The sequence below is a fragment of the Falco biarmicus genome, chromosome 18, assembly GCF_023638135.1.
Source record: "Falco biarmicus isolate bFalBia1 chromosome 18, bFalBia1.pri, whole genome shotgun sequence".
NCBI lineage: Eukaryota > Metazoa > Chordata > Aves > Falconiformes > Falconidae > Falco > Falco biarmicus.
Genome location: NC_079305.1, coordinates 1,662,720 through 1,901,307, shown reverse-complemented (window position 1 = coordinate 1,901,307; position 238,588 = coordinate 1,662,720). Strand labels below are relative to the sequence as shown.

General features: G+C 48.9%; 1 long non-coding RNA gene across 1 annotated transcript; it reads left to right on the top strand.

Moving 5' to 3' along the window:
- Positions 1-2,406: 2,406 nt before the first annotated feature.
- LOC130160533 (uncharacterized) lies at positions 2,407-228,780 on the top strand. Its single transcript, XR_008826019.1, has 5 exons — positions 2,407-3,053; positions 3,251-3,401; positions 95,923-96,762; positions 150,753-150,907; positions 226,533-228,780. It is a non-coding gene; the product is annotated as an uncharacterized LOC130160533 (long non-coding RNA).
- Positions 228,781-238,588: the final 9,808 nt, after the last annotated feature.

Below are 238,588 nucleotides of genomic sequence, written 5' to 3'. Positions count from 1 at the left end.
CAGCTCCGTTAGACACCTTGATATCTGTCAGCTTGAGCAGTGCTGCGGAAGGAGGGAGAAAGCTGCTGGAAACACTATAGTTTCCTTCAAATTGAGTTTAAAACATTGACGACCCACAGACTATTGAGCTGAAAATGGAAGAACTCCCATTGATTCCTGTGGGCTCCGGATCAGCAGTAGAATGCATTTCAAAAAAAGCATCAAAAGTGTAATGGCATTCCCATGCTCCTAAAAGATGAGAATGGTAATGTTTTTATTATAAGGTTCATTAAAGACAGTTGTATAATTCTGGTTCTGTTTTTAACAGGGCAGTTATATACCTGCCAGCCTGATAATAGCAAAACCAGAGAAGGAAGTGTCAGGCAGGACCCCCCTGCTGTCTTTTTATATGGTTTTTTCCTTAAGCCCCCAGCTGCTGGGGTCATGTGAATATTGGAGAATAGCTGTTTATTTTGTAATTCCCTTTACAATCTTCATCAGTGCAACTCTCCCCCCCCACACACACTCTGGGGAAAGCAACTTTGTAACTACTGAAAGGGAAGGTAAAATTAAACAAACTCCCTTTTCTCATTTCCTGATTTCAAAATAACTGAATTTTAGCATTGGTTTGGGGGATGTTTGGAAGTGGCGTTAGACTCCGATTACAGGTTTTCTGTGCAATTACTGGGTATTGTGCTGTTCAGGGAGAACAAAATACTCTGCCGTGTGCGCAGCCTCCTGGATGAATTTGTGCTTTTCTGCCTGAAATGTTGCTGGGTTTCTGCTGTTCGTCCACTGATGCCAGTTTGGGCAAGAACCCTATAACTTTTCTTTGTGTCCTTAACAATTAAGGAGGTAATGTTCCAAGAAGGCTTTGAAGGTGTGAGGTTGAACCTTACTTAAGGGCTAAAGGTCATGAAGAGCTAAATATTTATGTCACGCGTTGCTTTGGATCGAAGCAGAAGTCAGTGCAGCACATACTGAGCTGCCCGAGCTAGTGGGAGTTGGTTGTGGTGCTCAGACTAAAAGGGCTCTGTCTGAGCCTACCTTACCTAGAGGTAACAGGGATTGAAACTTAAACCACCATGGCTGCAATTAAAACAAAAAAAAATCCGATTAAAAACTTGCTCTTCGACTGCAATGCAAAACCCCAAGACTGTAATGCGTTCATCTCTGGTCTTTTGTTACAAGTTTCCTATTTGGTTTTTGTTTTTAAAGCATCAGTTGCTGGAATCATGTGATTATATTATAATATATTAACTTGAGCTTAAAAACATGTCCAAACTCTTCTTAGGGAAGGTCTTTCCACTCCTCTTTGTACGGTTCTGGTGAGGGAAGTGACTGCTTCGGAAGGGAGGATGGAGCCACTCACCAGGTGTCCAGGTAAGACCCAAGAAATTCAAACTTTCTGCAGCGTCCCTAATGATTCCTCTCCTAGCAAACAGCACACAGAGCATCACTTGACGAGGACTCATTCCTGAATGCTGGCGTGTGATGGCATCTTTATGGTTGTAGCACATTGTCTGAGCACCACTCTGCTCCCAGAGAAGGCTGCTGTCTGGCTGCCAGAGCTCGCGGGTGTGCAGTATCCAGACAAGCAAAAAAAATAAATAAATAAATAAAAAAAAATTCAGGCTGACCTTGAGACCAAAGCTGTTGAACTTTGTGCTGTGCAAAAGACAACAACTGATGCGACCAAATAACAGGTTCTGGAAGACTTCGGGAAAAATTGACTGCTGCCTGTCTCACTAGCTAATAATTGTCTTGCAAATGTCAGCAGGGCACTGAAATTATACTGTCCTGATAATGCTGTGGGTAGGATCTGCAACCAAGGAGAAAGAGCCTGTAAAAGCAGGCTGCTGCTCGGAATTATTTCCAAGGCTGGCAATATTTTGCTCTGAGATTTAGAAATCTTTTGGAATAAGCTGCCCTTTTCTGTAATGAATTGGATGTCTTCCGAAGATTGATAAACACAATTTTATCTTGACTCTCCATTGGAAAAAGTCCCTGGAGGAATTTGGCACATTGTACATGGGAAAGCTTGTGCTTTTACAGATATTTTTAAGCTGCATGAAGATTTAAGGGTCTAACGTACTGCATATTGAAGGTTATTAATTTTTAGGTCGTTCTTGCCACTGGGCTCCTTTAAATGTCACTAGTCACTTTTTTTAAAACCTATATAAAGGAAAGGGGGTTAAAGATAAGGCTGTAAGTCCATCAAGCTGGAAACTTGCCTTAAATTAAGAAAAAGAAATTACCTGTCTGATACTATTGCCCATGCACAAGCATGCCTTCCTCATAATATTAAGAGCAATAACGAAGGCTCTGACAGACTTTGTTGAGTTCGGGCTTGTTAGAGGACAAGAATTAAATTCTCTCCTTGCTCTGCAGAAAAGAGGAAAGACGGATTTCAGGGATACACAGCACCCTGCGGGAGCAGAGAATCTTCTTCCTGATCACCCCGGAGTCCTCCTCATCCCTGGAACGATGAGATTTGAGTATCATTGTTCCAGCAAGTGTTGTTATCAATGGCAGATCAGAATAAATCAGCAGGTCCCTTAAAAATCTAGCCAGCCTGACTCCGTCCTGGTAAAAAAGTAAAACAGAAAGACTGAAGTGGATGGGTCAAATGCAGAGCAAGGAAACCCAGACCCGCAGCAGTTTTGGGTCCTGAGTGGTGCAGCAGTACCAAATACTCCTTCATCTGTTTCTCATGCACTTATCTCACCAGTGCTTAATGCCCATTATTTGCTTTGATGCCCTGGTGGCTGGCATTTTAATAATACGGAGGCAGGTTAAAGTAAATTGGGCTACAGAGGAGAATTATATCTGTCATTACTGGAGTCGAGGGATGCATTACACCTTTGCCATTACTATGCTAAGTCATATTCTAGTATGGCAAAAATAAAACTACATTTGAGGCAGACAGATCACAGGGTTCTCTCCCACAAAGTCGCTGCCAAGCAGCCCTCCAGTGCTGGCTCAGCACTTCTGGGGTCTTCAGCGAACCGCAGAGATGGATGTGAACATTATCGCCTGGCATCGAAGACATGATGAGCTTCAGTGGCTTTAAGGTACATCACTCTAGGCAATTATTTAGGTGACTTTAAAAATAAAGCGTGCAATACATATATCTATAATTTCTCGTTTATTTTTGTTGTATGGTTGAGCTACAGGTAAGACAAGTTTTCTAAATAGCGACAGATAAGCTGCTAAATGCGTTCATCCTTTTTTTTTTTTCCCGGTAATTTTTGTATTTCTTTCCCTCTAGGAAGTATCAAAATTTGGCAGAAAAGGAAGAGAGTCTTTCCAAACTCCATAGCAGCTGAAACACCGTGCATCTGCAAGGCAGCCTTGAGTAACTCAGGAGTTACTGCCTCTCACGGAGGCAAGATGCAGCTGATCAGCTGCCATCTGGCCAGGTAGTAGATCTTATTCCTGTTGCATTGCTATGGAGACGATGGAGAAAATGGGTGGCCTCGGTGGTGGTGAAGCCATGACCTTTAAGACAGCTGATTGCATTAGTGACCGCAGGAGCTCCCGGGGGGGACCTGCTGCCTCAGCTGCGTGGAGTCCAGGTGTTTCTGACTCTGCTCCTGCTTTACTAGAGCACCTTGGGAATACCACTTTACTTTTTTAATTCCTTCCCAGATGTTAGCATGTCTCATTTCAATTGAGAGCTCGCTGGGAATGGAGCCTGCATCTTACGCCCAGCATTTTGCACCGGTGCTGCCTTGGTCGCAGTGATAACTTTTGGTGCAAGTGAAACAGAAATAATGAAGTCAAACAAGCCCTCCGTATCTCCCCCCCTTCCCCATCACCCCCCAGTGATACTTTGCATATTAAAAAGGCAAGTAAAATCAATTTGATAATGCAAGAACTATGGTAGCTCGTGACTTTCAATCAGTGCTTTGGGCTCCCCAGTGATCTGAAGCACTCTTACTTGCTAAAAGTGAATTCTCAGAACAGCAGGAACGGGGGGATCTTGATAGGCTGATGAAGAAGGAAAAAGCATTTTCCTCCAAAGTCCTCGTGGGATTTAGAGCTGAAAAAAGAGAGCAGGCTAACATATACAGTGATGTTAGTGTTCTGCTGAAAAACAAATGCGTGTCCCAACAATTCAGGGCAAAATTTATCTTAAGTCACCATCTTGTGACTTGCTTGTTTACTCAGGCTGAATTTTCAGGGAAAGATTGAATTTAACTGCAAGTGGACATTTCATTCATTAAAAGAAAAGGGCTGGCCAAATTAAATCGTAGAATAGTAGGAAAACATGGGTTGGAAAGGTCTTCTGGAGGTCATCTAGATCAGCGTCCTGCTGAGCACGGAGTTCACCTCGTAACGAGATCGGTGGCTCCCAGCCGGCGTTTCTGGCTGTGCCCGGCTGTGGTTTCGGTGGCCGCGGGATCGCAGGTTGGTGAGCGCTGCTGGCCTGCCTGGGGCGGGAGGTTACTGAGCACAGCAGCACGTTCTGCTCTTAAAACCTTGGGAATAGTGATTTCTCCATGATACATGCGTACCTACAGGATGCAGGTAGGACCTTCTTGAGGTTATGGTAGACACCAAGAAATTTTGGCTGCTTTAGGCGTATTTCTCTTGTATTCTTTTTAGAGCTGGACAAGTTGGAGCACCGGGCATTTAAAAGATGTAGTAAGAAAATCAGACCTTGTGGTAAAAAGACATTGTAATAATAATTAGACCTTGTTTGAGTTAATATTTGTGTTTACCCCACCCCAGTCCTGGATCCAGGGTCCATAGTCCCAGCTGCTGTAGAGAATTTAAGAAAAAAATAATCCTTGCCTGAAGAACGTTTTATCTGAGGATCATCCCAGGGAAAGCAGATGCATGCAGATGTACAAAAGAGCCCGTGAACAGAGTATTGGCTGTAAGAATTGTTGGAAATAGAAATGTTTGGTCCTTAGTAGTTAGTTAAAAAGAAAGCGCCATCCCCGAAGCGCTCTCAGCAATGTCAAGGAGCTTTTTTTCTCTTAAACTCAGGTGGCGGAGCCTATAGATCGTGTGTGTTTATGGGAAACTCCTCCGAGGCTTCGAGAAAGACACAGCAGGAAGAACAAACACGCTTGGCTGATAACAAGAGCAGAGATGTAGGAGAGACTAGCGCCCGTGAATAATCAGAGGCAAGGCTTGTATTTCATGCATCCCAAGCGTGGGGCCAGATTCCTTTTTAAATTCCTCTTACTGGGCAAAGGAATGAACATTTCTATAAACTGCAGTTGATGGTACACAGGTTGTCATTTATAAACAGCCTACTCAAACATTGCAGTATTTGCAATGTATTTATATCATATTATGAAAGATAAATTGTTGGCAAACATTCATAAAGTATTTATTGGACGTGCCACTGTTTGTTCAGTGATTTATAAATCAATGCTATAAAGTGTAAAGTGGTGACAGACTTTCAGATAAATTCTTTGCAAAATATTTGCTGTGCATCAATAATTCTGATATTAATTAGTTTACAGTTTATCCACAAGTGCTTTGGGGATGATTTATAGTTCACTTTCTCACTAGCCCAAGTCGCAAAGGGTCTGGCTCGGGGTGTGTGCTAGACCTGCTGGTTGGTCGCGTTCGTAGTTCAGCCTAGAGCTGAATCTGGCCCTGTTTGGTGCATCTTCTTTGCAAACTCATTGCCAGGAGGCAACAGCAAATGGAAGCAGCTAGAGGTGCTGAGGAAGGCAGGACAACCCCGAGCCTTTGGCAGCAGCAAGCTGCTTTAGCAGCCTGCCAGCAGCACTGAGCAACCCGGCCTCCGCCAGGAGCTTTCTCCCTGCTCCACTTTTTCTCCACCTTCCCATCTGAGGCAACGTCTTCCACCTTTTATCACCCCTTGGTTGTCAGCCCATTTCCATTAAATACTTAGAAACTTCGTTGGAGTGATGCATTTCCCATTGTTTGGCTGATGTTTGAGACCTAAAAGGTTTCTGGTGCTTTTCATGCAGGGAGGGAAGAAAAACCCAAACCCACAAACCAAAAATCACAACAGGATTCTCACTTTACGAGTTCCTAATAGCCAAGTTGACTTCTGTATCCCCTCCTCCACTCTCCCTGCAAAGCATTAAATGACTCAGAAGAGCTGGAAAAACTTAGGGTGAAACCCTCAAGGTTAAAACAGCAGAGGTGCTAAGCCTTCTGAACAGCATGGGGGGTGGTAAGCCTGTCCTGTGCTCTCTAGAGCACCCAAAAATCTTAGAAAACATTCTGTAGAAACGGTGAGTTATTAATATGTGCTTGAAAGAAAGGTCACTTGTTGCCTTAGCAAAAGGTTTTCACATTGATGAATGGAATGCCCAAATGTGCAGCAGGTGGGAGGCAGGACGGGGCTGAGCGGAGGGCTGGCTTAGCTGGGGTGCTTGATTCCCTTCACCTGGAGGTTGCACATGCTCCTTAATCTGCCTGGGGGGCTTTGCTGGCCACGTTCTCCTTCAGTTGCTCTGTGGGGCTCGGTAACAGCAGATGAACAGCCATGGGGTTCCTTCCACAAGCTTAGAGGTACCTAACTCTTAAAAGACACCAAAATACGAAGGCTTTCGTCTTTAAAGGACCGAAGCTGCACCTGTTGAGATGCAAATGCACGGTAGGTTATATTTATCTATGCAAATGAGTTTTGAAGTAGTGCTTGAAATTCATTCTGGTTAGTGTGCGGTCATCTTTTGCTTAAACTCACTGAGGTTGAAATCTTAGTCGGTTTTAGAACTGTAGAAATTAGAATGACTAGTACTAATAGAGTGTTTGTGAAGTGCGCGTCGCTATCTACTCATGTGCTTGTTTACACAGACAAAACAGCCTTCTTGTGGTATAAGGAGCTATTCTTAAATAAGTGCGGAGTTAGCTTTTGGTGATGGATGTCCTCGCTGAGGTGGTAGAAACGTTTGGACCTGTGTTAATGTCCTAGTGAAGATGAATGAAGAGCAGTTAATGTGTTTGTTCCATCAACAAGAGGATAGTAAGAGTACATAGCTGCATGCCTAGACACTCCAGTATCTTTTGCCTGATGGCAGTTAGTTGGTATGTTTTATTCCCATTTGATGAAGTTTTTGGTGAATAATTACAGCCCACTGAAACAGCTCTGAGTAAAGGCCCCCTAATTGCCCTCCCTTGGGAAATTTCAGGCAGGATTTTTGTAGCTTTGTTTTGCTCTGACTTTCCTTTTGAAAACAGACTTCTGGGGAACAGCTCTGTAGAGGTGGAACTGCGTTTGAGCTAAATGGGGCTATCTAAATGCATTACAGCTTATTGTGCTTGCACTTCCTTAGCTACATTACTACTAAGAGCAACCTTTAGACAACTGAATGAAGCAGGGATAGCAACGTGCAAGAGTCGTGTGATTGGTGTGCATTATCAGGCTCCTGCTGGCAAGAGCCATCAAAAGAAAATGTGGGAGTGATAGCCCTGGATAGTACACCAGGAAATGTCAGGTATTTCAGGCAAGGAAAATTGGTTTGAAATCTGGATGCACTACCAGGTGAAGCTTCAGGAAGCACTGCAGGGAGCCATCCCTTCTTTGTGAGCATCCCTGACCCTCCCCTCAGATCTCAGGTTATTAGTATGATACATTCAGGCTTATCGATTCAAAGGGAGTGAATTTGTCTTGTCCGGTACCTTTTGAGAGATGTTCCGTGGCACACCTGACTTTCCTCTCGTGTCATACCTTGTACCTTTTAGCTGATAAGCTTATCTGGCCAAGGCCTTGCTGGTTTAGCGTATGTTTTTGGTGGAGCACCATGCATGCTGTCAGACTTTGATAAATACTGTAAATAGCAGGCGGTTAAGATGGGTCAATAGAGATGGAGATGAACTAGCAGAAGTCTGCGCTGTGGCACCTGGAAGTTCGGAGTTAAATTAACTGAAGTACGCGATGGAGAGGGATGCTTGTTAAAGCTGGGCAGAACGTGGTCTCTGTGAACTTCTCATTAAGGTTTCAGCAACGCAGTTCTAGAGACCTGCGCTCAGATCTGCCATGCACAGTAAATTTCTGCCTGTATCTCCACCAGCATTAAATAAAGCTTAATAAAGACATGAAGATACACGCACAGACCTGCACTTGGCAACCAGATGCAGCGTGCATCAGCTTCTTGCATCTGCTACGGAGAGGAAAGCCGAGCGAGGGCGAGCAGCAACAGTCCGGATCTCTAAAAAAGAAATCCCTGACTGGCTCTGCGTTGAGAGGGCTTTTACGCAGGTTGTGTTTTGGGAGCAAAGTCGGAGGAGGGATGTGAGATCCCACCCTCGCGGGAACCTTATGTGGTGCTTCTGCTCTTCCTTCCTAGACAGAGTTGATTTGAGGTAGCAGGCAAAGCAGGGTGTGCGGTGCTGGGCAGGAACAGGCCCGGGGCTGTGTGGAGGTGTGTCTGTTTAAATGCAAAGTCATGCTTTTCCACGTTATTTTACTCGCCAGGTGAGTAAATTCCTGCTGGGGAGACCAGCAGGTGTTTGGTATCAGCCTTCCACAGGTGCCTGTGATTGCACTGGTAACAAGCAGTGAGCAAGTGCTCTTGAAACTGAACTGGTACCAGTCGTTACCGGTGGCTAAAATAAACCTTCTTAATAGTTGTGGTGGGCTAATTAGGTGGACAAGGTAGAAGGCAGCTGTTAGGTTTGTTGCTTCATCTTCTCTTCCCCCTTTTTCTTCTATAGACTGAACCCATCAAGGTTGCAAGTGGTTTTTTTTTTCTCTCTGAGTTCTGCCTTTGGCGCTGCCGTTCCAGCCCTCCGTGCCTCGGTTTCCCTTCTGTAGCTGCCTGCCTGGGTGAAATCGCTCTGGAAAACATCACTCTGGTAACATCGAAAGCTTTTACCTCTGGTTTGCGTTAACCCAGCCCGCAGAACCTTCGCGTGTTTTCAGTGTTGCTCTCAAACTGCGTGTAGAAAAGCCTTTAAGAACTACTGATCGGTAATACCGTTGGGCAGAGATTGCCTTTAAATTCAAATGCTTTGTAATTTAATACACTGAGCCTGCTGCTCAGGGGCTCCCCGGCGCTGTGGAGCGCGTGAGCAGTTGGAGCGAGGCCGGGATGTCACAGGGAACCCCCAGGAGAGCTTGTGAGCTCCCCACCCCCGCTCTCTGATCTAGATTTGTCTTCTCTCTTGTGAATCTCGACCGTATAATGATGCGGTGTCTGGCTGGGAGGGTAGGGAAGACTGGCACGCTGGCTATGAATATTTATGTTGAAATATTAGTGGTTGGTTTTAGTGTAAATAACAACAGCGCGGTTGAATTCTTCCCAACAAAAACATCTATATCCCTGTCAAGATATGTAAATATTGTAAAAGCCTTTTAGACTCCATAGGGTAGGCTGACTACTTATCTGCGAAAATTATTTCATACTTGTTTATACCAAACTTTCTTCCTGTATTCTCTCAAGTAATTGATTTTTTTGGCTGTAGCAGGAGCAATGTTGCTAAATTAAAACGGCTGCTGGCCTCGTGTGAAAGTTTTTGAACTTGCAAGCGATGACGTTTTGGAAACGAGAACAAATCCGTTTTGAACAAGGAAAAGAAAAAGTAGTTGGGGTTTTTTTTTGTACGGAGAAGCAAAGCACGATGAATGTCAGTTTTTAAAAACCAGAAAGAGCACCCCGTCGATTAAGAAAAATATTTGGGTTTTGCCTTTGTATGGTTAGGCTCCAAGATTTTAGGCTTTGTACATGGAATTGAGGTTTTCAGTAGAGGTTTCAACCTTCTAAAAGGCATCAATATTTCAAAAGCACAAGAAAGTTGGTTTACAGACTGCTCGGTTGTATTAAATAATGTATATATACTTGTGAAGAAAACAAAAAATCAATAGCTATTGCAAATTTAGCTCTGAAAGAATCCTAAGGAAATGTCAACAGTTCTTTTCTGTGCTGTTTCTGCTCATCAAATGGCTTGGGCTCTCCTTTGAAATGATTTTTCAATATTGGCTTTTACTTTGTGGTGAACTTCATGCTGAACATTCTTGGAGAAGCCTAAATTTTCCTCCTCAGTAATGACTTCACAGAGACCCGTAAACATTCCTCAGCGAAGTGGCAACGAGGTGACGGGCAGTGAAGTGTTTTGCCCTCTGTGTGCCACAGGGAGCAGAAATCCCGACCGTTCCCTCACATTGTCCTTATTTGATCTAGGGATGCTGCTTCCCGATAAATGCGTGTGCCGGAGCCTGGTTTCACGTGGTCCCTTAGGATGAGCTCAGGGATGGGTGTGCTAATAGAGGATTATTTCTCCTTGGGTTCCTAGTTCTCTTGCAGAACAGAAGTGTTCCTTTCTCGTTTGAGTTCTCTGTTCTGAGTTGCGGTCCACTTTGAGTTGCGGTCTACTTTAGAACTTACGTAGATAGACCCTTACCATGGGGGCGTTGAGTGTGTGCGACGACAGTGATGGCAGGGAGCGTGTGTAGCTTGTGATTCTCTGCTTCGTGCCAGGCTATCCAAAGGTGGCCAAAAGATTAAGTAATAGGTTTAAATGCGTTTCAAAATTCACCTTTGTACAAACCTACATCGGTTTGGTTAAGCAACCGTTAAGATTTTAGGGTGCCGTGTGGTGTACGGTGGCATGACTATTTCTTTTTCTGATGCCAGGTTGCAGGGTTTACAGTTGCTTTTGCATCTAAAAAAGTAGCAATTATTTCAGAAAGAATGGCTAACACTGAGTATTTTATTCAACAATATATTTAAGTCAATAATATTGTTAAAGATCCTCTGACCTTTGGGGATTTAAGAGCATCTGCAATGTTTCATACTGATCCACAGTGGATGCTCTCCTCCTCCCCCCCCCCCCCCCCCCCCCCCCGCCCCAATAAAACCAGTTTATAAATGAGCAAGGGATACCACTTGTGACTGTACAAGCGCTCTCAGTGAAACTAGTTGGAGTATGTTAGAAGTCAGGAGCTACTTCTGGTGAGCAAGGGCATCCTGACCTTCCTGCAGGAGCGAGTAGATATGGTATCCCTCAAAGTAACATATTCAGGGGCCCTTCTGCAGCATCGTTGGTACTTGAATTCCCTCTGGCATCAGTGTGATTAACACAGACCTACGAGTTTCAATAGCCGTATCTTGCTTGAATGAGACCCGCGGTGGGAGTACGCGGCTAGTAGAGGCAGAGCAGCTGGTGGCCCGTGTGCTTGGGCGTAGCTTGGACACTCCGTGGTGGCATATTCATTTGCTTTGCGGTTTGTTGCCTCGGGGTACCCGTTTGTGTGGCCAGGTGGTAAATCCAGCTATAAATGACTCTGCAAAATGGTCAGGAACAGGAAGGAGCAGCTGCTCTTGGAAGGAAAGCAGGGAAGAGCAGCAGTGTAACCGGGAACGATGAGTGCTGCCGGTGGATCTTCAGCTTTAGTATCGATACCCACCTGCCTTGGGAATTTGAACAAGGAATGACGAATGATGGGGAGTTCCAGCTCCTTTGCTACCCGATAACACCTAATATCACTGTATGAAAAGTGAAGTTGGTGTAAACTGGTAGTTTCCAAATGATTTGTTAAGTATGTAGTCTAATGACTGAGTAAGAGCTTTGTAAATATTTGCAGACAGGGATGTGGAATTAGCTTGTGTAATGCATGCAAGCGATGTAATTTTCAATTTACTTATCAATGTAAACATTAATTTAAACCTGATGCTAGTGCTGGTTCACATAACTTTCTGGGAAAGCCGTGACATTTCTAATTTGCCTGCATCTTCAAAGTGGGGTCTGGGTGCCGGTATCCAAGTCGGAGCTGGAGGCTGGAGATGGTGTGGCCAGCTCTGCGGGATCCCGCTGGCCCGCGTGATCCGGGATGAGGGAATAACGCATCAGTACGTTGCTTGATGGCAGAGGGATTGAGGCAGCGTGACCTGTCGGACAGTGCTTTAAACACGAGCTGGGGGAAGCTGGGTGCTCTTCGTACCCCGCTCCAAGCCGTGTGCGCTGACGGTTCCTTCTCCTCGGTGTTTTATCTGTGCCGAGTTTACAACCCAACCACGCCAGAAAGGCAAGGACTTCTGCTGGTCGCATGTATAGCGCCTTACGTAATTCACCGCAGCTTTGCTTGGACTCTTTGGGCATTACTGTCGTACAAATAATATTAACCACTTTATTTTAATGCTTTGTTTTGCTGTGCAGAACTCCGGTCTTTCAGAAATACTAAATCAGGTTCTTGTATCCCAGTGGAAAAAAAATTGACATGTTATTCCAAGCGGTTGTGTTTTTTTTTCTTGTACAGCATCTGCTTTTTCTTGGAGAACAGAAAGAAATCTTTCACAGAGCAAATCTTTTTGTCGCCTTTCTTTTTCTCCATTATTGTTTAGCAGATCACAATCTTATACATAATGTATATGTGACTGAAATATTCAAGGTAGTTAACATTTACCATTGTTGCCAAGGGAAGTAATTCTCTTCCAAAGATACAACTTTAATATAAAAGAGTAATAGCTGATATTACAGTGTTCAGATACAAAAACTGATAATGGAGCCCTGTTGATATTTAATATCAGCTGGATTCAATGAATTTTACATTACGATACTTTTTGAAGGTTGGATTTGTGGTTCTGTGATGAATAGCTAGAATAATTACATCCATATAAAATATAGTGCCCGAGAACTGTATGTCATGAAAATACACCTCTGATAGACTTGCTTTTCAATGTTAATAAAATTGAAGAAATACGACTTAAATTTAACTTAACCTGGCAGAGAAGTTCAGTTTATCCAGAAGTTATTAATGCAGAAGAACAGAAGGATTTGGTGGTTTGTTGGGTTTGTTTGGTTTGGTTTTTTTTTTTTTGATTGCTGCTTAAATCAACATTCCTTCTTTGTATCTCAGTTAATATTCTCCCAGGAAAGAGAAAAAATCGCTCCCATCAAAGTACGTTATCACTTGGGTACCATAGTGTGAAGCCTTTCTGATTGGGCCTGACGGGGAGAGGGGAATTATCTCACGTCTTGCTCTGCAGCGCAGACGCCACCGCACCATTTCTCATCTTATTCCTTGCTGGGTTCCCCATAGCTTTTGTTTTATGGAACTAACTGGCATGCTGGTGTTACGCCGAATCTCAGCCCTGATTAGATTTTACTCCACACGAGTGCATCAAAATCTGCGGAAATCGTTCCTCCGCACCCTCGCCGTGGGGGTGGACTTAATGGTGGGAGCTGGAGGCTGCGGCGTGCTGCTGGTGGGGACAGTCGTAGGCTCGGGCACAAAGAAGTCCAGAGCCAGAGAAAGGAGGAAAATAACCTTCTTTTTCAAGGTTTTTGCAGTTAACGTGAGAGGTGAAGGGTTCCAGCGATCCCAGGTGAGAAGGCAGGAGAGCAGCAAGCCGTTCCCCTGCCTGGCGCAGACGGGCGAGCCGGGGGAAGGATGCCGGTCTCAGGGGACCAGCTGCTGCAGCAAGGCACTCGAGAAAGTAAGCAGGCATCAGAGTTAAACATCTGTGCAGCATTAAACATCTGCGCGGGGGGGGGGAAGGAGCTGGCAGCGACCCAAGATCGAGGCACCACTCTGGCAGAAACAACTGTTCCTTTTTGTGCCCCCATTCATGTCCGTTCCACGGTGCGAGCGAAGCAGCAGGGGCAGCGGTGGAGGGTTGCGAGTGAGCTGAGCATCAGGTGGCGGAACTTGCCGGCGAAAAAAACGTTTCTGAGAGCAACAGGAGGTGGCTTGCAGGCTGCCAGCCGGTGTGGTAGCGAAGGCTGAAGTTCTTGCCACAGGCTTTGCAGCAGGTTTCTGAAAACATTCTGGAAATGTGCTCTGCAACGTGCTTTTCTGCTCGTCTGATCTAAGAAATCTATTTCTTTTTGGGACTGTGGTTTTTTTCCCCCTTCCCAGCAGCCGTGGATGTTTCCCCTTTGCTGTTTCATTCAAGCTGCAAGAGGTCATTTGTCCCCATCTTCAGGTGTGAGACTGTTCCTTGATCTTTAAATCCTTTCCCTGGACTTGATGCTTATCAAGGTGTCTGAGAGGTTCTCGGCTTGATTTTTGGGAGCAGAGCGGTGGATTGCTGCCTGTTGCTGTTTGATCAGCAAGTCTTAGCTTTATTTCCCTAAAGTATTTGGAACCAAACATATTAAACCGTTGAGGTGTCACCGAGAAAGGGCCCAGCACCCTCTAAAATTGCTTCTAGCGAGACCTTCGGGTACGATGTCCCCAGGCGCACAGCTCGCTGTGTAACCTCAGTGCTGTGAGTCTTCCCTGCTGAGGTGGTTTCCATCCAGGACATGTGAAATATTCCACGTTTGCTTGGAGCAGAGAGGAGTCTGTTGGCTGCCCCAGTGGTGTTGCCCGTTGGGGAGGTCTGTCTGAAAGGCTCTCCCCCACCCAACCCCTACTTTGCTTCCCGCTGGCGCACAGTGATCTCGTTGTAAGGCGATAAACGTGTCCGAGTGATTATTTATTCAAGCGTGTTGCCCACCAGTCCCTTGCGAGATCAGCGTGGGGTGACCAGCTTTGGTTTTTACATGAAGGAGCTGGTTTCATCCTTTATTTCTTCCCTGTGTTTGACAGAGAGACGGGACAGAAAAACCTTTTTTGTTGTCACTCTCCCGTTCTGGCGCTTCTCCAGAGGAGACGCCAGGTGTGCAGCGCGCCGGTGTCAGAGCCTCGGTGGAATAGATGCTGTAGGAGAGACATTGCGGAGTGGAGCTGCTGGAGGAGGGAAGCTCTGCTTGTCACAGGTCACGATGGCAGTCCGATGGCCTCCTGGTGGGTTGTGACAGTGACCTCTGTCACTCACTAAATGAGTCAAACCGAAATGGAGAGACCCGAGCCGTTGCAGAGCATCCGTATCCTGCCCTGGCTGGCTGCGTCGGCTGCGCCGTGGTTAGCTGGTGGCTTCCCTTCCCCTCCCAGGGCAGTAGTGAATTTTGATTTCACATTCCATAAATCCGTGGGCTGAGAAGCAGGGCGCAGGATTTTTGTCACAGAAAAGTGAGCCACGCTCCTTGCGACAACGTTATCCCGACGAAAAAGCCTACATCACTTTTCAAAACTCCTTACAGCACTCGGGAACTTCACCCGAGAGCTACAGACACTGAAGGTCCTGCTGTATTTTACAAATCGAAGGTGGCTTCTAAGCCGTGTAGGTGGGCTTGGAAAGTATTGTTCTTTGTTCTTTTTATTTATTTATTTTATTGAAGTCTGTAACTGTGTCTGCAGGTACAGATGGTCCTTTACCAGGAGGCGAAGGGTCATGTGCTCTGTCCAGCTGGTACTCGCTGCAAGATGTGCACTGAAGTTGCGTGATGTAGTGGCAGGTACACAGGCACGTCCGCTTCCCCGTCAGAAGGAATTTAGTGAATCATCCATCTGTGATAAGAGCAGTGGATAAACCCCTCCCTCGCAATACCGGCAATTTTCCAGTTGGGAAAACCAGCCACCGTTGCTGGTTTTGCTTTAGCCGTGTTTGGTCTGAGCTTTTGGGGCATCCCTGGGCAGCACGGACGCTGTTGTCAGATGCTTTCATCGGAGAGGCCGCGCTGCTCTTTTCTGTCTCCTGTAGAAGTTTTGAAGATTCTTCAGTGTTTCTTTAGAGAGAAAACCTTGAGGTTTTCTCCCATCGCTAATTGTATGGCCAAGAAGGGAATAACAAATTAGCTGTTTCAGATTTGTCAATTTTAAAATGCTATTAAGCTGCTCCAGTTTAATTTTGGTTAAGAGCTGTTTCATTATTAATGCGGAGAGGAAGTCATCTCTAATGACCCTTGGGACATGCCAAAGTGCTTTAAGATCAGTTTGGGTAGTCAGAGATGTGTGAGTAATAAAGCGTCTGCTCTTGCAGGGCCTTTGCCCACCTTTGGCAAGGGAAGCTGGCAAGATGGGCTCTGCCACGTTGCTTGCTGATCGCTCCCAACCTGCTGCCTCCTTGAAGAGCCCCCTCCGTCTCTTCATCTCTGCTACTGCTTCCCTGGTTGATATATATAAGTTGTTTTTTTGGTTTTATTGGTTTTTTTGGTTTTTTTTTTTTGCTTTCCCAGCACAGAAACCTGAAAAGTTAAGGCACCACAAGATGCAGTATGACATAATCGATACAGTAACTTTTCAAGCTTGCCAAGGCTTTGATTTATTTTTTTTTTTTCCGAGTGTCTTGCTATCTGTCAGCATGTGCTAATTGAGCCTACATACCCATATGGCATCTGCTCTCTGGAGGAAAGTGTTTCAATAGTCCTGTGGAGTACAGCAAATAGTGGTTGATGTGTAGGGAAGCGTTTGCCTGTGAATATCGTGTTCTGGTAAAACAAACTGGGGCTGCTCTCCGCGAAGCGTACACCCGGGTCCAAGCCTGAGTCGGAGCCGCCAGTGCCGTTGCTGTATTGCAGAGGAGTCTCAGGGCACGGTGCTGGGTGGATTGTGTTAGATATCGCGCCGAGGTAGAAATATTGACGATTTTAGTTGGGAGGAGGGTGGGACAGATGACAGCGGCTGATTGCTGAGAAGCACAAACGTGTGGCCCGTGGAAATGAGGCAGCAGCTCTGTTAGACGTGAGGCATGGTGGTGGTACTTCAGCCGTCGCCCCAGAGCGATGGGAATGCTCCTCGAGTGGCTTGATAACAAATGCGTCTGCTTCACTGGACTGAAGTCCACTGGGATTTTGCGTTCCTATACCCCTCTGTGTGCCGCTGTGCGCACGCCGCTTGCGTTTCCCTGAAACCCTTGGAACAGGGTGCAAGTGCCTTTGTGCCCCGTGCTGCTGGCTGCAAAGGGGTGAATTTCACCCTTTGAATTAATTAAGCATCTGTCACGGTGGGGAAGGTAGGTGCTTTCACATTCACAGATGGATAAACAGAGGGAGAATGGGTTGCCTGAAGCTACGCGCTAAGAGGAAGCATTAAAAAAAAAATACATAGTCGTGTGTTTTGCTTTTTGAAGGGACCGAGAGGTACGCAAGCAGGTTGGGTGTGCCTGGGTGGAACCAGAGCGCTGTGGACCCGGTGACCAGTTTCAGTCAGACACAAGAGTCCTGCAAATGTGGGCATCTGGGTGCCGTGTGCCGCGTGACAAGCACCGAGCGTGCGGTGCTGTTGCAGCCAGAGGTTTGGGCTCGGCGGGGCTGACACGAGGCTGTTCCGCGGGTCCTGGAAGCGGCGAGCGCCGCGACGAGCACTCGCTCCCTCCCCAGCGCCCGGGAGCGCAAGTGCAGCGGCTGAAGGCAGGAAACCAGCTTCGATCGGGGCCCAGTTTCTGGGACTGAATTGCTGTGCCACTTGCGCTGCGTGACGTTGCATAAATCATACCGTGGTTACGGGCTTTCCCTCTACCCGTCTTGCTTTGCAGCCCTAATTTACTCTACTTGAAAGCCATCAGGTGAGGGAGGGGAGTCGCTCCAGCCGGCCTGAGGGCTCGATTCGGGTCTGAGCGGAGGCGCTGGGCGCCATCCCCTCGCCATGTCCTTCCCTGCTCTCTCCGCACAACGATGTCAGGAGGAAAAAATGCGTGACTGTGATCTGAAAAAGCAAAACCGTGGGGCGTCCGTTGACAAATGTGGAAGGAAAGGGCTGACAGGGATGCCAACTGCCCCATTTTGGCTACTAATATCCATGATTATCAATATTTAACAGATCATATCCCAACCTCCAGGTACCCTGCAAAGGGGAGAGTTGTGAGTTCTTGGTTTGGGGTTGGTTGGTTTGTTTTTGTGTTGGGTTTTTTTTTTCTTTCTGCCAGGTCTGTTGCTGACTTACTTTGCTGGATGCCATATGGAAGTGTATGGAACATGGGTTATTTCTTGTGTGTCTAGAGAAGCATTTGTGTGTCCAGGGTCATCAAACTGACTTTTGAGGAATCTTGATGACATAACCATATAGATTTGACTCTTAAAATCACTGGGTTCCTCTAAAAAGGAGAGCTTAGACTGGGCCTAGGTCTTTACTTGTTCCTTATACTGCGTTGAATATTTGCTTGGTGCTTATTGAGTGATGCAGAGAAATTATATGGCTGTGCCAAAAGCAACGTCTTTGTATAAGAATTGCTGTACTTGCAGTGATTCCAACTGTGCCTTCAGTCCTTCAGGTCCGTTTTGCTGAAGAAATGGCACTTTCTAAAGTGTGTGTAACGATGTGCTTATGTTTGATGCTGTAATTTGAAAGATTAAGGATTATTGCTGGCTTGCGTTGCCCGAAAAGCTCAGGCTTTTTGTTGGCTGAGCACAACGAAGAGCTGCGTGTGAGCAGCAGCGTGCAGGAACCGCTGTGTTTGCCGCGATCCGACATCTGTCTGATCTTTGATGTTGACCAGGGCCAACGCATAAACCTGCAACAGGCAGGTGAAATGAAATAATCCATCCCACGCAACAGAACTCGCTGTAACCAGCCTGAGAATAGCTTAACCCCTGAAGGCGAAGGCTTAATAATGTTATTCTGTAATAACTTCAGATCTACTCAAAATCCATTTAGTTCTCCCATGTCCCATTATATTTTTTGCCGGGCCAATTTGTGTAAGGGCGAGGTCTGCACTTGTAGGTATTGTTCGAAATGAATGTCCGTGGCCACTGGTTTTCAGTGTGTTTCGACTGTTACTGAGCGGACTGCTGTGGTTTTTAGGTGAGGTTTCCCACAGAAGTTGTGGGTTGACCGTAATAAAATATGCTGTGAAGTATCTATATCGCTTGCTGCAATAATCGAGACCAAAAAAACCCAAACAACCCAGCTGATGAAAAGTATCCGCACATACGTGCGTAAAACACAGATTAATAAAATGCACCCACCGCTCTGTGGAATGGATTGTCATCTGAAAATCTGTCGATCCTGGTGTTGGGGTAGTGAAGTCCTGTGACGCTGCTCTGACATGAGCGCTGATCTCCCTCTGGCTCTGAGGGCGGGTGGAAATAATCTGGCTGCCTGGACGTTTGTATGGTTAGGGCCACGCATTCATATCAAGAGTCTTTGTTTCCCTCCGGAGCTCGATCCTAAAAGGCCCCTGATGCTTGTGCTGGCCCAGCCGAGGGGCTTTAGGGCAGCATTATCCTTTCAGCTTCATCGGGAATATCGACGCCGAGACGTGCGGGGTCCTCGGCTCAACCCCTGCTCTGCCTCCTAGGACCAGGCGCTTTGCTGTGCTGCGCGCGGACTCGCAGGCGATCGATCTGCCTGCTGCCCTTCCCTCGTCCTGCCGCAGCCTCTGGTGTCTGACACGCTGCAGCTGTGACGGGACCCAGCTCTGCAGCCTTTCGGAAGAGGAGGCTTGTGTGTAAAAGAGGAGGGCAAATGTCTTATTGAAACCAGTGGGAGTTTTGTTTGATGATTATTATTCACAGCAGCACTAGGAGCAATCACTGCTTGCTCCTGCAAAGTTGCCGGTTCCTCTTCAGCCTTCTGTAACACTCTGGCTTTCCTCTCCCCCCCTCACTCGCCTGAGCAGCGGAGGAGTTTGCCGTTGGCTTCTTCCCCAGCCTGCTTTCTCATGCAGATACGTAGCCTCTCTTGCATATGCCCTCGACGGGGTTTAATCTATACAAATTCCATCCCCCAAAATCCGTCTGGTTTGAATAGCCCCTCCTGACTCATCACCTTCGCCTTCCCGCGTGCTTTGCGGTCAGCAAAGCCTCACGTACCCCAGAAAGGACCGTTGGGTTAATTGAGTTAGGAGGGACCTGTGTTTTGTCTGCGGGGGATGAGATATGCAGTGTGCTGCACGTGTGATAAGTAGCCTTGTTTAAAGTCATCAATTAACTCATTCTGTGGGGCAAATTTGGACAGACTTGGCGGCTGGAGCATCTTCCCTGGGAAGAGAGTGACCTGAGAGCTGGTGCTGATTTGAAGTGACGCTTCCAGCTGGTGGGGACCGGGGGAAACCCCCCAGGGCGAAGCTGGCATCGCTCTTCACATGGGTCTACTCGCTGCTGCTTGAAACCGAGCTAAGTTTCCTCTCTGCAATTTGGTGGCTTTAAGCATCGCGGCATCTTACCCGGTTCAGATGGCAGCACCGCTCTTTCCAGGCGCCGCTGGCTCTAACTGGGGTAAATCTCCAGGGAGGAGCGATGCGTCAAGGCGAGCCGTGGGTTATGGAACTGAGAGCTGTGTAAACCGAGAGTACGAACTCTGTGCTCAGACGTAGGAGAGTCTCTGCTCCTGTAAGGGCTGCACGCACGCGTTGGACCGAAGTGGTGATTCACTGGAGCTGTTGGCTGCCGTCGGCTCGTTGTGTGTATCCTACAGCGCAAAACAGAGGGGCCCAACACTGCTTCCCTCTGCTCCAGCGTTTGCCGCACCTGGCAGGGTGTATCCAGATGTGCAACACCCATGCTTAGTGGGATATAAGCAGCCGAAGTGCAGAGATGGTCGGAAAAATAAATAAGTAAGCCCCAGCCCTAGAAACTTTGCTTTGCTCTCGGAAGTTTATTTAGGAAGGCAAACGGCCGTGACCAGATGTGTGTGGGTGCAGGGAGAAGACGCTGTAGGTTTGCAGAACTGATGGCAAACAGAGAGTGGGCCTAATCAGATTGGAGTAACTTGGATGCCTCTGTGCCCAAGGGGGTGTTTGCTTGCGGATAAAGCTTTGGAAAAACCCCGGGACTTGGGATAGGAGCATCCCAAGCGCCTTTGTGGCCAAAGTTCAGCGGTATCTGCTCGGTGTCTGATGTGCTTCGGTTAGGGCACATCCTCCCTACGCAAGAACGGCACTTGGATGGAAGCACGGATGTTTGCTCGCCGCTCCGTGTGGGTGTAACTTGGTAGACGGCGATCCTCAGGTGGGGAAGGGGGAGCAGGCGCCTGGGGTAGAGCGAATGTGCTAAACTCGGGTACTAATGTGGAACCGTGGCCTCAGCCTGGCTATAAATTGCCACCTTGCAAAGCAATTTCAGTTTTTCCTGTCTTCTCACTTGTGATATATTTGCTGGGAGCTGTAGGTGTCTCGCCCGTGATTCCCTGTGCTGCTCTTTGAGTCTTTTCCAGGGTTTGGAGAGGGTATTTGTCTGTTTTCTGTGCACGTGTACCCTGCGCATCTCAGACCCGGGGAGGCGGTTTCCTTAGGAAAATCTGCAGGTTGCAGTGTATTTGTCTTTCAGAAACAAAGCTTTTCGGGGATGCGCGTTGTTTATGCCTTGGAAAGTTTTCTGGACCAAATTTACAGCCTGATGCAGGAGGCAGTCTCGCTGCAGAACAGCCGGTCGTCGTTCGAGTATTCCCTGGACTAGGGAAGAGCCGGGTACCCAAGAGCTGCATCCTCTGGGCTGGGTGGGTGGTTTGTTGGTTTTTTTTAAAAAAAACCTTTCATAAGGTCTTGTTTTGTTCTGCTGTGCTACGAAAACAAGTTGCAAACCATGACTTTTTTTTTTTTTTTTGTGAAATGTAACTTGTTTTTTTCCAGCCAGCCCACAGGGAAGACGTTCAGCACCCCAAAGAGTCGAACTGCCATCCTCACTGCCAGAAAGGCAGGCTATCAGTTTAAGTGACAGCTTTGTTTTGCATTTTAGCATCTCTCCAAGGATGACTGACTATCCTAGGGAGAAAGTGTCACCTGATTTGAAGCCTCCCTGTGCGTGGATGCAGGTAGGCGCGAGATGATATCTGAGCTAGCTATGAAGACATATCCTTTGCAAGGAAAATGTTTGTTCTCGGCTGTAATCAGACATGCTGGTTTCCTTTGCTGATGAGGTTCCTTCAACTATATTAAATAGCAGGGCACTTTATTTTTCTAGGGTCTTGCTGTTTATTTTATTTCGGCACGCTTCCCCGTCTTACAGAGTGGCTGCCTGTGCAGTTGGACTGGAAGATATTGGAAGGGGAATAGGAACAATAAAAGAGCTATGGATGGGCCAGGAGAAACAGCCTTTCCGTGCATCTTTTCTGATGCCGTTGTTCCTGGGTTGGCACATCTCATGACAGCTTTAGAGAAACCTCTTTTAGTCCCACTAGTCCTGTCCCATCACTAATGGGCCTGAAAAACTTCCGTGTTGAGTAATGGGAACACCAAAAACAGGCTTACCTTGTTGCTGTTGAGTTTGCCCTTGCACCCGTGTCCCTTGGCTGAGCTGGGACTGTCCTACCCCAGCGTACCGTGAAGATGTCACAGTTCCCGGCCATCCGCCGGGATGTCCTCGGATGCTGGCTGGCTTTAATATGCTGGGCTGAATGGTGGTGCTTGAGGAACTGAGTCAGGAGGAGAGGAGAGGCCCCTGCTCTTCAGAGCTGAAGGCTTTCATCCAATGCCACGTGGTGAGGTCAGCGCTACTGGTTTAAGCTGGTGAACTGGAAGTTGATTATAGTGCCGGCTGGAGCGTATTTTCTGCCCGTTGATGGTGTATCTTGGCAGTTGGGTGAATGCAAAGGAGTAAAGCAAGGCTCTGCTCTTGGCTGCTCTCTCTATCTAGTGGGTGGTGTAAGTGCTGTGTGGGTGTTTAAAAATGCTGCTGAACTGGTACAGTCTGGTGCGAAGGGAGAGGTGCAAGGCAATCCGTTGGGCACAGGGTACACGGGCTCTCTCTCCGCGGCGGACCTGTTCTCAGCCACTTTGTTTCTGGTTTTGACAACAAGATTTGTTTCTGGCTCTGAGCAGTAAGCGTGAGCAAGCAGCTCTAGCTGGATAAAGTTTTGGTTTCTTGCTTAGTATCTTTCTTCCAATGCTCTTTGTAGCCTTTGGGTGATGCGTCGCCGATGCACAGGATCTTTCTGAAGGCTGGCGGAAGCAGCTGGAGAGATGGAACCAGTAGAACTGATGGGCTGATGCAGCAGCAACCCTTGCTCCGACAGCTCCTTACAGCATTTATTCATCAACAACAAAAAAACCTAAAAATTCAATTTTCATACCAGGAATCTGACCCAGTGGCCACTTGAAACCAGTAGATTATCTTGCGAAGTGTCAGGGAGGCTGGGTTAGGATCCAAGTATGTAGGCTCTGCTTAGGAGCCATCACCTAGATGGTAGGTAGGTAGGTAGAACAGAGGGAGCTGGGGAACCAGAGCTTTTAAGGCACAAAAATACAAGCATTAGTAACATTCTACAGTTTGAAGCTGGTTTGTTTTTTCCTAAAGGTCACTGGGTTTGAAAACAAAATCCCTTAAGAAATCGGACAGGATCTTTGGTGCTGTGCTGTTAGCTTGAATCCCCGGCAGGAGTAGCCGGGCACGGAGACGCTGGAGCCTGCGAAGAGAAGCCTGCCAGGCAGACACGCAAACATCCAAATACATTCAAGAGGCTGTGGACAAAGCAAACGCCTGCGTTCACCGCAAAACCTTGCAGTGAGAGGTACCAGTCGAGAATTTTAGTTGACAAAATAGCAGCGTTTTGTTTGCAATAGCAAAAGAAAAAAAACAACAACGAAACAAACAAGGGGGCTTGTCACGTTCACCTGAAGCCCACAAGAGGTGAGGACACCCCGTTGGGGAGTCTTGTGAAGGAGGAGGTAGATGTAATGACTCAGCTCACCGTGCTCCTGGAGCTCGGAATGGCTGATGCCAGTAGAAGCAGATGGTTTTATGCTTAATTGTGGTTCAAATTAAGCACTTGTGTCCGTGATTCAGGCTAAGAGTAGGATGGGCTTCAGAATTAGGCTCTAAGAAATCAGAGAGGAACCGGGAGCAAACAGTTCCCCTTCCCTTCTCAGCTTCACGTCGCCATCTCGATCTACCGATGTGCCTTCCAGCTGCCGTGCCAGGTTTAGTTGTCGGAAAATCTCCTTCAAATCCCAAAGCACGGAAAAGCAACTCGTGAGGCGGCAGCAGCAGCAGCAGATGCCTGGATGTTCGTAGCATCTGCTGAAGGCAGGGCAGGGAAGAGGAGTTGGGTAGAGCATGTGTGATGTGGGTGCTCCCAAGATTTACACGCCCTGTTGAGCATATGGAGAACTCGAATAGCTTTTCTTTAGCGCTTAGTAAGTGCGGAGTTCAGATGTGTCCAGATAAATGTGATGATTCTCCATGCTAAAACAGAAGGGGTTTGGTTGTTTGTTTTTTTCGTTTTGGTGGTTTTTGGTTTGTTTTTTTCCACCAGGCTAACAGGTCTTGATGGAAGAACAGTGAGCAGGTGTGAACTTGGCTTTCAGTGGTAGGAAGAAAAAAATGTAACTCTAAATGCTTGGCTGCTTGGTTTTGTGTTTTCTGGGGGAAGGGTGGGAATCTGTTTTGAAACTACGTAGGAAGTCTCAAAGTAAAGATGGCAGATCTATAAAATATTTTGATTCTAGGACTCATTTGAGACCTAGAGGTTCATAAATCCAGCACCTGGTGCCCAGTTCTCCTTTGAGCTTGACTGGAAACTCTGCTTAAGGAGTGGCAAATATTTTTCTGAATACATTTTGGGAGGAAACCTGAGAAATACTTATTTTTCTGCATTATTCAATATATTTTTGGAAGTATTTGCCTGTCTATATGTTTGGCATTGGAAAGTCCTCTGTATAATCCAAGCAATGTAGATGAAAACTTCTGAAATAAGAGGCTGTGTGCAAATTGATTAGCTCGGTCTCCAAAATCCCGTCTGAAGCCAGCAAGATATCCATCAGCAGCAGAACTGTATGAGTGAAAAGATAAACACGCGCTTTGTTTTGCCAGTAGTTTCAGAAGAGGCACACAGTTGCTTTGATTCAAAAGGTTTATTTTATTTTCACATAGATCAGATTGTTTTTGAATTTCTTAGCGCGCTCTTTTTTTTACATTTGTAATAAAAATATTCGAATAATTAAAATTGAAATGTATTTTGACATTTTGAAGTTATACATTTTACCGTCCCGTTTCCTTGAACCTCCTCACCCCCAACCCATTAAAGAAATGAAATTACAGAAATCAATGGCTCTTTCACCAGTGATAGCTGTTTTTTCAGTCCCCATTTGGCTCTTCTTTCCCTACGCCTTCTGCGCCGAAAGGTTTGAAGGTAAATTTTGCCAAAGTGCTTCATCTTATCCATGATGCCATGATGTTTTAAAATTTTATTATTTTTTTAATGGGGGAAAATAATCCTGCTTTTACGGAGCGCCGTAGGAGGCGTACACGGCGTTCCCACCTAACCCAAGTTGTCGCTTGCCCCGGTGCTCGGGGAGAGCTCACCTCCGTGCACGCTGCCGACGGGCTCCGAATCCCCCGCCTGACTCACCTCCTGCTAATTGGCACCCTGATCAGCGTTCTGGAGAGCAGGGAGCTGGATGTGTCGCAGGCAGCTGCCCTCGGGACAGATCATGAGCGGTCCTGGCGAGCCGCGGTCTTGCGCTGTCAGTCCGGGATGCGGCAGCAGCACCGGCCTCGCTAATGCGAGAAGACAGCGCGCGCGGGGAGCGGGGCTCTGGAGTGGCACCAGCTAAAAGTCAATCTGAGTTTTCCAGTGGAACTAAGAAATAGGCTCCTTGGCTTCCCAACAACGCGCGGAGCAGCAGTCAGGGACCCTCTTTGCTTTTTCTTGACTGCCCTGCCCTGACTTGTTTGAAAACTTGTCCCCCCATCCCGCATCAGGAGACGGGGTCTCAGCATCAGACGGAAATCAGAGCTGGGGTTTGCGGTGTCGTCCTGAGCTGGAAGTGCCACGCGAGGTCCCACGCCTGCTGCGCCCAGAGCTTTTTGCCTTGATCCAACGGGGGATCCGCGTCCCGTGGCAGCCCAGATCTGTGCCCCGCGCTGATAAAGAACGCTTTCGTGACGGATTAATTTTACGTCAACAGAGAAATAGGCTCCTGCTGACGTGGCGACGGCAACACACCGCTTATTTCCTTCTTTACTTCAACCCTTGGGATGCTGCTCCTCCTCCTCCCTCTCCCTCCTTGCTTTTCCTCCTCCCTCTCCCTCCTTGCTTTTCCTCCTCCCTCTCCCTCCTTGCTTTTCCTCCTCCCTCTCCCTCCTTGCTTTTCCTCCTCCCTCTCCCTCCTTGCTTTTCCTCCTCCCTCTCCCTCCTTGCTTTTCCTCCTCCCTCTCCCTCCTTGCTTTTCCTCCTCCCTCTCCCTCCTTGCTTTTCCTCCTCCCTCTCCCTCCTTGCTTTTCCTCCTCCCTCTCCCTCCTTGCTTTTCCTCCTCCCTCTCCCTCCTTGCTTTTCCTCCTTTTTCTTTCAAACTTCTGCCATTTTTTGGCAAAAAGTTTATGCTCCAGCCGGCGCACTCTGGGCTGCCTCACGCTGCGCTCTTTAGAGGTACCCGCGTTCCCGCAGGAAGCATCGCGTGTGCTCAGACAGTATTGGTGATGCTGTCAAGCTCACTCCTGTCATCTAGCTGCCTCCACCTACGGGAACGCTTCAGTAAGCAGGCAGAAGCGATCTATTAATACACAGCATGGAAAATTGGTGCCTGTTAACGTATCATCTAAATTTAACTCCGAGAGCCATGTTCATCCTCGGGCTGGAAGCTGGGTGACGTCAGTGGTCTTCTAGAAGTCAGGCGTCGGTTCTGCTGCTCTCAGGCCCGATTGAGGTTTATACCAATTCAGAGTACTTTTGAGTATGTGTGTAATGGATTAAATTAAATCACTGATACGCTCTTTTGTTGGCCTGTGGGTTGTGCGCTCCCATAAATAGTGGAGGGGGGGGTACCACGGTTTGTGGTGGGATGCTCTGCCGAGGCGGTGTGCTCCGTAATCATGGATCTCTTCCATTTGAGAATGACCATCTACTCTCTTCCTTCTGTTTTGAATTAGAGTTCTCTTGCAAACCGCTCTGATTCTTACAGAGCTGCGTCTTTCACCAGAATGACATTTTCCAGCAACACAAATTACGCCCTGCCCGTCGACTGGCTCTTGGTGTTGCACATCTTCGACCTTGGTCCGTGGGAAGGGACAGACCTCGGGGCTGCGTCAGGTCGTCCGGCAAGCAGATAGGAGATGTTGATCACGTTTCAATTTCCGTGTGGTCAGGTATCTGTGCTTTTCCTACAGGATTAAAATGTGCATACCAGGCGCCCGTTTTATTCCTTTTCTCTATGTATCTGCCTTGCCAGTAGGTGTAAGTGGCTGCAGTCACTTACACACTGCAGGTGTAAGTGGGCTCCGTGTGTTGCGAACTGGGGGTCGATAGAATTTTAAAGCCGCGTTCTCTTCTCTGTTGGGTGTTCAGGGCTTGATTTGCCAAATTGCTCCGCCTGTTGCCTGCACTTTGCATTTGGTCCGTGAACAACGTTGTCAAAAGCATTTGGTGTCAACGTGCTGAGCGGTGCTGAAAATCTGGACTTTTATCTGCCCTTACACGGGTTGTGGTTACACATCTTGGAAACAACTATTAGAGAAAATATGTTCCCCATATTCCAGCTGCCTTAAAACTCCTGCTGCCTTAGAGGACGAGCACATTTTTCATTTCCTGAGAGCTTAGTGAAGCTCTTCATGTTTTGGTTTTGACAGAGCAGTAGAAGGCTCTTTGTGGTACCACTGATCCTTTCTTCTCCAAAGAGGTTATTTTGGGTCTTTTCTTTCCCAAACTTGCAAATTAGTACAGGGCTAACAGGATGCTGCTGCTGACACTTCATCAATTTCTTTTTCTTCAAAGTATACATTAAAGGGGATGGGAGCTATAGGAGCCTTTGAAACTTAATTGCATTTGAGAGGAACCACTGAATTTGGAAGTTACTGAGCAACTTCAGGTAACACTAACAAACACTGTAAATAATTTATCCCCATTACCTACCCTCTGGCTGAGGATCTATTCATTTTAATATTGTTTTCTGATGACGCAGAGCTAAGGAGTACAAAAATAAAGGAGGAATACGCTTTTAGCATGCTTTGGGATTTTCTGTATAGCTGGATATATTCTGATTTTCTGTATAGCTGGATATATTCTGAAGTTGCCCGGTGGGTTAAGGCTGTGTTCAGCCTTAGGGATCCAAGGACCTCAGCTGCCTGGAGAACGGACTGCATGACAGAAACACCCAGTGTGAGACGTGCCCCCTCTCTGGGGGCTGTCTGTAATGCTGGACATGCAGAAAAGAGCAAGAAAAAAACCCCACAAAAATAGAAAGCAGGAACAGGGCTGCCCAACAGACCGCAAATAAGTATAAATGAGATGCAGAACTCCTGGTTTCTGTGCTTGGCTGTTGTGGTTAGAGCTGTGGTTCATGGGCAGTGGCGGTGCTGGTGGGTGGTTTTTTTTTTCTTTTCCTAGTTGTTTGCAACCTGGGAGAGCAGAGCAAGCGCGATGCCTCCACCGACTGTGTTCCTGGGCACTCTCCTACCATCGGCCTCGCTGTGCCTGGTCCCCCTGTCCACCGCCCCCCAGAGCCCCAGCTCTTGGCGTTTCGCAGCCCGTGGGCCATCTCCGCCGTGCCGTTGTGTCGCATCCACCGCGCAGCTGTCACGGAGGCAGCGAGCCCTCGCCTCTGCCGCGCTGGCGGAGCAGCCTCTCCACAGGCTCCCGGGTCGCCTCCCCCTCTTCTCATCCCGGCAGGGGGAGGGGGAGGCTTTAACATGAGAGGGAGGGAGCCAGATGACCTTTACATGGTGGTTATGATGGCGAGCAGCATCTGTCTATTTAAATTTATACATTATGAGTATTGTGCTTTCTCTAACAGTCTGCAAGTGTTGTACAAGCATGTTAAAAAAACAACCCCCAAACAACAAACCCGCTGACCCCAAACGACTTGGCAATTGCTGCAGGGTTTTAGCACAGATTTTTAGACGCCTTTAAAACCACCCCAACGCTCAGCTTTATTAATCGCATTGTACATGGGATGTGCAGATTGGGGGGTTACCTTTTAGGTTGCTTTAATTTAAAGACCATAGCTCTCGTGAAAGGGCCTTTGACAAAGCGGAATCTTTACCTGACCCCGCACTTGATAGATACACGGCGTAATATACGGTGTAGGGTAACACTTTCAAAACCATCTCTGAGTTTTTTAAATGTTGGAAGTTTTACCATATCTAAGGGGAATCCAGACTGTTTTGAATACTTGACCCGTGTGTTCTCCTTTTATACAGCCTGTAGTTGTACCGGTGTAGCGAAAAGCTGCCTCCCGAGGTGGGAGCTGCCCACCTCATAGCGCTGCCCACCTCATAGCAGCAGAGCGTTCAGGGCACTGAGGGGTCCAGCTGGAGTAGTGATCGTGAGGAATTTTGAGTTAGCGTGATATGAAGGCCTGCTCTGTTCTGTGTTCAATCCTAGCTTGTGCTTAAACATCTTTGGACTAGGCAGGTGTGTAAATACAGCCAAACCTCACCTACGTGGTGGTAGTTAGACGTGAGTAAAGGGAGTTCTGTGATTCTTCAGCCTTCTGGAAGTTGAATTCTTGACGAAGTCGTGTCACCTGCTCTGCTGGTGCTGTGGTTCACCCACGTGATGCGCTACTTTTGGGTTTGGCCACATTTGTCTCCTACCGCAGCTGGAGATGTTGTGCCTGGCCCGTTGCTGTTGGCAACTGTTAGAAGCTGGTTATTCCTGAATCGCTGCCCATATCAAAATCCTGATAATTTAATTCAGCCTAATAAGGTCCGTCTGGTTTAGACAGTGGAGGATCTGCACATCTATATTCCTTTTCATGCTTTTGCATCCTTTACCAAACCCATGGTGTTCTTGAGGCTTGTCATTGATGTGGGAACATGCGTACCCCGTTCTGGTACAGCCAGTCCGAGCGTCTCCCTCGTGACCTTTGAATTGAGCACTTTGTAATGCAAGGAGAAGTTAAAAATAAAGCTGTGGCATGGCGACTGCTGCAGATGGTTTCACTCTTGGACAGTGCTAGAAGCGAACGGGTTTTTATCCCCTCCTGTGCTAGTCATGGAGAGAACTTCTGTTAGAGCATGGCCAACAAGGCTAGCAGCAGATGGGTTGACTGTAGCTCCTGTTTATGAACGAACCTTTCTCCTGCCTCCCCGCTTTCGCTATCGCTGGCCATGGGGAGAGAAGCAAATGCCCCACCGTGGCTAAGATTGAAGTTAAACCTGCGAGTAGGATCTTCACAGTGTAATCTGTGTGCTGGTACAGATTGATTTTTTTGCCTCCCCCGCTGCCTACTTGCTCCCCTCCTACCTGCATCTAACATTTCAAAATCCATCTCTGTCGTGCTGCTGATGCAGCGTTGCAAAGGCAAGCAGTGTTCCCTGCTGGACATCGGTGCCTGGGGCGGTCATCCCTGCCGTGCCAGCCTGGGCTCCTCGTCCCTTCCAGAGCAGGAGCTCTTGATCCTTCTCGTTCAGAGTCTCTCCGAAGCCTGCGAGAACCAAGTGTCTGTGAGCATTAACATTCAGCGGAGATGCTGAAGTGACATGAAAAGAATAAAGTGACCTCTTGCCTTCCACAAAACCCTGAAAAGAGGGGATTCTTGCAGGGGCGGTTAAACCAGTTCCAACATGGAACAGCTCTGGCTTGCTGGAGGAGATGAATTCATCTTGATGTTCAAGCCCTTTAGCAACGGTCCTCTCGTGGTGTAACCTGTGCGGAACGTTCAGTCTTTACAAGCGAGGCGCTCCCGTGACCAGATTGCCATAAACGCTGTCCGTTTGCAGTGCAGCCGGAGTTCAACAGAGGGTGGGACAGCCTGTGCCTCAACGGCCACGTTCAGGGAATGTAAATTCTTTCTGATCTGCCCGAGCCACCGACCTCGGGCTTGGGCAAAGCCTGGAGAAACACCTCGGTGCTTCAGGAAGGCACCAGGCAGAGAGCTGCCCAGCGCAAGCTAATAGGAAATAGGAAATAAGTTTCTGCACTTGGTTTGTAGTGATTTTATATTATTTTTTGGTTTTTATTAAGGTGCCTGAACTAATAGCATGCAAGTACAAGGATAGGGATGGTGAAGGAACAAGCTTATTTTAGAGCTGGGGGGCAACGTTCATGCAATTACCGCTGTGGATTTCCAATCTCATTTGGCGCTGTGGACGGTCAGCGTGCTTTTTGCTGCATCCCAACACACAGCATCCTCTGATCTGTTTACGCAGCATCCTCAGGTCTGTTTACGAGGTTCTTGTATTTATATTCTTTTGTGCAGAGCTCTGTTGTTGGAGGTCACATTGGCGGGTTGGGTTACTAACTTTTAGTCCAAACTCCCGCTAATGGTAGGACAAGGATTTGCCTTCTGGTTGTGGAGTGCTAATGCAATTGCAGGTAGTTTCAACGGGCCTCGTACTAAAAAGTTACTGCGACCGCTGGGTAAGTGTAGAGAGTTTTATCCTGTAATGTTTCTTTCCCCCATGCGTCTTTGTGAACACTAATTTCTATCTTGGGGAGGTTAGGGGTTTTTTTTCTTGGACCTTTTTCTTAACCTCCTGACCTGCCTGACAAACCTGGGTGCTGTGCGGCTGTTAAAGCCACAATAAATGAAACGGAGCCGAGGTGCAGAACAACTGAGCTTTGCCTCCTGTTACAACAACGTGTTCAAAGCTACCCAAGAAAGAAGATGTGACTGTGGGACTTGGATGAAAAGGCTTGGCGAGGGGCCTTGAAGAGGCCACTACAGAGAGAACCTAAAAGTCAGCGTTGTGAAAGGCTCAGAAGCCAGCGCTGCAGAGAGTGAGGGCACGGCGCGCCCGGCGCCAGGCTCGGGCTGCCTTTGTACCGGTGGAGAAGCTGCGGCAAGCCACAACAAGGAGAACCTGGCTGACCTCGGGAGCCTTGGAGGGCAGGAGATGTGAGCGGCGGGTACAATAATGAGCCTTGACCCGATTGTCAGATCCTGCCCGTCAGCAGCAGGCGGCACGCGCGCGCGGGGCCCTTGGCTGAGGATCAGGTAGTGGCAGAGCAAAGGTTGGCGAGACTGTCGTAACTTGGTAGGACTTCTTCTTTTTTTTTTTTTTTTTTTTTCTTTCCCCCCTCATCACAGTTGTACGGGGAGCTCAAAGCTTTTTGATCCCCTCGAGGGCGAGTCTTGGATCTGATGCATCGGCAGCAACTCACCGCCGAGCTAGCTGAAACGCTTGGACGGCTCGTCTTTAATCCAGCAAAAGGTGGATTTTTTTTTTTTTTTTTTTACTTAAGCCTGCATCAGGATGGAACCGGAGATTAAACATGAGACCAGCAGTATCCTTTAGCCAAATTAACGTAAAATTAGTGAGTTACAGGGCAGTCGTTTTAATATAAAGCTTAATTACCTTGTAGGTGTTGCCTGCTGCTGTGCACTCCAGCAGCATCCTCTCCAGAAAGAGCCCATGGCAGTGCCTGAACGAGAGCAAAGGAGCGGGAGAGGAGATGTTTACCTCATAGGACAGGTTCACCTTGACTTGCTTTTGCTATGTGGGTTTAGGTGGAAACACAGCTGTTAAGCATTAATTTTATATTTAGTGTTTGTGCACTCCATTTGTTTGTGCAGCCAGTTGCAATTTAGCTCAGGTTTTACTTCTGGCTGATGTGCTCCTGGAAGCTCCGGTCTGACCTTTACAATTTTTATGAGCTTGTCGTGTCCCAGCACTACAGCAACAACCGGAGGAGGAACGGGCCTTTGGAGGGAACGCTGAGATCAGTCCCCAGCATTTGACCGGGGCACTGACAAAGGACAGTGTCAGCAGAAGGTAATATTTTACAAAAACACTTTTTACGACCTCCGTAACGGTCATTACGTTTTGTGACAGAATTGCGGCTTAAGATGACTTTTTAAGCCTGGGAACCAGCATAGCTCGGCGGTGATGTCTCCTGGATGTTAATGGACTCGGTGAACTCTTAAATGAGTAAGGCTGATGATGCCAGTCGGTGCTTCACCCTCCTCCTGGGTGTAAGGCGCTCGGGAGCGTGGATTCAGCCCTGGTCTCTCTTGACTTACGCAAGCGAGGGGGTCTCAGTTCTGGTCTCGTTTTTATCCTTAGCGGTTGATATCATGCCCTTTGTAGGATGGCAAAGGAATGACCACAGCCCAGAAGTGGGCCCAAGTGTAGGGAAGCATCTGTTGCTTAAAAAAAATCTCGCATGGGAATTAATGTTGGTCAAAATCTCATGGACCCCAGCCCGAGAGCTTGGTTCATGGGAATGGGTGTGGGAGGTAATTTGTTTTTCTTGGGTGTCTTCTGGAAAGAATGGGTTAGGGACCCATAAGGTAAAAAGTAGTGAAAATCAATTTGACTGTGTTCAGTTTCCTGAAAATTCCTCTGTACTCTCAGGAGCCTGGGCAGCCGGTGATGCTCAGCAGTAAACTTGTAAGGTGATATTTAAAAGGTTCAGTTTACCTAGGGTATTACTCTTTCTTTACACCGTAAACTTCTGAGAGGTGTCTGTCTGTCTTTCAGAGGTGGGTTACACCATGTGTAGCTGGTCTATGGAGCAGTGGATGCGCTTGGTACATCGTCACACCAAACACTGAGGGTTTGTGGAAGGGAAAAGCTCGTGAGCTGCCGGGCAAAATTCTGCTTTTAGTAAAACCAGTGCTTGGTTAAAGTTAGGGTTTAACAAAGTAAACGAAATTGTCCTGAATTTACATTGATGTGACAGTGCAGATGGGTCCGTTATCAGTTTTTCCTTATGGATACGGTACTTGGGGAAAAATTACATCGGTGCAGCTTCATGGTAGCGCTGGTGGAAACAAAGTCTGAACTGAAGCGACTCGAGTGAAGCCTGCGGGTAGGAGGGATGATTTACCACTTATTTCTCTTTCAAACTTAAGAGCATCTGCAGGGTATCCTGCAGCGGTCTTTTAGAATTCATCAGCCGGTTTAAAAAAACAAAAGGAAGTTTTGGGTTTGGTTTCTACCACACCACCACCACCACCACCACCACCCCCCCCCCAGCAAGTTATCCAGTGGTGGAACTCGTGGCCATGGGCTGTTTTGGAGGACAGCATTTCGTATGAGGCCGGAGAGAAGAGAAGGTATCCTTACAAAAGAGCAGTCTCTAGGGACCAGTAAACAAAGATAATACTGGAAATACTTCTGGCTTGGAAAATCCCCAAATTGCTGTTCCCGTGGAAATTGGAAGAGTATAGGAAAAGAAGGGATCGTGAGCTGTCAGTGTTTCCTACACGCGTTTACTGAGCATCCCCCAGGATCAGGGAAGGGACCTTGGGACCTCTAGCCCTTCACCCTGGCCCACGACAGCCGTGCTGGTTTGCTGCCATCAGCGAGGCTAAGTAGAAAATTTTAGCGAAAAAATAGAAGACTCAGACCGAGTAAAATCCATGTTTAGGTAACGCTAAATGTTTTTCATGCAAGGGGAAAGAAAATACGTATGTATATAAAAAAATACTAATTTTTTTGTGCACATTATCTGAAGGAAACTACTTGTGTGTGTTGGTGTCCATGTTTAATTTGGACTGGGTGAAATGCTGTAGCATCTTGGAGCTGCAACGTTCTCATTTGGGGAATGGAGGTGACTGATCTTTACTCTTTTTCTCCAAAACTTTCAGTCAAGCCTTTTTTTTTTTTTTTTTTTTTTTTCTTTTACTATCCTTGAGCTTTCAGTGACCTTGGAAGACAATAAGAGGGTGTGGGGAGCTTTTTGTTCTTTGCCTTTTTTCTTTTCTTTCGGAGAAGGCCCGGTGGCTGATACCTTTCCAAACGACGGCCCTCCCTCCGTCTTGGTGCTGCGGCTCCCTCGGTCTCCATATGGCTCAGGATCAGCGGCTGAGCGTCGCTGTAACACACGTCATAAAAACAGGAGCTGAAATGGAAATTTGATTGATTTATTCTTGTGAGTGGCAAGGACTGGTCTCTCAAGAGCCGAAGTTCCCAGCGTTACTCCCTCGTACAGCCCTTAGCTTTTCACTGTTGCTGAACAAACTTACTTATTTTAAATGTAACAATATTGATGGTAACAGAGAACCCGTGTCCTTGGAAGATAAAAATTTTTCTATTTGCTCCTTGTGCTGTAGCTTCTCCTGGGGGTATTGTTCTGTGCCCCTCGCGGCTCGTGCGGTTGAGTCGCCTTTCAAGTTGATGAGTAGGTTCTGGAAGTAAGAAATGGTGCCTTTTGTAACGACTTTAATGCATCCTAATTAGAAATGGAAGCAATACCCCTGTTTCAGAGTGGCTTTTCTGCAAAAGGTTTACATTAAGAATCGAGGTATTTCGTTGTGACAATTTCTTGCTCTTTCTGTCCCTGATGTTCTCTGAACGGTGAGATTAAAGCGTTGGGATCATCGGAATTGTCTCCATTTATTCCGCCTCTATGAGGACTGACTTAATAACTCTCATGTAGCCAACTTGGATAACATGATAAATACCTGCGTTACCGAACTAGTGTTATTTCAGACCATTTATTTTCATTAACCCATCACTCACTTTTATGTTTTGCCTTCTACCAATGTTGCCCTGGAAATGAATTCCCGTTTTTTAGGTTGCTTGCAGCTATTGAAATCGGCAAAACTGCCGTTCTGCCAGGTAGTACGGGATGGGCTCCTCCCGGCACCCTTTTGCTTTTCTTTATCACATCCCTCTTCTCATTACTGCATCCCCACATGGCTTTTTAGTTTTGTAAACAATGCAAATGGAAAAAAGCTGTGAATTACAGAGTACCCTCCCCTCCCAGGGAAGCTTCTCAGCACTACGTAAGATGGGACCAAGTCTTGGCTTGGACGCTGATGTGATTCCGATTTCCATAGTCTGAGCGATTCCCAAAATATCGCATGTAACGACGAAAGCGTTGCTAGTGTTGTCGTCCTTCTAATCTTTATCTCTGTTGACTCTGGTCCCTGCTATTTTGATTTTATGCAAGGACATAACAAAAGCAATCGGCACCTGCGAATTCCCGTGTTTGATGCCAGTCGTGCTGTCCTTAGCGTTATTCTCCTTCCCCACCTTTGGGTTTGGATCCTGCTGGAATCCCTTGACTGTCGGAATCAGTCTGAAGTCTTTTTGCAACTGGAGGAGGCACCGCTTTGAGGTAAAGAATCAAAAGTAAAACACTTTGTTATCATTTTGACAATTTTGCGATCTTAAAAACGAAGAGAGGAAAGAAAGTCAAATACAGCGTTTGCGCATTTGCTGGAAAGGACAACTGTTTGCACCTAGATCTTACCAGAATTGACCCGTTTCCCGGAACAATTCCGTGCAATGTCATTTTTCTAGAGCAAAGGTATTTCAAAAGTGTTCTGATGAGTTCCGAGGGGGGGGTCATTTCTGAGCACTCTTTGCGTGTTCACCCCTTCGTTCTGTGGCACGTGTGTACCGCCAGGTGCCACCATCCGGGGCACGGTGAGCCCCTGCAGGTTAGGAAAAGCTGGGATCCAGATCGTAAACTCTCTGCAGCAAAAGAGAGACCCGGGAATGCCCAAGAGGTGGGGGCTGGAGTTCGAAAAACAGCAAAACAAAGAAACGGCAGCGCCGAGGATGTGAGCTTTTTTGAGTTCAAACAGCAAGTTGTGAGTGGTACGAGATGATTTTGTGGTCTTTTGTGAGCTGGGGTGATGGAAGGAGGAATTAGTTGGGAATTTCTTTTCATCTTTTATGGTCCTGGTAAAGAAATCATATCCCTAGCTGGTCTAAATCTGTTGTGGCTTTATTGATTTCAGTAGAGCAACTCCACATTGTTCTACCTGAGGTGCGGTCGACCTGCTCCTATTTCTGACCCTTGTAGCTAATTATTCATTGTCATAGTTGAACAAGCAATTCTGTCTAAACTTAAGGAGTTACTGAGGAGCATGTGAATGTTTCAGCAGGTGGAGTCTGATGGGAAGCAGCTCCCTGCCAGTAGGCTCAACTGAATCGGGTGGTTGAAGCATCTTATTGCATGGGCTAGAACCAGCTTGTGAGGTTTGAGCATCCTTCTGAGCGTTCTGTTGCCTAGTTCAGCACAGCAATCTGTTCAAAACAAGCTAATTTTAGCTTTTCGATGATGGAAGCGGGCCATTTTGTTCAGCTCAATTCAAAATTTTACACGTGGGTTGTGTGGAAGTCTGGGGTTGACCTGTCAAACATTTCACAGGATGGAAAATACGCACATTTGTAAGATGCTCTTGGGCTTGTCCACTCGGAACTGGGTGGACTTCCACAGCATTGTTTGGTTTTGTTTTAAAACCCAACGGAACAGAGGACTGGCTTTAAAGAAGTACAGAATTGTTTGCACCAGCTGGGGTATTTGACAGCAATGGGGATAACTGGGTGGCTCAATGGGAGTGGCTGTATCATTCTTGAAAGGAACTATTTATTCCCCCCCCCTCCCCCCCACCCCCGTCATGAGCTGTAGGTGGAGCGAGTAGATTAACCTCACTAAGCCGGAGCTGGTGTCTGGGAATACCTCTCACAACAATGCAGGGGATGTTGTGCAAGCAAAATGATTTATTAGAATTTGATTTAAATGAGGGGGGAAAAAAAAAAGATATGTGTGTATTATGAAAAGGTTGGAACGCTCCTGAAGCAGCTGTGTGGTCCGGAGTGGAGTGTGCCTGCTGGGCAGGTATTTCTGCTGATGGTGGGAGATGGAGGGGGGGGTCAGGTGTGGGAATTACGCAAGGATGCGGTGCCGTCACCTGCCTCCTGCTTCAGGGAGCGACTCCTAACACCGACTGCTCTTTGCTGACCTCCTTAGAGGTGTGAACAGTCCGGCGGCTGAGGAGACCGCGCGCAGTCTGCGATCCCAGGTCATGCATTTCAGTAGGTGGGTGTTCCTAACCAGTAATTATTAAAAAAAATGGAAAAAAAAGCCTGCCCCCCCCCCCCCAATTTACATACCTTTTTTTCTTTGTCCCCTGCCTACATGCATCCATTTGCATTCCTACCGTCGCAAAAGCTGACACACGTTTCAGTTGCCATGGAGGGGTCATCAAGTCAAACCACATGGTGCATCTGGTCCCTTCTCAGCTAAATTGCAGTGGGCTGGAAATACAGAATGTAAAGGAGGGGGAAACAGTTTGGGTTGTCTTAAATTGATGGAGCTTGTACCTCTCAGGAATTCCAATGATACATAATGGAAACCTTTTGTGCCTGAGGGTCAGAAGTCTCTTCAGACGGGTTGATGCAAGAAACACTGTGAAAAGTAAGCGAAAAAATTTAGGATTTATTGGAATTTTGAGCGGTGGTTTTTTTCTGAGCGTGTGTCTTTTATGTCTGTTTCCCTGTTGCATTTTTCCCTCCAGCGGCTTCCCTAACGGATTTTGCAGGTGGATTTGGAAATTGCAGCATGACCCAAGCTAGATTGCTTGGAAGCTGTTGGGTACTTCCAAATTCCTCTGTGATCGTTGGGACGCGAAGATGCTTAGCGCTTGTGGAAGGCAGGGGGTTGCATTGCCAAGGGACGGTGTTGAAACTGGGCTTGAGAACTCTTCTTCGGTGTGGTGACTAATTAGGTTCCGTGAAGATGGCTTCAAGTGGTAGGTGACCCAGTAAAGGTCGAATCAATTGAGTCATGAATAAACCGGCCGATAAATTCTTGGAGAGGAACACTGCTCCTTCGTAAGATCAAACTTGTTACCCCGAAGGCAATTGAAAAAATGGAAAATAAATTGAAAATAAGAGAAATCGACACTGGCAAAACAAGGCTTTCGTTTTCATCCGTGGAACAGGTTCTGTAGGAATGTCGTTTATTCTCAATCGGTGAAAGTCTGTATGATATTGATGGTTTATGAAATGTTGTACTGCCGGCTGGTATAACCTGAATGGGGGAATGGCTAATTGCTCTCATTTGCATCATGGGGTTATTCCATAATTCGTTTAAAAAAAAAAAAAAAAAAAAAAAAGGCTTGTCAATTGTTTAGGATCAAATATCCTTCAAAATACCAAGAAGTGGTGTGTAAAGAAACTTTTCATTAATTATGACCTGAAACATTCCTATACCTTTACTCCTCAGCTTAAAACCGGGCAGGAACCGAGACGCGGCTGCGGGGTTTGGTTTGCGGTACGGAGGAAGCCCCGTACGTTGGTTTGCAGCAGGCTTTGTGGTAAGCTCAGCTTATAACCCCTTAAAAAGGATCCCCGTTTCAGGGACGAGCATAGAGTATGAGTGTGAAAACTGGGTATAATTAAAGCGTTTCAGATGGGGGGCTTGAGCCTGGAGGCCCCCCGAAGTCACCTCTTTCTGGGATCCTCAGAAAAGTTCACCCAAACTGGGAAGTTCAGTCAATTTTTAGGTGAACACTTGATCAGTGGGTTCTCTCTGGTTTGTCCCATTTTGGTACATTGAGCATTAACCTCTGTGGTGTCTGGAGCCACATTGCATATCGTCAGAGTCCCGGAGCACCGGTTCTCTTTCAAGAAAGCTGCTTTTTAGGTGTGTGGGCTGCATTCCGCAACTTCCCCAGTCCTCGGGGAACGATGAGTCCTTCCTTGCATGTTTTATACCCCGTTCATTTGTTGCTTGTCAGGATCCCTGGGGAAGTTGGCTCTTGCACTGCAGCATCGCCGATTCGTTTGAATTGTGACTTTTCAGCTTTATTATGCTTCAGGGGAGAGAAACGGAAGGGATGCGGGTGGGATGCGGGCAGGATGCGCAGGGATGTGGGCGAGCGGGTTGTGCAGGGATGTGGGCGAGCGGGTTGTGCAGGGATGTGGGCGAGCGGGTTGTGCAGGGATGTGGGTGGGCAGGGTGCGCAGGGATGCGGGTGGGATGCCCAGGGATGCGGGTGGGCGGGATGCAGGTGGGATGCAGGTGGGCAGGATGCACGGGGATGCAGGTGGGATGCAGGTGGGCAGGGATGCAGGCGGGCGGGATGCGCGGGGATGCAGGTGGGATGCGGGTGGGCAGGATGTATTTGGCTCTTCAGGAGGTGCTGCTGGGTGTGACGGTCAGCATCCATCAGTGATGGTAGGTCAGGTTGTCTGTTTCCAAAAGTGGTTTTGATAGTGAATACGCGTTGTGGTCAAAATTGGGAGGAGCTGTTGTCTTTTCTGAAGCCTGACCCTGCTGTCACTTGCAATGGAAACCAAACCCAAATGACTGCAGGTGCAGCAGCAGATTTTTAAAAAGAGGATTTGGTATCTCACAGGTCACACAGAAATGTCAGGGGGTTGTTACGGCTTTTGTCATTTTTGGAAGCGCAGGGGTGAGGTGCAAGGAGCCTCGGTGAAGCCTTCAGCATTTAGCAGTTGTTGCAGAATTCAGGGTAAAAAAATTACTGAGAACCGCCAATTTGTATTAAAAGCGACAGATGCAAAATTCTGTCTTTGGCTTAACCTGCCGCCTGGCTGGGCCAGCAGAAGTAACTAACGCCCGATGCAGGTGTTTCTGGAGCCTGGGCTGGGAATCATCTAGAAACCTAAAGGAAAAGCTGCAGTCTGTCCTGGTGATTTGCATGAAGCTTTTATTTTCCATCACGTTAGAGAAAGACTTGTTTCTTCTCTGCCAGCCAGCTGCTGTAAAAATAGCGGTGATGGAATCCCACTGATTCCACCTAAACCTTTGGTGTTCGTTTGTCGGGGTGTGCAGTGATGCTCTTCCTAATAGCAGCTGAACCCAGAAGAGAGAGCATTTAATCTTTGCTAAAAGCGGCAAAATTCACGGAGAATTCTTCTCCCCTCTGTGGTATGCATTAAACTCCATTAGATCCAAACTTCTTTTAACTGTTTGGTACAGCAGAGAGGGCTGTTTTCCTTTTCATCCTGGCTGAGGCTTTTGTTATTCTAGGCACCGTCTAAATCTGCTCCTGCCCTTAGGTGCTCGATTTAATTTTTTCCTTTTTCTGGTAAATACACAAACAGCGTTCTGCCCCCATTGGAAGCGGAAAATGAAGTAGCAGCAGACAAAATCTGTCACATGTCGAGCAACAGACGTGGCACCTGTCCTTTAAGCACAGTGACAGAGCAGTGTTCTGGGGAGAGGAGAACCAGGGAGGAGAGAGGAGGTCACGGCAAGGTTTTCTCTTCTGGGTATTTATCAAAGGAGATTTGAAATTTGGAGGTATATTTCGGTCAGCGCTGTTTTCTGTGCAGACATCTACTAAATGGGTTGTTGTATTCTTTCAGGAAAACACATTGCTGTCGTTGTCCAAATGATGCTCAACAATCAATATTATCTTTTCGGGGGGGGGGAATAATAATAACATTTTGTGAATGTCTGGAGTCAAAGTGATTTTCAGCGCTTATCTACACTTTGTTTTCTCTCATCCTGAAGTAAATTCATTCGCTCTTTACAAGTGTACCAAATTGATCCATAAACATTTCATTACCAGTAAACATGTTGCTGCTTCCATCAAGTATTTTATTTCTATGATGTTAATTGCATCCAAAGCCGAACATGGGGATGGCAGATAATGAAACCAAAGCTGCTATTAACAGACAAAAATTGGAAACTGTATTTTCTTGCTAGTTTTTTTTTAATATATATATATATATATATAAGTAGGTTTTTGCATATCATAGCAGTCTGCTGTGTCACGTTTCAGCCCAACAAATCTTGTATAATTTTTGCTACTAAACAGCACAGGTCAGCCATGGAGGCGGGAGTGCTTCTATCCGGAGGAGCTTAGTTTTATGGCTTTCCCTCTGGCAGACAAGGAAGAGGAGCTTTGATCTCCCACCTCTTTAAGCATGTGCCTTTACTACAAAGCTTTGCATAAAGAGGAGCAATCGCTGCCACTTCTGCCCTATCTTCAAAAGAAAAGGATGTCCACTGTGGCAGTGGAAGGGGAGAGCGTGTCTCGGTTGGTCTGTGCTGGGTTCGCTGCAGGAGCTCCCAGGCAGGTCACCGCTGCCCACCGTCCCGCGCAGACTTGCAGCTCAAAGCCTGCAGAGCTGGAATCCTGCTCCCTGCGGGAGCTGAGCTGGGGTGCAGGGTCACAGCTGCGATCTGGGACCCGTCTTGGTTCTAAATGTTCTGGTGTGACATAACAGGTCACGTTAAGAGGTGCATAAGAGGTGCCACGTTAAGGCAGGAGGGAAGGAGCAGCCCCCCAGCACCTGAAGGGGCTGCAAGAAAGCTGGAGGGGGGCTGTGTGCAAGGGCGTGGGGGGACAGGACGGGGGGGAACGGCTTTTAACTGGAACAGGGCAGGCTTAGGTGAGATTTTAGGAGAAATTCTGTGCTGTGAGGGCGGCGAGGGGCTGGCCCGGGCTGCCCAGAGCAGCTGTGGGTGCCCCATCCCTGGCAGTGCCCAGGGCCCGGCTGGACGGGGCTGGGGGCACCCTGGGCTGGGGGGAGGGGTCCCTGCCCCTGGCGGGGGGTGGCACTGGGTGGGCTTTAAGGTCCCAGCCCAAACCGTTCTGTGGCTCTATAATGATAACACTCAGCCTGCCTTTGAGCTCCACTCCTCTCCTCTGAGGTGCAACATTCAGCATTAACCTCCGCAGACGCTGCGGGGTTGGTTGAGGTGTGGGCGCTGCCGCAGGCGCGGTGCTGGGTGATGGAGCGGGTACCTCGCTTTGGGCGGCGTGGCAGAGGACTCTGAATAAGCTCCTTGAGGAACTGGCTTTGCAGAGCAGAACCAGGGCCCTGCACGGATGGAGAACAGCTCGGGAGCTGTGGAAGTACCCAGCTTTGAGACATAAATGAATAACTACCCTTGGAAAACAAGCTTGCTTTTTTTTTTTTTTTTTTTTTTAAGGATGGGGAGGGGTCGGGTGTTGCATTCAGCTGCAGTAAATTGTGATAAATGACCCTGGAAGTAACTACTGTGTTAGGCATGACATTATTATTAAGCATATGTTTGGATCAGCAAATTCCCCTTTCTCTTCGAGAGGTAAAGGACAACATGCGTTCGTTTTAGCTGCGTTTTCTGTGTGCTGATCATTAATGTTCTGCTCCCTTTTATTGTAGGTACTTGGCATTGTCCACATAAGAAATAGGAATTTGCATTATAGAACAGCAATGTCTGTTTTGATTAAGGACAACACTTACCCCTGCTATCCTGTTTCCCATGAATATTTAAATTAATTAAGCCCAGCAAAGATTTTATTTCAGCTTAATGACTTATAAATGTGACTTCTTACGTCTGTGGAAATGAGTGAAATGCAACAGACACAGCTCTTAATACACCTAATTACTGAATTGATACATTCCAAGAAGATGGGGCAGGCAGCTTTTCTCCTTGGATGTTACATCTCTGAGCTTGCGGTCGTTGCTTGTAGCTGCTTGCCTGTCTCCCATCCGCCTCACTATTAGATTTAATATTGAAGAGTCTGCTTTGATATAAAAACTCTCATTTTAGAAAGAAGAGCCCTAAGGGAGGGATGCAGTCTGCGACAAAAGGTGGTTGACCAACTTGGAGCAACGTTACTGTAATCCTGAGGCCAGCCAGGGTTGGTTTTGAGGTGCTGAGCATCGCCTTGGTTAGCTGAATCTGGGGAGGGGGGAAGAGGTCAGAGATGTTCCAGAGATATTCTTATATTTCAATGATTTGTGGCAGAGCGGTTGCAGGTAACGGTATCGGCAGAGAAATTCTGGTTTGTAGCAAATAGGTGGAATTGCCTAGGGGTTTTTTTGTTTGTTTTGTTTTTTGTTTGGGGTTTTGGGGTTTTTTTGGTCAGATAATTAAACGTCTAGTTTAACTTTCAACACTGACTGTGCATTCAGAATTAGAGCGAGAGCCTGATTTGGGAAATTGTTGGCTAGGCTTGAAAAACCAACCTCTTAAGGCTTCTGTGTTGGGGTACTTTAAGAAAAAAATAAAAATAAACATAGACGTCTTTGTTGAAGGTCTTACTCCCACTTTTAGGCGCATCTGAACCTCAGACATCCATCGTTTAGAGAAGCTGGTCGTACTGGTGGTGTGGGTTAAATACAGAGCCTGTATTTATACGAGCGGTCACAGTGGCGTCGGAAGAACGGTACATACGTTCACCGCCCCTAGGAGTAACGAAGCGATGCCGTTAGGGACCGGGCAATCTGTGCTAGGTCCTGCACATACTGTTACATCTGTGTATCGAGACTTACCTGGCCCGGAGAGTTCCCGTTCAGTCGCTCCTGACAAATTCCTGCTGATGCTCTTCCTGGGGAGGACCCGAGTAACACCTGCTGGTGGCTGCCGTGCTGGGAAAGCAGTGGGGAGGTGGCACGTACCGGTTCCTCGGCTGCTGTTTGCTTTAGAGGCTGGGAGGGTTTGTGTTTGGAAAATAACAGCTTGGAACGAGAAGTGTGTGGTGTTTTGTGGGCAGCAGGGAATTCGGGGGAATGCCTTTGGGTCTTCCCTTTCCCGCAGGAGCTCGGGCAAGGGTGCCCGTTCAGAACGGCACCAGCAGCGGGGGCTGAAGCAATAAAACCTCGTTCTGTGCTTGGGCGGCGCTCGGGTTTGTTGACTGAGGTGGGGGAACGAACCCCTCATGCTCCGAATTGCTGAGCGTTCCCAGGCTGTACTAAAATTTGACCCTTTGGGGTTTTTTATTTCTTTCCCATCCTTATCCTTTCAGGTGCTGGGGGGCGCAGATCCCATTTCTGTCTTAAGCGGATCAGCCTTGACTCAGTTTAAATCCAGCTGAGATGCTAAATTGGCGTGTAAGTAGGTGAGTCAAGTGCTAACAGTCTCTTTCACAACAAGCTGTAGATGTGTTGTGATTCTAATTTATTTCTTTATAACTCTCCTAATGGAATAAAATGTAGGAGAGGGATATAAATACTTGGATGGCTAACAAGAAGGCCATGGGGTTTAGTTTTAAGTGAAGCCAGCATCTCCGGAGGTAAATGACAATGGAAATTAAAGAAAGTTTTGCCGGGATGAAGGGTGGGATGGACCTTTGGGATTTACCAATATGTGTAAAAAATAATGGAAGACCTACGTATCATTTTTAGAAATGATGACAAAACATAGATACCCCCCCCCAATTGTTCTTTGGGTAAAGTAGATTTTTATTTCTTTGTGGATGGGTGGCTTAGGAAATAAGTCTTCCGAAGCATCTTCAGTATAAAAAATTAGAATTTGATACTTTGCCCATAAAAAAATCTTTTCAAGAGGCTGACTTTTTTCCCAACTGCTGGTTCTTAAAAATTCTTTATGGTCTCTGTAAGTCATATGTGCAAAATCCTGTCAGGTGTCAGTGAATAGCTGAAATCCCTCCCCCTGCGCGCCCCCCCCCCCCTTTTTTTTTTTAAAAAAAAAAGGTATCTTTCTTTTTTTGGCTTAAAGGTATGAGGAAGATGAAAACCTGAAATATTATAAGCCTTTGTATGGAGAACTGTTTGATGAGGCAGCTTTATCTATAGCATTGAGCGGATTGGTCTGCAAATATACGTAGAAAAAACCTAAAATATGTCATTATTGCTAATCTGGTGTATTTGACCAAGCCAATCTTACAAGGACCGGGACCGATTGATGTATCGGGCTGTCTAGCCCTAATTTTGGCTGCTGTGCTACTATGGTGATGACCTCTGAGCTGGTGAGTTCAATTAACTGATTGAAGTTGTATTCTAGAAGTTCAGCAGAAAATGGTTTTAAGCTCCTATAGATTTTGTACTAATCTTACAGGAGTGCCTCGGATTATAATGAAATAAATGAAGGCTTTAAGAATCTTCTTCGTATTTCAAATTCATTTTACTGCCGGTGGGGAATACCACGTTGCAGACTTTATAGGCTTTCTCTTAAGATTATCTTGACGTGGTTTTAATTGCCTTTTGTAATATGTTTTCTATAACGATGGGGGAAAGGTGAGTGAATGAGACTTAGCTGTCGGCACGATTTATGCGGAGGGGGTGACTGGGGGTTGGGGTCCTGTTGTTAGTTTAAAATAAAGGGGGCGATAGGGGGGACACTAAAAACAATTAATAAATGTGAGGTGGGTCAGAGGGAGCAGGGATTTACGTTCCTAAGAATGTCCCGCTTCAGTGTGCCATTTAAGCATCCGCAGGTACCGCTGAGCTTGCAGGCAGTGAGTTACACCTCTAAGCCCCTTGGCCCTTTCCTGGCAGCAGGACTGGGGTGTTGGGGACCCGCCGAAGGGGTGGCAGGCTGGAGGTCGGGCCACCGGGGATCTGCTTGAGGCTCTTCCCTGGACTGGGCTCTGCAAGTGCCGCGGTCTGCGCCCGTTTACACACCGCGGCTCCCGCAACGGAGCGGCTGTGACTTGGCGTGAGCTCCGTGCGGGTGTAAGGATGGCCCTGGCCTGGCTTTGTGGTCTGATAGACTGTTAGCGTGTGCGGTCCTGTGACTACAGGGATGAGTGTTATGCGTGTGAGCACCTGTAGGCGTGCAAAAGCTCTTGTGAGAACCTGGCTGGTTTCACCTGGAGCAGGGCGATGGGAAAAGCATCTGTGGGAAAATCACCTTGAGGTGGGCAATTAAAGGAAAATTGGGTCCTCGTAGAAGCATAGTATTACAAGAACCTTTTTAGCCCTTTAATGCAACAGCATCCCTTGTGAGAGAGAGATGCTGTGGCCGAGGCTTTGCTAAAGCTGCCCACGCCAGTGTAGGTCAGGTCCATCGTGGTGGCATCTGCTCGTTCCTCCTCCGCTCTGCAGCCACACTGGGCTGGAAGGTGGCAAGAAACGGCCGTGGGAACTAGTATTTAAAAGCAAGTCCACAAGCTATTGCAGTGGGAAGGTGTTTTGGTGTTGGGTTTTTTTTCAGCCGAAGTCAACTGATGTTAAATCAGGTCTTGGTGTGGGAGCTTTTTATTTCTACCTGGTTGTCTGCTCAGAGATCTTCTGTCTGAATGCCATTTCCTTGCCTTTTCGTTATGAAATGTGATTTCTGTGGCTGGCTTTTTGTACTCTCAGTGAGAATAGTTGGATTTCCGTTGTTTGGAGGACACGGAAATACAGGGAAAATGCATTCTTTGGGGCCGACAAGAAAGTACGTTGCCACGTTGCTGTAGTTCTGCTCACAGCCTCGTGTGGCAAAGGCAAGGGCGCTCAGAGTTGTCTTAATGGCTTTTAAAGTAGTTCTATCCGAGTCCCCCTCTGTTTGCTCCCCGGCTGGGAGCTATTTGCTCCATGCTGCAGAAAGTGCGCGTTCCCTAGAGCCAGGCAGTGTGCAAACTCATCAGCTTGGCTCTTTAGATTATTACCTTCTTAGACAAATTCTTTACAAGGAGCTTGTGTATGATCAGACGCTCTTGTTCTGTTAGTTAGCGCTGTCAAAGGAGAGTGGATGGGCATAATTACCGAGTAGTTCTGGGCTGGTGAAGTGGATAATGAAAAGCGCCACTGACATAATCTTTGCATGCCATTAACAACGGTGCAGGTGATGATTCAACGCCCAGAGTTTCACCTGTGCTGCTGGTGGCAGCTCTTTCTTCTTTGCCGTCTTCCCCCAAGTTGACACCGTCCCCTTTGGGACAGCAAAAATACCCTCATCGTGGGGTGCCGTACCCTCAAGGAAGGGGTCACCGCCTCCATCGCTTCGTTAGAGGCGGCAGAAGGCGGGATGGGATTTGGAAAGTGGTTCGTTAGGGGTGGGGGGGGTTAATGCAATAATTCTGGGTGGGTTTGGCAGCCGGGTGGATGCCCGCTCCTGGTGTGACTTGGCTCAACACTTATCCTGGGATGATATCCTCGAGCCACGCGGGATTTGCTGTAGTTTACCAAGCATCCTATGCCAGTGCCCCGGGTATTTTAAAGCAAATTGCGTTCATCTAAGGGTAAAGGCTATTTCTCAGCCACTTCATAAAGTTCTTAACAGCTTGCACTCGCTGCACTTACCGGGGAAGGTATGACACGCTCGATACCTGCTTTCAATTTTGCGCATTAACGGAAAGAAAATGAAAGGGTTTATTTCAGAAGCAAGCCACGCACTGCTTTATGTAGGAAAACCATTTATTTTTTAATGATGCTAAAAATTTCCAGCTTATGTAGTAGCCAGTGGATGACTTGCACTCTTGGAACATTAAAAATTGAACGAGTACTTGGAAGTTATTTGGTCCGGAGTTAATGACACCTTTGCTGTTGACTTCTGCGGAAATGGGTGCAATCGTCTAGGCAATAAAAAAATCACAAACTCCAGTAAGAAATCAAAGGTTGCCTCAGAATCGCCTTTAGGTAGGACAAGATCTTCTCTCATGTTTATCAACTTAATTTACACCGAGAACTTGATTTATAGACTACCTTAGACTTTCCTTTTTTTCCCCCTATACCTTTAAAAACTCCACAAATTCTTCATTAAATCCACTTCAAATCCAGTTCAAAACACTTAGAAATGCATGATTAATTTCTCTCCGGTTCTGTAGGGCTTTTACTGAATTGTTCATCCTTGACTAGGATGTCCTGGGAGACTTGTGACAGAATTACTCAGAAAATTTCATATTCAGGGAGATTTTATGCTGCATATCTTCTTGCTGTGAAACACTGCTCGGAGAATGATCATAAGGAGGGAGAATTGCACAGGGAGTGTTACACTGCAAACATCTTTTCACTGCTAATGTGATTAAATGCATTTTGTAATAGCTGATGAAGATCCATTGCATTCTGAAAATTAGCGAGGCTATGGATTAGGGTGACCAAAAAATTAAAATCCAGAATATTGCCTTGTAAAACAGCGAAACCACAGCCAAGTCAGAGCCTTTCCTCCTCCATGTGTTCATGTTGAAAGCTGCGCTTAATGAAGACTAAAATAAACCAAACTGACCGCAGGACATAAGTTTGGGAAGACAAAACACCTTCTCTTTCTTCATGGTCACCAAATCTTATTGTCCATCTCTGTGCAGCCGCATCCGTATCTGTCTCCTGGCAGGTTGGTGATGCTTGTTCTGGCCCAGCCAGTCCTCTCCTTATTTTCAGCCCAAGGCAGAGAGACGTGAATTATTTTCAGTGGGGGCAGGTTCTTGCAGCTCTTTCCCCTTCTATAAATCCCAGCCTCGGTGTGTCGGTCACATGAACACACCCTGTGTGCACCAGTTTGGCGTAAAACCGCTTGGTAGACTGGTAGCATGAAAGAACATATTGGGGATGTGGTGATCGGCTGATATTTAATAAACTAGCTTATTTTATTTCTGGCATGTTGTGAAGATGTCCTCCATGGTTTCTTCGTATTGTTTACCTGTGCGTCTCTTGGGTGGGAGGAAGGGGGTGATGCTGAGGAGGTCTCCCAGTGGAGGGGGGAGATACACGGGTCATTCAAGCGGGCGCTGCAAGCAAGGCATGCCAAATTTTGGCAGCCAGTCTTCTTTGAGAACAGAGGACGTTTGGTTGGGTTTGTTTTTTTTTTTTTCTCCTCTCTAATTAGAAAGCACTATATAATATTATGCATAATGACAAGGGCCAAATAAGTATCTGCAGTCAAGTCTAATAAGATTAAAGACTGCAGCAAGAAAAGCTGTTGTATATGGCGCTCACGTCCATAGCCAAGTACCACAGCATCTATAAAAGATTATGTTTGGTTCATGCAAAACAGTTTGACGTCGTGTTGTTGAATTTTTATACAGAAAACACTTTGGTCAGGTTCGAATTCCCCAAGGAGGCCTGCAACTTGGTGTTACGATGGTGCAGCTGTAAAAAATCCGCAGAAGGACAAGCAGCGCTGCTTCTGCCTTCCCCGCTCCCCCGGCCTCCCCACTCGCGCTGGCTGTCGCACCTGTCGCAGGGATCTGGGGTTTAGCAAACACCTCCAGGTCTTTATCAGCGCCGAGAGATTTATTGGCCTCCGTGTAACTCTTACTGCGTATGCTCTTCCGTAACGTCGGAGGCTGCCGTGCCGTGCGCTGTTTGAAGCAGCAGATTTACTTCTTATCGGAGGGGGATGATGTGCGCATTGTCCTGCTGCTCCGCTGCAGCAAAAGTAACTTCTATCTGCCATGTGCGGATCAGAATGTGGCGGTGTTATCAGGGCTCTGAATACCTCTTCAGCTGCTGCCTCTTGTAGGAAAGTTCTCACGTAAACCTCTTTCTCTCAACGCATGCAGTGAGTAAAAATTAATTATGAGGAAGCTGGGTTTCCCCGTAGCTGAAAGTTTGGACTGTGTTTGGAGCAAGGGCTGAATTTCAGCATGAAGCCCTCGGCCAGAAAATTTTTATTTAAAAAAAAAAAAGGCAAAAAAAAGCCCAGCCTGCTCGCTGTGCCTCCCGTTGTGTTTGGGAGAGGAGGTTGGGGAGTAAATCAGACTGACACAACGGAGACGGTGAGCTTCCTTGATGTATTCATTGTGGAGGTTTAAAATCTGGTTTTTTTAAACAGATTTTAAAGTAGAACACGGCACAAGGTGGCAGTTGCCATGTAGAAAGCGAGACGCCTGTGCTGCTCTGACATCTGCCTGAATCCGGGATGATGGAGCAGCTGCGCAGGAGTTTCAGCCTCCTGAAGCTCAGTGTCCCTGCTCGGTCGTGGTGGTGGGGAGCAGCGCTGGCAGGAGACAGGGGTGGCACTTTCGGCTTCATCTGAACACGCGTGCAGTTACTTACCGGCTTCTTTCTTGGGGCTGGGTTGGGTTTTTGACGGCTTCAGCATCTGCAGTAATTTGCTTCTGTGGCTCAGGTCAAACACTTAAGGAAAGGCAGGTCTCTTGGACAGAAGGCATCTGCACACGCAGCATCAGCACCCTAAGGATCCTTTCTATCCCTTCTGCTAGAAGTTCGTAACAGGTTCCGCGGCCAGCTCGCGTGCCTGGCGAGAGCTTTGCACGCTCCAGGCTTTGCAAAACTCACTCCTTTTCTGTTTTGTGTTATTTGGGTGTCAGGGGCTTGCATACACGGGCCTTTATGGAAGGTGATCGGGGTGTCTGTAAATGAAACTCTGGTTTGGACTGGGATGCTCGCGCCAAAGAGATGGCGACTGATCTGTAAACATTTTCATCTCCATATGGATGCTCACATCTCTCCTTTAGACAGACCCGAATCACACGGATCTTCCAGGAGGGCTGAAGATCTTTGTGTTTCTCCGGTGTCATTAGGGGCTGCTGGTGCTCAGTATCTCCGAAAACCAGCCTGCTTCCACTGGGATTACTAGCTGCAAACCCAGGTGCCGAATTTGCTGAGGATTTTTTTTTATCATTATTATTATTATTATCTTTTTTTATGTACCGTCCTTTGCTAGTAGCTCCTTGGCCCTATCCTGTAGATCCTGTATCACTTCTGATAAGTTGTATTTGCCTGCTTTGCTCCAGTGGAGCAAACAGCACTGTGGATGCTGGTGGAGTGTCTTCTCCAAGTGCTGTAGCTCAGAGGGATGTCACTTGAATGGCTCTTAAAATTAGGTCTGTCTGGGAGAGAATCATTGAAATTCCACAGTTAAAACTGGTGATGGAGAGCGGATGAAACGGCTCTGAAGGCTTCGGAAGCTGCTGCTAATGGCCAGAAGGAAGAGGGTCAGGGGTTTGTTGGGAATCACTTGGAAATGATGAGCCCCAAATCACCCAGCATCTCTCAATTGGTGAGACTCCCCCCCTGACTTCTGACCGATGGGCGCTGCGTGCCACGCGATCCCGCGCTCCGCCTCGTGCCAGAGCATCTCCTAGGACAGCAATTCTGGCTGAAGAGCTCGCCAGCAGTATTTCTGTGCATGCTGGGAAGTTTTTTTTTCTGAAGAAACCCATTTTGGGACTTCCCGGATTAGAGGTGGGAGCAGCCTTCCAGCTGTAGGTGACCCGGTGTTCCGGCTGAGGGAGATCTCAGCTGCTGGGGCCGGGGTACCCGTGGGTAGGCAGCACCCTGAAAGCGTCAGCAGTGGCACAAAGTGCAGATAATTCAGATGGCATGGCACACGGGTGTGTGAGTTTTTGGTTGAGTCCATTGGAAAGTGATTCCAAGGCTGAGATTATTTGGGAAAGCGTGAGATAAGTGAGCCTGCTTGCACTGTGTTCTCCTTTTGCGCCATTTTTGCGCCCATGTGCCTCGGTGGTACCCAGCACCACAACTTGCCGGCTTCTTAAAGCTCCATCCTCACGGTCCCCGTGCGTACGCGGGGACCTCAGCTGGAGCCTGTAGCTCGAGGGAGCATCACCTTGCAAGGGGTAACCACCGAGTGCATGGTTGTAATTAGCAGAAAGCAAACCAGAAGCACTCGAAAGATACTGGTTTCCTTAGGGAACAATACTTGCAACGCGACGTGGGTTTTCGTAAACATTTATGGTGTTACCTGATAGTCTTTGGCGCGTTTGGAGCGCTGCTTTGGAGTCGTGATGTCTCTGGGTGCTGCGCAAGGGCAGGCGTGACCAGTGCCCCGAGGTGGTGGGAGGGTGGTGGGAGGGCGCAGACGCGCCTGCTCGGGTGCCCAATGGTGTTGGACGTGCCGGGTTTGCAGCCCCCCGTTTCTCACCCCGCTGGCAGAGCCTTGCTCTCACCAGCACACATCGGGATTTCCTGGAGGGGCAGGGTTGGTGGGTTTTGCCTTGAGCGGGTTTTGCGGCACGTGCCAGAGATGGGCTGTGCTCTCCGATGTGAGTGCGTGGAAAAGTGAGGGGAGGAGATTAATTCAGGATAAACCCTTGTCTCAGTGATTCCTGGCAAGCTGTGACTATCGATGTCAGCGGAGCAGTACCGGTTTCCATCTGCCAAGGATCCAGCCCATTAGAAGTGCAGCAAGCCCAATTCTCTGGGTAAAAATATATTCTTATGGAGAAGCCGGAACCCTCTGCAAACGTGCGTGGATTAAGCCTGGGGAATTCTTGCACAAACCAGAACAAGCCTGCGCTGTCTTGCGTCCCTCAAGACTGTGTGCAGCCATCTGCAGGCCTGGGGAATGTCCTTTTTTCCCACCCTCTCCTCTTCAACTGGTTCTAATTTTCTTTTTCCCGAGTGCTGTAGGCGCTTCCCTCATTTGTTACGCAGCTTTGAGCCAGTATTAGAGACGCACCGTGCGCTTTGGAGTAACCCTCAGAAAACCTGGGATAGAGAGGGGTGGGGGGGTGCGTGAGGTTTCACACCTTCATCTCCGCTGCTCCTTTCTCCTTTCCCTTTGGGGTCCAACCGGCTGACGTCAAGCAGCGGTTAAGGCGCTGGAAGGGGCGCAGTTTGGGAAGGTTATTAACGGCAGGGCAGCTGCTGGAGGGGAGGGAGAGCTCCTGACCTGGGCACCGCGGTGAGCCCCCTGGGGCAAGGGGGTCACGGCTCCCTGGTGTAAAGCCGGGAGCGGGTGGCGTTGCAGGAGGCTCAGCGAGCGGCGAAGGTGTTTATTCCCGTTGATGCCTCTTTCAGTGCGTGCCCTGGAGCCTGGCGGCCGGGGGGAACGCCGGGCTGGAAGGGAACATCTTGCCCGAGTCCCTGTTAGCTGTGCGAGGCGTGAGCAGGCGTCTCCCTCTTGCCCATCCCTGAATATCGTTCCCTCCTTACCTAACGAGACAGAGATAATATTTTTTTTTTCTGGAGCTTACCATACCAGCCATCCAGAGCCTTCCAAGCGGGCTGCGGCTGCCAGTCAAAAGACTTTTCTCCTTCCCCTTTTGAACTTGGACTTTATATGAACTTACAGAAGTCGTGTGTAAAGCGTTTGGGGTGATGCCTGTGTGATGGATTCTCCCTTTAGAGGAGATCATTTCGTGATGCTTTATACCCTGCTGTGACAGTTCAGATGTATTTCTGTGCGATGAGCGATATCTTCAGCTATTGAACAAGAATTTGGGACCCAAAATGAGGTTAAAAGCACAGTTTGAATTATTGAAAGTGGAAACGTTTGTCATTTGGGATTCTTATAGATCTCCTCTTTTCTTCTTCTTTTTTTTTTTTTTTTCTTTAATGAATTTGTTTGCTCGCAAATTCCTGCCAAGCCTAGTTCTCTTAAATAAAACTAAAATTTTGGCCACAGCACCACCTTCCCCTGGGTCTGAGCAGAGTACCGGTGGCCTCCGGCAATATTGTTTTATTCTGCTGAGCTGGGTCAGGAGTATTTGGAAATCGGATGGGAGACCTCCAGGGTCCTTCCCAGGGCATGTTGGTAGGTCAGTAAATGCTTCTTCTCCCAAACCTTGTTAATCACATTTATTGCAGCCGGCGAGAAGAGGCCTCCGTTGTGCTAGCTGCTGCGCAAATGAGAACACGCTGCAGGCGCACTGGCGAATTCATGCCGCGTAGGTTCCAGAAAGCTTTTAGAAGGAGAAAGCCGTGGCGTGGCTGATCAAAAAGAGGCGAGCGAGCTCCCTGTGCACGTCACATCCCGGTTAGATGAAGAGATTTGGGCTTCCTGAGAGTGCCACGGTGTCCGTAAGAGATGCGCTTTGCCCAAAGGCTGGAGAACGGCCCGATGAGCAGCAGGAGCGACGATCCTCCTGGTCCAGCAGCCGCAAGAAGGACGAGCTCTATGGGGCTGGAGAGCATCCATCAGTGACGCTCTCTGGCATTCCGCTGGCACCTGAACGCCACCCCCAAAAGGGCGCAGGCTCCGCAAAGGAACACGTAGGGCTGGTGCCCGTGTCCCTCTCAAACGCAGAGTCGTTTGTAGACTGTTTTTAATCAGGAGCTGCGTGTTGTAACCGTGTCTGTCGGTCTCATCTGATGAGCTGAGATCACACCTCTCGGCGTGATGGCGCGAAGCCTTTTTCCTTTGTTTGGATTGCAATGCACTTGTTCCGAAGTGTCGGGTGAAAAAGAATACCTTGATTAGGCTGCTTCGCTTTTGTTCCTAATGACGATGCTCGCTCTTGGCAGAGCCGACTTGATTTGATTCCCATTTAAATTGCAGCTGAGGGCCCAATCATAAAGAATAGCTTCTGAGTCGGTTGGGTTTCTGGGTTCGATCGAAATCAAGATTAAAATTGTGGTGTATGTTATGGAAATGTTAACATTCTGAGGACTGCTTTCGGGAGGAGCTGCCTCAAGTGATAAACCTGCCGACCTAGAAGATCTGCACGTAGTCTAGGTGGCACGTGGGATTTTTGGACTGATTTCTTGTTTCAGAACAGGACACGCGGGGAGGACGTTCCTGGTTTCTTCATGCCTGTCCGGTTTCTTTAGAGCTTGGCGGTCAGGAATTGGGGGTTAGATCCCCCGAATTCTGTGTGTTCTGTTGACTATCAACACATATTTATAGTATGTTTGAATCTGACACGTATGGTGGGACTTGGCATCGTAAGCAGGATTTTTGTCTTCATTTATCCACTTTGTTGTTGCAAAAAACTATTTTTGTGTAGAGGGTTATGCATTTATTCAGGATAGTGTTCGAGTTTGAATCCTTAGCTGATCTCTCTTATTCCCCAAATTCCCCGAGCTATTAGTTTCTTTACAAGGCTAATGAATGCCTTAATTTTTTCTTTATCCTCTGTCAACAGCATAATGTTGTTTGTTGGGTGGTTTTTTTTTTTAAATTAATACTTTGCCTAAAAACCTTTTAACAGTATCTTGTTCTTCTAATCAGTAAATAATTGGAACAATAACTCAGAGCTGTTACTGTAGTCGTCATCATCATCTTACTGCCGTGACTTTTTGAGCCCGTTTCCCACCTAGAGCAGCACGAGCGTTGAGGCAGCGCAGCGAGGAGCAGCGTTTCTGCGGTGTTTGCAGCGTGAGCGAAACCAGGGAGGTTGCTGGCAGAAAATTTGGAAAAACCTGTGCTGATAACACTTTGCTGTCCAGTTGGCAGAAACACGAGGTCTGTTTAGATAAAACGCTGCTGGAAGCACAGGCATTTCAGGGCGTTGATCTACACCGGGCCAAAAAGTCTGCCGCTTTTTTTTGGTTTGGGATGCGTTTTGCATTTCGATTCAAGTACCTATTTTGAAACAACAGCACGGGGCGTGCGTCGGAGTAGGGATTTGTGCTGGGCCAGTGCTTCAGCTGTCATACAACTGGTAAAATACTGCTCTGAATGTTCAGTTTAAAAACAATCGCTGGGAACGTACTTGATTTTTTTATTATTTTTTTTTTCCTTGCAGTTGAGAGGAGCTGTTTCTGGTGATTTTAAGCTTTTCTTTGTGCATGGGCACAGACCTACTGCTTGCCTCCAATGCTGCACGCATAGTAGTGGGGTTCAGGAAAGTTTGTCAGCTTGGAAAGAAACTTCTTCCCCCTGAGAATGCTTTGGGGGATCATGCAATGTGCATATATAGAATAATATTCCAATTTGAAAATAATTGGAACAAGATATACTTGACATCCCAAGTCTAAGAGAATAAAAAAAGAATTTCGATTCATGTGACATAGCGCTTTTAATGCCTGGAAGCTAGTGGAAGCAATAAAGAACTTCAGGGATTTTAATCTTGTTTGTCAAGTAATTTATCACAGTTGTTTTTGTAAATCTCACTGATAATCAGCATCTATAGCAAACGGGGGCCGGATTAAAGACGAGCTAGCGTGTTGTTCTGTTAAACTGTATCTTGTCTCCCAGCGTGTCAGGTTTTAACTGGGCACGGTGCAGAGCGGCACGGGTCCAGGAGCGTGACGCAGCACGACGTAGCAGACATCGAAGAGCGTGTTTGGGAACGTGGTGTCATCTTATAATCCTGAGAACAACCCTGTTTGCGTCGCTCCTGGGCTTACTGAGTAGCTGAATCTAGAAATAAGCGCTTGCCTTGCCATCTGAAGGCCAGCGTGAGCTTCTGCAGAGATTTTTGGGGTTTCTGGGTGCGGATGGTTCTCGTTCAGGTGGTCATTACAGAGCAGTTGCCGCTTTTCTGCAATAGGAAGGGCAACTGGTTTCCGTTATTGCTCAGGAAACTTGGGGTTTGGCTGGAAAGTTTCTTCTTGCCTGGAAATTGTTATCCTTTGCACTAATTCGAGATTTGTGGAACTGCATTTGAAGTTCTTTGGAGCAAAACCTCTTTGTGACTTGTTAATACTGCGCACAGCTCTGAAGGCACCTGAGAACTCCTATCTCACCACCGTTACCAGCTGTCACCTTGAATTATTTAGTGTGCCGGTTTGGCCTGGGATAAAATTAATTTTCTTCATAGTAGCTAGCGCGGGCTGCGTTCAGGGGTTGTGCTGGGAAAGCTGTTGATAACACAGGGAAGTTTTCATCGCTTACACAGGGTCAGGGGCTTTTCTGCTCCTCACCCCCGCGGCCAGCAGGCTGGGGGGGACAGCTGGGACAGCTGACCCCAGGGGTGTCCCACGCTGACCCCAGGGGTGTCCCATACCATATGGTACCATGCTTGGCGTAGAAAGCTGGGGGAGAGGGGGGGACGCTGGGAATGGGAATGATGGTGTTTGTCTTCCCAAGTCCCCGTTAGGCGTGTGGCTCTCCTGGCGACTGGCTGAGCACCTGCCCATGGGATGCGGTGGATAAATGCCTGGTTTTGCTTTGCTTGCCTGCGCGGCTTTTGCTTTATTTACTGAATCACCTTTATTTCAAGCCACGAGTTCCCTCACTTGTACCCTTGCGGTTCTCCCCCATCCCACTGCAGGGTGGCGAGCAAGCGGCTGCGGGGGACTCGTTGCCGGCGGGGGTTAAATCCTGATAAAGGCTCGTTGCCCTGGGAATGGGGGTGCTTGGAACCTGAACCCCAGCACAACCACCCTGCTGCGTGCAGCTCTGCAGCTTGGGCTGCAGGGAACACGGTGGGGGTTATGTGCAGCCCCAAGACGGTTAGTAGTCGGCGTTTAGCCGGCGTAATCTTCAATAACCGAGGAGGTCTGGGTCACCGAAGCAGTTGTGCTTGGCTGTGGGTTTCAGAAGCATCACCCCTCGGTGCTTGTGTGGCTCCCAGGTTGAATGGGAGGTGGGCTGAACTGCTGAAAAACTGCCTGGACATCGGCAGCTGGGCTCAGCGCGAAGACTTGTGCGTAAGTTACAACTGGCAGGAATGAATTTTAGATCAGGACGTGAAGTGCTTGCTTCCCCGAATCGGGACCAGATACTGGATTTGGTGAGAAGCACTCATGCTTGGCCGGAGCATGGAGATCTGTCTCTATTAGCGTGTTCTCCGGTTTTCAGTTCAGGGTGCCTTTGGCTTCTGCATCAGCTGTATTTTATCACTTCAGAACACTGTGTAATGCTGCATCAATAAATTCTGTATTAGTGAAATCTGCAAAGAAGCAACAGCCTTATCTTAATTAAGCAAAATATATGACTCCTGCCACAGGCCATACCAGGAGCCAGTCAACCTTGTAACAATCACTTTTTTTCTTTTTCTTTTCCTGGATGCTCCTTTTAGGTTTCAGGGGTTTTTAACTGTAGAAATTGGTTTTAGGGAAGAAAAACATGCATCATAGAAGCACGCCAAGGGGCAGTGACAGAAGGGAAGCAAGCTCTGCTGCTCGATGAAGTGGTGTCTGGCGTGGTCTGTCCTTCAGCCCCTCCATCCCTTTGTGCTGTTCCTGGTACCCTCCGCCTGCCGCCCACCACCGTGGGGCTGGAAGAGACCTGCCGCTGGTTTGGCTGGCACGTTGTCCAAAGGGCCTTCAGTGACCCAGGTGAAAGGGATCTATTTTTCTATTTTCCTACAGATTCTTTTTTTTTTTCCCCCCCCAGGGTTGCTCTCGTTTTCCTGAGGCAGAACGCCCAGGCAGCGGCTGGTGCTGGGTACCCTGGGTGGGTGTAAAACCGCATTTGGCTCTGACCCTCGCCGCATCCCTGCAGCTGCCGTGGCCGCTGCCCAGGCCTGGTGACCGTAGCGCCTTAGCGAAGCGTTTGCCACGCTGGTGTTACTCCTCATCTCCAAAACACGGAGAGAGGGATTTTCCCCAGAATTTATTCTGTATTTTCCCTTTTCCAGAAACTGTTGGCTGGCTTCGCAGAGAGCCGCTGCCATGTTCTGCTGCGGCTGGTTTGTCAGAGATGACTGACCTCTATCTATATATAATGGGGAAAGCACTTTCTGTTTTTACCGAATGAAAGGCAGTGTGTAAACGCAAGCTATTACTCAACACACCGCCCTGGGATCATAACTCTCCAGAGAGAGAGAGACCGCATATGCAGTGGTTTTGCGTGGCTGAGGAACTCTGTGCTCCGCCTGGCTTCCTTCGCTCCATCACTTGATTTACAGTAGCTGCGTTGCCTGTACCTGTTTCTGTTTAACTTCTTGATTTATATCGGGAGGTTCAATGACTCCGGGTTTAGGTAGGGAAGCGAACACGCTTCTAAATCAGCCGCAGCGCTCGATTTCTGCGCTGACCATTTAAAGTCCAGTTAGCTGTCTTTGATTGCTTCCGTGCTTAGAGGCAGAGCAGAGGTGGCAGCTGCCTCTCTCATTCCGCTCGGTGACTTTAACTCTGTTTTTAGGTGAATTCCTCACGTCCTCCCCACCTAGCTCTTTCTGTGCCCCTAAACGCGCCGTAAGATCTGTAGACAGGTGACTTCAAGTCAGCCAGAGCTGCTGGCAGGCTCCGGAGAATCGAGGCGGGGATCGCCGCGCGGCACAGGGGAGGGAGGAGCTTTTTCTTCGTCTGTAACGCAGGAGCAGCCCTTCCCCGCTGCCAGGGGTGGGCATCTTACCTGGAGCGGCGGTGGGGAAGGCAGCCTGTGCCCAGCTCTTCTCCCTGGTCCCTTTGCCCAGGCTGCGGGTGCTCCGTCCTGCTCCCGAAGGGTGCCCGGCGATCCGGCTTTTCCGCACAGGTTCTCTCACAGGGATCGATGCTGCTCAGCGACAAAAGGGGAGAGGCAAGAGGGAGTGGGAAGGGTTTGTTAGCTGATAGAAAAAGAATTCTAAGGCTAGACAGTTATCAGGGAAGATAAGGTTCTTGAACAAAAAGCTGGTATTAATGGAAGTGGCCTCAGCTGAATGCATAAGAGAACTGAAGAGCTGGAAACTCTTGTAGCTGGTGGAAGGGAGGAAAACATCTCTTGAATCTATTCTACTTCCAAGTTTTAGTCCAGGTTTTTGCTAGCAAAACTGTGACGAGTGGTTTTTGTGGTGCATGTAGTAATGAATTTTAAAGGATTTGCAGGACCCGAGGCAGGAATGCCTGACACAGGCAGAGGAAAAGGGTCACTCTGTTCTCTACGAAAATTTAGATCCACTCTTACCGCTGTCAGGCTCCTTCCCCTGCAGAGCTACTCAGGCCCTGCGTACCCACAGCAGCTTAATTCCCAGTAGAGATTCTACTGGGCGTCAGTTTATACCCGTGTGCGAGTAGGATCAGCTTGAAACTCCGTGATCGTGATAAAACAATGCGTTTAGTGGTGGAACAGTGTTCGGTCGTCCTCCTCCTCCCAACTCCTACAGGCAATCAGATGCTATTACTCACTGCTGCCTTCTGAAATCGGCAAAGTACAGATGGTATCATATTGTTTGGGGGCTACCACAGATAAGCTGTGATGAAAATCCTTTGTTACTAGTGATTTCTTGCTCAGTTCTTCTACTTTTAAAAATGTTTATTCAGTGAAGGGGAAAGAAACTGTGGGGCTTTTTCATTTTAATTTAGAATCCGCACTGACTCTCTGCTGTTGCCATTTAAAATGTAGTTATGGTCAGAAAAATGATGCTATGAAAAATAAATGACCTGGGGAGTGCCATAAATTTTGCTTGCTCTCTCCAAGACTCCCAGATCAAATTTTCTCTGCTGACGGATCCAAAAGATGCCTGTGCAGATTGCCAGTGCTGCAGAATATGTGAAATTGCATCGGAAACTGTGCTTTCAGCCTTGCTCTGGATGTGTGCGGCGCCTGAATTCCTGCCGTCAGGACCAGCCAGGTTGCTATGGCAGTCAGACCTGACCGCTGACGGACCACAGCCTTCATCCGATTTCCAATAGCAACGAGCATCAGATGCTTCTCAAAAGGCTGCGGGCAGCTTCTCAAAAAGCCACTGTCCGGTACCTTTTGTAAGTGTTCCTGGGTCGCTGGAAATATCTTTTTGGCCTGCAAGTAGCCCGGTGTTCCAGCGTTGTTGGGCTTTGCAAGCAGCCCGGGCTGCTAATTTTACAAAAAAAAAAAAACAAAAAACAAAAAAAACCAAAAAAACCACCACACGTTGAAATTTGCCCAGGATCCTCTCCCATGGGTTTTGTGCTCTGAGAACAGAAACCAGCTTAGCAAAACAGTATTGCTCGCGAGTCCTGGTTCAGAAACAGATGATGGAGAGCTTTGCTGACAGAGTGGCGGAGGTGGTAGGTACCCACGGACAGGGACTGGAAGCCCGGTGTGAGCAGAGAGCCGGAGCTGTCAGCTCCTTGCGCTGCTCTCCTGCCCGAACCTCCCACCTCAGCTCCGCCGGGACCGCGCCTGTGTAATTCCTTTCCCGGTTGCTACTACAGTTTTACACTGGCGTGGAGTTTTCAGCAAAGAGGTCCGAGGGGCGCTGCCCTGTCAACCTTCCAGCAGCAACCGCAGTGCCTGCTGCCTTCCGTGGCCGCTGCTCTTCCTCACCTGCGCTCGGTGTGCATCGTGCAGGCGCGGCAGACAGCCTGGGCGGCGGGTTTGCCCCCCGCATGGAGATATTTTTTTTTATCGCTCAGGCCTGACTTGGTTGCTGCCGGAGAGGATGGATGGCGTTAAAAGGGAAGGAGCGGGTTTAATGAAGCAGGTGTCGTGGAAAGTCGCAGGGATGATGTAGCTGTGGGTGTACGTCAGGATTTGAGTCCAGATAAATAACCCGATCGCACACCGTGGCTGGGAAGCCCCGCTGGGCATCTCTGCTTTTCCTCAGCTTCTGGCTGCCTCAGCCAGAAAATAGTCGCAGGGATTTTTTGTACCAACCCCCCAGGCAGCCCCCCTGCCGCCCCGCTCCCGGCAGGCTGCAGACACCTTCACATTCGGGCAGAATTCCCGGTTGTGCTCTGCGCTGGAGAGCAGCTTCTCACGGGCTTCAGTGTGAGAGGAGGGAAGGAACGCGCCGGAGCGCTGCCATCGCCAGCCACTTGCGCGTTCAGGTAGAGGGAAAATACAATTCACCAAAGCGACACGAGGAGCCGAGTTATTTCTCCGGAGCAGATCTGCCCGGCCACCAGAGACCAGGAGCTCAGCTGGAGGAAACTGGAATAGCTTCACTTTTTTTTCTGTTTTATTTTTGCAGTCTGGAGCGATGTGCAGGGTGACAGCCTGGTGCCCGGTTTGCCCAGACTGGTTGGTCCTCCCCCTTTACACACCAAAACGCTGGCAGTCAGGTCGGAACACCTTAACCATCTGGGAGAAGTTTTTTGGGTTCCTTTTCTGAGCCTGTCTCCTTGTATTATACAGTAGAACATGAAAATTCTTGCTCTATTCATGCGTTAAGAATGGATCGCTCTATTTTGTTACCAAATAACAGGGGAAAGTGAAGCAGCTGTGACAACTTAAGCATTGAAAAATCATAAATCATCTTCCCTTTCCCTGGTCCCCCAGAAATCATGAAAAATAAATGTGGAGCCCTTTAGGAGATATTTTTTACGCTTTTCATTCTTTGGAGCTGGGAGGCTTGAAAAAATGTGGTGCTTTTGACATCAGCATGTGACTTTAGAATTGGGGATTTTAATAAATAATAAGTGCAATTAAAATGGCAAGAGATAACACTAAAGAAGCTTTAGAAATAAAATAGTGTCACAATCGTGTTGCTCCGTAGATAGACACAAATGTTCATAAGCATCTACTCAGTTTCTGATGGAAGTGGCGATAAGAGGTGGGCTGCGGCTGATAAAGGTGTCGGGCTTTTACAAGAACGATGCTTTTTAATAGCTGGGCGGGCAAAAATGCCTTTGTTTTGTTTAGCTTTTTCTGTTCTTCGATTGCAGATGTTCCGGGTTAATTAGTATTGGAGCCACATGGCTTGAAAGCTCCTATCTACCAATTTCCTCTTGCAGCAGATAAATGGTATCTTTCTCATTTCTGCCTGGCTTCTCTCGTCCTGTGAACCATGCTGCAGCCACGAAGGATATTCTTGGTCACAGAGATTTTCTTAATACTGATTTCACCGCTTGCAGGTGTGAAGGCTCCTGTGTTGGCGTCTCCGCAGTTTGCTTCCGTGGCTGATGGAGGAATGGTGGTTGCTTCAGGGCTGTGCCGTTTGCTTCTGCTTTTGCTGTTTCTTTTCCTCTGGGGAAAACCCATCCGTGTTGTGTACCGAGCAAAGCTCCTGGAGTCTTTCCTGCTGCCTCTGGGATGTCAGACACGGGATGCTGGGTTCAGTGAACGCCTGGTCTGACCTGCTGCGCGTTTCATCCTTTCCCCTGCCCAAGCTTTCCGGAAGGGCCATCTGGGTGACTTCTCCCATGGACTGATGCAGATGAAGGGATGATCCAAATCGGCGGTGGGATCACGTTGATTTGGTAATCCCAGATTCACTGGGAATAGCAGACGTGGGCAACCTTTCTGGGAGAGCATCTGCTGTAGCACATACATTTCGCTATAGGGTGCTAAGCACAAATGTTGGCTCTTCTCCCTCGACCCCTTTATGGGATTAGGGGACACAGGGATGCGGCGCACGAGCCCTTCGCTTGCTGTAGCCTCCCTCGCCGAACCGTAGCAGTCAACTCTTAGCGGTTACCGTATCGCTGCAGAAGGCAGGAAAAACGGCTCGTGTGCTTCGGGTTGAAGAGATTTTTAACCTTTTTTCTTTAAGGTTAATCAGGCCCACTAGCAGAAGTTAATTAGAGTAATTAGGTTAGCATATTCTCCTTAGTCTTTGCTAAAAGTGGGGATTTCAAGACCATGGTAAATATACTGAGATTAATGAGAATATTCTGCTGTTGTTTATTCCCTTCTCTTCTGGAGAGGTGATCAGTGCCCCATCAGTTCTCCTGTGAAGGATTCTTTCTCAGATGACTTTATCATAAATATTGTAAGAAGCCATAGACTGTTCTTTGCTGACTGACTTAATGCATTAAACTTTTATCCTTTTCATTACACCCTCTCTTTGAGAACTGGTGCCCTTAAGAATATGTTGGTGAAAACAGAAGTATTTTTTCTCCCCCCCCCGAGGGAATTACATTGCGCCGGATCCGAGGAAGATGTTTAAAGATCTTCTATGCCATTGCTTCTGTTTAGGCTTAGAGCTTGTCTTTAGCTATTTCGACATCTACTTTTTGAGCTGTTATGTTTTGGCTCCTAGCTGTTTTCTCATATACTTGTACTTCAGGCTCTGACATCACCGGACAGTCAGACTGGATACACGTCAGCTCTGATCTTGTCTCGGATGAGGGAGTGTATGCGGGAAAAAGTAGATTTTTCTTTTAGGCATTTTTTCTGTTGCCAGTACAGATCTGATTTCCCACCTGCTGTTTCCCTATCCAGCGTAGCGGAGGGTCAGGGAATGTTCCCATACCTTCTCTCTAAAGGCTTTTTTCTTTGTAAGACCTCCAAACTTCTCCCATCTCGCTCCCTCATTCACTCCCCCAACCTTCTTGGCACCGATGGATGGTGTGACTTCCCCAGTTCCCATCCCGCTGATGGGAAAGTTGTCTGTCAGTACCTGGCTGGTGGCCGTGATCCGGGTTTTCTTGGGCTTTGTCAGGATCCAGGCAGATCATGGAATAACCCCTTTCCCACGGGCATCATAGTCACAGCCAGTGCTGCTTAACCGCCACACCGTCCCAGAGTGCATCTCCTCTTCCTCCTGGATATATTTATTTTGGCAGATTTTTTCCCCCAATTTTTTTTTTTCCCCACAGTCTGCCTCTATATAACTGATAAGGGACTGGAGGTTGTGTAATTTGTCTGCATCTTGCCTTACTCCAGGCAGGGTCTGCGCCAAACACTGAAGGTGGTGCATTCAAATCATCCCTTTTCCATTCCTTAAAAAACTGCTTCTTTTAGTATCTGAGCACAGAAGTTCTTGCCTCACCCAGAAAGGTGTCACTGTGGGGTGAAAGGTAATTTCAAAAAATGCAGATTTTTTTTTTGATTTTTTTTTTTTTATTAAGATGTGAAAAACACCTCTGGTTAAATCTCAAGAGATTCGTGCTGTGGGAGGCTGGGGTTACTCAAAGTGAATTGGAAAAAGATGCAAAGTCGTGGCTGATAACGCTTGCTGATGTGCAGCTCATGCATACCAAAATATGCCCTGAACTGCTTCGCCCGGTGCTGCTGCGCTGCTCCCAAGTTCATGGCAACAGGCAAGTGAGCCTCGGCAATTTCCATTTGCATTGCAGTACGTAGGGAAGGGGAGCCGGCTCCATCTCGAGACATCTTCAGGGTCTAAAGAGAAAAGCCAGACAAAGCGCGGACGGAAAATGGGCGACTTGATTCCATTTTGTAGGTTAAATAAGTCGCCGGCAAGCTGCAGAGATCTTTCCGAGGCTTAAAGCTGGGAGGCTGCCATCCAATTTTCACCCTGGCCTCAATTCACTTTACCCCTTATCAGCCTCGCGTTCTCTGGCTTGAATAGAAATTGAACGTATGTCTCCCGGTGACGGTGTATTTGAGCTTCTGGGCCAGTGTCTTCTAGCTTTTCCCTGGCTTTTTTCCTGCTTGGGGGAGAAATAATCACTGTGCATGTTTTAAAAAGACTGATGCTGAGCTCGGTTACCGCATGGGAGACAGAGCGGCGACAAGAAACTGTCACAGAAACACAGAAAGACCTTTATTCTGGGGGGATTCTGTGCCAGGTAACGTGCAAATCCCAGTTCCACGGAGCAGAACCTTGTGTAGAGTTTTTCCCCAGAAAACTCTGCCAGCCCAGAGTTGTGTCAGCCTGGATCTTGGGATGTCAAAGGCTCTCAAAAGAGGAGTCGCTGGATGAAAAGGGATGGCTGATGCTGCACGGGAGCTGAGAGATGATGTTCCTCCCTGGTCTTAACACGGCGAAGCATCCTGCAGGTTTTCCCCTCTGAGTTACTAGAAATATGGTAAAAAAATTAGTAACAAAAATTATCTTGGATATTTGCTTATCTAAAACGATGCGTAGAGCTCCCGGTGCTTTACAACACAAAGCAAGGGGTGGGGTTCCCACTTTTGTTTTCCTTTTTTTCCTGCCATGAAATGTGGTAGCAGACCTTGCCCCGGGTGATGTGCAAGGTGGAGAACTAAATCCAATATTGGAGTCCGGATTTGACCCTTCCATTGAAGCCGATTTCATCTCCAGATTAAGCCTGACTGGATGGAAGGTGGAGAGCTGAGGTCATCCCATCAGCAGCCCCCGCCGCCGTAAAGGAACGGCGACACTTTCCCCGAAACCATACGAAGGTGCAGTGGAAGCGCTAGGAGTAAAATCCAGGTGGAATAATAATGGAGTCAAGGATAAAGGGACAAAGTTAGTAAATCGCAATCATTATTCAGGGATAATATTTCTTACTGTCCAAGGAGGATATTAAACTGCTGCTGAGGGGGAGGGAAAAAAAAATCACTAAGCAGAAAAAAGTTATTAAGAAAAGATAATGGAGGGAAGAGAATATTATGCTGATTCTCCAAACAGTTATGAATGAATATAGATACGCTCTGTGTGATAAAAGAAACACATTTCCCCAAAGAGAACTAGAAAAAATAGTCATTGCTAAACGCTGATCTGTCTTTCAAATACTCGATACTAAAATAACCCACCTTTTCGAGTTTTCTGTTGATAACTCCTAATCAGAATCTTGGAGTCATAAAAACATTTGGAGATTTCAATCTTGTCGTATAAGAGCAATAAATCAAAAAGATGGGACAGACAGGCACTTCATGAGAAGTCCCTGAATCAGTCATTTAGCACTTAACAAAAAAAAAAAAAAGCAAAAGAAAAACCTGTCTTCTCTGTAGTGTTTATAATAGATCAAATGTTTCCATTTTATAACAGTAATCAACAAAATTGTGGAAGCAGCTCCTTTGCAAAAAGCTCTGGAATTAGAAAATCAAATGGTCTCTTAACGCTGCAGTCTGTTTGCAGTAAGTCAAGTGACTGTATTACCGGAATGAATTTAAAAGAAAAATTAAAATAAATAAATAAAAAACTTTAAAAAAAAAAATCAGTTACAAAGTTCAACCCCCCACACCCCCCCTTGAAGCTTAGACACGTAGCGTTTCGCATCTGGTTGGTTGATGCAACGCGGGTGAGAGCTGGGTTCCAGTGCCTTCAACCAAGTAACCATCTGATGGTGGCAGCTCCCGAAAAATCAGCTGCCAGTGGGAGCGACGCAGCCGTCGCTGCCGCTCTGTGCTCCTGCGCTTCCTTGGGGTCCCCGCAGAGGCTGATGTCCAACGTGCTGCATGTGGCACTAACGGAACAGCCGGGGAGAGACATAAAGGGTTGGTGATGTCGGGAAAAGCTGAGAATAGGGAGCAGGGCTGTAGAGACCAGCGGTGCTTTGGTGAAGGTCACTGGAAGGTCAGGAGTTAGAGGCTTCGGCTGGGCTGGGTGCTCTGGGCTGGGGCCAGGGTCACGCTGGCATCCTCGGAACGTGTCCTGGTGCAGCAGGAGGGTGAGGATGGTCCTCCCAGACGTGTCGTGGAGCTCCGGGCTTCTTCCCGACCAGGGGCAGCCCTGGTGCCGGGAAGGATGCGCACAGACGGGAGGAGCATCATGCCGCTGGGGGGTGTGTGTGTGTGCTTGGATTTTAACTTCCGTGGAAGTAAACTTCTGCTGAGGTTTGCTGGAAGGGAATGGTTTGAGTTTCTCAGCTGTGTCTTTGCGATGATGGAAGATAGATTGCTGGCATTTTATTTTTTTTTTGCTTTCCCACTACCCCACCTCAGTTACTGCCCCCTTGGTTTTGAGATTTGCTTAAAAACTAAAGGTTTTGTGGGTATTTACTGTCTATTTCTAGCAGATGGACGTCGCTTTAGACGTACGGGCTCAGTAATTTTTTCTTTTTTTTGAAGGCTTAAAGATGACTGATTGTAGACCAGTTTGGGTTGGAAGGGACCTTAAAGCCCACCCAGTGCCACCCCCTGCCAGGGGCAGGGACCCCTCCCACCAGCCCAGGGTGCCCCCAGCCCCGTCCAGCCGGGCCCTGGGCACTGCCAGGGATGGGGCACCCACAGCTGCTCTGGGCAGCCCGGGCCAGCCCCTCGCCGCCCTCACAGCACAGAATTTCTCCTAAAATCTCACCTAAGCCTGCCCTGTTCCAGTTAAAAGCCGTTCCCCCCCCGTCCTGTCCCCCCACGCCCTTGGACAAAGCCCCCGATTTGTGCAGAACTCTTAAGGACATTAGTGTCCATGGCTTAAAGATGTGGCTGGTGTATTACACGCGTATGAATGGGCCAGCCGCCCCCCCGCAAAAAGGACCTTGAGGTGTGTATCCTTGCTTGTGCAGCAAGATACGCGTGCACGTACAACCTGTGAGTAAATGTGCTGCTGCACACATACAAGTTCCTTAGGTATTAGGCTCGGGGAGGAAGCTTGAGTGCGTAGCTACTGTATAAAATTCTCCTAAAAGAGCGTTGTATTTTAGATTACATCTGTTCTGCTGTCATTCTGACATCTGGCTGAGATCAGCTACTTCTTAATTTCAGTTTCGGATTAAATCTGGAGTATCTCTTGTACCGGTGAGTGATAGGAATAAATCATGCCTTCGCTCTAGGGCAGCACCGTAATGACTTAGACTTGGAGACTAACAGCAGCTGTTCATCTGCTCTGCCCTCAGGGAACTCGGTGTCACTAGGAAAAAGGCAAAAATGTGTCGGTAATCTCTTTTCCTGACCCCTTTGGACCAACTGAGTAGCTAATTAGGTGGTTCATAAACTGTAGCCCTCAACAGGGTGTAGTAACCCATACTTATTTTTCCTCCATTCCCCTATATTTTGGGTATAGCTGTGAGTTATCGCTTCCTTTCTCATATTCTGTTCAGGGCATACCTGGTAGCGTTCAGTGGGTGAAAATCTAGTATAGAAGAAGAATTAGCTTTTTTAATTAATTACTGTCACTCCAACATAAAGCTGGTGTTCTGTTTTTGGGTTGTTTTTTTTTTTAATTAATTATTGTCTTTGGGGCTATGCTTCTTTACTGTTTTAATTCTGCAGCAGAGCAGGGATCTCTCTCCCAACACGCCAGCACAAGGGATGGCGTCCCCACCGCTTCCCGTTAAACGGGGTCGGACGGATTGCCGGCTGCGAGACCATTTTGCGGATGTTGGGTTACGGAGACTCTTTGCTGGATGTTGTTGTGCTGCTTGTCTGAAGCCTTTTGCATCGCTCCGATACGATCTCGGGGTGTACACCGATAGACGGCTCGATTCCTCTCATCTTCAGAATTCCAGCGTGGTCATTTATTTTCTGGCACCTGAGCTGGTTTTTCACCTGTGTGTTGTGATTCCTGTGTTATTTTGGCTCAGGGCAGCATGGATTTCAGCGTCCTGATTGATGCGCGTGAGAGAGCACAGGGAAGGGTGAACTGGGAAACCTGTTGCTCCTCGCCTGTTGGAAGGATTGGCATTGTTTACAGGAGAACCCAGGTTGGTCCTTTTCCTTACCCAGTCTCCTCGCTCTGTGCTGGTACAACAGCAAAACCCATCCCAGGTGGCAGCATTTTTTGTGAAACTTTCAGCCTGTAGCTCGACGTGTCATAGGCAGGATCTGTTTGTTACCTGCCAAACTTGATCGACGTGGTTTCAGCGGCTATCGCATCCATCTATCCTCCAGTGCAGCCATACCAGTAACTTACAGGGATGTGCTGGCGTGAGATGGGAAGTGGTTACCTAGCCCAATTTCCTCTCGAGCTATTTTTACCTGCACTCTTTGCCTTTTAAAAAATTCAGGCTGTGCTAATTGCCATTAAAAAGAAATTTGGCAGTTAAAGAGAGAAGCAAGGCTTCATCACAGTAAGAACGAGGGGAGCTCGGTAACTTTTGGCTGAGCTCGAATTATGGTTGATATTGTTGTAAGAATTATGGTTGATATTGTTGTAAGTGATGCTGTGGGTGGACGCGCAGAGAAAAAATAAAGCAATGGCTTCTAAAAGGGAATGGCTGGAAACTCGGATGTGCCCCAGAGTTGCCCGTCTGGCACAGTCTGTAGTAACTTGTGTTCGCAATGTCCCGAGGCTCAGAGGCGGAGGACAGTGTGTTGATGTCGGAGATCCTACAAAGCAGAGTATCGTACAATTTGACTGTCTCCATGTATTGATTAGCTGCTCTTGGGTTAGGCATTTAATTAGTGTCGCCCATCACGGACTTGTGCAAGCAGAAAGACACCCCAGGGCTACGTTGATTTCCACGTGGCAGGACCATGATGCTTAGCTTAGCCATGACCTTTGCCAGTGCATCCACCTAAAGAAAGATGAAAACGTAATAAAGCAGATGCTTGGCTGTACGGATGGGATGTAGCTTCGCGTTGGTTGAGCATCTGGTGCGTTTCCTCCCTGCAACCTGTCGAGAAGCAAGCCTGAGGGAGCGCTTCACGCTGGTCCCTTCTGCTGCTTGCCACGGGCTCTCTTGGCAAAGGCGATGCGCGAGGCCGAGTGTCCGGTTGAGTTGGGCTGAGGGAGGTGAAGCAGGATCTTGGCTCCGTCAGCTGGGATCAGCGTGATCTAAGATGACACTGACGTACGTTGGAAACAGAGTACCGGGCCACCGTGTTCTTGGACCGGTGCCCAGCAGGGCTCCCAGCTCAGCCTTCTGTATCGGCCGAATAGCGACGACTGCCCGTGACCGGGGGCTTCTCCCAGCCCTCTTCGGGGGACCGTTGGCGCTGATCATCTCGGTTGCTTTTTGGATTTGTTGGCCAGGGAGCTGGGGGCAGGGCGGTACCATGAGCAAACCCGACGTGCCGGGGGTTATCTGTCGATACTAAATGGGGATTTCGTCCTACTGGTTATCTGGCAGGTGCAGAGGGTTGTTAGTGCTTTCAGGAATTAAGTAATCCTAAAGGTTAAGCCTGTGGGGTCTTCTCAACCCTGCAAGAATTAATATGGTGACATTTAAGTGCAGTTAAAAAAAAAAAAAAAAGTTTCCTGTTTTCTGCCTTGCCCCCCACCCCCCTTGGTTTTTATTTGAAAAACTGCGTGAGTAGTTTGCTTTGCCGTGCGGTAGCGACTCTTGAAAATAAACCGAGGGATCCCACAACTGTCCCTGTCGTTGCTGAGGGTAACGTGGGGCGGGTTATGGTTATGGTTATCTCTGCTACCGCAGCGTTGGCGCACGCCAGCTTCGTAATGGCCACGGTGGTAACTCTGCCTCTAGGGTCCCTGCCCCTCCAACGCCAAGAGATGGATCCTCAGCAGATGCCAGCTGGAACCTCCGCTGAGGATGGCAGGGTTCTGTGGTTTGCACTGATTTGGGAGGGTTTCTCTTGCTTTGATCCATTGCCCGTTGGGAAACCTCGGTGTGATTCCTCAAACGGCTCCGGACCCTGCTGCCGGCTTGGCGTATGAGAACCGGGGGCGGTTCCGTGGATTTCCAGTGTTGTTGAATGTACAGAAGGGAGGGGAGAACGGGATATAACGGGTGGCTGGTTCGGAGGGGGGTCCATACACAGGCATCGTTTTGCTGCTCCGGTTCGAGCTGGCTCTGCGCTTTCTGTTAGTTTGTTGGGCAAGAACGACTTCTTATGTTGTTCGGCTCCTTGGGGGGGGGGAAAAAAAAAGTCTTTAATTGCTTCCTTTTCAAAGTGCCTCGGTCAGGTGGGTTTGAAAGAAGTTCCCTGCCTCTTTTGCAGGAACGCAGCTACTGATTCCATGCAGGAACGTCACAAAGAAGGGAATAACCCTGGCGTTGGGGCTTGGTCTGTACTACCGTGAAATCTCTTCCCGTTGGCTCTACTGGGCTTGGGATCATGACTTGTCTCCTTCTTTCATCCCCCTTTTTCACTCATATTTTTTTTTCTCCAAAACAATTAAGTACGCGTCTATTAATTTTATTGATATTTTCTGTAAAAAATAAGTCCATTCGTCAGAATAAATAAACGCTTTCTAAAATCACGGTAACAAAAAAATAGCTGAGTTAACACGCATCTGCCTACCCTGTAAGTGGATGACCGTTGTAGGGCAGCATAAAACCAGATTAATAGTCTTTGTTTCCTGTGGTTTTCTTCAGGACTCCAAAAGATTAATTTTTTAAAATTAAATATTGGGAACATACAGCCATTTTGAACCCAAGTTATGATCTACTTGTACAGTTTTCTATAGCTAGCAGTTTTGTATGATATTAAAAGAGGATCTTTCTTCCATTTAAATTAATTTAAAACCATTTCAGTTCTATCAAGTCATACGTAAAATAAACAAGCTCTGCAGTACTTAAGGGGGAAATCTGGTGACGTGATGCAGTCGCCTTATTTTGCAGAACTCGGTGTCAAACATGCAGGTCACCTCCGTGGAAAGATCCAGCCCAACAAACTGCCTCAAACATACGTCTACATTTTTTAAAGAATAATCCTACCACCATTTCGGTTGGCTCACTGGCTCCGCAGGGAGAATTAAGATTTGAGGTGGGTCGTTATTGACAGTGGGGTACCAGAGGGGAAAGTCTCGGCAGTGTCTTTGTCAGCCCCTTTTTGGCAAATATCTATCTTGCTTTTGCACTGTTGGGTTGGGTTTTTTTGTTTTTGTTTTTTTTTTTTGGAATTGTCGTAGCTTATTTCATCTTATTATCTAAATCAAGTCTCTGGAGAGTAGCTTATCCCAGCTTTGATCCATTATGTTGTTTACTCTTGTTTCACAAACCATTAGGGATGTTCAAGGATGTAAAATAAGATATCCATCAGGCTAAATCTTATGAGCCATTTGCTGCAGGCGCAGGCTCGTTCCGATCACGGTGGCAGGGTTGCGGTGTCCTAACAGGGTCCTTTTTGTGCTCGCAGAGCTCTGCTCTCACTGCCAGGTATTGGGTAGGGACTGGTGGCTCCTTCCATTACTGCGACCGCCTCCGGTGGCGGGCAGGTCTTGGCGAAGGTCCACGCCGCAGCTCCTCACCCCCAAATAAAGAGATGCGCTTGATTGCTGAAGCCCGTAGAGATCAACTGCGTTAAGAGGTGGGTACGGACCCTGTGTAGCTGCTGGGGCTGAGGATACGTCCTTTGTCCTTCTGCCAGGTAGCCCTTGGCTAGGAACCTGGTGTTCCTTCCGATGGCACCCGCTCTGTCCGTCTTTGAGGAAGAACCCCGGCTGCCCTCGGGGTGACGCTTCTGTTGCAGGGTGGTGGCCAGGAAGCACCATCTAGTCATCCAAATGGGAGTGAATGGTGACCTGGGGTTCTCTTGGTTGCCTTGGGAGAGATGCAGCAGGCACAGAAAATGCCGATAATGGCCTGTGGTTATGACATAAGCTGGGTGGAAATTTTTATTATTTTTTTTTTTTTTTTTTTAGTTTGTGAGAGCAATAGCTGCTCGACACGCGTCATCTTAAGCAGCTTTTTCACCGGAGGTTTGGTTTTCTCCCATAGATGGGCAGAGAACGAAGTGGTGATGGGTCCCATCCCACGACACACACCCCAATCCTTGGTCCTGCTTTTCAGGCATTGAGAACAGGTTAAGAAATATACAGGAATTCATTGTTTGAGCTTCATATTTTCTGCATTTAGGTGAGTTTTACTCTTCAGTTGCCTTTAAAATAACAGACGGATTAGGGGGATGGAGGAGATGCGTGCTTTTGAACCCGTGGGAATCAAAGGCAAACTGAAGAGCTCATCCTGAGCGTAGGCAGAGAGGGCTCCGAAGGAATTTTCTGTGCCAGATATTTTTTTAAGGGTGGAGAAGCCTTCGGACACGGGCTCAGCAGTCTGTCGCCCCTGGGCTCGCTGCGGGAGGGTCTGTCTTTGCTGCGCGTGGGCTCCCTCCGCAGCAGCTTTGCCTACAGGACCTGATCCCTGGGCACCTCCCCGAGGTGCCGAAGCTCCGCTCCGGGCGCTGCTGGGCCTTGGCACATCGCTGGCGTGAAGTCAGGTGGCCCCTGGGACGAGCTGGGATAACACTGGGGGGTGGGAGCCCCAGCCCCACGTCCTTCCACGCAACGTTATTTAGAACGTACTGAAGAGCGGGGACTGTAGCAAACGCACACTTACGGGAGGGACGTGCTCGTTAGGCTGGGGGGTTTGCATTTTTCCCCCTTCTAAAAGCAGAGCATTATTTAAAATGTAAGCCCCCAAACCGCTTGTAAGTAACGGCATATTTGGAGCAAGGGAAGGGCAGAGGCTTTAGCTGTTGTGAGAATTTATACAGCGTTCGCTACGCTCCCAAAGTCCTAAACCAGCTCTTTCCCAAAACATTTGCAACCAAACTGCTCCCTGCAGCACTCGTGAATTCAATGACATAAATTGTTAGAAGTGCTATAATATAATTTGTAAATGATGTTGATTTACTCATTCCAAAGCCTTTTGAAGTAAATAGATTGTGTTAATTTTCTCCAACTAGCTGTACATTCAGCATAACCATTGAAACACTCCATTTAAATATATATGCAATTAAACTAATGATGTTTTAGAACATCCTAAATAACAACACATCCCAAGGACAGCTGTCCATATCCTTTATTTAGGTTTACGTTCCACGCTGTTACACATTTTGCCGGTTTGGTTTTTTTGACAAATGTTAGTGTAGATGACGGACTTGTGGGGAGTGCAAAGGGCAGCGGCTGCCCCTGCCTCGGGACTGGCAATTCGAGGAGGAGAACCTGGAATCCAATGGGAAGTGATCCAGGTGTGATGCTCTGGTGTAAAGCTTGGTGGTGTGGAGAGGCTCTAGGGTAAAGGAGAACCGGGCCCCGTCATATCCAGTGTGATTATGCAAATTGATAGAACAAAAAGGCCTTTTCACTGGGAATGCTAAACAGCATTTTAATAATGCCAGGTCATTAATCTGGGAGGGAGTCAGTTCTGTCAGAAGACTCGTTATGGGCTAAGAAAAACATGCCAAGACCTTTGCTGGAAAGTGCCGACCCACATTTCGTACCAATTCTTTACCAGGAAGGGATTTTCACCACGCAAACACGCAGTTGCGTGAGTGTTTTGGTTTTTTTTCTCTGCTCCACAAGCGGTTTCTAATGACTTTCATCTTCTCAGTAAATAAACCTCCAAGTAAAACTAACTTCCAAGGTAACGATTTCTTTTTTGAACCCGCTGTGAACTCGTATAAACTCCCAACATCGTTGTCACCTTTTAATTTTAATAATTACTGCTTCTGTTTGCCACTAAACCTTCTGAGGTTCTTCCATTTGGTGTAGAAATCCACTAATGTTCAGCTTGTTAGGATATGAGACCCCTCATTAACTCGGAGTATTAAATGAAACAGTTGAGTTAGTAACCAAATCGACAAAGAAACAGCTGACTCTATGATTAGGGACTTTGTCATCTCGTTCATGGATTAATTATATGGTCCATTATACCGAAATGTGTTTTTGATATCAAGACTAGTTTTGTTCTTGAGTTTCTGCACTTGCCAGCTGCTTTAATGTTCTTTATCTTTCTGCGAACAAGCACCAAATTACAGATTTTTGAAGTCGAAGGGCAAATTTAGAACAGAGGTTTGCACGTATGAGGTTTAAAATAAGTTCAAGGAGAGAGGTAGACAGGATAACCTTCAGGAGGCGGAGCCTGGCATCGCTCTTCTCTGCTGCCATGCGTCCCTGAAAACAAACAAGCGAGCGAGAGCACCCAGGAAAATCCGTTGGGATGCTGCACGCGCCTCCGAGGAGCAGATGTTCTGGGAGGAGAAGCCACAGGGAGAAAGTCGTGATTAACTCCTGTGTAACTGCTCGGGAGGTTAGCCTGCTGTCTCGAACGCGGTCCCCGGTCAGCAGAGTTACTGACAGTTGTATTCTGAGAGTTAATTGGGTTGTAATTTTCCACCCTGATGTCAAACAGATGTCTCGCTGCGTTGGCGTTGTAGGGATCTGGGGAGAAGCGGCCCTCGGCGCAGGAGTGATGGGATCAGGATAGATCAAAGATCAGAATTGCAGAAATGCCACGCGTGTCTTAGGGAGGGCGATCCAGAATGTGGAAGGAAAAGTCTTGGAGGTGAAACCAGAAGCCACTGGTGGGTCCTGGTTGTAGACCAACGGGAATGGAGCCCACAAAGGGGAATTGCATCCCAACTGCAGATTCTAAATGCACGGTGGCTTGCAGCTCGCTGCAGGACGGCGCCTTCTGAAGAGCAGAATTACGGGTGACAGTACCGAAGAGGTAAATAAAACAGGGAAAGTAAATATTTTGACACAAAAAAAGACAATAGCAGGAAACTGGTGTTTTCAAAGCCTCTGTGTTTACCAACAGTTGTTTTGGACTGCAGGAACTGGGCAACCCTGTACGGGATGAAGTTTGCTCTGAACAAGCAAACCATTTGGAGTTGCTTTGTGCTCGTCTCATTAATTTTCTTTCTGCCTGTTAACTTCCAAGCAACACTGTCTAGAGAGGGTGGAAGAGTCAGCAGAGAGGGGGAAGAAAGTAAAATTCAATAGACTCTTAAAGCCTGCGGGAAAAGAAATTAATTGTGTTAGCAGCGAGAGGGATGTTTGAAGGTTTTTCTTCTAGCGGGTAGCAGCCAGCGGATTTCTGGGTTGAAAGCCTCATCTGGCTTTTAACCCAGGAAATTAATGGCCAAACTCTTTGGCTTGAGACGATAGAACGGCGTTGTGCAAGGGAAGATGCTAGAGATGGATCGCGCGATCACAGGGACTGAGTAAACGGTGCAGCAGCTCCTTCCCTTCAGGCTTCTTCAGGGTTGTAAGCCCCGTTTCACCACGGGGACAAGCTTTTCACAACCAACAGCGTTTGGGGTTTGCAGAGGGCGAAGGGATGCTTGCTGGAAGGCGTCGGGGTGGTGCTCGCGAGCTGGTTTGGGAGGTCACAGCCCCACTGAAGGGTGTGAAGTCTTCGGAGCAGAGCTGGAAGCCAGCTCTGTTCCTCGGCCGAAACTGCTACGTGGGCTGAGCCGACACATCATACACGAGAACAATTCGGAATCGCTGCAAAAATCCGTCCTGCTGCTGCAAACCAGTCGCCTGATGCTGGTACAATCAAAAGCATCCTGAGGAAAGCTAAGCTGGGTTTGTCTGTTGGGGAGGGGAAGATGGCTGTGGCATGCCCAGCCTGGAGGTGGGATCGTGTCGGGGTTGTTTTCCCTCTCCGGGGGTCCTGCGTCGGAGCCGGACATCGGTGCTGGTTCCCTGCCTGGCGCTGGGGCACGGGGAGGAGCAGCCCTCTGCTCTCAAGAGGGGGTTTTCAGGCTGACAATCTCCCAGGCTATAAAATACTAAAGTAACACTAACGACAGCAGCTGTGTAAGTACCTAGATAAACTCAGCTGTAGTTGGGCAGTGAATGGGAATTCAGTTTTTGATGAGGATTGTGACACTTAAAAAACAGGGATAAGGAACAAGCACTTGGAAATGAGGTATGTGTTTATCTGCAGCAGCTGCCTAACTAGGGGAATGGGAAAATTAAATTTCTCCCATAATTATCTTTTGTACAAACAGGCAGTGTCCCTCCAGCCAGGCAGCTTCTAAAAAGCCTATAATTATTGCATATAATAACTACCAACATTAATCTTAGCTGTTGCTTGTACAAAAATTATAAATTACTGCACCAAATCCTATTACTGCAAATATTAAAAGTTCTTAGACATGCATTTGAACCTTGATTTTTTTTTTTTTTCCCTCTTGTAACTTTGTGTAAATTTTCTCCATATTTCACAACTCCAGCGATTGCTATAATAGAGGTTTGATAGTTTTAAAAATTCATTACTCTGAGATTGGACTAATAGGAAAAAAGAAAAGGTCTGGAAGCCAGGGAGAGCTGTGAATGTCAGTCGGATCTGGCGAGCTCCAGGACTTCGTTCTTGCGCAGAGGGTGTTTCCCAGTAGTTGCTTTCGGACGAATACTCGTAGTAGAAGCCGTTGAGCCCATAAACCATCCCATCCTTTCCTTTCAGTGGTGCCAGCTGCTCTCCGTGGATGCGGTTAAACCGGGGGGTGGATGCACTGGGTGCCTTGCTGGGGCTGTGCTGGGGTGCTGGGTGCTGGTGGACTGGGAAGGAGGCAGAATTAGGCTCGTGCTTATTATTTGGTCTTATATACGTGGATGTAATTCTCAAGGCTTCTATTCAAATACTGCTGGACCAAGGCTTAAATGACCATTTATCGCTTTTATAAATTTTATATATTTTAATATATATTTTATAATATATTATTATATATATTTATATAAGGTCCCAAGGTGCTTGTGTGAAGGCTCGAACTTTTTGAGATCCTTGTGTGCAAGAGGACTCGGTTGTTTCTTGAAGGCCTTACGAGAGCATCTTCCGCGTGCTCGCAAACTGAAGCAGGCGTAGAGTCAGGTTAGGTGGCAGTTGAAGCAAAAGTATTAAACGTTGCGCCCATTATCAGATCTTTGCCCAGGAACAGCGATACCTTTTTTCCTGTTGCTGTTGTGCTGAAAACCAGGAGAAAAGTTTGGGTACCCAGTCACTTCAGTCATTAAGAATTTGAAGTGTAAGACAACGTTCATTTTTAGACTGTGGTGCTGTAGAAACGGTTATTGTTTAAAATTTTCCCTAAGGTATTTATAGTATTCTCTCTGCTCCCTCTAAATAATCTCCTACTACCTTTTTTTTTCTTTCTAGTTCTCAAGTTTTGAAGGCCTTTTTGGGTGGTTTTTTATTTATTTATTTATTTTCTTTCCCCTTCTTTTAGGCTCAGGTTTTACCTATTCAGATGTCTCTAATATGCCACACCTAATTTAACGAGCCATCCACCTCCTGCACTCACAGTGGGATGTGGGTGGCAAAGTGCTGCAGGACCGTGACAGACAAGCAGATGCACAGGGCACTTAAAAGTGAAAGCAAAATAATTGTCTGTGAGCCACTCATGGGGGAGTACAAGTTGCGTGGGCTGTGCAGGAGCATCTTTTAGGACGGCACACCTCGGAACGCGTGCAGCCCAGCGCGCGTGTATCCAAGTGCTGCTTTACTGGGGTGATGTGAAACTGGAGCAGGAACCGTGTAACACCACCACGAGGGGAATGGGAAGCGGTGGTGCTGCCAGTTTTGCCCAGGCGCCTGTTTTCGCTCAGTCTCAAGGCTTTATGTTGCTTTGTACCGACGTGTCTGAGCAGCTCCCGTGCGTACGCGATGGCAGTAGCTGGGTGACCTGCGCAGAGGTGCTGGGGGGCTGCTGGTTTGGGGAGGGGAAGCCCCGTTTTGGCTGGTGTTTGGGCTGAGTGCCGGGCATGGGGGGGTAGCACTGGTGTGGAAAGGGGGCGACTTCTCGGTGAAGTCCGGGATCAGTCATCTGTAGGACCAGTAATAATAGAGCCATGGAACAGTTTGGGTTGGAAGGACCTTAAAGCCCACCCAGTGCCACCCCCCGCCAGGGGCAGGGACCCCTCCCCCACCAGCCCAGGGTGCCCCCAGCCCCGTCCAGCCGGGCCCTGGGCACTGCCAGGGATGGGGCACCCACAGCTGCTCTGGGCAGCCCGGGCCAGCCCCTCGCCGCCCTCACAGCACAGAATTTCTCCTAAAATCTCACCTAAGCCTGCCCTGTTCCAGTTAAAAGCCGTTCCCCCCCCGTCCTGTCCCCCCACGCCCTTGCACACAGCCCCCCTCCAGCTTTCTTGCAGCCCCTTCAGGTGCTGGGGGGCTGCTCTAAGGTCCCCCCGGAGCCTCCTCTTCTCCAGGCTGCACCACCCCAGCTCTCCCAGCCTGCCTGCACCGCAGAGGTGTCCAGCCCTCTGAGCATCCTCGTGGTCCCACAGCTCCGTGTCCTCCTGGCGCTGGGACCCCAGAGCTGGACGCAGCGCTGCTGGGGGGGGGGGAGTCCCACCAGAGCAGAGCAGAAGGGGGGCATCGCCTCCACAGTTCCTTGCATTTGCAATGGATGTTTCTTTGGGGAACATGGATTGTCTCAAATATTTTTTATGCCTGTTAGGGAGGAGGAAGCCAAGACACAAAACATTCAAGTTGCTGACTTGGGATCGAGTGGCAGAGCTTGGGGACGCAGCTGCAGAGCCCCAACTCTTCTGGGACAGGGATTTGGTATCCCATAACGTGCATGCTCTTCTGTATTCTTACCCCCATTTGCATTAGCTGACGGTTGGTTTTGCAGCAGCTTTTTATAGCCTTCAATCCCGTTTTGCCAATAGGGAGAGCATCAGGAGGGAACGCGTGCGTGTCTGAAAGCACTGCCAGGCATGGGGCCGCCTGCCCGTGCAGCCCACTCGGGGACAGGCTGCTGACAGGTCGCCTTCTCTGCTGCTTTGGCTTCAGGGAGGCTTTTTCCTCCCTGAAACTATGTTGCAAGAGTAAACGATTCAGAAATCTTCCCGAGCCAGTGGAAAGCCTGATTTTAAACCAGTGAGTGATGTTATTCCAGATGTCCCTATTTAGAACTCAGCAAGAGCATCTTTCCGTTCTGTGCAGCAACTTTTGTGTCCACCCTGCTTTTTCCTTTTAAAAAGAGTGATGATGGTTCAATTTAGTGATATTTTTTTTCCCCTTGGACCGTTAATCGTTAATTTATCGCTCTGTCAATGCATAAGGAGTTTCTGTCGGAACCGAATCCTGCTAACCATGTCGCATCCTCTGAGCTGTTATGACTAATTCTTTTCCTAAAATGGAATCGTTCAGACTGCTTCCAAGGCACCATATATCTTCCGATATTTAATAATAATCGTCTGCTTAAGGCAAATATTTTTTTGCCATTCGGATTGCTTTTAAAGTAAATACACTCCGTGCCACCCGGCACCAGATTCCTATCTTGCAGAGCTGATGGAACTGCTTATTTCAGTGTACTTACCCAGATTATCTGAAATAACAGCAATCTGGGTAGGTACCTGCGGTCCCCAGCTCAGGGTGATTGCAGGCAGGATTCCCTGCCTGGCCCTGCAGGTCCCGGAGACCTACCAGACATCATTCATGGAATAATCCCTGAACCAGCTAATGTGTCTAACTGTGGATGGAGGGTCATTTTGACAGGACAAGGGGGTATTTAATGTTCCTGAAAAGCAGATGCCTAGAGGTAGATACCCAGAGCCCTCCTGGAAAGATGTTCAGTTCGAGAATTTTCTGCATACCTTGTTTTGCTGCATCGCAGCTTTCTGTGCTCTTGATTCAACCCGGAGAAATCAAGAGTCAAATTCATTCCTCTTTATTTGCATTCTTTGCTTAAAAAGGATAATGACGCTCCAGGGCATCTCAGGCCCACGGCAGAGTTGCGTCTTTTCCTCCCCTGAAGTAATATTCATCCATTAGAACAAAAAGCCACCATGCTGACTTGGTAGCATTCAGCAGTCTTCTTGCTTTAGCAGGAATTACTCCATAAAGTGCAGCAAAGAATGAGGGTCATAAGTTTAAACTTTATTCAGAGCCGTAACTCTTTTCCTGCAATCCTATATAACTTTACTAGCTCAGATTAGTCCCTGCCCTGGATGCGGGAGCCATGTGCGTCTGCGCGCTCCTCGGTGGGTTTTGCTCTTCAGAACGCCATGTCTGCCCCCAGAAAACGCATCTTTGAACACGTACCCCCAGCCCCAGCGTATCCAGGCTGGGATGAAAGCCTTTCCTCTCACGTACGCAGTTCTGAGCAACGTCAGGAGACGGGGAGCTCTTGGCTTTGATAGCTTCAGGGCAGCAGAAGCTAAATGCCTCGGGATGGCTGGGATCTCGTGCATGGTTTATGGATTTTTTTTATTTTTTTTAATTTTTTGCCAGGCCACAGAAGGTTGCAATGTCCCATGAGATGCTGGGGGGCTTGTTCTGCTTTCCTGTTGTAGCATCCTTTGGCAGGACGGGGTCTCACCCTCCCACGTAAGCTCACTTTTCCTCAACTTGTACAAACAAGGTGTTTTCCTCAAATTCAGTGATTCGATGGCGGAGAGGGGGAACCCAACAATCATTTGTCACTGGCTGAAGACCTGCACCTGTTGCTAAGGAGACATGTTTAATACTGATGGCGATTTATTCTTGAACAGTGTTTTGCCCAACAGTTCCCTGCCTCCGAGTGTGCATGGGAGGAGGATGGGAAGTTCGGAATAATTCTGCCATCTAAGGAGGGACCGCAGTCTTGTTCAGACCAAACTTAATCCTCTCCAAGTCAGACATAACTGCATTGACTTCAGTGTGGCTGATTTTTTTTTTTTTTTTTCCCCCTGCCTCGCACCTAGCGTAGTCATTTAAGCCTGTGCAAAGTTAGTGCTAAGTGAATGTAAAATGCTGCCAAATTGCAGTAATAGCTTTTCATCCACTTAGATGTTACTTTGCGCATGCCTTACTATGCGTGGCTGTAAGTAGTGGAAAATTGGGCCCATTAAAGTTAGTAGGATCTATTTCAGACTCGGGGAAAGTTTTAAAAATGTCCAGTCTTAAGGGTGGGAGGGCATAATTCATATCCAGTGGTACGGAGGGATGCTTTTGGCTGCCGAAAAGCCACGCTGAGCTTTGTTTTCAGCTGTGATATTTACTTGCCTTTGAAATCATTCAGCAATAACTTGGACTGGGTTGGAAGCTCACTTTTTGTGAGCATCTTGATGGGAAATATTACCGCAATGCATCTGCCGCCTGGAAAAATGCCGTTCCGTATTGAGGAGCATCCCTCGTGCTCTTGGTGGCACCATCCCAGTCTGTCGCTCTTTACTCCTGAAGGTCCTATTGTTGCACTCGGAGTTTTTTTTTTTTTCCTGCATGGAGGATAGATTTTGAGAGTGGAGAGGAAAATTAATCCGGTTGTTGCCACTTTGGAAATACAGCCAGCCAGCCTGCAGCCGGCTTGGCAGGGCACGGCTCCATTGAAATGGGCAGAGCTCAGGTCAGCTGGAGACCCGTGAGCGATGCAGGGGGAGTGGGTTGGATGACTGATTGTTGTTACTAGACCATAATTATCAGACCATAATTATTAGACCAAATTAGACCTGCCTCTCTTGGCAGGAGCGGGGCTTTGGAATTACTTTTGGATTACTGCAGTCGTATTTGCATTCCTGCAAAGCCTCAGGTACCATCTGACGTGGAACTGGGACATGCATTCGGATTGAATTACCAAGCACTGTGGGGTGAACCGAAGGCTGGCGGGAATACAACAACTAACATCTTACCTGACCTCTTTAGCAATGATTTGGAAGAGAAATTGCTGTTTCTGAGGAGTCAGAACGTACAGCTTTAATGCCAGACGCCACGCTGAGGATTTTGTTGTCACCTTGGATCTCGTAGCAGGATTCTAGTTAAAAAAATCTATAGATAATTCTTATCCTACAGCCAGACAAAAGAACTGTTTATTTTGTTAATGGCATCAATTACGCAGAGTAAGTATCATTTATAACCCTGCACCAGTGCTTGGGTCAATGGACCGATGTACCTATAACTGTGTAGAGACGGCAGATTGAATTGTCTTCCTGAATTTTTAGGTACCAGCTGAAAAGACATGGCTTGTTTTTCATCTTGAGGTGGTATCATCCAGTCCCTGAATTTTTGTCTGGTTTAGTCCTCTCTGGAATTTTTACAAGTGGTATATTTGACCGGCATTTCTCAGGTTTAGCAGCAAAATTCTTGGAAATTATGAAAAACCATTGCTGAAGTGGGACAGTCCGATATGGATGTCAATCTTCAGAAGAATGGAAATGTTCATATTTAGGGGAACTGGAGAAACTTTCTTCTTGGTCACAAATTAGTTGGATTTTTTCTAAAAATATTTTGGAGGGATGGGGGCACGCAGTCCCTACAGTTACATCCCCAGGTCTGATTCCCCTTACCCCCTCACCAGGAGTTCCTGTTGCTTTCAGGTGTCATTAAGTGGCCGCTGATTTTAAAATAATAGTAATCATCATCATCATCATCATCTGTACTGAAGGCTTCTCCTGATCTTGCTGATACCCGTGGACCTTTTTATCTCAACCGCAGCTTTCTTGTCCTGATTTGTTTCTGAGCTGGCTGGTTGCAGTCCATCATAAATAGTCTCTCTGCTCTGTAAACTCAACTGCTTGTCTAAATTATCTTCCTGGAGCCCCAGTATCTCGTGAAAGACGCTAATGTCTTTTAGAAGCCCTTCCAGTGGTTCCATATGGAAACCCCGAAGCGGTTGTTACCATCTGACAGACGTGACTGCATCTGCCCGGCATTGATCGGAGGGTCTATGGGCTGGCGGGGACGTTACTCCGTTTTGCTGCCCTCCTGGCCGCTGGGCACACGAGTGCTTTAGGCAATGCGATCAACTGTGGTATCCGCGGCCTTTTCCTCCTCCATCACCCTCCCCGGAGACCGCGTCCAGCGCGGCACGGTCATGTGCTGGGGAGGTTGTGGAGGAAGGGCTGATGTGGTGGTTTTCTACCTTTGGTTGCCTAATAAAACCATCTGGGGAACGTGTTCTCAATTAGTTAAAGCAAGGTCAGAATTAGCCTCTCCCTTTGATGTTATTTCATTCCCAACATTAGTACTGTTTAGGTGCAGGGGCATCTTTTTAGCGTCTTTTTAAAGTAGTATTTGGCTCAGTCTTTTAATTATCTGATGAAATTGCAGTGTCATCTCCAAGGCCAAATATTACATCGTAAAGGTTCCTGCGTAATATATCCAAATGCCTCCTTCCATGAGACTGAATCTGTTCTCGGCGTAACTTCATTGACTTTGGTATAATTGTGCTCTAATTCCTGGTTTATGCTCATGTGAATGAGGTGCTTGTTCTCCTCCGTCAGCTTCTCTGTCGCTTAGGTGATGAGTGATGCTGATGGTACCCGGGGGCGGGCAGAGAGTGTAGATCTAACTTCTCGGTGGTGTGCTAGGTGTCCTGTGTCTCTTCGCCCTGCACTGTCAGCCGAGGGGTTGATGGACCTCGACGTGGTCCCCAGCGTGCTCTTGGATGGGGTCTGTGCTCTGCCCTCAGATGTTCCCTGCCTGTTTGACTCACCCCTCCTTCAAAGATGCAGTGGCTAGAGATGCAAAGATGCAAAACTTTCCCACATGCCTCAGGCTTGGGAGCAGGGGGGGGGTCCTGCTCTCCCCATCCTCTTACACCTCCTCCCCATCCTCCTCCTTGTGGGAAAGGGATCGGTCCACTAAGGGAGCACGTTGCCGGCTGTTCCAGCAATTAATCTGAGGCTTTTGATCTGAGGCTTCCTGCCTTTTATCCCTGGGGCCGTGTAGAAATAGATCAAGGCAAAGCATTTTTCTTAGCTGGATCTGGCACGACTTGACACCTGGAAGAAAAAAATCCGTTATGCACGTGGCCAGGTTCCAGGGAAGGGGACGGGGCTGCTAAAGGGTTGTATCCTTTGGGAGATGAGCTCTTGGTTTTCGTTAATATCACCTCGTTCTACGCTGCATAACAGCACGCAGAGTAACAGTTGTAACAGGTATGTAGGGACAGTTAATATCCTTTGGGTTGGTGGATCTGCTTAATACTTGAAGTAAATACGAAGGTGGCTCGGAGTTACTGTGTTCCTGAGGCAGAACTGGCCGGGGGGCGTTTGTTACCACAAAGGATGGGAGGAATATCGGAAACGTAGGGATTTTTCATCCATTCTTTTTGCAGGAGCAGCCATAAGGCGCTCTGGAGCGTTTGAAAACCAAGTTCTCTCTGCCAGGGCTGGATCAGAACAGCAGAATTTCTGAGACGCAGAGAAGGAGGCACTGATGCCATGATTATTTGGGGTTCAGGTTTGGGGGGATTTTGTGGTTTTGGGTTTTTGATTGGGGTGAGGGGGTTTTTTGTTTGGTTTTTGTTGGGGTTCTTTTTGGAGGTGGGGGCAACAGAGCCAAGCAGCCTCCCGGGAGCAGGTGGGAGCGATACAAGCAGCACCGAGCTGTGCATGATTGATGCCACCACCTTCCCATGGCCTGACCTTGTTCCGCGGCCGTCTGTGCCGTCCTGCTGTTTGCAGACGAGATAACCGAGGTCGTTTCTCTCTCCAGCGGGATGGCACACATTTTTTTTTTCTCCTGAATGTATCGGCTAATAAACAGACTCATAATTTTGAGGAGGCTGCTGGTGCTGTAGGACCTGATAAACAAGGAGGCGCCTCGCTGCTGGATTCTGTTGCTGTCATTTTTTAATATGTTTCTAATTCTCTCATTAACCTTAGGCTGGTCACTTGGGCCAATAATGTTCTTAGAGTCTTCAGCACCTGCTTTTTGGATTCTCTTCCTAACTTACAGGGCGGAAGGAAACGCTGGATACCGTTGGCTTCACAATGTTTTCCTAAATTTCCAGTTAAAATGGCTCAAATGCTTTCACAATGTTATGAAACGTTTTTGGGTATTTCCTAGTTTTTAGTTGACCAAAATACGTTTAAGACCACTCAAAGACACCTGATTAGCTTGCCATTAATATTTTATTTCAGCAGTTAATTTTGAAATTCACCCTCAGAACCCCAAGATAAAATATCTTAGATTTTTTTTTTTGTAAGGAAAATCAATGTTGCGTTCCGGCTCTTGACGGGAGCTGAAGCCTGTGTTATTCAGCAGCCTAAAGGACTGGTCCTTGAGTAAAGAAATTTACTCCTGGCCATTATTTTGTATGCTAAGTAGTAACTACCTGAGAATGTTACAGCTAAGCAAGCAGAAGGGATCTGTTTTTATGCACCTCCATCCAGCGGCACAAGCATCTGCTGAAGAATTAGCGGAACTTTGAGGTGGGAAGGATCATCCATTTGTTGGTGCATTGATGCTCGGAGGTATTAGATCTATCAGCAATGCACCGCTTGGAAAAAAAAAATTACTGTTGAGAGTTTTAGTCACTCTTATTTACTGCAGAGAAATTCCGGCGGTGGTCTGCCTGTGGTCTGCAGGTAGCGCGGCGCTGAGCGTTGCAAGGGACGGCTGTGCAGGGGGGCAGGGACACAGGCAGAGCAGCAGTCGTTCTCCGGAGCTGAACAATTCCATCTAGCCACCAGGAGATCAGGGGAGCTTCCCAAAGCGTCATTTAATTAATGCCTTGCAAGCCCCTCCAAACAACAGGCAAGTTTTGTGCTGTTTGATTTAAGCCAACAGAAGCAGATACTGAATGTTGCCTTTTTTTTTTTTTTTTTAAACCACTTTCAGCTATGTCGAATGCAGCTGACTCCTGCTTATTCCACTACTGAGGTTCCGTTGTCTTCATGCTGAGTTATTTCAGATTTACACCGCTGAGACAGGAGATCATAGCCAATGAATCTGTGTAGGGCTATGCTGGGTAGTAAAAATACGTGGTGAGGACAGCAGCTTGGGAAGCCTGGATGCAGTTCTTTGTCCTGCCCTGCCTTTCCCGCACGCCCAGCTGTACAAAGCTCCTACGCATCCACCGCAGCTCATTATAGGCACTGAAATTGCCCTAAATATACAAGCAGTTCCTGGGACCGATCCATTGCCCTGGAATTGAGTAATCGGCCGGGGACGCCCCGCTGGGTTCTCCCTGGATTTCCCAGACAGAGTGCGAGACAGCCGCCGTTCCGACTGGGATGCCCGGGCTAGTGCCGGTGCTTCGACTGGCTGAGTTCTGGAGTTCTCCGTCTTGACAAATGGCATCAGAGCTGTTCTTTGTCTTACTGCAGGCGCTGGTGGAGAAATCTAATATGATTATTAATTTTGCAGCGCGCTTTCTCATTTACTTGTTGAAAGGCAAACAAGTAAACAGAAAACTCATTAAGTAGTTGGAATGTTAAAAATCGTCAGCCCAAACTGACATTTAGCAAGCACATTGAGTGTTATGTGAGGACTTCATCTTTTATCTAGCCCCGTGGTTTCGAGGGATGATATAGTGGTACCATGGGATTAAAGGTTCAACTGCCTTTTTTTCTCCTGAAATGTGCTGCCCCATCGTCTCTAATAAAGGTGTGTTCCCTGCCAGGGCTGCCCTAGCTTTCACACAGCCCGAAATGGTTTCCCCATCCCAAGGGAGAGAATGTAATTAAGCATTTTGGTTATGTTAGGCTTCATATCAGGGCTGTGCTTTTGCAGGAGAATAATAAACAGATTAGTAACATTGCCAAGAAGGGACTTAGAGTATCATCTCTGATTAAGCTTTTCAGAACCAGCCAGGCAACAATAGAGAGAGGTTAAAGCTGTAGAAAAGCACGGGGGGGGGAAGGCACTTTTATTTAGTTTGGCTGGACTTACTCTCTCGCAAAGGGGTTGTTAAAGGCATCGTCGCAGAAGAGGCGGAGGACTGGGGGTTACGCCTTCTGGGGATCCATCCCTTGCTTCGTTAGCAGGTTGGGGAAATTTATTTCCCTCTTCTTCTGTCCCTGTCTGAAAGTTGGGGAGTACAGAGAACCTTCTCGGTGGTTCTTTTTATAGCATCCCCTGGAAGAACTTCAGATGTCCTCTCTAGGCGATGCTGTAATATTAATACATCCAGCAGAGCCTGCCCAGCCCTGCACCCTGCACCCTCGAGGCTCCTGCCCGTTCTTGCTGACTTTGCCCCAGCTGCGCTTGAAGCCCTTCAGCGCTGGCGCTGGGTCGGCTGCATCCCGAAGCATGCCGAGTGCTCGCCGTTGCCGTAAGTGGAGCTGAGGCTGTGGTGAGGGGGGTTCCTCTCTGGCACAGAACTAAGACAGAGTCGAGCAGGTCCTTTCTCGTGGGCTTTCCGCTTCAGCTAGCCGTCCTGCCAATCTTCTTCCCAGCGGGGCCGGCTGTGTTGCCCGCAGGCGGGGTTGCTGTGCTCAGCTCCCCCCAGGCTCCCTTTGGAGAAGACGTAGATGCTCTGGCCGGTGCCACGTGTGCTCTCCCGGCCACCTCCTGAGCTTCTCCCTTTCTGTTAGAGCAAGTTGTGTCCTTGCTTCGTGTCGCTAGGAAAGGTTATACCTGGTATACCCAGGCTTTGTGAAGACCCCTTCCCATCTGTTCCAGGGACAGAAGAGGGATGGAGAATATTAACTGAGACCTGCCCGGCCCGTCTCGTTGCTGAACAGCAGCAGAGTTGAAGCTTCATGAGCACGGGACTTGCCAACTGATCTCGGGGAGGCAGTTGGGCCCGTGTACGGAATGGTTTCGGTCTGTACGGAAATCTTCTACGGCTTGTCATCGGGTGTTACTAGACTAATTTGTAAGATAAATCTCCTTGAGCGCAGAACTCTCCCCGTCCCGCTCCAGGAGGTGCAGCTCCCCCGCGGCTCCGGTGGCGAGTGCTGTGCCTGGTAGCAAATTACGGTCCCGTTCCCAGCATTTAAGCAAGTCCAACAATGGTTTCTTTGATACAAATATTACTGGAGGAGAAAGGGGAGAAAAAGAAGCCCTTAAAGAAATACTCTGGCCTCTTTCTCCTCTAGTTCCCTGCCCTCTCATCTCAAAAGGAATTTCTTGATTGTTCTTTCCAGCACCGTTATAAAGTTAGCTTAAAGGGAAGGGGAAAAGAGCCTTCTTTTTTGCTTTTTTTTGTCTGCTCCCCTGAGTGCTTCTGTTTTCAGTTATTCAGCCTGATCTCTGTTCTGCAGGACTTCTTGGATGCTGACCACAAAGAGGGGAAAGAAGCGCTTTGAGTTGAAGTTACTTGCTAACTTTTTTTTTTTTTTTCCATTGCCTCAGAAAATTTCCTAATGGTGGGGGAACATCAGGAGTTCAAGGTTGCATCCATGCAGCTTTGGCTATTTCTCTGGGCTTTGAAATCTCGTTTGAAATCACAGACTTCTCCACAACCATTTACTTCCCAAGGCAGCTCCCCTCGAGGAAGGCAGCAGCACCACGCGTGCGGTGCAGGGCAGCTGCCATGGACCTGGAGGTCTTTCCTCGCTGACTTGAGGACGTAGGAAGCACCATTAGAGGGAACGGGGCCGTGGTGCTTTCTGCAGCTAGAGAAGCCCGGTGGTCGCTGCACCGTGTTTGTGTAGGGGCTGCTCAGGCAGTGGGTGTGGTGGTGGTAGATGAAACCTGTTCCTTCACCAAGTGCCCTTTGCCGTGGGTCTGGTGGTGCACGGCAGGTGGGGTGGCAGGGCAGCATCAAGCTCATCTTCGTGATTTCTCAAGAGAATATACACTGCTGTTGGCTTTTTTTTCTTATAGACACACCCCGGCGTTTCTTTTTTCACTTCTATTTTCCATAATACTTCCAGCTTGCCTTCCTCGGTCTCCGCTTTTTCCATTTTCCAAAGCAACAGGGACAAAGCAGCCAAGATGGAAATGCCAGACGCAGCGCTCCGACTGCATTTAAAATCAAACCAAAAAGGTATTTCTGACCTCTCAGTCCTCCCAACAGATCCACGTTAGGTGTCAGTGCCTTAAAGTGTAAAAATAAATAAACCTGAGTGGACAGCATCAGTTTGGTCCAGCTGAGAATCCAACCCTGAGCGTGGGTGTTCCCAGCCTTTGGGATTCAGGATGCGCGGGCGGCTTGAGGTTTGATGTGGGAGGGGGCGGAACGGGAGGTCAGGGCAGCGCGGGGCTCAGACCCCTTCCACGACGTGATCCGTGCTGGAACAGCAGGAAGCAGCGTGTGCATCTGTGAATAACAAAAGAGCTTTGGGACATTTGAGATCACCTCAGCAGAGAATAACTTATGGCAAGACTATGTGAGGTAATAGAGCAGAGGTATACTGCTGCTCCCGTGACTGTCATTGAAGATCCAGAGTCCGGTTTTATGTGTGTGTACAGTTTGTCTTCTGGACAAGTTTATAAGCCAGACAGTGAGTAAGTGCAGGACTCGCCTCCGTGTTTCCCAGCAGCCTGGCCCTGTAGAGCTCATCATCCTCAGGCCCCCTCCGCTTGCCTCCGATCTCAGGTCTGGCACCGTCCAAACCGGAGATCTGGAAAAGTTGGCTTTTCCTCTGGCTCCTTGACAGGTGCTGAGGTGCTGAGCGAGGAATTAGCAATGACTCGATGCTGTGTGTTGTGACCGTTGCTACGTCTTTAGAATTCTAAGTGGTGAACTCATAGCAAGTTCCAGCCAGGACCCCTGCAGATCAGTTAATCCAGGTTTCTCCTCAAACCAGAGCTCATCTGACAGCTGAGAGCCTCCTCGGTTGCTTTGTGAATCTCCTTGGAGGAGGCAGGTGTAGTAACGTCAACGCGGAACCTGTTCTAGAGCTTTACCAACAGTCAATGCTAAAGGAGCCTTTGCGATCCGGAGCGCGGTACCTGCGTGCCCGTGCCCTGCGTGTGGGGGTGGGGGGCGTATACACCCAGTTTCACAAGATCACGCCCCCAAAAACAGGGATAAAATCTGTGGGTTTGCAATTTGCTTTTGGCTTGCACCGGTGTGGCCGAGACGGCAATCTGTCCCGACTGTTAGGGTGGATCAGATGATTGAAAACGTTATTTTTGTTTCCTTCTCTTCTTTATTTGCTTGCTAACGTTGCCGTTTGGCTTTTTGCCTTGCTTGGGGGTATTCTGGTGTAAGCCCCCTGTCTCTGTTGCTGGATTGGGGTCTGAAGGAGTGATTACCTGCCAAGGTTAACTGCCGAAGCAGATAAGCCCTCGTAAAAACCAGTTGTAAGAATGAAGCCAAGAATATATATTTAGAAATCCATTTAGGTCTCACCATCTTGCTTAAAATGGAATTGAATAATAATACCTGGCTGGGCAATACAGTTAATGAAAAGCACCAAATGTAAAAGTTACCAAATGTAGAAGCTGAATTTTTTATGTGAGCTTTGCTTTTCCAGTAAGCTTTTAAAACCCTATTCTCATTTTAAGCAATCTGCTGATACATTTAACAAATGTCAAGATGAAATGCTTCAGCAGAGATCAAAAAGACCGAGGGTTTTATTGTACTACTCTTACCGCACTGATAGCCCCGTATTGAACTTTCACGCGAAGGATCAATAGCTTTATTTGATCAAATACGGTGAAGTATCAAAGCCATCAGGCTCTGCCGAGAGGACACTTCAGATGGAGCTGTCTCCCTCGAGAGCCCTGGGACTCTGGAATTTGGGCTTTGATATTTGCTCGTGTCCCTGCTTATTTGGAAATGATGCTTTATATTTGTTTGTGTGTGTGTGTGTGTGTATTTATTTGTTTAAAGCACTTTGTCTCGTTGCGTGATCATGAGTGTTCTCGCTGCCCTGGCGGGGCACGCGGGGATCGAAGCCGCTGCGTGTGATGGCGCGGCCGGTGCTGGCCCTGGCGAAGCAGCGGGGTTACCTCGACGGTGCGGGTTTGGGCTCATCTCTTGAAACCCAAACCTGGTGGCGTCAGAAGACTTAGGATGGCGAGAAAATCACGTGAAGGGACACGGCAGGGCTGGGAAAGTTGAAACAAGCCGGGCCGTTGGGATAAGGAGGACGGCAGCCTGGGCTGAGCTGTTTGTGCCGATGGCTGCGGCAGCAGAGGAGGAGGAGGGGGGGGGGGGGGAAGCGATGCTTCTCCTGAGGCTGCAAGCTGAACAATTCGCCCCGCCAAACCTGAGTCTTCCTCTCCCTCCCACCTCCGCAATAAAAGGTTAAGAGCTCTCAGCTGCTGAACTTAGAACAGTTGGGTTTGTCAGCAGAGCCGCTGAAAGAGGAAAGTGGTGGGAGCGGTGTGGAGGTGGCTGGGGGGGGGGGGGGGCGGGGAGGAGAACGAGGAGTGGAAGAATGCACAATTAAAAAATACCAGAAATTGAGTTTTCAACCGTACTTTAGACCAGCTTGGCTGAAGCAGTGCGTTAGCCTGAATAAAAGGAATGGCCAAAGCTGGGGCCAGCCGAGGTGCCGAGTGGGGTGCTGCGGTGGCACGTGCTGGTGCGTGGGGAGGGGGCTCGCTGAAGCCCTCCATGCTCCTCTTTTCCTCGATGCGCCCTGAATCATGCACCTTATGGCTGCTTCCAGCGGCAAAAAAGCGCTTGAGCTTCTCTACTAAAGGAAGCTGGCACGCTGCTGTTGCGGGACACGCGTGCCCGTGTGTAGCCCGGATGGGGTGAGAAAGCGGGTGAGTAACCCACCCCCGTGGAGGTGCACGGGCCAGAGTAAGCACAGACGGGGGAACCTGTAGTGCTACTAACTACCTGTGTCTGCTTAGCACACCGGGTTGGAGGTGGGGTGGGTGTTGCTCCGAGCGGGGGATTGCAGCGCAGAGAGGAGCGTTAACACCCCGGCGAGGGACGATGCGAGGAGGAACGTGGCTTTTCTCCTTCCTCCAGCCCCTTCCTTGCTGCTCCCAACCCGGCGGGTTTACTTCAGCACGGTGACGTCAGGCAGGAGGCTGGGAGCATCGCAGGCTGGATGGGAGGGTTCTCCATTGTGCAGGTAGTTTGGGGGGTCCAAGGGCCTGGAGGCAATATTTGAGTAGCGCGTGAAGTCACTCAGCAGTGCACCCGGGTTTATTTCTCTCATCCCAGCGGAGCTTGTTTGGTTTTGGACCGAATAGAAATTGGCAACTAAATAAACGGCCTGCTAGCCAGACCTCGTGTGAAATTGTCTTGGATTTGAGGTAGGTGCGATACAGTGCGTGAAACGCAGCTGCCCTCGCCGTGACTACACTCCCCAAACGCCGCCACGGGGCCGCTGTTCTGAACCCTGGTTTTAAGCCGTTCTTGCAATACTACCAGGGAGACATTAACACGGTTTTACAAGCACATGCAGAGCTGAACGTTTCCGAGCTGTGGGTTGCAGCTGTGCTGTGCTCTGAGATGCGGGGAGCTTGGGGAGCAGAAGTTAACCCCTTCGTGTGAGCCATGGACCAGCCTCTTCCTTCTGGGTGGGCGATGCGCAGAAAGAGCGAGGCAGAAGCCTGAAGCATGGGATCATCTTAACTTCTCCTTTTGTTTCTGAGGGCTGCTGCTCCCAGTTGTGATGTCTGGCTTGCTGGCCTCCTGCTGCAGTCTTGCGCTGAAATGCGGAGGCGGGGGGATGCGACGGCGTTAAGGTGTCTGCATTTGGCTAAGGACCAGCCTGCGGTGCTGAGTGTTCTCGGTGGTCCCGGGAGCAGAAAGTAGCAAGAGGAAAAGTTTTGCGCCTGCTTTTAGTGGAGGAAAAAAAACGTTGCAGAGTCCATCGCTGAGGAGCCGGCTGGTTGGATGGAAGGACAGCTTAACCCTCCTCTTCCTCCCCGTTTTTGGGACACAGCTGAGCGTGGAGGCTGGGTGCTGGCGCTGCGGGTCGGGTGCCCTGGCTGTAGGGTTGTGCTGGCTCCGCAGGGGGCTGGTATGTGGGCAGGCGCTCGTTACAGTCTTCGCTTCTGTTCCCATATCCCTAAGATCTCACTTTACACTGGGCAAGGTGCTTGTCCTGCGGCGTGAAGGGTATGAGGACGCTGCTAGGGCCCTGGAGAAAAGAGTCATCTCCTTCAGGGTGATGAGGGTATCAATTTCTGAGGATGCTGGGTGAGTAGGATGCCGTTTGTTACTGCATCATACGTGTGGGCCTACAAGTTGGGAGGAAAAAGTGCTCTAAAAAAGCTGGATTGCTGGTGTTGGGGTGGAGAGAGCAGAAGAAATGGATAGAAAAGAGCTTCCCGGTTATAGCTCAACGAAGCACTAGATTGCAAAAGTGAGTCTCTCCTACTCATCTGAATAAACTCCGTATTTATGAACAGATACAGAAAATTGTGGAAAATCCTGTGAAGGGAGATGATTTCACAGAGGAAAAAAAAAAAAAAAAAAGCTGTTTAGTACTGGAACTCAGGGCTGCTATTCTCTCTTGCGCTCATTCTTTGGAATTAGGATGCGTGCGAACAGTAATCTTAAACTGTACAAAAAGGGAGTTTCATACAGATAACTCTTCCCCGCTGACAGTCTGCAAAGGTGCACTCGGCGCAATAGAAATCCATGCTAGGTTGCTTCTGTTGGTCAATATTTGAGGGTCTGAAACTTGACGTTTTCCACGCAGTTCTGGGCAAGTTATTTGGTCGCTCCGTCCCTTTTCTGCAAAACGGGGCCATCGCTCTCTCTGCCCATCTTAGTTCAGGTAAGCGTGTGCCGCTTTGAATGGAGCTTATATCCATTTTGCTCATGCATGTGGTCTTGCATGATGGGATCTGGTTTTGGGGGGATGCTACTGTGCCTGCGGTAACGTCCGGCCGTTGGAAATAACCTTTCTGTTGATGTGGGAGTCTGTGTCTTCAGTCTCAAACGCTGAATCCTCAGAGGGTAATGGTATATTAAGGCAGAAAAGGGAAGGATCGTTCTGGGCCGGCTACCCTGGGAGCAGAAGTAGTCATGCTCTCAAGCAGATTTGCTAATTGTGTGGTGTTATTAAAGCGATTGAGTAACGGCTGCTCGCTTTCTCCAGCCTCTTGGACTTCTGGTTGGTACCTGCGCTGATCACTTTTAGTGCTTTCCTTCCCTTGGCGATGCCGTTATCTGCATATTATCTGTATAACTGCATCCGCCGGTGCCGGTTGGTCTTAACCTGATTATATCCGCTGGGGGGGCAAACAATTCGGAGGTGGTTGTTTAAATACGCGCTCAAATTAGCGACTGGTTTAAGGACGCTCTCGTTTTGTGCGGAGACACAACAGGGCACACGGTAACGTTGAATGGGAAATAGTATAACAGAGCTCACAAGGTGAAATTCACTGTCTTTAAGTGTCATCACATGGTCTAGGTACCATTTAAAGCCCCAAAATGGGATCTAGATTTCATATAGGAGCTGCCCTCGTATCTCTTTATAGGGATAAATTTCATCTTAGAGCAATGCCCTTTCTGATTGAAATAAATTGTGGTGGGGAGTTGGTGTGCCTGGCAGCGAACGTACTGGTTGGGGGATGACTAGTATTAGGGAGGATTTCCCTCCCAGTGCGCGTAGTTTCATTCATACGCTCACAACTATTGCAATAAAACTGTAACTGGTTTGCATATCCAAAGCACAGAAGAGCTGAGCAGTCGGAGCTGTGCTTGAAAGTGATGGAAAACCCTGATCGGAGCATGTGTTACTGCCTGTATCATATTCTAGGGCACTGGAAATTAAACACCTGAAGTTAGTGGTCTCCCTTGACCATAAAAGCCCTCTTTCCCTCAGTTTGCTGTTTGTCATCTGGACATTATGTCTTTTATCTCTTAGAGATGCTGTGAAAAATAAATTGTTTCTGAAAAACTCAAAAATAGAGTGCTGAGAGCAATAAAAAACCCAGTGAGGAGCTTAATTGTATCTTCAGGGAAGGTTTAGAGTAATACGCTGTAAATAAGGTACAGGACTTCTCGCTGAACAATAAAGGACATGACAAAGTATTGAATAGCTGCTGGTGAAGTGAGGAGAACCTGCTCGGCACATCGCGGACCCTGCGTCTGGCGAGGGTAAGGAAGAGATGAAAGAAGGATGTGATGGTGAAAGACGGAGGTGATCTGTATTCGGGCGGTGTGGCTAGGCTTCAGGACGCGCGGGGCACCAGCAGCGCTGGGATTTCCCAGCTTTCAGTCCTTTGTCTCTGACATGGACTTTCCAAGGAGGAGGCACTGTCACGGCAGCCGTCATCAGCGCAGTGGTCTTTGATGGCATCTCCTTGGGCAAGGATCTCCTGCAGGTTTTTGCTGCAGCAGTTGTGAATCCTGCCCCTTCCAAACCATTAGGCGTAAAGGGAATTCACTGGGCATCATCCCGTGAGTCGAGCAGGCACTAGCGGGAGGTGCAGCACTCCTAAGGCTTGCAACTCAACGCATGGTGCTGACGTGGGCTGCGAGGACCTGTCACAGTGCTGCTTGCCATTAGCTAACGAAGGTGCTCGAGGTGCTTTGGTGTGCACAGGAGGAGTGTAATCTGTCAAGAAATAGGAGCTGATGACGTCAGGGTGTGGGTGGCGAATGATAGACGATGGTATTTCTTGGAGAAACTGTGTTGTGAAGAGCAGAAAAAATGCCGGAAGGTCCTAGTGTTGCGTCTGTCTTAAAACAACTGTGTTGGTGTTTTCTCACAAAACGCTTTCTGCTTTACAGCTGGACGTGACAAAGTTACACTCAAAGATGACGAAGAGATTTTGACTAGCGAAGTCGCTTTACTGCCTTTCCTGATTTGATGTTGTCGTCCACGTGTAAATAAGTGGGACTGTTCTAATGGGCTGCCGGTTGTAGCAATGTACTGAACGTTGTCTTTGGTCTCTGTTTTTCAGGAGCCGTGCAGCAAGATCATCAAAGCAGTTTTAATGTTTGTGGCTTCTCAGTTACCACGGGGAGGACACAGTGCTACTCACCAGGGGAAATTACTACAGGCCGTTTCACGCTATTGTATGGACTTTCCTTACTCGAGCGTAATTGCCTCTATCTTGGTAAGAAGTGAGACGATGACAATAAGAATTTCTGCCCACTTCAGTGTCATCGCTCTGTTCTGACCAAGCCTATAAGAAGGATCTGTCTTCTGGCTGATCCCACACCGTCGGGTCCTGGTGCTCCTGACCAGTTCTGCTCGGCGATGGAATATACAAGCCCTCAGTAGCCACAGGCATGTTTCGGTCTTGACTGTTGTGGGACCTGCTCTGTTCCTGGTCGGTACCTTGACAACCGACTCCTCGGAGAAGCAGCCGGAGATGCATAAAGGCCAGCTTGCGGAATTCTCCTCCCAGCAGAGAAACCTGCTTGCTAGCTGGGAGATGCCTTCTCCCTCTGTGGGAGGGGGAGATGGCCACAACAGCACCAAACGAAGGGACAAACCGGAGCCCACAAGCAGTATTTTCTTTCAATAGGACTGGATTCAGACTTCTGACGCTGGGTCAATCCAGGTGCCTCTGAAAATCGCCTTGTCATGCTTAGAGGGTGCTGAAGGTGACAGGAGCATCACTGCCTCTGCTGGGTCGGAAACAGGTACCACGAGGGTTATGATTAGCAAGAACCCTTGGTGGCTACAGCCAGCGTTTCCTCCTCCACCAGGCGTCCAGCAGCTGGTCTGTCATCTCCTGTCCGTGTCCTGAATGGTCCCGGGCCAGCTGGACTTAGGACGAGCACCACTCCCGGCAGTAAGTGTATGGCTTTACATTTATTTATGATTTGTTGTGTGTGGGTTTTTTTTTTTTTTTCCTATCTGAAATTACGTCAGCATGGATATGTCTCTTGAAAGAGAGGAAAGAAGTGCTGTGTTAATGTTTAATGAATGAATGTCTCAACGTACTTTGAAGATTCAGAGCGTGATGGAGATGCTTGGTGTTATGTTTAGATCCCCATATGTCTTCAGGTCGAGAAAGTCCCGTAATGCTCTCAGTGCTGCCTGTTTAACTCCCCAAGTTTGCTTTGACTTAGCACATTTAAAGAGACGTTTAACATGGACCGTTGAGCTTGTGTCTCATCGCCTTCATGTCCAGTGCTTCCTCAGATAAAATAATAATAGCTGGTGAAAAGGGAAGGTATTGCCTGCTTGCCTGATCTTGTCCAGTTCCCGCCGTAACCAAATTACAGAATCAGAGAACTGCTGAGATTGGAAGGGACCTGTCGAGATCACCACCCCCCCTGCTTCAGCAGGGTCAGCTACAGCAGTTTGCCTGGGAACGTGTCCAGTCAATGCGTCCACGGGTGGAGATTCCACAACTGTTCTGTGCAACCTACTCCCGATATTCAACCCCCCTCACGGTAAAAAAGTGTTTTCTTATGTTCAGACCGATTTAATCATTGTGATTTGAGAGTGTGGAAGAGACGTCGGGCTCTGTGTAGAGCTGAGACCACGAATACCTTGAAGCGTGGACTTGTAGTAACCTACGCTAGAGTGACCTCTGCCTTTGGGAACGATCGTTTGCCAGGTGGTTTGGGGTAGATTTGATCTTCCATCTCTTGTGTAGCAAGGACCTGATACGGACACTTAATTCTGTGTAGATACTCAAGCTGGAGGTAGGGCTTTGCCCACAGAAGGTTTTCAGACGCTTGCCTAGCAGCTGAAAACATCAGATGATAACGGATCATCATTGTAGCAACGCAGGGTAACGTTGTCCTCCTGGTAAGATTGACAGTGTGAGGTGGAGGACAAAGTAAAGTTGCACTGGTTTGTAGCTGTGATAATCCACCGGTTTGGCAGAGTAAAATTTTGTTGTATAACAGGCACTTAACTGTGACTTTGTTGAGGTGTTATGACCGTGGTAGTCTTGCTCTGTTTTTCTACTGGCTTCCACGTTTTACTAAATTTAAGTATACTCATGGGTTTGGAGATGGCTGGATTGAGCAAACAAGTCCCTTGAAATGTCCCAATCATTGCTGCTCATCCAATGAATGTGACCCCTTCCTTCTGCAAGTTGAAGGCTCGCCGTTGCTGTTGGAAGGTTTGTCGATGGGGTTTCGGTTATTTTGGGGGTCATCAATCAAACCTTCAGAGAGCACAGCGATGGTATCCTGCTGGTGGCAAGAGCGCACAAACCCGCAGAGAATTAGGCGATGTGTTGGGGGTGGAAGGTGTGCTAATGCAAAAATAAATACCAAAGCCGGGGTGTAAAATCCCAGGTTGTGCACACACACGTGTGGTGTTGGTCGGTTGGGTTTTGGAAGAGTGTAAATTACAACGTTCCATGCCTTTGTAGGTAGTTTGCCTGTCGGATCGAGAACACAAAAACATCATTTCCAAAATTTCATCTAGCTCCTACTTAGGAAGAACTTAGTATCCTAAAGCTTGCTTGCTTCTTTTAGTCCCTGAAACTGTGGTGGCTGTACTGCTAATATTTTACCCCCACTCAACGGCGGTGGAGGGGTGGGCAGGGCTGATTTCAGGATGCTTATTAAAAAGAAAATAGCATTCCAGTCTTCGGTAATGTAACACCGCATAGAGTTATCACTTTTCTGTTAACTGAAAACAACCTGGTATAAACCACGCAGAATATAGAAGCTGCAAATGGAAAATTCTTCTTGCTTCAACCCACTTACTTTTGTTGCATCAGCAAGAGGAGTATTTATACAGAAGATGCAGCTCTCACGGCGAGTGGCAGATTAGCATCTTTTCCCAGGCACATGACTCTTAATATATCTTCAGATACATTCTATTGAGTATGTGGGTGTCAAAATAAAGCAAAATAATACATCGTCCTTCCAAGCAGCTCTACTTTCAGAAAGCTTATTGGTGGTGTCAGTTGTTACATGATGAGATGCACCAACTGCATAGTACGGATCCGCTCTTCTCGGGACTAAAAGGGAACTGATGTTCAATATTCGATGTGAGTTACAGTCATGATTGTCAGATCAAAGTAACATCCTGTCAGGTCTAATTTGCTGCTATTTTCCTGAAATTTTAAAGGGCTGAATCCTTCAACATTCCTATTCAGGCGTCGGGCTCACATCACGATGAATTCAACCTGTTCCCATTAGACATCCTGATAGATGTAGCCCCCAAATATGCATTGTTAAATGTTATGGAACATACTTAATATACACCACTAAAACTGGCAAATGGAAGTGATCGTAACTCCTAAAATCGTAACTACTGAGCTGATTCTGTTCTTTGTTTGGCTTCGTTTTTGTGTTTCTGTCAGCATAGAAGATAAATAAAAAGCCAAGCTTGAGGCTGACAGTCTCAGTTACTTTTAATTAGGTTTAAATTCTGCGTGGTTGAAGTCAGTAGTTGTAAATTGTCTTCATGCTGGTGGTAGACTGTCATGAGTTTGACGATTGGAAGACGACCTTACTAAATATAGGCTAGGTTGTTGGCTGCTGTGAGTTAGTAGGTCCGTACTGAAGTAAACGGAGTTGGCATACAGACAGCGGCGGTGGTTCCTCCATCGGGAGTGTGTGCGTGCGTGCGCGTGTATCTTCTGGCCCCTTTGGTCCAAGTGAGTTGGCAACTCAGAAGCTGACGTGCCCCGTACCGCAGTAACTGAAGAGCGTGTGTGGAAGTCCCAAAAAGGCGGAAGGTGGATTAACCAAGAAATTGGGGTAGCGTTAATTTTGCCGTTCTTGCATGTATTTAATCTTTAAAATGAAATGCAAGTAAGTTAAACTTTTGGAAGTGACTTCAAAACATCACGATGTCACTACAGCGATAGAACGTCTTGATTTTCCTGGTGTCCGCTATCAAGTCCTTAGCCTGCCCATCCTTTCTGAAAAGTAACTCCTGCAGTTCCCCTTTTAACGTGGGATCTTAATGCGGGATCTCACCCGGCACTGGAGTTGCCTACCGGTTGCCTGTCTTAGGTCTCTTCTTGATCTCCAACTGGGAATTTTTGAGACCAAGGATGTGGATCCAGTGTGGACCCGTGTGGATCCAGTTAGCCGTGGTCAGTAGCTGCTAATGTGTAACAGCACCAGGGCTGGGGCTCGGTTCTGAGAACCGTGAAGCTTCACACGCTGGCCCCACCGAAACCGGTGGAAGCTCGCTGCTTGCTCGCCTCCCCTCGCGTGCAAGTCCTGAAGGGTCCGCGGCTGGTTGAGGCATTTGTGGTTACAGCGGTGATGGCACTTGGCGATGTCCCAACCTCCTGAGGCTTGCGAGGACCTTGTGGTAGAATCCACGGCCGGAGTTGCGCGCGTGGTGTCTGCCTCCCTACGTGGTTAGGCAACTTAAATAGATTTATTTATTACCACTGGATTAAACAGAGTTAACTGGCTTCTCACTAAACTGTGTAAGTAGCACCTTCAGGTCACGACAGCGAGAAGCAGCAGGGGACAATGACGGTGTGAGCTGCTCCGGGATTATTTTCAAGACGATCTCTAGAAACGACCTTGATGTAGGCACCAAAGCGCCGTCGTATTGCTTCTGAGGTGGCCTGGATTAATGCGGGCATGTGTTTGTCTGCTCTACGTTCCCCCCAGTTTATCTCTTTGCAAGTTGCAGAACTGCAGAACAAATGTTCCAAGTGGAACGCTGAGATCTGGGAAGAATAACAACGTAAGCAGGGGGCACTCGCTGATGCCAGTAAATTCTTCCTAGCTGTAACTTGCTCATAAGAATAAGTAATCAAGGGGAAGAAAGACGAATTTTTAAGCAGTTGAGGTAACATTTCTTTGCGCAACGTATCTTATACAGCACTCGTAGGCAAATCTAGTGATAAAATGTTGTTCGAGAAAGAAGGAGTTGACACAAATTGAATGGACGTGGCGAGATCCCAGACCCGCAGCCAATGTTTTTGTTGTTGAAATGGGGGAGGGGGGGGGGGGGGGGGGCGTTCAGGTGGGTCTCCACATCATTTCCCAGGGTTAGTAAAGGTCTCGGTGGCTGACAGGCCAGCCTCCAGCGCTCGGCTGAGGGACCTGGGCTTGGGTAGAGGCCAAGAATCCAGTTCTAGAAAATAGCCCGGAGGGTCGCACTGCCCGCCCCGGCGCGGGAGTATGGCAAAAAAAACCTGTGAGGAAGCGGAGGGGACATAGGAGCAGGAAGATGGTGGCGGATGCGGGCAGCAATGTGAGGTTACAGCACGTGGGGCTCACCCAGGTGTGGGGCTCGATGCCGCTCGAGAGTGGAATCGCCGTGGAGCGGCTGGTGTGGTTGTAGGAGACTAATTGCCGTCACATTTCGGTTAAACTCGCATCGGGAGGAGCCGTTCATTCTTTTTACCTCCTGCTCAGAAGATGCTGTGGAAAGGTGGGACACGCAGTAGCGCGCTGAGGCACCAGATCCTCACCGAGGGACACATTTATTGATAAAGCCTTTTTAATGTGGTGGTTTATGTGCTGTAACATCCGAGGCAGATCAAATAGGTGCCGGTGCTTAGGAAGGGCTGTGCTGCCCACGGAGGTGAAAGGGAGCACCACTGTACCCCAGGTTTGGGGGTTCCCAGCAAGCAGGTGGCTCGGCCGTGGCTTTGGCAGAGTTGCGGGTTAGCAAAACCGGTGCCGAGTCCCAGCCCCGGCGTGTGGAGCGAGGACATTCCTCCCCGCTCCTGCTCAGACAGCGATTACTGGAGCAGAGCAGGTAAAGGCGAAGAGGAACCGCATGCCAAACCTAGGCGTAAATTTGTCAGCAATTTCCTTTCTTATTTAACCGCCTAAATAATCAAATGTGAACATTGGAAAAGCGGAGCTATTTCCCTTGGGAACCTAGACCTGCCTTGCGTGTTTAAAATATTTATATATTTGAGCTGTCAATTTTTCTGACTCTATCAAGGCTGGAGCGACTGTAGGATCTGCAGATGAAAGATGCTGCTTGAAAAGGGAAAGAAAAGCAGTGTGTTAGGCCCATTTAATTTAAACGTGCTGTATTAAATCTAAAGCACTGTCGCTGCTGTGTCCGTGCGGTTCGGCTCCTTATTAGTATTACTAAGAAAGAAAAGACATTTAAAAGCAGGCATGGTTTCAGATGAAGGTAATTTAAGTTCGCGCCGCGGTTTTAGAATGCCAAGGCGCTTTTGTACAGATCTCATTGTGCTCGTCGGGTGAGCAAAGAGGCTGGATGTGACGGCAGTGCTTTGAAAGGATGGCTCAGCTAGCACGATTCCCGTTATCCCCCGGGAATTCGGGGGGAAGGGGGGACAGGGTGGTGCAGGAGGGGAAGAGCAATGAGGACAGCGCGGAGGGTTTGCCCGGAGAGCGCGGGAAGTAGGTCGGCTGCAGCCCTGCTCCGGTGAGCGGCCGGCGTTGTGGTCAGGGGTGTACAGACATGGCAAAACAGCTTTGAAAAGCTCATCAGGGGAGAGAATCTTTTATTTGTTGGTGCAGAACTGGCGGATAACAGGGTAGAGTCGCAATTGTGTGAAGGATTTTGAAGTCACCTCCTTTTGGTCCAAAACAGCATCATGTATTAACCCTGATGACAGAGGGTCCTGCTTAGAGGATGCTGGCCTTTATTAAAGGCTAGGATAAAAAAAAAAAAAAAAAAAAAATAATAATAATAAAAAAGAGATTGCCTCCAGCTTTGTTTCTTTGGGAGGTTTTTTCTTTGTTTTTATGCTTGTGTGGAACCTTTCATTATAGGGTACTGGCCTGTGCTTGGAGTTTCTATGTGACAGTTTAATAAAAGCAACAAGGGCTCATTTAGTGATTTAATAAAATCTCAGAGCCTTGGTATTGTGAAGGTGACAACACAACATAATCCATGGAGCTACTTGCGGTTGGGAGAGCATTTCTGCTCCCATTCCACCAGCCTTTCCATGATTTTACAGTGGCTCCTTTGCTTAAAGTTTTCCTTAGGAAGAAAGGGGCCCTGAACACATGAATGTAATTGAATCTTTTAGATCTTTATAGATTCAGTTACCGAGGGGAAAACAAGTAGATGTGTGTAATACAGTGCTCCCACCCAGGAATCTTTGCTATCCTTGCAGACGGGTTTTCTGCCAGTTTTGTTTCCTTTTATCACTGAAGATTTTTTTTCTGAAGGAGCTAACGATAAGTTGCACGACAGCTGAGTAAGAGTCTTGCTGATATTTAGCTGGGTCTTGCTGTAGAAGCAACATCGCAGGGAAGGAAAAAAAAACCAACCCAAAAACAAAAACAAAAAAAAAAAAAGTATTTGCAGGAGTGTTTTTATTTGGATTCTAAAATGGGTGCTCAACAGGCAGCAGCATTTGTTCTCCCAGTATTTGCAGTCCCTGTAGGAAACCTCGGGGAGCTCAGCGGCTCCGTTGCTGCTCGGCTGTAGGCTGCGTCATGCCGAGGGATGGAGGCTCTGCAGAAGATGAATGTCAGCAGTGAAGCTTCCAGAGGCCAGTATCAGCCACGCCGCCGTTCCCCAGGTGTTGTGATGTCCTTGCGTGAAAATATACCCCGCGTCAGATAATGCTCTTTCAATAATTACCTGTAACGGAGGTGGTTTAAGTTAATGAATACCTAGTTCGGGGTTAGTTTGCAGAAGGGTTTGGGTTTCTTTCTCTGCCAGCCTCTCAGTGCTGTCTGTAAAGCACATCTACGGAGCGCTTAATGACAAGAAAATTATTCGATGGAACTATCCTGTGTAATGAGATATTTCAGCAATTTATTCCATACAATATGTTAGCACCAAAAATTGGAACTTTGGGCAGGCTGGTGGGCAGGTGTGAAAACCTGTCGAGTCTCCCTGTAGACAAAAAAAATCGATTTAGCATGGAAGATTTTCCTTAAGGATATGTTTGTACGACTGCGTGAAGTGAAAGCAAAGTGATGTGCATTCACAAAAGGTCATTTTAGCAGAAGTTACTCTACAAGATAAATTAAGATTTCCTCTTACCCAGCTTGACATGAGCTACAAACTGGAGCTGGGGGTCTGTCTGGTCAGTTATTTTCATTCAGAGAAGAAAGTGGTTTGGGGATCAGGTACCCTTTGTATTCAGTCCTTATTTGTTCCGTATACCTGAACTCCTGTTTTCCTCCGTACTGGAGGAAGCAAGCGGCAGATGGTGGTTTCTTCGTGCCCTTCTCCAGGTCTTTCTTCAGCCAGCGATTTGCCTGAACCCAGCCTCTCCTGCCCTCCCCAGGGGGCATCTCCTCAAGTGATCCTGCCAGGGCTTTTCTCGGACGATATTTTTTCTTCCTGGTAGCCTAAAAAATTAATTTCATTGCTCACGTACACCTGATATTCTCTTTGGGATGGCGTTCCTTGGTGTTCTAACTGCCTCAGCCAGAAGATGGGGCTTGGTCTCATCTTGTCTGAGTGAAAGAGAGCCCTGACAGCTTTCTGGGCAGTGGGGGATTTTCTGCGCTCCAGCCCCATAAAGATGAATCCCGGTTGGATCGCACAGGGAGGATGTGGCAAGCACTGTACACCTCTGCCGTGCTCCTCGTGCCCCAGTCGTAATGCTTAACTCAGGGGTTTATATATAGATAAATAGATAGAATTTTTTTTAATTTGTCCTTTCAATTTCCATCATTTTTCCCCCTCTCAGGTCATTATTAGATGAGACCAAGCCCCATCTTCTGGTTTAGGCAGATAGAACACCAAGGAACGCCATCCCAAAGAGAATATCAGGTGTACGTGAGCAATGGAATTATCTGCCTGACCTGGTCAGCTGTAAAAGGCAGAGACTTAATTTTTAGTTTCGATTCTGTGCTGTATTCCCATGAATCCAGCAGCTGGAGAATAAAGGCAGCGCGTCCCGCAGGACCTGGGGGAGCGGACGGCGCTGGTGGCAGCTGCCTTTGTTCGATGCCTTTCAGCGCACGCAGCGGGAGGACGAGGTAAAAAGCAAACACAGGCCATTGCCAGGAATTAATAGTTACACTGCACTGTCTTGAAAGATGTCTGGCCACTGTCCTTGAGAGCTGCTGTTAAAGAAACGCCTGTTGCTAGCTTGTTAATCCGACCCGGCGCAGAGCGAGAGCGAGCGTGCCTATTGCGTAGAAGAGGCGGACTGCGAGGCACCGCTGAAGGCGTGCGGTTTTGAAGGACGTGACACTTCAGGTTCCTTTATGGTTATTAGACAAAAGAGGGCATAATTAGACTTCAGGGAGGCTCCTGTCGTAAAGAAATCAAAGGGGAGTTTCTTTATACGGCAGGTTAGCGACAGTGTCTCCTATAGCTATAAACCTACTCAAGTGTTTCCAAGAGCTGGTTGGCACACGAGCTTTGTGCATCCACAGCTAGAGGTCTGTCGCTCGAACGGTGCATCCCTTCGCTGGTATTATTCCACCGTCACTTGTGGGGTTTTGTCTATTACCGCCGCAGCCATGTTTTGAAATAAGTCCTCCCCTCCCACGGATCCCTTGGTTTGCTGCGTGCGTTTGGAGTTTGCTCACGCTGCGTATCAATGGGATTTCGGATGAAACCAGAGAAGTCCTGGGATTTTTGTAAGCCAATCCCATCATCTGTCTTTTGTGAGCTTGGAAAGTTGTCAGTCAGCACAGAAAAAAATATTGGCAAGCCCGGCTGTTCCCTCGCTGCTGAACGGGTTTCTGGAAGGATGGCTGAAGTCGTGCAGTGAATCCTTAAACGAGTCCATAAAGAAAGATGTGGAGGAGAATGTTGCAGTCCGGGGCGGGGGAGTCCTCCTAGATTTATCTGGGATCCAGCTTCATTTGGAGGGCTGGTGGTTATGGGACCACCAGCTACAAAGGACAGAGCGGTGATGGATGTCCAAACTCACTTCCTAGGAATCTGGGCAACGTTTTCACCGGGTTTATGCCCTCAGCACTCCTTTAAGACAGTGCAGAGAAGGATGTGGCTACCATCCTACGATCTTTAGCAGTTAAATAACCTGAACAAACCAAGTATAGTGAGGAAGAATTAATTTTAAGGTCAACTCTTAGGCACGAGGTCTCTTGGTGAGGGGAAGGCAGGTGTTGCTGTCAGAGGCTGGGCCGCAAACGCTTCTGGGTCTCAGCAGCTGAAGGTTTTGAGCTTCTTTTGTCAACCCCAGTAGGGTTGCTGTGTCTGGGATGTGAAAAACAGACTGGTACCAGCATCTGTAGGGACCACTAGTGAGCAGTTCTGTTAGGAGGTAGCACGTCCGAACGGCGAGACGGCTGGTACGTTGGTAATGCTACGTGGGATCACCACCAACCTGCAGCAAGAGGAAGACAAATGGTGCTTTGTCAGGTGTTATGTTAATAAACGTTCTTCAAGAGAGGTCTGGCATGTATCCTTCTTAACAGGGAGCCCAGGACCTCGCAAAAACATGTTTGAGAGCTTGAGGCGTAGCTGAGAACCTGCAGGAGCTTTATGGCGTGAAGTCATTCTGCTCCTCCGTAGACCCGCTTTCAAAGGGTTTAATGCATTGAGAAACTGCACAGTTTGTAAAATAGCCCCTTGGACTAATTGAAGTTCACTTGCCACAAATTCTGGCCGTGGACAGCTCTTACAGGCAGATGTAATGCAGAGCCTTGCTTCTAACCTGCCATAATGGCCACAGCACTAATGATTTCATGGGTCCACTGATTTGAAGAAGAGTGCTTGATCACTTCTACAATATGAGCAAAATGTAGGTAGAAGAGGGGTGGTCTTATTTTTCTTTTCTTTTCTTTTTTTCTTTTTTTTTTTGTTTGCTGCTTGTTGGGATTATTTTTTCTTTGACAAGGAATTTTTGGACAGTTAAGCAGGCAATCAATACCTACCAGAAAAATAAAATACCACGGAGCGTGACTTGCAGCTGAGTGAACCCATCTGGCACCATGGTGGGGTTCAGGAGTCACATAGATGCGAGGAAGACGCGGCCGTTCATTTACAGACAAATCCCTGTTGCTGGATGCTGAGGGAAGCGAGCGGGACCACCGAGACCCTCACACACCGAGGGGTGAGTACGGCGGTGGGGATTTCTGAGCTCATCTTTTACTTCTTCGGTGTGTCGGGGGTTGTAGAAGCTGGCTCGGAGTACACGAACACTTCTTTTGGGATCGTTTCTGCTGGTTTTGAGATGTTTCATGCAACCCAGAATCTGGGCCAGCGCATTCCAGCAACTTCAGCGTTGTCACTTAGAGCAGCGTTTCGAGCCTTCCCTGGAGTCAAACCCTCGTGCTACGTGAGGCGCTGCCAGCTCTTGTCACTATATTTGTCTTTTTCAAAGTCCCCTCTGCTAAGATGAGGAGCCTTATGCAAAGATCCCTGGGTTTAGGTATGCTGTGCTCTTTCCTGCAGCGCCTGGACCTGAGCGGGGGGGGGGAAAAGCGTGAAAAGCCTAAATGGTAGAAGGTGGGATTACAAAAAAAAACCCAACCAAACAAAAAAAAAAAAAACACAAAAAAACCCAAAAAAACCCCAAACCAACCAATCAACCAAAAAAGAAAGAAGAAAAATAAAACAGCCACCCCAACCAATCAACCAAAAAAGAAAGAAGAAAAATAAAACAGCCACCCCAACCAATCAACCAAAAAAGAAAGAAAAAACAAAAGAAAAAAGCCACTCCAACCAATCAACCAAAAAAGAAAAAAAAAGCCACCCCAACCAATCAACCAAAAAAGAAAGAAAAAAAAAACAAAACAAAAAAGCCACCCTATCAATCAAAAAAGAAAGAGAAAAAAACAAAACAAAAAAGCCACCCTAACCTATCAACCAAAAAAGAAAGAAAAAAAATAAAACAGCCACCCCAACCAATCAACCAAAAAAAGAAAGAGAAAAAAAAAAACCAAAACAAAACAGCCACCCCAACCAATCAACCAAAAAGGAAAGAGGAAAAAAAAAAAAACCAAAACAAAAAAGCCACCCCAACCAGTCAACCAAAAAAGAAAGAGAAAAAAAAAAAACCAAAACAAAAAAGCCACCCCAACCAGTCAACCAAAAAAGAAAGAGAAAAAAAAAAAAACCAAAACAAAAAAGCCACCCCAACCAGTCAACCAAAAAAGAAAGAGAAAAAAAAAAAAAACAGAACAAAAAAGCCACCCCAACCAGTCAACCAAAAAAGAAAGAGAAAAAAAAAAAAAAACAAAACAAAAAAGCCACCCCAACCAGTCAACCAAAAAAGAAAGAGGAAAAAAAAAAAACAGAACAAAAAAGCCACCCCAACCAGTCAACCAAAAAAGAAAGAGGAAAAAAAAAAAAACAGAACAAAAAAGCCACCCCAACCAGTCAACCAAAAAAGAAAGAGAAAAAAAAAAAAAAACCAGAACAAAAAAGCCACCCCAACCAGTCAACCAAAAAAGAAAGAGAAAAAAAAAAAAAAACCAGAACAAAAAAGCCACCCCAACCAGTCAACCAAAAAAGAAAGAGAAAAAAAAAAACAAAACAGAACAAAAAAGCCACCCCAACCAGTCAACCAAAAAAGAAAGAGAAAAAAAAAAAACCAGAACAAAAAAGCCACCCCAACCAGTCAACCAAAAAAGAAAGAGAAAAAAAAAAACAAAACAGAACAAAAAAGCCACCCCAACCAGTCAACCAAAAAAGAAAGAGAAAAAAAAAAACAAAACAGAACAAAAAAGCCACCCCAACCAGTCAACCAAAAAAGAAAGAGAAAAAAAAAAAAAAAACAAAGCAAAAAAGCCACCCCAACCAGTCAACCAAAAAAGAAAGAGAAAAAAAACCCAAACAACCAAAAACTAAGGAAAGAAAAAAAAACAAAACCACAAAACAAACCCAGCAAAGAAGCTCCAGATAACTTTTGATGTCGGCTTGTGTTTTTACTTTATCCCTTGTTCAAGCGTTTTGGAGAGCTGGGGCTGGTTAATAGCAGCGGTGGCCGATCTTTCCTGGAAGGCCGTGCAAATATGCAGGATGCAGAAACGGGGGAGCTGGCCTGTCGTGGTGGGAGCCAGGGCTCTCCCTCCCCTCCCCCCGCAGCAACGTTCAAATGTTTCAGGTTGTGGAGATCCGTATGGGTCACAGATTCTTTCCTTCCAAGTGCCGTGGGCTCCTGTCCGATGGGACCGTAACCTGCGGCCTCCGTGGCGTGTGCCTGGCGACCTCGCCGCGATGACGTCTGCCCTGCACCTCTTGTCTCAATATTTCTCTTCTTCCCGGTCTGATTATATAGCAGGCATTTGGGGAGCGTTCTGCGGGTGGAGGCGTTACGGCTTCGGCGGCCGCCGTGCATTTTTGACGTTAAAAACTTTGACTCGCATCCTAAAGACGAGGATAGAGTTTAGGTGATATATGTTAGATTAGGTAACGTATGTAACTACGCTAATGTCAAAGAGAACCCTTGGAAGGGACCACGTCCACCAGGGCACTGCATCAAACACGTGTTCAAAGGCATTTTACAGATTTTTTTTTTTCTCCAGTTCCCACAGCAGATGATTGTCGCTGCTTTTCCTTCTGCCCAGGTATACCCTGGGCGAAACCCTAGCTGCTGCGAACTGGTGCAGCTCCAGGAGATGGGGTGGAGCGGCTGATCTCTTTGCCTTGAATATTTTGAAGGACAGAGCAGTGAGATTAATTGAAAAAATAAGAGGAGGAGAGAATGAGAGGAAGGAAAGGGCTTTTCTCACGATCTTTCACGCAGAGGCAGTTGCAGCAGTGACAATTCAGGCCACTTGGACCATCCTCTAAACTGCCTCCAGCCCGCATCCAGGCTGGTGTGGTTTACGTTGATATTTTCCAGTGTGTTATCCTTTGCTTTTTGTTTAAAACCTTCATCTCATTGTGCAGAGCGTGGAATTTATCTCTGTGCAGCCAGGCCACCTTGAACCCTAGTCTAAATCCTTCAGTGCTACCTTGACCGATTATGCAGTATTGAAGTGATACCAACAAAGACGGTCAGCGTGAAGTAGTGTCCATGTTAACAAAAAAAAAAAAAAAAAAAAAAAAAAAACAACAAAAAAAAAGAGAGAGAGAAAAAACAACCAAACACCAAAAAAAACCCAAACCAAAAGTGTCTTTGCAACATGCTCCGGTGTTCGTGGCATTGATTCCAGCAGCAATTAGTTCTACTCAGTGCCCATCTGAGATGCCTCCAAATGAGCGGGGTGTCTTCAACAACATGTTGGTGCAAAAATGGGGCTGATATAAGGTGTCTCGTGATCAGAATTGCTAGCTCTGTCCATCTTGTTGACCTCAGCTGGATGTTTGTATTTGGTGCCTGGCAAATGTTTTGGCACCATCAGCTCGAAATGTTTTGGTGATTCTCATTTGGAAATTCCTACTGTTGACTCCGTCCCTGAAAACGGTCTGTTGTAACAGGAACCAAAAAAATCCTCCTCTCGTGCTATTCCTGATTTTAATATTATAACAGCTTTGTTCCAGTAGGATATTTGGCGTGGAAAAATTATTAATGCTTCGATTCCAGAGCTGCGAGATTTCTGAGAAATTTGAATTCCAGCCTTGTGTCCTTTCTCACTTACCAGGGCTCACAGAGATGATTGATGAATTGCAAACACTGAGTAGTGTATGTTCTCTGGGACTCATTAAAACTTTGGACCAAGGTCCTGTTTTTATTTACCTCGCCTCCAAAATCAACAGTGCTTCCGATAAAAAAACCTTTACGACAGGATTGCCAGCAACGCTGAGCATTCTGTCATCCCGGATGAACAGAAATTGCAATTGTTTTGTTATTTTCCATCTAACAAAAAATGAGGTCCGTGTCGTAAATGGGGGCTCGTGCTCGATACACCTTTTCTTTTGCTGCCTGCCCTCGCTGGTGCCGTGCCTGTCGCGTGCTAACGTTGCCCAGACGTACTCCGGCGTTGCAATCGGTCCGCATTTTTCAAAGCCTTGTCAGACTTTTAGCTCATCAGTATTCATGCAGGTGTAATCGCACCTGCGAAATTTGAATTGCCGCCTTGATAAGCCTGTGACAGAAATGGACTGTGACTGCATCTGGTACAAAATTGATAAGCCCTTGCGGGGAAGGATTGAGTAAAAAGGAGAGACATCTGCTAATACACGCTTGTTTTGAACCGGGCAGATATAAAACGTGTCTCCTTGACACCCCCAGTCCTGAGGCGTCGTTGGGAGACGGTTTACATCAAGAAACGGAGCCTCTGGGGGGGTCTAGTGCTGGGCTAAATGATTGAGCCACCGCTGATGAGGTTTGGCCTCTGCCAAGAGGTTGTTTGGAATTACTGAGGGGCTTCGGGTTTGCCGTTTAAACAAACTAAGAGTCTCAGCAGCCTGAAACCTCACATATACACCAAGTATAGGATTTTTTTTTTCTTACGGAGCCTTTCTGTTATTTCTGATGCATACTGCTAAGTCTTAGGATTATAACTGCATCAGTTTAAAAAAACAAAAACAAGAAAAAAAGAAAAAAAAAAGAGAAAACCCAAACAAAAAAAAAAAAATTAAAAACCAAACCCTTCTGACCTAAACAAGTTAAGGGCATAAAATATACATAGTTCAGACCTAAACTATTACCTATTTGCAATATATTATGCAACATATAAAAAAGGAATTTTTTTTTTTTCCTTGTGGTGAATGTTTAAAAACCTGAAGGTTAGTGCCAATTATAAAAAGGGATTTTAATTTTTAATTAATGCCGGTGTCTTCCAGCTCATGACGATGGGTGCAAATAGTGTTTTCCTCTGGCATCTCAGATACAGCCAAGTGTGCACAAAGAACCCCCAGGTATATGTCTTACTGCTAATTACGCACTTAGTGTTTAATGAAAGGGTCCGGTCTCCTGTCAGAGGGTTTAATGAAATGTTAATTTTTGCAACTAATCAACTTGAAACGAACAAATCGGTGAACTTTGCATTCACCCCGGACTCTTTTGGAAGATTTCCAGGTCTTCGCAGTGCCATTCATCTCCCTTGCAGACTACAGCAAAGCAGCAGCTCAGCAGCACACACATAAATCCGTTCCATCCCGAACAGTGTGTAACCAATTAACTACCCTAAAGTTTGATTTTAGCCTTAGAAATGCGTTTTATCATTGCAGGTTTGCATCTAACTAGCCCTGCAAAGGTTACTCCGTACTCCGGAATTCTCTCCTGCGAAGTAAAGATGATGAAATGCTCTGTCAAATATAATAACTGACCTACCTAAATCCTGCCTCTTTCAAGTCGCGCCGTGTCTCTCTCAACACTGTGCAACGCTTGGAGTTGTTCTGGGCTCCCAAATCTTCCAAGATTATCGAAAATATCGCTGCGAAGGCTGTGTGTTCCAGCGAGCTCCAGGCTGTAGAAAAACCCCCGTACGATGCGGTGAACAGAAAACGTGTGCTTAGAGGTCGCGTGGCTGCCTTGGGGTATTTGGGGCTGGTTCAGACCCGTCGCTTGCGACTTGACGCTTGCTTTCAGCGTCCTTCGAAACGGCTGACGTCGAGCCGGTGGTGTTTGGGGAGGGAAGGGTGGAGGAAGGAAAGGCATTGTTGGGTTCCTTTGGTTTCTTTCCTCCACAACGTTGGATCTTACGTTTCTTCCGATGGCTGGAGTAGCTGAGGTATGTTTTCTTGACTAAACGTTTTGTAAGATGATCTTAATGGAGGGGTTCCTGCATGTTTATTTGTCGGACTTGAAGCATCAGCCTGTTGACTTTTAATCTTTCACAAGCTGTGCGGTTCAGGCTTTCCTAAAGGTCTCATGCTCAGCTGCTGGGGGCTGCAGACACCACGTGCAACTCTGTCTTGGCATCTCCACAGCCCCCCTCTTGGATGTGCAAGAGGAAGCAGGCTTCCGTGAGAACACTGGTTTTACACCACGAAAATGCAAAGTAATCTAATATTGGGTTAATAGTCCTTTCTCAGCAGAGCTGCTTATTGCTTTTGCACCGTATCCAAGAAGTTCCCTGCCCCGAGGAACCTGTAGACCGACAGAGTCACCCACGAGCCAGGCTGAGCGTCATATGTTCTAGCACGTGTGTCACGTGAAATAACTGTTGAGGATGGGAGCAAGCCACACGTGTGCTGGCAGTACAGCTACACCAAACGCCTGTAAGTGTTAATGATGCCTGGGTTCCTTATCTCTGGTATCACCAAACAGCAGTCTCTTGCCATTGGTGTTACTGGCCAGCTGTTCTCTCCGCCACCGACGTGTTCCTTTTAACATGTTTCTCATTGATTATACCGACCGCCTTTTAAAATCCAAAGGGCTAAATGGGATTTTCACTGGGCAGACCTGGCTTGCTCTCTCTTGACTGAAATGTCAGCTAATCTCTGATGAAGGACTGAGATGAGGTCAGCTTCTCGCCCGTGCAGAACGTCGGGGACGCGCAGGTTGGTTGGATTTTCAAAGCTTATCTTTCTGCGTAGCGTGCTTCTGGCGCAGCGAGTTGCAAACTCTTTGCAATGTTTCGCTCTGTACCTTTCTGCAGGCAGAAACTCACCTGTTCTTGGAGTTTGGGTTTGGTTTGTTGGTTTGTTTGGTTTTTTTTTTTGGGGGGGGGGGTCCTGGTTTGAGGGAATGCTGAGATTTGCATCCTTCTGGCGGCTGAGGGAGGCTTGAAAATACAGTCCCTCGTATCCTAAGAGCTGCGAGTGATTGCACTTAGGGACTTCTTCGTAGTGGAAGTCTTCAATGATGACGTTTCCCTGGGGCTTTGAAAATTTGTCCATGTGGTCTCAAGGAGGCGGCTTCTTTTGAAGTACTTTGAAGCTCGTAGGTGCGAGCTGAGTTTGACCGAGTCTTACATTTGAAGTGTGGTAGAATTTAAGGCTTTACTCAAACCTGTGGCGTATTCTCTTCACCCCTTCCCCACACATCAAGTTTTTGAATCAAATATTTTTATTTGTTTTGAAAGCAGTTATTACTTTTAATATCTTTTTTTTTTTCCCCTTCCCCTTGGACCTTTAATGAGTCATTACACTGAAACAGAATGCCCCAAAGTACAGGTGAGATTTATTGAATCCAATTGTGTGTTATCTCTGCCAACCGAGCAGGCAGAGGCAAAATAAACCCAGGAAGGTGACAACTGGAGATATTGAGTAGTTGAAGTAGGTGGAATTTAAGGCAAGGAGTAAGAAGAGGGACTGAAAACTCGGGGTTTGAAATGGCAGAGTCTGGAAAGGAAAATTGAAGCCCTAGAGATAATGATGGATTGACCTGACATCATTTAACAAGGAGTACCCAAAACTGTAAGAAGTTGAGAAATTGAATTGATGACCTGGAAAATAAGCCCGGATTAAGTAATATCGTGACGACGGTGAGATTGCTGTGAGCCTGAAGCTGAGTGAAGCTGAGGTGATGCTTGTTTTTTTCCACCTGTCCTTTGTTTTGGCTCGTGCATGATGAAAGAGGCTCAAGGTTGGATAATTCTGAACTCTCTGATGTGCCAAGCTGCCTTTTATCTCTGTAGGAGGGCAGGGGGTGATAAAGGAACATCACCAGGAGTGTCGCGGGTGGCATGTGTGATTGAAAACAAAAAATGGCTTTGTTTGGGGGTTTTGTTTCCTAATTAGCATGTAAATGCAAGTCTATTGTCTACAAGGAAAAGATGATGGTGCTATAGAAACCAGGCCTGTCCTTCAGTGTTAGGAAATCATATTTATTCAGGCAAAGCTGAAAAATATACGCCAGACATCTGCTCCACAACGTATTTCCTGGCTGTGTGTCGGGTGGCTGGTGTCTTAGCTGGCAGCGGACCTGGCCCCATCCTCAGCTGCGGTACCAGTGCGTGTTTGGAAGGAGGGAGCGGGAGGCAAGCATGGTTCGGACACACCTTTGTGCTTCCCAGAGCTCAGGGCTGTGGAATTTCGTGATGAACTCGGGGTGGCGTTGGCCTCAGAAGCCAAGGGATGCGCCTGCCATCCTTCGTAATCGGTTTCCCGGCGTGTCCTTGGTTTGCTCCTCGCTTCGCTTTTGATGCGGAACGGTACGGAGAGGCAAGCCTGGGCATTAGCTGCAGCGGTAACAGCCAGTGCAAAAAGAAGAAATTATTGGGGCGTGTTTTTCTGTCCTTTTAGAGGCTGAGTGTTACAGGGAGATCTCGGTGTCAATGAAAACCAGCCTCATTATCCGTTATCCTCCTCATCCCTTTCATCCTGTGTCCCCATCTGATTTTCCCTGGGTTCAGATGGCTGGCCAGACAAGAATTTGCCCTCTCGGTGTGAGCTTTGGGCTTGTTTTCTTTCTTCCCTCTCTCTGCCTGCCTCAGTTATTTCATGTTAAAGTTTGGGGTACAGCGGAGTGTTCGCAGGGGAAAACTGAGCCTTGGCCCTCTTCGGTTCTTCATTATCTCTTCTGCATCTCGCCGTGATGCACTGGATGTCGTTCGCGTGTTGCAAAGTCTGTTTTGGGTAATGCTTCTGTGACCACAAAAACTAGACCAGTCATTCTGCCCTAGAAACCAATTTAAGATTTAATTAATACTTGAGGGCCACGCTGCTTCAGTGAAATTAACAGTAAGGTCTGTTAATTTCAGTAGGTAAGTGTCCTACATTTTGCTACTGATTAAAACACCAATTCGATATTTAAAAAAAAAAAAAAAAAGAGAGAATAAAAAAAAAAATTAAAAAGGAACCCAGAGTTAAAGTGATGACTAAACAGCCTTCCGTATTCCTTGGGTCTCTTTTATAGTTAGCATTAAATGCAAATTGGCGGAGCCTCAGAAATAGAAATAGGTGATGAGAAATCGGATGTATTTTCTTCCCTTGTCACCTAAAAATACCTTTGTGTGGGGAGGGTTTTCTCTGGAATGATTAAATATGTTCGTGGAGGTAATAATAGTTAAGGAAGGTGCTGGAATGAAACGGGTGTTGGTGTGGCTTCTGCGTGAAAGTGGTTATTTATTACCACTTTCTTCCTTTTAAGTTTTTTTGGGGTTTATTTTTTTTTTAAGAACTCATACAAAAACTGTTTAAACCAGTTTAAAAATGGGATGCTTTCCCCTGACACGCTGCTTTTGTTCAGAAGTTCTTTGTTCCTGCTGGATAGGTTTCACAGTGCCTGGTTTGCTTCTGTGAAAAATTTTTTTAGGATTTTTTGGAGCTGGAGCTCTCACCCCCTCGGGAGAGGGCGGATGGCGTGGGGTGTGCCAGAAGGGCTGCGCTCATCGCAGGCTGACCCACCGTGTGTCTTAAAAAGGTTTTGATTTCAAACTTATGCTAGTAATAGATTTTCCACAGCCAAGTCCTCAGAAATTCCCACTACAGCCTCGTTTTCAGATTGCTCGGTTTTGATTGGGTTGAGTTTCATTTTTATTTGGTTGTGGTTTTTTTTTTTTTTTTTAATATTATGTTTTGAATTTGGCCGTTCTAATGCCTAGCAGGGAATTGACTTCTTTAGTGATGCATTACTCAAAACGTACAAGACATGCTGTTTGTGCTTGTCCCGATTCTCCCATTCCGTTGGGTTGAAGCATCGGGAGAAGCAGCGCCGCCGCCGTTCCCCTTCGGCGCTCGCGGCCGCATCCACACAGCGCTTCCTCATTGCCCATAAATCAGGATGTGAACTTCCTATAAAGATTACTTTAAAAACAATCTGAAATATGACATATTTATGGGATCATGACCGTATTACTCTGATATGAGGAGGAGTTAGTTTCCTTCATTTTTTTTCTTGGTAAATGAAGAGTGGGTTCTCCTTTCGGTGCAGTATGCTTTGTGATGTATGGAATAAAGCAGGCCAGTAATTGAGTTAAGATGATTTATAGGAGCCATACATATAACTATTTTTCCTCGTTGTCTTGCAGTGTGGTGCCAGCAAGGCTGTAAACAAATCGTTGACCTTTCTGTGAGTGTGCAGCCGCTGACCTGAGGGCTCTTCTGGCTGAGTGACCCTGTGTTTGCTGGCAGCACGGAGGATGCTTTGAGAGGAGGACAAGTGCTTTTGGGCTCGTACTGTCCCGGCGGGGATGGGGGGCTCTTTACATTTTGTTTGCCCCCTTGCAGCCCTCCTCGCTGCCAATGAGACCCGCCTGTTCTTTCCAAGTGAATTGCTGGAGTTTTAATAAGGGCAAGTCAACTTCCAATTCAGAGGGAAAAGGTTTATTGCCTAAAAGAGGCGGTTACCCTCTCATTAATAATACTTTTCATTTCATACATGGCCTTGAGGCGCTTTACGAGGCGATAGGAATATCGTAATTGCCAGGTTACATAAAGCGGCTCATCTGCGGTGACCCAGCAGATCAAATCGCGGAACAACCCCAGGGCGCTGCCTCCAAACCGGGACCATCGTCGTTCCGGCACGTTGTCCCACCGTTGGCCATCCGCATCCAGCAGCGCAGCCAGCCAGGGACCTTGGCATGGAAAACCAGCGTGAAAACCTGCTGCAGAGGAAGGAAAAGGTGGGTAGTCCTGACCATAGCGAAGCAGCGAGGACTCGTAATCTTTTAATTTAATTTATTTTTTTTAATGCTTATCCTGCTGCTAAGAAAAGGCAGGGAGAGAACCACAGGGAACTGAGAATCTTCTGACAACTGCCGCGTCCGTTGGTTTTGTGGACTCCGTGCAGTCTATCCGTATAGCGTCCGCTGCAAAGGCGCCATCGCATGTGAGTCTGTAGCAGCACCGCGGCTGTTTGGAAGGAATAAAACTTATTCTGTGATGGGCACAAGCAACCGCTGCTTGTAGGAGAGCTTACGGAGAGAGACCAAGCAGTTCTAGAAACGAAGAGCAAACACTTGGCTGCGTGTTGGCTGCGCCGAGAAAGTTGTGAGACCCTCTCCTGCTCGATGGGTAGCCTGCGATAAATTGTTCCCCTCCGTGATCCAAGCCCTTCTCCTCCTTGCTTGACCTTTTGTGTATTATCCTTGCCGCCAACGCTGTGCGTGGTGCCCTGACATCAGCGCACGTGTCACTCGCCCCATCCATGTGCAAGGTCCAGGTTATGCCGGGCGTATCTTTAAGTGGGATTAATTAGTGAAACCCTGTTGGCCAAGAAAGCCATTTAGCCCACCATCTTAAATGGAATAGCACTGCCTACCCCCTGTGAGGGTTTGACCCACCGAGTCTGCAGTACTGGTCGTAGGTGTTTACATCTCTTCTCCAGGCCAAAGCCAGTCTTACACGTGGGTTTCCAATGCTGGGGGAGTCGCAGAGATCACCAGCTCGTTTCAAAATCTCATTGTAGCTTGGCACGTGATTACTTGCAAATAATTTAATACCTATACATTTCTTCCCTAATTAAAGCATGTACCCCGAGTTACCTGCTTTCACCAATTATGTCTCTCTTCTGTGCAGAGCCATTCGCAAAACTCTTCCTCCTAGTCCCCTTCGTCCTGCAGGGTAACTGCAGTCCTGCGTTTGTTTCCAACCCACCGCATCAGGAACTTAATTATAAAACCTATATTCTCTTCCTAATAGACACTGACCACTCCAAGCTTATGGGATAAATTATTTTGCCCCACGTTCCTTCTTGTCAGTAATCCCTGTTTAGGGGTCGGGGGGAGGGATGTGGGGGGCAAAGGGACTTGTGAACCCCCACATCCTACTCCTCTGAGCCAGGCAGGAGGCTCGGGAATGCTTGTGCGGGGTTTGGCTGCCCAGGAGCTGTCTCTCCGGACCGAAAGGGATGCGGGAAGCTCGTAGGAACCAGCCCAGTACTTCTGCCCAGGGTTAACTTCTGAGCGAGCCGCCGATTTTATCGGACAGGATTGACGGCGAGCGAGATCGCGTGAGCCTTTTTCTGTTAATAGATCAGTCTTAACAAATTGACTATTAAAGATGCTGATGGAGGATCCTGTTGGCAAGAAGGGCTGGGCAGCCTGGGCGTTAAGGTAGGAAAAAGAAGGGAAGGCAGAATGCGTTTGGACTGCTGGGTCGTGTCACCGTGTCGGGATGCGCTGTTCCTCCACCGCCTTTGCTGTGTGACCCTGTGCAACGCAATATGTATTTAATTTTTTTTTAAGAATGTGGGACTTAAATATGTACAATCGTGAAGTGTCTGAGAGTATGTTCTGCGGTGCTTCTGATGATCGTTCTTCAAACATCCCCTAGATCTGCAAAACGAACGTGCGCAGATTTTCAAAGGCGCGCGTGGATTCTCCGCCGTTTTGAAAATCATGCCTTGTGCGCCGTAATGATTCCTCAAGCAGCAGTGAAAGCTAAATGTGTGAAAATCTGTCCTTAAAACTGCAAGCGGACTTTTTACTTAACTTTTAATTACAGCGTTTCCTGGTGGTGGTGGTGGTTGTTGTCGTGTTTATTCCTAGGAGCCTCGTTCTGTTGTTTACCTTGCATCAAGAAGCATGCATTAGGAGGAGCAATAAGGGCAAATGTGATGCTGAAATCAGAAAGGGCAAGGTACTGAAGAAGTTTCTGCATTGAAATCAGTGGAAGTAAATGTAGTCCTGTCAAGGTAATTAGTATGATGAGTAAAAGTGACCTTTATAGCAGGGAACATAATTGCATTGTCATGGCCCATTATTTGACCTTCTATAAACCATCCTTCAGTACTGCTAATGAGTACTTCTGCGTGTGTGTGTTGACAGCCAGGACATTGCTGGGAAATAAGTGGCACCTAGAAACCAAGCAAAATATTAAGTACACAGTATGCTTATTATTTGTAAAAGATCCCTATTAATATAGTTCCTCCACGCTGTAGTAATTGGTGAGATCTCTACAGGACTTGTTCCCCCTGTCTCACTTGTGGAGCCTAGGGTTTCTTCTTTGCATCATCCTAAAGCCAGTTATTTTAGTACCTGCTATTTTAAAAAAAAAAAAAAAGCCCTTAGCCTACATGTTTTTCAAATTAACAGGAATTCAGTGAGAGTGAGACTTGGCTACACACTGCTGCCTGAAGGATTGGCATTGTGATCTTTTCTTTTTTTTTCTAGCTTGCAAGTTAATGGTTTTGTTCACGGACTTTGAGTAATGTTGTAATTTACTTCAGGACATGAATTTTGATGCCATCTTTCTCACATTCAGAAGCTTCTCTGAGGTTTGGTTTGTGTGGTTTGTTTTTTTTTCTTCCACTGTGTCTTATTCAGAATACTCCTTTATTCAGACCAGAAGGAATCATTTTGATAATCAGCTTCTGCATCCCATGAAATGGGGACTAGAAAACCTTTCCTCCCAAACATCTGCCTTACATATACTTAATGTCTCTGACAGCTCTCAAATGTATTTTAGAAAGAAATAAAGCCTTGATTTAGGACTCCAGGTGACAGAGAATTTGCCATTTTCCTAACTATGCTATGTGAATAGTTGAATGCTTTCAGAAACCGTGTATCTTTTGGCTAAATTTATGTAGCGTGGTCTTCCAGGTGTTGGCTTTTGTGTTACAAAACTGGGGGGTCTCTGCTGTCGTAGTAGGTCTCTTATCAGGGTTTCTACCACCTCAGAAGCAGCAGCTATTTAAGTGCCTCCTCAATTGTAAGAACTTTTCTTTCAAGCATTGGAGGAGGCTGCCCAGGGAGCTGATGGAGTCGCCATCCCTGCAGGTGGTCAAAAAAATGCGTCGATGTGGCATTTGGGGACATGGGTTAGCGGTGGCCTTGGCAGCGCTGGGTCAACGGTGGGACTTGATCTTAAAGGTCCTTTCCAACCTCAACGATTCTATAAGTCTATGATTCTTGTTCTCCAACTTGCATGTATTTTGATATGAAACGAGCTCTATCCATCCGTCTGGAAAACATCTCTTTTTTTTTTTTTTTTTTTTTTTTTCCAGCAGCAGTTTTTAATATTTATACAAGTGCATAAAATATTTATAATTTTCGTAATGTATTTGGAGGCTGGTTTGCTGCATCCCTTCAAACACAGCTGTGTTCAACTTTTCCGTATGCATCACGGGTTTAGTACTTTTGCTGACTCTGGTGGCCTTTTCCTGAATCGAGTCCGTTGGCCACTAACTTTTTCCAGCTGGTGCCAAAAGATGAATACACAACCCCCCAGGTCTGAAGAAAGCTAAGCAGATGTATTCCTTTCAATAAGTCCTTACAAATGGTGATCGAGTCACCAATTAGACTCTCCTTGGACAAAGAGGTTGAACTTCCCAGCTGCCCTTCGGAAAACGGTTCCCTGAAGCTCGGCGCTTTCCACGGGCACAGCTGGTGGTGCCGGCACTGATGTCCGAAACCATTCCCAACTCTGAGTTTTGGTGTCAAAAATCTGGAATTAGAAACAGCCCCTTCCATCTCCCATTTTAGGCACAACCACGTCAGGTGGCTTATGTGTCGTTACGAACTAAGCAGCGAAACGATACTGTCAGCGTAAGCACTTGTCAAATGTTGCAGTTATCCTGTAAAGCATTAAAATTTAATGGCTGTTAGATCTGTCTTGCCAGTGCAGTTATGGCTGTTGTACGTACCAGCCTTCTGTTCTAAAAACCTGCTGAACCTAATTACTGTCAGCAGTCGTCTTCTGTCTTGTCTGTGTTATCACAAGCACCACTGTGGTCACTCAAAGGGCAAGAGAAGAGGAAATCGGAGGAGTAATTAGAATATGTTGAACAGAGGTTGCAGAAAATCCTCCCCATCTGTTACGAGGTTGTCTTGGTTTTGTTCTGACAGTTTTCATGACTCACTCATCTGGTTCACTTCATGTGTTTCAAAATCGGTCGGCGACCAAGATCTGCGGAGCCTTTGTGGGTACAGCTGAAGGCACCACTCGCCCTCGTTACAGAGGCTGACAAGACAAAAAAAATTGAGGCTACAGAGGCTGACAAGACAAAAAAATTGCATGTAAGATGCAGGACAGAAATTCAAGAGATGTGACTTTGGTCCCTGACTCTGCGGCAGGTCCGTATTACTGCATCCCTTTGTGCTTTATATGCCCCCTGGAAGATCCAGGGCAATGGTCCTCTCGCCAGCCGCTTGCCTGGGGTCACTCATAGCCTGCCATCAGTTTAGGTCTTTTCACCTATAAAAAAATACGAACGTCTTGATACTGGTTTTAATTATCCAGCTCTTGATGACTGTAGATGATATTTGGAGACATGGCTAGCGGGAAGTGGACAGGATAAATGTGTCGCTCCTGCTTGGATTTCATTTCCAACCATTACCTGGGCTCATGCCGCTCTTCATTGAGCACGCCTATTTTATTTTCCAGCACGCTCGTAGAGCAACCGTTCCTCCTCTGCCACTGTTCTAATAAACATTTTAAGCATTTTAATTATGGATTTTCCTCCGTTTCCTCTTTTTCCTTCCCCTCGAGCAGTGAGAGTGCATTTGATTTCACAACGTCGAGTTTTCCAGTATATTATAAGGCTTTAGAGAACGTTGCGTTTTTCCTAGCAACCACCACTGGGAAGAATTTTTTTGTGCTCGGTGCTTCAGCATTTGCAGAACTTAAGCCATGGTGTATATCACGTAGGGGATACAAAAAAATGCAAGTTCCCAGAGTCTTTAGGTGTGTTTTATAGCTGCTAAAATGGAGGAGTTGGCAGAGATTGTCTACACAAACGTGGAATATGCCAGATCTGTTGCTTTCTGGGTGCACTGAGAGCTTTAAGACATTTTGGCCCTACAGAGCTTCCGAAGCATGACTGACGGGTGCCTTCTGCGGTGGCCACCACCCTGCATACCTGAAGCCACACAACGGTTCTGGTATGGTGCTGGGCGTTCTGGCGGACTCGGAGGGCTCTTTCCACCAAGGAGGCCACGGCAGGAGGCTGGGGTGGCCACGGCAGGAGGCTGGGGTGGCCACGGCAGGAGGCTGGGGTGGCCAACCTTCACTGAGCCCCGTGAGGCTGGGGATTCTGCACATCTTCATAGATCTGGGGTTAGGTAACCTGCACGGGGAGGAGGGAGTGAGCACTCAATTAGATGACTCCATTCCTTCATTACATCTGTTTCTTGCGTTACAAACTCTTTATCGACTCCTTTTTATGGACTTTGCCTACCAGGCTAACTACACCCTTCTTGCTGAGTGCATGCCCAAAGGGAAAGAGACTCTCTCTGCTTCTGCCGGTGCTCAGTCCTCGATGGCATGGCTGGATGGGACCACAACACGAGTGTTTGCAGTTGAGCCTAACCCCAAAGCTGTGGTGTCCTAGACCTACTCGTTTATAGCAAGCCTGCTCCATCTGAGAAGGACGATGTAACGTGCGTTGGAAGCCCCTCTCTGTTCTTATTAGCATTAGGTGGCCTGGAAAAGTCATTAATTTTTCAGTGGTACCTGGGACTGTGTGGGTGGCGTACTGGGAATTTCAGTTTTCTCGCCTGGCATTGAAAGTGAAAGCTGGCATTTAAAATGTATTCTAAGAGATTCAACAGTTCTCCCTGTGCAATCACAGATATTAATTATTGAGCCCGTCTTCAGAAAAGCGGGTTTTAATGGCAATTTATAGGGACAGTAAATAAATTCGATTTCGTAGCTGTAGAGGATGACAAAGGATAGGTTGCTGAAGGCTTAAATATTCAGCGTAATGAGGCCCTAGGGGATAGACAGCAACAGTCTGAGCACCCTGGCTGGGAACTCGGGGGGCACAGGACATGCCTGTCGCGAGAACGGCCAAGTCTGATTTATTTGATGTCTCGCGGTCGCTCTGCTGACGGAGCAGTAGCAATATTCTGCATTGATCGTGTGGAAGTTAGTGAGACCCCGTCGGGAAAAGGCAGCCCTGGTGCTCGGGGAACCCTAGCTGTCTGCAGGCGTTGCCTTTCCAGCATCCAGCCTTCTGCCCGTGGTGGGACCGATGGTGTTTTACTAACAAAGCTCCTGCAAAACGTGCTACGACTCCAGCAGGGTGCGAGGGTCCGGAGAAGCTGCCATCACCAAAGTATTTCAGGTGTATCCAGTACTTACAGTGACGATTCCTTACTTAGGATAGGTACCAGCGTGAATGCATAATTGCTTATTTTTTATCTAATTTTAGATTTTTTCTAATTTTTTTATCAAAAAAATATTTATCCAAAAAAAAAAATTATCAAAAAAAAAAAAAGGGGGAATTTTTTTTTTATTTGTATGAGGCAATTAATAATTTGCACAGCAAAGAATTAGGAGAGGAAAATCAGTGTGCATGCCTTTGCGGTAAGGTGCAAACCCGTGGGTGTGCTTAGAGGGCCACATGGCCCAACAGTGCCGTTTGAACCGGTGCCCTCGGACAAATTCTCCTGTTTGGAAGGAGGATGCTCAGTCTGGAGACTGGACTGGAAATACCCGGCATGTGTTACTGGTTAAGGATGTAAGTGTGAGCCGTGTGAGGTATGAGCCATATGGGTTATCTGAACCACTGACGTTAGCAGGTTGCAATTAGAGAATTATATTTTTTTAGTTGCTTAGTGAAGGAATAGCTGAGATCTTCCCGCAGCTGGCGTTAACCCTGAGGGAAGGGGAGCTTTAGTGAGATACTGGGAAGGAATTCTGTGCTGTGAGGGCGGCGAGGGGCTGGGCCGGGCTGCCCAGAGCAGCTGTGGGTGCCCCATCCCTGGCAGTGCCCAGGGCCCGGCTGGACGGGGCTGGGGGCACCCTGGGCTGCTGGGAGGGGTCCCTGCCCGTGGGAGGGGGTGGCACTGGGTGGGCTTGAAGTCCCTTTGAACCCAAACTGTTCTGTGGCTCTATGAAGAGGGGATGGCTTCTTGCCCCAGTGCCTGGCTTGGGTATCGCTGACAGCCCTACACCCTGACGCTGAAAATTATTTTGCAACAAGGAGCATCTCTTGCTTCTAGAGCCCTTAGCCCAGCAGGCCTCCTCGGAGACTCTATTAACGCAATAATAATGTAAGTAATTCCTCGTTTAGTTGGAGATCTTTTGAGTGATGCAAAACTCCTGCCGTGCTTTTTTATCTGGGATGTTTATATGCTTTTTCTTTCTGAGTTAAAAATTTCCCACGTTTCTTGGCTATACCAATGAGCCCGTATTGCTGATGTGGCTTGTGAATCACCTGAGAATACAGCCCAGAGCAGTCAGAGTGGTTCACCGAGTCAGCTAAAGGAAATAAAACGCTAAACCCAAGAAGAAAATACATATATATATATCTAAAATGTCAAGTAGGACACATCATGAGACACTCGCTCACCCGAAGAGGGGAGATAACACTGAGGCAAGACGGCAAGACTGGTCTAGGTAGAATTGAAGTCTCTCTGATTCCAGTTATGTGCGTATCATTAGCATGTAGCAAACTTGAATTTGAATGTTATGTTTTCTAATAATTCCTACCCTCTTTCTAGTCATGGCAATAGCAACAGAAATGACTGCTGAGGCTGTGCCGGCTCAATCCACCATCGTTGGGTAAGTGATGAATTAGCATCTCTGGCTGTTAATTATTAGCTGTAGTGTGTGGATCAACAATGACAAAACCTCAACAAGCCTTGGAGATCTCCAGGCTGCCTCCCATTATTAAAATAATTAGCAGCCAGGACGACACCGAAAGTCGAGGCGATGCACATTTGTTGACACACACGGTGGGGGGGGGGGGGCGGAAAGGCACAAAGGCAATACATATACGTGGCAAACTTTGCTTTTGTGGTCTGTAAGGAAAAACATTTTGTGTCAGCACTTGACACTCACCTTTGCACCACGGGCTGTCCTGCCTGCGGCGTCACGGTGGGCGCTGCAAACGTGGCTCTGCTGTTGCTGCTGGGAGGCTGCTGGGGCTGTTTGAGGCTCGTATGATAATTTGGGGAACGGAATTTGTGGCATCCGGATGGTATAGGGAGAGGCCAGCGTTCCGTAGAACAAAATTCCCCTGCCAACAAAATTTTTGTTTGGTTGGGGTTTTTTTATGGAGCAGCTCAGTTTTGAAAAATCGTCTTTTTCTGCTGGCAGCTGCAGGTTTGGTGTTTCTCCTTTACTCCAGGTAAAATGTCTGTTTTGTAAAATGTTTTGTAAAATGTTACCAACGCTAATGATAACGGGGTTTCCTTTGTCATCAGTCTTCCGTGATTGAAAGCAAAACAGGCTTGTATTCCTCAGGGATATCGCTGCTTCTGAAGATGCGGTTGAGAGAAAAGGGGTGGAAATACCCCTTGCAACTGAAGTATTAAGGAGTTCAATTTATTAAGTTAATCAAAATACTGCTAAAGGAAACTTGATCACAGTCTATCCCCACAGAGGGAAGTTATGTGATTATAAAGGGCTTCTTATGCGGAGAGATAATGAAATAACCAGTTCTGATAGCTGGAAGGTGCCAAGGAAGAAACCCCATCTCATGCTAGAAATGAGGTGCAGACTGTTACAAGGGAGTAAGTCTCTGGGGAAATACTGCAGCCGTGCTTCATCCATCACCTGAGGGATGCCACAAAACCCCGAGCCTCGACTGTGGCCGATGTGTTTCCTATTTGGCTAGCAACTTCGTGTAGTGACCGGAGCAGAAGGAACCGAGAGGTCTATGTGATGTGTCTCTGTCAATAAGCTACTACATGCTCTTCTGTCTTCATCACTCGCCTGCCTCAGTTTCCCCAGCTGGCAGGAGCGGTCCAAGCCCCCGTTCGCGAGCGCGTGGTGCTGGGCGGACATGAAGCACCACGTGCAGGACCGTTGGTACAGTCATCTCCAGCATCAGCGAGCTGCGGGCTGGCTTTCCAGCTGTGCTTTTGACAATTTAGTGGTGAAGTTCTGCTACCGCAGTTCCTCCTGGACTTATCAGGGATGCCTCATTACCACGAATCTGGAACTCTAGCTGCCGCCAAGTTTCACTACGTACGTTGCCACCGTGACCCACTTTCCTTTCTTAGATAAAAGCCGCCCACAAAGCATCATCGTTTTCATTCTCTCCGCTCCCACGTGTTCTCCTTCCAAAACACTTTTTTCCTCTCGATGAATTCCTCTGTGTGATTGTTGCCTTAAGTTACTGATCTGCTTGAAGAAAAAATAAATATAAAAAGCCTTCGATTGAGATTTGGGAAGAATGAAAAGTCGTAATGAGAAAAAAGAAACCGTAAAGTGAAAGTTAATGGGTGCAGACAGACAACCGCAGGTCTCTCTACAGGTTCTGGAATATGAACTGATGTGAAGATAGAGGCATGCTGTTGCTGTTTGGTCTTTTTTTTTTAAATCTGCTGTTCTCCTTAGTTTCACCTGCGAGCCTGCCATGAGTGGAAGCCCAGAGCACAGGAGCTCGATGTGGCTGAAGAACTTGCTTGGACTTTAGTGCCCGTCTCCCTTCTTGGCACATCATCTTCCAAACTCCTTGGTTTGGAAAGGGGAATGGTAGTGCCGCGCCCCCTGTCCCCCCCAGGGCACGGAGAGCCTTCGCACAGCCCGGCGCGGAACGGTATTGCCGAGCTCAGCAAACCGCGATGGCTACACAGAGATAGTAGCTTGAGTCCCAGCAGCAGCAGCATTATGGTACTTTGCCTGGGATAATTACCTTCTTAACATGGGTAATTAGGCTGGTTGCCACGCCATGCTGACTCAGCTGTGCCGGGCTTTGCCTGTGGATCACGCTGGGCTCAGAGGTAGGCGAGGATCCGAATCCATGTTGCTGGGCTGCTCACCCGTAGGACATCCCCCACCGTGGGGCATCCCCACCGTGGAGGCAGCTTCTTCAAGTAGGTTGACCTGTTTAGGTTGTCCCTAAGATCAGGCTAATCTGGACTGACTTTGTGGGTACTGAATTATTTTTCACGTTTGTAGCATTAATTGCAGGTGGCTACTTTTGTGGCTAAGGTGGCAAACCCAGGGTGCGTTTGTGATGCCTGCCATGGATTTCCTAGCCTGGATGAAGGTATCAGAATCTCAGTCTGATTTTGGAGAGAAATAGCTCTTCTCTTAGCTGTCTGCCTTGGTTTTGTGTGGTGGGTTTTTTTTTCAATACACTGCTGGGGGCTGGGATTTCCCTGATATCAGCTTGTTTTATTTTCCTGAGAATGGTCCAGAGGCTGCAAAACTTTGCAGTTAGGGCTTCACTTGGCTGCGCCTCAAAAACCAGACGTGGATTTTCCATTAAAAGCTCCTAGTTAGGCAGGAGGTGATAAAGCAAAGTGGAGTTTGGCAAGGATTCCGGGGCTGTTAAATGCCACCGGATCCATCGCTGACTGCGGCTACTCGGACGGCTGGTTTCGCGCCCCATCCGAACCGAAACACGCGTGCAGATGGGAGGGCGTCTGGTACGAACTCCTGGGATCTGTTTTCTCAAGAGTCCATGAAAATCTTACCACGACCTAAATGCACAAACATAGCCGTGTCGGTCCCAACCCTGCTGTGCGCGTGGATGTCTCTAGCTCCTTCGAAAGCGTTTCCTTCAAGCTTGAGGTTCACAGCCCATGCTGAGCTGTGACTGGGGACCGCTGAGGAGCTGGTACTTCTCTACCAGCCTGTGTCCTTTTGCAGCTGAAAGCCCCCGTTCCTTACTGGTTTGGAACTTGCTGGGGGTAAGAAATGCTCATGTTCTGCAGACGTGAGCCAGTTCTACACCTGCCGTTAGTAGCAACTCGGAGTTACCAGCTTTTGGCTGCACATGTTGGACACCGATGAGGAATTAATGGAAGCCAGAGGAAGCAGACAGCTGGCACAATCAGCTGGGAGGGAGTATTCTCTGAACGGTTCGTTTAGATTTCACCTCTACGCCCCGCGCTGGGGGTGGATTCTCAGCTGGTGTAAGCGAATGTGGCTCCGCTCATCCACAGGAGCGCTGGGTGCTTTGCTTTGCTGAGCATCCCGCCCGCCGTTACGGCCTCTCCACTGAGATGCCACCAGCATGCCAGCTGGATTCTCGTACCTGCTTCATCCTGCTGTTTCTCCCTGCCTTACGATAAGAAAAGAGCTCCATCGGGCTTCGGGAAGAATAACAAAACAAACGGGGACCTTCAGCCCGCTGGGACTGAGCAAGCACAGCCTGCGGGGGGCTCAGCTCCTGTCTCCTGAACGTGCAACTGAAGAAAGGACAGTGCCCTTCCTGCCTGCAGGATCTGGCCACCACTAGCTCACCTCACGTGAGATTTTCAAGCGACACCCTTTAATTAACCTGCTATGAGAAAGTCGCGTCTTTGACGGCCCAATTAGTCAGTGGGTTTATTGACGTGGGACACTCAGGAAAGTGTGACTTGAAGTTGGTCTAGCTTAGCTTGCCTAAAGCTAAATGATACTGAATTAGGAGGCCTTTGTAGCCCCCCTAAATCATAATTAAGTAGCGTAATTTGCTTCTGTAATGGTTTGGACTTTCAAGTGTTTCCGTACTGGTTGTTGCTGCGGCACTTTCTGTGCTGGCGGAGGGGCAGGGACACGGACCCCGACCCTTCAGCCTCCAAGTTCAGCTCCATTGGTGGTGAGGACCTGGAGGGAGGGCAATTATTTATATTATTTATTTACTGTAAATAAAGTATTTCTAGGCTGCAGACAACTACGTGTGCGGAAGGAGTCTTTTTTTGCTCCTCAATTTTGCTTAGGTGCAGTCAGCGCTACAAGAAAGCAGGATCTTATTTTTAGGAAGCAACTTCCCAGATTTATAGAGAGTTTAAGCAAGTTTTTCCCTTCTCCTGAATCTTGCAAAAAGGAGGAAAGTGGGGTGGGGAGCCTCCTCCCCCTTTGTAACATTTCTGGCACCGATGCTGGAGTAACGCTACCTACAGACGGCCAACCTGATTCTCCACCACTTTCCCCAGGTTACGCCCTCGTGTCGCACAAGTACGGAAAACCTCTACCCGAGGTGAAAAGCGGGGAGACCTGGGATGCACCACACCTGACAGCTCTTCCTTAATCCTCTAACCGCATCTTTCCTGTCACCTCCGCGTTGGCAGCAGCGGGAGAGAGACCAAATGCCGCAGGCGAAACCCCTCCGTTCCGGGCATAACGCTTTTCTAGCTTTTCTGCTTTTGAAAACTCAATAGAAAAGTAAAGGGCGAAGAAGATTTCTTTCATGTCGGAGAGACTTTCCAAGAGCATGATAAATAGGTCTCGCTTCTCCCGTTCTCTGCTACAAATCAGAAACGACTCCCCCGGAGCTAATGATGTACTAGCAATATACCAGTATGAAAGGGGGATTTGGGGGCTGGGGTTTTTGCTGTTTTTTAATTAATGCAAATGATTTAGACTCCGGCAGGTTTTAACCCTCTCAGTTCAGCTGTGTTTAAGGCACATCACGGCACCCTTGGGTGCGGAACCTGGGTGTGCAAGCGCTTTCAGGGGTCACAGACCTCCCTTTTCAATACTACGGACAAAATCTTGAACTGGTGTGAGATGGTGTCAGCCCCTGCGTGGGGGTGGGCGCTGGTTTACACCCGTCTCATCTCTGAGCTGGCAGTGAGAAATCGTGGGTGCTGTTCCTCGTTTTCTAAAAAATTTTTTTGAATTATTTGTTTATGTGTTATATTTATATTCCTTTGGCGAAAGAGGTCTCTGCCTGGCGTCTCTCTCCAGTTTGAGACTGGTGTACGGTAGCTTTGTAGAAACGAGATTCGGGAAGAGCCGGATGCTCTCTGCTAACGGGATGTGCTGATTACTGCTTATTAATTTGGCAGTTGGTTGTGGGCAGCGGCTGCCGCTGCCGTTCCCTGACCAATTTGGTTAAACTCCTTCGTGAGAAAATACTGTGTACTGAGCCCCGCGGTAGGGACCGGGCAGCACCCAGCGGTGCGGCTGCACTCAGAAACCCATGTTCCTCGCTGTGGCTTTCACGCCTTGAATGATTTCTCAGGTCCTGTCCTAAAGAGAGGCGAGAGGGGAAGGTTTGGTCTGTTGCCGACATCGGTCAGTGGCCCGTGATTTAAAAGGAAGCCCAAGAAACCAGTGCGCTTCCACGATGCGAGAAGCCGCTGTGGGATGCTGCACCTCCTTACCCAATGGATTAGACATAGGATACATGGCGGTTTCTACCCCTTTGAAAGACGCCCAGTGTTAATTTTTTGTAACCCTCATCCTCTAACTCCAGATGTTCTTTCTTCTGACTCATTTTCCTGCAATTAGTTGAGCTCTTGTTTTTCGTCATGTCTGAATACGATGCTGAAAGACGCTATTTCTGTCCTAATACTTTATTTCTTAAGGGACGTACAGGAATTTTCATTCTCTTTTCTCTAGGGTTTGTTTCATCATATTTTTCCACTGTTACTATGTTTTTACCTCCTTTCTAAGATAAACAGTAGTGATCTTTTCAATATCTAGCATTGGCGTTAAAAAAAAAAAAAAAAAAAAAAAGGCTTTGAATCATCCTATAAAATGTAATAGAAAATGTTGGCTGTGCTATATAATTCTGCTGGAGAGCTTCTAAAACCCTATAGAAAGGTTATCATTTTCTATAACAAATAGAGACTTTCAATGCACTTTCTACAAAATCCTATTGGGCTTCATTCCTATTAAATTCTATAGGACTGGAGATGCCCCTAAGGATTATCCTGATAACGGCAAGAGACCATTTTGCTGGGTAATGTATCTTTAGCTGGGCTGTTTTCAAGCTTGCTTTTTTGCAATTATCTGGTAAAACTTTATCACCCTCCTTTAATTTCTCAGCTGTCTTTGCCATTCTGAAAAATGCTGATGAGATCTCTCTTCCTGAATTTCAGATTATAAGGCTGTCAGAAGTGTAAATATTTCATAGGTGATGATTTGGCTCTCCAATAAATTAGCGCTTCTGGAAGTTCCCCCAGAACCTTTCGGGCCAGGTTGATGAAATGGTGGTGGTAGTTGCACCAGCACGTTGCTTCCACAGCCGCCGCTCCGCTTCCCTGCCACGTCAAGGTGCGTGGCATCCGACGGCGGTTTGCTGGGTTTTGTGTCTCGGCGTGGTGGCCAGAAGGGTCCCTTCCATCGGGTGTTTGCGGAGGTGGGGAAGGCAATGCCGTGCGGTGGCACACGTCGTTTCTCCCTGCTGTGGTGCAAGGTCCCGTCTCTTTGGCTGGCAGAGGGCTTGGTGCACCCTTCTGCTCAACCCCCAAAGCACCCCAAGCTGTGGGGACGGGGGCAAGACCCATCTAGGCTGCTCGCCATCTCGTCTTAAACGCCTTAACTCATTCCTTTAGCAGCATCGCCACCTTCCCCTAGCAAGGGAACTGAGGTTCTTTGCTCAAACCCACCCAGTTCCACCTGAATGAGGTGCCTGGGGTACCCACAATGCCAAACCCTTCCCCGGCCATCGCAGCCCGCGGGGAGCGGCAGCTCTGCCCAGGCTCACGCCGCATGGCATCTTCTCAAATGAGCCAAACATCAGGACATAATGGGCCTGGCTGGCAGTCCTCCGCGTGCCATATGTTGAGTGCAGCTGGTACGTGGCACCACCGCTGAAGCAGGTAATTTACTGCAGGAAGAAGAAACAGGCTGCGCGCGCCAATTTATCAAGGTTAAAAACCAGCAGCAGCGAAGACACCGTGGAAAAAAGATGGTGTAGAAAGATCTGGACAATTTGTTGTCTAATATTGCCTTCCGTCGTCCTGGGGGGGGCTGGTGTATTCCTCTGAGGATTGCACTAGACAAGCTTCTAGGAGTCCAGCGCCTTTGAGATGGAAATTCCATCTGGCGCTCCAGACCTTGGCATCGTCGCCAGTTTCTTTGGGTTTGGTTTTGTTTATTTTGTTGTGGGTTTTGTTGTTGTAGTTGTCGTTGGGTTTTTGTTGCGGGGGTTTTTTTGGAGGGAACCGTGCATGGAAGAGATGAGATATCGGTGTGAACTTGAAAGGGAGAAGGCAGGTTTGGATGGCAGTCTTGCCTTGGGAAACAAGGGGGTGATGCACTTTTTGATAACGTGCATGAGAAGATGCAGCACTGTGAGACTGGGAGGACATCCTTCTGCGAGTCACGGTGTTAGTGGTTCCTTCACGTGCTGGGTTCATTGAGCTCGTAGGGTCATTCCAGTGGGGGCTGCCTCTTGCCATGTGCATGTATTTGGCCGGGGGGGGGGAGGGGGCAGTCTTCCCTGCGATGTCCATGCTCCACTGAAGACCAGGCTTATTACAGTTGCACAAAATAATGGATTTCACCAAACACCTGGTTTCGTCAGGGTGCTCTGTATTCTCTTCCTAATTTCCACAGCAGTGAATCCTGCTTTGTAGCCTGGTGGTGCCTGGTCGTAGTAGAAAATGAGCAGTTGACCTGGATGTAAAAACATAAGGAACAGCGATGCGTTCTCCGAGTGACCGTGCCTAGCACCTTTCGAAGGGCGAGCATTTCTAGCACGTGCTTACCGTGCATTCCCTGGGGAGGCTGAAATATGTCTGAGCACCTCACGTTGTTATTGAGGCACCAGCAATAACGTTGAGCAGCTGACATAATTAGAATAAATCTGAGTGGAGTGTGATAGGAGAGAAGAATCATAATTTCTCAGAAATATCATTAAAAAAAAAAAAAAAAATCTTATTTCATGCAATATTCTCTTCCAAAGTACCATGCTAGCTCATTTTGGCACATTGGAAATGAATCATTGGCTCTGATTGTCTAGTCTAGGAATTCCCATATATCAGCATCCTTCTAAGAAATTGCAAGAAATACAAGAAAGCAAAATTAACTTCCCAGACACCCTTATTCAATCCTCTGTACCTAACTTAGATGAGATTAGGGATTTCGTTTCCCTGGCCAGACCCTAGGATTTTTCCTTGTTATTAAAGATCAGCAAACAACAGCCTACCACAGTATATGCCAGGATCTTTCATAAAGCCTGATTTTTATCTTGCAAGATAATCTTACTTCTTCATTAGGAGCTATGTGGCTATTTTGGGCTGATACCCAAAGGATGAACAGTCACCACTGAAAAGAGCAAACCCGCGGGGCCTGGAACAGAAAATTTGTTAGTTAGCCCTTTTATTTTTTATATATATATATTATTATCTACATTTTTATATATATATATATACACACATTATCTACATATATATAGCTTATCTACATTCATATTTTCTGTTAGTTAGTCCTTTTATTGGCTTATTTGTGGCAGAAAAATGTTTTGCTTTTTTTTTTAGACAGGACTCCCTTTCTTCCCCCCACCCCCCCCCCACCACCTCTTTGAGTCCAAAGCACAGGGTCCACGAGCTAATATCCTGGACCGATGTAAAATTGATTCCACCACATCTAGGGAGGGAAAAAAAAAATAAATAAAATACTTCCACAAGGATAAGAGGAAAGCAACTTAACAAAACCAGGTAGGCAATACCAGGCCTTCCCTCCCCAAAGACGGCTCGTGGATGCTGTGGGTTCAATTTAATGTGATTAACTTCATCTGGGAGATGTGCATCCCTTGGCAGCTAGGACGCGAGGCTCCGGCATGGCTCTTCTAATCTAAAAACAAAGACGGAGCTCTGAGCTCCGGCCTCCGGCGGCGATCAGCTGGCAAAGGCCGCAGGACGGAGCCCGCAGCCAGTCGTCGCGTTCCCCCGCATGCTCGGCACCTTTATCCAAAGGGTTCGCGCTCACTTCTGAAACAGCCATTTTGTTCCTTCCTTCAAGACGCTTTGGGTTCTTTTATTCCCCTTTTCTCCCCCACTGACTAAATCATATTGGACGTTTCACACTGAACACACTGATAGTCTCTAAAATATCAAATGCTTTATCCCTAGGAGCCCCCTAGGAGTTGCTTTTTTTAATGGATTAACTATGACAGGGACTGCACTCCCACAGTTTTTAAAATATACAATAAGTATATTACATACTTTTAAAGCTATAAATAAGATTTATACACAACCCATGGGGATTTTCCATTAAAACTTCATAAATCACATTGTACATTATCCTTTTTAATCCTCAGCCTTGCAGTGTTAGTCACCAGCAAATATATTTAACCCTGTATAAAATTCATGATAAGCACGTATAAGGAATGTTAATGAGGACTTTTATGCGCTCTGTATATTCTTACCCTAATGCTGATTTTTTTTATTTATTTATTTGTTGTAGTAGCAGCAGTTAAGTCTTGGCCTGGCTTTAGGAATGGAAAACTGGGATGCTCTACCTAGAGTAGGTGCAGCGCGGAGCAGCAGGAGCAGCTTTTCCTGCGTTACCCTCCCAGCTAGAGGGGTCCCCGTCATTTGGCACTAGGAGAAGGCGACTTCCCGATTCCAGCCCTCGTTTGCTCTCGCCCCACTGATTAAGCTCTCCCTTCCTCATGGCTGGCATCGGAAGAGGAGCGCGGATCTGATGAATTGTGCCGTACCGAGCTGCCTTCAGCAATTTGGCCAGTTCAGGATGCGCAACCGTGGAGGCTGCCGCGTTCCCCAGGGGCTGTTCCGTTCACTCCTGTGCCCTTTTCACATTTCGGGAACAGAACACAGAGGAGGCTCTAGGAGGTAGGATCTTGTCTCCTGGACCACTGCAGTGAAAAGCTCTGCTGCATCCGTGTCCACGTCCGTGTCCTCCTCCGTTTGGTTCTCGTGGCAGGGAGGTGCCAGAGCACAGGGAAGGATGCTCCTACCCCTAACACCTTCAACACGTCGCGGATTCCCCAAAGTGGGATTTTATTTTTTTTTTTTTTTTTTTTGTGCTGTTACCGAGAAAGTGCGACGGTGTAAGAACCAACCTGTACTTGGGATTTGCAGTTTATATAGGTGCTTGGCAGTTGAAAGCTTCAAAGGGCTTCGTTAGAGGAGGATTCGTTAAGACGCAGCTGTTTGTACGTGGGGTGGGATTTTTTTAGCTCGCATATGTGGGTTTTCCTCTCTTAACTAGAAGTTGAAGGAGATGTGTTTATTCCCATCATATATACACATAATTTAAAAATTCACAGCAATTTCACTAAGAGAAAACTGGAATTGCCTGTGCCCTGGTGTCAGCTTCAGCAGACGAACCGAAAGCAATGGATCCTGACGAAGTGCTCTAGGAGATCTGTGGTTATCTCTGTGATGATGGAGATGTTAAGTGAACCTGGGGTTTGTCTTTTTAGCAGCTGAGCAGGCGTGTCTTGCCATTACTGGCAGAAAACAGAGCGATCGAGCTTCCCCTCCGGACGGTGGATCCCCTGGGAAGGGACCTACCTGTCCTTATTTTAAAAGGTCTTCAGGGCTTGGTCCTGCTTGCGCCATCATCTCTTACGCTCTGCCTGCTCGCCCACCCTTCCCACCCCACGCGCTGCCCTTTCTCAGCAGCCCGATTTCTCCATAAATCCTTCTGTTCTCTCTGCAAAACACCCTTGCAGTGATCTACAAAAATCCACTGCACCTTCTGCCTCCTGCTCCCTCCCCAGCTGCGGGACAGCACCTGGGTCGTCGCTGTCACCGCTGGAATCCCCAGGTGAGCGAGGAAAACTTCGCACCCAACTTTGCACCGCTCAGGTTTCGGGCGCTGAGGCAACCTGAGCTGGGATCTGCGCTCCAGCCACCCGAGCTGGCTCTGACTCCGGAGCCGGGACAGGGATAGCAGCGCATCCAGAGGCAAGGTCGTCGCTGGAGCGCTTGGCCCCTCCGTGCCTCCCACACCAGGCTCGGAGCAGCCTAGCTGAGGTGCTGGCACGCTCTAGGTGCAGCACAGCTAAACTTGCTCAGGCAGAGGGTGAGGAGCAGTATTCAGACCCTGTGGGGCTTTGCTGCTGAGAACTGCTGTGGTATTGCAACCCCTGAGCCTCCCCCAGAACCCTAAAGCCCGGCCAGAATTGTGAAATCTTTTCCTTCCCGCAGACCACGGCTCTTTTCCACGAGGACAATGGTGGCAATGCTTCTGCAGCTGGAGCTGGTGGCTCCAGGGTCTTTTTTTTTTTTTTGGGGGGGGTGGGGGTTGACCTTTTCATGCATCAGCAAAGGGGATGGAGCCGTGGTGAGAATCTTGGTGCGAGTGATGGTGGAGCAGCTCACTGGCTGCATCTGCCTGGAACGCTGACAACACATTTTTTCCAGCGTGTTGTTACCTCGTACTTCTCAGCCCAACTCTCCGTTGGTTGCTTGTAGCGGTTGCCTCCTCTTTCCATCCATTTAGGCTGCAAGCCCTGCAAAGCCAGGGCCAGCTCTTCCCGCGTGGAAGAGCAGAAGGGAAGGATGCGTGCCGTCGTGGTCTTCCCGTGGAACCCTGATCACCTGCAACGTGATATACGAGCAAACGCGTCGCTCCAGTGTGTTTGGTGGTGTTCGGGAGGATGCTACACGGAAAATAACGACAATATTCCCAGACACCAGGATGCTTTTAAAACACTGGAACATGCAGTGCAGCTGCCTCCCCACCAGGAGCCACTGGCAATCTGACTTAATTAACAAATCCCTTCATGTTTTACAGCAGGGATGTTGTTTTGTGGAAAAGCATCGTCCTTGGCGCTGGGAGGAGCGGTGCCTCAGCACCGCGGAGACAAGCAGCAAATCTGGATTTTGCTTCCGAGGCTTTTAGGAACAAGCAGCTCTGATTAGCTTGTTGCCGGCCCAGCCAAAAGAGCAATTCCTCAGGCTTGGAAAGCTCCATGACGGAGGCAGGGTTGTGGTTTTACAGGTGCGTCGGAGGACGGGCAATGGTTTTGTAACCGAGCGTGGCAGCCCAGACGCCGCGGTGATGGGCGGGGGGGGGATCCTGCCCTGGGGTGGGCGCGCATCGCTCCCCGGGGCTGGGTGGCAGCTCCTGGTGTGGCTGGTGCTGTCAGGAAAGATTGTCACCATCTGGTCCCGTCAATGAGTGCTTTTCTCACCACATGCAAATGAGATGGAGGCGGTAACGATAAAGTTCAGTCGGAACTAAAGAGCAGAAGGGTGCTGGTGGGGACCGTGCCGAAACCTGCCCAAGCCCACCCATCTAAAGATGAGGTGCGGTCCCGAGATGAAGGAAAGGGCAGAGTTGTGGGGTGGCGGGGTTTTTTAGTTGAAAGAGAGGAACGAAGGTAAGAATAGAACCAGTTTGTGCCTGTGTTTGGGTTGGAGCTCTGACGTACCAATGTGCAGTGCTGGTTTGGTCAGTGTGGCATGGGCTGGGGGCAGGGAGCCAAAACTACAGCGTGAGCAGCTCCTCGCGGGTGTCTGGGGGTGCTGCCGGCGTAGGTGAGGGGTGGGATTCCAGTGCAGTGGGGGAGACGGCAGAGAAAATGAGAAGGTGATACTGGGAGGTGTTGGCCCCTCGTGAGGTGCCAGGGGCTGCCTGTGCAATCACGGCTTCGCGGGTTTGGCGGTTGCGTCCTACAGTTTGAGATGTTGGGAGGGCATGATCCCACGCTGCTGAGCAGAAACTCCACTCAGCTGGGTCAGCTCTGCCTGCAAGCGCCTTGTTCTGATCCCTGGGAAACTCTCCCCATCTACAGAGCGACCTGAGATTCCCGACGTCGCATCGCGATTGGCATGGCCTCAGCGTGTTGGACCAGGGAGGGAAGGGAATTATCGTTTGTTTCGTAGATCTTGCACACAGGGAAGTCCAGCGCTAATTAAAGAGGGACAATCATCGCAAGGCTACGCAATGGTACCCGACTTGGGGTTTCGGTTGCCTTGGTGAAGGGAGGGGGCACCAGTTTGCCCGCTCTTTTCTTTCCCACAGTCCACGAATAAATATACCTGAAACATATAAACTTGCGTAAGATGGAAAAGAACGGATCCGCATCAAAGTGTTCTGTTAAGCAAGATCGGTGTCTTCCACCCATTGTAAAGATCAGGAGGACGGAGGTATGTCCATCGTGGATTTTTAGTTTACCCTATGGAAAAGTGTATGTACCGTACACAAACCACGGGAGTATTGCCCCCACTTAAAGGGCATAGAGCAAAAACGTTTGGGTTTGTCCACTGCCATCCCAAAGGTCAGAAAACTCGGGAGTGAGCGTAATATTTGACTGTGCTGGGCAAGGAGTTGCCCTTCGGGATCTGATGCGGGAAACTAATATGGCTAATGAAGGACTTAGAGGGCTAATAAGCCCTAAATCAGGCTCCCCAGCCTTTTAATTACGCTGCGTAATTATTGGAGATTTGCCATCATCTTTTTAATCTGATTGATTAGTAGGCAGCTTAGCCAATCTACATAGCGACCTATTTACACTTCGCTGGTGATTGACTATCAGTTGAATAATTAGGGCGGTGTGGGCTAAGCAGAATAAAACATCGGTCGCTTGTTTGTATGAAGCACTTTTATCACGTGTGTCAAACCTCAGCAGAGGTGAAGGTGGGTTTCTTGCTTTTAGGAGGTCGGGAGGTGGTCTCTGTCAACCCAGGCTCTTCAAAGAGAGTCCGAGACACCCAAAGTACCCACAGAAGGGGCGAGATGCTGGAGAAAGAGGCAGCCGGCGTCCCAGACAAGGGAAATAGAGCTGAGGGAAGCCCAAAAGCCTGGGCAGGGTGGGGGGAGGGGAGAAGGATGGGGCTGCCTGGCTGTGGGGCTGCTGCCACGCCGGTGAAGGTACCGGTGGTGCAAAGGGTGGAACTGCTGCTCCTCCGGCTTCTCTGTCTTCTCCTCACCTCGCTCCGTGCCTGCTGCTGAGCCGCTGGAGCCCCTGCCTGCCAGCCTGGTGCAGAACTGGGGTTTAACCGGCCTTTAGGCCAGTCCTCATCCCCCTAAGGCGAGGAGCTGGACTTGGTGATCCTTGTGAATCCCTTCCAGCCTGAGATACTCCGTGATGTTGGGGGTGCGGGAGCTTGTCCGTGCTGCTGGGGGGGGGGGGGGAGCCTCTGCCGAGCATCCTGCTGCTCCACGGAGGTGGCGGAGGGTCCCGGTGGATCCCTCTGCTGCTCTTAGCCCACGGCACGTGCGTGGCTCAGAAACAACCTGGAAATTACCCTGGAAATAAATTACCCTTTACTCTTTCCAACGACCAGGTTTTCCTACTTTTTTTTTTTTACACAAACGGACACGCAGTTTGGAAGAATCCAGAGCAGGTATTGAATGAACCCGCTTTTCTCTGATCCTGAGCGCTGCGAGGAGGGACCGCTTTTGTTGTTATACGAAAATCCAAATGTGTTATTAGATGCAAAGCCCGTTACAGACCTGTATCTTCTAGCAGCAGAGCTCACTACAACTGATGCCTGATCCTTGGCTGATACCCGCTTTGATACTTGTGAATTCATTTGAGCTGGGCTGCTCCGAGCAGATCTGGCCCATCTTTTTTAATGGCACTGCCTGATTTCTTATTTCTGTATATATTGGATTCAGCTTTGGCATCACCTGTGTTTAAACCTGTTACGTGAGCTCTTTAGGGATCGTGAGAGAGCAGCACGTTGTGATCAAAGAGATTAGGATTTTGATCCCTTCTCCACCTGTATCCCTCTTTGAACAAAGTGTGCCGAGGTGATTACATCTTGGAAAATATTTTTGTGCTGAATAATTCAGTCGAAGCGGGACGTATTCTGGGTGCAGTTTGCTGAGCTCTCTGCACCGCTTGGATCCTGGTGGGGCTGGAATAACGCTTTGGGGCTTTGCAGGGGGGTGGAATTCAGCCTCACTACTGCTAGGAGCAGCTTCGTTGCATGAGCGCGTTGCACTTTTCTGCAGGGGGTTAGTTACTCCCATCGTCCTCAGTCGCTGGAGGAGCTGGAAGCCTCGGCACAAGCTCTGTCGTTCCCAGCCTGGGAAAGCACTCGGCGTTATTTTTGACTACCCATCACACAACCTATTCTGGAGCAAAAACTTCAGCAGCGCGCCTATGTTTTAAAACATTGCCGCTGTGCATATGCACAGACGCCGTTTGAAAATTCCCCTCCCCGAGACATTTTTGGCAGCGAAAAGCCGACGGCAGAAACGTTTGTAGGCAGCAAAACACAAGATGTGAGCAGGCAGGCAGGGCTGCAATGTTACCCGTGGCAGTGAGAAAGGAGGAAAAGTTATTTTGGTGTTATCTCCTCAGCTCTGCCCGTCTCCAGGCTCTCCCTCTTGCTTTCCGAGCCTTTCTGTTGTGTTTTCCCCCGCGGCTGAGTATCGGTGGTGGTCCCAGTCCCAGGACCAGCCTTCCCAACTGGCCGTTCCCTCTAAACGCAGCGCTCTGTATACGTAGATTTACTAGCAGCAGTAAGACCGAGGGTTTGATGTAGATCACGGTCATTTTAACTACTCTTTCAGGATGCTTTGGGGTTTTTTTTTTTGCTCGGAGCTGGTCTTCTGCCATTTATTAGGGTGCGGATCCTCTGATAATTGTGTGCTGAGCCCCTGGATAAGGGATGGAGCAAGGCAGCGGTGCCCGGACCCGCAGAGCTAACGATCAAGCAAGGCATCGTTTTCTTTTTCAAGCGTGGTTTGGGGTTGTGGTTCTGGTCCCCGGCTCAGTCCCTGGGTTTCACAGCACTTTGGATAACAGGTAAGACTCGAGGCTCTCTATTCAGACAGAACCCAAATTCTAAATAAATAAAATAGGTCCCCGTAATGAAAATGCCTGTCAAATGTCAGCCAAAATTATTAGGGGTTTTTAATGTCTCTATTATAAACCTTGGATATAAGAGGTTGTAGCAGAACTGCTGACAGGCTCTTAACTGCAGTGGCACAAGAACAACAGTATAATATAGTGTGACAGAGAAATAGATTTTTCCATGTACAGGATGTGTATGTTGGTAGAATAGGTTGGACCAAAATTACCACACAAAATTGATTAGATCATCATGTAATGAGAATCATAATTTTAGCGGTGGCTTTTTGACATGATCTTGACAACATAATTAACCTGGGAGATGTTGAGGCAATGAAAATAGAAAAGAAACCTATGTAATTATTGGCAATAAAATGTAAAAAATGTTGCAGAATAATAAAAAGCTTAATCTTTTGCCTTTCTAGCATATTATCGTAATTGCACCTTTTAGACCGTTGCCCCGAATCCCATTGCTGTCCTAAATTTGAAACCTTTTTTTGAAGAATCATATTCTGTATATTGCTCTGCATGTTCAGAATTGCAGGCGGGCTAATCAGTGGATTTTTACCACGCCTAGTTAAATTACACAGCTGTTTGGAGAATTAAGTAATGTGTATTATTAAGGAAAAGGTGAAATTAGGTAAGCAATGCTCAGTGAAGAGGAAATTATATTACTCATAACTGATGCTCTTAATGGAAATGTGTCCGTAAAGTTGCAGTACGACTCAAATTACCGCTTTTGGCAGCTGAAATATGTAGCTTTTAATTACCCTGATTTAAGTGAGATAAGGGATTCACGTATGTTACGTTTTTATTATTGTTGTTTATCTCTGCTCAACATTGTAATTTTATTGAGTATCTTCATAAACCTGCCTTCTGGCTGAATAAATACGTATTAATTCTCTCTCAACATACTATACACAGGGTGTTTGATCTACGGAGGGGTGAGTGAGTAATTCTCCCAAATGCCTGTTTTCTCCATCCTTCCCTCCGTGCGTGTGTTTTCTCCTCTGGGACAGCTTTGGGCACGGGAGGGACTCCACGGGGACGGATTCTGCTTCTCTGCCCGTCCTGTGCTCTCTAGTCACGGACACCGGTACGGAGGAGGGAATTTACCATCTCCTCCGCCGGGTTTACCCAACTCTGAGGGCAAAGACCGCAGCATCTTTGAGGTTGTTAGAGCATGTCACACAATAAGACCCAACTTCTTGTTACTGGTGGGCTTGTTGAGTAAAAATCAGTGGGTGAAGCGGCATCATGTGATGCTGTTAGCAGATGATGTGCTCTGTCCAGGAAACACCAGCAGATACAGGTCAGTCGGGCAGGATTGTTGCATGGTCCAGGCAAACGTCAGAGTTTGGATTCAGAGAGATTTGGCATCAGGTTCCCAGAGACTTCCCTGAGGCGCCGGACTCTTGCAGCATTTTCCGCTCTCAGGTGTGGAGTAAACGGGGCAACGTCTGCTAAAGCCGGTGCTGAGCACTACCACAGATGAGCCCCATCTCCTCTGTCTGTGGAAAAGAGAATTTCAATCCTGCAGATCCCTCCCTTGGCAGGGGCCAGAGCCGCCGGGCTCCCCCTTAAACCCACAGCCCCGTCCTACTGAGGAACCCAGCGGTGGTTCCCTGGAGTAAGGATGGTGACCCTTCCTCCTCGGCTTGCCAGGTCAAAGTAGAGCCTTCAACAGCCACGAGGAGCTTGGATGACGTGAGGCTGGATCAGCGAGGTCGTTGCAAGGTGGATCTCCTGAGCTGGTCCCTTCTAGATCCTTCTGATGTACATGCCAGGTTAAAGAGGGTCTTCCTCCCTTTCAAGTGGCACCCCAGCTACCCCGTGTTCTCAGTGGCCTTTGGGGAAGGGGGGAGGAAAGCCTGACGCAGTTCGGGTTGGCGTTTGACAGGGTGTGAAATGTTTAACCTGTAAGAACAGCCAGGTGTCCGCAGACCTCACCAGCCACAGAGTTGTAACCCAAACTTCATCAGCCTGGAAAGTGCTGCTAGCACAATACATGCCACCTCCTCAGCCTATAAATAATTGCGGATGACTGGGCCAGCTACTTTTTAATCATGAGCACGGGGTGAGGTTAACCCCTGCATGGAGGAGCCAGCGTAAGGGCGACTTGCACAACAGGGTTTGCGGGTCACTCGCGCCCCGGTCCATGGCGCAGCATCAGGATGCTCCGAATTGCCCTTTTCACGCCTCTCGCTGCCCCCTGGCTGGCCACCCCAGCTCCCCACTGTGGGGTTCCACCAAGGCTCACCAAGTGCCCAGGAGGACCAGGAACATCCGTTCGGCTGATGCTGAGTGGAAAAGTCACCGCTGCCCGGTAGGAGTGTGCAGGCAGGAGGGGTGGTTCTGCCCCAGGACCAGGGGGTACGGTCTCAGGACCGGGGGTACGGCCCCAGGACCGGGGTATGGCCCCAGGACCCAAGGGCACGGCCCCAGGACCAGGGTACAGCCTCAGGACCAGGGGTGCTGCCCCAGCACCGGGGGGGGTACGGCCCCAGGACTGGGGGGTACGGTCTCAGGACCAGGGGTGCGGCCCCAGGACCAGGGTACGGCCTCAGGACCGGGGGTATGGCCCCAGTAGCACTTCTGCTAACGAGCTGCTCCGTGCAATTGGTGTGGGTTGTGGCAATCAGGGAGGAGGATGCGGGGGCAAAGTGATTAAACCTGTGATTAACACTAATGACTGACTAAAACAGTGTGCATATCTACTTTATGCATATATTTTCTTTAACCATCTCATCGCTTCCCACACTCCGCTGCCGCGAAAAGGTGGTTGTTCAGCTTGAGAACCATTGGTGGAAAAGGCTGATGGGCGCCCAGAGGTTTTTGGAGCATCTCACACAGTAAGACCCAACTTCTCGCTCCTGTTGGGCTGGTGGAATAAAAATCAGTGGGTGAAGAGGCATCGTGTGATGCCGTTAGCAGATGATGTGCTTTGTGTAGGAAATATCAGGAATTGTTGGCTTTTAAGGGAGTGAAAGTGGGAGAAGAAGTTGAAGCTGCTGGGAAACAGGCTGGTCTGTGCATCCTTCCATTTTCCCGTGAAGGATCCGGCCTTTCTCCTTTTCTTCCAGCATTCATGGTATGAATCCAGAAGGAAAAGCGCGTCTTTTCCTTTCAATTTTAAGGAAAGCTGTTCCATTTCATGTCTAGTCTCCTTCTAGCACAGCGGGGAGAAGTAAGCCAGGGTGGGGGGTGGAGGACAAGCAGGATCAATCCCGCAGCCTCAGCAAGGGGACGGGATGAAGGATGCAATTCCTTAGGCTGCTTCTGCAGTTGTGCGGGTCCGGGCTCTCGTGCTGGGATGTGGCCTCTGCACCTTTTGCAGCAGCAGCGGGAGTAAGAGGCGCCTGGGGAGCTGGAAACGGAACTTGAAGTTTGAGTTTTAGCAGGAATGATAAGATGAGGGGGTGGAGGGGAGGCATCGCAGAGCCGCTCGTTATATACTGACACGGTACCTGATCTTACCATCAAAAATGTGGTTACGGAGAGAAGGATTTAATATACATCTGCGAGAGATATACACATATATGCATTTACACGTGTATGAATACGTGCATAACTTTTGGGTGGGTGAGCTGCGTATATTATTATTAGGGGGAGTGATCTATAAATATGTTTTGTAGTCTATCCGCACACATTTTGCAATCCATAAATTAGATTTTCAGTGATGTGCAATACAGCTGAATATTCGAGATAAATACAACTTTCAAGCAATGATTTCTAAATCAAAACGAAGCGTTTAAAATTTGCTGGCAGCTTTTATAAATCAGTGACCCAAGATGTAAAACCCCAGGCACTGGGATGTGTGTATTTTTAATTTCACCTTGTAAATCACGGTGGTAGGATGCGAGAGAAGGGGAGAAAGACTGTGTTTCTTCAATGTTTATTTGTAGAGGTGCCCTGTGCAGAGCAACACAAGGAGAAAGGCTGCATCGGTCCTTCAGCTGAGCTACAGTTTAAGTAGAAAAAGCTTTGCAGCGTGGCTGTGATGCCTAAACCTTCTGGGTTTACTTTTTCTGTTCCGTTCCCAGCTTGCAAATACGTTTTGATAGTGGTTCAACAAACCAGCGTTTTCATATTTGAGAAGGGAAATGTTCCCAAGATCCCAGGTTTGGCTCACCCATGGAGAGGAGCGCAGCCTTGGCTCCCCGTTCCCCCAGTTAGGGCGGTGGAGACGCAGCTTTCCCTGGGATCCGGGGATTCGTGGGGCAGGAGGGATGGTTTGGTGAAAAAGCAATCGTTTGTACGCTGGTTTGGGATTAGCACAACGGTTTAGGTGTACACCTCGAGCGCCCGTGGGCCACAGGAGGTCTCAAAACCAAAAAAATGGTCCGGCGCGTGGAGTTTCTCTCTCATCCAGAAGATAAACGGCCCGGCTGGCATCACACGTTAATTTTTCCATGGCAAAATTCGTTGATTCCACCAGCATTAAGTGGAAGTGGGATTGAGGTACAACTCAACACCCTCCAGCTTCTGCAGGCAGTATTGCAAATTAGCGTTTAGCGGTTTAAACAGCTGAGATGCACAACTGAAAGACAAATCAGTGTCGCTATTATTTAATTGAGCAAATAGATGCCGTGGCCGGCTTTGGGAAAACTGGGAGGAAATTCTTCTGGTGTAACCGATATTTAGTCACAGAATATGGAACTCAGGCTTCAGCTGAATCGTAGCAAGGCTCTGTTACGAAATAGTTACTATGTATTTCTGAAAGGCAGTGTAACTAGATGTACACTGAGATTGGCAGCTGCCCGCCTTGCATATGTTAGGGAAAATTCCAAAGGTTTGGAGGTTCATTTCAGATATTCAAGTTTGTCCTTGGCTTATTTGAAGTGTGAGAATTTTTTGCGGTGTGTAAAACTGAGCTGTAAATTTACCCGAAGACAGATTTTATCAGAAGATGCTGCAGTTTCCACCTCTTCCCTCGTTCGGCACTAATTGGCAGGAAGAAATGACCAAAGATGAAAAGAAGAAACTTTTCACAAAAGTCTGGTTTGGTTTTGGTTTGGCTGATGAGCCTGGGAATGGATTCGTTTAACTTGGCCTCAGTATGAGCAACTCCACAGCATGTCACGCTGGGGGGGCTAATAAATCCTTTTTATCCTAAATTCTGTTAATTTAGCACGAGGCAGAGTCCAGCTGACTTTGGGCAGGGCCTTTTGTCTTGAAATATGTTGGGCTCAGTTATCCATGGCTGAGAAAAGCAGAGGTGGGACGGTACCAGCCCGTTACACCACTTTGTACCGTGCATTTATTTTCACGTGCCCGGCTCCACGGAGGAGTAGCGGTTCAGGTTGCCTCCTGGAAAGATGCAGATTTCCAGAACGTTCGTGGAATTAGGAAAGCGAAGGCTCTTTGAAGCACAGGGGGGGCTTAACCAGAGCTTCGGAGTGGCCGCTGCTGAGGTGGGATGCGGGCAAAGCATCCCCGAATGCGGCGGGTGGCGGGGAAAGCGTGCGTCCCGCTCTGCCTGCGGCTCCTTGTAGTGCTGTGCCGCCGCTCGGACAGGGCTGGGGGGACCCTCAGACCCGATCCAGCCCTTTCAAGAGCCCCCTAAAGCGCTGAACTTCCAGTGAGCGTGGCTGCTGCGAGGGAGGGCAGTCATATCACCGCTCAGCGTTATCTCTCCTGATTTTGAGCAAATCCACCCTGCGATGCGGGATATCCAGATGGTGCCTTTGACACCTCCTCTTCACCAGCTCGGGTGTATCTTAGCACGTCCTCCCCGGCTTTGACAGGACTCAAACCCTGTTTTCTCTGTGTTGAGGTCTTCCCAGTGCAGATAGATGGGTGAGATATGCTTTGAAAGGCCAAAAGATGGCAATTAGTGCTATTTAAAATTCATGACCTAGGTGATTAAGCGGAGCAAAGCAGGCAACAGGAGAGGGCGAAAAATACCTGCTTCGTAAATAATCAGGTTGCTTAATTATGGGTTTAACCATAAATATATATATTATTTATATACATAACCAAATATATTATTTTATTATATATATATATATACACATAACAAAAAATAAATGGGTTTAACCATCTCTGATTAAATATTTATGTTTATATATGTGTATATGTGTGTGTGTGTATATATATATATATAAAAAAAAAAAAAATCAAGAGGCAGATAAAGGTCAAGGTGGAAAACGAGGGGAATTACAGTGTTTGTAGCAGCTGGTAGTCCGCATGCATTAGGGGGCTACTGAAGGATACTGGAAAACTGAGAAATGACATTTCTTGCTGGTTCGAGGTGCTGGCATTACTGTGACGAGCAACATTGTTCGGGTTACGGAATCCTCACAGTCGCGTTCCCTGGTGGCTGTGCCCTTGGCCATGCTCTTGGAGCAGCGATGCCCTGCGAGAGCGAGCGCTGAGCAGACCCTGGGGTGGAGGCAGTATTGAGGAGCTGGCGATGATGGATCACAGCTTCCATCGCCTACACTAGTGGGAATCCAGCGTCTAGAAAGATCGCGTGCTTGCTTTCAGGTCCCGAGAGGGTATCCACGGGAGAAACGGAGATTCAGTTTTCTGTTTCCAAAGCTTTCCTCAAATTCTTTCTTTTACCCAAGACAATTTTGTCATCTGAAACGTTCCTGCTGAGAGCCTCCTAGCCTCCTTTGTTTCAGGGTGAATTCAAACGAGACTAAATTACAGAGGGAAGAACTGGAAACCTCAGTCAGGGCCAGCTCCTGGAGAGGAGCATCGTCACTAAATGTCGCTCGCTCTGTCCCAGCTTGGGTAGCAAGGGGAGCTGCTCGCTGGCCCCGAGGAGCACGGCACGGTGCATTTTATAACACGTGCTGGGATGTGTATAAAAAGTTTGTGCAGCGAACTAGCCTTTGTGAGGCCAGAGGAGCATCCTGCAGCCAGATACACGAGCAGTGTGCATTGAATTGACACAAAGGCAGAGCTGGAGATTTCAGATTCTCCCTGTGCATTCCTGGGAGTGCTTACTGCTGTCATCTTGAAGAAAACAACACCCAAGCAATTCCAGGAGGCAGGAATCCTGTGTTCACCACCTCCCTGTGGCTCTGCAGGTGTTGCACAGCAAGCAGGCTGCTCCACGGTGCCTGCGGATGCTCCGATAAATCTGGAAGGTTCTGCCTGGTCGTTTCCCACGGGCTGTTCCTCGCCCCTGCGTGCAGCCCTCGGTCCCTGCCGAGCTCCCGCAGGAGCAGGTGGGGCCACTTGTTGGGAAAATCTCGTGCCAGCCTTGTCACCCTCAGCTGCAAAGCATCCGACAGCGTTACCGGCTCTGAATCCTCACGAAGCTGGAAGCAGGTGTGCTAAACCAGGAGGGAGCAGGGGTAGAGAAATGGTGCCTTTGTCCTGGTTTTTTGAGGCTTTAAGGTAAACTTAAATCATGTGTTCAGACCCTCCTCTGAAGACTTAGAGGCTGTCATTTCTTTAAAAAGAAAAAGGCCGGGGGGGGGGGGGGGGCGGGGGAATCTTCTGCAGTGCTTTCTTAGGCACCAAAGCACGGCTGTATGGAATCGGCGAGGCAGCTGCTGGATTTTAGGAGGTCTCAGGAGGCAATCAAGAATAGCATGGTGGCCTTTGCCCCCAGCTAGTTCACTACATCTTCAGAATGCCTGCCACCGGGGCTGAAATTGTGCCGCAACTTAGAAAGTCTCTCTCAGGGGTCCGTTCCTGATGCATTCGCTTGTCCTTTGTCCTTGGCTAAAAGTGCACCATTGACGTTTCCTCTCTCCGACAAAGAAATAGCATATTAGGAAGAAAGAGTTGCAAAAGCAGTTAATCAAGATGAGGGTCAGCTGCAAGGGCCGGGTAGGAGGGAGAGCCCCGTTGTAAGCGCTGGCCTAGGCCACAGCTCCGCGAGCACTGCGGAGGGGCAGCCAGCGAACGTGCAGCCGGAGTGGGCGCTTGGTGCAGCTGGAGCAGGCACTTGGTGCAACCGCAATGCATGCTTAGTGCAGCGGGAGTGGGCGCTTGGTGCAGTGGGGGTCGGTGCTTGGTGCATGCATGCTTGGTGCAGTGGGAGTGGGCGCTTGGCGCGGCTGGAATGCGTGCTTGGTGCAGCGGGAGTGGGCGCTTGGTGCAGCCGGAATGGGTGCTTGGTGCAGTGGGAGTGTGCGCTTGGTGCAGTGGGAGCTGGCATTCGGCACAGCCAGAGTATGCGCTTGGTGCAGCCGGAATGGGTGCTTGGTGCAGCTCTAATGCATGTTTGGTGCAGTGGGAGCGGGTGCTTGGTGCAGACTGAATGGGTGCTTGGTGCAGCGGGAGCGGGTGCTTGGTGCATGCATGCTTGGTGCAGCTGGAACACGTGTTTGGCGCAGCGAGAGTGGGTGCTTGGCGCAGCTGGAATGCGTGCTTGGTGCAGCGGGAGTGGTCGCTTGGTGCAGTGGGGGTCGGTGCTTGGTGCATGCATGCTTGGCGCAGCTGGAGTGGGCGCTTGGCGCAGCTGGAGTGGGCACTTGGCACAGCTGGAATGGGTGCTTGATGCAGCGGGAGTGGGCACTTGGCGCAGCTGGAGTGGGCGCTTGGCACAGCTGGAATGGGTGCTTGGTGCAGCGGGAGTGGGCGCTTGGTGCAGCCAGAATGGGTGCTTGGTGCAGTGGGAGTGTGCGCTTGGCGCAGCTGGAGTGGGCACTTGGCACAGCTGGAATGGGCGCTTGGTGCAGCGGGAGTGGGCGCTTGGTGCAGTGGGGGTCGGTGCTTGGTGCAGCGGGAGTGGGCGCTTGGTGCAGCCGGAATGGGTGCTTGGTGCAGTGGGAGTGTGCGCTTGGTGCAGTGGGAGCTGGCATTCGGCACAGCCGGAGTATGCGCTTGGTGCAGCCGGAATGGGTGCTTGGTGCAGCTCTAATGCATGTTTGGTGCAGTGGGAGCGGGTGCTTGGTGCAGACTGAATGGGTGCTTGGTGCAGCGGGAGCGGGTGCTTGGTGCAGCAGGAGCGGGTGCTTGGTGCAGCGGGAGCGGGTGCTTGGTGCATGCATGCTTGGTGCAGCTGGAACACGTGTTTGGCGCAGCGGGAGCGGGCGCCCGGTGCAGCAGGAGCAGCCAGAGGCCAGGGTGCTGGGCGGCTCCCAGAGCGAGGTGCAGGAGCAGGGCTGGGAGCCCCTCTGAGGACACCCCCGCATGCTCCGCGGTGGCGGTGACACCGGCATGGGCTGGTGCCAGCTGCCCCTCCCCACCAGGACCCTCGCTGCGGGCTGCAGGAGGAGCCCCAGGCATGGGGCTGGGGGCGAGCAGAGCTGCCCGCGCTGGGGCTGGCAGGGGCCGGGACCCCCACCCCGCGGAGGGGCTGCTCTGTCGCGTCGGGGAGCCGCAGGAGACCAGCAGGCTGCGTGTGTGGGAGATGGTGGGCAGAGCTCCCAGACCCCGCGCCACCAGGCTGGCCCGCAGCCCCCGCGGTGCTGGAGGTGCCATGGGCAGAATTGGTGCTCAGCCAGTGGGGAAACGGAGACTCCCCTTGGGATGACGTGAAGCTCGTGACTTCTGGCGCTGAAACCTTCGGGTGTGACCGTGCAGGTGGCCAAATTCTGGCGGAGGTGGCCCGGAAAGGTCTTGCAGGTCTCCATGAGAGGTTCTGCCGAGTCTCCATCCTTGGAGATGCTGAGATCCCAACGGAACAGGCTCGTGAGCAGCCTGCTTGGAGCAGGACTAGGCCGTCCCACCTCAGCCACGGACATCGGCCACCGCGGTGCTGCGGGGCTCGGTGCCCTCGGGTGGTTATTGGCGCTCAGAACCCCTTTGTGCGTTATATTTAGCGCATTTCGATTATCTGAGCCGGGTTGACCTGCTCTGCTAAAAGAGTCCAGGCATTGAGGGGAGAGGAAATGCTTTTTATCAGCTTAATTTCGGTAATAAATTTCCCGTGATTTTTTTTTTTTTTTTTTGCTTGCTGCTTTTAGGGTGGGGGCTCGGTTGGAAATAGAGGTTGGCTTTGAATTGCAAGTAACGCTAGTCTTTTGTGGATTTTGTTTTTCATACAGATTGCAAAGAAGGAAGGAAGAAAGAAATGCATCTGGGCTTATATCCAATTGGATTACTGTCAACCACATCCAGCTGAGAAGGGACAAGACAGATGCATTGATGGTCACCGAAATGAGATGGAACAAAAGACGACAACCTGAGCGGGGAAGAAAAGGTACTCTTTTTAAGAGGGCTCCGTTTTGATGGCACATTATTCTGGTCTTTCAGAGCTTCCTGCACACCCCTGTATGCCAAGTAATCCCCCCTCCTTTTTTTTTTTTTTTTTCATTTCTTTTTTTTTTTTTCCCCCCTCCTTTTTGCCTCAAGGACCTTCCTTTTTTTAATTTTTTTTTTAATTAAAATTGAACCGCACTCCTTTCTTCTCAGCTGTCCTTCATCCACTAGCAACGTGGCACATTTTTAGACCTTTCTAACCTGCCAAAGCCTGCTGCTCGACCCCTTTTCATGATCTGGAAGATGCAAAGCCCTGGAACCCAGGGGATTTTTGGTTCCATTGAAGAAAAGGCCTCTTGGTTGTCTTTTGGTTGCTTCCATTTGTCTGTTACGTCGCGTTTTCTGTATGCACTTTGCTTTTGGGTATTTTTTCTGCCATTGTACAATCTGAGCTCACATCCTAGAGGGAAACTGTAGTTTTTCCGCTCCACGAGTCACCAACCCCACGCAATTTTGGCTGTTGCTGACTTAGCTGCCTGTGCTGGTGGAGCTGGTTCAATGTGGTGTTGAGGGGCCTCGTGGAGCCCCAGCCCCCCCGTACGGCGGTCGGTTCAGTCATTTCCATCCAGGCAATCACAACTATTTTGGTACCTAATTTCTATCATGGTGGCAGGAACTAGTTGACTAAACACCTTGAGGATCTGCCAGGTGCCCTTCCTTGTTTTCCTGTCCAGATCTTCCGAAAGAGCCTGCTTTCTGGGATGAGATACACTCCCGATTCCTCTCTCTATCCATTCCTATTTCTGTCCGTCCATCAACCAACAACCCGTCACGGTGCAACAAAAGCACATCTCCAAAGCACACAAACTGCAATGCATTGGTCTGGGCATCCCGTTAGCTCTGGTGGGATGTCCCTTGGGTTTGAGTGGGTGATGCAAACACCAAAGCACTCCAGTCCACAGGGGTCCGCGCGGAAATTTGTCTCCTGTGGTTTTAACCAAGTTGGATGGTTTATTAGTTTTTGCCTTGATTTACCTAATTTTCTGTAATGGAGAAACCGATGTCTGCCTGATTAAAATTCAGTATTTTATTTATGGAAGTTTCCCTACTGAAAGGTGCTGTACAGAAGTGTAAACTATTATTATTATTTCCCTAAAGCGTGTTGTCCATAACTCACAGCAAATACAGTTTATGAAACATGTTAGCTATGCAGTTTTCATTTTTCAATCTTATTTATTAATGCCTTTTCAGAGCACTTTAGATAAGTATTTGGAAACCTAGTTACAGGAAAGTCGTATTTTGCACATTTCACTTTAACTGGGAAGAACATTGTTTTCTGATTTTAATCATAAAAATGAAATGCTCCTAATAGAGCGGAGAAACCCAATTTCCTCAAGAAGCATTTGCAGGCTGATCTGGCTCAGATATTCCTGCAATCACAGGAGAGTAATATCTTGGGCATGAGAAAATGTTCTGCGGTCTACCTGAAACAAATATAGCTGTACTGGACAATTATGGGTTTAGCATCATTGGCTTTTGACTAGATGGCGAAGATACTCTTTCCTGTCCATTGTCAATTATTAACCTTCACAGCTACGGTGCTTTTTAATTGGGGGTGTAAGGTGTGCGTCAGATGGAGCACAGCGAAAGGAGGCAGCTGGAAAAACACCCCGCCGAGAGCGCCGCAGCACGTACGAGGTTTCATGGTGATCCGCTGCCTTGGTGCAGTGTTTGCACCTTGCTCCTTCTCCTCCTCCTCCTCCTCCTGGTTATTCCCCCCATGAGCAGCCTGGTGGCTCAGAGGGGACGAACCGTGTACGTGTTTGTGAGAGTTGAAACTCGGTGATGAACGTGGGACCAAGTCCCACCGTTGCAGTCCATCGCCAGGACCGCTCCTCCATAGCAAGTAAACCCCGCTGGGTGCGGAGGGGTTACCTCTCTGGGTTCAGCTCCATCCGAGCGTGAGGAAGAACTTCTGTGGGGGTGGCTCCGCGTGGGGTGGGGCTGCCCAGGGAGGCGGTGGGGTCTCCTTCTACCGGAGACATCCCAACCCGCCTGGACTGCTGGAGGAGAGCCTGCGTCGGCGGGGGCTGGGCGGTCCCCAGAGGGACCCCAGAGGAAATTTTACACTTATTATAAATAGAGTTGACTGGAAACAATTTCTTAAGTCTTTATCCACTCGACATGCCCAGTTCTTTCTTGACTGACTAGAAACCCGTGATAAAACTCACTATCCAAGATACTTTCTCTTGAATTTGAGTACTATTTCCGTGAATGAGCTTACTGGCCCTTACCTCTACAACATTTTGACTCAGGCTAACATCTGATGCCTTTAAAAGCATCTTTACAGTATCTCCCTCACTAGCAGTTAATGAAAGAAAATTCAAAAATTTGAGACAAAAAAGTAAACATAAAAAAAGTTTTGACCCCATCCTACACATAATGCTTTAAATATGCTTTCTTGCTCTTCTGTGTGCATCATTCATTATTGACGAACAGAAGCACTACAACTTTGAAAAGAAAATTTAAGTAAGTCTCTAAACGTAGTAAGCTAGAAAAACCTGGCATTCGCAATCCAGCAGAAGTGCCGAGGCCAGAATTTCTTGGAGCGATCGGCTGGGGGAGGCAAGAGGCGCTGGAATGAAGAAATACCGACTGCTGGGGTTTCCTCCGGGATTGAATCCTGTGGTTCTCCATCGCGCTTGGGATTCCTGCCCTCGCGTTACTCAGCTGGGATCATCCTGCGCTCGTCAGCGCAGCGATGCTGATTTACACCAGCCGTCGTCTGGACCCTTTGTGTAGAAAAACACCCCGTGACAGAGGGGGACGCTCTGTGACCGGGGGTCGGGCACAAGAGCATCAGCATCTCGTGCGTTTGGTGGCTTTAGGCTGAGGTGCCGTGATGCCATTCATTGTGTTTCTTTGATTTTTTTTTTTTTTTATTTCGTCTCTCTAAAATAGGAGGGTTTATGGTTAAGGTATTTTAGGTTTAAGGGGTTTTTAGGTTTAAGGTATTTTAGGTTTAAGGGGTTTTTTAGGATTTTTAGGGATTTTACGTTTAAGGGGGTTTAGGTTTAAGGGGGTTAAAGGGTTTTTAACATTTTTAGGGTTAAAGGGGTTTTAGGGTTAAGGGGTTTTTAGGGTTAAAGGGGTTTTAGGGTTAAGGGGTTTTAGGGTTAAGGGGTTTTAGGGTTAAAGGGGTTTTAGGGTTAAAGGGGTTTTAGGGTTAAAGGGGTTTTAGGGTTAAAGGGGTTTTAGGGTTAAAGGTTTTTAGCGGTTTTAGGGTTAAAGGGGTTCTAGGGTTAAAGGTTTTTAGCGGTTTTAGGGTTAAAGGGGTTCTAGGGTTAAAGGTTTTTAGCGGTTTTAGGGTTAAAGGGGTTCTAGGGTTAAAGGTTTTTAGCAGTTTTAGGGTTAAAGGGTTTTGGATTTAAGGGATTTTAGGGGGGGGGTTTTTAGGGTTTTAAGTGCTAAGAGTTTTGTAGTTTTTTAGGGTATTTAGGGTTTTTAGTGTTAAGGGGGTTTAGGGTTATGAGTTTTCACGGTTAAGGGGTTTCAGGGTTTTGATGCTTAATATAAAGTCACGATAATAATCTCTGACCACAATGTTTATACCCGTAATAAACTCGCCGCTGCGTTAACTCAGAGTTAACCTTGTTTTACTGGGTATTGCCAGGTCAACCAGACACAGGTATGAGGTATGGAGAAGGCACGTGAGCCCCTCGCCGGCTTCAGCAGCGGGTTGTTCAGCTTACGCTTTGTAGGCAACTGAGATTTTTTATTTTTTTTTCCTTTCTCTGGCCCCCCCCCCCCCCCTTCTTCCCCAATCTGGACTAACCATCAGTTGATTTTTCAATATATATGCAAACAAGTCGCAGCCAGCAGCGGTTTCGTGGTCAGTGCTGCCGGAGGTGGTTCGGGGTGGCACGTCCTGAGAGCAGGGGGATCAAACACGGAATTGCGTCGGCATCTTGGAGCTGGAAGTGCCGAGGGATTGGGATGCTTACGGGAGGGCTGGAAGGTGCGTGATGGGAGCAGCAGCGAGCAGGAAGGACTTCAGGCAATGCTTTCAAAAAAATGTGTAACTTTAGGAGCCTTTGACTTTCAATTAAGAGTTCTGGAAGGTTTTCCAACCTGGGATTTTCTTCTGGCAAGGAGAACAAGTTTGCAGGCAGTGAGGTACTCTTGAATTCATCTCAGCTTGACTGCATTTTTCTGTTTCGGTCGTTTTGAGGGGGATGCTGTATCTGGATAACTACCTAATTGCTTGGGAAAACTTCCCACTGATGTGGGAATTGCCTAGAGTTCTTTTTTTTTTTGTTTTCTTTTCTCATCTTGGGAGATTCCGGTTCCTCCGTGTGCATTCCAAGCGCTTCTGTATTGAGGTTCACTCTCGATAAATTTGCCCTGGGTTTGGATGCTTCAGTGTTCCTTTATAACTTCCCATGCTTAATATCATAAAGTCCATAAAGATCGTGTCTCTTCCCAAATGTTCAGCTTCGAAAGTGGCAGCATTTTTTAAATTGCCGGCGTTGGCGAGTTTTTTATTCCTTTGCAGAAGTCTGACCGCAGGGTACTGGGCAGGGTCCATCTGGCTCCGACTTGGGACTTTTTTTTTCCCCCCCCCCCCCCAATATTTTTAGATTCTTTTGGATTCATCACTGGCATTTTCATACTTGGGTCATAAGGTCTTTGAGATGGGAATTGGCTCTTGCCCCTGGTTGGTTTGTAGGCTGCCTACCATGAAGACTTGTTATTGATCAGTCTTAACGCCTTCTTCCAACAAAATTGTTATTACCAATTATGATGATTAGTTCTATACGTGCCTGGGTAACTTTCACCCAAAAAATGGATTATTTCAATCTATCGTTAAGAACCCCGGGGATAAAATAAAACAGTGATTTGTCACTGCAGGGTTTTAGTATTTCCACGTATATTAGCGTACATCTTTTGCAGTAGTCACAGAAATTGTATTTGGCCTCTCCCCCACGCAACTGTGAGTGCTAATGAAGCAAGCATATGTTCAATTATGGGATGGTGTCTTGTTGGAAAACTACACTGAGAAGATGAAATTTGGCTAAAAATAGCACACAGCGTAGTTATTGGTGCGCGTTGAGCGCAGTAAATATTTCTCCTCTGGTTTTAAGGGAACAGAGGCCCAAAGGACAGGCAGGTGCACGGCGTCGGTGCGTGCCGGAGCATGAATTTGGTGCTTGTTATGGGTCCATCACGTGTTGTCCCCTCCTGCCCTCGTAAGCCTGGCTTTACCTGGAACACAGCCATTTCATTTGACTTGAGTTACTGAATTCCGTGTTGGTGCTCCTGTCTCATACTGGGGTTTTTTTCCCTCAAACCTTCCCCATCACACTTTGGTCGCAGTTTGTGTCGGCACCACGTGCGAGTTCCAGCTGTATGCTTCCCTGTCGGTTTTCAGTTCTCTGCCTGAAATGACACAAGTAGCAACAATTAATCTTTAAAATGCTTGCAGGGTATTTGTCTTATTGGGTATGATTAAAAGAAAGCCGTATAATTGACTTGGTGGAATAAAAGCTTGACTCTGCTTATACCCTCGCTCTTCATCGACGGCTCCGGTCGCGTGCGGAGCTCACAGCAAGCCGTCTGAAAATCCGAATACTTGGGGTGCAACTTCAGCGCTAGATAAAATCAGGAGATTGATTTAAAGCAGCTAATAGTTCCTTACTCCGAGGGCGGTGATGTTGTGGCACTTGCTGTCGCGGGAGGTTGCAGAGGCAAGCGGCATTGACGTTCCAACAGGGATTGCATACATCCGTAGACAGCGGGTGCATGGACGGGTGCTGGAAGGGCTGGTTGGTGTGACAGTTCTGGGTGCTGAGGGCGCACGAGGGGCACAGACCAAAGCAGCAGCTTGATTGGGATGTTCTGCCTAAATAGCATCTCTCATCGCGGCTCAGAGGCAGAACTGGACCGCTTGCACTGGACCAGGAGTCGGAGCCCATACGGTGGGTTCTCAGCTTTTACGTCTAGGGTATAGCTCAGTGTAAAGGTTTTGGTGCATCAAATGCATTTAAAAAAAAAACCAAAACCAAAAAAAAAACCAAAAAAAAACTGTGCATAGCAAAACATTGTGGAAAAAACCGTCGTAGAGGCAAATAATCAGTTGAATAAAATTGTATTGTTTTCTGTGGGAGGGGGCAATTTGATTCTAAAGGGAAAATAATGAACCCATATCTCCCCCAACCAACCATTTAAGGTATATGTTATCATCGCTATTATGCTCAGTAAAGTCATCAAAATGACGATTTTCAGATTGTAAAAAAAATGTCATTGTAATGTACAGCACCAGACAGGTGTGAGGCAGGACACACACCACGCAGGGATGACGGCTTCCCGAAAAATAAGAAGGGAAGGGCAGGGCTGGGAAGCTGAAGAAAGGCACTGTTGGGGTGGCAGTCCGGGGAGAAGGGAGCAGGACATATCCTGTAATATTCCAGCCTAGGAATTAGTGGAAACGCCGGGTTCTGCTCTCTGATCACCTCGGAAAGCCCCAAACGCCCAGGCTGTGGGGCAGGGAGCGCTCTGCGTGGTGGCCAGGGCATCCTGCTCGGGAGGGACGACCACTGGTTCCGGCACGTTCTTCACATTATTTTTGTTTTTTCCTGCTTTCTGCTGCTTGACAGCTTACACAAAAGGCTGAGTCATGCTTCCTTGTGCAGCTTTTTGTTCCCTGACAGGATATAAAACCCACCGAATACATCACCGTAAGCCATTAGGGTGAAGCAGTATGGAGATCCTTACGTATCCAGCACCGCTGAGTAACGCAAATTTTCCAGCTGAGCATCACTTGGTGCTACCACACGTGAGATGGAGGATGCTAATTTGACATAATCGTGACTTTTTTTAAGCTCTCTCAGATATTATTTAATAAGCAAGTTGGATCGGTTTTGTCTTTGCCGGTGTTCCAAGCATAATAAAATGGGATAGGTTCTAGGTTTTTTACAGAGGGAGTTATTTACTGTACCATGGTGACATGCATTAAATGTTAACAGACAATATCTTGCAAGATTTACTGTAGGACTCTCGGTGCTTCTCCATTTTGAGCTATTGAGTAAAAATGAGAATTATTGCTAGGTATGATGAACAGCAACAGTATCTTGTGATAAGTTTGGCCATAACTCAACATTTACGGCAGGTCACCACTGCAATGATAATGCAAAGGAAATTAATCTCTGGCCCTGGTTAAATGAATGCAAGCATGAAAAGGCTAGCACGGAGCTGCCTAGCACGCAGACGGGATCAGCCATTAATAAACGTATTTAGAAAGAGATTCTGTAGTCAATAAATGCTGTACGCATCATCTTCGGCTCAGGTGTGAGCAGAAGGTGCAGAATGTAACTCCTGCCTAAGACCCCAGGGGTCTAATCGGGGGGGGGGGGGGAATCACACAATCCATGGAGAGGATGGAGAAGGCTCCTAAGTCACGTGAAGTCTTCGCTTTATATGAAGCAAAGCCACGGAAATCTGTAGTAAATCCCCGTAGCAAGAAATTGTCAGCTTAAGCAATGAAGTCAACGTGGTGGAGGAATTAAGAGCTGGGGAGTTACTTGTAGGCATCTAGACAGGGATGGTGATAGACAGTCTCCTGCTCCAGAGGAATGTCCTCCCGGGTGTAAAGGAGTTGCAGAGGGTCCGGGGTGCTCCTTGCTGGCTGTGTTAGGCTTTCAAGTCCGAGTGGTATGAGCAGGCTGTTGGTACGTCTGAGTTTATCAATGAATAAGCCAGGAGCAGGTTCTGGGTCCGGTTCTCGTGGATAACGCTTCACACCACCCTCATCCGATGTGTTGCCTTCAGACAGACTCAAGGAGGTTCACTCACCGAAACGAGCACGGCCAAGGCTTACCTGGTGCTTCCCAGAGGAGTTTGCCACCCTGGTTTGGAAAACTTTGCTGCAACACCCTGGCCCTGTTTCGGGTTTTGCCGCACAGCCCACAGGGATGCAGGTGATCACACTCCAGGTTCCACCGCCAGGGTTCCTCTTCTGTCTATCCATGCCCATGGGTAAGATCCAAAATTAACGTTCATCTTCCCCATATTATCTTTCCATCCTTTTTTCCTCAGTCTTCTGTGTTTGCAATGTTTCTGAATGTGCAGAAAAATCAGCCAGGGCATCATTTCGTCTTTTTCTTTTTTTCTGAAATAGAAATCAACATGCTCCTCCATAGTTTCCAGGCAGGCGTTCCACCACGTGAAATTTGTTTTGAAAGAAATAGTTCTGGGGATCATGTATAATAAGGTTCGCAAACACGCCTGTCTCCTGCAAACCAGCAAGCCGGGCTGCTGTGATTGGCATATAATCAGTTATCAACGACGCGGGTTTTATCAGCAAAGCGTGCGTGAGATGGTTCCTTAGGTGGAAATGTACTTGTTCGGCTGAGACGGATTTTATGGACCGTGAAAAATGTAAGTTAGACTTTTCAGGAGAGGGTGAAGGAGAGAAAGGGCAAGCAACCATCAGTAATTCTTTTCGTAGTCTTTTTTTGTATAGCACTAAATACCAACTGTGAAATATCAAAACAAGAACTTGGCCATAGAATGATCTGTTGCTCGTAGAGAAGAATTTTTATTTTTTTTTCCATCTGGCTTTCATTGGACCTCAGAATGTGTTTAATTTCAGGATTTGCCACCGAGTGAATTCAGGACCGGGTGTCAATCTTTGTCTCTTTTGGCCTCATTGCTTCATCTACACAACGCAGATGACGGCTGGTTTGGGGTGTTGGGGGTGTACAATCAAACGGCATGGTGCGTGGAGCAAAGCCTGCCTCTTATTTCGTAGATGATTCAGCTTGGAAAGCTGGTGGTGGTGGGGGGGGAGTCCTGATCCTGCTTGGAATGGGTGAACTTTGGGGGGGAGAAGTCTTTTGAAGTGTCATTCTGAAGCACAGCTTTTTTTGAAGGCAGAGGGTATGGTTAATACGTTAGAGAATCATCGTCGTACTTCCCCCCCCCCCCCCCCGTAAATACAATAAATGGAAATAGTTAAATAAGACCAAAAAAAAATAATCTGAGTTATCTAAGGAATTATCAGATTTTTCCTATTCCCAGTATTCTCTGAAACCTATCCTATTTGAAGTCTTTAATAAATTTAGCAAGGAAGAGCTGTGCCTGAAATCATGTTCTTTTTTTTCTTTTTTTCTTTTTTCCTTTGCATCAAGAAGCACAAATATAACTGTGGCTGCTTATAGGCGATCAAATATAGTAATAATTAGTGTTTAAGTGCTGATTTACATTTATAGACAGTCATTATGTAGGCCTGTTCCTGAAAGTGGGGAAAGAAGTGTCGGAGGGAGTACAGCTGGTGAAAATCTGAGCAGCCTGGCTGATTTCACTGGAGTTGCGCAGGTTTACACCGAAGTGTGTCCCAGGTGTGGTGGCTGCAGAAAGAGCAGCTGGTCGTGAGTAGCCATCGGAGGGGTGAGGGCTGGATCCTGGCGAGCGCCGCGTGGCTGCCGCTGGAGATGCTCACAAGGGACCGTGATGCCAAGAGCTGGAGCCAGGCTTCGGACCTCCCTGGAGTTAAGATCGGACACGTTTTCTGATTCAGGCGAGAAGAAATGGAACATCTTGATTCGTAGCATCTTCCCTCTGAAGTTGGTGGTCCTTACTGATGGCTTCGGTGGTCCTTACTGATGGCTTCGGTGGTCCTTACTGATGGCTTCGGTGGTCCTTACTGATGGTTTTGTGGTCCTTATTGATGGTTTTGTGGTCCTTATTGATGGTTTTGTGGTCCTTATTGATGGTTTTGTGGTCCTTATTGATGGCTTCGGTGGTCCTGATTGATGGCTTCGGTGGTCCCGATTGATGGCTTTGGTGGTCCCGATTGATGGCTTTGGTGGTCCCGATTGATGGCTTTGGTGGTCCCGATTGATGGCTTCGGTGGTCCCGATTGATGGCTTTGGTGGTCCAGCCAGCCAAGCTGTGCCCCCAGTGCAGCTCTGCGGCTGGTTCTTCCCTACCGCAGCCCTTGGGAGCAGCCACATGTTGGGTGGTCAGTTCCTGGTCATAGCAGCACGGTGAGCTCGCTCATCTGAGGTTTCTTTTTCTCAAGCAACTGGTGGTTTCGCTCCACCCGTTCTGCCAGGACCCCTTGCCAGCACCACGGGGGCTGGCAGAGACCCCTAAAGCAGCGAGGCTCTGAGCTCTACCCTTGGCTCCCCCACACAGCCTTCACCGGCGCCTCTCCATCCCCCTTTGAGTGGGATGAATCCTTTTTCCCACTATTTAGCTGTCTTATTTATTTAGCTTTTTGGAACAGGGACCGCCTCGGCCCTTTACCCCAGCTGAGCCCCCCGGCTGTGGGAGCGTACGGATGAACCGGAGGAGCAGCCGCCGTTCCAGGCACTTGAGCTGAAGCTATAAAAGCCCTGAAATCCATCTCCGTGTCCTGTGGAAAACGGCAGCACCGCGGGTGACCGAGACCATTGCAACAGGGGGTCTCTCAGCACTCGAACAAGTGCCAGGAGGCGAGAGCGGTGCCAGCGCGTCTGACCGAGGGCATCGTGCACCCCGACAAGTGGGGTCGGCACCCTGGTGGGGCTGGTGCTCCGGCGTTACACCGGCACAGCTTTCCTCGGAAAGTTGGCGCCGAGGTCAGCCGGGTGAGACTGCGCTTTGAACAAATTGCCAGCCAGCAAAGACCCGGAGATGGAAAGCCAGCTCTCAGGCACGTTGGTAAAGACAGACACTCATGTTCTTTTTAATGGGCTTCTCTAGACTACCCATCTCGTAAAGATCACCTGCAAAACATCTTCTTTAGCTTATTACTTTATTTTCTGCCAGGGGTACTCGTTTTTCCTGGCGCCAGGTCTTTTCCTGAGAGTTATTATCTGAATTACGGAGTATTGCAGCTATAAACCTGCCGGTCGGGATGCTCTCGCAGTAGAGGGGACCCTATCCTGCGGCGGCGCGGGAGGGCTCGCCCGGCTGCCGGGACCAACGCAGCAATTAGCTGAGAAGGGGGATGGCTGAGCACATAGGGAAGGAAAATAGGGGCCAGGATTTGGGTTTGTGGCTGCCGGCAGGGGAAGCTTTCCTCCCCCGGAGGAGATGCACGGCTCAGCGAGCTCCTCCGGAGGACTCGGTGGAGTCCAAGCTCATCAGAGTCCTCAAGCAGGACAGAAGATGGGCTTAGTTCTCAAAAAGGTACCCCTGGGTGCTCCCAAAGGGAGCCGTTACGAAAAGTTTCTTAGTTTGTTTCCTTTTCATTTGTTTTCTGCATTCATGTTACAAAGCAAAGGCATTTGGGGGCTCCCCTAAATTTGAGGCGCTGTTTCAAGCTTCCCTGCAGATTCCTTCTGTGCCGCTGGGTCATTTAGTTCTTTCCTTGCACGCCTTAAAAGAGAGATGAGAAGATTCCCCGTTCCCAGGAGGATTTGGGTCCTGTGGGTCACGCTAAGGACGAGGAGCATCTCAAATTCTTACTTGTTTATTGGGAGCAACCAAGGACGGAGCTGGCGGATGCAGGTTTGTCACTGGCAGCTGCAGCGGCAGCATCTCCTTCCATCCCCCCTCAATCCGAGGGGCTGTGCCTGATGAGTGCACGAGGAAACGAGAGGCAGTCTTGCACCTAAAACCTGAGGAACTGTTAAATACTTGAAACAAAACGGGTGGCCTGGAGTAACATATATGTAAAGGCTGCCGCGGAAGCGCTTTGCAACATCGTATGAATAGTTTAAGAGCTCTTCAGAGCACAGGCAGCGTGACAGGGCTTTCTGGAGCTCTTTTCTTCGGAGGCATTTGTCGTGAACCGCGGAATAATGCATGATGCACTTGAAGAACAAAGGGACTTATCTACCGAGTTGCAAAGGAGAGGTTTTTACAATTACGGCTGCTGGTAGGGCAGCCTGGTGGCAGCGTCTGCGTGCGTGCCTGATGGACCGCTCTCCCGCCGGCTTCTCCTGGGAGAACCTGTTGAGAACAGGAGAGTTGTAGGTACACCGATGGCAAGGCTCCAACAATGAGTTAGGTGCCCCCTTTCCCACTGGGTGCACGCTCTCCCAGTCTGCAAAACTGCTTGCTTTTACTCTTTTCGTCCTTGAATGAAAATTTCAGCAGCCTTGGGCGAGGGGGTGTAGCAGGGTATGAATATTACAGAGGGGTCCTTTCAGCTCTTGCGCGTGTTGTGATGCTCTGATGAAACAAGACTCGAGGATTAGTCCGGGAGATGTTTTAAACATGTAGATTCGTGGGGTTTGGATGGGGTTTGTGCCACCTGGGCTAACGCACGCTCAGGCAGCCTTACGGCAGAAGCAGAGGCCTAAATGGTGACTAACCACATCTTTGTAACATTTTAATAGGAAACGGAGAAACTTGCATTTAATTTTTTTCAAAGCCAGCATCCCGTGTTTGTGCCCGGGTGCAGATAGGTACCCGTGGGTCTGCCAAACCTGGAAACCCATTTATCCCCCGCTCGGTGGTTCCCGGCAGGATGCCTGGCACGCTCCAGCGTTTCGGCGCTGTTGGTCGGTACCTGCAGCAGGGAGGGCGATGGCTGTGCGCCCTCGCACCCCGCACCCGGTCATCGTCCTTCAAAGCCTTTTTGAAGTTGGGGCGGCTGGTGCCAACCGGCGCGGTGCTGAGCCAGAGCTGACCCTGCGGGCTGCGCCTGCGAGGCGCTTGCACCCTTTTCTGTACCTTGGGAAGAGGAAGTGGCATAAGTACCTAAATACTGAAAGTACCTAAATCTACGGAAAAACAGCTGAGGATCTTGGGAAAGGTGTGCTTTGGAGATACTTATTTTTTTGTTATTATTATTTCGTTACTCAAGGAGAATAGCGAACTGATGTTTCTTGCAGATTCTTTTTTTAAACCCTGTTTGGTTCCGTGTACAAAGACCAGCCCATGTGGCAACCAAAGATGCTCTGTATCTCTTCCAGACCAGCAATTAACCCAGCTGTTATCGTCCAGGCTTTCCCCATTTAGCACCAATGCAAACCGTGCATTTCTCTAAATCCCTCTCCGTTCCCTTTTCCTCTCTGTTCTGTTTGTATCTTGACTTTGCTGCAGATTTTTCTTCTTCATGCTCGTAGCTTTGCAGAGTCCTCTGGAGGTCAGCTCTGCGCCCAAGAGCGCGGGGGAAAAGTGACCTCAGTAAAAGCTGTTCAGCCAGGAGCAAAAAGTGGTGGCTTTGGGGAACCACCATCTCTCCTGTAGTGTTTTCCTTAGAGGGGGGGTAATTTTCTTGCCACCATTATCTTTGTGCCATCTGACGTGTCATTTTAGCTTAAATAAGGGGGGAGGGGGGATATGCTAAAATGATCCAGAAACTCTAGTTCAGAACCTGGGGAGAGGCAAAAGGAGAGGAGATACCTCCAGAGGAATCCATAGAGGAAGGGGTCGGAGGTTCTCAGAGCCAGGAGAAGGTTGTTGGAAGCACGTGGCGGAGCTGGAAGCGATGCCCAGGATCTCCGGCTCCCCGTCAGCATCCCACTCCCGCCTGGCCATCTCAGCCCCGTTGGGTATTTGCTCGGTCCACCCCGTAGCAGCCCAGCGGTGGGAATCACCGTCTCATTTTTCAAACAACCTTGCCTGCATCTGCGTACAACTTAACGATGTGAAACAGCCCCGCCAAGGCCCTCGATAGCCGCGGGAAGGCTATTTATTAACATCACGCTATGTGTGCAGTCCATGTATAGCATACACACTGTATGTAATTAAAAGTCTGGGAGCTGTGGCACTCCATGATTAATGCCTTAGGTAGGCACTTCGGCTCCTAATACTAATAGGAAGTGACTTACTCTAAACCGTGAGTGGTGCTGGGGTACCTCAGGAGTAATAAAGGTTGCTCTAGGCATGTCGCATGATTCCTTGACTCATTAATTATAGTTGCTCAAAGTGGAAAGTTTATAATTAAACATATAGTTTACTCTTCTACTTTTGGATGGAGTAAATGAAGGTAATTAGATTTCTTTTCGATTAAGCATATGGAGCCGCTTGCAAAGCACGCAGGTGCGCGGAGTGAGGAGGTTACTCCGCGAGGGATTTTTTCTGGAAATCCAGTGTGGAATGATGTCATGTTTATAATCAAACTCATTTGGTTTAATTACCTTGATGGGCAGGTTTTGACTCTTAAAAAGGAGAGGTATGGAGTTTGGCAGGAGCTCCTGTTGGGATGAAGCCAGCCCCGTTCCCTTCACTGATCGACTGAGTTGCAGGTAAGAGGTTTTGAACTGAAAATATCAGAACGTGCAGCTTAAAAAAAAAAAAAAAAAAAAACCAACAAAGTTGGCTGTTCCGATGCAGGCATGTGTAGTTAAAAGGAGAAAGGTTACTAGTAGGATATGTTAGGCATATTGTAACGGTTCGTAGCCACTACCATGGTGCCAAAGTGGTCACGATCTCTGCGTGTGGCAGGAAAATATTAGCTCGGCTTTACAAGGAAACTGAGGCACGCGGACTTAAGTCACTTCTGCAGCGAGGAATTGATCCCGAATCCTAGGCTGGTGCCCTTAACTTTGGGAAGCACCTTTTACCGGCTGAGGGGAGCATTTGTTGATTTGAATAAAACACGGGTAGAGGGACTAGGTGGAGTTGCAACCCCACCTTATCATTGTAGGCTTCCTCCTTGCTCTGGAAGAGCCAACCTGCAGCCAACAAGGCGGTGTTACTAACAGCTGGGCGGGTTTGTGCCGGAACTGACGTTACAAAATGAAGAATTATGTAGGCATACGCGTGTGTTTGTGCTTGTAGCCACCCTCCGCTGGCGGGGAGCTTTGTGGTTGAGGCTTCTGTGAGTTGTTCCAAGGTGCGAACGAAAGCGCAGAGAGCTGTCGGCGCCGGGTCACGCCGCCAGTTGGTGAGAAACAGAAATAAATGATGGGGCCCTCGGTAGCTCCGGTCTCTTGGTGGGTCTGGTCCTCTCCTTCGTTGCCAACAGCTTTTATTTGTATGTTGTCTGCAACTTGGACGGCTGTAGCTGCAGCATGGCTGATCTGGGTGCAATTGAGCCGGTAGAAGTCAGACTCATTAATCCTGGCCGGCGGCGAGTCTTCGTGGCTGAGAACAGCGTGAAAAGTCTCCTAATGACTCAAGTAGGGACAGCATGGAGATAAAGGAGCCCGAGTACTCAGACTTCATGAATGTGCGCGGCGATTTGTTTAGTGTCATCCCCCCCCATTGGTTTTTGCTCCCTGTTGTAGGCAGATATGAGGTGCGTATTGATTACTCGGAGAACACAAGCGGCACTTGTTTCTTTGCAGGATTAAACTTGACATATCCATAATAATGCCTTCGCTGGGCTCTGCCTTTAATGAGCTTTTCCAGGCCCTGTTTGCAACTCTGTTGAGGGTCTTTCCTGCGCTTATGTTTATGAAGACCAAAGGCAAAGCACGCTGAGCAGATTTGTTCGAGCGGTGCTTTCAGTGCCTGCATTGCTCCGAGCCCGTCTCTGGAGGACACCCCAGGTGGAGTCAAGGGAAGCTGGGACTGTGGTCCCCCGTTGCTGTAAGGACTTTTCTCTGTGGCAGCGATTGCTTCTCCGAGGTGGTCATGGTGCGCTGAGGTCCCCATGCTGGTGGCTGCTCCTCCGCCTCAGGAGGGGTGACAGGTCCCTCCTCTCTGCCAGGGCTTCGTTCCTCCAACGTTCCCTGGCTCTGGCTGACACAGTCATCGTCACCTGCTTTGCAAGAGCACAAAATGAGGGCAGAGTGCGTTTCGCCCTTCCTTCCCTGCTTCTGCACCACGCTGAGCCCCTTCTGGTACTGGGCGGGCTGGTGCGGGAGGCCAGAGCTGTAGACGTTGCTGCACCAGGGGGTGTTTGTCCTCCCGGTCGTGCCAGCAAAGCCCTGTGTAAAGGAGCGGGTGCTGACGTGGGCTGGAGCATCCATCAAGAGCTTTGTTCCAACACCTGTCCTCCTGGAGTGGAAATCAAAGGCGTTTTTTTTTATCCGAAGGTCTCTGAAAGGGGTCTGAAACATCGATTTCTGTTTTCGAGTGAAGCAGGAGTGGCACTTGGGCTTTGTGCACAGACCTCAGTTTCCTCATTGAGCAGGGGGAAAGAAAAAAAAAAAAACAAAAAAACCAAACAACAAACCAGCTCCCTATATTTGATTTGATTTCCTTGAGGCAGGGAAGGAGAGCGGCTTTGTTGCAACTGGCTCGTCTCAGGGCTGGACGAGCACTCCCTGATGGTGTTTTGCCCGGTATCGTTAGCACTGAGGCTTTTTTCTTTTCTTATCTGGGCACACAGACCCCCGCCGCCAGCCTCTTCGTGCTGCCCCCCGCTGCCCTCCTCCTCCTCCTCCCTGTGCCAGATGCCACCTCTCCCCCTACCCGCGCATCCCTCGCATCAGGGGGATTCTCCTGGACCACGAGCTGGCATCCGTGTTGATACTTTTAACAGCAGTACCTGGGCTGGGAATTGGGACTTTTGAATTCCTTTCAACTTCCTTACCTCTAGGCCAGGTGATTTCACTGAAAACGCTCAGAAACTGGCCACAGGTGCTAAAATAAGACCTGGTTCGGCAGACACTGAAGCTGCAAAAGGAGTCCCGATGATTTCAGCAGGATTTCTTTGCACGACGTCAAAAGCGTCGCTTTTCCGCGCATTTCCGTTTTGCTTCCTGATGCAGTTCGAGACACCGTCTTTACTCAGTGGATCCGGTAGATGCATTTCCGTTCTTGTGCTCAGCCCAGCCTGCGGCACGTCTCAGGACAGTGTCTGTTGGAATCGCCTTTCGATCCGAGAGGCGTTACTAGCTTAGTTCACCTTGCGTCGTGCTGAAAGGTGCCAAGCAGGGAGCGTGAAGATTCCCGTAGCGGCGCCTGGGCGAGCGAGGCGGTGACAAGCACCTGATGGACTTGTCGAATACTTCAAGGTGTCACAGGCAGGAGAACTGCAGGGAGCGGCAGGGCTGTTCCAGCCTGTGGGAAGAAAGGAGCAGGGTCGGAGCTCGCATGAGGGAAGAGCACAAGGTGATGCCCCGGTGTTCCGAGGACCGTGCTGCAAAACCCACCACCCAGCAAACGCCTGACTGTCACACCAGCTCCATCCTCTTAGAAAACAAAGATGATTAAATGTTGGGTTGGTTTTTTTTTTTAGGCTGGAGCATCTGCCAGGCCAAGCTGTGGCACAGACCGTGGCTTTTGAAGGCGGCTGTGCAGGAGCTGCCATCCACCCTGCAAAAAATGGATGGGGGTTGGGTTTTCATTAAATGCCCTGTGAAGGAGGTGATGGCCAAAGAGTCTGAAGGTCTGAAACACTTTCCCTTTTGCTCCGTGCAGCCTCCCTAACACGAGGGAGCTGTGCAGGAGACATCTGCCTGCCACTGGCGTGATACCTGGCAATATTTCGGGGTCGAATCGAAGCAAGGCTGCTTCTTAGCCAAAGAAAAGTGTCTGCGGTTGGGTTTTTGCGTCAGTAACTCCAATCATGCTCCGTGTCGGCTAAACACCGAGTAGCTTCTTTATTTAAAGGCCATCTGGAAGTGAAACTGAAGTAGAAACCAGGATGAAAAATTTCCAGAGCACGAGTGGAAGGCCGTCACGTGAGAAGCTAAAATGTCACATTTGTTGCTCAACTTCAGTAATATTACATGTGGAAAAATGTGGCCCTTCAGTTCTGCCGCTGGAAATAAGCTGAAGTCAAACAGAAGTCCTTGAGTGCAAACACAGATCAGAATTAAATTCCCTTCTAACTCCTGGGTAATAGAGTTCTGTCAGAGCCAGGAGTCAATTAAGTGGATAAATACGCACATAGTTCACTAACACTTAGCATTTCAGTGGTATTTTGCTGAAGTAAGCACTTAATGTGATTATTGCGTTTCAGCCTGATTTAAGATGACAAGTTTTGCATTTCCTAAATATTAATTAGCCCTGAATTTCTATTTATTTAAACTCTGAGGCAGCAAGCGGGTAGTTGTGTGATTTACCTCTACCTCCTGGCACTTATCTCATCTGGGACATTTGAAATACAATTCTAAACAATTAGCCTTCGTGCCTGTCAGCATAAAGAATGAAGACCAGAGCTTGTTTTGTTTGTTTGGGGGAGGGATTGGGGAAAAGCCGTGGATGTTGGAGTGGATTTTTTGTTGGGTGGCTTTTAGGGACACCGCTGAAGGCACGCAGGGCTGCGTTGCTTGTGTTGTGCTGCAGGTGTAAAGCGCTGGGGTGTCAACCCAGCAGGAAATACCGTAGCCGAGTGCGTTACCTGTGAGGTTGGTTGTTCGTTTTTTTGGGGTTTTTTATGGGATATTTTTATTATTATTACCATGTTATATTATGGGAATGGGGAATGAGCAGGATGGGTGTGCAGCCGTCATCATGTCTGGGATGAGAACGGGTGGCTTGTGAGATGAGCTACTTTCCACCAGAGGAGGTGAGTCCTGGCTACAGAGACGGCACATTTTCCACTTCAGACCCCTTCAGAGCATCTTGGGGTGGTCTGGATTCCTTTAACGTCTCTGAAATCTTCGCCCCGTGGTACCTAAGAACTCAGAGGCCAGCTGTGAAAAGGCGTCATTGAACTCACCGGCGGCGGGGAGCAGAGATGGGTATTTAAAACTTCAAATGGGCTGAGATTAAAAGACGCTGGGCACCCAAAGCGCCTTTCGAATCTGATGGGAATTTGTGTACTTGGCAGCAAAAATAGAGATATTTTTATAGAGCAGCACCGAGTGGAGCATTGCAAACCTCCCCACAGGACTCCTGCACCATTTCTCCAGGCCAGTTACGGCCCTCGTTGCACTCTCTTCGCTATTACTCTATATGTAATGAGGTGATGGTTGAAGTATTTCAGCTGTAACGGACGAATGGCCACTAATTTGCCTTGAAACATGCCTTTCCCTTTCAAATACTTCCTCTTATTGTTTTGGACAAAGAGATGCCGAAATACTTACATTTCCGTGGAAGCTGTTTGTGATCGTCGCAGGAGTATGTCACCAAGCGGTCATCTGTCTTGCCGCCACGCATGAGAAGCTTCTGGATCATCTTCTGTTTCGGAGACTTATTTTTAGATCTGTACTTTTTGCATGTGTTCTTGGCCACCCGTCAGAGAACAGCGGGGTTAATATAGCGCTTGGTGGAGCTCGCCCATCTGTTGCCGTTTCCATCCAGCCATGGAGTTTTACGAGAGCTCTCTAGGAGGGGGGTGAGTTATCCAATTTGTAGGATTCGCTAATATAATCAGCTCGGTAGCACTGGTCGGCTCACCGTGCCAGCCAGGAGGGTAGGAGATTTGCGGAGAGACAAAGCAGCTTGGAACTCTGAGACGTTCCTTAACGTTTTCAGGAATGATGTGTATTTTGATTCATATTGAAATCAGAGGCTGCAACAGATGGAGCGATTGTACAGTAAGATGAGATTAGCCGAGGCTTTGACACTCTGTCTAATGAGGAATTCGAAGGCAGACACTACTGATTGGCTCTGTTTATGTTTTATTTGCCCCGTTGTTGATGTCAGTGGTAACACATCCCTGAACAGTCTGAGCCGACCCTATGGACAAGATGGATCATCGAGACTTGTTGAATTGTATACATGCCATCTCCTGAAATTCAGGGGTGAAATACACCGTCTGTTTTGTGGCGCCGTCTAGGTGGTGGTAGAATGCAGATGTTTTACATGGAGGGGATTTAGGAAGGCGTGTTGGGCGGGGGGGTTGAAGTCAAGAATAGGAGATGCCACAAGCTCTTGGCTGGCCTTTTCCTTAGCTTGCAGTCTTCAGTTGTCTCAACGGATCTATGCATCAGGATGCTCCTTCCCTCAGGGTTGTGTTTCTAGTGACGAGCTCGACCCAGCGGCGTTGCTGCCGATACAAACGTTTGCAGTGATCAGGCAGGGACATGGATTTTGCACTGATCAGGTAAGGACACCGAGTTTCTTGTCTAGTTTATGATGTCAGTCTTTTCTCGGTTTCCATCAGCAGTAAAGTCACCGTATTAAAGGAAACAGAGTAATTGAGATCCTTCCGTGCTAATACCTCCGTGCAGCCATTTGGAAATTGAGGTGTTGTTACAGAACCCTAATTAAATCGTTGTTCACCACTTGCCACCCCACCCCAGCTATCCAGCTATGAAATAACCATGAAGCGTGGTGACTTCTCTCCAAGCAGCCACCATGAAATCAGCACAGATTTTTCCACCAAAAATGGGCAACTGTGAAGATTAAACCCAAGAGCGCTGGAGGCTTTAGATCTGTGCTACAGGATTAAGTGCCTCCACCACCCCCTTTTTTTTTTTTTTTTTTTTTTTTTTTTTTGTGGAGTGGAAGGGTTTTTTCCCTTTGTTAACTGACACTGGGCCTGGCCCTTAGATGTCCTATGGAGGGAAAAAAAAACAAACAACTAGAAAGAAAGGTTTCCTCTTCTCAGGGAAGTTGCAGGCAGCTGGAGCCGTTCAGGTACAAGCCTTTTCATTGGAGCGGAGCAAAGCTGGTCTTGAAAAGTTCACGTGTGCTTCTCTCCTGACACACGCCTGTTGGAGGTCAGCTAACCAGACCCAAAGAGGTACAAGAACCAGCTGGAAAGGGATACAATCACACGCATAAATGAGAGAGGAGGCCAGCAAGCATCTGAGCAATGCCATCGAACCCTTCCACGATTCCCTCTCCGGGCTTGCTGCAGTTCCTGCCGCTGAGCATCCTTGGAAACGGAAGGCTCAGAGCGAACAGCCCTTGTTTAAACTGTTTCCTAGGGTGGCCTGAGCTTTGAGATAATTGTGTTTTGCATGATTAATTAGTGGTTCGGCTCCTCGGGTGAGGGCAGTGAGGAGCTGCTGCCTTGCGACGTTGGGTGCTGCGGTGGCGGGGAGTGGGGCAGCGCACGGGGGGTGCAGGGCTCTGGCTCCCCAAAGTGGCATTTGTAGCCGTCTGCTTTGTCCTGGGAGGCTTCCAGTGAGTGGCTCCGTGGCTAGCTAAGGGGGTGGAGGGAGCCCGAGGGAAATGTGTGGTTGTGCCTGTGTATCTCTACAGCAGTTGCCAGCAAAGCCCTGGGCAAGCGCCTGGTCACTGAGAGAGTTTTAAATTCAAGTTCCATCATAGGTAGTTCTGAGGTTCCTATTGTCTGGTCTTAAAATTTAAAAAAAAAAAAAAAATGCTCTTTAATCCGTGGTATAAATGGGAATCCTAGGCATGCAGACGTGACGTACCCAAGGTTGTAGAAGGCGAATTTCCCAAGCTGCGGTGACCCCGTGCTCCTCGGCTCCTTCCCTTGCTGCAGCACCTCTTGGCCAAGCCCAGCCCCGGGTCTGGGCTGTGTTCCCCAAACCCCCTCTCAGACCTGAAAGTTCCACATTCACAACATGGGAAATATCAAAGCCGCTTTACTTAACATGCGTAACAACAGGAATCCTCCTTTTTGATTCCTACAATTAACCAGCATCCCTGCCCACGGGTTGGAGCTGGATGATCTTTAAGGTCCCTTTCCAACCCAAACCGTTCTACCGCTCTAATACTGGCACTGAGCGAATGAGCCGCATCCAGAAAGACTTAAAATGCACCTGAGCGGGTAGGGCTGTCGTGGCAGCTAAGCGGTGTCCCCCCGCCAGCCTCTAAAATCAGGATTTGTTTTATTCGGTGCACCTGTGATATATCACGTTCAGCATTTGCTTGGTTTTCCTGCAGTGTCTGTTGCTCCTTGGCAGGTTGTGGTAGGCGCTATCGGTTCCTGACAGCCATCCCCTAGGAATAGCTGGCGCGGAGGAGACCAGGTGCGTTCTCTTCTTTGCTTTTCCCTCTATTAAGCGTGTTTGCTGCGGCATGGCCAAGGGGTCCTGACATCCTGCATCAGCCGCTCCGCCTCGTGCCGAAGAGCTGGGATGTCCTGCCGTGCCCTTCTGTCCCCCTTCCCCTTCCTCGCTCTCCCTTGCTGAGCAGTTTTCTCCCTGGTAGAGATGGGAAGAGCCCTCAAAACGGCTCATCGGAGGGAAGAACCATCCCGGCATAATTGAAGGGAACGGGAAGGGGTGGGTTTGTGTTTCTTTTCCTTCTAATTTACTGACGGCTGCGGCAGCTGGGGCTGGTAGTTGAATCACCTCTCTGAGACTCCATGCTTAAATTATATTTTTTTTACTCTTCTCCATTAAATGCTGTCCAAGATGGGGGAGGAGACTTTCAAAGTTTTACAGATGGGGTAAGACAGCTGGGAGCCTGCGATTTTCAGTGGGAAATGAGCATTTATTGGGTCCTTTGTGCCTTTGAAAACCTTCTCTTGTTAAGGTTAGCTTCATGGTGGAAGAAGCCTTAGTGTAGTTGAGTCCCTGTTACCTTAATTTGAAGAAGAAAATCCTTCTGAGGGTAACTGGATCGCAGTTTATCGCTGTCCGTGTGGGGAGGATGTGTCTGATCCCAGTAGACTATTTAATCTATCCGACAAAAGCGTGGCAAGACCCAAGAGTGGGAACCTGAAAGCAGCCGAGTTCAGGCTAGGCAGGAAATTTATATTTTAAACAGTCTGAGTTGTTCGTGCTGGAAACAACTTGCCAGGTTCTCTATCGCCAGGCTGTATCGAGACCGCCTGATGCAGGCGGCACGGGGATGCCGCAGCCAGCATTGCGCTCATTATCCCAAACCGGCGCCGGAGGGTTGTAGCTGCCAGGCTTCTGGGACAGGAGCTGCATTTTCCACAGGGATATGTGCTGTTCTTTTGGATGTTTCAGATTTTTCAGAGCTAATTAGGCCGTGTCCAAGACGGCTCTTAATTGCTCTGTGCAGCTGGTTGGAGTTGGGGTCAAGAGCTGCAGATCAACAAGAAGTTGCAGGCACGACTTGAGAGTTTCTTGGTGCAGTTCTGTGCTGACTGTTACGAACACTAGAAAAGGGAGTATTATGACCAGATGATTTTTTTAAATTTTTTTTTTACATTTTTATGTGCCTCTTGACAGCCCATGTTCTTTTTTTGATGCCCTAAAAAGCGGCAAACTTTGCCGAAACCCCTCCCGTGCCAGAGTCCTCGAGCAGCAGTTCCAGTCCAACAGCACTTGTTACTCTGTGTATTTAGTGTAATCTCATCCTAATTTCTTCCCTCCGCCTGCAGCCCTTCTCCAGGGATGTCTGTTCTGAAAAGTCACATTGTTTTCTTATGTGTGAGGCTCCAAGCTTGCAACCCCCGCGGCCAGATTGGTGGCACTGTGTATTTCAAAGCCGAGGAGGGGCTGAAGCTAGCCCCTTGTTAAAGACTCGCTGCTGCGATTTCACTGACATCCTTGTTCTTCGATAGGAACTTATCAGTGTGCGACCCAAGATTTTAATTGAATTCATGTCAGGGCAATAATAGCGAGCGGCTCAGCCTGTCCCAGCATTGCCACCGAGGTTTTGTTTGTTTATTTTTATTTTCACGGCTACCAAAGCCTTAAATTCTTAAATTCTGATACTACTTCAATGGGGAAGGTGATAGGGCTTCTGAAAGAGAAACTCAAGGCAGGTGCCCACAAGGAAACTCTTGCTACAGTGCTCTGCTCGCTGCCAGCCTCAGCAGAAGGCTGGGAGCTTGGGAGCAGAGTTCCAGTAAAACACGGGTAGGGCTGGATGCTGCGAGTCGGAGTAGTCTGCCGCGAGGGCTTCACCCCAGCGGTGGAGGCTGCGGCTAGTTAGTGGAGCGACGCAGCGCGAGCCATTTGAGTGTCCCGATGGAGCTACCTGCTGGAGGATTTGTTACTTCGGCTCCTCCAAGGACCTTGGAGAGAACAGCATCAGCCCCGTTGTGCGCTGCGGAGAAGCTGTCCCGCTGGTGCCGCTTGGGTGCGAGGAGAAGGGAGCTGATCCCCGCGCCGCCTTCTGTCTCCTGCACCCCCGCTCCATACCCTGCCCTCCTTTTTTTTATTGAGCCCTTCTGCTCGCCGGAGGCAACAAAGCCATCCTCTTCCTGCAGCGGTCGAGATGCTTGGTTTCCCTCTCCTTAACGCCAGCATCACCGATGGCTCCAGAGCCCTGCCGCCTGGGCACGGATGCTGCAGGAGGAGCAGCTGAGAGGTGCTAGAGAGATGGGAATAGGTGGAAGGGGTGGTAATGGGAAAAGAGAGCGGGAGAGGGTCGTTGTGATCTGGCAAACGAGCTCTTGACCTGTCCTGTGGAGTCATGAATGCAGAGTGCCTCCTGGCTCGCGCCTGCAGGAGACGGAGCTGAGAGGGTTGGCCGCTGAACATGCCAAGTGGCCGTATCAAAATCAGGTCTCGCTGCCTCCATTTATCACCCTAACGCTGGCAAGAGGTCGTGGGCAGCATCACAGTTCACGCCAGCGGTTGACTCCTGACCGCTGGCATCCCCAAGGCCACTCTCATTCTCCTTGAGACCCCGAACGAAGTACTTGAGGACGCGTTTTATTTTGACCACATGAATGGTCCTATTGAAATGACTAAGAACCACGCGCTCCCAAGTTAAGGGCAGTAAGGCAGTGCTACTGCACATTTCTTTTTTTTTTCCCCCCCTCCTCCCTTTATATTTCTTATTTTTCTCAGTTATTCAACAAAGCCTATTTCTTAAAGCACAATGCTATGGAACACCCGTGAAAAGAAATGACATTTGGCCATTTTTCCAGTTTTCTTCGAGTGTTATTATCTTCAGATGTTTTTATCGCTCTGGGTTGTTTTTTTTTTGGTGTAGCCGTCTTAAGATTGTCGGCGTCTATTAATACATTTTGCATGGCTGGCCTGAGGCCAACAAATGTGCAGGAGCAAGGTTCTGGGCCCTCCCAGGTTCATATCTTTACATTTGCAAGGAGGAACAAATCCTCCCAGGAATCAACACAAGGTCCTTGGGTGCAACAGATTGCCTTGGGCTGTTTACTGTAGCAAATATATTTGTACCAGCGCATTCTGGCAGCTGGCTCTCTACGGACACTGCGGCAGCAAAGGGGAAGAAACCATTTACTGGTTCTCAAATATGCCCTGCTCAAGGGTTTTCTTTTGAAAGGCAAAGACGCACGATAGGTATTGAGCTGCTGCAGCTTGGTAGGAGGTGTTTTTTCAAGTTGGTCCAAGGCGATGTTTCAGATCTGCACCGTCAGGAGAGGACAGTCCGATCAGAAGCCGGGTGTCGGTACCCCTAACGCTTTGTGGACGTTCGCAGGATCGGGCCCGCCGTTTTGCGGTTTGTTGGGTAGCGTCAGCAAGGGTGCGGAGTGGATTTCCTAAGGGGTGTGGAGCCCCGTGGTCCTGAGCCGCGAGATGTTCAGGTTTAGCTTATCTTCACATAGCTGGTTCGGAAGAGTCACCTTGAGATGAAGGCGGCGTCAGGGACGTGGGGGAATCTCAGGGAAGGGACAATCCGCTGTCCCTCCCGGTGTGCAGGGTCAAGGCGTGATGTCTTTGCGGTGATAACGCCGTGGTGTATCCGTCCTCCTATCAAAGCTTCATCTCCCACCTTCACCCCCTGAACCCCTTCAAACTCTGCCAGGCTTTGTGAGCAAGAAGCTCTTCATTTCGTGAAACCCACGTGAAGCTTGGTGGGATGCCAAGACAGAACGCAAGACACGTCATTAGTTGTGTTTGCCTGGCAGAAGATTCTCGGTGGGCTTTTATTAATAATAATACTTTGTACAACTGGTATCTTTCATCCAATTATATGCAAATATTAAATGATTTGAGAAATTCCCTGCCCTCAGCTTGATGGCATTTCTGTGTTTGGTTTTGTGCGATGCAATAACTTCTGAATGTCACATCTCGTCAGTACACAACTTGGGGGGAATGTTTTATCCCTCAGCAAGCAGAGCCTTACTGGCTGGAAGAGAGAAACACCGGCCTGTAAATGCCAAAATGTCCTCACAGGAGCACTGAGAGTAAAGGAGGTGAAGGAATAGCAACAAGGACAGAGGGGAAGCCGTTGTAGTGAGGAAGATGAAGGAGCAGACAAGAGCCTTCGGAATGTGTTGAGAAGCGTGCTGCCAAAAGCAACGCGAGCAGGTAGACTGATAGGGAAAAAAAAAAAATAATTGGGTGAAGATTTCATGGAAAGTTGGTGGCGGCGCTGGGGCGCGTTCTCATCTAGGACACCCGTGGTTTTTAAGCACAAGAGCGACCTTTTAGGGCCAGTCTCAGCTGGTCCGAGCTGGCGTTGTACGTGAAGCCACGTCAATTTATGCTACTGCAGATCTAGCCTTGGCTATCTTGATTGGAATCTATGGCGGTAATTATTCACGCTCGCCATTTGTATTTGGGGACTAATTAACTATTCTAGGTTCCTATAAAGAATATTGTCAACTATTTAATGGCTCATTGAGTTTAGCAGGATTTCTAGCTTCTCTTTTTGCAATTTCAACAGAATAGTTATTGTGATTTGTGACTTGGAGTAACAGCTAGTGAGCTGTGAGCAGACCATGCGTATTATGATGTTAGTTCTACCCTTTGACAAATACGTTTTAATTGGCTTTACATGGATTCCACTTGACAATACAAGGCATCCGAAGATAGGAGATATAATAGTAGATTTTTTCTCAAAACATAAAAAAGTAGCGCGTGTTCCACAGACTGTTTCCGTCTTTAGACAATGAGGATGACTATTTAAAATTAATTCCTGTGTGCGTTAAGGCCGTTGGTCTTGCATCTGCCTTCATAAAGATGTTCGAGCCGAGGTCTTCAGCCTAATTTTGTGCTAACAGAAGAACTTTAGATTTCTAACTAGCTCCGTGCATTGGCTGTCGAGTACTTTGAAAACGTCTATTTATCCCCTGAAAACTGTGTCCTGTGCAGAATACGTAGTCCTAATTTTGGTTGCAGATTTTTTAAAAAAAAAACATTGCCTGGCGTACTCCTCAAACGATTCCTTGTTCAAATAAACCTTTGTAACTCGCTTCTCCGTGTTTTCCGAAACGCCTTTGTTGTGGTCCCAGAACTGCGTTTCTCAAGGTAAGAGGTTCCCATGCCGCAGCATCCCCTCTGAAATGACTCCGTGTGAGGACCCGAGCATGTCTGTCGGCAGGATGCTCCCAAAGTACGGAGCTGCCACCTCTGTTCCCGTAGGAGGAGGCAGCTTGATCCCACGGTGGCCAGGGCTTTTTAGCTGGAGCCCGAGCCCGTGCCTTTCCTCAGAAGGCGAACAGGTGAGCAGCGAAGCTGAGCGAGCAGGCGAGTGCGGCGGTTTGACCTGATCGTGCCCCTGCCCTTACTGATGCTTTCGCGTAAGTTTCGTGTGTGGATGACAAGGTGCTGATGGCTGAGGTGACCAGCGTAAGAGAAAGAGGGAGCAAGTGACGGAGATTCATTCTACTTCCACAATTTGGACTTTTTGCCACTCGCACACAGTTAAGAGGACAAATCTTGACACCTTGCCAGTCCATCCTCCCAGCTGCTCCATCACTGCGGTTTCTTTTTCCATTTAGCTGAACCCTGCGCCGTGGGATCTCCAATCCCTGAAGGAACGGGGGCAACAGGACAATTCCTGTTTACTTTATGCATGGACGTTGTTGTGCTGGGGGGTTATCTGCCTGAAGGGTGAGTTTGGGAGGGTCCCGAGTGTATTGTCAAAAGCCAACCAAACCTTTAGTTCAACTTTTAATTATTTTGCAAAAGAGCCAGCGAGTGAAGACCACAGGCTTGTTGCACATGGAGCAGGGGCAGGACATTGACCATTCCAGGTGGTTGTGGGTCATTGACGGTTCCAGGTGGTTGTGGGACATTGACCGTTCCAGGGGTTGTGGGACATTGACCGTTCCGGGGGGTTGTGGGACATTGACAGTTCCAGGTGGTTGTGGGACATTGACCGTTCCAGGGGTTGTGGGACATTGACCGTTCCAGGGGTTGTGGGACATTGACCGTTCCAGGGGTTGTGGGACATTGACCGTTCCAGGTGGTTGTGGGACATTGACCGTTCCAGGTGGTTGTGGGACATTGACCGTTCCAGGTGGTTGTGGGACATTGACCGTTCCAGGGGTTGTGGGACATTGACCGTTCCAGGGGTTGTGGGACATTGACCGTTCCAGGTGGTTGTGGGACATTGACCGTTCCAGGGGTTGTGGGACATTGACAGTTCCAGGTGGTTGTGGGACATTGACCGTTCCAGGGGTTGTGGGACATTGACCGTTCCAGGGGGTTGTGGGACATTGACCGTTCCGGGGGCTGTGGGACATTGACCGTTCCAGGGGTTGTGGGACATTGACCGTTCCAGGGGTTGTGGGACATTGACCGTTCCAGGGGTTGTGGGACATTGACCGTTCCAGAGGGTTGTCAGGCTGAAGGAAACGGAGGCCAGTGACCCACGGGCAAAGTTCTGCCTCTTACTCTTTAAATCATCTGCTCGCCTGAGCCAGGGGAGCAGACAGGGCCCTTGTGTTTGCATTGCAGATAACCCTTCTCGGCTGCTGTTCTTGCAAAAGAAGTAAACACCAAAACACGTGAGGGCTTGAGCAGGAATAATATTGACACCAGTGGGTGAACGGAGAGCCTGCGTGTTCACCGACTGACCGTGTTACCAGGGCACGGCAAAGCTGGGCACCAGGTGTCTGGACTGCCAAAAAGAATTTATACCAATTTTTTAATACACGGTTCCCGTAACCTTCTCCAGTGCCTGTCATGTCACCATCTATCGTGTAGAAAGAAGCTGCACTCAACCAAAGTAAACATTTTCTTTTGCTTTGCAAAATTTCATCTAAGATAGGTGTGTAGCATTAAATAATTCAGTGTCGTCGACGTCTGTGATGTGTGTTAACAGCATTCGGACGAGACTTTATGGAAGACGGATTTGATCAAAGAAAAAAAAAAATAGTAGTACAATCTCCTGAAGTTGTTTTTTGGCAATAGGTCTGCTAAATCTTTAACAACCTTCTCTCCTACTAAGTAGCAAAGCCAATTTGCAAATTCCTAAGTGATGGATTGCGTGTGCAGGCTTGTACGCCACAGCACAGCCTGTGCCTCTCACCTACAAGATAATAAAGAAATCCAAGGGGGGTGGGGGGGTGGGGAAGGGAAACATGGGTGGAAAAATTTTTATTGACATTTCAGCTTTGCTGAAGGAAAAGATCAGCGCCGGTAGAGGTGGGCAGTTTGACTGAAAAGGCAGGGAGGGATGTTCTTGATCCCATTTTTCAGACTGATACTGTGCACGGGGGTTGTGTGATGCTGGGATTGTAGAACCAAGGCTTTACGGTGGATTTACCATAGGCTCTGCACTTTCTCTTATCCCCACAGTAACGGCATCATCCTGCTTTGCTGGTGCCTTTAAACACCAGAGGACTTGGAATAATAAAACAAGTAAGCACAACAGCTTAACCGCAGGAGGTGTGATGGTTACCCTGCTGGTAACGGGTTAATGTTTATCTTCCGTAGCTACCAAAAATATGCCCAAATCCTCAAGGGAAATGTGTCTTCATCTGTGTTGCGGGTCTCTTATCCAGGCTGCGGGTTTACTGAGTGTCTTAAACCGGTGCCCATGTCTCTTGTGCGTAAGAACCTGCTGGGTGCCAGAATAATCTCTCCATTCTCAGTCCCTGCCAGGAATAGGCAGGTTTCAGCTTTAGTTTTATTTATTTTCCCTGCTTTGTTCTCCTCCTCTCCCCCTGCCCCCCGCCTTAATTTCCCCCTCCTTCTCTGCTGCCCTTTGTTGTGAAAATATCAAGTCAGATCCTCAGGAGCTGTAAGTCGCTGCGGAGGCAGTGATGGGAGCAGCGCTGACATGGACCTCTTGCTTTATGCTGTGTCGCTGGAGGGTGTAGAAGGGCACTAAAGACCAGTTGCCCCAGCATATCTAAAAGCCTCTTCACCCCAAAGGCGTGGAGCCCTGTGGTGGGGACATCTATGGATGAGGTGGGGGGCAGAAGGCCCCTTCCAGCTGGCCAGAACTGAACCTTAAGGTCTTTTTCATCTTCAAGTCATCATCATCATCATCATCATAAAGTCTTTACTTTATGGTGTTTACTTTGCTTGCTTTCAGTGAGTGAGCAAGTAGGGCTCCTGGTCTCAAACTGGCTCACCAAAAAAAAAAAAATATATATATATATAAATATAAAAAAATCAATAATTTGGGTTGCATCGTGGCTTGTATATAAACTTACAAATTAAGCTTTCCAGTTTGGGCTTCATCGGTACGTCTCAGTGCATATATGGTTTCAATGTCCCCCCAAATATTAACCAGCGTTATTAGATAATTGCCGCTGTTGTGCGTGGAGATGGCATGCGTTTCCTTCCCCTTGCCCCAGGTGTGCAGTTTGACTCTAATAACGTAGGAATCATGAGTTTTTAAAGCACAGTAAATTATTTTTTGTCTGGTTGAATTCGATGGACATCACCGAGCTGAGAGAAGAAAATACAATCCATCTTCTGTGAAATGAACTCAGTCATCCTTCAGTTTATTGAGTGAGAGGGAATACAAAACAAATCCACAAATGTCAAAAGCAGTCTACAAGGGATCGTTACATTTCTTTTTCCATTTGTTTCCTTGATTAAAATGATTTTTAACTGATTCCTCTCTTAATTTAATACAACAAAATATAATTCCCTAGAACATCCTCCCCGACCCCCCTGCCAAAGTTCGTGCTCGGCCAAATTTGCTGGGAACAGGGTGGCGATGGGGAGGGATTTTGCTGAATCATGCTGGTGCACTTCAGTAATCTCTTTGCTCTAACTGGAAACGTGACAAGACAAATTCTAGACCCGTTAAATTCAGTGGTAGGTTCCTCCCGATCCACGCGGGCTGGCCCAGTGCCCTGGTGGTGATCAACCGGTTTCTTGCAAGAATTCTTTTAGTGATTTTTTTTTTTATTATTATTTATTTTTCCTGCTTGTGAGCTGCTTCTGCTGGCTGCCCGCAGTCCCTCTGCAAGCACGGCGCTCGTGATTTCGGTGGTAAAACTTCATCCCGGAGATCGTTGGCGATAGACCTCGCCGTGCCATCCTGCGCACGCATCTCAGCAGCCGCGCTCTGCCTGCCCTGTCCGCTCCGCCGTCGGTCCTTCCGAGGCTCCTGTACTCGCCGTGTGTGTCAGGTTGGGTGAACCAAAACACGTGGGTCATTTTGGCATGAGTCCGACGGGATACAGAACGTATCTAGCGCGGGGCGCTGGCTCGGGCAGTAGCATGGTAGGAAGAGGCAGGGACGTGTAGTTCCCTGTTGCAAACCTGTTCCATTAGGTCACGCGCTGTCTCTTCTGTTTCCTGATGGAATCAATAATTTTTTATGTAGGAGGTAAAATATTTCCAGCGTTCCACGGGGATTATGAATGGATCCTCTCAGCAGTCACTGGGGGCTCGATGCTGTTACTCCACTCTTGCAAGAAACGCGTGAAATGGCTTGTCCAGCATCATCCAGGGAGAGCAGGGCAGGGAGAGGGTTACAATCTGGATTGCCCAGCCCAATTTTCTGCCTTACCCGCAGCAAGGTCCTAATTCCCTAAAAGCTTCTAAGTGAGAGGACAGCCGAGGTCTTTCCGTACTTCTGTGTAGCTGTGGCTATTCTTTGAACTCTGTAGAAACGAGCAATGGAATGGAGCGCGCGGTGAAAATGAAGATGGTGAAGAGCCCTTTCTGACACGGTACAAGATTATTTAGGGTAAAGTTGTTTTTTTCCTCTGCTAAGGCCATTGTTGCTAAATCTAATATCCTGAAATGAAAAGAAAGTCTTAAAATGTTGAAATAGAGGAGTAATGAATGAAAAGCCGCCAGATACTGTTAGTTTAATATTACGTTTTAAAGAGCTGAGTTTGAGTGTGAGATAATTTGACTAAGGCACCATTAGTAATTTTTCTGCATTAATTTTAGAGCCAGGTCTGAAACAGGAGTAAATCTGGGCATCTGCAGAGGTTCAGGCTAGCGGAGGACCAGGACGCTTGCGTTCGGGTATCATCCGGCTCATCAGGGGCCGGATGAGCATCCCTGGTGATGTCGGTCCCCCGCTGTGGAAGTGCCCGCATCCCTCGGCCGCTTCCCAGGCTTGGCGCTGGCAACGCTCCGTAGGATGCCACGGAATCCGTGGCAATGCCATGCAATCCCCAAAGCCAACACAGGAGGGAAAGTTAGTGCTTAATTAAAAGCTGACATAGGAAGGGAAATTAAATTAATGTCCTAATTAATGCTTCGGATTTAGTCCAAATAGGAAACTTAATGATTCTCCGTTCCCTTTTCGAGCACTATGCTTACCTCTGAGCAGTGATGAATTTCGGCTCATTTGGCCCCGATCCTGGAAAACATCCTCGTTGTTAAGAAATGTATCAAAGCCCACGCTTAACTCTGTTCCTGCCGTGTTTAACAGCTGGCTGGGACAGGCGTGGAGTTAAATATTAGACGAAACGAGATGGGGCGGTAGGGAAGTTTTTGCATCGTGGTCTGCGGTCCACCACACTGATTCGACTCTCGGTAGACTTCCCTTAACATCCCCCGTTGGAGCGAACAGCACCCGTCAGGATCGCCGTGTTTCTTTTGTTACAGTAGTTTTAGCGGCGTTGGTGTTTCTGTAAACGTCGCTGCTTTATGATCGGGGAGAACTGAGAGCTACTAGAGCAGCAAGTGTTCTGTGAAGGGAAATGAGAGCAGGAGAAGTATTTGAAGGATGGAGACGGCACATTCCCCCTACCGAGCTTCATTTCCTTTAACAAATCTTGGCTTATTCGTGACCAAGGCTTCCATTTGACAGCGTGTGAAGTACAACAAAGTGTCAAACTAAAAATGCTTAGATATTTAGGTTGCTCCACTGGCTGGAAAATCAGCTTCCCAGAATGGTTTCTGGATCCACCCTATCACTTGGGAAGCGCCAGCAGCCCCCGGCTGGCAGCATGGAGGCTGTGCCCGCGTCGGGCGGGCGGCTGAGATCCCACTCTGGTCTGGAGGGAGAGGAGGAGAGACAGTGGTGGGCTCGGGTAACACATGTATAGCAGGAGATTAGTTGCCGAAAGGTTTATTTTTTTATGTCAAGGGCTTGATAAAGAAAGCAGAGGATGAAATGCCTGTGCCGTGCAGGTTGGTGAGAAGACCTGTAATATTGCCTTGCGACCTTACGTTTTGTGAATCGATGCATTCGGCACAAGAGGCGTTAGCATCAGCATTACAATACACACTTTTTCAGTTATGCGAGTCAGTCTGGCAGCGAAGCAAGAAAAATTGTTTCCCTGGCTTTATACTCTTGGGTTTTTGGGTGAGGTGGTTTTTTTTTTTTTCCTTTTCCTAGATGAGGAAAGCTGCAGGTTGACTTGATTGCCGCCTCTTCCCGTGCATCACTTAAACCGTGGCAATTAAGTGTGTTGTGTGTTCAGCTGGGAAGCCACCGTTGGTAGGCAGGTATTAAACCTCCCCAGCGCTCTCAGGAGGTCAAACCGGAGACTTAAGTTGCTGTAACTGTACAGAAATATTTGCATCATCAACTGCTGATGTTTGCAACATCAGCTGCTGATCAAGCTCCCGTCCTTGCCTTCCCCTCCGACCACTTATTTCTACGCGGTGCGGCTGTTTGTGCAGCTGCCCAGGGGGTGGGGCTGGCTGAAAAATAAACAAGTAAAAAATAGATAGATTAGATAGATCAGATAGATAGATAGATAGATAGATAGATAGATAGATAGATAAAAAAATAAAAGTCCAAAGGAGATGCTTAATCCAAAGGAGATGCTTAAGTACACACCAAACCACGATCTGCATTTCCTATGATGTGCCAAACCAGTTTACTTCTGCTCTTTTTATGACGTGAGGTGCCACATGAATCAAATTACTGGTTTCTTGCGTACGGTAGAGGGAAGGAATGCGGTATTCCTGGCACGCCCGGCGTTGGAGTCGCCACACCTTCGTGTTGAACCTGTCTGGGTTCATATTGTGTGCGGCATGGCAGGAGTCAACATTGGGCAGAGGAGCTCGTAGGGTAAAAAATGCATGTATCAAAAAAAAAAAAAAAAACACCAAAAAAAAAAAAACCTAACATTATAGCTCTTTGTTATATTGTTCGCCTTCTGGGTTGAGCCCTGTGATGTTTTGGTCAGAGTCCTCTGAGGTTTTTCTCGGCAACCACAGGCGCTGGAAGAGCAGGCACAAAAAGCTGCTCGCCTCACCTCCGCGTTTTGGCAGACTGGCTTTGAAAAGAAGGGAAGATGTTTTAATTAAGAAAAAAATGCCACAAGTCTTGAGAAATCATCACAATAGGTGGCACCGAGTCTCTTTGAATAAGATTCCTGTTGGAATCAATGAGAGTTTTGCGAGTGGTTCTGCTCGGGCGTTATTGATCGGTGGCTGATGGATGATTCCGGTGGCTTTCAGCAGCGGCAGCTCCCGTTTTGGCTAGGCAGTTTGCTCTCTCCAGTCGGTTTCTCAGCCTTTCAGCTTGAAAAAAAAAAATTGGTTTGGAAGTTGAGGAGTATGGGCGCGTTCCGTAAGACGTGGTCTGGTGTGGGGTCTCTGGGTTTCTTCGGCCACGCTCAGGTCTGGGTTTGAGTGCTGAGAATCGGACCTGGCGTGGCCGTGCCCTGCTGCGGGCAGGGGTAAATTCCCCCCTACAGAAACCCTCTCCTCCGTTCCCACATCAAAAGAAAGTTCCTATAAACCGATGGAGGTCGCTCATCCCATGGAACAACTGTTCGTCTGGAGGGCTGCACACCGGGATCAAATCCAGCTCGCAAAAAAACGAGCACATTGGAGCGTGCGTGTGTTCAGCATCAGGGCACGGGGGGGGGGGGGGGGGGGGGGGGGGGAGCGGGGAAAGCCATCCGATTCTGAATCCAGCTCACGATGCCTGGATGTCTGCAACGTCGGAGCATTTCTCATCCAGATACTCTGGCTCTAAATGTTAAATGTTTTTTTTATTAGCAGCCCTTCCATTGTGTGCACTGAAAGATGAGTCACTGCCCTTCAGAGCAAAGCTGGGAATCAATAGACCTCTGTGAATTAGATAATGCGCTAAAATATGGATATCTACGAAGGCATGGGAATTGTGATGGTGACTAATGGGTTGGTGGAAATATACAGTGAAAACAGCCCAAGCAGGCAGCAGTCTTTCCAGAACCTTCTCAGAGACCCAATCCACTCGTGATGGTTAAGCATCTTGTGCACCGTGGTCACGCAGCGGATGAGCGGCTCTGAAATTGGGCTCCCGAGCCCTGATGTGCAGAAAATGAATCTTCTGCAAGACTTTCCCTTAATGACAGAAACTGCCTCAGGATTGTTTGCTGGGGAAAGCAGCTGCAGCCACTGCACCCTGAAGCCTGATTAGAGAGGCATAGGTGGGCGACAGATGATTATTCCCCTTTCCTCAGCACCGACGAGGCTCATCCGGAGCGCTGTGTTCGGTCCTGTGCTTCCCAGTACGAGACACAGATGTAGCAGAGCGAAGGCAGCGCAGGGACGCAGAGATGATGAAAGGATTGGAGCGGTTGACCCTGCTTTGAGCCAGGGGGTTGGACGGAGGCGATCTCCAGAGGGTCCCATCCAGCCTCAGCCCTTCTGTGTGATTCCATGAAAATCCAGTCCCATGCCAGCTCGATAAACCCTTGCACAGCGCGCTCCGTGAAATGGGAAAATCTATTAAGTCAGAATAAATTCAAGCTTTGTGTTAGCTATCCAGGAATAGCCTGATGGTTGTCTGAGATGTTCTTTCCCCTCTCCAAATGTTGCATGAGCAGCCTCCAAATCTTTATTACAGTTGTCCATTTTATCTAATGAACCGTGCTAGCTTCTGAAAATAATTAGTCAGTGGGCTCCTTAAAACTGGGTTAGCTGCAAGCGCCGTGAGCTCCCAGACCGTCCTCATCTATACCATTTAAGTTTGCATTGGGGATTTTTATTGTTGTTTCTCTAAACAGAGAGGGTCGCCTCGGGCAGATCGGAAAATTGTATCTCCAGCCAGTTGGGGGAAGTGAAAGTCAGAAACAATCATCAACAAAATAAATTTTTCCTCTTGGCACAGGGCGCTCTGAACTTCTCAACGCCAGGTGCTGACTCCCCGTGCCCCCCAGACTCCCACTCTGGACTGGGAAAGGAAACGAGACATAAAATACAGTGAGATAAAAGGCCACACTGAGTCCCTCGTGTAACTCTGTGGCCAAGCTGGAATACAAAGATTCATGGCTCTTGGTTGTACGCTAGGTTAATCCAGTGGGTCGTGTTCAAATCACTGAGCAGAACCAAAACCACCACCCGAATCTGATGTCGGTGTTTATGTCGCCGTTATCTGCCTCCAGCCTTCCACTGGGCATGTTGCTTCGGTGCACTTTCCTTCCAAAAACCCAAAAACCTTCACCCCCGCGCTGGAGGGGAGGGCAGGTCTGGTTTTAGGTACCGTTTGAAGACTTCCCTAGGTTGGCAGGGGAAGTTCTTGGCGTGGCAGTAACCAAACCTCAACTTTTCTCAAGTCCCAGGCTCGCGTTTTAACCATCAAGATGTAGTTCTGAGATGTGTTCATGGGTAATTGGGTATAAAGATGCAAACCCGGCAGATCCAGCCTTTGGAAAGAGCGCAGAGCTCCATCGTGGCAATGGGAGGTGCAGCCACACGGTATGATCTGGGTAGCAACTCCAGAGTTTTTATTTTGCAAGTGTTTTGATAGGGCAGATGGCGGGGGGGGGAGTGGTGTGGCTGGTTTTTGTTTGTTTTTTTCTTTTAAAGGTAAGGTTTTGTCTGGATGGAGCGGGGCTCTTAGGGACCAAGGCACTCCTCTTAGCATCTTCCCCATCCGACAGTCTGTGCGTTTCAAAGATGCTGCAGTTAATTCCGCATTTCTTTCTCCCACGAGGCAAATATGTTAGATGTGAGAGCAGGAGCAAGCAGGAGGTGAGTGACGGATCAGAAGGGAAGGATGCCCTATGGATTTGTGGCGGTCCCGGTTGTCTCTGGCGGTGGGTTGCGTTCTGTGGAACTCTTCCTGGCGCGTCCCATTCCGTGTGAATAAACTTGACCCTGTGGAGAAGAAAAGGAAAAGAAATGAACTTTGCTTTCTTAATTTAGTTGTTATGGCAATGCTGGGCAAAAGTAACCAAGGCTTGACTACCTTTGTAGTATAATACAATAATTATATTTTACTTATCCACTGGTTGCCTTGGGAGAATGAGAGGTAATTATCACGCAGGCTGTGATATATGTCTGTATATATCTAGCTGACAGGTCTATACTTAATGCTTGAGGTCTTTGACCCAAAGCCAGCTGATATTGATTTAGATTTTCTGTAGATCAGATCCTCTTCCCGGAAAAATCTACAGATTAAAGAGTGACTTAAAAAAATTACTTGAGGTTTACATCAGTGTGAGAGAAGAAACCAGCCCCCAAAGACCCGCCTTGTAGCAGGGAGAAGAAAAGCCGACGATTTCTCTCTTTTCTCCTTAAAATGGGTCAGAAACCCTGCTGTATTTTTATTTTTTAATTCCTGGTGCTGCTATCGCTGAAATCAGTAGCGTCTCACGCAGCTTGTTTCATGGAAACGGGATCTGTAGTGAGATGCTTCCCCCCACCCTGTACCTCATCTCGCAAGCAGAGATCTTTCGGGAGATGTCTGGTTCCCCGTAAAACGTGAGCAGCCGTTGGTGTTGGGATGTGCGTGCAGCTGGCTTGGCTGGTCCCTCGCTGGTACGCACCAGTGACTTTATGGCGGGGCCGTCTTCTTCCCAGGAATGTTCAATTCCTCCATTCATCATGGAGGATCAGGGCAAATAAATCCAGATAAATCCAGAGCAACTGCGCTGAAGTCTCCGGAGCCTTTACAGTAGCTGGCGTGGGAGTAGGAATCGGTCCAGAAGAGTTATTTTTGCTTAGACAAAAACAGTCGCTCCTGGAGGGAAAGCTCAATATAAATGTTAGCTTTCTTGCAGAAGAGAAACTTTTATTTGGGGAAGAAAAAAAAAAAAAAAAAAAAAAAGAGGTGTGCAAATTGTGCTCAAATTGTGCTTTTAGCTGCCATGGTGTAAACTGGGAGTAACTCACTGACTTCCAAATCCTGGCTTATTCAGAAATATTCCTAACCTTATTTCTGTGCATTAACTGCAAGCTATTCTTTCCTTACATGACATGCAAATCCAGCATAACACAGGGATTTTTGCAGAAACCTAAGGAATTTAGGAACCCAAATCCCACTGACACCCAAAAGAGTTTAGGCGTGTAAACTTTCTGTGAAAATCCCAAACTAGGATTTAAAAAAAGAAAATATATTTTTTTTTTAAAAAAAAAAAGGTGCTGGCAGCTCCTTTCCCTTACTGAACATCTTATAGAGAGTGTTTTATGTGATTGAGTGTTGAAGAGCTGTCATAAACCTTTTCATTTAGCAGCATCCCCAGACAGATAGCAAGAGGAGATTGCAATAACGGAGAAGAATGAGAAACCGAGGATTTGCTCTTCTGCCTCCAAACATTCCTCCCCAAATCCCAGGTCCTACTCTCAGAAATGGAAAGCATCTTAATTATTCAGAGGAAGAAGGATGCCCTCCTGGAACTTGCTGGGGAAATACACTGTGCCTGCAGCACCCTGACGTATTTCCCTCGTCCCTGTGCCTTGGAGTCAGCCGAAATGTTCGGGTGCTTGTAGATCCCAGAGGCTTTTCTGAGGAGGGCAGGGATTAGAAGAGGGAAGATGACATGGAATGAAGAAAAAGATATCTAGTGGCCAGAGACGGTGGTAAAGCCCGCTGCGCTCCTGCCTGGTGTACCAGCGTGCTTTCTGCGTCAGAGACCTGCCTGATTAGTAAAGGGGGAGGAAATAAAAATATAAAACCCCACAATGAACAATAATCATAAAATTGTATAGGTTCTGCTGCTGGGTACTGCAAGTATTTTCTTCCACAAAGAAAATGACTATTTTCAAGTAAATTGATATCTTAAGTGACATGCCATTTTTTAGCTCCCTAATTTAAGATGCTCTAAGACAACCCGGTACGTCAGCGGTGAATGCTTATTGCTCCCTCCCACCAGCCCCTCTGCGGCGTCTCCGTTTCAGCATCCAGGGCGATGCTTTGAAAACTTGGCCAAGTCCTTTGTACCGGCGTTTGTGATGTTGTAGATCAGGATAAGCAGAGCTGGTGAGGGTCGGTGCTGCCCTGGAAGATCTAGGGTAATGGAGGGATACAGGCGCGCGCACCTCCCTAAGCAGTGATTTTATGATATCTCAGGTGGGGTCTGGAGGCGCTCACCAAGCGTAATCTTGGAGCAATCTGGGAAGAAGGAGATACCGGATTTAGTGCGACATGTGCAAGTCCACAGAGGAAGCCAGAGGACCTTCCAAGGTGGTGTAGGAACCCTTCCAAGTCGGTGTAGGAGCCCTTCCCTTCCAAGGCGGTGTAGGAGCCTTCCAAGGTGATGTAGGAGCCTTCCAAGGCGGTGCAGGAGCCCTTCCCTTCCAAGGTGGTGTAGGAGCCCTTCCAAGGTGGTGTAGGAACCCTTCCAAGGTGGTGCAGGAGCCCTTCCCTTCCAAGGTGGTGTAGGAACCCTTCCAAGTCGGTGTAGGAGCCCTTCCCTTCCAAGGTGGTGTAGGAACCCTTCCCTTCCAAGGCGGTGTAGGAGCCTTCCAAGGCGGTGTAGGAGCCTTCCAAGGCGGTGTAGGAACCCTTCCCTTCCAAGGCGGTGTAGGAGCCTTCCAAGGCGGTGTAGGAGCCTTCCAAGGCGGTGCAGGAGCCCTTCCCTTCCAAGGCGGTGCAGGAGCCCTTCCCTTCCAAGGTGGTGTAGGAGCCCTTCCCTTCCAAGGTGGTGTAGGAGCCCTTCCCTTCCAAGGTGGTGTAGGAGCCCTTCCAAGGCGGTGTAGGAGCCCTTCCAAGGCGGTGCAGGAGCCCTTCCCTTCCAAGGCGGTGTAGGAGCCCTTCCAAGGCGGTGTAGGAGCCTTCCAAGGCGGTGCAGGAGCCCTTCCAAGGCGGTATAGGAGCCTTCCAAGGTGGTGTATGAGCCCTTCCACCACGGCGTAGGAGCCCTTCCAAAGTGGTACAGGAGCCCCTCCAAGGCGGTGTAGGAGCCCTTCCTCAGTGCCGCTCTCACCCATTTGTGTGCTCTGGTGAGACCTTTGTCAATGGGATCCACTGGCATCGGCTGTGCCCCCCTTAAATGAGATGAGCTGCAGTTTAGGGACCTAGGTTTTAATGTGGGATTTCTGTTGCTGGGTGGCACGATTTGTCGTTGTATGACTTGTGTCGGTAAGAGAAAATAGCTCCATCCCCGCCTTTGGGTAATTTGGGAGGTGCAGGGTGCCTTTTGAGGTGCTCTGGAAGTCCAGGTCTCCTTTTAGAATACCCGTCATCTGAGCATGGATCTTTTGTGCTTCTGGAGGCCTCTTTGATTTTTATTTATTTCACTTCCCAGGAATTTCTTCCTTTGGGAAGAGTTGAAACAGCCCTCTTTTTCTTTACTGTTTCACCAGAGTAAAAAGAAAATATTTTTCATGAACTCTCTTTTCCCTTTTTTTTTTTTCTTTCTTTATTCTTTTAAGGTTTGATAGTTTTTATGCCAGTGAAACCATGCACTTCAAATTCTTATCCCAAGGTTTTGAGTTGATTTTCATGGCAGATACAAGCAGTGATGCCTGCACTGATCTCAGACATGGTTTATTTTTATTCTTATATATCAGCAGCTATTTGTCACGCTACCTTGCAATGTGGGACTCACATTTATATGGTTTGGGGAGATGTAACTCATTTTCTGTTTAATCCACTGTCTGTCAAAGGGAGAGATTTAAGATAGAATACTGTGGGCTTTCTGACATGGTTCACAATTTTTTTTTTTTTTATATGTGTATTTATTTATTCTCCGTGCGCACTCTGTCATTCGTTAGGTTGAGTGCAAAAGAAAGTTGGTTTTCCAATAGGGGTAATTTGAGAAAAACTCTCAGCGTTGAATGGAGTGTAGATGGGATTCTGCCGGGATTTCTGGAATATTAAAAATGACCGAGCGAACAGATTGCGCTATGGCTCCAGCTCTGCAGCGGGCGTAGTGAGTTCCTCCCCTCTTGTTTGTTCCGTGGTGAAAAGAAGAGAGTAGCATTGATGCTCTCCTTGGCGAAGTGCTTTGAGATCCAGGGAGCTGAAGTTTGGTTCTGGTGAGGAACCGGGTGGTTTTTCTCGGGGGGTGATAGCGAGAGCCCAGGGGAGCTCCGGTGCGGAGAGGCGAGGTGCTTTGCTGAGCGGTGGCTGAAATCCCGGGTCCCCCGGCTGTGCTGGCTCCTTGTAAGAAGTAGGTGCTGCTACCGGGTAGTAAAGTGGATCGCATGATACCCTGAGCTGGAAGGGACCCAGGAGGCTGAGGGATGCTGTCAATCTCCCGTCACACGGAGCGGCAGGGAGTGCTGGCGCTCAGAAAGCACCCAACAGCTCCGCGTCCTCACCTCGTCGCGTCTGGCACCCGCGGGGAGGGAAGAGTTCCTGTCCTGAACAGCTCGGGCTGAACGCGGCAGGCAGACAAGAGGCAGAAGGAGGCACTGAGCCGCAGGCAGTTGGCATCGGCACTCCGAGGTGGAGCTGAGAGCTGGCCCTGGCCCCCAGGCTGGCGCTGGGGCTGGCACTGGGGCTGGCACTCGTTCGCCCAAGCTGTCACCGCGCCGGGGGTGGCACGTCAGACCCGCCGAGATGACTCACACCCATCCCACGTGACGAAAAGCTAGGGGCGGCATCGTGCAGAACCAAAAAAATCACTGTCGACCTTGCTCAAAAAACCAAAAAAACCAACAATAATCTGCATGAGCGTAGGTGTGATTCCTTCATCGAAGGCAAAAGCCATCGGAGGACAGTGGTGGGGTGTCGGCTGGGAAGGGCTCAGCTCCGCAGCCCCAACGCGGAGCTTTGCTCCGACCGAGAACCTTAGCGGGCGGCTATTTTCAGCAGCCTCCTTCTGTCTGCCGCCTCTCTGACTCTACATAGGACTTTTGTCTTGCTGGAATAAAGTATGGGAAGAAAAAAAAGACAAAAAAAAAAAAATTAAAAAAAAAAACCTGCCCTGCTTGCTTGGTACAACAACAGACTTGCGGTTTCCTGAAAGGGATCTGGCTTGGGAAACAGCCCTTCCCGAGGGATGCGGGATGCGACTGGGGAGGAACACATGCTGCCTCGTGCAGTGGGTTAGGCAGGCAAGCACGGGTCCCTGGGTCGATCTGGATCGGCAGCTGCCGCAGGCGTAATGCAGCAGGAGGGAGGGAGCTGTCTTAAAAGAGTTAAAATGGGGTGAAATTTAATCAGATGTAAAACCCGTAGCATCCCTGGGGTCCGGTGCTGAGGCCAGCAGTCGGGGCTCGGGTGTCCTGTCTGGTCAGCGTGGCTCAGTCGATGCTGTTGTGATAAACCAATCGTGAAGCGGAGCCCTTAAAGCTATCGCGGATACTATGGGAGGTTCGTGCAGGAAAATAAATATCTTGGAATGAACGTTATGTTATTGCTTTTCCTTGAGATTCTGGTTCCATATCGCCCGACAGCAGCCTATAAATTTGAAGGCTCCCAACACCACAAAAGGCAACTTTCGGGCAGAAGAGCGTGCGGAGCGTTGATGAGATGACAGTAAACAAAAGAATGAGGTTGTATTACCAGGAAGATCTCAAAGAAACGAGGTCTGAAATGGCCTCCCATGAGATTTGGCCCAGACAATGATATAAAGAATGCTCTTGAGAGCTTTCTCCCGTTGTCAGAAGGCTAGAAAGGATAGACTATAGAAAGCCAGCTCCGAGAGATCTTCTCCATCATTTCTATGAGTCAGTATGGTTAGGTGCTGTCAAAAGTACGTCGGAGGAGCATTTCTTTTGGATTAGACACTTGTTATCAGTCTGGAGTACTGGGCAATTGATGATGTGAATTCATTGATGCACCGGACAAGGTACATGAAGGCTGAGAACATTTGTCAGTCTTGGATGAGCCTCTTCCCAGACAAAACTCCAGCACCCTTGTCGCTTTAAGGGAGTTTATTACTTCTTAGTGAAAAGCAAAGGAAGAAATATAACAGGTGGAAGGAGACCCGTGAGGCATTGCAAGCCCAGCTGCATAAACCAGGTGAAAATGGAGCAGGTGAACTTCAAAACTGGGGCTCGAAGTCATTTCTGCTGTGTGTGCGGAGAAAGCCGGTGGAATTCTTAAATCGCTCCGTGCCCCTGACCAGCCTCTCTCAGATTGCTGAAACTCCAGCATGGCTGATCTGAAACTCCGTAATAATTATTCAATATTGTTTATTTACCTTTTGGTACCATCCGGGGAACAAGTTGCATGTCGGCCCCTGGCAAACGCGGTGGTCCAAATCAGCGTGGAGCTGTGCAGATGGGCGCAGCGGCGGGGGCGCAGCACAGCTGGCTGGGGATCCACATGTCGCTGTGCTTTGCAGCTGGGAATTGCCAGCGGGAAGCCTGGTTCCCTCCAGCATCGACCCACGGGGGTCCCTAGCAAAAGCTAGACCTCCGGTCTGCCTTCAGGGTTCATCTCTGGCTCCTGCTGTCTAATGCGAGCCGTGCAAAACCTGAGCTTAAACTTTGGAAAGGCCAAGGGGGGGTTAATTCTATAGGTTTGGCTACGTATGGCTGCTAGTAAACAGCTACCGCAAAAGTTGCCTTTTGTGGTGTTGGGAGCCTTCAAATTTACAGGCTGCCGTCGGGCGATATGGAACCAGAATCTCAAGGAAAAGCAATAACATAAGGTTCATTCTTGGAAACAAGAAATGCTTGTGGCAGGACACACGGTCCTTCAGCTTCTGCGCCCTCTGTAATTGACCTCAGACTGGTTGGTTTTGAAAATCAGGATCTGCCAGAGCATAACATCCCAACCGAGAGCGGTCCAGGGGGTTCCGGCCATGCCCGCACGAGTGAGCCAGCCGGAGGAGGTGGAACAATGATTGGGGAGCACCAGCATCAAACAAAGGCCAAGAGCAATAACGACAGCCAGGAAGATAAAACCTAGTAGTTGTAAGGAGGAAGGAAAACAGTTTAGTTGTTAAGGCATTAAAAGGGGGGTTGGGGTCTGTGTCTTGCTTGCTCTAGAGCCCCGCACGCTGAGCTGACCCCAAGTCTCCTGCTAGTTCCCCGTCGCTCCCACGGGACACGGTGCTTGGGTTCGGTAGGGAGCGTTGGCTCTTTGCTCTCTTTACCACGTTCTGTTACGACACGTGTGGGCACCACACACAGGCTTGAGACCCTGAAGAGCAGCGTCGGTGCGGAGCGCAGACCCTCAGCGCTCGGTGGGCGGCGCTGCACTTGGCCGGTAGGTGCCACAAGGAGATCGATACTGGTGGTGTTACTGGTGATGGCTACAGCTGGTGTGTTAGAACTGGGAGACTCACCAGAGAGCTGGTGACCCCCAAAGCCGGCTCAACTGACCTCACTCACTGGCAATGTTTTTAGGTTTAGGCTGTAGTTTACGTGTCCAAACCACGTTGAGCTGACACATCTGATACGCGGGAAGGGCTGGGGGCGCACGCGCCATCCGTGCCAGTGGCTCAGCCACCAAGTGTTAGCTCGCCACATGGCACTTGGCTGCTTGTCGTTATCTACTCATGTTTTTGTGGGTATTTCCAAGTGGAAAAGAGACAAAAACCTGAATGGGAGTTTGGGCAGTCTTCTCAGAACCTGACTTGAGGAACCTGACTGGTGCCTCCATACTTCATCCTTGGAGTCACCTAGAGGAGGCATCTCCATTAGATGCTGGAAGTCGAAGGTAGTTGGGAGATGGGCGAGGAGAAGGTTCCTAAGAGCTTCCCGCGGGCTGTGCCTGCAAGGCGGAGCAGCCTCTCACCCTGAACCAAAGAGCTCCTTGCTGCCACGAGGAGGAGGAGGTGTTGCAGGAGCATGGCTTGCGGGGTTAGGGAAGGTGCCCTGCTGCAAGCACCGAGGGGGAGCCAGCGGAGGGAGAGGAAGACAACGGGCTGCGGGATTTGTAGGAAGGAGAACTTGAGTGAAAGGGATTGCTCCTCAGCGAGCAGATCTCATGTTGGATGTCATAAGGAAGATGGAAACGAGCACAGGGATCACAATGTGTCGTGTGAGTCTACGAGAACGTGTAAAGGGTTTGGGTGGCAGGGAAGGGAGAGGAGGAGGGTCACCAGGCGGGAGGGCAGAAGCAGCTGGTGCTGGAGGTCGCCTGCCCCTCGGTCCTGCAGAGCAGCAAGGGGGGGGCGGTCGAGGGAGGGCAGAGGTTTGCTGCCTGGGCATCTGCTGCCTTCTGAAGGGGGACTAGAGATTCTTGCCTCGCGCGGCTGGTGTCAGCCTCAATTCACGGTATTTGCAAAGGGCTTGGAAGGGAAGTGCCAGACCCTGCGGCAGAACCCTGGGTTATCGGCGGATCCCGGTGCCCGCGCTCCATCCAGCGGGGCATCAGCCCACATAAATCAGATGCCGCTGCAGTTGCCTGTGGCTGCAGAGGCTGAAGATAAAAAGTTTATTCAAAGCTAAAACTGTGGTTTTAGGCACGTATGAAGCTGGTGGGGCGTTATTAATTCAGCTGTGAAATGGAGAAATAAGATGGATATCTCTCCAGACTTCTGTAAGTGACATGCATCCCTTTTTGGCTGGTACAATAGGTTTCTTAATGTCACCTGTCATTTAAATTCATTCTTCTCTAGTCCCATGATCTTGACTGTCCTCTCTGACGGGGAGTTGGGGATTAAAATTGTATATACCGCTTGCGTCGCACGAACCCTGGGGTATACTGGTCCTGCTTTGGGTTTTCTGTCCTGACGTCAGAGGAGTTTCACCACCACCCGGTTCCTAGGTCTTGCCGCGGGCAGGGCGCAGGAGCTGGGGGAGGCTGGGGCACCGGGGCATCCAGCTGTTGCCCACAAAACTTGGCCGGTGGGCGAGAAAGCGTGGTTGTAAAATCGCATCCTGGGGGTGGTGAAGCTACGTCGTTCAGCTACAAATGTGCCTGAACTTCGAGCTGGGAAGCCTTGGCCTCGGTTGTTTTATCTGACTGAACTTCCTACCGTTCCCTTAGAAAGAAAATCCAGACTCCTTTTGGTTGGAATGGTGTTAAAATCGCCAACTTCTAGAGTCGGGAGCGAGTCGGAGGAAGCTGTGACAAGGTTCCAGTGTCACGAAGGTTTGAATTTGGAACATATGCTCAGCATCTTCCTTGAGCCCCTGCTTCAGCAAGCAGCAGTGAGTCACTCCGCTGGGGAAAGGCTTGGGATTTTTTTTTTTTATTTTCTTGTAACAACGCCTGTTCCTTAGCATAAATTTAGGCTGTTTGATTTCAAGGGGTGCCCAAAATGCCGCCAGCCAGGCGGACCAGCAGGCGGGTGCCAGGGGGTCAGTCGCTTTTCTGTGTGGGGAAGGGGCTCGGAAGTCCGCAGGCAAGCTCCGGCTGCTCTAAGTGCCGAGTAATTACCACTTGGAGTAGAAGCTTGCTCTTGGCTGGGACTGCAGTTTTGCATACTCCTTCCATGCCTGCTCACAAAACAGAAGCCTTGGTTTTGGAAATAAAAATTAATGTGCTACATCATCTGCTAAAGTGGTAGAATAATTTTGATATGCAGAAATACCAGGCTTATTACGAGTGCCGTTAGTTAACCATAAAAAACTGAAATTGTGAAACCCAAAAGACATCTGCCTTGTGTCTAGATCTATCTCTTTATGTTCCAAGGACGGTACGCCCGTATCGTAGTCCTCCGGTTTGTCTCCGGTGCATGCTGTAACCCTCATATAAATATACGACACCACGTATATCTTCAGGGTTAGCTTTGACAAGACGAGATTGTGGTAATGGTCAAAGGCAAAAGCATTAATACGATAAATAACATTTCACATTTCAGTGCGGCAGCTCGAAGCTTTTAATTCACATCAGATCCTTGTGGGAGAATATACAATCTGGGGGGGAATGAGGCATTCAGAGGGAAAACCAATTGCCCAAAATCTTTAGTTTAGGCAGTAGCGCAGTCCTGAACTCCTGCCCTGCTCTTAATCGCCAACAGACATTTCCTTTCCTTGTGGATAGAGTAGTCTGTATAAGTATAAAATATTAATATTCTCTCACTCCCTTGAATGCCTCATGTATGAATTCTTTAAAGCAAGGGTGATCTCGCACCGCGTTTTTAAGCAGCACAAAGTCACGCAGAAGAAATCAAGGGTTGGAAAGGCTGACATAATAAATGTTTGTGACATTCTCAGACACTTCAGTAATACAAGTCCTCTAGCTGGAGAAATTTGGACATTTTTAAAGCAAGCACGGATTTCATCTCGGATGTTTCTCTGCTGCCCTCGATAACTTCAGGGCCCCCTCCAGACTGGGGGAAGCTCCAAGTAATTCACGGGGGGCAGCGCCGGCGTCTGTGTGCGGGTGTCAGGCATGAACGTGTCTTTCCTCCTACTGCTGTGGCAAGCTGGGCTTCTGGATCTGGGACCCGTACTTGAGATTATCCTTGAGAGGTACAGGGGGCAACAGCCTTGGCGTAGTATTGGGCTAAAACGATCTGTCTTGGGTCGTTCCTTAGCCTAGCTCGGCACAGCGGGTGGTGCGTGAGGGCAGCCAGCCCGGGGGCGGTGCTCAGGCTCTGCTTCTATCCCAGATTTACATTGGGTGGGAGCTTCTATCCCAAATTTATCTTGGGTGGGAGCTTCTGTCCCGAATGTATGTTGGGTGGGAGCTTCTATCCCGAATTTATGTTGGTGGGAGCTTCTACCCTGACTTTATGTTGGTGGGAGCCTCTATCCCGACTTTATGTTGGGTGGGAGCTTCTACCCTGACTTTACGTTGGGTGGGAGCTTCTATCCTGACTTTATGTTGGGTGGGAGCTTCTATCCTGACTTTATGTTGGGTGGGAGCTTCTATCCCGAATTTATGTTGGTGGGAGCTTCTACCCTGACTTTACGTTGGGTGGGAGCTTCTATCCCAGATTTATGTTGGGTGGGAGCTTCTATCCCGAATTTATGTTGGTGGGAGCTTCTGTCCCAGATTTATGTTGGGTGGGAGCTTCTATCCCGAATTTATGTTAGTGGGAGCTTCTGTCCCAGATTTATGTTGGGTGGGAGCTTCTATCCCAGATTTATGTTGGTGGGAGCTTCTATCTCGACTTTATGTTGGGTGGGAGCTTCTGTCCCAGATTTATGTTGGGTGGGAGCTTCTATCCCAGATTTATGTTGGTGGGAGTTTCTATCCCAGATTTATGTTGGTGGGAGCTTCTATCTCGACTTTATGTTGGGTGGGAGCTTCTATCATGAATTTATGTTGGGTGGGAGCTTCTATCCTGACTTTATGTTGGTGGGAGCTTCTATCCCGAATTTATGTTGGATGCTGAGGAGCCTCTGCGCCTGTCTGAGCCTGTGTTGCCCCAGCTGTGAAGTGATGCCCAAGGCCACCATAAAGCTGTGCAGAAAAGCCAAGTGTTCTGCTGATGAAATCCAGAGCTAAGGACAAACACGACTGGTGGTGATGGTTTGCCTTAGGTTGGTGTCTTCCCCTTCACAACTGCTTTGCAGATTGTCAACGGTACGGCCGTGTCGGAGCTCAGGGTATCTCTGGGTGAATTTTAGCTTTTTCAGTCCCTGCTCTGAAGAGCTTTGATGCAAATCAGTGAGAAATCACCTTCTGCCTTGCAAACTGAGGCACAGCGTGATCAAGGTGTTTGCCAGAGTTCCTCCAGAGCGTTGGCGGCAGAGCCACAGGCTGCCCCCAGATCCCTTCTGCCCTCGCTTTCCCCACACCTCGGCCGCAAGATGATTCTTCCAGACGTTTAGTCCATGGAGACATTGATACAACGTGAATGCCACAGCGTGTCCTTTACACAGGCTCCTTCCATCCGCGGAGCTACACTTAGCCCTATCTTAAATCAAGCCCCAAAGCCTTGAGAATTCCGCTAGCGCATCATCCATCAGAGGTCTTTCTACTCGAATAAATTTGCGTACACCCCGAGTGCACCCAGGGAAGGATCAAATTAATTGACTTCTCCTTCTAACAAAACATTTGTCGGGACGGGACATCAAAGCGATCATTTGACACAAATCATCTGTTTCCTTTCTGTTTTCCTGCCTCCCCGCCCTTGTCACGGAAGGGAAAACAAAGGCGTCCTTTAGGATGGTATTTACAGTGCCGTCGTCTCCAGTGCAGTCATGACATTTCATCACAGAGCAACACCTCCTGCCTTTCCAATTACATTAAATTTTCAAGATGTCTCCGAGTCAGCCTGGAGCAAACTAGATCAGATGGATGCCTAGCTGCAAATATTTCCAGGCCCCCTTAAAGAACTGTGAAAGATTTAGGTGTCCTTAGTCCACGCGGAGGTAGGCGATACATTTATTCTGTTCTCTCTGTGCCAGTAAAGTCCCAGGGACCAGACTGGAACGGAGGAGAGGCAGATGGAAGCGAAGTGGTGATGAAATGCAGCCATCCGTAGGTCAGCTATGGTTGAAAACACTAAATGCTTAATTGCACGATAAAGCCTCCCCCTTTCCACTGAAAATAGGTTGGTGAAAGCCAGCATCGAGGATGTCTATCTCAGATTTCTCTTCCCACTATATTTCTTCCAATTTTCCCATTTGGCTTTTCAGGTTTTTGCAAACCGACACAGAAAACCAGGTTTTCTGGCCATGTTTTAGGAGAGCACGAGCTAAGGTGGGCTCCTCTTGCACGCCGGTGGCCGGGCACCTCCAAAGCAAGTGTGCCTAGGAATTCTGGAGCAAAGGCATCGCACCTTTGGGGTGCACATCCCCACTCCAACTCCAGAGTCTGTTTGCTGACTGATCTGGAGATGCACAGGGCAGGAGAGAGCAGGCGGAGAGCATCTCTGCCGGTTGCCTGTATTTGGGGTCTCTACAGATGTGGTCTGCCGCAAACCTCGCCTCAGCAGCCTGCGATGCTTCCGAGGCATTTGGCATCCCCTCTGCCTTAGAACTTGGACTTCAAGTTCAACTTCGAGGCTGCGTTCAGCCGCCTTCCCAAACGCTTCCGGAGCGTGTTGTATTTAATGGCTTTGATGAACAACGCAAGACTGGCAATGAGATTACGAAAAACATTGATGGGACAAATTCATTTAGTAAGACAAACCTGCTCGAGGACTTGGGGCTCCCCTGGGCTTGGCTCTCCTAGCTGTAATTATTATTACATAAACAGCTGGTGAGTTTGGATCTATTCATTCTAATATTAAGCAATAGCTTTTCTTTTAATCTCTTAATGTTTTCCCCGGGCATTTTGGAGGTGGTAGGGAAGGATCCTGAGTAACAATGCGCAAATCTAATGCGCTAGCGGGAATGGGAAGTATCTACGCAATGTCAACATCGCTTTGTCTCAGATGTTTAACAATAATGGGACATATAAAAGCTTTCTTTGGGCTAATGGGCTGCTGCCGCTCATTGGAGTGAGAGAACAGATACCCACTCTGAGCTCTTTACTCTGTCCCCTGTGCTGCTCTCTGTGGTTCCCCCCACCCCCACCCCCAAGCACCCTCCAGGGCAGAAGTCCCCACAGAGTATGTGATTTTTGTAAATTTTTTTCTTTTTTTTTTTTTTTTTTCCCCCTGGTGGAAAAACTGGCACCTTTTCACGTGGAGTTCGTTTCTGCATTTGGCCTTTGGGAGGGGCAAATTTTTGCAGCGCCTGGTAGAGTCTTCCCAATTATCATGAATTAAAATTGGGTTGCTGTAGCCAGCTGAACGAGCACGGGCCTGCTCGTGTCAGCCTGTCTTCACGTCCAAAGCTGTTTGCATCTGCAGATCAGAGCTCCTGGGCTGCCCAGCACCAGGTCCTGCAGCTCAGCTGCCGGGGGGGCTGCGCTCCCCGTGCAAGCTCACGTCAGCCCCGTGTGTGCATGTGGGGGTTCTGCTCAGTACCGTATGCTTGAACGAGAAAACCGCTTTAAAACTTCTCTAGACCTGTGGAAGCAGCTGCAAACGGCCGGGGGACTTGGGGCTGGGCTCCCCTTGCCTTGCTCGGGGTTGATGCGGTGGCGGCTCAGCCTGCTGCCGGGGCGATTTGCAGATCCAGCTGGGATGCTGCAAACTGTGGCCGTCAGTGCTGCAGAGCAGCGCGGGGAAGGGACATGCTGGGAATCCAATCTGCCTGACAGGTGAAGAGATTTGTATTTGCAGAAGCCAGCTCAGAGCCAAGCAAACGAGCCAGCTGGCCTTTCAGCCGTGGCCGAGGGTAAGCCAGAGCTCCGCGTGGAGCAGCGCGGGCACCCGCAGTCTTGGTCTGGGGCTCGCCATCCAGGATTAGGACTTGGAAAGCCACTGGCCTCCAGCGGTGGTGGGTCAGAGCTGTGAGGGACAGGCTGAGGTCTGGCCCCTGGCACTCGCTTCCAGTCGGAACCATTGGAGTCAATGGCCTTGCTCTTGGTGGGCTCCTCTCGTCGGGGGTGGGCGCTGATGGAGTCCTGCCGAGGACATTCTGTTTGGGTGTGAGTTACGGCTCCCTGCAGCGGTTTCCACTCCAGGACTCTACCACGATTTTCCATGGATGACCTGAGTAGCGCTCTCATTTTCCCATGGATTTCCTTCAGAGGCTGTTCAGCATTGCCTGCACTGAAGCAGGGCGATGGCAACAAGAAGAAGGTCAATAGCAGGAAGGGAGTCCACGCTGCCTTTCCTTGCAGAGATTTTCTTTGTGCTGATTAAGCTTCCCTTAATAAATCCACCTGGGAGAAGTGATAGAGGTACAGGATTTTTAAAACGAGCCTGTCGCCACCACACTGGCTGCTGTTCCTCGGTGACCCCGTCCATAAAGTCAGCGAGAACGAACGAGCAAAGGGAGCGCGACTCGAATAAATATTTCAAGTGAAAGCAACTTCAGTGTTGTAAACAAGAACGAAGATTTCTCTCCGGCTTCAGCGCGGCGGAGGGTTAGAAGCCACGTGTGCAAGGGCAAAGGGGTGGAACGGGTGGCGTTGGCTTGAAAGCGGGCGCGGGGCAGGTGGGCACAGGGGGCTGCCAGCAGAAGGAAGCCCTTGCCCAGGTCCGGGTAGGATTGTAGCATGACAAAAGAGCCTTCCAAGGAAAATCGAGGCTGTGCCGGGAGCTGGAGTATAGGGCTTGTCTCTGAAGACACCACCTGGATTGATCGAACAGAGTTAATGCATATTTTAAGTGAAAATCATGGAGTTTTCCTTGCATTCTTCTAAAACGAGGTGACTTCTGGAACGGAGCAAAATAATGTTGCAGAGAGTGATTGAAGAAGAAAATCTCTGCTTTCCGAGAGCTGGTGAGGGGTTATGTTCCTTCGGACCTGAGGGAAACATGTTTTATCAATGTTGAACACTTCGCTCAAGAGAAACTTTTGCCTACCTGTTTTCTTCCCTATTTCCACCTACCAGAGGAAAAGGAAAAAAAAAAAAAACCCAAACCAAAAACCATTTCAAGCAGAAACATTTTCCCCAGAAGGGCAGAGCCACAGGAGTCTCTCAGGTATCCTCTGAAGACTTTGTTGTTGTCGTTGATTTTGTGCAAGAAAACATTCAAAAAGTCTAGCAAGGAAGCAGCGAAAAAAACCCCAGGTGGACATTAATGGTTCCTGACCAAGAATGTCGGAGCAACCAGGTTTGGGTTTACTGGTCCTCATGGAGTTTGGCACAGTCAGAGGCAATTTGGGGTGGAAGTTTGGGAAATGAGTTAAATAGCATTTTCTTTTAATAGGAATTTATAGGTCATTTGAGGCTTAATGATCTCTATCCAGAGCTATTGGCTTTGGATCCCTGAGGCAGAAAACACACGCAGGGCAGCAGCCTGGCTCGCTGGCCAGGGAGAAGGATGAAGTGGCCCGCGGATGCCTGCTTAGGAGGGAAACCATGTCCTGGGAGATGTGCTTCAGGGAGGCGAAGGGCAAGCAGTGCTGGAAGACGAGGATGCACCAGGAATCCAGCTCCCTTGGGTCCCGGTGGGGAAGAAGCACTAAAGGCCACTGAGGTTAAGCCGAGAATTGATGTTAATTTTGGAATACCCGTCTTAAAAGCACCGGCAGCCCTGTGGGGCGGTGAAGTGGGAGGCATCTGCGGGTAGTAGCGCTGTCAAGCTGGAAGCCAGGACAGAACACCACGTCTGGAATCGTGCCAAGGATTTCAGCTCCCAAGAAATGGCTCGTTACACCTCCGGACTCTGGGAAGAAATGAGAAAGGAGGGATGGGAATACAAGATGGAGAGAATGATTACAACGTCTCTCTTTTGTTGCTTTCTACTGGTGGAAATGGAGGGGGAAGGATTTTCCGAAGGCAAAGCTCGGATGGCCATTGATGCTGCTAGGAGAGACCTTGAGCATCGGCGCTTGCAGGCGGGATGCCACGTCACATTAAGTTCTCCAAATGCAAAGGGAGAGCCAGTTATATATTTTTCAGGAGGAGGACCTGGATGTTGCAGAGGTTCAGCCCCAGTGGGATAAATGGGAGCACAGGGGGTTTTTTTAAGAGCTTCTCTCCAAAACTAGCATCAGGAATGGGAAGGAAATGGAATGCAACCAGAGGTTTGTCGGCATTTTTGGTAGAAACTAAGATCGCACGTGTCAGTGCTTCATTGAGATCTTATATGGTTTGGGCTGTATGTTGGGGGTTTTTTGATGGTAGTCTGCAAAACGCGGTGTTCTTAATCCGAAATTAAGGGTCAGAAACCCAGAGCTGAAATCAAACGTGTAGTTTGCCCTCACCTGGGATAGTGTGGCTGATTTGACCTTTCTAATGCTATTCTTATTATTGCAGTTTGACACATTAATTATATTTTTAATAATTTATTTTTTTTTTTGCTTTGCTATATGGTGGAACATAGAAGGAAGCAAAGCTGGGTATCGTAAAACAATGAGTTTAGACTGGCTTTGGCCACTGCCACCTCTTCCTAAATGGGAATGGAAAGCATAAAATCTGTCTCTCCAAAATTTTTGCCCAGCACTGTTCTGGATATCTTAATTAAAAAAGATTTTGGGGTACAACAGGTGACCGACAGGGTGGAGCTGGAGTGAAGGTTTGTGACGACAACTTCTGCGTGCATCCTTTAAAACTGTTAATTGGATGGCTTTTGATAACAGCCTGGACTTTTCCAGAGACAAATACCTTAAGAGATGTAATATCCCGCGTGAGGTTCCTGACATGGTGGTCTAGTGCGTATAGGTATGGGCAGGCTGTAAAATGATTTTCTTTGAGAGAAAGGTTCAATGTTTTATTATTCCGTTTTGCTTCAGGCACTGTATCTCCCACAATGCAATGTGGACGACAAAAAGTGACCCTTTTTTTTTTTTTTTTTTTCCCACCTTTAGATTAATCATTTTTACCAAAGCCTGATGTTAAGGATGAATTACCGTTCCCGGAGCGCTGTATTTATCAGGAGCGGCAGAGGAGTTGGTTGCGTAGCCAGGGAGCTGTGCGTTAAACAACGCCTGGCGATCTGTCTGGGGGGTGGTTTATTGTTCCTACTCTGATCAGGCGCTGCTGGGCTTCCCTTCACGCCGTTCCAGCTTCTCCTCCGCTTCATAAAAATAGCAGACCACCGAACGATAGCGTCAAGGGATTCTTTCCCCCCACCCCACTAAGAGCTGGTTTCTGTAAAGAAATATTGCTTCTTAATTAATCCTTTACCCACTTCATTAGGTATTGTCAGCAACGGAATAAGAAATAGGGCTGCTCAGGTGACGCACGTTGGGATTTACTTGGTTTTCTGGGGAGCTGGAGATCCTTTAAACAAGCAGGTGCGTGGCAAACGCTAAAAGCAGTGTTTTTGGGTGGGTCGGGGCAGGCTGGCTTCATTCCTGGGTTTGTCCCTCCGGAGCGTGTCCGCATGGTGCCCCGGGATGGCTCTGCCACTTCCCACCCCGCTTCCTCCGGCGCTTCCCACCGCGCAGGCAGGCGGCACCTTGGGTCTTGTAGGGGTCTGCAGGCATTGCCAGCTGCAAAGCACAGCTGGGGTAGAGCTGATGTGGGAGTGACGCCTCGGATTTGGAAGGATGGGAAGGTGCTGGGCTCCCTCCGCTGTCCTGGGCTTCGAGAGGTGCCTGGTCTGGGGGTGGGCACAGCCGCGTGGCTCGCTCTTCGTTAGCAATGACTTAAGACACGATGAAGAAGCGTGAGGAACATGGTGCAGCCATGACTAACCTGGAAAAGTGATAGCCATAGGTATCCTCTGGAGTTACTGGGATTCCGTACGGATGGATTTGCCAGGTATTAACTCTTTGTCCTCTGCGTTTTCGATGCTTCATCTCACCTGCCCTTTAGAACAAGCTGAACCCGCCAGACCGTTACCGCTTCCTGAATAACGTGGAAGGAAAAAGATGGGAACAGGGAAAGGAGCTACGCGTTGGTTAGGCTTCCCAGCGCCCCGGTAGGTGGCTCTGCCACAGGACCCGGGGCGATGGGTGCCGGGGGTGCAGCATGGCGTTTGGGGGGAGTCGGGGCTGTGCAAGGACAGGCGCTGCCACGTGCCAGTTTCCCTCCTGGTGGGAAAGGTGGAATAACCACAGAGGAGGGAGAGAGCTCTCCCACCTCTGTTGAGTGCGATACCTGAGGGCGGCAGCGCAGGAATGGCAGGGCGAGGGGGGCGTTTCTCCCACTCAGGGTTTACCTGGCAGAAACTCTGTAGCTCTCCGCTGGGGCGCTACAGTAAATCCATTTTGATCGGTTTGGCGAACGGGTCTGGCGCCTGGAACCCGAAGCACCTGCTCTGCTGGTGGCGTGGGGGTTGCCCGGCGTGGGCGGTTGAGAAGCAGGGGGGGTGGCTCAGAGGCTGGGATGGGGAGGAGGCAGGATGGCTGGTGTCACCAAGGACCTTGGATGCTCGTCCCGGTGGGCACTGCTGGCCTGTACGTCACCATCACTTGGTGATCTTCATCTCCCTCAGACTGGCCGAAGAGCTGCTCCTTCTCCCCTCTCCCTCCTTCTGCCCGTGGGCCGTATCCGAGCTCCATCTCTTTGCTCCCACTTGCTGTGCCCACCTGGACCAGCAGTCTAATGGGCTGTGGGTGGAAAACTCCCCAGCAGGAGCCACGGGGAGGAGGAATGGTAGTTCCAGTCCTTTGCTGGCCACCAAACCCCTGTCAGATGTTAACGTGGGGCTGTTGCAACTCTCCAAGCCCCCACCAGCAGCCGGTCCAGCCCACAGCGGACCTGTCAACCTCTGCACCGACTTCCATCGAGAACAGTCGTGTTTGTATAGTCACCTCATGCCTTGTCCCCATTAAATGAATAAGCATCGCTGCTTCTTACTAATGCATCCTTTTTTTTTTTTTTTTTTTTTTACTTTCTGCTGCTGTCACTCAGTCTGGTGGCAGTGATGGACATGAGATCCATCTGACTAAACAGAAAAGCAAAGGTAAGATGGCCCAAAGGACAAACTCGGGGAGAAAGGAGAGAAAATGAACATCCAGTGCAGAGAGTCCGTTCAGTGGGGTTTATGTTTCTTTAATGATCATCTAGTTTCATAATGTTTTGTGCAAATATAAAGGACGTGGTACAAATGAAATACGGGCCAGCTTTTTATATATTCAGCAGCAGCAATTACACTTTGCTCCGTATGTTCCAGGCTTACATCTAATGACAGTAGCTGAACACACTGAACTGATAATAATCAATTAGGAGCCCTTTTTACCTAAATAGAGTATTCTTGTTCGTTACGGGGTTTTATAATCTCCAAAGTCCTTATTTGAAATTCAAAACCAAGAAACTTTGACCCAGAAGAACGTGGGATACGTCTGAAAGAAAACCCAAACCAGAAAACCCAGAGAGATGACTTAGAGCAAACCAAATAATCGAGCAATTTAATCGTCGCGCTGCCCATCGATCTCCGCTCCTGCCCTCACGCTCTCCCACCTTATGGAGGAGCGTAGCTGAGGGTGGGATGCGCGTTCCTGATGGATCGTGAGCCACGGTGACAGTGATGCTCCTTGGAAAGACCTTGGCAGGATCGGTCGCGCGGAGGGAAGAGCCAGGCACTTGCAGGTCACATTCCCCATCCTGCTGGATGCTCTGCCTGACCCTTGCAGGCCAGCTGGGGAGCGAACGCTGCTTCAAACTGGGAAGCGTGAGGTTCCTGCAGCCCCATCACTGCTGCCAGGGGCACACGCCCGGCACCGCGCTCTGCTTTCCCTGCCAGCCCTTCGGGGTGTCCGTGGAGCCAAGGCTGGTGTGCCTGAGCGTATCCACGGGCAGCAGGAGCCAGATCCCAGCAGGTCCCTGCCACCCCAGCAGAGGCAGCGTTATGGATCCAACCCGGAGGCTGGGGGGGCTGGAAGGTGCGGGCTGTGGTTGTTCCCACATCTGCCTTCACGGAAACTCTCTCCTCCTCCTCCCCTCTTTGCTCGTTGAGTTCCCTGTGCCTGCATGTGTCCTCAGAGGACGGTCCCTGTAGCCGGCACCCGCGGGTTCGAGGCATGGACCTTGGGAATGGCAATCCCGGCTCGCCCACAGACCAGCCCTTGGCGCTCCATCCAGTCCATGATGTGATGGGGATGTGTAGTTGCGTTCGAGTCCTTGTGGGAAGGTTCCTGTGTAGGGTTCACACTGATGTTGGCTATATTTAAAACCTGACATTAACCTGGAACGTCCCTGAGACACCATTCCCGTGCCCTGAAGCACGGAAGCAGCAGCAGCGACCAGCAAACCCTTTCAGAGACCTACTTTAAAAGCGACACCCAAAAGATCTAATTATTTCCCTGGATCTCGTGCATGACAGTTCCCAGTGCCACTCTGGCTGCTGGCGTACTGGTTTCACTCAGGATTGCTGGCACGCAGCCGGAGTGAGAAGCTGCTTCACCTGCGCAGGCGCTCCCAGTTTGCAACTGGTTTGGGGTCAGTGGGCTCCATCCTGCCTGATGATGGAAAGGGAAGCGGGTTTGTACAACGTGGCTTTCACCGGCGTGATGAATTCTGCACGCTCCGCCCGATACTCGGCAAAGGAGGCTGGAAACTCAAAAGTAGATTTTGCTCGGTAAAGCCGTTGACGTTTCTGGGATGGAGGAGGGGAGAAGGGATTCCGTCCCACTCAGCCCCTTCGCGCTCCCTTTCCCCTGGGCTGAGGTGACTTAGGGAAGGAGCAGGATGCTTTGGGGTGGAACAGGGGTGGGAGGTGGCCGCAGTTCAGGGGAATTTGCAGGTTTTCCAGGTGTTTCCAGATAAAGCGAGACCAGCCGTCACAGGCAGCTCTGCTTGTCCAGGCACTTTTCCTCGTCGCCTGCTGCCGCCCCCCGTGCCGGGCTGGCGTGGGCTGGGGGACTGAAGCGGCACTTTCGGGTGATGCTTTGGTTGCCTGCTCTGTGTCTTCTCACAGCTTTTTTTATCAGGACACCGAGTTATTTTCCCGTTCTGAAGGGAAAACGGCGCGGTAGTTCCCGTTCCTCCTCCGGTGCTCCATCTTTTGTGGCACTTCAGTTGTGAGCTCCCTGGGGTCGTGAGGGTTCTGGCTGTGCCGGCATGGAGAGCTGACAAATGTGCTGTAATCGCATCCTGGGCTTCTCGACCCGGCTGCAGTGGAAATAGTGCAGTGATGGAGAGTCTGGACAGCCCTTGGGATGTGGCGATGACCACGGGCATACGTGTGCTCCCTGTACCACACCGCAGGGGATGTGTCAGTCAAAGAACAAGCTGTGAGCAGCGAAGGAGGCTCAGCAAGGTTCCTCACCTTAACCTCCAGGGAAGGAAAAGCAGGAGAGACAATCCTTTTTCCCTCCTACTACAGGATAACGCGGTTGTTTTCCATGGTAAATGGGATAAGGTTCCTTTTCCCCGCTGTGTTTGTGTCCCCAGCCCTGCTAACTGCCTGAGGCATCTACTGGAGCCAACGGCCACCATCAGTCTCCAGTAGATGAAGAGCCCATCGTGAGGGTGGCTGCTCTCCACCGTCTGGTCCCATCTCCGTTAAAATAAACTGAGCCATTGACTGTCAGGGATGTGTGATGGGCTAATAGATGATTTACGGATGATGTTTTGCTTGGGAGTACCGAACCAGTACCAGAGAGACGATGCTGGGGGTAGCACTGGGTCCCATAACAGGCAGGTAGAAAAATCCAGGCTGCTCCAGAGAAGGACCTGAAAGTTTGATCCTTCTCCCACCTGCAAAACATCTACCCTGCTGTAGCTTCACTGCTGCAGAGCCGCTTGCTTACGGTCCTGGGTAGGAAAAGGGCAGCAGCTTGCAGCAGATGCTCACACACTGCACGTTCTGCACAGCGTGTGGGCTGAGCAGGGAGGAGTCGCTCCTGAAGGTGCTTCATTACCCAGAGATTTAAAATTTCTTCAGGCTTTGCTAGTTGCAGCTCTCTAAAATGGGCTCTAACAGAAAACAAACCACGGTTGTACAAACCCTGGGTGAAAAAGCGCCGTTTCTCTGTGTGCAGGTGAATCAGAAGGGCTCTGCCCTAGTTCTAAAGAGAATAGAGAAGAAAGGTGCTGGAGCCTGTTGTCCAAAACAAAATTTAATTAAGCTTTCTGCTGCTTTGTGGCAGCCTGGTGTTTGTTTAACCCAGTATCTGAAAAATCATTATTAGGCCAATAATTTCTGATGAACATGTTCTCGGAAATGGTGTCAATTATAACTGTGTAGGACTTTGTTATTTCAGTCTATTACCTGTAAATGAGTTATTCAGGAACAAGAAGTTCAATTGATAAAAGGCAAAAAATCAATAGGTAAGATGGTTGAGATTAATTATGAGTTCGTAATGGATTTCCCCCCTATTGAGGTTTCCAAAAGCTTTTGTAGACTCTGTCTTAGACCGAAATTTAAGTTTCTCGGAGCCAAATGAGTGACTGGAGCGAAACTTTCGTAAATCCTTATTGTTGCATTAAGTTTGTTAATCATTTCAAAATTACGGCCATTGGGGAAAAATGATGAGAGCTATAAAACCACACTGGACCTTTTTTAGCAGAAGTTGCAGGAAGTTTTCTGGATGCTTAATGAAGGAAGGGATAATTTCGTATTGATGTTGTTGTGTCAAAGATGAGGCTGCCGTACCGACTCCGGGAGACTCAGGCAAGTAGAGAGATTCTCATCTCAACAGAGAAGAGAAAAATCATATTATCCTGCGTTTCTAACTGGGCACGAGGAGCCTCAGTGCTTTGCCAAGGGGATGCTGCGGCAGATTGGGACTCGGAGCCTCCAGCATCCCAGCCGGGCAGCCGTGCGAGCGGGATGCGTGAGGAGCGGGTACCACCATAGGGCTTCAGTCCCCACCGGGCATCTCCGGGCACCGCTGCGTTAAAAGCAAAGGGGCAAAAAGAGTTTCGTTGTACCGGGTCATTGTGATCCGATGTGGAGAGGGCTAGGAAAAACGGTTCCAGGTGGCGGGTTTGTGGAAGTTGTGCAGGGATGGCGAAGGATGCCAGGTGTAATTCCTGTGCGCTGGGGCTGAGACGCCGGGTCGTTAGACAGTTGGAGCAATTACCGCACTGTAAGGAAACGTGCTGGATTTCTTTGGAAATCCATTTTCTCCTCAGAGGTGTGAAGCAAGGTGGGCAGAGGAGCCTTTTCAGGCTTAGCCTTGGCTGTCACTTGTCCCAAACCCCCCAACACCCTTGGCATGCTGAAAGGCAGCACATGGCAGGGCAGGCTGCCCCCTGTCCCCCCTCTTACTGCCCCCCGTCACCCTCTTACTAACCCGCATCCCCCTCTTCCCCTCCACATCCCCCTCTTCCCCCTCTTACTAACCCCCATTCCCCTCTTCCCACCGCAGTCCCCCTCTCCCCCCACATCCCCCTCTCCCCCCACATCCCCCTCTTCCCCCTCTTACTGCCCCCCATACCCCTCTTCCCTCTCTTACTGCCCCCCGCCCCGCTGTTACTGACCCCCCTCCTTCCTCTTACTGACCTCTTGCCCACCAGTCTGGGAATTCTGGTGACCTGAGGACTGGCGGAGCGTTGAGCATCCTTGAAGAGACCTTGTTTGGTCTTTCCCCAGGACCAGCCCAGGTCCCTCGGGATGTCTGGGGGAAGTGCTGCTGGCTCCAGTCTTCTCCTGCTGGCGTTTGGCACCAGGGACGCCCAAGCTTCTTTTTTCCTTTTTCTGCTGAGCCAGCGTTTCCCAGCTCTCCATCCACCCACCTTTCATTGCTGCTGGTCGGAAGCTTGGAGCCATCATCTGCATCCCCAAGCCCATCAATTAGTTTCTGTTTTAATCAAGGAATCGTATCTTTCTCTTCGGGCCCATCAATCATCTCCAGCTCTCTCAGAAGCTGCAGTCATCCATCCTTCACCTGCCTCATTACTCAGAGGAAGGCTCTGCGGTGACGGTGGCTGTGCCAGCACTCCCCGCAGCACAGGGAGATGGCAGCCCGCCAGGTGTTCCTCTCCAGCGGGCAGGACCTTGATAGTTCTTCCTCCTCTCTTTCTTCAGAGCTCTGGGACGGCTTGGGATGAGCTGCTCGCTGCTGCAGCTGTAGCTTGGTCCTGCTCCAGCTGGGCAGGGAGCCCCATCAACCCCGGCACCGCACGGTCTCGTTGGGCATCACGTAGGCTTTGCCAGCGGCTCTGCCTCTGCAACGGGGAGCAGCACGTGAGAGAAGCCCTCCCTGAACAGGCAGCGTCATCCGTCAGATCCTAAACGGTGGGTCTCTAATTAATTAAGGCTATAGTAGACCTAATTCACATGGGAAACAACCCCCAAAGGCAACGGCATCGCTTCTGTCCCTTGTTAGTGGCGTGCTCCGTGATGAAGTGTTACTGCAGGGTTACGTGCAGGTAAATCCCTTCCTGGGGTTGCGGAGAGCATGAGTAGACACTGCCAAATGTCATCTCCTGGCTGGAAGTCACAGTCTGGTGGCCTGCCCTGTGATTTATGAAGAAAAAAACCCTTCTCAGCTGCAGAGCAGCGTCCCCAGAGCCTGCGCCCTACGCGAGGCTCTCCTCAAGCAGGGGTCCCGCTGCGTCGGGAACAAGGGACAGAAGTGACGGCGTTGCCTTTGGGGGTTGTTTCCCATGTGAATTAGGTCTACTATAGCCTTAATTAATTAGAGACCCACCATTTAGGATCTGAGGGGCCAACGGGGGCGGGGGGGGGGCAGCAACCACGTTCTTCCCCTTGCCTGCAGACACGCAAGCTGAGCGAAGAAGGAAATCAGGCAAGTGTAGCGAGGCGTATTTCTCATTAAATATAGCAAGTGGAAACGCAGCTCCTGGAAAAGGGAGCTCATTTATCATATCGTGCGGATGACACTGTGGTTTATTACCTCTGGGGCTGTAGGTAAACTTCTGCCTTAGTGGGTAACACAAGGCATCGGAGCGTTGTCATTGCTAGGGTTTCGGCTCCTGCTTTACTATTTCTGTTCCATCGCAGCTCTTGTTAATCGCGTAGCGTTGTTTTGTGCATCATCACCGGCGCCCTGCGGTGCCTCGGTTCCCTCTGTTGCCTACGCAGACTTAACATTTGCTTTTTGACGCTTCGCAGGCTGGCGCCGCCACTCTCCCCACCTCCCCTGCTCCCTCGCGTTAGGGCCAGCCCCACAGAAAGGGATTTTTTCAGCATAGCTCCTGATGGTAATTTATCCTGTTAAATTTGCGGGTGCATTTTGTATCAAAAAGTTATCATTTGATGACTAAACGTTCCGCTAACATCTCATTTACATCGGCCGCTGGGGTGTGCAGGCGTTAGTATGCCTGCAGGGTTGCGCAGCCGGCAAAAATGTGTGAAAACCAGCTGCATGGAATAAACTGCTGCGAAAACAGCTCATCTTTTGTTTTAATTTTTGCTGTGGTTTGCAGCTGGGTGGTTCCCATCCCTGCACGTCCTTCAGAGTGGTGGCAGCTCGGTTGGCCGTGCTCCTTGGAGGCACCTCTGCAGACTGGGAATGCCGGAGCTCCTCGGGGTTCAGCTCTGGCGTCTGTTCCATCGTGTCCTTTGGCTTGGTAAGGGGTCAAAGCTGCAGCAGGTGCAGTGACTGCTGTCCCACGGGGCAGTCTAGGGGAGCTTGCGCTGCGATGGTTCCGAGTCAAGCCTTTCATTGCAGTGCCAGAGGCAAGATGCTGGGATCCCTGATCCAATTTTGAGGCCAACTGGAGGTCCGTGATGCAGCGTTGCTTCGCTGCGGCGTTGCTGTGGGTACCCAAGGGGTGCTGATGGGCAGGAGAGGGGGGTTGCAAGTGACAGGTGCAGAGGTGCCATAGGTGGCAAGACCTGCCTGTGTCGAAACATTCCGGGAAAACCTGAGCAGGGATCTCGACTGCGTCAGCAGGACACCCAAATGGCATCCTGGCAGTACGTAAAGCACATAGGGTGTATTTTAAAGCCTCGTCTATGAACGTGTGTTTCGGTCGATGTGATGCCAGTGGAAAAGCTTGTCGGCATCAAAGGCTGGCACAGGGCCACCTCTCTGCATGTTAATGCCTGGAGGTGCATTAATTTGCTTGATGTGGTTTTTAACCTTATGTTTTTATCAGTCTTCCCTGATTTGTGTATCAAATGCGTAGCTTTGATGTCCGCGGTGCTTCGCCTCAGACATCTTACAGCGCCGATATATTCTGGCAGGTAGGAAGCACCCGCTTCCTTCCTCCCTACCAGCGGTGGGACTCCTTGCTCCTGCTAACAGGGCAGGGAGCCCTTCCTCCTACACGTTAAACCTCAGGCAGGTCCCAGCTTCATCATCCTAATTGCTTCCTAAGCATACACTGAAGAAATTGCAGTTTAAATGACGGCCACACCAAAGCAGCACCAGATTAGGATCCTGGACCCCCTAGAGCTTCACATGCCGTTTCCTCTCTAAAGCCCGACCTTTTCTTACCGACGTTCAAGATGACAATTATCTGAAGAGTAACTCCTGCCTGGTACTTCCCCCTTCATTTTGCATCTGTGCCAGCAGGGTGGGTGTGCACCTCATGGCACCAGTGGGGTGGGGGTTCCAGTGGGGGGGGGGACGGCGGTGATGCTGCTCCATGGCTCGTTTCACCCGCGTCTGCAGCTTCCCGGTGAGGCTGAGTTACACCGGCGGAACAGATCCTCGTGCATCAGCCACAGCCCACTCAGGAGAGGGAAACCTGTAGGTGCTGACGGTAAATCTCAGGAGGAAAAATGTCAAACGCTAGTGAGCATTCTAGTGAAAACATTGCTACTCCTAAGTGTCAGGTGGAAGGGAATCGCTCTTTGCATGTGCTATAAACTCATAGATACGAGAAAGCGAGGCAAACCAGGCAGAAAAATCTATCTTTGCATTCAGCGTGATTAAGCAGAAGTCGGTTCTGCTGGTACGAAATGCCTGCTGAAAAGAGTTACGCGAGCCAGGTGATAATAGCTGTGGGAGATGAATTTTAAAACACCGGGACGTCAGGTATGAGTAGTGGGTGGACTATTCATTAAGCCGTAGTTTTATTGCAGAGACAGAACTTGTCCATGAGTTTCAGAGGAGAAGAGAAAACGGGGTGGGATGGATAACAGAGTAATTAGCCGTGCTGTTGCTTACCCTTATTGCGGCGGGTCACGAGGAGGACATCATGGGCTGGGTACCGTAAAGGTCGTATTTCTCATTTTAATGGCTTGGGTTTGCTCTCTAGACTGAGGTCAAAGACGGCAGTTAATCTTCGTGAACAGTTTTGGTGTATAAACTAGTTTAAACTTCCTTTTGGTAAGGATACGCGTACTTTAGATTGGGTATAAAAATACACAAATTTTTGTTTGTTTGTTTATTATCACATCCCTGCAGCGAATGCCCAAGTTATTGGTAGCGGTTACAGAAAGCTGGATTTCTTCCTTGGCTGGCTCAGGCTAGGTACAATGTTGAGACTGGAACAGAGCTTATATAATTTAAAAATATTGTATGAATAGAACGTGGAAGTGGCTTTCTCTCTAAGCTGTTGGTTTGCCAGTCTCAGCCAGAGAGGGGATAAACGATTTTTACAGATTAGGTGCCTTTCTAGTGTAAAAAAAGACGTAGAGTAGAGCCTGAAGAAGAAATTTCTTGTCATCTTCTTCTGTCCTTGAAGGTTTTGCTGAATCCTCCCGGGAATAAAGACCCGGCCGTTAGAGCGGAGGGGGGACCTGAGCTGCTGTCCTCAAAATCCCTTGCCTGCCAGGTTGAGGGGTGATTTTAAAAAAAAATATTTTATTTTTTTGCAGTTCGTACCATTGTTCATGATTCAGGATCATTTTCAGCCTCGCTACCCCAGCAGCTTGCTGTGGAAAAAATCCCTTTTTCACTTCTCCCTAAGTCTGTTCTTTGACTTGAAAGCTGCCTTCTCCCCGACCCCCCGCAAGTGGCTCCGGGAAGCCCAGGCAGCCCTTTTTGTCCTAGGAGCGGTCTTTTAAATGGAAATTAAACCATGTTACCAAAGGCAAATGGCGTACGAGTGTTTAAATAAATATAGGCAGGAAAAGCGTATTTTCCATTTGAGGAAACAGTGAAAACACACGATGCTTCCCCTGGGTTTTATTCTCATACTCTGTCTCTCTGTGATAAATATATTTTTGCCCTGCTACGGTTGCTTTGCTCGGCTTTGCCACTTCGGACCTGGCTCCATGGCCTCTTTCCGTTGCTATACCTGCGTCTTCTTCCACACAGCGTTCTCTGCCAGCGGCTCCAGCACTGCCCACCATGTTTCCCCCCGATTCAGCATTCCTGAAGGAGCCCAAGACCTCTTAGCGACTGGCCTTGGCGCGGTGTAATGGCGGCCACTTGTGGCTGGTAGTCTGTTGGCCAACACGTAGGTCTGGGACATGTGGGCCAACACATAGGTCTGGGGTGCGTAGACCAACGCGTAGGTCTGGGGTGTGTAGACCAACGCGTAGGTCTGGGATGTGTAGACCAACGCGTAGGTCTGGGATGCGTAGACCAACACGTAGGTCTGGGACGTGTGGGCCAACACGTAGGTCTGGGACGTGTGGGCCAACACATAGGTCTGGGGTGCGTAGACCAACACGTAGGTCTGGGGTGTGTAGACCAACGCGTAGGTCTGGGATGTGTAGACCAACGCGTAGGTCTGGGATGTGTAGACCAACGCGTAGGTCTGGGATGCGTAGACCAACATGTAGGTCTGGGACATGTAGGCCAACGCGCAGGTCTGGGATGTGTAGACCAACGCATAGGTCTGGGATACATAGACCAACGCGTAGGTCTGGGACATGTAGGCCAACGTCTAGGTCTGGGACACATAGACCAACGCATAGGTCTGGGATGCGTAGACCAACGCATAGGTCTGGGACGCGTAGGTGTGTGCATCGTTCTTCATTTGACCCAGCATGTGCCAGGAGACAAAAAAAATCCCTCTGCTCTAGCCTCAAGTTTCCCCCTCTGGAGCAATGATTCATCTCCTCTCCAGGAGGAAAAAAATATCGATGTTCCACAGCTGAGCCTACGACCTGAAAACCCACGAACATCTCTGAAGGCTTGGGCATGGAAATCCCAAATATCCAGCACCATCCACGTTCTCTAGATAGTCCAGGGATACTGCAGCGGGGTCAGCCAGGATTTACAAGCACCTCCTTGCGCACCCAGGGAAACACGTTGTCAGCAAGTTCCCTCTTAATTTGCATTCTTCCAATCTAATCAAACCTTTGTAAACAGCAGCTCTCTGAAAATAATAATCAACAGCAAGAGACACATTGGCAGGCTAAGGGAAGGTGAATTAAAATGCTTTTCTTTCTCCTATGCTAATCTTTTGGCTAATTATGTTTTATTAATATTATGATGCAGGCGCTCCCGTTCTTGTTTTCACTCATCTCGTCCGTAGTTAAAATCAAATTGCAAATGAATGAGCTATATATTTGGCTTAATCACTTAAGCCTCTGACTTTCGTCATTTTCATAAGCAACCCCTGCAGTCGTACCAAGACTGGGCGCGTGTCTTTCTCCCCCCACCCCCCGTTTCTGAAGTGTTCTTGCTTGATTATTCTATGGGTGACATTGACATTTTGTTATGATAAATTGGCTGAGTCATTATCATCAGGAGACGGTTGGGTTTTCTTTTATTTATAATAAGGTGCTTTTCATTCCAGAATAGGGGGAAGGGGGGGGGGGGGGGGGGGGGTGACCCCTTTTGTTTTAAACAGTCTGATATTGCAGCTTTTATGTCAGAATTTCCATAGAATATTATATTCTTCCCTTTTGATTCTTGGGGGATGCTTTGAAAAGCCTAATCAAAAAGAAATTGGAGTCTTGAAGTTGGTTGTCCTCTGTAGACGAGCAAGTCTTTGAAGTCGAATGGTTGGCAATCCTGGCTGTTCCAGACGGATGAAGACCTGGAGCAGCTCCTTGGGTTGATGGGAGGGGTTGGCCAGAGCTGGGCAGGATGGTACCCCACCCCTACGTTATTTAGCGTCTAAGCCCTTGTCTTGGTTCGGGGCAGGGTGAGCGGTGCCCATCACCTTGCAGGGTACGGCTGTGGCTGGGGAAGGATACGGTTTCGTTTCTTTCTGCGTTATTGTTCAGGTGCAGCAATGGAGTGGGGGGAGGAAAAAACGGTAAAAGACATGTAAATTTATGTCACGCTGAATTTAGAAGCTTTTGCTCAAGATCTGTTTTAATAGAAGAGCCAAATTCTATCAGCTGAGTTTATTTCAGGTGGCTCTTGCAGATCCTCCCGCTGGCTCGTCCATCTGTTGGTGCTGATGTTTTTTATTTTCTGGGTCATTCTTTTTTTTTTTTTTTTTAATGGCTAAATGAGGATACCCTTCACTGCTACGGACAATTTTGAAAATACTGCTGGCGCTTTGTAGCTTATCAAAGAAACGTCAGCCCGTGAGTTTGTTTCTTTCCCAGAAGAAGCAAAATAATGCCTTGAGAAGAGAAAATATTTCTTGGCTGACAGAAACTATTTAAATACATAATTATCACTGGGAGGGAATCATTAAGATGATGCTCTTTTTTTTACTCTGATGAATGTATTGAATTATTAGTTGCATCGGAACCGCTTATAGATCTAGCTTCAAGACAGATAATGCAATTAACACTCAAGCCTAAAGGGCTGGGTTCTGATCCGGCAGCTCCTCACAACGGATGCAAATCCATTTTTCTCCCGACGGCTGTCCCAGGTCAGCACGAGGCTCTGAGGGTGCTCTCGGTATTAGGGGGTGAGGTTCAGGTTTGGGTGGAGGGTCAGTTCGAGCCCTGCGTGTGCTTAACACGCCGCTGGGGGCTGGAGAGGGAATGCCAGCTCCTTGGAGAACATGGCTTTTGGGGCGAAGGGGAGCAGGGAGCACGGAGCCCTCCCACGAAGGACTCGCTCTTCACCCTGATGGCAGGGAGGAGGAGAGCATCCTCACTGCCGGGCGCTCCGCCGGGCTGGCGTCCTCTTCCATTGCACAAATCTGGCGTTTGCTGGAAACTCAAGGAGATGGGCCAGCTGCCGAGAACGGAGCCACTCTGCAAGGTTTGTTCATGGCCAAGGAGCAAATATTCACATGAATGTAGAAGGAAAAGGATTGACGGTAAGGAAGTGCCACGGCCAGGGCCATGCTGCACCGCGGCGCGGGGAACCCGGTCCTCACCCGGTGCCCACCGATACGGTCGGCAGGTTGCACGAGTTGACCCTGGAGTATTTTTGTGCAAACAAATGGCTTTATTCATCCTTTCCCGCTGCGTGTTTTTCTTTATCTTATCCAGAGATATGTGGGTTTTTGGCTTTTAGATCCAGCTTTTATCTAATCACAAGAGTGCTCGGGTTTTTATCTACACTGAGCTGCGGTCACAGAAGGAGAGAGAACAGCCACTAACAAAGTTAGAGAGACGGGGGCTCAAAGAGGTATTTAATGGAATTGTGCTCCAGAAAGTGCCCCAGAGAAGGTGTCTATTGCAATAAATGCCTGATATTCTTGATTAAATTGCATCCATTGATGGAATGCAGCGTGCGTGTCTTGCCAGAGAACTTTGCAAGGTGGTTTTTTTTCTCCTGCTATGCACAATATATTTGCTTTCAAAGATGCAAATATTTTCAAGAGGAGCAATTGAATATGCAGCCTGTCACACCGGTCTAGGGACATTCTCAGGCTGAACACTGTGATCTATAGCGTAACATGTTGGAACTGGGAACCTGTTCCTGTTACTCATTAATCTTGAAGTGCCGAGGAGAGATGCCCTATGTAGTGTGACAGAGTGCATCAGGCAGGTGCAGGTAAAGAGCAGTAATTAAGAGTTGCCCCCAGCTCTCCAGCCACCCCCCCAGAACTTCCCTGCACACAGCAGCTCCCCCCGAGCGTTTTCCCCCCCCATCCCGCCGCTGACAGACCAAGTGACCCAGTCATTTGGCTCGACGACATCTCTGATCATTTCTTAAATCAAGCCACACGTGCAGTTCCAGTAGCAGTTGAGCGCGTGTGGGAAAAAGATTTTAAGAAAAAAAGACGGTCAAGGGGGCTGCAATGTGTTTTTCAACCAACCTTTAAGCAAGCAGGTTGCAATACTCATCTTAATTGCAATTATTCTTAATTGGAGAATTCTTCTTTGGTTTATAGATAGCAAGAGTGAGTCATTCCCAGCCCAGAAATGACTACTGGCTGTAAAACAGTTGATGGATGTCCAGGGCCAGCGTGAGATGATTTGGTCTCAGTCCAGTTCCCAGTAGACGTGTAGCCACGTTACAAAAATAGGACGTTATTAACCGGCCGTTGGATCGATGGAGTCAGAGCAAGGACTCAGCAGGGGTGCTGAGCACCTCTGCGTGCAGGGTGCAGCTCGGGCACCCCTGCGTGACTCCGGCTGGGTCACCTCTGCTTTCCCCGTCTGTAAAATACGGACTGCTGCTCTTTCGGGCAGAGATGATCGTCCAAAGGTTGAGATGCACGCTCGACACGGAGGAAGCTGTGAAAACAGAAGCATGGAACCATGGAATTTTTTCGGTTGGAAAAGAGCTTTGAGACCATTGAGTCCAACCATTAACCCAGCACCGCCGAGCCCACCACTAGCCCACTGCTAGCCCACCGCGTCAACGTGGGTTTTAAACACCTCCGGGGATGGTGGCTCCACCACCTCCCTAGCAGCCTGCCCCAGTGCTGCAGTTAGCTCCTTATTTCTCATTACTGCAATAACCGCGCTTTTGGTCACTAAATGGGCAACATCCACGTCCTTGGTCACGCCGTCGCTTTACAGCGCTGTAGAAACCCGAAGGAACACCTTCCCTGAGATACACCCGGTGCTTTCTTACTTTCTGGCTGTGCTTGAGAGTGTTGGAGCAGGGCTGGTAAAGGTGGATGTCAGCAGTCTTTTTCCCTGAATTCAGAATTCCATGATTTCTGAAATCCAGGTGAGCGCTGGAAGATCAGGCAGCCGGAGCGGCGGCCAGGAAGCCGTGCGGAGGAGCTCCCACAGGCGCCCTGATTGCGTGTTGCTCGGCGTTGGCAGTTTGACACGCTGACATTTGGAGAGATTGAGCATCTCCTTGGCAAAGCCCGGACAGTGACCATCAATTGTGCCGCTGGGAATCATCTTCCACTATTGTTGCATGAACACCCACTCTGAATTAAAAGAAAGAACTCTAGTACTGAGCAGCCAAAAAGGGCTCACGTCTTCTTCTGAGGACACATGTTCTTCTTTGTAGGCGCGTCGCCAAAACATGGGGGCAACTGTCTTATTTTTGTCCCTTCGGTTCCGGCCGGCGCGGCACGGTTCAGGGGTTGAAAGCCTGGTCGCTCGCCGTTACAGCTCCACGAGTTCCCCTTCATCTTTAGCAAAGCCACAGAGGGAAAGCGGAGATAAGAATAAAAACCCGGTGAGAAGAAAGGTCACCAGGAGAGACGGGGATCGGGGATGAAGAGCCTCCGGAGAAAAGAATCGGGAGCAGCTCTCCAGGTGTCGGAGTGGGGAGGAGGGAGCTTTGTGCCCACAGCCTCTGCTAATTAGCTGCCTGAAACGAAGCGGTGCTGCTTGGGAGCGTTTGCTCTTCTGCTTTCAGATCGAAAGGTGACCTGCAGCAGCGGCGTTGACGGGACAGCGTGACAGCGGCAGAGGATACGTGACGAAACATCTGTTTGTGCAGAACCCGCTGGAAAAGCCATAAGCTGAGGGAAAGGGGTAGAGGAGCGTGATGTTACTGATTTGATTGGCTTCCATCGTTACCGATTTTCCATTGTATTGGGAAGTGCCAGACGGTTTTGCTTTTCATTTCCTTTTTTATCTGGCTTAGATAATAAGGAAAAGTCTGTGAGGGATGGGAGGAGAACGAATTACCAGCCCAGATCATATCGGGGTCTTGGCTCTTGGGTTCTGGCCACTGCCAGGCATGGAGGAGGAAGGTGGGCTGGGAGGAACTCGGCCAGCACGGGATGAAGCAGCCCCCTCGTCATAGCTTCATCCCTCTTTCTTCATGGCAAGGGAGGACTTCGGGGCCAAAATCACGAGGGTCTGCATCCCACGGAGCGGACTTAAGAACCACAGTGGTACCCCAGGCCAACTTTTATCTTTTCCCCACGTATCCAAGAACCAGAGTTTGGGTTTAGGTGTGGCAGTACGGACTGTTGGGGAACTTTTTTGGTAGAGGAGAAGGTCTAACGTGCCGAATGATAAAGTCAAAATGCCATCCTGAGGTGGAAACCTGGATCTGAAACCTCTGTGGTGGATGCACCTCCGCGTTCTGCGTCTACTGTGGGCTGAGCCCAAAACACCCGTAGCTCCTCCGTGACACCTCTTGACTCCGTGAAGCTCCATCAAAGCCCAATTGGGGCTGCCCGGAGCCCTTGTTGGCCTCAGACAGGTCCCTGCTTGTGCGGAGCCTGACCCTTCCCAAAGGGGCACATCCCAACTGGAGTCCTACCTCGGCCACCCAGGACCTGGATCCTCCCCCTGGATCTCCGGGCAATAGCTGCCAGCCTGTTCCCTTGTCTGTTTACTCTTTTCTTGTCTCTTAGGTTCATGAATATTTATGTGAAGCTCCAAAATAGCCAAGAGCACTTTAATCAGAGGACTATCTGCCGCCTAATCAGGGATAATACTAATCAGGATGTTCAGAGCACGCTTTAATACTTACCGTGGGAGGGGAAAGTTGACTCCCAACTCCAGAACAGTTTGGCGATGATGCGTCTTTTGCGTTTGCCCCAGCTACCAGAAGAGAAAAACCGAGATTTACTGTTTACATCTGGTGGTTTAAAGCTTCGCGGCAGGAGCAGCGACTGCTGGATGTGCCACGGGAGCTGGCGGCGTCACGAGGAAACGATGCCAACAGCGTGATGCTGATTTAGATCCAGCATCCCTCGTGTTCCCAGCCATAGGGATCTCGCTTTCCGAGCCCATCTCTCAAAACCCCATCTTTCGGCTGGTCACGTGGCTGGGGTTGAATACATGCTCTAGCTTGCCGGGGGAAGATTTTAATGCAGAAAAGCTGGTGTGCTCCTTCTGTGCAAGTTTTAGGTGGGTTTGGTTGGGTTTTTTTTTCTAAATTATTAGCTTCGCAATCTCAATAACTAGGATTTTCTGACAGAGATTGTATTCAAAAGGGAGGAAAGAAAGCTCTGATATAAATAAAGGGAAAACTTTTTAAGGTTTAGCAAACTTAAAATTAGAGCTCATGAGGGTTTTAGACCTGCCAGGTAATGTTGTACAACTCTTTAACATGGTGCCCTTTCTGGAGTTGAGATATATATTTTTTTTTATTATTATTCTCACTCAGACACAGTTTTGCAGAAAATCCTTTTACATGATTCACATGAAAGTCTTCGCTTCCTGAAGTCTCCTCAGATAGAAATGACAAAAGCTCACATTATCTGCCCATTTTTCAATTGCATCTTTATGGGATAAGGAACCACAATGCTACTGGCTTATATCTTTAATGCAGATTTGCCACTAAGGTTTTTATTTTTAAAGCCTTCATCTTTAGAAATAGGGGGATTTAAATATAAATAAATCATCTCTTGGGTCACAATCCTGCTTCAAATGAAGCCGAAGGGAGCAGCGTTAGGCGGTAATTCCTGCCTTGTTAGCGCGCGTCTCGGCTTGCTGGATGTCTTTCTTCCCTTTCCCGTGGATAACGAGTGGCCGGGGGCCTGATCCCACCGGTCGCACCGCCGGGGCTCTGAGGCAGGCGTGGGGTGGGCAGGGTGCTGAGCCGTAGGAGGGTGCTTGGTTTACAACTAGCGGTGAGGCTGGATGGTTGAACGGGTGGTTGCTCCGGTTCGGTGCCCGAATCTGGTTTGGTGTCGGTGTAAATGCGGCGCTGCCCGTGGCTGTCGAGCATCGCTTCGCCGGGGGAGGCAGACTGCGGGAGGAAGGCTTTTCCCCACGGTCTGCAGCGAGCAGAGCCGAGGGCTCCTGGGTCACCATGCCCGGGTGCCCTGCAGCCCATTCCTCTCCAGTTCGGCTAGTGGCAAGGTTAATATAGGGCAAAATGTTATAAATCATCAAAATCATAAGTCTTGCTGTGGCTCCGGCAGCCCAGCCCCCCGTCAGCCACAGCACATAGCTGGTCTTGAGCTTGCAGGGGGCAGGTGGGCCCTATAAAAACCCAAAAAATCTGAGCTGGCTACCAGCGCTGCTCCTCTTGGATAATTATCCCATCCTCTCTCCCGCTTTAATACTGCCGCAGTGGTATGAGCAAATCCAGAGTCGCAGTGGTGGTGGATGTAAAGCCGTTGCAGCCCTGATGAGCTGATGGTTTATAGCCCTACCACAAAGGGATTCTTTTTTTCTGTTGTTTTAATTGCTAGCACAAAATAATTACATCCCTCCCTTTTTTTTCCCCCCCCCCCCCCCGCCTGTGAAGCAACAAAATGACAAAACAGCAAAATGAAAATTTGTGTGATTGTCTTCACGGAGCAAGCAAAATGGGGTTGGCAAAATAAAATAAAGGAATCAATCACTTCCCGTACACAAAGGCTAGTTGTAAGTAATTCTTGAAGGAGGAGATGGTTTAGGATCAGGGAAGCGGCTGTAATGAAAACGCTGGAAGAAAACAGGGATTCGTTCAGAAAACTAAGCACCTCATTAAAAACCAATCCCTTTTCTCCTTAATCAGATGGTGTATTGATTATCATACTTCAGCAGATCTCCTTCTGGTGGGGGGGAGGGAGGGAGGCCCACGCCGTGTCGTAGCTACTAAAGCATCTCCCCATCTGGAGGCGAAACCCCGTGCTCAGGAGTTCGGAGGAGGAGGTTGGGTACCAGCCGCCACGGCAGCTCGCGGGGAAGGTTGGTTACACGAGGATTTGGCGGTGCCAGATTCCTGGTTGCCATCCCGACCCTCAAGGATGGGTTCCCAGCCACCCGGCGCTGCTCCCTCTCCAGCACCAGGGCTCTCCCAGGAAAACGCGGCATCCTTCTGTCCTTGCTGAGCGTGTGGCGTGAGATTTGTAAGCGAAAACAGGGAAACCAGCAGCGGCAGGAGGATGGTTTATTATCCAGATGCCATTCCTGGTGGCCACCATGGCTTAGTTTCCAAGCAGGCAGCTCCATGCTCATCAATTATTTTTCTCCTCTAACCCAGCAGGTATGAGCAGGGGCTTCAGAGTTCATTAGCAACATCACGCTCCTCCTTTTTTTACTGGAAAAGCCTCTGAGTGTAACCTCAGTGTGATTCCAGATTATGGTGTGTACGTCCACACCTGAGATCGACCTGAAATTGTGCTTCTGAATGTACGGAATCATGGAATCATTGAGGTTGGGAAGGACCTTTAAGACCATCGAGTCCCACCGTTAGCCCAGCGCTGCCACGGCCCCCACTAACCCACGTCCCCAGGCGCCACATCAACACGGCTTTCGGACACCTCCAGGGTGGTGACTCCACCACGTCCCTGGGCAGCCCGTCCCGGTGCCGGACAACCCTGTGGGGCAGGAATTGTTCCCGACATCCAGCCTGAACCTCCCCTGGCACAACCTGGGGCCGCTTCCTCATCCTTCCACTTGTAACCTGGGAGCAGAGACCGCCCCCCCCCCTGCCTCCACCCCCCTTTCAGGGAGCTGTAGGGAGCGAGAAGGTCCCCCCTGAGCCCCCTTTTCCCCAGGCTGACCCCCCCCAGCCGCCCCCCATCAGGCTGGTGCTCCAGCCCCTGCCCCAGCGCCGCTGCCCGGCTCTGGCCGCGCTCCAGCACCTCCGTGTCTTGGTGCGGAGCCCAAACCTGAACCCAGGGTTTGAGGGGCGGCCCCACCAGTGCCAGGTACTGGGGGACGGTCACTGCCCTGGTCCTGCTGGCCACGCTATTGCTGACGCAGCCAGGATGCTGCTGGCCACCTTGGCCACCTGGGTTCATGTCCAGCTGGCCATCAGCCAGCACCCCCAGGTCCTTTCCCTCCGGGCAGGGGATCGCTGTGAGCTGTATATAGGGGGGAGCCTCAACAGGGGACCATCCAGGCGGCCACCCCTCCTCCTGTCCCGGTGCCAGGCAAGGCGACATGTGCGGCTTGAGCGATTGCGCTGCTCTTGTGCGTAGCAGGCGCGTTCTTGGCTTGCATTTACCGTTCATCAGTAATTACAGCTGACAAGAGCTCCCAGTAATGCTCAGTCCTCTCGAAAACCCTTTTCTCATTTCCCCGTCCGCTGTCAGCTGCTGGAGACTGGACAAACCGACGGAGCGGATGGCGTAACCTGCTATCGATCTGCACGCACGGATCTAATCCGGAGTAATCTCAAACTGCCTTTACGCTGGGGAGCGTGTTATTCGGATGCAGTTGCCTCGCTGAAAACCACGCTGGCAAAGCCGCTCCAGTGCCACCCGGTCCCTATCCTGCGCGGGGCTGAGCTGGGGATCGCCAGCCGACAGCATCACCAGCTGACAGCATCACCTGCAGCGCGTTTCTGGTACCAGGGCAAGGGCAGGCGCAGCTCCCCGCTGCCCTGCCTGAGAAGCGATGGCAGGCACTGATTTTCATAAGGCACAGGTGCTAATTACTGGGAAACAGTTTCCTGAGAGATACCAGTCCCCCGGGGGATGTGTTGGGGGAGGCATTACTTTCCATCTAATCTGTTAAATTTAGACACTAGGCTGGCTGCCACCTGGGAGACCCCTGTGATTACTGCCTTGTGCAAGCACGCTAATTTCCACTGCTACCTTGTCTCCGCTCTCCTCCCACTGCATTTTCTCCATTTATATGTCAGCTGCACGCTACCAAAATTGTCATTTTTTTTTTTTTTTAGTTTAATACCCCACAAACACCCAGGGAGCCCTGGCCAAGATGGGATTTTTGCTCTGACGAGCTGCACTGAGGACAAAGCCTCTTATCTGCCTAGGACATGCAAATAGGCAGCCAGGTAGGAAAGAAGAATAAAAACCAGCTTAGTGTCTCAGTCTTACAGCTCTGAAAATAGTGCCAGGTGTGCCGGGCTGTGCGTGCGGCAAGGTGCTGTGTGTGCGGCAAGGTGCTGTGTGTGCGGCAAGGTGCTGTGTGTGCAGCAAGGTGCTGTGTGTGCAGCGAGGTGCTGTGTGTGCAGCGAGGTGCTGTGTGTGCAGCGAGGTGCTGTGCCCGCAGCCGGCGCTGCTCCGGGGGCGGCGTGCCGGCAGCACCCAGCAAAGAAGGATGCTTCGTGTGGAATCTCACTCGCAGACCTGAGTCATCTCCAGGCTTCTCGCTCTTGGCTTAAAGAGGATGATAAAATCAAACAATTAAAAATAAAAACAAAAAGCGACTGTCTAGTTCGTCTTCCTAAACATTACACCAAGGTGCAGAAGGTTTGTACGGTTCTTGGTTTTACTGTGTCGCAAGTACTTGAAAGAAGCATCGGTGAGCAGAACTTTGTATGAAGAAGAAAATCGGTGTTAAAGAACCTTATTTTTAAGTCAGAGGTGTGGTCAGGGCCACGTTCAGCGCCGACCGAGCGGCGTACAACGGCTACCACAGCACCCTGGGGACAAGAGGCAGCACCCCGAGGACAGGAGGCAGCACCCCGAGGACAGGAGGAGGCAGCACCCCGAGGACAGGAGGCAGCCGCGGCGGAGGAGGTGGCCCCAGGACCTGCCGCTGGAGGAGCAGTGCCCTTCCCAGTCACCCAGGGCTCAGGAGACACCTCACCATGGCCGAGCCTCCGCAAAGCTTGCGACATCCTCGGGGACCCCCCCGGTCACCGTGACATCCCTCATCTGCCATCGCCCTCCTGCGCCGGCGCATACCCTCCCCACGCGCTCTCCCACCCAAGGTGTCTCCCCCCACGGCGGTACGTATACCCTATACGTGCTGTGCGGCACCGTATGGCCCAGCCGGGGCTCCCGCGGCTCCACTCCGTCTCTGGCCGTGCCGTTGATCCCCATGGCCCTGGGGACGGATGCCAAGCCTTCACTACGCCTTTGACTTCTCCCTTCCTAGCTCCTTGCTTTTTTTGGTTTAATGCGGGCCTTTCCACGTTACTTTAACAAAGTTTTATGTGTTTTAATTTTCTTTTATTACTTTGTAGCCGATTTCCAACTGCTTCACAAGACAAGTCAATGAGACAGAGCTCCTAATAAACCTGCATTCATCAATGCCTTGTTTTACTCCCTTTCATCTCTAACTACTCTCCAATCACTTGGACAACTGATGCTTCTGAGCTTGCAATTAGATCCATGCTTTCTGCTCGTGATGAAGGAAGATTAATTAAATCAGTGCTTTTCAAGACTAGAACAAGTGCAGGAGCATTTTTGGCAATTTTCTCCTTCCTTTAAACCTGTAGCCTATTAATTTAAGACACCTGGCATAAAACGAACGTTTTGCCCTGATAGAAAACAATAAACTGAGATTTATACACTGGAGCCTTACGGAAAGGCTTCTTTTTCCTTCCCAAAATGCAAATGATGGAATAAAACAACAGGAGATCAGGGGAAAAGTTTCTAACTTCCCATCCGAAGAAGACGACAGACTTGTGCAGCGAAGCTTTCCATTTTTCCCTGCACCTGGGAGAGGGAGGGAGGGTGACGCGGCGGTGACCAGCAGCAGTATTTCTCTCATGGAGCGTTCAGGACGCTCTGTCATCTGAAAACTCCCCGTTACGCCAGGGCTGTGTGTGTCCACATGCATTTAAGAGCAGATCTCGGAGAGGCTACAGCCTAAGTGGACACGGCAAAATGGGTAAGAGAAAGAAATCAGCGTGATCCCTACGGTATAGAAGAAGGATGGAGGTGCATCAAGGTTTTAGATATAGAGAATGGAGGACCTGGCCAAGCGATGGAAGCGCAGCAGCGGAGCAGGATCCCGGCGCTCTCCACACCTTCGATTTCCCTTCGCGAGGGCGATGGGCAGCTTGGCATCGAGCCGTAAGAGCTGCTGCATCCCCTGGGATGAGCTCCTGGGAGCGCCGGCTCTTCCCGCGGGGTCTCGCCCATCAGCCCTCGATGCAGATAAACGGAGCGCGATTCCGACCCACCACAGGCTCCGCTGCCACCACCGCAGGTAACACCGAACGCGCCCCTCTCTGACCGCTGCGGAAGGGTTTCGGGGTTGGTGTGCGCTCTGGGGACGGGGGGCGGGGGGGTTGTAAGTGACTTGGGGGGATTTGCAAGAGAGCGATTCCCCTCAGCTGAGCCTGAGAGCAGTCGGTGCCTTCTGGTGTGTCGCGCTTCTCTGCATCGCCAGGGCAGGTTTTGGAGATCAATTGATCTTTTTGTACAGTCTATTTGCGTGAAGGAACATCAGAGATAACAAAAGACTCATTATTTCCCTACATTGGCAGTTGCTAAGAGGAAAGTTCCAGACAGCGCAATTAGCTTGTGACAGGTACCCGCCGTTTACTAATTGAGATATATTTAAGACCCTTGTTCAGGGTTGGTTGTCCATGTCCCAGCTGCTGATCCCGTGTGGAATTCTTCGTCTCCTTCGGTCGCTGTTACAGGTTCAGTGAGTCTTTGCTGAAGCCAAAAAGAAACGTGTGACTGAAAAAATCTGGATGGGAGTCATCACGCCGGGTGGGATTCACCGGGGAGGGGCTTGGTAGATTTTCCTCTGCGTTGTTAAGTTGCCTCGATGGGAATGGTGTAAATCCTCCTGTTCTTCTGTTTTCTGGGAACCGGTGCTTACGGACCATCCAGAGTCGGGTTAAATCCTCCGGTTCTCCTCGTGTTTGCTGGGAACTGGTGCTTACGGACCATCCGAAGCCAGGTATTAATGGGACAGGTTTGGCTGTTGGGTTTAGGTGGCACGCTCCAACAGGGCTCCTCAGGAGCTGCAGCATCGCTCCGATAGCCTGGGCTGGGCCCTTCCTCGGGAGACATCACTGTATTTTTAAGGATCCTACACAGAAAATACATTCCTAACATCATCTCTTTGAGGACCAGTGACCGGGCACCTGTAACGAACCACAGGCAAGGGGCTGCAGATAATCATCTTTGGTTTAAGTACCTTAAGAACAACACAATAAGGTATAAACGCTGCACGGAGCCTTGCGCGATGCTCCCCCCCTGCCTCCCCGCACCCATTACCAAGCCCGCCCAGCACTTGCCCCCTCTTCAGCATCGACCCCTTGGGTGATGCGGGTGCAGTTCGCACGATTCTGCGGGCTTGTACCCCCTGCTGCCACCTGTCCCCTCGCCGGGCGAGCGGTGTCAGCGTGGCTCTCAGCCAGGGTTGCCTTTTGGGAGCTCGGGAATACTTTGGGCACCGGTGAGCCCATCTGAAAACACAGAGTTGCTGTTGGCATCTTGTCCACCCGTAACCGGTGCATGGCAAGGGCTGGCTCCCAGCGCCGCGTGACGGTGGCCCGCGAGCCACGTTTGCTGGCCGAGGCAGTGTTTGCAGGGCAGAAGCTGTTGGCGTTGATGCCCTTGCTTTTTGGAGCAGGCGAGATGATAAGCACATTTGTCGCTGTCGGGCGTTGCGTTTTCAGAGGCGCGGGTGGCACGTGAATCCCTGCCATCTCCGAAGGTTTGTTGAAGCCTTCCCTGCTTGTCCACGCTGCAGGAACAGTTTACAGAAGATTTAGGGCTCCTTTCTTCACAGTGAAAGCTACAAGAAGGAAAAAAATTTAATAAAAAAAAAACAAAATTAAAAAAAAAAACCCACAAGGCAAGCGGTGCGCTGCATGTGTCGGTTCCAAAGCAACGTGCTATTTTATTACCGTCAGCAAATTTTCCGTGGATCTGCATTCCAGCTCCCCACTGCAGTCGGTGAGATCTGCCAGTGCTGGACCTGAGGCAGAGCACAGATACCTGTTTTTTCAGCGGTGAGGGGTGGTCGTTTTTATTTTTTCATTTATCTCTTCGTACCTGTGTTTTAAGGCATGGAGAGTGCTGGTAAAATACCGTGCGCGGCTGTGTCCTGTATCTGGGATGCTTTGGGATGCTCAGGTTCCTCACAGCAACTTTTGATTAGCTAGGAGAAGGGCTCCCCAGATCTTAGTTAATTGAAACACGCATCAATTAACTGCATTCATAAATGAGTCATTTATAAATAAGACGGCGAGAAAGGAGCTGAGGGGGTAGCAGCAAGAACTGCTAATGTGCACCCGGGCTCCTCCAAGGGTGCAATGTGCAGGGGCACGCATCAGAAATTCTCTGGCGCCGTGCAAAGAAGAGCAGTGGTAGCAGATGGATAAAAACAACTAATACGTTGTAATCCAATTTTGAGTTTGGTGGCAATCTCGGAAAATTTCGTAGCGTATCAGAAGGCTCGGCTAATTGATAGCGCTCGGTTTGGGCCAGGCGTTGCCACCTGAAGGCTGGTGGGCTGTAAGCAGGAAGATCCTACAGCGAGGAAGGCTCGCGTAGGATGCTGTTTGGTCGTTTACATCTCTGAGCATGAAAAAATTCATTTCGGTCTCTGATGCTTTGCCCCATCCATGTTAACCTGTAACCTCTCCAAGGTCAGACGGCGCCTCCGTGCACACGCAGAGTTTGAAGTCTGCTGTAGCCTTGCTGCAGGCTAAATACAGACCTAACAAAGCCTGTCAGTGTTGTAAACCCTCATTATCTGTAAGTAAAAATGTTTTCCAATCCACAGATGAAAGAGCTTTCCAAGGCAAAGCATTGCTATTACTGGAAGTTACTTCTTGTTGGGTTTTATTGGTGTTTTTTTAAAATAATTTTGAATATCTTCTCCGCTTTTCCGGGTAATGTTTCATGGGTACCTAGACACGTAGATAACACGCACGCTAACTCTTGCCACAGTCTGTGATTTATAAAAGAGCATAATAAGAGTTAGTATTTTCCTTAAAAATCATCTCTGTGAAGTCTTGCACTACTCATGCACGACACCGAGGTTTATTTTGCAACTACACCAGCGTTGCAGCCGGGAAAGCCCATGTGCTAACCCCAGAGAAGTGCCAGCTCTGTCTGTGGCTCGCGAAGCGTTCGGAAAAGCTTTTTATGTGGGGAAACTGAGGCAGGAACGGCCAAAACGATTCGTTTCTGAACGTCACTACCACCGCGTTGCAGCGGGCTTGCGTGGCAAGGCGTGGGCAGCGGGGGCTGCGGCGGGGGCTTCTGTCAGATGCTGCCAGCAGCTTCCCCCAGCCTGACGGAGCCAAGACGGACCCGCTGCTGGCCAGGGCTGAGCCCACCGGCGACGGTGGCAGCACCTCAGGCATAACGGATTTAAGAAGGGGACGAAGTTCCTGCAAGACAGCAATCGCAGCGGGAGAGAGGAGCGAGAACGGGTGAGAGCAGCCGCCCCGCAGGCACCCGGGGCAGGGCAGGGGGCAGGGGTGCCCTGGTGAAGCCCCCGGCGAGACAGGCTGTGCCCCCAGCCCGTGATGAAGCCCACAGGGGAGCAGATCCCCCCCCCAGCCCGTGATGAAGCCCCCAGCAAGACAGGCTGTGCCCCCAGCCCGTGATGAAGCCCAGAGTGGGTCAGGCTGTGCCCCCAGCCCGTGATGAAGCCCCCGGTGAGGCAGGCTGTGCCCCCAGCCCACGATGAAGCCCACAGAGGGTCAGGCTGTGCCCCCAGACCATAGTGAACCCCCCAGTGAGGCAGGCTGTGGCCCCAGACCATGGAGCCCAGGGCGGAGCAGAACCCCCCCCAGCCCATGATGAAGCCCCCAGTGAGACAGGCTGTGCCCCCAGCCCATGGAGCCCATGGGGGAGCAGATCCCTCCCCCCCCCAGCCCGTGGTGAAGCCCACAGAGGGTCAGGCTGTGCCCCCAGCCCACGATGAAGCCCCCGGTGAGGCAGGCTGTGCCCCCAGCCCGTGGAGCCCACCAGGGATCCCACCCCACACCAGGGCAGGGGGTGCCCGGAGGGGCCATGACCCATGGGGAGAGGAGCCCGGGCTGGGGCAGGGCTGCTGCGGGGCTGGGGACCCCGCAGGGACCCCCCACCGGGGCCATTCAGGAAGAACTGCAGCCCCCACGTCGGAGTGGTTTGTGCGGGGCTGTCTCCCGTGGGGGGGACCCCGCGCTGGAGCGGGGAGGGTGGGGGGGGCCCTCCCCGTGAGGAGGGAGCGGCAGAGACAGCGTGTGATGGACGGAGGGACCACAGCCCCGTGCCCCGTCCCTGCGCCGCTGGTGGGGAGGAGATGGAGAAACTGGGAAGAAGGGAGGGGCGGGGGGAAGGTGTTTTAAGGTTTGGGTTTATTCCTCGTTTTTCTACTCTGATTTGACTGCTTATAAATTACATCATTTTTTCCCCAAGTTGGGTTTGTTTTGCCTGTGACAGTAACTACCGAGTGATCTCCCCATCCTTACCTCGACCCACGAGCCTGGTGATGTATTTTCTCCCCCCTCCCCAGCCAAGGGGGCAGGGATGGAGGCGGTGGCTTTGGTGGGTGCCCAGGGGTCACCCACCACACACACCCCCACTAAGCACTTTGGGTTTTCCTTCTTGGCACCCAAAACGTTGGCCCTGTTGTTACCTTCTTGGCATCTCCTCTTGTGCTTTCCCATCGGAGGTGTCCCCACGGGCTCACCTCCCGTGAGGTGACCAGGGCTTTTCCGCGTCGGCATCACGTGGCCACCAGCAGCAGCTAGATGTTTGCGGGTACCATTTAGGGATGCGGGCAAACGTACGGGCACCTTAAAGCTCTCTCAGTCCCTACCTGTAAAAGTCAAGTCATATTTGTGTGTGGAGTAGGAATTTTTTTCTTTTTTTTAACTGTAATAGGAACTAACCAGCGAGGTTGTCCATCTCCAGCAAAATCGCCGAGGGGTTGCTTTGATTTACATCCACTCGATTGAGTGGATTGTATGTGGAAATGAAGTGGAATTAAACCCACTTAAATTGACTCGATATTGGGGGACGGGGAGCAAAGGGTCGTGCTGGTTCACAGGGTCCGACCCTGCTTGCGCTGCTCCACTCCAGCCAACTGAAGCCCCCCTGTGTCAAGGGAGCCCCTTAGAGCTGCTTCTGCTCAGCCGAGGTGGGAGGTTATGAACGCAAATAAAACAAGGCGGCATCAGCATCCATCCAAGTGGGATGTGGTGGAACCAGCCCGGTGCCCGCGGGCGGTCAGCGAGGTCTCCCAACCCAGGGGACGGGGGGTCCGTGCCCCCCGTCCAGGATGGCGCACATATGTTGTCCCTCCTGCTGGGGTAACCCCATAAACCCACCGACTCTGGCTGCCCTCGGTACATCTCCTCCGCGATCCATAGGGAAGTTCAGGCTCCAGAACTGCCGGTCCAGCGCGGAATTCCCATCCGAACCTCTCCGGTTCAGGGCTGGGAGAGCCAGCGGCTGTGAGCCCTGTAACCGGGCAGGTTAGACTTGACGCTGAGGTTTAACAGTAATTTAAATCTCTCTCGTGCTATTAACGCTTTGATCAAGGCTTTCCAGTCTTGCAGCTCCTTTCCAAGCGCCGGTTCTCCCGGAATGAACCAGGGGACCCAAGTTTTTCAGACATCAAAACCAGGCAAATGGCTTTTTTCTTTCATTTTAAACCCTCCGATCTGCTAGTCAAACCTGCCTTTTTCAGGCTTCTTCACCGATCTTGTTATGAATGAATAAAGCAATTAGGGATATTGTGCTTGTAAGGGTAATAATAGTAATTAATGCATTGATTAAAAATAAGAAATTATGCAACCAGAGCGGAGAAGAAACCCAAACCCTTTTCTACAGGAGACGGTTTCCTAGGAGGTTTCCTTCTGTTACGGAAATATTTACTTGCAGTCAGGAAAACATTTCTTTCTAGTGGAAGAATAAAAAATCATTTTCTCCACAGCCTAATGGGCAGAGGCATATGTTTTTAATAAACATACGGAAGGATATTTTTTCTGCAGTCAGGAATTGGTATTCAGGAGCTTTACGATGCTTATAAATCTCCGTGCCTTTTCTTCCTTTTTATTCAATTAAGGCAATTTTCAGTCTGCGTCCTCTGAAGTCCTGGTAGTTTCACTGAGGCTTTCCGTGATCGTTTAGGCTCAGCATCTGAGCTTTAATTATGACGGGGTTCCCCGGCTCTGCTGGATTTCCCTCTTTCCCCGTTGCGGCAGGGGTTTGGTCCACGCTTTTTTCGGACGTTACCTTTGATGGAGGGAACCCGCTGCAATCGTGCAAGCTCTTGTCTTCCCACGGTGGCTTTGCCTGCGCCGTAGAGCCCCATCACCAAAAGAGACATCACCACCCCCACCATAACACCCTTGGTTCCTCACCCCCCTTGCAGGTGGTTTTCCAGGGGTGTCTTTTAATTTTTTTGAAGGGTGTGATGCTAGGTCGGTGGCGTTATAAAGAGGCTGGAAGTTGGATCAGCATCGTGAGGCACCAGGGTAACGTCTCCTTGACAAATGCAGAACCAAACGACGGGTTTTGGCGTAAAGACCGGGCAGCCCACCCACTTCCTCGCACCTTTCAGCCCCCCGAGGCGCCCGTAAGCAACCTCGGAGCGGGCAGTTCCCAGCTGGAGAAGGTGCTGGGAGCGGGGGGTGGGAGTTGGCTGTCGCTTTTCCTCCTCGTTCCTTTCCATTCAGAGCACAGCATCGTTATTAGCAATGAAGTTTTTATACTTTACAGTTCGCCCAGCCAGGTCACGATGGGTTATAAATCTTTGACAAGTCAAGCAGTGCTTCTTGCTGGGTACAGTGTATGCCTGGCCCCATTAAGAATAATAGCGTGAATAACCATAAACCATTAATTTTGACGAGATCAGGCCCGTGTCACCTTAAAAAGAGCGCACTGATACCAGGGGAGACATTTGGCCATCTCCACTGTTCACTCCCTTAACGAATAAAAATAGGAAAAGAGCCTGACGGAGCAGCACCCGGGGAGCCGGGGTCGGTTCGCCCTCCTGGCACATGCTGGGGCGAAGCACCGAGGAATTGCTGCGGGGAGGCGGAAGCGGCACGACGCGCGTCCTCCGGGAACAGCCTTTTCCCAGGTGAGCAGATGGAATTCCTGCAGGAATAAGGAAGAAAAACCCCAGCTTTCTCATTTAAAATCAGCCAAAGATCAATCCACCCAGATGCCCAGATTTTGAGGATCTTTAAGGAGAACCAGCTGCCCCACGCCGGGATGCCACCCCCTGTACCACGCGGTTTGCCAGCGCCTTGCTTTTACCTGCGGGTGGGTTTGGATGCTTGTAGCTATTTTCGGCCATCCCTTAAAGAAAAGATCCCTTCTGTGATTTTTCTTTGGGGGGAAAAAAAAAAAAAAAATTGGGCTGGGCCACTTTGTTCCCTTCACTTTCAAATGCTCAGAGTTGGGGGGGGAAGGAAAATAAAAGGTGGAGGGAGGGCAGGAGAGTGGCTGTCAGAGTGCCACGTGTAGGCAGAGATCTTTGTGAGGCTGTGGGTGTCGTAGCTGCTGCTGCCCTTTAAAGCCCTGGCATTGTTTTCGTTTAAAAGCAGCATCTTCCCTTGTTTTAAGCCTCTCCCTTCACTGGAGACACCGGCTTCCTCATCAAAGGCACCACCGTCATGCCAGCACCGAGGGAAGCGATGCGCAATGATGAGGTTTTCTTATCCCTTTTCTCATCCCACCTCTTCTTGTTGCCAGGGCTCCCCTGGGATCGGCGCTGGAAATAAGGAGGGCAGGAATGGCACAGATGTATATATGTATATAAATATATATATATATATAGTGTGGTGGGAAGGGAGCCTTTGTGCTCAGCGGAGGGGATGCTCCTGGAGCACGTGTGCCGATGCCTCTTATATGGGTGTTATATTATATGGGTGTTATATTATATGGGTATTATATTATATGGGTATTATTGTATGGGTAAACCCGGCTGAGGGTGCACAGCCCCATTCTGCCAGGTGCAGGGCTTTTTGGAGGGGTCCCGCATCTCTCTGTGTGCAAACCTCTACGCGGTCACGCCGCGGTACCCGGATTTTTTAGGGGGCCATACCCACACGCAGCCTCCAGACCAACCGGTGCCACGGTCATTACAAGGGACCGAGAGGACCGCAGCCCGTGGTGTGAAGGCAAGCAGGAGGCATGCCAACCGGGCGCCCACTTTTCCTCTCTTATCTCTTGTTTCTGCACAAGATAAAGGCATAAATATTTGGGGCACGGCTCGCTCCGTGTGTGTTTTCCCACGAGTGGTGTTTCCTATTGTTAAGGAGCCAGGCTTAAGGCAAAGGGGGAAGGATGGACGGGATTTAACCGATGGAATTATTTCATAACGAGCTTCTCTGGGCCTCGCTATGCATTTGTTCCTGGTATTCTTACGCACGCCTTCGGCAGTGGAGGTGGGCTCGGGTGGGCTCCTTGCGTGGCCGGCTGCTCGCCCCCCAGCTCCCGGCAGAGAACGCGGCGGCTTCCCCGGTGGTTTCTGCCAGAGGGTTTGGCCAGCGGCCGCTCTCAGCTCAGACAAAAAGCGCCGCTCTGCCCCCAGCCTGGCTGTCATCCAGCCATTTCAGTACGTAGTTCCTGCTCATTTGCAGAACTTTTAATTACGTGGAAGATTTACTTGGAGCTGCCCCTTCTGTAACGTTCTTCATGCCTACGCTAACCCCGCTGCTTCTTGTTTGTAGTTCTGGGTCACTCAGCAAGACGATGGAGCCGATGCCCTCTGCTTGCTCGGAAGATACCGTGCCCAGCACCCACCGTGTCTCCCAGCTGCCCTCCCTGAGGCCATCAAGTCCCCATGAGATGAGTTGAGCAAACCTCTTGTTGCGGGGAGGCAAGGGCTCTGCAAACCGCCATCCGACACCTCCTGTGAGTACCCAGCCTCCTGCACCGCTCATCTTGGGAGCCTCAACCTTCCTCATCGCAGCCTGTCTTTTATTTTATTCTTTCTTTCTCAAAGCGCGATAAACCACTGCCCTTTATGCCCATTTTTGGGGGACTCTTGCTCCCATTCATAATTTTTCCACTGAATTAATAGCCTAGCGTTGCTCAGAGCATCCCTATGAGATGCCAATCACTGTATCCCACCCTGCGCGTCGCAGGTCCTGTACCAGACGCTGGGGCGGTGGATGCTCTCTGTCGGGCAGGCTTTGCCAGGGCTCCCAGACTTGGGATTGATAACTTAGGGAAGGAAAAAAAAATCTTCCTCCTGTATCTTACACTCAGCCGCAGGGTGCTGCAGCCAGTTTCCTCGCCATCGGTGGGAAATGACCAGGAGTTCAGCGGGAAGAAGCTGCGGGATGGGGGGAGCGGGCAGGGCACGGGCAATGGCATTGCTCCGGCTCCACTCCGCAGTGCCCGCCTCAGGCGAGTTGGTCCGGCTGCAATTTCACACTCAATTTCAGTAATTGCTTGGCATAATTTCTGTCAGGTGAAGAGTAGGAAGATGGTTGTGCTTCGTCAGAATCCAGCTATTCATCACGAGCGCCGCCTGATTTCTTCCTGGCTCCCATAGGGCAGGCAGCACGAGAGGGACAGCAGAAAAAAAAAAAAAAAGAAACAAAATTCCATTACTCGGTAGATTCCCGGCTCCGTGCTCCTTTTCAAAATGATTTATTTATGCTCGGACCCACCCTGGGCCAGCTGGTGGGCTGAGAGACGGGATCTGCTCCAGGGAGCTCGTGGTCTGCGACGGGGGCCGTCGGAGCAGGCAAAGCAGGACTGTCCCACTCGGAGCTCCCGCTCATCGTGGCAAACGCGCCCGGCGGCGTGGGTTTTCTCTGCAGGGAACCAGCAGGCAGGTTGACCCAGACCCGCTGGTTTAGACGCGGCTGCCTTGTTGTCAGGTTGTGTTAGTGTTCAAATGGAAAGGCACGACGCGGCCAAAGGCAGGCGTGTCCAGGTGCCAAAAAAAAGAAGGAAAAAAAATTAAAAACGAAAAGGTGAAAGCTCATCCGGACTCATCAATAACCTGACGCGCATCCTTGCCCATGCTCCGAGTTGAGAAAACACAGCGACGCTCAGCACGCGGGCCAGGATTTCACCGAGCTGGCCAAGGAGAATTTACTCTGGCTTCTTC